Below are 288,358 nucleotides of genomic sequence, written 5' to 3' on the forward strand. Positions count from 1 at the left end.
TATGCGTTGAGTGCATACAGCCGAGAGCAATACGCAAACAACGGTATTGAATTCGTTCCAACTTTATCAGGTGGCAGTTTGCTGCTGAGTGGAAGCAGAAAGAGCCATACTCAATAACAGAGAGAATAGTCGTTTTGTAAAGTTTTATAAGGTCTTCCGGGTGAGCACCCCACCATGTTCCGGTAATTGTGCGTAGAAAATTGATCCTTTGTTGACATTTTTGCACCAAATACTTAATTTGGGTACCCCAAGTGCATTTTGAATCAAACCAGACCCCAAGGTATTTCGAAGTCAAAGACTGGTCGATTTCTATTCCCAAAAGATTGAGTTTCAGTTGGGCTGGGTTCCGCTTTCTAGAAAACACAACCAATTGAGTTTTTTGCGGAGCAAACTCGATCCCTAAATCTCTTGCCCAGATTGACAGATTATTTAGAGAATTTTGCAATGGTCTTTGCAACATTTCTGCATGTGGGCCTTTTAGAGAAACCACAGCATCATCTGCAAGTTGTCTTAGCGTGCATTGTCCTTCCAAGCAACTATCAATGCCTTTCACGTAAAAATTATAAAGCAAGGGACTTAAACATGAGCCTTGGGGTAGACCCATGTAGCTAATTCTGGAAGTTGTCAGTTGTCCGAGATTGAAGCACATATGTTTTTCTGACAACAAATTATACAAGAAATTATTTAAAATTCCTGGAAGTCCACTATTGTGCAGTTTTTCTGACAATATGCCTATGGAAACTGAATCAAAGGCGCCCTTAATATCCAAGAAGACTGAAGCCAGTTGCTCCTTTTCCGCAAAGGCCAGTTGAATATCTGTTGAAAGCAACGCTAGACAATCTTTTGTTCCTTTGCCCTTGCGAAACCCGAACTGTGTATTTGAAAGCAAGCTATTCGATTCAACCCAATGGTCGAGTCGCGATAGGATCATTTTTTCCAACAATTTTCTTAAACATGATAACATAGCAATTGGGCGGTATGAGCTGGTTTACCAGGCTTTTGAATAGCTATTACTTTGACCTGTCTCCATTCTGGCGGAACAATGTTGTTCTCCATGAATGAGTTGAACAGATCCAGTAGTCGTCTTTTTGCGATATCTGGGAGATTCTTTAGAAGATTGAACTTGATCATATCGCGTCCCGGAGCGGAAATGTTTGATGAAAGAAGAGCCATAGAAAGTTCCAGCATAGTGAAGGGTCTGTCCAGAGAACCGTCTCTTGGGGATGTTTCCCAAGAATCGGTTGTGCTGGGACTGAGTCTGGGCAGACCTTTTTCGCGAAGCTGAATATCCAACGGTTGGAGTATTCGTCACTCTCATTAGAAGAAGAGCGGTTTCGCATGTTGCGAGCCACTCTCCAAAGCGTTGTCATTGAAGTTTCTCTTGAGAGACCCTCAATGAAGTGTCGCCAATAACTACGCTTCTTCGCTTTCAGCAGGTTTCTCAGCTGTCTTTCGAGCTTTGCGTACTCTTGATAGAGATCTGAGGTACCGTGCCTACGAAAAGTTTTGAAAGCATCAGATTTTTTAAGATACACCTGGGTGCAATCATCATCCCAGCCTAGTGTGGCTGGTCTTCTTTTGAAGGTTGCACTTGGAACACGTCGTTTTTGTGATTCTAATGCACTTTTATATATCAGTTCAGACAGGAATCGATACTCATCCAAAGGTGGGAGGGGATTGAATGATTCGATGCCAAAAGATACCGCTTCTGCATACTTTTGCCAATCGATATTCCTTGTGAGGTCAAAAGGAACCTGAATTGGATGGTCTGACCTTTCACTATTATGTTTGACGGTGGTTATAATGGGCAAGTGATCACTACCATGAGGATCCTCGATTACCTTCCACAAGCAATCGAATGATAGTGAACTTGACCCCAGTGATAGGTCGAGACGACTTTCTTTGCCGTCAGATGCAATACGTGTCACTTCACCTGTATTTAAAATGTTCAAATTGTAATCGTCGCACAAATCATAGAAAATGGCCGCTCTATTATCGTCATATGGTTCGCCCCACCCTGTACCATGTGCGTTCATATCACCCAGAATTAAAACTGGATGTGATAGTGCAGAAACCGCATTCCAAAGATGACGGCGATTAATTGAAATTCTTGGTGGAATGTAAACGGAAGCTACGCAAAGTTCTTTACCATTTACGTTTATTTGGCAAGCGACGATTTCTACGCCAGGATGAGTCGCGACTGGAATTCTATAAAATGAGTAAGTCTTTTTGATCCCCAAACGAACTCCCCCATAATGGTCATCTCTATCCTGGCGTATAATGTTAAAATCGTGGAAGTTGAGTTCATCTTCAGAAGAAAGCCATGTTTCACAAAGGGCAAATATATCACAATCAGAGTTGTGAATCAAAAACTTAAACAGGTCTAATTTAGGTTTTAGACTATGACAGTTCCTTGGCTGAAGTTGAACGGTTTTGTTTTTCTTTCCTGTCAATTTTTCTCCAGTTATTTTATTAAAAACGAAAATATCGTCGAAATTATCCTCGGACCTTGGACAACCAACTGCGGTTTGGCAAAGGGCACGGACGACGGGCCGCATGAAGATGCCACGGACGGTTGCACGGCACGGACTACTGTGCAATATTTACACCACGGAAGGGCATCGGATGTTGTAAGACTTCTGCCAGAATTGGAGCTTCCCCTCGACCGATGAGCTGAATCAAACGGTGACCCGCCATGGACAAAGGGTTCAATAAGCATCTCAAAGACGGTGGCACGGCACGGATGGAGATTTCTGAGCAGAATACCGCAGGCGGACGTCGGATGATGTGCGATTTGTCCTGGAACCGGTTATTGACTTTATTGAGAAGGCAGTATCTGGCTTCGGCTAGACACATACCAGCCCGTTACCTGACACAGCTGGTGTTTCTGCTCTTATTGACTGAACCAGAAAGCAGACGTTTTGTTTTGTCCAACTTTGCCAAGAAAAGTCTTCCAGTGGTTCAAGAATTGGAAAATCGGAGTACATCGAGCATTATATTCTAGGAGAATTATAGTCGACAACAGCGGTGCCCCACCTGAAGCTAATGGCGCCTGAAGAATCGTCGTGTAACTCTTCGTCTCAACCCAGGTTCAAAAGGTTTATTGGAAGTACTCAGGCGAAATACCCGGTGAGTTTGCTCCATGATAGTTCCAGTACTTCCTACGTTTTACTGCATACTATGTACAGTACATGTCGTAAAGAGGTGTATAATTTGTAATAATCTAATCCCATATTTTAATCATACTGAAATCCAGACCATTACCTATTATAAAACAATTGGTATAAAACAACTATTTTTGGGAGTGGAGGGAAATAAGAGCTGTCAGTCGAAACATAATGGTTGGGAAGAGTGGAGATGCCAACTTCTTATTATAACTTTTATGTGGAGAATGGCAGATTCTTCTTTTTCACATTCATTGGGGCATCCTCCAATGCGATGGCTTGCACTATATAATTGTATGATCTTGGTTGTATAATTATAATGTTTTGCTTGATCAAATCACATTGGATGGACAGCCCATTGCTATCGGGCTTAGTACCGTGCTACAATGAATGGAAACCATCATCATCATCATCATCATCATGACAGTTCCACTGTAGCACAGTGATCATATCTTGTACCTCACTTGATGAATTATCCATCGAAAGATATGATCGCAGCAAGGAGGGGCCATGATTGTGTTAGATTCCGAAGTTATTCTTCTACTGTAGGTATAAACATTAGTATGGGACAAACATCAAATTCTCGCTCCAGTTGACTTTTTGGATTCCATTTAGGTCCCATATGAACTGTGCAAAATTTCAGCGCAATCGGTGAAACTATAATTTAGCGCAAGCGGTTCAAAGTTTGCATAGGATTTACTATGGGAAAAGTTACACTTTCAGATAAAAATCCCAGAGGTCACCCCTTGTCTCCTTAATTCGAATCGATTAAGGTTCGTTGTAGAAAAATCATTTATGAAACTTTCATTCGAAGACCGCAAAACGATTGGATGCTTGTGGAAAAAGTTATTGATTTATCACCGATTAGTGATCCAACGAACAGCTTTTTGTTTTGTTTTATTAGCAGCACTGTAGCTGCTGCCCTGGCTGCTGCTGTTTCTGGGGGTGGTGATGCCTCCCACCACCCCATGCAACAACGGCAGCAGCAGTGCTGCTGATAAAACAAAACAAAAAGCCGTGCGTTGGATCACTAATCGATAATAAATCAATAACTTTTTCCACAAGCATCCAATCGTTTTGCGGTCTTCGAAGGAAAGTTTCATAAATGATTTTCCTACAAGAAACGTTGATCGATTTGAATTAAGGAGACAAAAGGCGACCTCTGTGATTTTTTGATTGAAAGTGTAACTTTTCCCATAGTAAATCCTATGCAAACTTTGAACCGCTTGCGCTAAATTATAGTTTCACCGATTGCGCTGAAATTTTGCACAGTTCACATGGGACCTAAATGGAATCCAAAAAGTCAACTGGAGCGAGGATTTATTTTTTCCATACAAGCGTGTCCCATACTAATAAACATATCAATAATGCCTCTAAATGTTTCTGCAAGGCTGAGGGCATCATATAAGCGATCCACGAGAACCCTAAAAGTAAACAGTCCTCGCTTGGGTCTAGGAGGCTTGCTTGAGCTGCGAGGAACTTTGGTAGCTTTTTTCTTGCTACCTTGTCGATTATTTCTCTTTGAAGTGTATTTAACAGGCGGAGACGGGGGTGACAGGTTCTTGCTACAACATGGATCTGAAGCTAGAGGAACCTGATTCTTCGGAGTTTTTAAGTTTACCCCGTCTCCTTTGACATTAGGCAAACTTTTGAGGGAAGACTTCAAAAAGACCTTTCGGCGCAATCCCGGGGAAGATGATGACTTCCTTTTTCCAGGTGCGTGTACCTCCGAAAGAGATCCACCCTCATCAGTTTCGCCATCGTCCTGATCATCGGAAGACAACTCCTGATAGGGATTTTCAACTGGGACAGCTGATTCAGACACGGACTCTGGTGTTTTAAAAGATTTCACCATCTCCGCATAGGTCTGCTTGGAGTGCCTTACAATAGAGCGACTCTCATTTCGAATGCGTCTTTTGTAAGCCGGGCAAACTTGCAAGTCGTGTAGATCTCCGCCACAGTAGCTACATTTTTCCGCTTCCTGTGTGCAAGAGTCCTCCAAATGAGCTTGGTTGCATTTGCCACAACGGGGCTTGTTGTCGCAAAAGCTATCACTGTGACCAAACTGTTTGCATTTGGTACAATTAAAAACCTTCGACCTAAAAAGATGCACTGGGTAAAAACCACCATCGATTACAACAAATTCCGGGAGGACGGAACCTGGAAAAGTCACTCGAAAAAACGCTGAAGGCGAGTACACCTTTTTATTTCCTTCCATGGAAGCCTTAGATAAGCGTTTACAGTCTAGGATAGCCACATCAGGAATTGACCTATTTTTGAATCGACCAAAGCCGGTCTTGATGTCCTCACATGTCAGCATTTCGTCGAGGATCTTCCCCTCCACCTCCACTTCTCGTGCTGGCACATAGACCGCGTATTCAACAGTAAACGCTTCGTGTTGAGCAATTTCATTTGCTGCTTTGTAGCTAGGTGCGGTAACACGCAGCTTGGATGCTTTCACTTGGTGAACAACGGTCCCAGGATACTTACGCGTCAGCTCTCGAGAAATCGTAAGCATATTCAATGGTTTGCATTTGCGCCGGAAATAGACAACTCAAGGTCCAGGCGAAGATGGCTGATAAAACCGCGTACGAGCAATGATATCATTGGGAGGCGTTTCGCCTCCAATCGAATCGTCCATGTGGAAACAAATTTATGGAAAATCACTCAAAAGTGCAAAAGAGGAAGAGAAAAACCTTAAAGTATTTACAGTGCACTTTCTTCCTTAGGACGACAACTGTTTGGTTTGTAAACCAAACAATGTTGATTATGTATAGAAAAAAATAAAGCAAAAAAAAAACTTGTACTAATAATATACGAATTCAATTCTTATGTTTATTTTAGCGCACCCTGTAGGATGCAAAAATAATGGTATTGAGAAAAAAAGGAAAAAAAACTAATAAAAAAACAAAAAAAAAATTCTGTTATTTACAGTTTGTACACCCTTACCCGTATACAGTAGTTTGGGAACCACTGTTATGGATGTCAAAAAAACACGTGGTCGAATGTGGACTGGGGATACAATAGACAAAAGCGATCAAAACAAATTGGGCGGACAAAAGAGTGTATCGAAAGAGTGATACTAGTCCTGTTCAACGACGTAGGTTGAACTTGCTCGAAGTTGCTGCATCTTGCTCTTACCCATTTGTCATCAAACGGGTAAGAGCGAAATGCAGCAACTTCGAGCAAGTTCAACCTACGTCGTTGAACAGGACTACTTATCTGACCGGAGCAGGTAGATATTTATCACAGGCAGGCAGATGGTAAAGCTGTCCGTCGCGTCTGCCTTCGCACCCGTCGCCGCCGTCCTCTTTGTTGACGGAGGGGCTGATGATGGCGATAATGATGACTTTTGGATGCGATTATTCCTTGACCTTGATGTACGATGATGCAAGCACCTCGCTTCCGCGTTGTGCTGGATACCACCTTGCGACACTACACTTCGCACAAGCAGAAGAACGCGCGATATAAAAAACCTTCCGCAATTGCGGGGGAAAAAATTCTACTTCTACGAGGTCTATCGCGTGGTGAGATACGGAGCACACGTCCGACTCGTCCAAATGCACAACAGGGAATGATATGAAATTCTTCGCTGTATGGGAAAAACTCCAACTCTCACATCCGCCATGATGTTTTTTATGCTGGTGGAAAAAAAACTAATTTCATTTTAGTAACAATGTTTTTGTATCATGCAGAATATCAACCCAATAATCAAAAACTTACTTGCTATTATTCTCTTTTTGGTTTAATTTCCTAAGCTTCCTGATCTTCCGAGCGTCTTAATAGGCTCCTAAAGGCCTATCTCAATTTCTGTATAATTCGATCAAGCATTGATAAAAACGACATGTTTACTCATTTTTTATGTATTCCTATTAGGTAAAGCCCATAAAATATATTTTCAAAAATTTTAATAATTTTTGCAACACTCCTTGTTTAGCACTCAATTTTGGGTAAATTTTGTTTACCGTGTATGTCAAACAGGAACATTTGTTGTCAAAAGTGAGCCAATGTGGTGTCTTTTGCAACCCGCCGTTTCACTTTCGTTACGTCAAGGTTGACCTCGAATGTCAAACAAGACCTGCTTATCATTATTTTATTTTCGAGTTTATTAACTATTCTGCTATTGTTTAAGTTCGGAAAAATTACCATTGAGATCAGAAAACCATGCTCTTTCGTGTTATGCACCAAAAGCGGGAAAATATTTTTCATTTTAGGACCCTATTCACCTTTCAAGTTTGCTCACACGCACAAATGTCTGATGAAGTTCACCAATCAGTTTTTCTTCAGATGACTGACAAAGGCAGTTCTCAGTACGAGCGGTGTCGGCGTTACAACTTTTAACCCTCCTTAGTCCCTAAAAAAAAAGTTACAAATAAGAACCTGGGGTCATTTTTGACCCCAAACTTTGGACAGCTCCCAAAAATCAGTGGCTTGTCCGATTTTGGATCTCTTTGGCTCAAATGGAAGGGGCACAAGTCTAGTTTTCAAAACCACCGGGGAAATCCGGATTTGGTCACTGTGGCCACCGGGAACCTGCTTCAACTGAAAAAATGCCGATTTTGAGACCCTAACTTTGGCAAGCTATAACTTTGCAACCAAACAAGTAATCAGGACCGTCCAAGAATCGTTGGAAAGGTATTCACGTGGACTTTGATAATGGACATTAATATTGACTAATTATTGAGAACCGGTTCCGGAAATCCGGAACATTCGAAATATTAGTTTTCATCATTGCTATGTGCTTGAAAATCCACAAATGTATTCCTTTTATGCATTTTATAGCATAACTTTTTTGCATACTTCACTGAATGAGAAACATATTGTTTAGAACCATTTTTAAAGGGTTCTGGGCTGGTCTGTTCAATGCGGAACGGGTTACATGGATTCCGGAAGGTGGTCAATTGGGTAACGACAATGAACTTCGTATAGTTTTCGCTCCAAAACCCGGCGCCACATGACTCAACCATTGTGGATTTTCATGTCTGTTGTTCTTGTGATACACAAAGAGATTGATAGTCTTCTTCTTCTTCTTCTTCTTCTTCTTCTTCTTCTTCTTCTTCTTCTTCTTCTTCTTCCTCTTCTTCTTCTTCTTCTTCTTCTTCTTCTTCTTCTTCTTGGCGAAAAAAAAGCCTGCTTCTCAGCTTAGTGTTTTATGAGCACTTCTACTGGTATTTACTGAGAACTTTGTCTGCCAATCAGTATTTTACATATGTATATCGTGTGGCAGGCACGAAGATACTCTATGCCCTAGGGAGTAAGGGTAATTTCCTTTACGAAAAGTTCATAGGCTGACCGTAAATCGAACCCGTCACCCTCAGCATGGTCATGCTGAATGCCTTTACAGCTATGGTTATAGGGCCCCCAAATGAATAGTCATATTGGTTCCACGCGGTCACCGGAGTGGCCACCGGAGAAATCCATGTTGTATTGCTCTCAGATTTTTACAACAAATGTAGGCTTCGACAGCTAAATTTTAATCATTCACATTTATAATTTGTAATGTTCTGGTATAAAAACGAACAAATGATAATCTCAATCTTGTCTTGCGATTTTCGACTGTGAAGATTACAAATTGGGTTCCAAGAAAATAAATTAGTAGGCCAATTTATTATGCAAGCCAGACCAAAGTTCGTTCAAAGATCAAAGATGATCTCGATCTTTCCAGGCCATGGTCACCAGAGAATCTGTTTTACAGCAAAAGTAGACATTTACCAACTGACCTCATATTGTGTATCACACTTGAGGTGCAAAGTATGAGAAACCAATCTGTCATTTGGTTTTTTGTGATCAAAGAATTGATTATAAAATGATTCCGTACTTTAGAAAATGAAGTTTTCTGTGCTTTGGAAATGGAAGTTATACTGAGAATTACTCCAAAAGCTTCACCAGGGATTTCTCCAGAAGATGCACCGATAATTGTTGTAGGAGTCAAACCTGGTATCTCTCCTTGAGGGATTCACCGATAAATCATCTAAAATTTCCGCGGATAATTTATCTAAGAGTTTCCCGGAGAATCTATTGAAGGAATTGTCGGGTCGATCTCCTTCGGAACTCATGGAAAATTTATGGCAAAAATTCCGAAGGAACTCTTGAAGGAATTTTCGGACGACCACCCGAAGAAATATCCTGAGAGACTACCGAACGAAATTCTGAAGATCTACTGAAGAACTTTCTGCTAGAAAGATTCTTAGTAGAAACTAAGGATATGCGGTGTACCGAATGATTTCGCCAAATACACCTCGAAACGAAATTCCGCGGAATTCCACGGAATTCACCAAGGCGAAATTTATGATTTTGAATTTCGTATCGTTTCGCCAAATTCTAAAACTTTCGAGAACAAATATATAGTGTAAATGCCCACATCATCTATCGGAGATCTTGCTAATCTCAAGTTATTGAAAATTGTTTGAAAAACATCTCGAATAGCGAGAGACAAACAACTCCCAGGTTCTATAATGAAGACAGTAAAAATGAAGAAAATTTTGGACCTACCATCAAGATTGATCTTACTGAATAGGTATGCTTTCAATATTTACGGTATGCGGGACCATACATAAAATATTTTGGTTAAATTTTCTGATTGAACCAAGTGCAAAAATAAAACGAGTTTAGTTCCTGTCTTTAGTTAAATTCCCAACAGGAATTTCCAGCAGAGTAATGGAGAATATTAAGATTGGATGATATAGGGCTTGGGACTGTGGGATACACTAGCAAAAGTTCTAAAAAAAATAGAAACTCTCTCAAAATATGTCTTTGAAAAAAAAAAATGAAAATCTCAGGAGAAATCGATTAAGACAAATTCGGTAGAAGGTTTGGTACATGGAAAAGTTTCTGGAGAAAACCTTTTCCAGGAAATTTCCAGTCCACTTGAAAAAGTTTTATCATTAAATCTGTATGACGGAGCGTTATACACGGTTAAACTCTTATTTCTTTTACTGATAAGAAATGCCGTAAATTTTCATGTTCGTCCTTTTGGTTTTCATTGAACTCTACTTAAATGAGAAAGTTTGCAGACACTGAAAAGAGTACTTTGGCGATATTTGGATGAATTTAAGGAAATACAGTAAAAGAATATTAGGGGAATCCTAAATCATGTTTTTTTTTATTTGTTAAATTTCTAAAATATGTTCAGGTGAAGACATCGACGTAGGAATTTGTAGCGGAATTCTTAAAGTATTTCATGGAAAGTATGTGATCGTAGGGATTCATACCGATATTTTTGACAAATTTCTTCAAATACCTTCTGGAGTGAATTGAAAATGTCAAAAAATTAATAAGCACAACAAACTCTAACATCGCTGTGTGCTCAGCCATCTTTTATACTGAATTTCGGGAAAATAAAAGACGTTTGTTAGCTGAATTTCATCAGATTATTCGGCATCAAACTATAGGCTGGTGATATTAGGCGAGACATTTTGTTTTCAAATACATAAGTTCTAAAAAATCTTTTTTTCTTCAACTGTTGTAACAATATGTTAAGCCCTAGGCTAGTGTATTTCGGGGCCCACAGTCTCGAATCGAAAGATCAAGTCTTTTGGCAGTGAAATGTGATCCCAGGTCCTCGACGAAAAGGGCATGCACTTTAACTATCACTCCAGGTCCGCTGGATTCCAGATCTATCTGGTAGAATTTTTTACCAAATACCTAGAGATGATTCCCAAGCAACACACATGTTATATATTAGTCACGGCAGCGCAACTTTTGGTTATATAGAAGTTTATTTGACGTTATTCACAATGTTAGAATTACGTAAAATGAACTTCTATACACTAAGGTCTTTTTTTACACGGGGGATACGTCCCGTGTAAAAAAAAACCGTGTAAAAAACAACCGTGTTAATTCGCGAAACCGTGTAAAAAAAAACCGTGTTAATTCACGAAACCGTGTAAAAAAAACTTAGGGAACGTCTGAAAAAAAAGAAAATGCACTCACTTTCAGGTATCCGTTGATTGTTTTAGAGAGTTTATGCGGTGTAGCAACGGTGAGTTCAAGGGGTTAATGGATGGTTGTAGGGTTTAGGGAGTGAAGTGCATACATGTTTCAGAGGATTTTAGAGGTATTAAAGACGGTTTATACGGATGACGTGAAAGATCAAGAAACTATCATGAAGTGTTTGAGAGATTGAGGCTTCGTTTGGGAATGGCATAAGGCTCAGGGGAGTTCCAAAAAAGTATCAGTAGACCTAACGTTATCAATGGGGTTTGTTATCCTTCTGCTGATACGCAACATACTACACGTCTATGGAAAATGGTGCAGTGTCCAAAAATGTTGGAAGTCGTTTATAAACATTCACGAAATAGGCCTCAAGATCTTCAAGCATAATTGAAAGGTTGCTATTCCATAAACGATACAGTGCAAAATCCTGCAAGTCCATGAAGCATAGTTCTTAAGAGAACTAATTTTCAAATATGGTCTAGGTTCTCTAAGAACTTATAGAGTGTCCCAGAAAGTATGGGCACAACTTTGTATAGCAAAAACACAATCATTTTCTTAACAAACGACAATTTTTATATTTTTGCATTTTTATTCAAAGTATTTTCATTGATACTTGTAAAGAGTTTATACATTAAAAAGGGTTTTTGTACGCTGAAATGAAAAAACAACTTCTGCACAAACTACTTTTTCACGGTTTTGCCAAAGACCCAAATTCGAAATAATTTTTTCGAACTTTTTTCGCATGATATATTCGAAAACATGTTTCCTCAGATGGTTGATTTGATTTTTTTTTATAAAAATGTGTTTTGCCTGTACGTACGGGTATTTTGGAATTTTGAGAAAACTGAAAAATTCGCCTTTTCTATTTTTGGATAAGACATGCCCACAGACATTCGAGCTTTAAAACATGTTTTAACAGGAATTAAAATAATTTAATCTACATTTTATAGAGCTAAAGCATTTATTTTACTTAGGCTGATACAAATTTTATTTTCACTTTTTGTCTCCCCCCCCCCCCCCCCCCTTCAAAAACTTTTGGCTGGATTTTGCATTTTGAGGGGGCAGATAAAAAAATATTTATCAAAATATCGAGGCAAAAATTCTTTAACAAATCCGAGGAGTTTTTAATATTTTTCAAATTAAATACTTTATTATTTTTATCCCCCCTCGACCATCCAAAGAGTGGTAGGGCAAAAAGTGAAATAAATATTTGTAACGGCCTTATGGTAAAATTAAATTCTAATTCTCTGCATGCTGTGATACATATTCAGAAGCTTGTTTTCAACTATTAGAAAAACGGGTTTTCATAAATATCTATTTTTGTGTTTGAATTCATTTTTGAAATTTTTATCGATCTTAAATTTATGCGTAGAAAACAATTTGTTAAGCGATGTTATTGAAAAATAAAGCAATTTGTGAAAAAGCTTTAGGTGCTTTAGGGAATGCTCCACCGCATACAAACGAAGTATAAAATGTAAATTTTAATAATTGGCATTCGATGTTAATATATTAAGGCAGGATATGTGTGAAAATATTTTTTTTTATGCATCCATTCCTAAATGGCAGAGCTGCAAAGTTGTGCCCATACTTTCTGGGACACCCTATATGACCTATGTATATGCTTTAGCAATAGGTTGTTGCTACATTATTGGCGCGGTGCAACATCCGACTAGTCCGTGGGACATACAAGAACTTCCGCGAGTAAGGACCTTGAGATCTACAAGCGTAATCGACGAATTGTTGTCATACAGCTCCATGGAGCATGTTTTGTAACGAACTTGTTTCCAAAAACGTTCTAGTTCCCCCAAGAACTTCCATAAAAAAGGCCTCAAGATCTCCAAGCGTAGTCAAGGGATTGTTGTAATATTACTGGTACGTTGCAGCATCCTATAGGTCTACGGAGCATTGTGCTGAAGAGAACTTATTCACAAAGATGATCTAGGTTATCCAAGAGCTTCCGTAAGTAAAGGCCTGAAGAACAACAAGCGTAATCGATGAACTATCGCTAGATTACCTATACGGTGCAACATTCGACATGTGCATTGAGCATTGTTCTATTAAGAAATAATTTTCAAAGATGTTCTTAATCCTTCTAGAATTTCAGCGAGTGAATACTTAAAAATCTACAAGCGAAATCGATGAATTGTTGTTACATAACTGATACGGTGCAACGTCCTACAGGTCCATGGAGCACCGTTCTGTAACGAATAATTCTTAAAGTGTTCTAGGTCCCCCAAGAACTTCCGTAAAAGGACCTTAAGATCTACAAGCGTAATCATTGGGTTTTTGTTACACTACTGATGCAGTGCAACATTGAACAGGTCCATGGATAATTGTTGTGAAGAGAACTAATTCTTAAAGATGTTCTAGGTCCTACAAAAACTTCCGCGATTAAAAGCCTTACGATCTACAAGCGTTATTAATGAACTGTTGTTACATTACTGATGCGGTGCAACATCTTTCAGGTCCATGGAGCATTGTTCTGCAAAGCGCTAATTTACTAAAAAAATCTTGGTCTTCCACGAACTTTCGCGAGTGAATATCGTATGATCTACAAGGGCAACAAATGGCTTTTTCTTATTTTGCTGATTCGAAAAACCCTTTAGATGTTAATCCCTACAATTCTAAGGATTTAAAGAGTGGACGTAGTAATTTAGAATTGCAAGGAAATTCATCAGGTTTATTCGGATAGGTGTAAACTTGGCCAAGCGTTGTACACAAATTCGTCTTATTTATTAAATGTGTTGACAAAAAATCAAAATAAACAAAAAAGGCATACATTTCATCCTGTAATTAAAAAAATCCATCCAACTATGTAGCCAACACTTGTTTCATTTCTACTCACTGTCGCTATATATTACACGGCAGCGACGCTTTTTCTTAGAGCAGGCTTCATCATCATCTGAATCTTCAGATTGCACTGGGTCCGCTTGAACAGCAGGCTGTGAATTTCTCAACACTTTCAACTCCTCCTGGTATCTTGCGATGCAGTATTCAATATCGTTCTTGAACGATATCGCCCGCGCGGCGTTTGGATCGATCCTGATAAAATGATCCACCGCTGCTTCACACATGGCGATGCCCTTCTCCAGCTGCTCCTGATCCAGCTCACCAGTTTCGTTGTCTGTAACTCCGTCGTTTTCCAAGCATTCGCGAAGATCATTGTCGGTCATGATGGAGTCCTCGAGCAACTCATTGACGTCTTCCGATGAAAAATCGTCGAAGCCTTTGCCACCTACAGCGTGGGCCAGAAGTATCAACTCCCGATCGTCGAAATCCTTCGGAGTTTTGCCTCGGACGCACTCTGGCCACAGTGGTTTCCAGCATGCATTCAGTGTAGATGGTTTCATTAAGTTCAAAGCAGTCCCGATAAACCGCACACATTCACGCATGGTGAAGTTCTTCCACGCCGTTGTCACGGTCATGGAATCATCCTTCTCCGTTTCATCTAGTATATGTTTAAATGTCTGCTTGATATACAGCTTTTTAAAATTGGAAATGATTCCCTGGTCCTGCGGCTGTATGAGCGATGTCGTATTAGGCGGAAGGAACTCCACGCGAACGTTTGGGTGATCAAGTTTAAGATGGCCAGGAGCGTTATCCAGAAGCAAAAGTACTTTAAACTCGAGTCCTTTCTCCTCCAGATATTTTTTAACGTCCGGGATGAAATGCATTTCAAACCAATCTTTGAATATCTGCTGAGTAACCCATGCTTTTGGGTTATTCATCCAATATACTGGCAGTTTGTCAAAATCTTCTTTTTGCATTGACCGCGGCCGTTTTGCCCGGTGCAGGAGCAGAGGTTTCAACATGAGCTCGCCGGATGCGTTGGAACAAAACAACAAAGTAATACGGTCTTTGGCCGCCTTGAAACCCGACGCGGTTCGTTCGGCTGCAGCAAGATATGTACGAGATGGCATTTTTTTCCAATACAACCCAGTTTCGTCGGCATTAAAAACTTGATCAGCGTGGTAGGCACCCTCATCGATGAGCTCTCGCAATTTGGTGTCCATTTTGGCCATTTTGGATTTTTGTTAATAAAATACACGTGATTGGCCAAAATAGACATCAAAGTTGAGAACATGGCTTAAACTGACGCAGTGTTTCTATTTTAACCAGTGTCTCTTTAAATGCAAACACATTTACTAATGGACTGCAGATCAAAGCAAAACACTATCTTAATCTTTATCTTAATGTCAGATTTTTTAACTTCCTTGCCCAATGCAAACCTTTCCAAAAATAATATTGTCCGCTTGGTTGAAAATCGGAAAATATGACACGCGGCTTTCGATTTTTCTCTTAACACATGTGTCGGGTGTATGTCGGACAAACTTCGCTTGGTAGTGCCGCTGATCCGTTATCTAGCACACTATGTCCAGCGTTTCATCAGTCAGTCGGAAATGGATCGACAGGTGTCATTTTTTCCAGCTTTTAATCGCAACCGCGATAGCTATTCACTCCGGCCGACTGCGGACTCACTATGTCATATTTGAATGATCCCTACCGCAAAAATTCTTAGATGACCTAGAACCGCATCAGTAATGTAACAATAATCCATTGATTTTGCTTATGAATTTCAAGACATTTCCTCGCGGAAGTTCTTGGATGCACTAGATCATCTTTGAACATAATTTCTCTGCAGAACTATCTATGATCAACTATGCTATGCTATCAACTATGCAGAACTATCTATGATCAATTGATTTGTAGAATATTGCATATAACAATATAACAATATAACACACATATAACAATATATAACAATATAACACATCAGTAATGTAACAATAATTCTTTAATTATACTTGTCGATCTTAAAGACATTATTCGCGGAAGTTCTTGAATTACCTAGAAGTGTGCTCCATGGACCTATAGAATGTTACACTCCATCAGCATTGTAGCAATAACCCATTGATATGGCTTAAAGATCTTAAGACCTTTACTCGCGGATGTTCAGTTATCCAAGTGAACATCTTTAAATTAGGAAGTTCTTGTATGACCAAGAATATCTTTGGACAGTAGTTTACTACAGAACCGTACTCCATGGATCTGTAGGATGGTCCACCGCATCAGCAATGTAGCAACAATTAATTGATTACGCTCGTAGATTTTCAGGCCTTTACTCGCAGAAGTTCTTAGGGGTCCTAGAATATCTTTGAAAACTACGTCTCTACAGATCTATGCTCCCTGGACCTGTAAGACGTTACACTGCATCAGTAATGTGACAACAAGGCATTGATAACGTTTGTAGATATTCAGGTCTTTACTTGTGAAAGTTCTTGGAGGACCTAGAACGTCTTTGGAGGAATTAGTTCCTTACAGAAACATGGTTCATGGATCTGTAGGATGTTACAACGAATCAGTAATGTAACAACAATCAATTGATTACGCTTGTACAACTTGAGGCCTTTACTCGTGGGAGTTATTGGAGGACCTAGAACATCTTTGGAAAATAGTTCTCTACAGAACCATGCTTCATGGTCCTATAGAATTTTGCACCGAATTGGTCATGTAAGAACAATACATTGATTACGATTGTGGATCTTAAGGCCTTAACTCGCGGAAGTTCTTGGATGCCCTTGAACATCCTTGAAAATAACTTCTCTTCAAAACTATGCTTTATGGGCCTGTAGGATGTTACACCGCATCAGCTATGTAGCATCAATTAATTGATAACGCTCGTAGATTTACAGGCCTTTACTCGCGGGAGTTCTTGGAGGTCTTAAAATATCCTTGAAAACTACGTCTCAACAGACCTATGCTCCCTGGACCTGTAGGACGCTACACTGCTACTGCCTATATTCGCATAGGTGACGTAAACGCCACATAGGTCAAAATCCACTTTTTTAGCTTAACATATCCTACACCACGTATAGCATATGCTCCAATTATTAAAAAAATGTGTTTGTTCTAAAATATGAGAGTATATTGAAAAGAACGTTTTGACGTAACCACCATGTGGTCGCAATACTGACGTCTGTGTACAAGAAAACTAAAATCTACCCATAAAACGTGATTGAACATAATTTATTGAGATAATTTATTGACATAAACATAATTTATATTTGAGATATCTAATTATTTGATTTCAGATGCCTGAAAATCATTTTCAATATCAACTACTTTCATAGTGAATATTATCAATTATGTTTAATACTTATTATGGCTGCAATGTAGATACTGAAACATTTATGATGCTTTGACAACAACATGCGAATAATTTAACAAAATGATACTTGATAGCCTACATTTCGTAATGGTGAGTCTACGCCGATTGAAGTAATCGTTTCCACTGGTCTTAGTCCTGGATCAATCGCATCCAGTCGCCCTGAGATTTTGGAGCCCCCTAGGGGCGAAAAATGCAGTTGAGGAAGACGTAAAAGGCCAATGTGCGCGCCCTACCACGAAGCCAACGGCTCCTTCCTGGTTCTCTGCTAATATGGTATAAGTTTGTCATTTCTCTGGCATACGAGCTACGTACCCAGCCCACCGCAGCCTGCCGCACGGTGTGTTGAAACACGATTATTATCGCACTTTCATGAACCTAAAATATGTTTTCGTTATAAGTTAGCCTTAGATGTATATATTAAGATTCTGGAGGTTAAAAAATCTTTCATCGGGGAAAATTAAAATAAATTCGATTTTAGTAGATTATCACTTTTCTCATATAATATGGTATTACGCAAATCTGATGAACCTAAACTCCGCTAGAAAAAGTCCCCTTTCTAATAATAAATTTGAATCCATTTAGACAGAAACGAATGCAAAAGTCTTAACAACGAGTTTAAATTTGTTTGGCGTTCGTTTCGTGTGTCCAGCCCATTACAGTCTGCCAAAAGTCATAAATCATTAAAGTCTACATTCCTTCCATATGTCTGGCACATAGATATTTGTAATGGAAGAAATCAAAAACTTCCGATTAGTGCGACTCGTACAATTGATTCGTACCATTTGCAGCACATACTCTTCATGTGCTAATTTGCCTGAAAAGGTTGGTATTACACAGCAAATAATTTTGTAATATCCAGGCGCGTAACTTGTGGCGATGCAACCGATTTCGAACGTAATTTAATTCGGATGCATCGTTTTCCAACAAATATCACAGTCACCATGTACACCTTGGTTGGCACCGGAAAGTACACAGCAAATAATTTTGTAATTTCCATGCGCGTAATTTCTGGCGATGTATCCATTTTTGAATGTAATTTCACCCGATTACATCGTTTTCCAACAATTATCACACTTAACATGTAAACCCTGGTTGGCAACGGAAAGCGTCGACAAACCCGGTTCAGCAGATACCTAGAAGCAGAATCATATTTTATCATACACTTCCTAACTCGGTGAAATGGCCGAGAGGTAAGGGATATGCCTCCCAATCAATGGATCAGTGTACGAACCCATGCCAATATTTTTACCTATAAATGAGTCATCTATCGAATCGGCTCTATAGCGATTGCTAGACCCACTGTCAAGCTGCGGCGGCTAATTTGCTGCGTGGAAAGAATGTAATCTCTATATCACTTTTACGACGCGACTGATGTGCAGCGAAAAAGATGTGATAACACAAGAATTTTTTGCTGTGTATATTGTGCTTTGATTGATTGAGCCTTGCAACTTGTTTTACTAACAAGTGAAAATTTATCCCATAAATACTTTTGTTCGCATGTTCGTTACGAATCTGTCAAAGAATGCAAAATCGTAGTGCAATTACAAGAAACAAACCTTAACTCTATTTTCTTCGTACTTAGTTTTGGATATGTTTATGTTGAATATGTTCATTGTTGTTTATGCTGAGAACAAATTTAACTAAATTTACAGATAAAATGAAAATTGAAAATGTAGAACAAGATTAAGAAGACATCAATGTTCTGGAAATGTCATAAAATAATAAAAAAACAACAAACAGTGATGTGCAAAGTGAGGCAAGATTGACGTAATTTGAGGTTTCAATACAACTTTTAAAGAACTTTTATTAGTTATTTTATGCTTCATTTCAGAATCATTGGATAGATTTTGATTGCACATAGAAGATGGTTGGAAGGTATCGAGTGTACGGGTGACTTTTTAATTCAATTCTAATGGATAGTTCAAACTTTGTAAGTACAGTGCAGTGTTTTTTTTTCAGTTTTATGACTAGTCGTTTTAATCACTATTCCTTTTTATTTCGTTTTTATCACGCTCTGCAAGGACAAGTGATATTTCTCCCCATACTAAATCTGTTGTCAAACTCACTTGGCAAAAAAGAAGGAATTTTACTTGGGAAGAAACTTTATTTTATGCAGTCATAACATTGATACCACATTGAAAATGCATGAAATTTTTATCAAGACTAAAATGTCTTATAAAATGAAACTACAGATAACCCAGACGAACATAGAAAAAAAAATCACTGCACGATACTACTATTATTGAAATTCATCGTATTACTTGCAAATTGATATGTTTCCAATATATTTTAGTCTTATACTATAAGATGTTATTCACATTGACATATATTAAGCATGTGTTTCATTCGGTAAGGTAAATTCTCAATAGAAACTTGTGATATTTTGAAAAAGATTTCAATACCATTTGTATAATTATCCTTGACTAAATGATTGTTTGATTAAAAAAAATGTTATGACTTTCAAATTGCTTATCATGACTAGATAATATTACGTTAACTCGCTGTTTCATCTGACTCCACCCGTTTCAACTTGCTCCGGTGTACCTTATTTTAAACCAAACGTTGAATAATCATTTTTGAATGCTTTAACATAATATGACAACGCAAATCTTATGTATTTTGTGTCCACTTTTTGTTATTTGAGACTCAACAGCCCACTTATCCCTAAAGGTACCATTTTATAAGTAACAAGGAAATAAGTCTTCGAAAATTTTAAGATTTTGTGTGGACGAAAGTCATCAACAGATCAGAGACAGAAATTTTACAAATAAGTCACGCACACTCAGTATAGTCGACTCATCCAAATATCCATGAGGATGTGGTTTGACATGCAAAGTATGTGCAACTAGTATGTACTTGCCATTTCAAGCAAATTAGCACACGAAGGGTATGTGCTGCAAATGGTATGAGTCACAGGTGTATGGTGCTTCCTCAAATGTATAAGTTGCGCTAATGGGAAGTATTTGTTTACCTCTATTACAAATATCTATGTGCCAGACAAATGGAAGGAATATAGACTTTAATGATTTATGACTTTCGGCAGACTGTAGTGGGCTGGACACAAGAAACGAACGCCAAACAAATTTAAACTCATTGTAAAGACTTTTTCATTCGTTTCTGTCTAAATGGATTCAAATTTAGGATCCATCCAGTCAGGGGATTAATGTTAATTCTGGTATTTTGCACACATTAAACGAAATAAGAAAACTGGTCGGCGTAAAGTCAAATTGGACTAGGCGATTTTTTGGACAGGTAAAGATAAGCCAAGGAATCATAGTAGGGTATCGCGCCACTTGGGCGGTGGCTTCTATATTCGTCTGTTTTCCACTATAACTCAGTCAATTTTGAACCAATTGACTTGAAATGTTGTACACGGGTAGATACTCTACCTATTTCACCACATTCCAAAAGTTGTGTCAATTGGTTCAAATTTGACTGAGTTATAGTGGAAAACAGACGAATATAAAAGCCACCGCCCAAGTAGCGCGATTCCCTATTTCAAGAAATAATGCACATGCTTTGATATCCCAATTTCTTGCAGGACATTTTCCCATAATCATTGAAAAACAGTTGGTCCGGTCTGATTTAAAGCCGACCAACTGTGAATCTTACTACGATGCCCACGCTTTATGGTACGCTCGACCGCACTATCAGATAGTTCACATTTTCAGACGTGTTAGCTTTTTTTTGAAACCACGGTTAGTACATCTTCTTTCGAGTCGGGACTGCTGCTTATCAACGTAGAATGTATTTAACGCACGAATACGGACATTCAGCCGGAGACCCGGGTTCGATTCCCGTTCCGGTCGGGAAATTTTTTTCGACTCCCTGGGCTTGGTGTATCATTGCACTTGCCTCACAATAACAGCATGCAATGTCAGGCAAAGGAAGCCCTTCAATTAATAACTGTGGAAGTTCTCAAAGAACACTAAGTTGAAGCGAGGCAGGCCAAGTCTCAGTGGGGACGTAATGCCATATAGAAGAAGAAAATAACGGACATTCCGGAAAAAAATCTAACACGTGTTCAGAAAACGGGTACCGTAATAGCTACCATAACACGGTCATAGCAATCTGGTTGTTACGTCAACTTATCCGTGTAATCATTCATCAAAACGACTGAATGGTCGCATAAACTGACGTACACGTTTTAAATATGGAAAAATTACATGAAACATCTTAAAATCATTGCGGCTCACTTTCTGTAGCTGTAATCCACGAAACTGACAGATTATTTCATTCAAATAATCAGTGCATATGTAAATCCGAAAAAAATCTATAAAATCGTGTTTTCCCATCAGAGCAGACGTTGGTGGTTACATCGACTATGCGAATATGGGCAGTCATCAGTAATGTGACAACATACCATTGATAACGCTTGTAGATATTCAGGTCTTTAATCGTGGTAGGTCTTGGAGGACCCAGAATGTCTTTGGAAATTAATTCCTTACAGAAACATGGTTCATGGACCTGTAGGATGTTACAACTAATCAGTAATTTAACAACAATCCATTGATTACGCTTGTAGAAGTTAAGGCCTTCACTCGTGAGAGTTATTGGAGAACCTAGAACATCTTTAGAAAGTAGTCCTTTACAGAACCATGCTCCATGGACCTATAGAATGTTGCACTGTTTTGGTCATGTAAAAACAATACATTGATTACGCTTGTAGATCTTAAGGTCTGAACTTGCGGAAGTTCTTGGAGGACCTAGAACATCTTTGGAAATTATTTCTCTATGGAACTATGCTTCCTGGACCTGTAGGACATTACAATGCATCAGTAATGTGACAACAAAGCATTGATAACACTTGTAGATCTTCAGATATTACTCATGGAATATTCAGATATTACTCATGGAAGTTCTTGGAGGACCAAGAACATCTTTGGATGTTAGTTTCTTACAGAATAATGGTTCATGGACCTATAGGATGTTGTACCGTATCAGTGATGTAACAAATATCCATCGTTTACGCTTGTAGATCTTAAGGCGCTTACTCACGGAAGTCCTTGGATAACCTTAGTTCTTGGATAACCTAGAACATCTTTAAATTAGTTCTTTACAGAACCATATTTCAGCAACCACCTTGAGGAAATCCCCCATTTAACCCCTCCTAGCTCCCCCATGTATTAAAGCCCCCCCCCCCCCCCCCCTCCTTCACCCACTACACAACCCTTTTGAACCCCACAGACCTCTTACATCATCATCCGCCCCCACCTCCAACCACTCTTCAATCACTGCAACCGTTCCCCATAAATCCCCTTTCAACCTTTTTGGTTAGAGTTTCCTTCTGGACACTTAGCGCGATAAAGTTAAAAAACCCGTGTTAATTCGCGAATCCGTGTAAAAAAAACCGTGTTAATTCGCGAATCCGTGTAAAAAAAAAACCGTGTTAATTCGCGAAACCGTGTAAAAAAAGCCGTGTAAAAAAAACCGTGTAAAAAAAACCGTGTAAAAAAAGACCTTAGTGTACAACCAAAAATTGCGCTGTCGTTACTCCTATATAACATGTGTGTTGCTTGGGTTATCTTATATATTTCAAATTTCAATGTATTGCTTTAGGTCTTATTAGGTTATTAATGTAATTATTCAAATTTTCAATGTAGGTTGCCAACATTAAAAAAAAAACAAATGGCACTGTAGCAAAAGCAGCTAGGGGATAGGAGTCTTTATAGAAATGTGGTTCACGCCACCGCAAACGCGCAGTTTATCAATTCGCACAAAAGTGATGTAACTGTAAAATTCCGCGGAACTTTTTCGAAAATTTCGTTTCGTTTCGAAAAATACCGAGTAAATTCGAATTTCGTATCGATCTCACGAAACATTTTTTTAATTTCGTTTCGTTTCGTTTCGCCTTGAAAAAATCCCATACCGCATACCCTTAGTATGAAACCCTAGAAGAATTAGGGGTGGAACTCTTAGGACAATTCCTGTGGAAGTCCTCAAGGAATTCCCAACTAACATTTTTGCTGTATAAGAGCTTAAAGAGCATTAAATGAATATCCGGTGTAACTATTGTAAATTCAAAAGGAATTTCAGAAGGAGCTAGAGGAATTCACGAAGCATCTGTGTTGCAAAGCTCCTTCAGTTATTCACAGCAAAACTCTTGGAAGCTGATGGATCTCTCAGAAAAATTTCCGGTTAAATTTCTTAACAAATGTACGGTGAAAATCTGAGAAAAATGAGAGTGGAACTCTAGATTTTCACACAAGAAAATGCGTCACGGATTGGTGAGAAGGGTACGAAAATTAAGATTTAAGTATTACGTAATAAATTGATGCTGCCTAGATGAATTTCCAAAGGAACTCCTAGAAGACTTTCCGCTGAATTTTCAGCCGGAATTTAAAAGCACTATATAGTGAAACTTGCAGAGGAATTCTCGATGGAATTCCTGCAGGAATGTACGGTGGAACTTCTAAAGTAATTACTTAGAGAAATTCTTAGTGGAGTTCGTAGAGGATTTTCCAAAGGTATTTTGAAAAGAAATTTCCACAAGTATTCTCGGCGGTACTCCTGTTAGGAAAGTATCTCCTGTGAATTAAACTTTCAAAGGAATTCCTGACAGAATTTCTCTAGGGATTAAAAGTTTTTCTCCTAGTGGAAATTTGCGGCGGAACACATAGAGAAGTATTTTGAGGAATTCTTGGGGAAATTCTCTTTGGATCTTTTAGAACGATTTCTGAAGAGATTTTCGGTGGAACTTGCCAGACTTTCCGATGGAACTTCGAGAAATAATCGATGCAACTCCTAGAGAAATTCTCTTTGGAACTCCTTGACGAATCCCTAGTGGATTCTTGCTGTAATTCCTATAAGAATTTCTGATCGAAGTCTTTTAGAGGAGTTCCAGTGAATGTACTGAAGGAATTCACGGTGTATTTGCTGGACGGATTCAAGGTGGATCAACTACTACTAATTCTGGATATTAGCGGAGGGGGTCCCACAAGTATTCACAGAGGATCTTCGAGTGAAACTTCCTCTGTAACTGGAAGTACTTCCGTTGAAACTTTGAGCAGAATTGTCAGTGAAACTCTGACAGGAACTCCTAGAGGAATTCCCAGTACACTGGCGTAGCCACGGGGGGGGGTTTCAGGGTTAAAACCCCCCCCAGAGCCAAAATTTGTGGAACAAATTTTAAGTATAAAACGCTTTGCGACGAAAAAAATTTTCGGCTGCGCCGCTATTTTTAAACTTCGAATACGATTGCTCGTTACTGTTTACAAAATGTAAGTGTCAAATCAAAAAAGGTATCATTGACCGTTGAAAACCCCTCCCAGAGACAATTTCTGGCTACGCCACTGTCCCAGTAGATCTACCAAAGAAATAATTGGTGGAAGTAGAAAAAAAACATTTAGTGGAACTCCTAGAGAAAGTCTATTTGGAACTCCTAAGAGAATTCGTAACGGAACTCCTAGAGGATTTTCCTGAGAAACTGCTAGAGGCATTTCCGTTGTAACTTCGGAAACAGTTCTTAGTTCAAAAAATTACTACTGGCGAGAGAATTTCCGGGGCAACCTCTAGACGTTATGGAGAAAATCCTTAGTTATATTTTCATTCTTTCGAGATATCCTCGATTGAGTAAAAAAAACAGCACTCATATTTGCCAAAGTTCGTCAAATTACGAAAAATTACAAAACTAAGTTTAGTAACCTTGTACTACAAAATAACTTCGATACTAAGCTTCAGTTTGAATATAAATTTGCTTGTTATTGAAATGGTTTTCGATAAGTACTAAGCAATTTTGTTGATGAAATGCGTAAAGTGCTGAGCACCACTGATCTAGAGGAATCCCTGCAGGAGCTCCTGCGAGCACTTCTAGACGAATAATAGGTGGAGCTTCGTGAGAGTTTCTTGTTTGAACTCCTTGAGGGAAATTCTGCCGGAATGCCAAGTGAAACTCCTATAGCAATAATCGTGGGAGCTCTCGAAGGATTTTTTTTATTTTCACCGGAGATGAAAACGGCCGCTGGAATAGAGCAATTTTCAACAATCCTTCCTCCAGGTATGAAACCTCCTCATTTCTTCATCTTTATGTTTTGCCTTTCTCGTGCACCAAGGTGAACCGAAAGGCTATACACCAAAACCTCCATTTAGGTAATGGGTCGAGACTGCCTAAATAGAATTTTTACCTAAATGGATTCATTACCTAAATGGATTCAGTTCATTACCTAAATGAAATACAAGGTTGCAAAGAAGTTTAACTAGGGAGAGTAACTCGAATAGGAGATTTAAAGATGGTCATGCGGAGTTTCAGAGAACTTTCAAGGGAGTTTCTGTAGGGGAGGGGCTTCAGGGGCGTTTTGAAGGGTCTCAGGTGAGAATTGTCATGCAAATGACTAGCTGGGCGCGGAACACAAAAAACCCTGAAAAATTCCGCCAGACTGAAAAATTGTTGAATGTCGGGTCAATGTCGGGTAAATTTTTATCGTATGTTGGGCCACTGTTGGACCAACATCGAACAACTGTTGGGTCTATGTTGGGTTTGGAGGCCAAAATAAAAACAGGTGAATGATAGGTTAATGTCGGGTATGACGTCATCAATCATAAATACTCCAACTGTTCTGAACACAACCAAATTCTATTTAGGTACCGTTACCTAAATGGAGGGACCTAAATAGATTTTACCTAAATGGATCCTACCTAAATGGAGGTTTGAGTGTATGTTCACTCCAAAAACGAAAATTTGATAGAGCCTCCGGAGGGGTCAAGTCTTATATACCAATCGACTCAGCTCGACGAATTGAGGTGATGTCTGTGTGTGTATGTATGTGTGTGTGTGTAAGTGTGTGTGTGTGTGTGTGTATGTGTGTATGTGTACAAAAAAACTCACATCACTTTTTGGTAGTAAACCTCAACCGATTTTAATGACCGACGGTTCATTTGACGTGGAATCTGGTCCCATTGTTTCCTATTGAAAATGGTTCAGATCGGTCCAGCCGTTCCGGAGTTATGGCCATTTAGGTGTTCCGGACCGGTACCCCAGGAAGGGGCCAGATATGAAAACGCTACAAACCCATCCATGCGGCACATCAAACTACGGCATTTTCGATAACTTGATGAATGGTAAGCAGAAAAATAGTCTCAGACCATATTTTAACCGTAAGTGTCCCGGAACCGGTTCCAGGTGTCCTGCCGGAAGTGGCAAAACATAAAAGTGAACTAAACCCATGCATGCGACATATCAAACCGCGGCTTTTTCGATAACGCGATGAACAGTAAGCAGGAAAACTTTCTCAGACCATATCGGAACCGGTAGTGTTCCGGAACCGGTTCCAAATGTCCCGCCGAAGGTGGCCAAGTATTAAAGTTGACCAAACCCATGCATGCGACATATCAAATAGTGGCTTTTTGGATATCCTGATGTACAGTAGCAGGATAATATTCGCGGACCATATCTGAACCGGTTGTGTTCCGGAACAGGTTCCGGGTGTCACGTTGGAAGTCTCCAATATAAAATTGAACTAATACCATGCATGCGACATATCAAACCGCAGCTTTTTCGGTAACCTGATGAACAGTAAGCAGGAAAGCATTCTCAGACCATATCGGAACCGGTTCCATATGTCCCGCTGGAGGTGGCCAAGTATGAAAGGTAACCAAGCCCATCCATGGGACATATCAAATAGTGGCTTTTTTGTTATACTGATGAACAGTGAGCAGGGAAATATTTTCAGAACATATCTGAATCGGTAGTGATCCGGAACCGGCTCCGGGTGTCCCGCCGGAAATGGCCAAATATAAAAGTGAACGAAACCCATGCAAGCGACACATCAAATCGCGGATTTTTAGGTATTTTGATTTGGCAAAAAACAGTTTCCGGCAATATTGGGGACAACCGGTAGTGTTCCGCAACCGATTACGGTTACCCATCGGAAGTGGTCAAATGTAAAGGAGAACCAAACCCATAAATTCGACACATTAAATGACTTTTTAGGGAACCTGATTAACGGTTAACAAGAAAAAAAATTCATAGACCATACTTTGGAAAACCAATAGTGTGTTGAAACCGGTTCCAGGTGCCCCCGACGGAAGTGGTCAAATGTAGAACGGAACCAAACGCATACACGCAGCACATTAAATAACGGCTTCTTCGATAACGCAAAGAACGGTCAGCAAGAGAATAATCACAGGCCACATTTACCGATAGTGTTACGGAACCAGTTTCAAGTGCCTCGCCGGAACTGGCGAAATGCACAAATGAACCAAATCCATGCATGATTTACATCAATTTGCGACTTTTTAGGAAAATAGATTATTAATTTGCATGAAACTAGTCTAAGGCCACATCAGGGCCAATCGGTAAATGGTAAAATGTGAACCGAAAGTTGTAAAATGTGAAATTGAACCAAACCCATGCGTGTGGTACCATAAAACCACGCTAATTCGACAATGATTGCTGTCAAATTACCTGGGTAAACTTTTAATTCGATGAACTAACCCAGCCAGCAATTTGGTAGCTATATCGAAATTGCAACTGAAATAGTCACACATATATAGCACCAAAGAAATCGTATTCAATGCACGAAACAGGCATATAGATACTAAAGTGGAGGCCATATCGAAACATATATACGATTACTGCGATTCCATCCAACATAATTTACGATTTCTCGAAAAATTTCTACGATTTCACCGATTTTATCCGTCTAAATATACGATTATGCATGATCTTATTACGATTGAGAGTACCAATATACGACTCAAGATTTTCAAATAAAAAAAAACCAAATGGTATTCAGTGGGAATCGAACGTAGGTCCTTTGATTGAAAACTGCGCGTTATCTCTATTGGCTATATTGACAAGTTGAAAATAGAGAGTTCAAAGTGAATGGCATGAAACGAATAAAAATTAGCATGATACGGTGCGACACTTGTGGTGGGAGCGTTGTTGTTGTGCATTGAGTGGCACCAGAAGTAGTACCGTGCAAGAGGCCCGGAATTCACATCGTTGTTGGAATCTATATATCACTTATTGTAAGTCATCTGCTAGTATGAAAACCTATATATTTGGTTGAAATTCTTGCTACCATGGTTGGAATGTGTCAACAATAACAAAAATACAAATTTGTGATAAATACCATTTTTTCTTTTTCTCCGTTATACAAATATGTAAACAAAACTATTTAAGATTTCCGAGATTAAGATTCGAATATTAAATGTGCAGTAACAATCATATGCGACTGTAAAAATGAATATACGATTTCTTCGATTTCATTCATATCGTATACGACGCAAGTATGACGCAAACGATCAATATACAACTTTGTTATATGTAGTTGTATACGATTTCACCGATTTTCATCATACCTTTAGGTAGCAAGCTCGATTTAGCAGATTCATGTACGATGTGAAGCGATGATTTTCACGATCCAAAGAAATCATATATACGATGCTAGCGAAGTTGCAGCTTCACACTAAGAATGTATGTTTTTTTCACGATTCTATCCGATTCTGTGCGATCCTATAGGATCGATACCGATAGTATCTCGCACCTTTTATGATCGGAGACGACTATATGAAACAAAATCGCTATTAAAATTTGATTTGGCATGAAATGCGATTTTACGCAATTATTGTCAACAAATATACATATTATTATACAATTCTGATTCAATATATCAAAATATACGATTTTTTCCCACACAATGATTTACGATATGTGGTTGGCTGGGAACTCTATTTTAGTTTTGTTTCCTACAATCCTACAATCTGGATTTGGTTTTGAACACAAATCTTACACACTAAGAATAAATCGCAGAATTTGGTGAAATTTCACCGAAATCTCAACAGCAGAACTTTCGGTAAACCGTTCGGTGATTTTCTGATTCACTGAACAATCCGTGAAAATTGAAAATGCTTATCTGTCAAGTTCACTGAAGGTTTCGGTGATTTGTTTTACAGATTTTCTGTGAAATTATTATTTATTTTTGTAGATTTCACAAAACTTTCGGTGATTTTTCAGTTGAATAATTTGCAGATCATCGAATTTTTCAGAATATTTTTTCAGTTTTCTTGAATCAAAATCAAAACTTAATTTTATTTCCTTCGAATATATTTGAAATTTGAATAGTTATTGTTATATTGATCGGTAAATAAATCGGGGTCATGACACACGTATAACGGGAAGAAAGGGATCGTTCATGTGGCGATGTAACGTGGCGATGGCACTTCAACGAGGCAGAAGCAATGACTACAAATAAATACATATTATTAATGTGCAATTACAACTTTCTGAAAATACTAACCTGCCTGTCGTCCTGCTGATACGAATGATCTAAAATTTCTTATATTTTTCTACCTTTTTGACTTCAGTTTATCGATTTTGAAGGAGGCAAACTGACTAACAATTCAATAGAAAAAAACAATCATTTCTGTTTTGATAATGCGTTTTGAGATGGCCAGGGCTGAAAATCGTCGCCGTACGACCAATAAAGTCGACGACGAGAACGAAAACTAGATCGTCATCGTTGCTCGTTCCACATCGCATGACTCATTCAAGCCAGCGAATCGTCGTGAAGGGCTTACGTCATGACGAAAACAAAATCTTCATTCGTTTTGTTTCGCTCTTCGTCCAAGTGCGTCTAGCCGACGGAGTCAATGTTGCCACCAGCAACACACACAAAAAAAAAAGATTTTAATAACAAAAATAATTGAACCGGGAATCAAACAACGAACCTCTAGATTGCCAATCCAGCACTCTTACCAACTGAGCTAGTTAGGTTTCACACCACCGTAAGTGCCGAAACGCCAATAAAAGCTATTCCGTTGGCGTTCGCTTGGCCCGTCGTCGCTCGTTTCCAGGGAGCAAAGAGGACGACGAAAAAGTTGGTGGGTGACTATTTATGATTGAGCTTCGTCGCTAAGCCCGCAGTCGGCGACGAAAAGGCTAATCGTCACCGTTGTTCTTTCGGACGAAGATTGTTTCATTGTTATCTTCACGCAGTGGTGACGAGAAGGACGATTGTCAACCCTGGAGATGGCCAACTACTACTTTCACAGAAATTCGGATGTTCACCGAACCGTAATGTAAAAATTTCACAGAATTCGGTAATTTATTTGCTCTCACCGAATTTTCAGTGAAATTTTGACAGCTAGATAGGAAAACATTGTATTTTACAGAAATATCTGTGTATGAAGAATTAGCACACAAACACAAAGAAAAAAAAAAGAAATATCTGTAAAAGCATGTTTCGCAGTTGAAATTCGGTGAAATTTTTCACAGAATTCTGCGATCTATTCTTAGTGTGTACAGATATTGTGGTGATACGAATTTAAAGCTTGTTCATTTAAAGATTGTTGGCTTCCGAGGTTCTCTGCGGTTGATCACCAAAAGGATAAGGTGTCAGAAAACACCAAATTTGAACTTCCGGAAGTATCAGCTGCACGAGGAGCCGCTGCGGGTGTGAGTAACATCACAATATCGGATCATTCGTATTTACAGTGTATTACACTGTGACATTTGATCATTTTTTAATTCGACAAATGTCGAATGATCGGGGTACGAATTAAAAAGTGTCGTATTAAAGAGTGATGAATACGCGGGGTTTGATAGTACATCAAATAGCAGCTTTTGTGATAATTTCTTCTTCTTTATGGCTTGACGTTCGCATTGGAACTTGGCCTGCCTCTCTTCAACTTAGTGTTCTTTGAGCACTTCCACAGTTATTAATTGAAGGGCTTTCTTTGCCTGCCATTGCATGAATTTGTATATTGTGAAGCAAGTACAATGATACACTATGCCCAGGAAGTCCAGAAAATTTTCCCGACCGGAACGGGAATCGAACCCGCCGTTTCCGGATTGGCGATCCATAGCCCTAACCACTAGGCCAAGTGGAGCCCTTTTTTGATAACACGATGATCGATTCGTAAGAACATAGCTTCAGACCATATTTTAGATAACCGGTGGTGTCCCGAAACCAGTTCTGGGTGTCCCACTGGAAGTGGTCAAATGTAAAAGTGATCTGTACCCATGCATAAGATAAATCAAATCGTGTTTTTTAGGTAACCTTATGAACGCTAGCAATGAAATAGTCTCGGACTATATTTGGCAGACCCGGTGGTGTTCCGGAACCTGTTCCAGTACCGCATCGAAAGTAATTAAATGTACCATGCGACACAACACATCATGGCTTTTTTAATAACCTGAGGAACGGTTAACTAGAAAACAGGCTCATACCACATCTAGTGTGACTACCGGTAGGGTTGCACAACCAGTGTTTGGTGCTTCGCCGGAACTACGAAAATAGATAAAAACAAAGCAAGCGATAAATATGTGTTAGAGAACAAAATCTTGACAAATTAAACCCACATACAAACAGGCGTCTCACTATACTCACTACGTTCTTGTTTTCAACGGTCAACCAAATATAACCTAGAATGCGCAGAAAAAACTATATCGAGAACCGCAAAGTGATCTGTGATTGTGTAAAAAGTTATATCTTAGCTTGTTTGTATCATGTTGATATTGATCAGCCCCCAGTGTTAGTGAAGGTGCTCAAGCAGTCAACTGAGAAATCTGATATTATTCAGCTCTGCTTATACGTTGAACATAACGTCGGACTAAGGAGTGTATCGGAAAGTAGTTGAAAATGTTCAGGATGCTCTATCTCGAAGCTGGGTTGGTCTTTTCATTTCGGTTCTTCTATGAAATCTTCATAATATAGTTAAGTTTAGAACAGCTTGGAAAAATTTGGAAAATGTTTAGTATTATTGAAAAAAATGGTTAAATAAATACACCTCACAAAATAAAAATCTGCACAAAATGCAATTTTCTCAAGATTTTTCAACATTTCAAAAATCTGTAGCGAATAAAACTTGTATAATAAAAAATCTGGAAAATATTGATGCTTGTTAACAGTTATGTACACATAACATATCATTCAACACCAACTTTCAAAATTCATATTTTCGATAGAAAAATCTCCTTTATCTACAAAATGGTCCACTCCAGAAAACGTCTATTTTTTGGTCAAACTTTGAAGTTCTGCTTTTAATATCTTAAAGGTTATAAAATTCTATTTTTTGCTCTAACTTACTCGTACATAAATTAAAAAACATACCTTATTTAAAAAAATGCGAATTTTTCATTTTATGTATTTTTATTGGGGTAAACATGATTTGGAGGAGCACAGAAAAAAGGGGTTCCTTAAAAATGGTCTTTTTATTTTTGAGAATTGCGCTTAAATACAGTGGAGATTTTTCTTGAAAAAAATAATTTGCCTATATCATGAGGATTCTGGAACTTATTATATTTGCACAAAAAAGTTAACAATTTTCGAACATTATCGAACTTTTTTCGCAATTTCATTTTTTTAGAAGGTGTGCAAAAATTTAAAAACATGCGTTCATTAATCTAGGTTAAAAAGCTAGTTAAAAGAACATTTTTAGAAAATGTTAATAGTCATTTCTTTTTTCAAGGATTTATACAGTATCTCCAAAAATAAAATTACTTAAAAGTTGTATTAAACTATTTTTGAGGCTATTGTAAACATTTTAACTACTTTACGATACACTCCTTATGTGCCATCAATAGGTTTTAAGTCATTTCAATGATGGCTTTGATAAAATGCTTACTTTTCTTAAAAAATATCAGGATTCAGGAACACTTTGACTTACGTCGACGGGAAGGTCGTGAGAACATATACGACGAGAAAGGCACTATCACCACTAGGTGGATTAATTTGGGTTTATAATTTGCAATAACAATTTTTGAGTTAATTTCCAATGAGAGTGCACTCATTGATAGTTCGATTGCTGCATCTACAATAATTGTTGTTGTGAGAATACTAACAAAAATTTACAGATCTATACATTTATTGGTAAAGAAACGTGATCATATTTGCAACACCAAAAGTAATTCCTAGTGGAAGTCCTGGTAAAATTCTAGGTGGAACTGCCTCATGAATTTCCGGTATTTTTATTTTGGAATCTCCAGTTTTTTGGAATCTCTCGAATACTATAATACACCCGGAACTGATAATGTTATGCTATTTTGTAGTTATTCTGCAGAATGACGTAAGTGACTATGACAATTTTGGCTCCTTTTTAGTTATTCATCTAACAATCTATCAGTCATTATTTTACTTTTCTTTCGTAGATGCAACCGAATGCGTGATAATGTTTGCACCATCGTACAAATGAGGTTCCCGTATCCCTTATCACACACAATGTCTTGGTTTTCTTTGCATGCACGTAAGCTCTAACTCACATCAAAGTCAGTGCTGAGATATCATTTCGACATATCTAAATTCAACCACCTACAGCACATTTTAGAAGATGATCCCGAGAATATCGTATATTCTAACATGTGCGGCTAGACCAGTCCAGTGTATTTGCAGGTGATACGGGAACCCTATTTGTACGATGGTGCAAACATTATCACGCATCGGTAGATAATGACAAAATCTTGCATCATAATCTGGCAGAAATATTATGGTTTTATTAATTTACGAGACATATACAAGAAAGTCAAAATTTTGAATAGCGCTCACGACAGTATGGTGAGATTCCGAATGCTTATTTTTGTTGCAGAAAATTTAAGTAACACAATTGGGGTTACTCCGGTGGTCACTCTAGTGGCCTAAAAAGATCGAGATCATCATTTGTTCATTTCTATACCAGAATATTAAAGTTACGATAAATAATTAAAATTGAGCCGTCAAAAGCCTTCATTTATTGTAAAAATCTGAGAGTAATACAATATGGATTGCTCCGGTGGCCACTCCGGTGACCACGTGGAACCAATATGACTATTCATTTGGGGCCCCTATAACCATAGCTGGCCCCAAAAGCATTTAGCATGACTATGCTGAGGGTGACGGGCTCGATTTACGGTTGGCCTAGGAACTTTTCGTAAGGGAAATTACTCTTACTCCCATGCGCATATAGTATCTTCGTGCCTGCCACATGATATACATATGTAAACTAATGATTGACAGAGAAAACTTTCAGTATATACTAGTAGAAGTGCACATAAAACACATGCTGAGAAGCAGGATTTTTTTCCAGTAGGGATGTTACGCCAAGACGAAGAAGAAGATGACTATGAATCTCTTTATGTATCACAAGAACAACAGATATGAAAATCCACGAAGGTTGCACCATGTGGCGCCGGGTTTTGGAGCGAAAACTATACGAAGTTCATTGTTGTTACCCAATTGACCACCTTCCGGAGTCCCTGTAATCCGTTCTGCATTGACCATACCTGTTCAGAATCCTTCAAAAAAAAAGTCTTAAACAATATGAGTCTCATTTCAGTGAACCATGCAGAGAAGTGGTTCCGGGTCATTTGGCCAAACGCCATTTGGCCGAATGCCGTTTGGCCGAACGCCATTTGGCCGAAAAGGTCGTTTGGCCGAATGCCATTTGGCCGAATGCCGTTTGGCCGAAGAATGAATAATGAACTTAATTGACCATGTCACTCTTCCCCGCCTCAGTATGACTCGAAAGAACAGCCAATGATTCAAAGAAGGAAAAATCTTTGATAAAATAATGACAGTTTCAACGCCAACTAATCCCTGAATATCAAAACTAGAAAGAATAGCCTATGATTAAAAGAAGGAAATATTTCTGACGATCATATTGACAGTTAGAATGTCAAAAGCTTCCTCTGAATTGTATTGATCATGATTCGGCCTAACGGCATTCGGTCAAACGACCCATTCGGCCAAATGGCGTTCGGCCAAATGGCGTTCGGCCAAATGGCCGGACACCCAGACAAGTAATGCAATAAAATGCATAAAGGTAATACATTTGTGGATTTTCAAGCACATAGCAATGATGAAAACTAATATTTCGGATGTTCCGGATTTCCGGAACCGGTTCTCAATAATTAGTCAATATTAATGTATATAATCAAAGTCCACGCGAATACCTTTCCAACGACCCTTGGACGATCCTGATTACTTGTTTGGTTGCAAAGTTATAGCTTGCCAAAGTTAGGGTCTCAAAAGCGGCATTTTTTTCAGTTGAAGCCGGATTTCTCCGGTGGTTTTGAAAACTAGACTTGTGCCCCTTTCATTTGAGCCAAAGAGATCCAAAATCGGTCAAGCCACTGATTTTCCAAAGTTAGGGGTCAAAAATGACCCCAGGGTCTTATTTGTAACTTTTTTTTTATGGGAGCGCGCCTAGGGGTCATTCAATGCTTTTGATTTTTGGGAAAGGTTTATTTCCGCGAAAAAATAATTGTCAGAAAATTTCAGATTGCTAGAATTCGTTAAACAAAAGCTACAGGGAATTGAAATTTGAAAAAGGTAAAAAAAGACCCAAGACCTTACTAAAGTTAATTTAGTTCAAAGAAATTCCTCTCACTCCGTATCGTTCTAGATTTCCGAGCAAAATATCATGGTTTAACGTATCAAAAGCCTTTTTTAAGTCAATGAACAGGGCACCTACCGTTTTTTTTGGCATCGATTTCAGTAATTAGAAAAACAGGAAGTTCTGTGATAGCAGTGTTAGTAACACAACACTGTCTAAAACCGTATTGTTAATTGTAGATAATATTATGCCTAGTAAAGAAGGATTTTAAGCGATATACTAATAATTTTTCAAAACTTCATGTAGAATAGCCCGATCTTTCCCAAATTAAAACCATTGATACACAACTAGTTGATCAACGACCAACTGCGCCGATGACGCAAGGTAGGGTACACTGATATATGTTGCCCTTTACTGGCATTTTTTTTTTTTTTTATTCTTAATCACTTAACCTAATTACAGCTCTATTGTCCACTAGGGCACTACGTGAGCGATTTCAATTGACAGCTGCACTTACAGTTTTTGGACAGCGCCTAGATGTATATTTTATTCTACTATATCGAACTGGTTGCCTTTCTCTGCTGCTTTCACTTTTCTACTCTATACATGGTAGAAGGATGAGCACAAGGGTGATGGATGGCCGTTGTTCCTTTCCAGTCCGATTGGGGGTCCATTATGAGTAGCGGTTCGCCGATGTCCAGGTATCCGGGTCCGTTTGAGCCACGGGGCTCAGAAGAGGGTCAGTGTCAGCCGCTCTCAGGGGAAGAGCAACTGACGAAAAATTGCAAGTGCCGGGGCTGGGAATCAAACCCATGACCATCCGCATATGAAGCGAACGTGTGACCAACTACGCCACGGGCCCCGGCTTTACTGGCATTTACCAGATTAGCTGGTATGTCATAAACATACAGAAAAACTTGCAGTTAGAAGACACAGAATGTTGCTAATTGACAAATTGAGGGATGAATTTTTGAAAAAAAATCGCGTTCTGCTGTGTTGTGGATTGACATCTAAGCCGAAAGAGAGATGGTTCTTGAAAAAGTGAATGTTCATGGTGAGGGCTCGGGTTCAGTTTGGCTTTCTATTCCGCAGAATTTTCACCTGTTCTGTGGCTTAGTTGGTTAAAGCACCGGTCTAGCGAATACGGGGTCGTGGGTTCGAATCCCACCAGAACGCGATTTTTTTCAAAAATTCATCCCTCAATTTGTCATGAAATCTGCAAGCTGTGGGGTGTGAACATAGTTTACTGTTATTCCCCTTTCGTGTCCGTCCCCTAGCAAGCATCAGTGACAGCCAGCACCATGACGACGGTGTCAGTGTAAAGCTGCAGCGCCTCACTGCCTCATTGAGGAGAAAAGTTTTGGCGGAGCAAGTCGCCTTCATCGTGTGGTTCTGGATTATGCCAAGTGATTCTACTGTAGTTTGCTAATATGGTTCATCCGTACGTGAGTTATATTGCTTCAAAGGAAATTCACTCTTTATTAACGGTTCTCCAGATACACCGCAACTGCGTTTTCCGAGTTTAATTTCAACAGCTAAAGCACTGTCCAATTTAAATCCTTGTAGGTATAACTATTTAATCCCCCAAGTCCTGCAGTCCCTATACACGCTTCTGTCTGTCAGCTCACAGCATCTGTGAATTGGGTCTCCTCGAGTTTTCCCATCTCGATGAGGAATCTCTGCTTCCTCGTGGTATTCTCTCTCTCTCTCCCTGTGTGTACCTATACGTTCTGGTATTCTCCCAGCCGTGGGATCCCAATGTTTTCCTTCCGATGCGATGGGTACTGGATGCTGTGTGCGGGCAGACCCCAGCCTATAAAAGCTTTTCCGCCCTACTGCTCGGATTCAGTACTACGCGTACGACCGCCGGTTCGTTACCATTAAATTGTGAGGAACATCCTCGCTCATCCCGGTTAGAGAGGGTTTTTAGTTTCACTATGCTACTGGAAGCTCGAAGGGCAATCGCGCGCTGTTCTAGTGTATTGGCTTTGTGAATCTGTGAGACATGGTGAGATATGTAAATGGGAATTCTTTCGTTGGTGGATTATTCGCCTCAGGAATTCAGCGTGGCGCCCGCCCGCTGGCGTAAACTTGACAGTGACATTCACAGATCTGGCGTAGACTAAGGTGGTAGTCGACGAATATCGGGACAGGTGGACTCTTGGAAACCGCAACGGTCAGCGCTCGTTCCGGAAGCACTGCTGGAAGGGTCATAAAATTCCGGAACCTAATCTGCAATTATGATTATTTACGATTATTCGGTGGAAAACTTCCAAAAGAGAATCGCGCTACTGGTAGATGATGGTGGATGCGATGTGGTTGGTGTTTGTTGCTGGGTCGGTCGGTTGACAATGTTGTTGATGTTTGCAATCGGGGTCAAGGATCTGATCTGTTGTTCAAAAACCGATCAACGAGTTACAGTGAGAGACACGTATAATTAAACTATCATTAGCAGGAATTGTGTAGTGGATGGAGTTTCATTCAAATGTTCACAGTACGGCTTATGGTAGGGTATTTCGAAAATTTAGATTGTCTTATATTGCTTAGGGCCCGTCAATAAACTACGTAGACACTAAGGAGAGGGATGGATCCATACAAATTTTCCAAATTGTATGTGGACGAAAGTCTACAAAGGGTAGGGGTTGGGTTCTGAGGTGAGCAAAAATAAGTCCACATGGTTCATAGGCAGCGCCTTACTCGTTTATTCATTGTGTTATATACAAATTGTATCCGTATTGTTCGATTCGATGGAAGATGTGAAGAGGGAAAATCACACCAACGACAGAGTCAACACTGGGCGCTGACATATTGAGTTCGTATTGAGATGGATAAGCTATTGTGATTAAATAATGATCATTGGATTCTAACCGAACGATGTTTGTTGAGGGTTTACGTTGTAGGGAAATTGGAATGTTCGTGGGTTGAATTCCACGGATGAAAACTAAATCTGAAAGTAAGAATAATGTCTAAATCCTTAATGTGCTTAAAATATGTTTAGTTTTGAGTGTTCCGGTAAACCAGTGATTCCCAAAGTGGACGAAATCGTCCCCTGGCACAGTGGGACGAATAAAAAAAACCCAGATTAATCCACCTAGTGGTGATAGTGCCTTTCTCGTCGAATATGTACTCATAACTTTTCTTCGACGTTAGCCAAAATGTTCCTGAATCCTGAAAACACTTTACACTAGCAACAATTTTAACAAAGCCATCATCGATTTTCGAAACTTATTGATGATACATATTCCGATGTTATGTTCAACAACAAAACAGCAGAAAAAGATCAGACCTCTCAGTTGACTGCTTGAGCACCTAACCCTAGTCGTGTATTGGGGTCATTGTGACCCCATTCCATCCACTACGGCAGCGAGGTGAGTGTCAGCTAATGCTTGAAGAAGGTTAACTTTATTCACAATCACACTTTGTGATCTTCGCCAATGTTTATTTCAGCACACTTTAGGCTATATTTTATTATCATTGGTAACACGATTCATGTAAAATTTGACCTTCCTACGAGGAAAATGCAGAAAATGTAGATTTTCCATTCAAATTTCAAACGCAATGAGAAGAGTGAGGGCTCAACCAGCCGCACCCAAATTGTGAGCAGTAATTTTAGAAGCATAAGGAGATTGGAGATTGAAAAACTGTATAAGGTTGATGCGATTAAATTATCTATCTATATATATAAAAATGAATGTGAAGTTCCTTTGAGGCAACAAAACTAAAGAACGGGTGAACCGATCAGCATGACTCTTGCACGGGTTGGTCCGTATTCATGGTGGCTGTGTTTATATGTACAAAAAGTTACGAAAAATCAACTAGAAAAGTAGGAAAATTGTTAAAGTACTGCTTTTTCAAGAGCTGGGAAGGAAATCAGCACGATCGAATTGAAACCAATCTAGAGTGCGGTGCTATTTTGAGCTCAACAGTTGTCAAACCACCACAAGATGGCAAGACAAAGTTTGCCGGGTCAGCTAGAATTTTTATATAAAACGTTGATCCATCCTACTATACATTTACACCGCAGGAATCTGAAATGGTGTAATTTGAAGAGATCGCTTTGGTCACGATTTCGTTCTCTCGCATAAGGTACCCCGGGGCAAGTGAGAATTCGGGGCAAGTGAGACCTACAGCTATAATTTTTTTTATTTTTTAGTTTTAAGGCAAACATTCTTCATAGAAAACATAGGTATCATACCAACGGATACTTTGAATTCAAAAATTGCTATTGTTCTCACCATAAAGATACCATATATGTTATTGTTGATCATTTGTAATTTTCAATTCACTAAGTGAGAATCACGTACTCTACTACATTCGTCGTTTAAAAATCAAATAACAAATAAAGTAAAACTTTTTCGGTTTTAAGATAATCTTTGGAGTGCTTGAAAATTATTTTGAGCGAAAAAGCTGTAATTTATTTTCATTCATTACCTTTAGTTAACTGCTCTCACTTGCCCCAGTGCATTTCAGCATCTGGGGCAAGTGAGACCTATGAGAGTAAACAAACACAACTTCATAGTTTGATCTCGATTTCTTCAGCCTAAGTCGAAATTTACACAAAAGTGAAGTAAAAATCAGCGTCTTAAGTAAACAATCGATGAATTACACTTAATTACTTCTATTCTGATGATGAAGCTATTGTTTAGAATGGTAAAGTCTTGGGTAGAACCGAAATCATCTATTTTTCATATTTTTTTAAATTCTATTATTTTTTTCGTTTTTCGCTGCATAATGAGTTTTTCGGAATGTTAAGGAACCTGCCATAAAGTATGAAAAAAAGTGGAAAACGACTTATTCAAAGTTCACGATTTAAAAATCTTTATTTAATGATCGTAAAATTATGTAAGGGAAAACATAACATATGGAAATCTTCAAAGAAATTTTGGCAAGATTCATCAACTACGTAATATGAAAAGCAAGTTTGGAAATCTTTCGGCTTTAACCTTAGGGCACTATCTGTATAAATAAAATCAATTTTTTTTTGCACGAGCTGTTAGAGTTTAATCATTTTTTTTTCTCAGTGATTCGTTATTATATGTGTTACGTAATTTATGCACGATACCACAAAACTTTTCCAACATAAATCGCTAAACATAGTTATTCGCATAATATATCTATAATCTATGCTACATTACATATATGCAGAAACTTTGTTAAGCCATTTGTACAAAAATTCCGAATAGGTCCCACTTGCCCCGTGATACGGTATAAATTAAAATCTGCTCCACTTTTCATCATATGCATAATATACAGAATTTAAAATTTTTGAAACAGTTTCAATGTCAGTTAATAAGAAGAAATATACCAACAATGTCTTTTAGAATCATTAGAATTATAAAATTATTTATGTTTAGAATTTTTTGGCTTGACAAAACCAAACTAGCATTTTTTTAGGTCCCACTTGCCCCGGGGTACCTTATATGAAGACTTTGATCATTTCTTCATTTATAATCTGACCCAACGTTTACATGCTATCAAAAAGCTACAATTTGATTTATCGCTTTGGCATTTATTTTGTTAACCTTTATAATTCCGCTATTTGATGTGCAGCTTGCATGGGTTTGGTTAAATTTTACGTTTGACTACTTCCGGCGGGACACCTGGAACTGATTCCGGTTGTCTCAAATATGGTCTTAGACTATATTTTTGTCAACTGTTCATCACGTGACCTGAAAAACCGGAAAATGATGTGATTTGAGGCTATTTTCTTGCTAACCGTTCGGCAAATTTTTGAAAATGCCGCGATTTTATGTATCGCATGCATGGTTTTGGTTCACTTCTATCAAATCACACCCGCAACCGATTCCGAATTACTGTGGCCTGAGACTATTTTCTTGTTGACCGTTCATCAGATTATAAAAAACGCCGCTATGGTTTAGTTCCTTTCTATATTTTACCACTTCCGACGCGTTACTCGTCTTGTCACCAGTTCTGGAACACTCCCAAATATGGTCTGAGATTATTTGTTGGTTAACCGTTTATCTTGTTACTGAATAAGTCATCGATATGTCACATGTATTGGTTCTCTTTTACATTTGATCATTTCTGGCGGGACACCCGTAATCAGTTCCGTAACACACTGATAGGGCTTGCGTCTATTTTCTTGCAACTGTTCATCATGTTACCGAAAGAGCCGTGATTTGAGGTATCGCATGCATGGGTTTGGTGTCACTTCCGGCCCGGAACCGGTTGCGAAACACTACCGATAGTCTCTTAAATAGTCTGAGCCAATTTGCTTGCTAAAGTTTATTAGGTTATCAAAAAAGCCATTGGTTTGGTTCAATTTTATATTTAGCCGCTTTCGGAGGGAACTAGTTTCGGCACTACTGACAGTCCATAATGTGGTCTTAGCCTACTTCCTCAATAACCGGTCATCAAGTTGTCGAAAAAGCCGTGATTTGATTTGCCGCATGCAAGTGTTTCGTCAACTTTTATATACGGCCACTTCCGGCGGAACACCCGGAACCGGTTCTGAAACACTACCGGTTCATATAAGTTCTGAGACTGTATTATTGCTAACTGCTCATCAGGTTATCGAAAATGCCGTAGTTTGATGTGCCGCATGCATGGGATTGGATCACTTTTATATATGACCACTTCCAGCGGGACATCCGGAACCGGTTCCGATACACTGCCAGTTCAGATATGGTCTGAGTCTTTTTTTATGCCAACCTTTCATTGAGTTATCAAAAAAGTCGCGCTTTGATATATCGCATGCATGGATTTGGTTCACTTTTATATTTGGCCACTTCCTGCGGGACTCCCGGAACCGGTACCGGAACACTACCGGTTCATATATGGTCTGAGACTGTTTTCTTGCCGACTATTCATCAGGTTATCCAAAATGCCGCAATTTGATGTGTCGCATGCATGGATTTGGTTCACTTTTATATTTCGGCACCAACATTTCAAAAGGGCGTAACTGCATTTACAATCAATGCTTTCTCACAAAGCTGTGGAGCGTATCCCATCCCTCTCGAGTAATCCACTAGCACGAATAGAAAGATAAAATCCTCCTCTTTCGATTAATGGATGTGAATTGCGTGAGATGAATGAAATACGACCCACAGCTCTGTGAAAAGGCATTGGTTGCAAAAGCAGTTACGCCCTTTTGAAATGTTGGTGTCGATTTGGCCACTTCCGGTGGGACTCCCGGAACCGGTTCCGGAACACTACCGGTTCAGATATGGTCTGTGACTGTTTTCTTGCTGACTGTTCACCAGGTTATCCAAAATGCCGCAATTTGATGTATCGCATGCATGGATTTGGTCCACTATTATATTTGGCCACTTCCGGCGGGACTTCCGGAACCGGTTCCGGAGCACTACCGGTTCAGATATGGTCTGAGACTATTTTCTTGCTGATTGTTCATCAGGTTATCCAAAATGCCGCAATTTGATGTGTCGCATGCATGGATTTGGTTCACTTTTATATTTGGCCACTTCCAGTGGGACTCCCGGAACCGGTTCCGGAACACTACCGGTTCAGATATGGTCTGAGACTATTTTCTTGCTGATTGTTCATCAGGTTATCCAAAATGCCACAATTTGATGTGTCGCATGCATGGATTTGGTTCACTTTTATATTTATGTTGTAGACGAAAACTACATCAAAGAAGGCGAAAATTTTGAAACTCCAAATTAGGGGGCGGAGACTTTCTTTTAGGGTGACTGAGTCAGATAGGTCTCGCTATCTGTTAATTATCGAGACGTAACAATTAACACTTCCGCGACGCGACGGTTACACGGTGTCGATTAACTTGAGCAGTTGGCGGTGTTCTTCCGTCGCTGGGACTTGGAATCGCCTTGCCTCTAGGGCTTCTTCAGTGTGCGGTGATCTACCGGCCAGATGTCGGTGATTCGCATTGAAAAGCTAGAGTCGATTGTCGTCAAAAGACTGCACTGTATTTCAGGTTCTTGGGTTTTTATAGGTTTAATTACATCGATTTAAGGTTGGCTATTTCCTATAGTCTAATGAGTTAAAGCGAGAACGAAAGAGGCGCCTGGGACGGAGTGTTGACAAATATCAATATTTGAGGTTTTTGCCATCTCGTATCCATCGACTGCAATGTTATGATTATTCAGTTTTGCTTGTGCACCGCGGTGCGGTCCACCGCGGTAGCGAACTCAAGTCAACCAATAATGTGTAAATTGCATCGTTGGATATGCGTTTGGACTATATGGATTTTAATGTTGAGTAATTATGTTGATGTGAAAGTAGGCCTAGTACACCTACCCCCTTTTTTTTAATAACGTAATGAAATTTTGATGAAATGAAGTTATTCATTATTGTTTTCAATCTGTCCCAAATGCCTTGTTTTTATAATTTTCTTAATTTTGTTTGCAATAAATGTTTAAAACTGTTTTTTTTTTAAATATGTTCTTAACCTTAAGTGTATGTTTATATTTAAATAAACCGAATTTCAAACGCTTCCTGAATGAGTTTGTAGTAAAATTGATTAGAGAACTTACATATTAATTACCTGATTTTTATGTACAGATGTTATCTTTCTTGAGTCCAAATCTTCCAATATACAATTTTGTTCTTGTACATCCATTACTTTAAAAGGTCCTAGTGGGGATCTAATTTTTTCCTGTTTTCGTTTGTAATATATACCAAGACTCCCTTCGATAACTTGATCGTGTTTGTATATTTAAAGTTTATATTTCAGTTCATTACAATATTGCTCTATGTTGTCTACCGGATCAATTTTATTTTTGAATATATCTCGTGGTAAACTAGCTTTTCTTCCGAATACAAGTTCAAATGGTGTATACTTAGTATCGGTGTGTGAGGTGGTGTTATAGACGAATGAGTAAAATGTTATCCAATCATCCCAATCATCGTGGTTTTCGTTTGAAAAAGATCGAAGATACTCGTTAAGGCATCTATGATTTCGTTCTAACGCACCTATGGTTTGGGGATGATATGCTGTGGCAAAGTTCTGTTTAAATTTCAGTGTTTCTCCAATTTGGGTTAATTTTCATTCTTATATTCTGTTCCTTGGTCCGATCTGAGTTCAAGAAAGTTTCCATAAATAAGTATGAAGTTTTCAACTAAAGCTCTTGCTATAGTTGAAGCTTCTTTGTTTGATACAGGTATTATGATGACATATTTCGTCAGATCACACTGTATCGTAATACAATAGCAATTATTTAGGTAGTTTTAGGTAGTTTTTTATCAATAACTCAGAAACGAAAAAAGATATCGCAATTCAGAGCACATTTTTGGACCTTTAGGGTACTAAAATCACCGATTCTAGTAGAATAGGATATTTTTTTCGTCGAAAAAAATTCATGATTTTTTTGACCCCATACAATTTTTGAGAACTTTAGGCCCCGTGGGGGACCACTTAGCCTTGAGATACGGAATTTAAATTTTGGCATGAAGGTTTTTTAGCTAAAACGATCGTTTTGCAATATTGAACTTCTAACATTTCCAACTTTTGCAAAAATAGGGACGGCCTACTACCCCCCTTCTTTAATGTCCACGTGGACTTCTGAAAAAAAAAATATATCGATTTTTTTTCTGTTTAAAAAACTACGATTTAGAATGATACCATAGACTAATTTCATGACCTCGATGCACCAAAGAGATTCATTAAATTTTGTGTGTCCAGTCTGGTATCCAATAATATTCATTATCGTGTATTTTTTTCCGTGTAAATTGCCTTTTGTGTACATTATATATAGCGTGTAACATCGATCTGACAGTGAGGGCCTAAACATAAATTACGCAATTGGGCACCGAGGATTGTTCACAATCTGCGAACTTGACTGCGGAAAAAATGCGACGCTGATGATACCCTAATTTGAATGTAACTCCTAATTTTATATGTTATAGGTGTTCTAACTTTCGTGTTACAAATTATCAACAAAGGTTTCCATTTCTCCATGGTTGTCTCATATTTGAGATGATTTCAATGGTGTGATATCTTGAAAACTTTCAAAGATTCGATTTTATAGATCAATTGTCGATCCTTGTCGAAAAACAAGAATTACAGCAACATTTCGAAATTGCATAGCATCATTTCAAAACTCACTCATTGTGATATGATTTTGACTTTAATGGCCTATAAAATACCATATCTTTAGGAAGGAACTACAAACAGTGGGGGGGCGACACAAGTTTTCCCAAGCTGAAATGTCCCAAAAAAGCTGAAAAAAGACGAAAAAAATGGAAAAATCCGCAAAACTTTGCGGGTTTTAGCGGCTGCTTTCGTCTTATTTCGACTTTATTGTGGATATTTCGGCATGACAAAACTATCATCACTCCTCTGTCAAAACAAAATGTTGAGGTACCCCTGCAAAGTTTCTTGACTTGACTTGAAATGTTCTACAGATATTTTAAAACTTTGAAGAATTGCGGATTTTTAGAAAAAAAATCCACTCTGCGGTAGCCACCGAGTTCTACCGCAGCTGTCAAAGTCTTACCGCAACCATGAAAATCATCCAATCGTTGAAACAGAAGGCCCAATCAAAGTATGCTTGCAAATTGATTTGCTTTGAAAAGTAACAACAATCAATGATCATTGGCGTCGTATCCAAGGCATCCTTGAAGCGATTGATGATACTCCGATGAAAATCAGTAGTCTGACAGCTGCGGTAGCTTTTTTATCTACCGTATAATGGAAAGTTTTCTCTAAATTAGCAATGAATGATATGAAAATTCGAGAATTCCATTCAAAATTTCAACGAAAGTTTAAAAATTTCAAAATTTTGATTAGTATTTTTTCCTAGGTAAAATTCTGATATTTTGTCAAGAAATATTGCCGCTGCAATTTCTAAATGGGTATGTAAACATTATTTTCGCCAACAAAAAACAAGTGATTGCTACCTATTAAATTATAATTACATCAACAATACGGCATGATTTTCTTTCAGTTTTGATTTTTGCCTTTCTTGTACACTAAGTGTACCGGAAAGACTATATGTTCACTCCAAAAATTACTTTTTAATAGAAGGCCCGGAGAGTCGAGTCACATATACCAATCATCTCAGCTCGTCCAGTTGAGGTGATGTCTGTGTGTGTGTGTATGTGTGTGTATGTGTGTGTATGTATGTATGTGTACAAACAAACTCACGTCACTTTTTGGCAGTAAATCTCAACCGATTTTAATGACCGATGGTTTATTCGGCGCCGCACATAGTCCCATTGTTTCCTATTGAAAATGGTTCGGATCGATCCAGCCATTCCGGAGTTATGGCCATTTAGGTGTTCCGGACAGGTACCCCAGGAAGGGGTCAGATATAAAAATGCAACAAACCCATGCATACGACACACCAAACCAGGACATTTTCGATAGCCTGCTGAACAGTAAGCAGAAAAATATTCGCAGACCTTATCTAAACCGGTAATATTCCGGAATAGGTTTTGGGTGTCCCGCCGGAAGTGGCCAAATATAATAGTGAACCACATCCACGTATGCGACACATCAAATCACGGCTTTTCCGATAACATGATGAACGGTAAGCAGGAAAACAGTCTCAGACCATATTTTCATCGGCAGTGTTCCGGAACCGGTTTCGGGTGTTCCGCCGGAAGTGGTCAAATGTAAAAATGAACCAAACCGATGCATGCGACACATCAAATAGCAGCTTTTTGGAAAAGCTATTAATCGGTTAGTAAGCAAATAGTCTCAGGCCCCATTTTGATCAACTGGTAGTGTTTGGGAACCAGCTCCGGGTGTCCCACCGGAATTGGCCAATTGTAAAAATTTAAAACAACCGGCAGTGTACCAGAATTGGTTTCGGGTGTCCTGCAGAAAGTGGCCAAATTGAAAAATAGACCAAACCCGTGCATGCGGCATATGAAATAGCTGCTTTTTCGATAGCAAAACGAAAAGAAAATAGTCTCAGACCGTATTTGAGACAACCGGCAGTGTTTCGGATCCAGTTCCGGGTGTTCCACCGGAAGTGACCAAATGTAAAAGTAAACCAAACCCATGCGACACATCAAACCAAGGCTTTTTTTGATAACCTGATGAACGGTTTGCAAGAAAATAGGCTCAGACCACCATAGGGACTACCGCTAGTGTTGTAGGACCAGCGTTGGGTGGTTCGCCGGATATACGAAAGTGAATAAAACCGGTGCAATATAAGAGAACAAAATCTTGACAAAACTAATCATCAAATTACACTTTTTCAGATTTCTGAGGTTAAACTGTACAGTAGGATAGTTCAACGAATGAAAATTGAATCGCAACAGCTCCAAACAAAGTTTTTTCAATCCTCTTTTGCGTCTAAAATCACTGCGTAAAACTTTGATGCGATACAGTCGCAGTAGTTGAAATTTGAATGATATCGAATATGGGGAATTTCACTCGTTGTGCATAAAAAACTTTGTCCAAGACCGCAAAGTGATCTGCCTCCAGTGATAGTGGAAGTGGTCATGCAGTCAACTAAGAGGTCTGATATTTTTCAGCTCTGCCTATGCGTTGAACTCGGAATTTGTCAAGAATATGTGCCTTCAATAATTTTACCAAATCGATGATGGTTTTGAGAAAACAAATCTTGCTTTCAGGAACATTTTGACTTCAGTCGATGAAAAGATTATGAGTACATATTCGATGAGAAAGGCACTACAACCACTAGGTGGATTAATCTGGGTATTTTCTTAAATCAATGCTGTCCACGTGGACATTTGACAGACTCCCACCCCCCTCTAAGTTGTGCACGTGGTATACGGCCGGCCCCTTCGTATATTATGTTTTATAAATTCAAGATTCTAGATACTTTAATGCACGTTTGATACTAATCATAGTATTCCAGAATATGTATGACGTTTTTGTTACTATTTGAAGACCATTCAATATATATCAATGAAATTTTCACACAATCGATTAGGTATGTACTTCGAAACGTCTAAAAATGTTGAGGTTCTAACTTCAAAGACAACAAAGTTGTGGATATTTGTAGGAGTTGCGATAATTCACAACATTCGCTTTTAACAGGTTTTGCATTAAAAAACTGAAAAAAATTCTAGACCAAAAGGATGTTTTCCATCATCACTCCAAATTGACGGAAATGGTCCAAAGTATCATGGACCCCATGACATGGGGCGGGCATCATTTTAGACTTACTTATTTTTTGATATTGTTCACTTCCTTGGGCATAGAGTATCATCGTGTTTGCCACACGACATACGCATTCGAAATGGTCATTGGCAGGGAAAGCTCTCAGTGAAAGTGCTCATAGATCACTTAACTGAGAAGCAGGCTTTGTCCCACTTGGGACGTTATGCTAAGGAGCATAATTGTATTGCCTAACAGCACGCTTGTGCTAGTTCGTTGTAAACAATAGAAAATTAACTTCCGGTAGCTTTCCTGTATAAGATTGAAGGTTTCGAGCAGAACTTTCTCTTTTGTCTTCTCTACCGTTGGCGAAAAAGCAAGTAAAGGGAAGCCCGTGCGATCCAGTAACTATTGAAGATTCGACCATGAAATGTAGGGCAAAGAGGGATATAACGCTCCATCTAGGTATATGTGTTCAGAGGCATCAAATGAAGCTGATTTTGAGATGATTTTTCGCAGTGAAGGGGAGTTTATCATTGTGTCTAAAAACACCAAATATATCACCGAGTCAAATCAAAATTTGCCAATAAAGATTAAGGAATTCAAAAAAGGTAGGTATGACCAATTTGGAACTGGAAAATTGTAGAAGGCAAAAAGTCTTTTAGGGTGAGGTAAAACGCCCGCTGGAATTTTCCGTTTTAGGGCATGGAATGCCTGGGGGCTCCATCGAACCCTTGCCTTTCCTAGCAGTAATGAAAGGCAAAGGAGGCGCTTGGTAGTTAATGGGCTGATGTTGTCAGGGAAGGAAAATGTCCTGACATATTTTTTTTTTTCATGATATTCCGTGACATTTTCCATCCACGGATGCCTGTACCAGTGTCGCCTAAATCGCGAGAGCTTCAAACTAGACAATCATTCAAAATGTGGAGAATGTTTTTTGAGATTTTTTATTGTCAACTATAACAGTCGTATTTGCACTTAAAATGCTGAATTTAAGATTTGGTTTTCTTACATCTGGAAACACATACTAAATGTTAATAAAAAAAAACTGAAAGCGTTTCACCCCCAATTCTCCTGTATGCGGGATACTAAGCAAGTATCAAGTATCATGACATGCAAGACATGAAAATGGTTCTTTTTATTACTTCATTCATAGAAATCTAAACTACGAAACCATCCCTATACCAAATGGGATGGGTATGTAACAAATAGAAGAAAAAAAAACAACAAAAGAAGAGTAGCTAATTATAATTTTTGAAGGATTATGTAAAAAAAACTGCTGGTCATTTCTACTTCATTAGCTTTTGTGCCGTACATAACAGAGTATCTTGCAGCCCCAGCGATGAATTGACATCGTGGCGGACCGCTCACTGAACAAACAACATGTTACGCAGTTGTGGTAGGACTGATAATAATTGCCCATCGACCGCACACCCTGGGGCAGCACTACTGCACGGGTATCATGGTACTTCTCATGCTTTTTCTCGACAACATCGATATCAGTTTACTAAACATGGCTAATTACATCCTTTGTCCAGTGATAGGGTGGTTCAAAACCTAGGACTCTTGCCATTCATCTATAGCAGAGGTTTCCCGACTTTCTGACTCGCGGTGCGCTTTTTGAAAATAAATTGCCTCGCGGTGCACAAGTTTATTATTGTTAGAAAAAAAAAGTTTAAAATTTGTCTGTCATACACACTCATCGTTAACAAATTTTCCCACACATATTATGACACTGTCTTGCAGTTATTCGACTTGGAATATTACTTGCTGAGAATATTTCTGGAAATTTTCAGACAGGATCTTTACGATTGCTGAGTGAAATCCTGAGCAGATTCATTGTGATGACCGTCGTCAACAAACAAAAAATATAGGTAATAGAGAAAAAATAGATGCTTTTTAAAGCCTAAATTTTTTGAAGCGCAACTCATATGGAAAAACGCTTTAACCGTCCTTTTATGTCATATTTGTATGACTTTCAATGTACTGCAAAAATTCAATTTTTGTTGTACCTAATCAGAAAAAATAGAAACCGTAAAGCGAAACACCCGATGTGCGACAGTTTATTCTATTCCTCTCATAATGGTGTTGTTGGGGATGTTGTCAACAGGAATCCCCTGATAAAAAATATCATAAAAATACGATAAATTTTATTGTTACAACACCATTTTTTCGAAAAATATTCACCATTAAACGTATTGTAATTTACACGGCACACTCACCATCACCCCTATTGTTCTATACCATTCGGCGAATGGTAAATGGCACTTTTACAATAAAAAATGGTGGTCGTTATGTATCTTAACCATAAAATTTTGAGAAAATTTTCATACACTTTTTCGCGAAAAACAATAGAATGTATTGTGTTTTTATGAGACATTTTTAGGACAATTTTTGAAAGAAAACAATATATTTTAATGTTTTTTCATTGTTTATACAATACAAATACAATTAATTGAATGGAGTCAAATGAATCGTTGTTACAATAAAAATACAATAATATTTGTTGTTATTTGTAAGCAGTTTTCGCTTTTGAAAATCCATAGAATTTATATTTCCCGCTAACATTTATATCCAGCATTTACGAGCACTAACGGCCGCCAGAATGATATGCACATTTTATGATAAGAGTCAAACACTCTGATGTCTTTCTGGTATGTGTTGCTTGGCAGCTGTTGATAAGATCTATCATCAATCTTTTCAAATAACTGCCAAATATCACAAGTCAGACCTCAGGTCGTATGATCCATACCATAAATCGTTTACAATTCATGTGGCCATTAGTATCTGAAAATGCTGAAGAAAAATGTTACCGAGAAATATGAATTCTTTGGTTTTTCAAAGACGAAATCTGTTTACATAACAACAAATATTATTGCATGTTTATTTTAACATCGGTTCAATTGACCCCATTAAACAAATTGTATTTGTATTGTTATCAATGGTAGTTTACTATTTACTAGATTCCTTTAATTTATTGGAAAACATTAGAAAAACCATTGTTCATCTTTTTCTTGTCGTAACGTCCTCACTTGGCTAAAACCTGCTTTTCAGCTAGTTTTCTATAAGTACTTCCTCAGTTATTCATTGAGAGCTTCCTCTGCCAACACGGCTTGACGTCTGTCAGTCGTTAGTTTTAGCGAATAACATTCGATAACCGAAACATCTACTGTACTCAAATTTAAAACGAAAACTATAAAAAAAATATGTCAAGTGATTTTGTATTTGATTATTCAAACATGATCCAAGCAACAATAATATTTATTGTTATTTATTGCGATTTTTTTTTCGACTTAGACTTTGATGCGATAAATTTCGTCGTACTCATATTTCGCTTTCGATTTCGCTGTCAATCTCAGTCGCAGGGTTTTTGCAACTCGCCCGATAATGTGACAGTTTTCACCGGCCGTCTCAATGTTTACCATTAAGGTCTTTTGTTCTCGATCCACCAGCTGGTCATGTTTACTCAACAAAACCAGCTGGTTCACCGATGTTTACGTTCATCCTTATTGTTCTCGGCTACCAGCTGTTTATGTTTTCATAACAAAATCAGCTGGTTTCGCCTGAATCGGGGAAAGAAGGCGAAAATGTGTCATAAATGTAAGGTTAGTACCATATTAGGGCGATTTCAATTTCGTCGCCAAAGTCTGATTATTCGTAAAAAATACAATATTTGTTAAGAATTGTTTTTAAGTGTAATTGAGAAATAAAATCTTTTTTAATAAAAAGTCCATGAGAACTTTGCAGGCACTTTTGCAGCTATATAAAAACAACTTAAATTAATTTTTACTGATAGTAACTTTAAATTAATATAGAACTATTGAAAAACAATCGAATCAATTAGTCACTAATAAAGCTAATGTTCACTTATTGTACGAACTATATGGGCTTGATTTGTATTGTAAAAAGTAACAATATATCTACTATGTGTTTTATTGTGAACAATAAAACCAGTCATATGTTAATAATATTTACCATGTAATGAATGGTAATTTTTTATCCGGGTCGAGTGATGTGAGACGAACTTCTCACTAGAGTCAGTCTAGTTAGAGTCTGGCGGACTGTCATTTTCGATCGGAGCCAATCGAGCATGACGTCACGAAGTAGCATTTATCGGTGACGACACTATGACGTCATGCTCGATTGGCTCCGGTCGAAAGTGACAGTCCGCCAGACTCTAATTATAGGGACTCTACTTCTCACCGGTTCGTGCAGGCCCCTGGCATCAATGAAATTTATCGTAGCCAACATCTAACTGCCTTATACTTATATTCGTGCAAATTGAAACGAGCGTGTAATCAACAAACGCAGCTTTTGTTTGATGTTGTGAGCCACACACGAAATCACATTCACAATGCGTGTTTGTTGGGTTGCTTTATTCAACTAATCGCATGCTCCTCTTAGCTTACATTAATATTAAAGCGAGTTTAAAGTGTTTTGTGATCATAAGCGGTGGAAAAAATGATTCCAAAAACTGATCAACAAACCAAAATAAACGTTAAACAAAAAATTGTTTATGTTTTCGCATTTGACAGTGGGCGCTATTTATTAGCGCCCAGGACATCCTGTCTACCATGATTCCAATGCATTGATATAGGCCGTGTCAGGGGCCTGGGTTCGTGCGCTACTGTTTCCGTAGAGGTCCAGGTACTAGCTGACAATTTTAACACTAGGAGCCCAATAGAAATACACTAGAACTCCAATGGCGCTGTAATCACTTTTCCAATTTAATTATTTTAATTGCTTTAATTTTAATAATTGATTATTCTTAAGTGTCCATCTTGTAGAGGATGTTTTGTTTTGGTAAACAAAATTTATTTGACCGTTCTAGTACAGCTACTGACGCTGTAAGGGCGTGGCAAACTAGATGTTAGTCACACGAACAGTAACGACATTGGACTTCTGTGGCTAGTTATTCTAATAGGAGCCCCGAGATCAAAAAAGTTACGCGGAGCCCCGTGATCGAAAATTAGTTGTAACTAAATTTTCAAATGACTATATCTCAGCGATGGCTCAACCTATTTTCATTTTTTTATCAATCTCTTGTCCGAATCCCAAAGTTTCAGATTGTGGTAATGATATTTGTATTAAATTTTGTCAATTTGTATGCTTCGCGACTCCGAATCACAGAAACGACTGGTACGACGGCGAATGTGAACAGTTGAAAAACGAGAAGAATGCAGCATGGGCGAGAATACGAGAGCGAATGAGGCACGTTACAAACAGGCGCGGAACAGGCAGAACTCAGTCTTCCGGATGAAGAAGCGCCAGCACGAGATCGCGAAGCGATGGAAGAGCTGTACCGCGCTAAGGACACACGAAAGTTCTACGAGAAGCTGATCCGACCGCGCAGAGGCTTCGTGCCACAAGCCGACATGTGTCGAGATAATTACGGGAATATTCTCACGAGCGAGCATGAGGTGGTCGACAGGTGGCGACAGCATTACGATGAGCACCTCAATGGCGACGTTGCAAGTACCGAAGGTGGCGTGGTAACAGATCTAGGAGTATTTTCACAGGACGAAAGACTTCCAGCCCCTGACTTCCAAGAGATTGAGGGGGAGGTTGGCCGGTTGAAAAACAACAAAGCCGCTGGGGCAGATCAACTACCAAACGAGCTTCTAAAATACGGTGGAGAAGCACTGGTGAGAGCACTACACTGCACAGTGGGAAAATTCGACCCAAAAAAAACGGATCTTTTAACGCCGCTGGTTTCGGTACGTGAAGTTGACCATTTCTGACGTAAAAAAGTACGAGAAATCGATTGGTGCTGATTTCATTCACCGCACGGCCCGGGAAGTGGTCCATTTTGCCCCATTTTGCCCTTTTTTTTATACAAAAAGAGAATCAAAATGTACTTTCAAACAACTAACACGACTGTAGATCATTGAAAATAGCTGCAGGTGTAATTGGAAGTTAAAAGGAATCAAAAGAATTCATGAACATACTTCTAAAATGCTTATTTTGCCCCATATGCCCCAACAACTGTCGGATATTCACAATTTTTCCTAATTATGAATGGATTTTTAATGTTACTGTCTTGAAGTTGATTTTTTTGGCATAAACAAAAAGCGCTAGATCTTTTATCACCAGAATCATCTTCGGAAGTTGGCCAATTTGCTCCATTTTGACCTATTTTTATAAAAATATGAGATTTAAAATGTATTTATGATAAACAAATACTGCTATGGAACATTAAAATAAGTTTTAGGTGCAATTGGAACAGATATCATGCGCATATATGAAAGATATTTTCCCTATTTTACCCTACATGCCCCTAAAACTGCTGGATAATAACATATTTTGTATGGTTTTGTAATGTCGCTGGATACAAAACATGAAGCCCTGGATCATTTTTGATATATACAAATGCGGTTTATCGATCATTCTCGGAATGGCATAAATAGCTGTCCATTTCACCCCAATTTGCCCTGATTTTTGTCATGTAATGAATAAATTAATTTGCCCTGATTTTTTGTCAAGTAATGAATAAATTAAATTTCCTTATTAGCATTGGTACTGAAACCAATGTTATCAAAAAGACATATATAAGACTTTTTTCTATAATTTCAGCTTTTTATGGGGAATTAAGGGCACAATAAGCATTTTATAAAATATATCAAATATGCGCTAAGCTGATTAAATAGGGCGTCTCAGAGCACCAAATCATAAATATTTCAGATGCCTCATTTAATCAGTTGTGTGGAAGGCTGTTCGGGCTCGAAAGAAGTTGATCATCAATATCAATTTCTATTCCCGATCAGCCTAGATAGCCGTGTAGTGGCGGTAGCAGTTCCTTCAACTGGCTAAGAATATCACTACGGATTGTCTGATCCGGTGGTAAGAGTCCACCAAACAGGCGATCCCTAATTCATGGTGTCATGCGGCTTAATGCGTACCGTGCCTAAGAATGGATGGTTAGACCAAGCCCACTCGTGGGCTTAACACTACACACGCAACAGCACGTCGTTAACGATTTTTAATTTCGTTATCCACCCATTTTCGCACCGGTCGTTCGTTTCCATGTGAGTAAAGTAATGATCGGTCGCCTTTCCGCACCGGTGGTCTCTATTCTATCCGTACCATCGGTTTTTTGCACTTCCGTAAATCATCGCAATATTTTGTTTATTTCTATGGTGTTATTGCAAATCTTATTCAGTATTATCATGTGTGCTCATATTATGAAAGATGGGGTTTTGGATAAGACTGAAAACTGTTAGTAAAAATTGAATTCAAATAAATAATTCCCTTGGAGATTTGTACCAGTTTTGGTGCATTTTCTCAATAATTTATGATTGTATTCAATCCCGGAATTCAAGCAATCTTTTCTTAAATTATATGTTTGTTGCTTACTGTATGACTTGTAGGTTGAATTTTTATCTAAAATAATATCCATATCTTCAATATTCATGCTGCCTTTCTCGCAAGAAATTTATCTGAATTTGAGATTATCAGCATCTTTTTTAATAATTAGGTTTATTGAATAATTACATCCCTTGCATTTCCAACACATTTATAACGTAGTTGTCTCCTTTATAACTTCGCGTAGGTCAAGATTCTTGAATCCTGGTCATAGTAGAAGCTGTCTTCTAACAGTCTGCGATAAGTTTGCGCAACCTTTTTTCATTACGTGTATTTTAACATCAGCTAATTCTATACTCAGTCACAACCTTTTAGTTACAAAGCATCACTCTCAAATCTTAATATATATTGCGATCTTTTGGATGCTGGTATATGAATATTTTGTTGGAAGCAGATTCTATGCGCTTGAAGTAGACTTCATACAACAATTATTGTATTTTAACATCCAACGCCTTGCTTTTTCTATAACGAGGAACCTACAATATGGCAGTCCTGCACACCGCCTATTTTAATTGGTGAAACTTGGCAGCTCGACTACATTTTTTAAGATTTTTATCGGTATGATTTAGTTTTTACAAAAAGAAATAACTGTAGTGTTTCTATGATATCTGAGTTGAGTTAGGTACAGTCAATGCATCTTTGAAAAATTGTAACTACTCTTATCTAATCTCATACATACGCGGAATCACCCTGGAAAGCGATCGTGTTACTTTTCTTGTCAATACTGATGCTTGCAGCATATCAGAGATGTGACACATGCATCAAAGCGGCCTGGTCTACTGCGTTGTATTTACGCGCAAAGATGATTCTTCGAAGTACTTGGAGTACAGAAAATTTTATTTCGGCAAGGTACTTCTCGAATTTACAGGGAAGGAAGGATGCGTGGACGGTGAAGTTACCCATTTCGCACACCTTCTTCCTAATGTCTCTAATTTATATGTTTATTTAATTTATATGTTTAAATTTATATTTAATAAACCACCCACTGACGACCATTTTCAAAAACAGCAATCAAACCAAAACTCTTTTGCCTTTTTGAAATGTACACGATAAAACGAAACGCGAGGCACAGCTCTTTCAAAGCGGAGGATCTCAGCCCGGAAAGTGAAGAAAGAAAACCTTGTGGTCACTTATTACCGTCAAATAGTTTCTTTTCGGGTTAGAAAATACGCACATCTTCTCACCGGAATCTGCGTCGGATGACGATAATTTTGAAACTTGTCGGAACGGACTTCACGAGTTATTTATTTGGACATTTTTCTAAATGTGCGAAACTAAGCTTTACTTGCTGCGTAGAAAACCCGGCTCAAACATGTACGTGTTAAAACAGCAAAACTCACTGAATCACTATATATTTCTTCAAATAGGGGTAGGCGGGGCAATATGGACACCCTAAGGTTTTTGCCAACTTTACCTGGCAAGATGTCAAAAAAGTTTAGTTTTTGTATACATGTATCCTTTTAAAGTCTATTTAGCATCTATTGCATAAGAATGCTCACGAAGAAAAATGATTTATCCACTTCAAAAAATGTTATGAAAAATGTTAGTTTTTCATGACCGTCTTCAAGCATACGGGTCAGAATGGACAACCCCATGGGGCAATATGGACACCATGAGACTTTTACGAATTTCGTACATTATTTACACCTATAAAGTCATTTCATTACAAAACAACTATTTTGGATGAATAATACGCTGAAGTAGATCATTTTTGTTCAGTTAATTTAAATTCAGGCTGTTTTGGATAAAGCTTCGTTTTTGTCGGCATGTACAGCTGTGCCTAGAACAACTATTTTCCACTGCTGTCGTTTTTTGACCAATTTGTTTCACCCTATGTCTACTATTGTGAACATTTTACCGAAAATATACTGAAATCGAAGAATTTGGTTGGTTTGTGATTTAGGTTATATTTTTCCCTTGCCGCTTCTTTCAAAAAGGTGAGTGTCCATTTTGCCCCGGCAGCAGAAGATATTTTATGCAATTCAGTATCATAACTTCAATTTTATATAACTCATTTTGGTATCATAATGTTCAACTTTTCCGCACTGATTCATTATGCAACTGAAATGAGTTGCATAATGAACAATAGTTGCATAATGTTCATAATGCAACTCATTTGAGTTGCATTATGGATATTATGAAACCCAAATGGGTTGTATAATGAAAAAATCATTGCATAAAATTTTGTATGCTTGCATGTGTTCTAGAAATATCAGGTTTTAATCGACCTGCAATAAATTAATCACTAAATCTTATTTAAGATGGTGTGAAAATTATAATTTCCATGCACAAAAAACGGAGGACGCAACTTTTTCGTGTAAAATCAAGTATGATTTTAATTTCGAATGTTTCTTTCCTGAAACTACGTTTTAGACAAATAGACTATATTCTCCATTCATTAAAAGTTCAAAAAAGTTCGCATATTTCAAAATATTGAGGGTGTCCATTCTGCCCCGGGTGTCCATATTGCCCCGCCTACCCCTATTAGTTTCGAAACGATCGGCCGAATCAAAAACTAAAGGTGCGATTATGAGCAATCGTAACTATTTTTATAAGAAAATCAATACATTTTCGATATGCATGATCCTAAAATTGGCGAAGAAGCGAAAACTTTATTCATAACATACTTAAGCAAAGCTTGTAAATTTAAACCTATTATTTTTCTGCGTTTGTATTGTCACTCTATCACAATTCTATGTCAGACAATTTGTTGTGTTATTCGTGTAACGATCTATGATATTGATTGGTTGAAAATTTCAAATATTTGATGCAAACTAAAATAAATTCCTACCTATACAAAACAAGAAAATCATTCTCTAGAAACTATATACCTGGCAACAAATCCATACTCATGTTCTTTCGTCTCCTCTTTACGCTACCCAGAGAGCTAAACGCGAGAGAGCGCACGAGCCTACGGATAGAGACCGTACTTTGTGTGTCTCTATATTCTAAGCCCTGCTACGAACCGTACGTAAACTTTTCTCTATCGAGCCCTACTTAGCAGCGACCGGTGCGGTTCGCTTCTTTGTTCGTGGCTCTACTTAACGTTAAAACGCTTGATTGAGCCCATGAGTGGGCTTGGTCTTAGGGGGGTCTAATAAAAACCTAACCGCTAACGGTGCCTGTGGAGTACCAGGGCACCCTCCACAGTATTTTGCCCTTACTGTGTTAAACGGAGCAATGACGCAGTGGACCTTATTTTTCTCCTGTAAATAGTAAAAAAAATGAGTACCTTGAAAATTATCCAAAAAAAACTTCACAACGCGAAGGGTGCTTCAGCTGTGCTCAGCAGAAGATTTATTAGAGAACAGTTAGACGTGGGCTTAATTCAAGAGCCCTGGGTAAATAATGGAAGGGTAATGGGTTGCTCTTCGCAGAATTGTAGGATTTTGTACGACGAAAGTCAGTCTAATCCAAGAACAGCCATTTTAGTAAGTAGGAGAACAAAATTTGTCCCAATTACTGAGTTTATTACTAGAGACATTGTTGCGATTAAAATGGAGGTCCCAACAATCCAGGGAAAAACTGAGGTATGCATTGCTTCTGCATATTTTCTTGTTTTTTTGTTAATGCTATTCGACAGGAAGTTTTAGATCTTACGCTTTGTAGCTATCTGCTATCAGATAAGATCGCGAACTGGCATGTTTCTGATGAGGAATCATTGTCAGATCACAAACATATCAGGTTCGATTATAAAGCCGGATCAAATTTAATTGAAAGCTATAGAAACCCAAAGAAAACTAATTGGGACCTCTACAGCTTTTATTTAATGAATGGAAATTCATATAAGAGTGAGCAGATCTTGTGAAATTCATATAAGAGTGAGCAGATCTTTGTTCAATAGAGCAAAAGTTACATCTGATTGGGTTCAGTATAAACAAGCCCTTACAGAATACAACAGAGAATTGAGACTAGCCAAACGCAAGGACTGGAGACGGGTATGTGAAGACATCAATAACGCTCCTACGGCTGCAAGGCTTCATAAAGTCCTTTCGAAAGACTATTCAAATGGTCTTGGAAGTCTTAAAAAGGAAGATGGCAGTTTTACTGTTGATTCTTCTGAAACATTGGAAGTAATGATGAGAACTCACTTCCCAGGATCGATTCCTTATTCGGATGAAGAACAGGACTCGGATAAGGCAAGACATGCGTGGTCGACCAATGCCTATCAAAAAGCTTGTGAAATCTTCACACCGTCGAGGGTCGAATGGGCATTGAGTTCTTTTCAACCTTTCAAATCTGCCGGGAAAGATGGAATTTTCCCAGATTTACTTCAACATGGAAAAGAGGCGATTTGTCCGCTCTTAACCGAAATATTCAGAGCCAGTATTACTTTAGCTTACATACCTAAGGCATGACGGAAGGTTCGTGTTGTTTTTATCCCAAAAGCTGGCAAGCGGGACAAAACAACTCCAAAAGCCTTCAGACCCATAAGCCTTTCTTGTGTTCTGTTAAAGACCATGGAGAAAATAGTGGATGACTTTGTCAAGTCTACCAGCTTAGTAGAAATGCCTCTAAGCAAGTTTCAATTTGCTTATCAAACAGGCAAATCTACTATAACAGCGCTACAGTCGCTAGTCGGCAAAATTGAGAAATCGTTTCAAGCCAAGGAAATAGCCGTGGTTGCTTTTCTCGACATTGAAGGAGCATTCGATAACGCATCCTACAGCTCAATGCGTTCTGCAATGGAAGCAAGGGGCTTGGATAAATGCATTATTGAATGGATAATATCGATGCTTAGAGATCGAGAGATCTCTTCCGTTCTTGGAGGTGCGCAACTATCAGTAAGATCTGTGAAGGGCTGTCCTCAAGGAGGAGTACTATCGCCCTTATTGTGGTCTTTGGTAGTGGACGAACTCCTTAAAAAACTCATCAATCAAGGCTTTGAGGTTATTGGATACGCAGATGATGTAGCTATTCTGATACGTGGAAAATATGACGACACAATATCTAGCCGGCTACAATCTGCATTGAATGTTACCATCAAATGGTGCCGAGAGGAGGGATTAAACGTAAACCCTTCAAAAACTGTAATTGTACCTTTTACTAGAAGGTTAAAAATAAATCTTTCTGAACCTTCTTTAGATGGAGTTCAAATTCAGTTCTCAGAAGAAGTTAAACATCTTGGGGTAACTTTGGACAAAAGACTGAATTGGAATTCTCATTTAAACAATGTTTTAACCAAGGGTACCAATGCCCTTTGGGTCTGCAGCAAAGCCTTAGGAAAAACCTGGGGTCTTAGACCTAACATGATTCACTGGATCTATGCTGCAATAGTCCGGCCTAAGATTACTTATGCTTCACTTGTTTGGTGGCCCAAAACAAATGAGGTAACCTGTCAAAAGAAGCTAAGTAAGTTACAAAGACTTGCATGTATATCTATGACAGGAGCAATGAAAAGCACTCCATCAGTTGCTTTGGATGCACTTCTTAATTTACTGCCATTGCATCAATTTGTTAAACTACAAGCGGCAAAAAGTGCCCTGCAGTTTATACGTTACAATAAAGTCCTAGACGGGGATCTTGCTGGACATTTGAGGATCATCAAAGACTTCAAATTAAACATGGACATAAAAACAGTAGAAGATTGGATGATAACAAAGACCAACTATGATGTTCCCTTCAAAGTGGTGAAACCATGTCGCTATGTTTGGGATGCTGGTGGGCCAAGTTTACGTCCAGGTTCTATTGTATTTTATACTGATGGGTCCAAGATGGGAGAAAATACTGGAGCTGGTGTTTTTGGCCCCGGTATCAGTAAGGCTATACCAATGGGATGCAGTCCCACTGTATTTCAAGCGGAAGTTCAAGCCATTCTAGAGTGTGCCAACATTTGTCTGAAAAGAAATTATAGGTTTGCCAAGATCTGTATTTTTTCGGACAGTCAGGCGGCTCTAAATGCGCTAAAAGCTTTCACGTGTCAATCAAAGCTAGTGTGGGAATGCATTATTTCTCTGAAGCAATTGGCCAGTAGGAACGAGGTAACTTTATACTGGGTGCCCGGTCATTGTGGAATTCTGGGAAATGAAAACGCCGACAATTTAGCTAGACAGGGTGCGGCATCAAGCTTTGTAGGCCCTGAACCTTTCTGTGGAGTTCCTGAGTGTGCTCTTCGGATGAAACTAAAAACTTGGGAAATGTCCACGGTAGAATCTAATTGGAATGCCACGGATACATCCAAGCAAGCAAAAAGGTTCATAAAACCCAGTGCAGAAAAAGCCAGGTCCATACTGAATCTAAACAAAAGAGATCTCAGGGTAATTACTGGTCTGATGACTGGCCACTGCCCGAGTAAATATCATCTAAGTAAGATTGGAAAAATCCAATCCTCCGAGTGTCGTTTCTGTCAAACGGAAAACGAAACTGCCGAGCATTTACTCTGCAACTGCGGAGTGCTGTACCATCACAGATTGGCGATATTTGGTAAAGGGTTTCTAGAGCCCTTGGAAATTTGGAGAAGTAATCCCAACAGGGTAATAAACTTTATAAAACGAGTTGTGCCTAGTTGGGATCAGGTGTTACATCAACCATTGTCCATCACAGCTCAATTGTGACAGGATACTTGACTAGCACCAAATAAAATATGGGTCATACCACAATATTCCTAAATAATGGACGCAGTGGTTAAAAGGCTCTACAGATGAGGGAAAAAAATCAGTTGTGTGCATGTTTGCCACAAATTAAGATTAGGGTTAATGCTTATTATACCCTGTATTCCCCACCAAAGTTATATGTTTCAACTGTCCTTTCGATTACATTGGTTCCAGTAGCAAAAGTCCATCAATTCGGACATAAGCAAATGGGGGAAATCAATTAATTCATGAGGCGACAACCAATCAGGGCAAATTGGGGTAAAATGAACCGTATTTGTATGTATAAAAAATGATCTAGGACTTCATGTATTGCAACCAGTGACATTACAAAACAATAGAAAAAAAAATTATCATCCAGCAGTTTTAGGGGCAAGTAGGGTAAAATAGGGAAAATATCTTTCATTTATGCGCATGATAGCTGTTAGCTTCCAATTGCAACTAAAACTAATTTCAACGTTCCATTACAGTATCTGTTTTTTATAAATACATTTCAAATCTCATTTCAAATCTATTTATCGGGCAAAATGGGGCAAATTGGACAACTGCTGAAGATGATTCTGGTGATAACAGATATAGCGCTTTTTGTTTATGCAAAAAAAAAAAACAAGAAATTCAAATCAGTAACATTAAAAATCCATTCATAATCATGTAAAATTCACAATTTCCAGCAGTTGTTGGGACCTATGGGGCAATATAAGCATTTAAACGATCTTTTATGTATTTTATATGATTTCTATTAACCTCTAATTACATTTCTATCAACCTCTAATTACAATGATCTACAGTCGTGTTAGTTGTTTGAAAGTACATTTTGATTCTCTTTTTGTATGAAAAAATTGCAAATTGGGGCAAAATGGACCACTTCCCGTGCCGTGCGGTGAATGAATTTAGCACCAATCGATTTCTCGTACTTTTTTACGCCAGAAATAGTCAACTTCACGTACCGAAACCAGCGGCGTTAAAAGATCCGTTTTTTGGGTCGATTTTTCCCACTGTGCACTGGGTCATTACCAAGATTTGGGAGGAGGAAGTATTACCGGAGGAATGGATGGAAGGTATCGTGTGTCCCATCTACATAAAGGGCGACAAGTTGGATTGCGAGAACTATCGCGCGATCACACTTCTGAGCGCTGCCTACAAGGTACTCTCCCAAATTTTATGCCGCCGTCTATCACCGATTGCAAGAGAGTTCGTGGGGCAATATCAGGCTGGATTCATGGGTGAACGCGCTACAACGGATCAGATGTTCGCCATCCACCAGGTGTTGCAGAAATGCCGCGAATACAACGTGCCCACACATCACTTGTTCATCGATTTCAAATCGGCGTATGATACAATGGATCGATTCCCGGATAAACTGATAAGATTGATCAAGGCGACGATGGATCGAGTGATGTGCGTAGTTCGAGTATCAGGAACACTCTCGAGCCCCTTCGAATCTCGCAGAGGGTTACGGCAAGGTGATGGTCTTTCGTGCTTGCTGTTCAACATTGATTTAGAGGGTGTAATAAGGAGAGCGGGGATTAACACGAGTGGTACGATTTTCACGAAGTCCGTTCAGCTGCTTGGTTTCGCTGATGATATTGATATTATTGCTCGTAAATTTGAGACAATGGCGGAAAAGAACATCCGACTAAAGAGTGAAGCCAGGCGAATCGGATTAGTCATTAATGTGTCGAAGACAAAGTACATGATGGCAAAGGGCTCCAGGGAGGCATCACCGCGCCCTCCACCCCGAATTTATATCGACGGTGATGAAATCGAGGCGGTTGAAGAATTCGTGTACTTGGGCTCACTGGTAACCACCGACAACGACACCAGCAGAGAAATTCAGAGGCGCATTGTGGCAGGAAATCGTGCTAACTTTGGACTCCGCAAAACTCTAAGATCGAATAAAGTTCGCCGTAACACGAAGTTAACTATCTACAAAACGCTGGTTAGACCGGTTGTCCTCTATGGGCACGAAACATGGACCCTACGTGCAGAGGACCAACGCGCCCTTGGAGTTTTCGAACGGAAGGTGTTGCATACCATCTACGGCGGAGTGCAGATGGAAGACGGGACTTGGAGAAGGCAAATGAACCACGAGCTGCATCAGCTGCTAAGAGAACCAACCATCGTCCATACCGCGAACATCGGGAGGCTACGGTGGGTGGGTCACGTCATCAGGATGTCGGATAGCAAACCGACTAAAATGGTTCTCGAGAGTTATCCGACCGGTACAAGACGACGTGGAGCGCAGCGAGCTAGGTGGGTCGACCAAGTGGAGGACGATCTCCGGACCCTACGCAGAGTGCGGAACTGGAGACAAACTGCCATGGACCGAGTGGAATGGAGACGGCTACTATGTACAGCAGAGGCCACCCCGGCCTTAGCCTGATTGGTAAGGTAAGTATGTCTATTGTCGGTGACGCATTGGTTGTCTATTTGTGTATGGAAATGTCATATTGATGATGCTCATAATAAACAATAATAGTAAAATGTATAGAATGTGTTACATTATTTTGGTTATTGTTGAAATACCACACAGATAATTGAACATAAATCATTCTAGGAATGTTCAAACATCCTATAGAAAAGTACAACGAATACAATTTTTTCCGACGTACTCATTTGGTTGTAAACGTTCAAAATATTTCAAACATCATAAATCTTAGTGATTCAAATGAATATAGTATAACATAACTGATTACACTTCGTAAGTCCAAAAAAAAAATGAACATCCCTAGTGCTCCCGGCACAATGAATAGTTGCAATTAAATTTTCAGATGGCTCAACCTATTTTCAAAATTCTTTTGTCAGTATCTTGTCCGAATCTTCAAATATCCAACAATGGACTAAAACTCATTGTAGGGATGTTCAAATTTCCTTCAGAACAGTGCATTTGACATTAGTTTTTTCGACATGTTTACCTAATTGTTAACGTTCTAAACGTTTCCATGTGAACGGGAAGCAAATTATGTGAATTGAATTATGTGGTTCAAATGAGAATAGTATTAGATAAAATGTTTTGAACATCCCTAGCGCTCCCGGTACGGTCATCTAAAGCTAGTTGAAACTATAGTTTTAATCAGCTGTATCTCTGCGGTTACTTTACCGATTTTTACAATTTGATTACCGATTTTTACAATTTGATTACCTATATGTTGTCCAATTATTCAAGTTTCAGACAATTGAACAAAAAATATTTAGGAGGTGTTCAAATTTCCTCAATTGAACAAAAAACATTTAGGAGTTGTTCAAATTTCCTCCATACCAATGCAACAGATACTTTTTAACCATTTTTTTTCTCCACTGTGAACGTTCCAAATATTTCGTAAAAATCAAAAATCTACGAGATTAAAATGAAAATAGTATTGGATTCATACTGCTTTTACCAATCTCTTACCATAATCTTCAAGGTTTAAACAATTGAACAAAGCTTATTCTTAGTGTGTGTGTAGTTTTTGCCTTTCTCGTACACTAAGTGAACTGGAAAGGCTATATGTTCATTCCAAAAATGACTTTTTGATAGAAGGCTCGGAGGGTCGAGTCACATATACCAATCAACTCAGCTCGAAGAATTGAAGTGATGTCTGTGTGTGTGTGTGTATGTGTGTATGTATGTGTGTGTACAAATAAACTCACATCACTTTTTGGCAGTAAACCTCAACCGATTTTAATGGCCAACGGTTCATTCGACGCGGAATCTGGTCCCATTGTTTCCTATTGAAAATGGCTCGGATCGTTCCAGCCATTCCGGCGTTTTGGCCATTTGGGTATTCCAGACCGGTACCCCAGGCAGGGGCCAGATAAGAAAACGCTACAAACCCATCCATGCGACACATCAAACTACGGCATTTTTGATAACTTGATGAATGGTAACCATGAAAATGGTCTCAGACCATATCTGAACCGGTAGTGTCCCGGAACTGGCCAAGTATGAAAGTTAACCAAACCCATGCATGCGACATATCAAATGGTGGCTTTTTCGATATCCTGATGAACAGTTAGCAGGAAAATATTCTCAGAACATTTCTGAACCGGTAGTGATCCGGAACCGGTTCCGGGTGTCCCGCCGGAAATGGCCAAATATGAAAGTGAACCAAACCCGTGCATGCGACACATTAAATGACTTTTTAGGTAACCTGATGAACGGTTAACATGAAAATAGGATCAGACAACATCAAGTCATTAATAGTTTTCACTATAATTTTGAAATCCCACGAATTTAAACTCTTGCAATCAATAATTTTCTCCAACCAGAGAAAGGTAATCAAGTGTTGGCAATTTGTCGTAGTTTGTGTTTGCAACAAATCTCCCAACGACGAGACGCGTCATTTCCTTTTCATCAACAGACGGCGGCAAGCAGTTCAAATGTTGTATAGCTGCTTTTGTCACCTTTCAAGACGAGGATTGCGCTCGGCTCACTATTTATCTCCATCAGGGAGATTATTTTTTGGTCGCCTGATGCGGACCGATCTGGCCAAGCCCGTCCGTAGGACAAACACTGACCCCTGCCAACAGGACAACGAATGGACATTCGTGCCTGCACAGTGCGTATCCAAGAGTAGTATACGACCATAATCTTCCATGCAGGACGATATCTCGCAACTAACTATTTCCTGTTTTGGGGAACGAGGATGCTGGGTGGCTCTCCCCGAGTGCAAATATTACTCCACGGGGAATCATTCAGTCTGGATATCAGCTATTTGCTCATTCATAATCGGTCTACCGACTCTGGCGCATTTGTAGGTTGGGGGTATTGACATCGCTCCAACAGTCCGTGCTGGAAATATATTGACAGGCTTAGTTTCGTTTCGGCTGAGTGAAACTGATGGGAGCCGAATGGCACCACAAGTGGATTGGTCCCTTTTATATATATATATTTTTTTGGTCGGAGAGCACATGGCTCGTTGTTATTTGCTTTGCTACTTTCCGGTCATGGTGTTTCTGGTAAATCTGTTACTTTCCGAGTGAGGCCAATATAGTCGAGTGGGTATGCAGCAAATAATGTTCACCTAGGAATGATGTTTTTATGTGTTTTTTCATGGTGGAGAGAATCTCGATTTCCCAGAAAAGGGCCGCATGAATAATATTAATGAGTTCATATGGTGATGATTAATTCTGAATCAATTGATTCGTAACAATGTCACTCATGCGTAGAAGTACCAAGAACTTCCCTCTTCATCCTTCTGGCCACTCACGTCCCAACTGGTATATAGCGTGCTTTTCAGCTAGGTTGGAAGCTTTGCAGGGAACAATAATGGTCCGAATTTGTCAACCTCTGATAGTATTTTGTTTTTAACTTAATAAAAATGGCTCTAAGTTCGTCAAACAAAATAGCAGTTAGTAAGGAGTGGTGGAGAGAGATAAGGAGTGATTTATGTGCAAAATTAGAGTAGGTGTTGAGGCCCAAGAAAATATTTTGATTTTCAAGTTAAAAGTCCTTTTGAATAAGAAGTGTCAGTCTCTTATCAAACCTATTTACTTTCAGTCCTGAACACCAATGGTGGTGCAGAGGGCCGAATTGAAAGATCCTGGGCGATTGCTCGCCATCGCCTTTATTTCTTTGTGGAGGCTGCGCCGCCATTAGCCTCTGGGTCTAGATTTTCGAGGAGGAATTCCATGAGGAATCCTTGCAGAAATTCCTGGAGGAATTCTTGTTGAAATTCCTGGAGGCACTTCAGAAGGAATTTCTGAAGGAAATTTTGGAGGAATTACAGGAGAAAATTCCGAATGAGTTCTTTAAGGTATTTTTGGAGAAACATTTTAGGCTTCCTGGAGAAATTACTAGAGTAATTCTTGGAGAAAGTCCTGTAGGATTTTCTTTAGAAATACCTGAAGAATCCCTTTGAAAATCCCTGGAAAATGCTTGAGGAATTCCTGTTTGCATTCCGGGAGGTATTTCTAGAGAAATCCCTGAAGATATTTTTGGAGGATTTCATGGAGGAATTCATTGGTGAATCCTTGGAGGAATAACTAGAGGAATTCTTTAAGGAATTTCTGGACAAATATTTAAGGCTTTCGGGAGGCATTTCTGGCAGAAATTCCTAGAGAATTTTCTGGAGGAATTCCTGCAGTAATCCCTGGAGGAGTTCCTGGGGGAATTTCTGGAGGTATTTCTGGAGGCTTCCATGGAGGTATTCCTGGAGGAATTCGTAGAAGAGTTCCGTGAGAAGTTGATTGAGGATTATGTGGAGTATTCAGAGGAGAAGTTCCTTGAGAAATTCCTGGTGGAATTTCTGAAGGAATTCCAGAAAAAATCCAGGATAAATTCCTGTGGGAATCCATGGAGGTATCCCTGGAAGAATTCTTTTCCAGAGGATTTTCTGGAGGAATCTCTGGAGGAATTACTGGAGGAATTCCTGAAGGATTTTGTGGAGGAATTTTTGAGGAATTTCTGAAGAAATTCATGGATGAATCCCTGAAAGAATGCCTGAAGAAAATCATTGAGAATTTCCTGGAGAAATCCATGGAGGAGTCCCTGGAGGAACTTCTCGAGGAATTCCAGATGAAATTCCTGGAAGAGTTCCGAGAGAATTCCTTTAGAATTTTCAGGAGGAATCCGTGAAGCATTTCCTGGAGGAATCCCATAAGAAAATATTGGAGAAAATCGGGCAGACATTCCTAGAGGATTTTTACTGGAAGAAATTTCAGGAGGAATCTCTGGAGGAATTCCTGGTGGTAATTCTCGAGAAACTACTGGAGGAATTCCTGTAGAAATTATTTGTGGAATTTCTGGAGAAATATATGAAGCTTCCAGGGGATATTTCTGGAGGAATATCTGAAGGAACTCCTCGAGGATTTCTGGAGGAATTTTTAAAGAAATTTCTGAAGAAATTCATTAATGAATATCTGGAGGAATTCCTCGTACAGTTCCTGGAGGAATTCTTCGAAGAGTTCAGGAAGACATTCCTTTAGGATTCCCTGGAATAATTCTGGCAGAAATTTGTAGAGGTTTTTCTGGAGGAATTCCTGAAGGAATTCCTGGAGGATTTTCAGATGCTCTTCCTATAAATTTCTGCAGGAATATCTGGACTTATTTTTGAGGAATTTCAGAAGAAATTCATAGATGAATCCTTGAAGGAATTCCTGGAGAAATTCCTTGAGCATTTACTGGAGGAATCCATGGAGGAATTCTTGGAGGAATTTCTCGAGCAATTCTGGAAGAGCATTTACTGGAGCAATTCTTGGAGGAATTATTTGAGGAATTTCTGAAGAAATATATGAGACTTCAAGGAGACTTCAGGGCTCGATACACAGATCCACAGGTCACACAAATTTTGCAAACGTTCAAACAGTCGGGTTGTATGGGGTCACGCCGTCGGTACACTTTTGGGTCATTCGTTCCGGTTTGGTTTGGGGATTCCGTAGCTGGTGTACGGATATTACCTGCTATCAGCCGGTCCCTGGAGGAATTCCTGAAGAAATTTCTGGAGAAAAAACCTGGTGAAATTCTTGGAGGATTACGTGTAGGATTCCCTGTAGGAATTTCTCGAGCAATTCCTGGAAGAGTTCCGGGAGAAATTCCTTTAAGATTTTCTGGAGGAATCCGTGGAGGAACTCCTGAAGGCATCTTGGAGAAATTTCTGGAGAAATATCTGTAGGAACTCATCGACGAATTTCTGAATGTATATCGTAAGGAATTTTTTGAGGAATTTCGAAGGAAATTCATTAATGAATCCCTGGAGAATTCTCTGGAGAAATTTCTGGAAAAATTCATGAAGAAATTCCTTAGGGATTCCGTGGAGGATTCCCTGGACAAATAATTCACGGAAATTCTCGAGGAATTCTTGGAAGAGTTTCGAAACACATTCCCGGGGAATTCTGGCAGAAATTCTGGAGGATTTTCTGGAAGAATCCCCGAAAGAACTCCTGGAGGAATTTCTGGAGGAATTTCTGAAGCTCTTCCTCGAGAAATTTCGGAAAGAATTCCTAGTGGTATTTCTGGAAGAATTTTTGAGGAATTTCAGGAAATTCATGGATGAATTCCTGAAAGAATTGCTGAAGTAATTCCTTAAGAATTTTCGGGAGTAATCCTTGGAAGAATTTCTCGAGGAAATTTTGAAAGAATTCCATGAGAAATTCCTTTAGGATTTTTTGGAGGAATCCGGCAGACATTCTTAAAAGATTTTTCCCACAAGAAAATTCAGGAGGAATCTCTGGAGGAATTCTTGGAGGTATTATTTGAGAATTTTCTGGGCTTCCTGGAGAAACTTCTGGAGGAATGTCTGAAGAAACTCCTCGAGGAATTTCCGAAGCAATTCCTAGCGGAATTTCTGGAGGATTATTTGAGAAATTTTCGAAGAAATTCATTAATGAATCCTTGGAGGAATTCCTGGAAAAAATCCTGGAAAAACTCCTGGACGAATCCATGGAGAATACCCTGGAAAAATACCTCGCGGAATTCCTCGAGGAAATTTTGGAAGAGTTCCGGGAGACATTTCCGGGGAATTCTGGCAGAAATTCTAAAAGATTCTTTCTAGAAGCAATTTCAGGAGGAATCTCTGGAGAAAATTTTGGAGTATCCACTCGAGAATTCCTGGAGGAATTATTTGAGGAATTTCTGAAGGAACTTCTAGATGAATTTCTAAAGGAATTTCTGGAGGATTTTTTTGAAGAATTTCTGGAAAAAATATTATTGAATCCCTGGAGGAATTCCTGAAGAAATTTCTGGAGAAAAAACCTGGGAAAATTCCTGGAGGATTACGTGTACTGTTCCCAGGAGAAATTTCTCGAGGAACTTCTGGAAGAGTTCCGGGAGAAATTCCTTTAGTGTTTTCGGGAGGAATTTCTGGAGGCATCTTGGAGGAATTTCTAGAGGAATGTCTGTAGGAACTCCTCGAGGAATTTCCAAAAGAATACCGAGAGGAATTTATTGAGTAATTTCTGAGGAAATTCATTAAATAATCCCTCGAGGATCCTCTGGAGAAATTTCTGGAAAAAATCCTGGTTAAATTCCTTAAGGAATCCGTAGAGAATTCCCTGGACAAATTATTCACGGAATTTATCAAATACAATGTAAAAAAACAACAAAGAAGAAAGAAAGAATTTTAATCTTGGACAATTAGTGCTTCTAGAATTGTAGAAGACTTCATAGAATTCTAGATAGAAAATTTCGATCGAAATCCTTGTTGCATCGAAATCTCTGTAGATATTCGTGCATGAATTACTCCAGGAATTGCCCCAAAAGCTCTTCCAGGAGTTTCTCCTGAAATTCCGCTAGGAGTCTGCCAGAATTCCTCGGGAATGTCTTTCAGAACTCTTCCAAGAATTTCTCGAGAAATCGGTGGAGGAGTTCTTGAGGAATTCCTGGAAGAGTTCCGTGCGAAATTCCTTTAGGATTTTCTGGTGGAATCCGTGGAGCAATTGCTAGAGGTATCCCTAGAAGAACTATTGGAGGATTTCTGGCAGACAAAAGATTTTTTTGAAGATTTTTCCCACAAGAAAATTCAGGAGGAAACTCTGGAGGAATTCTTGGAGGTATTATTTGAAAAATTTCTGGAGTAATATATGACGCTTCCTGGAGTAATTTCTGGGGGAATGTCTGAAAAAATCCTCGAGGAATTTCTGAAGCAATTCCTAGCGGAATTTTTTCTACAGGATTTTTTGAGAAATTTCTGAAGAAATTCATTACTGAATTCTTGGAAGAATTCCTGAAGAAACTTCTGGAAAAATTCTGGAGAAACTCCTGGGCGAATCCGTGGAGAATTCCCTGGATAAATTTCTCGCAGAATTCCTTGAGGAATTTTTGGAAGAGTTCCGGGAGACATTCCCGGGGAACTCTGACAGAAATTCTAAAATATTTTTTCAAGAAGAAATTTCAGGAGGAATCCCTGGAGGAATTTTTGGAGTATTCACTCGTGAAATTCCTGGAGGAATCATTTAAGGAATTTCTGGAAAAATATATGAGGCTTCCTGTAGAAATCACTGGACGAGTGTCTGAAGGAACTCCTAGAGGAATTTCTGAAGGAATTCCTGGAGGAATTTCTGGAGGCATTTTTTGAAGAGTTTCTGAAGAAATTACTGGAGAAATTCCTAGAGGAATGCCAGGAAGAGTTCTGGGAGAAGTTACTTTATGGATTTCTAGAGGAATCCGTGGAAGAATTGCTGTTAGAAATTCCTGGAGGCATCTTGGAGGAATTTCTGGAGGAATGTCAGAAAAAACTCCTCGAGGAATATCTGAAGGAATAACTGGAGGATGTTTTTGAGGAATTTCTGAAGAAATTCATTAATGAATACGTGGAGGAATTCCTGAAGAAACTCCTGGAGGAATGTGTTGAGGAATCCCTGGAGGAATTTTTCGAGGAATTCCTGGAAGAGGATTGGGATTTTCTGGAGGAATCCGTGGAGAATTTCTAGAGGATTACCTGGAGGAAATATTAAAGGAATACTGGCAGACATTCCTAAAAGGTTTTTTCTAGAAGAAATTTAAGGAGGAATCTATGGAAGAATTCTTGGAGTATTCACTGGAGGAATTCCTGGAGGAATTATTTGAGGAATATCTGAAGAAATATATGAGACTTCCTGAAGAAATTACTGGTGGAATGTCTGAAGGAACTCCTAGAAGAATTCCAGAAAGAATTCCTGGAGGGATTTCTGGAGGAATTTCTGAAGAAATTCATTAATGAGTCCCTGGAGGAATTCCTGAAAAAAAAACCTGGAAAATTTCCTGGGTAAATTCCTGAAGGAATCCGTGGAGGATTCCCTGGAGGAATTTCTGGCGGAAATCTTCGAGGAATTCCTGCAAGAATTCCAGGAGACATTAGTGGAATTTCTCGAGGAATTTCTTGAAGATTTCCGTGAGAAATTTCTTTAAGATTTTCTGGAGGAATCCGTGAAGCAATCCCTAGAGGAATGCCTGGAAGAAATGTTGGAGGAGTTCTGCATACATTCCTAAATAAAAATCCTGGAATAAATTTCAGGAGGTATCTCAGGAGGAATTCTTGGAGTGTTTACTGGAGAAATTCCTGGAGGAATTATTTGAGGATTTTCTGGAGAAATATATGAGGCATCCTGGAGAAATTACTGGAGGAACTTCTGAAGAAATTCCTGAAAAAAATCCTGGAGAAACTCTTGGAGGAATCCGTGGAGGATACCCCGGAAGAATTCCAGGAATAGTTTCGGGAAAATTCCTTTAGGATTTGCTGGAGGAATTCCTGAAAGAAATCCCTGAAGGCATCTTGGAGGAATTTCTGGAGGAACTCCTGGAAGAACTTTTGGGGCAATTCCTGGAAAAAATCATGCACGAATTCTTAGAGGAATCTCTGTAGATTGCAACAAGGATTCCGATCGAAATTTTCTATCTAGAATTCTATGGAGTCTTCTCCAATTCTAGTAGCACTAATTGTCCAAGATTGAAATTCTTTCTTTCTTCTTTCTTGATCTTTTCCATTGTATTTGATTCGTTTATAAAATTTTATAAGAGTCGAGATAATGACTTCATATTCAAGTTTCGCATCGCCTTAAAATCATCATCATTCGAAGCTTTCTTCAGAATCCCAATTTGGTTCTTGGCGATGTTAGCACCACAGCATGTTGTAACCCCTTCTTGGGAATTCATATTGCGTGTAACACCATGATTCTATTTTGCACCATGATCATATATTGCACCATCATTGTAGTGCCCCCCCTAAGGAAGAACCCTGCGCACGCTAGTGCCTGCAGCCGTTGAGTGTTCTCCACTGATACACACCAGGTTTCAATGGCGTACAACAGCACAGATTTCTAGTTTGAGTTGAATATTGGGATTTTGGTGCCTTCCCGACTAGAATATTCTAACTAAAATATAACATAAGTATAACTAATAATGATATTTATAACTCATTGTGATATAATCCTGTTTAACATCTTTGGTATTTAAAAATATTGTAACTAAATTATATCACATTATGTTATAAATAATGTTCAAAAACTCATTGTGAAACAATTTAGTTTTCCTTCTTTGATATTCAGAAAATAATTTTACACAATTGTATCAAAATATGACTACTAGTTTTCTTTAAGCTGAAATTTATATCATATTGTGTTATAATTTTGATCTTATTATAACAAAATAGGTTATTATTGTGATCAGATCGGAGTACTTTTTGTTACAATTTTAGTTATTTTAACATCATCCTACATCTAGTTTATAACATAATAAGTTATAGAAAAGTTTTATAACATCATAACACATTGTGTTATAAACTTGATATGTTTTTCTAGTCGGGTTGACTAATCTGACTGTTTTCCATACATTTCTTAAGCTCGCGCCTTCTTGATCCGTGCACCTATGTCGATCTTGGTGCCATGGGCACATCTAGCTGAGACATCGATTTTTGTGAATCGATTTGAATCGGATCAGCAGAATCGATTCACCGATTTAATCGAATCCTTTGAATCGATGTTTTCACATCGATTCGGTATTATAAAATATTACATATCTTTAAAATGATTCGTTTGCCGCATGTAGTTTAAGTTCATGGTATGTTTTATTTGTCTAAGTACATTCAATATCAAAATTTGGGATTGCACATCGAACATTTCGCGACGCTGATTTTAAAATGGATATAACGTTGAGACAGTGCATTCTGAAAAAAAAAAGAAATTTATATTTTTGAATGGAAAAAAAAATCTCGAGATCCTGAGGTTCCCCAGAACTCTGAGAAGTATTCCCATACAGTTCTATCGCAGACTGCTGAGAGAAATTTCCCCAAATTCTTTAAAGGGACTCCTCCAGAATTCTGAAAGGAGTTCCTCTAGAATTATGAGCGAGATTTCTTCAGAATGCTGAAAATGATTATGCCAGAATCCTGAGTGACATTATCCAGAAAAGAAAGTAAGAATCTTCCGGTATCTTGGTAGGAATTCTCTCTGAATCCTATTAAGGACAGACTTGTTAGAATCCCAAAATGGCTGCCACAATGGTCGACTTTGGCACCTACTCACGATTTTGAAAGCACAAATCTCTTCGTAAACAAAACCAGCGCACCTCAGCTTTTCATTGTAAGCTTATTACAAGTGAGCAAGAACCGAATAATAAAATGCACTGTTGTTTAAAGCCTGCTTCTTGAGATTTGTGCGTCTGAAGTTCAGATGCACTGGTGAAGCGGGATTTCAAGACGCTTGTCCTTAAGGATTTTCCTAGAATCCTGAGAGAAATTACTCCATATCTTTGAGACGAATTGTCTCAGAGTCCCGAGAGGAATACTCAAGTAACAATCGCCAGCCGCAAACAAGCATGCATGCTGAATAGTTGCTTTATAATAGTGTTTATAGCTGAACTAAAATTATGCTGCACACATTACTATTAAAATGCTATTTCAATTGAAAAAGAAGCCAATGTTCAACTTTTCGTATTGATATTAACAATGATAATTTAAATCACTTTTCAAGCGTTTAATAAGATTTTTATTCGACTCGCAGTAATTCCTTTACAACATAGTCTAACAAGACTTTTTTCTGCTTCTTGTTAAGTTCATGTAAAAATTAGGACATGTATCTGTATAATGTGTTTTTCACAAGTCAAATTAGCGTTTCATCATACTTCGACTCAGAGTACATGATGAAAAACACGTGTTTTTACTGAACAACAGCTGAATTAATCTGTTGTTCAGTCGTTATCCATAATGTTGTGCTAATTCACCAAGTGCTGCTGAATAGGAGTCGAAGTCTGATCATTATTAAACCACGGGAAGTTTATGTTTTGATTTGAGCGCTGCAATTCATCATCTCTAGGATGGCGCAGATAGGAAGGCATGCGGTTTGCAGTCGACGGGTCTCGAGTTTGAATCTGGATTTAGGTAAATTTATGTGTAGTTATTATTTCACAATTTTTGTTCACAGCATTAAGTTCCAATCATAAACTCTCGTGGAAATTGAAATTTTTTGCATTTTTTTTATTTGTAATCATTTTTGCTAAAGCTGAATAACAGCTTTACTATATAGTTGTAAAACGATTTACCAACAAACATTTCAGTTGGTACACAACACTATGCTTTATACTTTCTCCAAATTTGTGTGAACAAAACCCGAACAAAGGTTGTGCCTGAAAATTATCCAAATGTTATTCAGCATCATGCTGAATCAATTCGTCGTAAGGGTGCTTGTAAAATGAGTGATTGTTAGTTGGGTAGTCCCAGAATCCCAGAATGATAGATTGTCTCAGAATCCTAAGAGAAGCTTTCCCTTGGGATTCTCCCAAAATGTTCCAGAATCCTAAGATGAATTCTTCCAGAATCCTGAGAGAAATTCCAAGTGCGGTTCTTCCACATTCTTGAGATAAATTAGATTCCTACAAAAAATAAAAGATTTTTGGAATTCTAAGATGAACTCCCCAAGAAATTTAAAAGAAATGACCCAGAATCCTTAAAAGGGTAGCTTAGAACCCTAAAAAGGATTACTCCAGAATCCGGAGAAAGGTTCCCTCAAAATACTGGGAAGATTGCCAAAGGAACCTGAGACAAGGGCGTAGCCAGAGGGGGACAGAGGGGGGCCCTGCCCCCCCCCCCTGGCCGATAGATTTTTTTTTAATTCATGCCGATTCAAAGATTGTCAATAATTCAAGTGTTCCAGAAAAAATATTTAAAAAAAAAACTATTCTCCAGACTATTCTTATAATTGAGGTTTTTATCCACAATTATTCAACCTTTTTTTTCTTGAGAATCACAGGAAATTTCGCCAAGTATTTCTCCAAGAGATCTACTTCAATCTTATCATAGAATTTAACCAAATAACAAGCTTGGATGAATGGTTAAATTTTGTGATGTTTATTCATGGAACACAAAAACAGCATGGCAAGTTTCCGGTAGGGAAAAACAAGGACTTTGTAGAGTTATATGCTGCTATAGAGTGCAGTTATATGCTATTGCTACACGAATTTTCACTTGTATTCAATTCAAACAAACGTCATGCTAAGATAATAATACCTGGGATTCCTTTACAAATTCTTTCAGGAATTTCTCCAAGGGTTCTTTCAGAAATTCCTCAAGGAACATATCCAGGAGGTTCTCTTTCGTGAATTCTTCCATGGACATCTTGCAGGGTTCAGATAGTTTTTAAGGGTTTGTTCCAAGAAATGCTTTAAGAATTCCCTCCACGATTCCTTCAGTTTTTTTACTAATACTTCTGCATACATCGATGAATTCCTTCAGGAATTTTCCATAGCTTCCTTCAGTGATTCTAGCATGGATTGCTCCAGAGAGTTTTCCAAGAATTCCTGTATGGGTTTCACCAGGCATTCCTCCGGGAATTTCTCCTGGGATATCTTTAGAAGTTCCTTCAGTGATTGTTCCAGTGCTTTTTTCGGTAATTCCTCCAGAAATTTCCAGGAGTTCCTTAAATCATTGTACAAAACATTCTCCTTCCAAAAATTCCAACAATAATCCGTCCAAAAAATATTGCAGACATGGATGCCTTCATTTCCTACAGAAATTCTTCCAGGAATTTGTTAAGAAAGCTTTCCTGGGATTTCCTAAGGGATTCATCATGGGATTGCTTCCGGGATTCCTCCAGATTTTCCTTCAAGCATTCCTCCAAGGATTCGACCGGGAATATCTTCTGTGTTTATTTCAGAAACAACTCCAGGAATTATCTAAAAAAAATCCTCCAAGGATTCCCCCAGGAACACTTTTTAGAATTCCTTCAGAAGTTCTCCAAAAAATAATCCAATACTTCCTCCAGGAACTATTTAGGAATTCCCCAGGATTTCTCCTGGGGTTTCTTCAGGAACTGCTACAGGGATTCCCCAAGGCGTTCTTCGACGAACTCTTATTAGTATTCCTTCAGGCTTTCTCCAAAGATTCCATCTGCAATTCCTTCAGAAATTTTTACTGGGAATTCTCCATGAATTTCTTCAGAGATTCCTCTAAGAATTATTCCAGGGATCCTCTGGGAATTGAAATGCGTATAGACATTTCTCCAGAAATTCCTCCAGCAATTCTTATAGAGATTCCTCCAGGAGTATTTCAAGAGATTCCTTCGTTAATCTCTACGGGTATTCCTCTAGGATATCCCCCAGGGATTCCTCCAAGAATTTCTGCAGGGCTTAACTCGGGACTTCCTTCTGTGATTCTTTCTGAAACAACTTATTTTAAACATCCTTCAAAGATTCTCCCACGAACTCTTTTAAGGGTTCCTCCAGCAATTCCTCATTGTATTTTTTAAGGAACTTTTCTAGGAATTGATTCAGTACTTCCTCCAGGAACTGCTTAGGGATTCCCTTAGTAATTCCTCTTGAAATTACTTCCGGGTTTACTTCTGGAGTTTCTTCAGAAACTCTTCTAAGGATTCCTCCCGAGTTTGTTCAAGAACTTTATCTGCGATTTCTTGAGGAATTATTTCTAGTATTCCTATACGAATTCCCCAAGAGATTCATCCTTGAATTTCTTCAGAAATTCCTCTAGGAATTACTCCAGGAAATCCTTCAGGGATTCCTTCAGAAATTCTTCCAGGATTTTTTCTAGGAATACCTTCTGGATTTTTTCCAGAAATTCCGCCAAGAAATCTTCCAGTATTCCCTCCAGGAATTGCTACAGGCATTCTTCCAGGATTTGCACTAAAATCTCCTCCAGGGAACTTTTCTAGTGATTTTTCCAGGGATTTCTTCAGAAATTCCTCCGGGAATTTCTCAGGCGATTTTTTCAGAAATTTTTCCCAGAGCTCCTCTAGAGATTTCCCCAGAAATTCATCCACAAATTGTTGAAGGAATTACTACAGAGATTCCTCCTAGAATTCCTTCAAGGATTCCGCCAGCAATTCCCAAAGGAGAACCTCCAGCAATTCCTCCAGGATTTTATTTAGGAATTTCTCCAAGAACTATTCCAGGAAATTTTCCAGGAATTACCCCAAGAATTTCTTCAGGAATACCTCCAGTAATTTCTCTAGGAATTGATCCAGGAATTGCTCCTGGACATCCTTCAGAAGTTATGTCAACAATTTCTCCAGGATTTTTTCCAGAAATTCTTCTGGAAATTATTTCAGACATTCTTCCAGTAAATTCTCCAGGAATACCCTCAGGAATTTTTCAAGGATTTCTCCAGGAAATCCTCCGAAGATTCCTCCAGGAAATCCCCCAGAAGTTCCTCTGAAGATTATTTTTGGAAATCCTCTAGGGATTGCTTCATAAATTCTTCCAGGAAATTCATGGAGGAATACCATCAGCATTTTTTTTTCAGGGATTCCCCCAGGAACTTCTTTACAAACTACTTCTAGGATTCCTCCAAAGATTTCTTCAGGAATTCCTTCGAGGATTTATCCAAGAATTCCTCCAGAAATTCCACTAGAAATTCCTCCGGGGATTTCTCAAGGGATTTTTTCAGATATAGAAAAATAATAGAATAAGAATAGAAATTTCCCAGAATTCCTCTAGAAATTCATCCAGTAATTCTTCCAAAAAATCTTCTAGATATTCCTCTAGAAATTCCCAAAGGAATACCTCTAGGAATTTCTCCAGGATTTTATCCAGGAATTTCTCCAGGAACTCATCTAGGAATTACCCCAGGAATTTCTACATGAATTCCCCCAGGAATTTCTCCAGAAATTTCTCTAGGAATTGCTCCTGGACATCTTGCAGAAATTATGTCAACAATTCTTCTAGGTATTTCTCCGGGAATTTCTCATGAGATTCTCCAGAGATTTCTCCATGGAATCTCTTCAGGATATTCTTTGAAGATTCCTCCAGGAAATCCTGTAGAAGTTTCTCCAAGGATTCTTCCAGGAAATCCCCTAGGGATTTCTTCAGAAATTCTTCAAGAATATTCTCCAGGAATACCTTCAAGAATTTTTCAGGGATTCCTCCAGGAATTACACCAGGAATTAATCAAGGAACACCATCATAAATTAGGTATTGCTGCAGAAATTCTTCCAGGGTTTTTTCTAGGAATACCTTCTGGAATTTTTCCAGAAATTCCACCAAGAAATCTTCCAGTTTTCCCTCCAGGAATCGCTACAGATATTTCTCTAGGAATTCCGCTAAAACTCGTCCAGGAACTTTTTCAGGGATTTTTCCAGAGATTTCTCCAGGAATCCCTCCAGAGATTTCTTGAAATTCCTCCGTGAATTTCTCAGGGGATTTTTTTCAGAAATTCTTCCAGGAATAATTTCTTCAAAAATATCTCCAGATTTTCCTTCAGAGTTTTTATTTATAATTTTCTACATTGATTTTAATAAACTTCCACAGATTTTTCGAAAATTATTTCATAGACCCTGGTTGAAATCCATCCTAGGACTCGTTTAAAAAATCTTTCACGAGTTCCTGAAAAAATCTTTGGAAACTGCTCATAGATGATTTACTTAAAAAATTCATCCAGGAAATTCGAAAGAAATTCAGTCAGAATTTTTTCACAAAATCTTCTAGGGATTCCTCTAGACTTTAGAATGTCATATAGAAACTTCTCTAAGAACTCCTTAAGAAAGTCTTACACATATGGCTTCCATAAATGTTGCATGGGTTCGAAAAATCTTGCATAGATTGTTCTAGAAATTCATCTACGAATTTCTTTGAAAGAGATTCCTTCAGATTTTTTTCGAAGCATTCATCTAGAAAACCTTCCATGAAGTTTCTCAAAAGTATTCCATGAACTTTTTTTTAAAATATGGTTCAAATTTTGAAGAAGTTTTGAGTTTCTGTTTCTCAATGTATCAGAATCAGAAAATCAAAACTTCTTTAAAATTATCTCAGAAGTTTTCAAAAAAAACTGTGTCCAATGATTGCTTTTGAAATTCTATAAGATATTATAAAGGAAAATCCCAAAATTTATTCACATGCCTTTAGATATTGCTTCAAGATATTTTTCTTACAGAAATTGCTCCAAGGATTTCTTAAGTTAGAAAGTCTTAGGAAATCCTCCAAGGATTACTTCAGAACTTTTTCTACAGATTTTGCCGACTGCTATAGAGGATTGCTATGGAAAGGATGGAAGACATTTATACAGAGATTCCTGCAGGAATTGACACAGAGATTTCCTCAGAAATTCCGCCGGTTATTCCTCTATATATTTTATTAGAAATATCTCCAGGATTTCCTCCAAGCGCACCTCTAAGAATTTCTCTATGAGTTTCTCAAAGACTTCATTGAAACTTTGTTTAAAATTTTTTTTGGGGGTTTCTCCAAGTTTTTTTTTAAAATAACTCGAGAGGTTTTGTTAGTTATTCTAGCAGTAGTTTCCAGGTATTCCTTCCGGAACTTCTTCAGAAAATCCATCTATGAATTTTAAAAATAATCCTTTTTTCAGAAATGCTTTAAGGAATTTATTTAGAATTTTCTTCAGATTTTTTAAAATTATTTTTGAAATTTCTTCAGTGATACTTTCGGAGATATCTTTAGATACTTTTTCAATATTACTACTTCAGAAATTTCTGCAGGGATTTCTTCAAAAGTTGTTCCATGTATTCTTTAGGGCCTGTCCATAAACTACGTAGACTCGGAAGGGGGAGGGGGGATCTGGCCAAAGTCTACGCTCCATACAAATTTCAAAAATTTTGTATGAACGAAAGTCTACGGAGGGGGAGGGGGGTCTGAGATTGCCAAAATTGAGTCTACGTAGTTTATGGACAGCGCCTTAAGAAGTTGTTCCAGCAGCTCACGAATTGCTCAAGCGGTTCCTTCAAAGATTCCTCCAGGAATTCATCCTTGGGAATGTGCACGTGAAGGGACGCTGAAATCGGGAAACCTTGACTAACTAGATCTGAGTACTAGAAATAATTTATCACAAATCTTGTCAGTAATCATCCGAAGCATTACAATGACTTTTTTAGGGAATTTGCTATAAATTTTGGAATTCAATCAGCAAATCTACCAAAAATATCAGGTATTTAATACAATTCTCGGTGAGGAAGTCATGAGAATCGTTGAAAAAAGTTTGTTGGAAAGATCTGGCGAATCAGTTTGCATGCATCCGTCAAAAATGTTGTTATTGCTAAGGGATCTATAAAAAAAATATTACCAGAAAATCACTCCATATACTCCACTCATCGCCATCATCGACAAAGTCAGGGATATTTATAAAAAAATGAAGTCAGAAAGGGAAGTATGAGATTACTGTAAATATATAGAACTAAGTACATATGTCATGAGGTATGCATTGGCGCTAATATGGGTACTCTACAAAACAATTTATTGATATGAAGCGCTTCGCGTGTTAAAGGCTGAAAACCCCTGGTTTATAAGTCATCATGTAATAAATTGCAAGTTTTAAACTGATTGAATAGTTAAAAAAAATACCATTTAAAAAATGTACATAAAATCGAGGTAATATGTACATAAAATCGAAGTACATAAAATCGAGGGTCTATATAATCGAGGGTCCACTAAATCGAGGTATACCTGTAATTGGAAATTCCACCACTAGGCGGCGCTAGTGAGCAAATAAACTTTATATTCTATGTATCTCGGGATCCTGATTACTTAGAAATATGGTGTCTTCGACAAAGTTGTTTGGTAGGTCAAGGACTTACGGATGATTCGCAGTTTAATTTGAAATTTCACCACTAGGCGGCGCTAGTGAGCAATTTCATGTTATATCTTATAGCTCGGGATCCTGATGTCTTAGAAAGATGGTGTCTTCGGCAAAGTTGTTTGGTAGGTAAACGGCTTACAGATTATTGGCCGTTTAATTGGAAATTCCACCACTAGGCGGCGCAAGTAATCAAATAAACTTTATATCCTATGTATCTCGGGAACCTGATAACTTAGAAAGATGGTGTCTTCGACAAAGTTGTTTGGTAGGTCAAGTACTTACGGATGATTCGCAGTTTAATTTGAAATTTCATCACTTGGCAGCGCTAGTGAGCACGTTAATATTATATATTATGTATCTCTGGACCCTTATTACTTAGAAAGATAGTGTCTTCGGCAAAGATGTTTGGTATATCAAGGGCTTATAGATGAGTGACAGTTGCGCTAGTGAGCATGTAAGTTTTTAATCTCATGTAGCTCAGGATCCCGAATAAAAAGGCACGGGATACCGTCTTCAGCCAGAGGCTGTACCGACTGAACAGAACTTAACACTAGACCATGGACACGACATACATTACATGCACCAGTGGATAGCATGGTGCGGTTACACGCTTGGTAACGCTAACCGGACGGCCACGAAGCTCCACTTTACTCAGAAAGATGGTGTCTTCGGCAAAGTTGTTTGGTAGATCAAAGACCAAATGGAGGAAAAGTTACCTCTCGTGCCGACCTTCTAAAAGATCGAAAACTTACAGATAGTTGTCCGTTTAAATCGTAATTTCACCACTAGGTGACGCTAGTGAACATAAAAAATGTATATGCAATAGTTCTCAGGATCCTGGTTACTAGAAGAGAGATGGTGGTTTCGGCAAAGTTGTCAAAAGGGTTAAGTGCATTTGGATAATGGGTCGTTGAAATCAATATTTCACCAGTAAGTGGTGCTAATGAGTATGCAAATTTTATATCTTATATATCTCCGAGTCTGATTACCTGGGAAGTTGATATCTTTGGCAAGGTTGGTTGGTAGATCAAGGGCTTTCAGTTGATTGACCATTTGATTCGTGCTTCTGCCACCAGAAAACGCTAGTTGTAAATTTGCAAAAGCATGAACGTGTTATTATTCATCTAAAAAAAATCAACGAGCTGTAAATTTTTATACTTCCGAAAGTTTTCAAAATTTGAAAATTACACAATTAGTTGATTATAGTTTGTTTAAATTTGCACTTGATTGATTAATTTTACATGAAGTTAAAGCGCTTTTTAAAATATTCAATATCTGACCGTCGTATTTCAATATACTCTATCTTAAGGTTATCAATGTCACGGGATAAGTACATCCATCCTTTATCCAGTAAACAACAATGCCGAAGACATCATCTTTCTAAGTAATCAGGATCTTGAGATATATAAGGTATAAAATGGGAATGCTTACTAGTGCCACCTGGATGTGAAATTGCACGTCATATTTGTCTTCATCAGTTAGTGTTTTCTACTAAACAACTTTTCAAAAGACACCATCTTTCTAAGTAATCAGGGTCCTGAGACACATGAGTTATAAAATTTGAATACCCACTAGCGCCACCTAGATGTGGAGTTTCAAATCATACGGCTCTCCATCAGTTAGTGTTCGATCTACTAAACAACTTTGCTGAAGACATCATCCGTCTAAGTAATCAGGATCTCGAGATATTTGAGTACTCACTTGCGCCACCTGGATGTGGAATTCCACATCATACTTGTCTTCATCAGATAGTGTTTGATCTACTAAACAACTTTGCAGAAGACACCATCCCAAGCAACACACATGTTATATAAGAGTTACGACAGCGCAAGTTTTGGTTGTATAGAAGTTAATTCGACGTTATTTCAACATTGTGTTGGAATTACGTAAAATAAACTTCTATACAACCAAAACTTGCGCTGCCGTAACTGTTATATAACATGTGTGTTACTTGGGATCTTTCTAAGTAATCACTGTTCTGAGATGTATGAGTTATAAAATTACAATGCCCACTAGCGCCACCTAGATGTGGAGTTTCAAATCAAACGGCTCTCCATCAGTTAGTGTTTAACCAACCAAACAACTTTGCCGAAGACACCGTCTTTCTAAGTACTCTGGATCCTGAGTTATATGGGATATAAAAATTACATGCTCACTAGCGCCGCCTATCGGTTGAAATCTGAATTTCTCAGATCACCTCGCGAAGGCCCTTGATATCCCAAGTAACTTTGCCGAAGACACCATATTTCTAGATCATTTAGATTTTGAAATACACTAATTCACATTCAACTGTCTATCTTATCTTAATTATAGTACGTTCTTCATATTGCGATTTTCAATTTTCCGCATTATAAAGAGTTATACTGTTTTCAAAAAAGGTCTTATAATATTCCAAATAAGATTCCTGTAGAATACATTTGGGGTTGACATCGATAGAAAAGATGGTTTCAAAGTAATAGTCGATAATTCTCATGTGTTGTACAAAGTACAACAGCGCGATTAACGGAAGGTTAAGGATCACTCTGCAGAGGACTTTGTGAACGATAGACAGTAACATGATGTCCCGCCAATTATCGCATACTGTCAGGTCACCCTGTTTGGGCATCTTTACTAAGACGCCTTGCATCCAGTCGGCCGGAAATGTCGCGATTTCCTATATATTGCAGAATAATTTATGCAGTAGTTGTGCAGATACTATGGCGTCAGCATTGAGCATCTCAGCTGATATGCGAACGACCCCTGGGGCCCTGTTCGATTTCATGCTACGGTTGGCTGCTTCTATCTCCTGCACTGATGGAGCTTCGGTATTGACACGGCTAATGCGTCGAACCCTTGGCGGATCATGCTGAGGTGTTGATGGCGTGACCGATACTTGAAAAAGGTTTCCAAAGTGCTCGAACCAGCGTTTCAACTGTTTAGCCGGGTCGGTCTTTCACGGGCATCGTAGTATTCATCGTAGTACCACTAAGGCGACGTGAAACACGCGCTTTTGTCCCGTTTACATGAGCATTTCACTTCTTTCTCGAGAGCCGAATAGCGCTGACCGGCTACGGCTTTGGCTCCTCGTGTTTTCACTCGCTCTATCGCGGCTTTGGCGTTCCTTCGCTCCTCTATCTTCCTCCAGGTATCATCTGTGATCCACTGCTTTCTCCGGGTGCGTAGCTCACCCAAATTATTCTCGCCGGTGGCGATGAAGGTGTTCTTGATTACGCTCCGTAGATCTTCTACGATTCGGTTCTCTAGCTCCTCGACGAAGGACCTTTTCACCGCAGCGTCTTCCAGTCGGCGTGTGTTGAACCGGCGCCAGATTTTCTCCTCCTGTCGATGGATCCTCGCAATGCGCAGCCGAATTTCGCCGATTAGGAGATGATGTTCGAACGCAATGTTAGTGCTACGTTTTAGGCGTACATCAAGAAGGCTCCGTCTGCATTTTCGGCTGATGCAGATGTGGTCGTTTTGACATTCCGTGACGCCATCACGGAAAACCCATGTCACTTTGTGCACTTTGCGATGGGTAAAAAGCGATCCCCCAATCACCAATGTCATTGTTGCCACAAAACTCTGAAAAAAAAACAGCTCACCGTTCTTGCTCTTTTCTCCGAGACCATGGCGTCCCATGTGATCTCCAAAGTTCGGTCAACGGACTTCGCTCAGTCCTTGGATCTCAAGCTCCATACGGCATACCTCATTGGCTAGTTGTGCCAGTTTACCCTGCTGGACTAGGGTTAATACATTCCATGTTCCAATTCTTGTCCGTTGTTTCGCGCTAAAAGTCGGTGCTGTTGCATCAGTTCATAATCTTGCATTTTCGGTTTCTGTAACGGTTTTTGGGTTTCGGGAATAGTAGGTTGTTGACCTAAGGTTCCAAATCCACCGTGGTGGGGCTGCCACCTTAGGAATTGCTTCCAGTGGAGGAACATTTCATATTCCGCCGCTGGATACCAGAACTGACACTGTTTGAGCCACACCTCCTTGGTGGGTGAACAGACGCTCGGTACGTCCTCCTCAATCTAGCTGAAGTCACAAGGACAACAGTGCTCAGGCTGCACTACCAGCTAAGCACACAACTATTTGCTGGCGGTCTTTGACTGGAGATTGACCCGTGGAAGCATGAGGTAGGAACGCTCCTTGTCGTCTCACCATTTTGCAGCCCTGACTAAAATAGTAAAACAGTAAAAATAAATCTAGGATACCATTTTGCAAGGTCATATACTTCTTTTTCTTTCGGTACTTACGAGAGTTCGACTGATATGTGTGATCTAGCTACTTTATCGGCGCTGCTGTCTTGGGGAATCAAAACGATTGTTTTAGATTTTTCCCGAAGTTTCGACTCTGTTTCGAGTCTTCTTCAAAGGGAAACTAGGGTAGTGGAGGTATTTTGGCCCACCAAGGAAGTTTTATGATATTTATCATATAATCTCTACTAAATCTTGGTAAATTTTTATTGGAACACGAAAAGTAATCAATTTATGTGATGACCTTCATTTTGGATGACAGTTAAATATGCTGTTCAGAATCAAAAATAGAGAAAATGTTTTCACTCCCAATAAAATGCACGGAAAAACACCAAAAGCAAAGAAGGTGACAAATTTGTAGTCAGCTTCGAAGAGGTATTAAATTTTACAAATACATATTTATTTCATGAGAATGTAGTTAGGGCCTTGTAATAACTCAAAATAAACTGTTCTTAAGCTCGGTGGAGCGATAATATTTACTAAAATGGTGGTTTGAGGTATGGCCAAAATATGTTCATCATAATCAGATGTGGACATATTTTGGCCCACCTGCCAGATTCATCTCTCCAGTTCCTTCTAATGGGAGAAAACATTCATGCCAACGTAATGTACTGTGGAAACAGATAAATAGAATAAGTTGGGACCTCCCGTGATCTGGGTTGTAATACGTTTATTTTATAATGAGATTGTTATGGGTTCGATTTGTTGTAACAACTTTTCGCCAAGTTGAAAATTTCAGGTTTTCAGTCATCCAGTTTAGAACAGTTACCCTTCTCGACAATTAGTTGGTGACTGAGACAATGTGTTATCCTAATGCATGTTTGGCAAATTACGTACCATTGAAATTACTTTATTTTTGATGGCCTTCCCACTCATTACAATATGTGTGGAATTCCCTTATATTTAACAAAATCACTGGAATTTCACACTTCCCTTTAAGCGTTACGTAATTTATGCATGGTGACTGACGTCATGCAATAGATAATGAATTGACGTTTTGCATAACATTTTTTTTATGAATCATCATACTACAATGTGTAAAAACCAGCGATTGCAACAACATTTATTCATTATTTAACGTTACGTAATTTTTAAGCATTCCCTGCCTCAATAAGTGAATAAAAAGTTGTAATACTCACGTAGTTTTAACTATGTGTAATATTTTGCTGAGGTGCCTTCATTTCATCATGCAATTAAAATTAAATGAGGTGGACCAAAATATGTTCACTTGGTGGTCCAAAATAGAAGCTCGAGATCCTTCAGAAGTTTTGATATTTCTTGTATTTATTACAAAAATTTTGGGTTATGGTTGCCCTTTTTCGACAGATCACATGTTGTTTTAAGTAATGCCTACTAAAATTATCCATGTTTTATAGTGAAAACCTTATTTTTTCGCTGAATTGTTCATCCACCTCCTAAAAGGGTCCAAAATACCTCCCTTACCCTAGTCAGAATTTGTGTATTTTTTTCTTTAGAAGAACTTCAAATATCTGAAAGATCTTCGAAGATATGATTTCAATCCAACAAACCGTTTTCGAGTTATATTTTTGAAGAAGAATATATGATTTTATTCATACGCCAAAGATAGGTGACGAAAAATCGGTATTTGAGATGCAAAAGTTAATGATACACAAAACTCAGCACATGCACACAATCTCATTTGAATTGAACAATATCGACTCGAAAATGGCATTTTTTTCGTGTTTTGTGCTGTAAATGCTCCATAGCAGTTGCATTGTTAAATATGATTTGAATTTGTTTCACAAACCTTTGTCTCATCCTAATCAAGTCGAACTACCTACAGGAAAAGCGGTCAAACAACAAGATACAGAGTTCGATGTTTAAAGGTTGGTTCAGAGAACACTTTCTTTCGCAACAAAAGCGAAGGGTCAAGTTTGTGTTTATTTTTTCACTTTTTAGGGAAACATGTTTCAAAGTTTATTGAAGCGCAGTTGATGAAATTTCTTCTGCTCACTCACAGCAGTATTTGGATGGATGTTCAATAAAAAAAAATCGGTAAAAATCATTGGCGTAGCTAGGATTTTTTTCTGGAGGGGGCCCAGGGGGGGGGGGCTGGCTTGTAATGACTTTTAAGCGGGATGGGCGCCCGATATGTGAATATGCAAATCGGCATTGCAGTTTTGAGGAATCAAAATGATTGTTTTAGATTTGTTCCTAGTTTCCTAAACTATATGAGTATATAAACTATTACTCCAGGGTTTTTCCCCATAGCTTGTGCATCATAGATTCCTCAAGAGATTCCTTCAAGAATTCACCCAGAAATATCTTCGAGGATTTGTCCTGGGTATCTTTAGTGATTCTTCTTCTTTGAGGTTTCCTTCAGAAATTTCTCCAGAGATCCTTCAAGGTATTTCTGCAGGTATTCAGAGATATCTACAGGGATTTCTTCATATATTCCTTCCAGAATTCCGCTAGAGATTGCTCCAATGATTCCATCTGGAATGATTATACTTCAAATCATTTGCAGCAATTTATTGAAAAAAAAAAATCATTCAGAAAATTATACTAGCGATTATTTAACCCTTCCGGACGCGCGCTGTTGTAAAAAGTACATCATTACCAGAAAAACCTCGCTCGTCGCGAGCGCGGTGCAGTTTCGGTTGCTCGATGGCGCGCGTCCTGAAAGGTTAAAAATAATCCAGGAATTGCTTAAAACATTTGTACAAAAAATCCTTTAGGGGTCCATACTAGTATTCCTTCAATAAATCGTCCAAAAATTACTACATACACGGATTTCTTCAAATTTTTTTTCCAGGGATTCATACAAAAATGCTTTCAGGAATCCGCTAAGAAAGCTTTCCTGAGATTCCCTATGGAATTCCTCATGGGGTTTCTTCAGAAATTTCTCCAAGTATTCCTGCAGGGAATCAACCGCGAATTCCTTCTTTAATTCTTTCAGGAAAAACTTCCGGGATTATTTCAAAAATGCCTGCAAGAACTCTTTTTGGGATTCCTTCAGAAACTCCTCCAGAAATTAAATTAAGAATAGAATAACGCACATGCAGCATGGATTCTATAAAGGGCGCTCAACCGCTACAAATTTATTGGAATTCATTAACTTTTCATTGACTGCAATGGATAATGGCAATCACGTAGAAGCTCTTTACACTGACTTTAGCAAGGCATTCGACCGCATTGATAGTCTACGTTATTTGACGAAACTGAATAAATAAAATTAATACAGGATTTTAGGATTCCTCAGGGATTTCAGCAATTTCTTCAGTACTGAGATTTCCTCAGAAACTCCACCTGGAATTCCCTCTGAAATTAAACTTTGTTTTTCATCTGCAATTCTTCCTGGGATTCCTCCGGGAATTCCTCAAGGGACTCCTCCGGGAATTGCTCAAGGAATTCTTCCAGGATTCTTCTGAGAATTCCTGCATGGATTCCTCTAAAAATGTCTACAGGGATTCGTCCAGGAAATCCTCTTGGAATTCCACTAGGGATTCCTCCTGCAAATGTTCCAGTGATTCTTTAAGGAAATTCTCCAGGAACTCCTCCAGGAATTGCTCATGGCATTTATGCAAGTCCTCCAGGAACCCCTCTAGAAATTTCTCAAGGAATTTCTTTAGAGATTCCTCCAGATATTCCTACAGGCATGTCTCCAGACATTGTCCCAGGAGTTCCTCCAGAAATAGCTATCGCAGTTCCTCCAGGAATTTCTCCGGGAAATCTCCCAGGGATTCCTTGAGAAACTCTCTCAGGAATTCCTCACAGAGTTAGTCCAGAAATTATTCAAAGAATTCTTCCAGGGATTCCTGCATGAACTCCTCCTAAAATTCCTCTAGAAATTTCTTCAGGGATTTCTTCAGGAATCCTCCAGGGATTCCTTCCAAAATTTCCCCAGAAATTCCTCCGGGAATTTATCCTGGAATTATTCCTGGTGTTCCTCCAGGAATTTCTTTAGGATTTCATCCAAGCATTTCTCCGTGAACTCCTCCAGGAATTCCACCAAGAACTCCTCCAGAAATTAGCCCAGGTAAATTCAGGAAATTCTTCAGGAATTTTACCAGGAATTTCTGCTCCTGAGATTCCTCTGAGGATTCTTCCAAGGATTCCTCCGATGATTCCTCTAGTATTTCCTCCAGAAATTCCTCCAAGAATTCCTCCTGGAATTCCTCCAAAAATTGCTCAAGCAATTCCTCCAGATATTCATCTGGGAATTTCTCTAGTAATTTCTTCAAAAATTTCTCCAGGGATTCCTTCTAAAATTGCTTGTAGAGATTCCTCCAGGAATCAATTCAAGGATTCCTCCAGGAAGTCTCCCAGGGATAGTTTCACGGTATTGCCCCAAGAATTCATCTAGGGATTTTTCCAGGAATCCCTTCTAAGATTCCGCCAGGATTTTGTTCAGAAGTTCCTCCAGGAATTCTTCCTGGGTTTCCAACAGAAATCTGTCCAGATGTTGCTCCAGGCATTCCTGCTGTGGTTTCTTCAAAAATTGCCTTAGAGATTCCTCCAGGGTTTTTTTTTCCAAGAATTCCCCCAGGGATTCTTCAAGAATTTCTCTAGAAATTTCTATGAATATTCTTCCAGGAATCCATCAGGAGGTTTCTTCAGAATTACCCCAGCAATTCCATCAGAAATTCTTCCAGACATTGATTTCCTTCAGAAATTTTCCCAGAAATTTTCCCAGAAATTCTCCCTGATTCCAGGAATTACTCCAAGAATTCCTCCAGGGATTCCTCCATGAACTCCTCCTGAGATTCCTCTAGGAATTCCTTCAGAAATAACCCCAGAAATTTCTCCCGGAATTTATCGTGGAATTATTTCATTTATTCCTCCAGGCATTTCTCGAGTGACTTTTACAGGAAGTCCACCAAGAATTCCTTCAGGGAATTCCATTGGTATTTCATCAGGATTTCATCCAGGAATTTCTTCAGAAATTGGTCCAGGAATTCCTTTGCGATTTTTTTTTCAGAAAATGCTACAGCAATTCATCCAGGAGCTTCTGTAGGACATTTTCCAAGAAATGCCTCCAGGAATTTCTTCAGGAATTGATTCAGGAACTTCTTCAGAAATTCCTACAGCAATTCCTCCAGGAAATTCCCCAAGAATTCCTCTAGGGATTAATCCAGGAATTTTTCTGGGTTTCCGACGGGAGTTTGTCCAGAAGTTCCGTCAGGCATTTCATCTGAGTTTCCTCCAAAAAATTTCTTCTGGGATTTTTCCAAGAATTCCCGAAGGGATTCTTCCAAGAATTTCTGTAGAAATATCTCTAAGGATTCCTTCTGGAACTCCCTAAAAAGTTTCTTCTGAAATTTCTCCAGAGAGTCCTCCTACAATTTCTCTAGGGAATCCTCCAGGAATTCATCCAGGGATTCCTTCAGGATATCTTCCAGGGTTTGCTCCAGGAATTCATACAGGAATTTCTCTTCTCCAAGGAGTCCCCAAGGAATTTCTCTTGGAATTCTTCCAGGGATTCCTCCAGATATTCCTCCATGGATTTATCCAGGAATTCTTCCAGGGATTGCTATAGGATTTCATATATATATATATATATATATATAGAAATTCTCCCTGATTCCAGGAATTACTCCAAGAATTCCTCCAGGGATTCCTGCATGAACTCCTCCTGAGATTCCTCTAGGAATTCCTTCAAGGATTTCTTTAGGAATCCTCCAGGGATTCCTTCAGAAATAACCCCAGAAATTTCTCCCGGAATTTATCGTGGAATTATTTCATTTATTCCTCCAGGCATTTCTCGAGTGACTTTTCCAGGAAGTCCACCAAGAATTCCTTCAGGGAATTCCATTGGTATTTCATCAGGATTTCATCCAGGAATTTCTTCAGAAATTGGTCCAGGAATTCCTTTGCGATTTTTTTTTCAGAAAATGCTACAGCAATTCATCCAGGAACTTCTGTAGGACATTTTCCAAGAAATGCCTCCAGGAATTTCTTCAGGAATTGATTCAGGAACTTCTTCAGAAATTCCTACAGCAATTCCTCCAGGAAATTCCCCAAGAATTCCTCTAGGGATTAATCCAGGAATTTTTCTGGGTTTCCGACGGGAGTTTGTCCAGAAGTTCCGTCAAGCATTTCATCTGAGTTTCCTCCAAAAAATTTCTTCTGGGATTTTTCCAAGAATTCCCGAAGGGATTCTTCCAAGAATTTCTGTAGAAATATCTCTAAGGATTCCTTCTGGAACTCCCTAAAAAGTTTTTTCTGAAATTTCTCCAGAGAGTCCTCCTACAATTTCTCTAGGGAATCCTCCAGGAATTCATCCAGGGATTCCTTCAGGATATCTTCCAGGGTTTGCTCCAGGAATTCATACAGGAATTTCTCCAAGGAGTCCCCAAGGAATTTCTCTTGGAATTCTTCCAGGGATTCCTCCAGATATTCCTCCATGGATTTATCCAGGAATTCTTCCAGGGATTGCTATAGGAACTCATCTAGGGATTGCTCCGGGAATTTTTCTAGAGGTCCCTCCAAGAAATCCTTCAATTATTTCTTCAGAAATTCCTCCAGGAATTTCTCCAGGGGTTCCGCCAGGGATTTGTATAGAAGATTCTCCAGGATTTCCTCCTGAGATTCATCTAGGAATTACTTTAGGGATTTTTCCAGGAATTCCATCTGTGTTTTCTCAAAGAATTTCTCTAGGGATTTCTCCAGGAATTCATCCAGAAATTCCTCAAAGGATCTATCCAGAAATTTTTCCAGAAATTCTTACAGGGATTCCTGATGCGGTTTCTTCAGAATTTTTCCAGAGATTCCTCCCATAATTGCTCTTAGGATTCCTCCAGGAGTTCATCCAGGGATTCCTCGAGGCATACTTTCAGAAAATCCTCCAGGGATTCCTACAGTATTTACTCCAGGGATACCTGCAGGAATTCCTCTAGGGATTTTTCCAAGAGTTCCTTCAGGGATTACTCCGATAATTCGTGTAGTGATTCCTTCAGAAATTCCTCTCGGGATCTTTTCAAAAAAATATTCAGGGGCTCGTTCAAAAATTTCAGGAACCCGTCAATCAGCTTTTCCAGGGAATCACCCAAGATTTTTTTTCCAGGATTACCTGAAGATTTTTTGAATTACTTGAAGGATTTCTAGAGGAATTGCTTCAGCGATTTGTATTGGAATTCTTTAATATAATTTTTAAGCGATACAGTAGAAAGGAAATTCTCCAAGAAGTCATCCAGGTATTCTTTCAAAATTATCTCCGAGAAATCTTAAAGGATGATACTTCCTGTAGTTCCTGCAAAGTAGTTTCTTCATTAAGTTGTCCTGCGATTCTTTCTAAAATATATCCTGTGATTTTAACACAGTCACTGTTACTTACTTTAAACATGTAAGTACTTACTTCTTTCGGAGTTGTCCAGGAATTCCTCCAGGGGAATTCCAGGATTTTTCTCCGGAAATACTTCCAAGAAATTCCTCAAGAATTTCTCCATGGATTTCCTGCAGAGATTCTTACTAGGACACCTCAAGCTTATATGGGAAAAACACATCTCAAAAAAGTTCGATGGGCACCCTTTTCAGTTCTTTCTGATTTTCAGCTCAAATCATTAAAAATTGAGCGGTGCTAATAAACTCGTCTGAGGTTTGTATGGAAGTTCATCTGGAAAATTCAGAAATCGGTCACCGCTAATAGCACCACACTGATTTGTATAGAATAGGTGAGGTTTGTTTAATGTAATGTACAAAATACAACAGCGTGAATGCTGAAGAGTGCAGTAATGCTTTTCAAGAATATAATGTTATTATTTTCAATTTGATCGTGTTACGTTTAGTAATAAAAAGTAGTTGGTATCAATTTGCTGAGGCTGCTCAAACCATCCCCTCCCCTAACCAAATAGCTGTCTACCTCTTCTTTTTAGCGTTACGTCTAAACTAGGATAACGCCTGAATCGCTTAGAGAATGAGAATGAGAATGAGACCGTTGAAAAATATTATAGCTTCCTCAATGAACATTTGAATTTGTGCATTGTTTGATAGACGCGCAAATACTCCATGCTCTAGAAAGCCAATGAAATTTACAGTTACCGACTATAAATCACCTTCAACATCGTTTTATTGAATACACTCGCGTTTACGCTTCAGCTATATGGGCCCTTTATAATGTGACATAGATTTTCTCTAGGGCTCCAAAAACTTCTGCTGTAATCAATTTCAAATCCTAACAGATTTTTTTTCCACATAATACTTGACTTCCACAAGGAATTATTTAACAATATTTTTCTGTAATGCTGCAAGAAATTTCAAAAACTCTTTGGAACACCCAAAAAAGAATTTTTTTTTGAAAGCATTATTTCATTTTTCGACGATTTAAAAAAAAAGAAGTTGTACAAAGCATTGCTATTGATATATGTAATTCTAATTCATATTTCTGGTATCATATTTCCAAACAAAACTAGAAGAGTCTACCACATAGTCCATTTTCCAATTTAAACGCAGCTTATGCCAAATCAATGTCTATTATAGATCTATGTTTTTCATTAAGACAGTGGCTCTCAGATTTTTTTTTTCTAATTTTCATATATAAAATCATGAAAAACTTCTGGGGGGGGGACCTCGCGGATTCTGGGGGGTCTGGCCTCCCAGCCCCCCCCCCCCCCCCTCTAGCTACGCCAATGGTAGAAACTGTTTTTGATGCCACTCAATATTGAACAGATTTTTTCTGCTGTTTCTTCTATGCATCACAGCGGTAACATGCTGCTGTTCTCCAACGAACGCCTACATAATGCTTCTTTTAATTACTTTTATAGCCATCTCGAAGCTTTTTTTATGATGTTGACTTTGCACGCCCGCAAAACCAAAATTGGATACACAGCATCCCAACTTCGTGCTGTTGTAGCACTGCGGCCTCTCACAAACAAAAGCCGCTTGTTCGTAGACAGACGGCCGTCAGAAGATTATTTCACATTAATTCGATAATTTCCTCTTCATTTTGATGCTACGTTCTAACCTGGTTTTTCACTGTTAAGTGTCAACATCCGCAATATCAATATGCATTCTCAGGAACGGTTGATGAGGAAAATGGAGAAAGTGGATTAGAAGGATAACCCATTGGTCAATTTATGAGTGTCTTTGAGTACCGTCGTTGGGGGTAACAATGGACCAGAGGGGTTGCCAGCAGATCCTGCAAAAAAAACGGTATTCCTGATGGGTAGTGTCTCGCAAGACCATGGAATACAGGATCCGCTTCGAAGAATCATATGTTTGGAGCTCCGCGGTGCCTCAAACGGGAGATTCTTTCCGCAGAAAGAAAACACTCGGGAGTTCTTTTCACAATCACTTTATGACTTTCACTTCACATTGTCGAAGCCACGCGAACGTTTACACACTTCACTATATCACTATTTACATTACACTTTTGAGCTTTTGCCAGCTCTTGTTTTTTTTTCAATTCACACTTGGGGTGGTGGGGGGTTGGTGGGGTTGGGGTATCTAGCGTAGTGGTTAGGCTTCTGACTGTCAATCAGAAGGTCAGGGGTTCAATTCCCACCCCCTCCAGGAGTGAGTGGGTAACAGTCAACGGACTATAAAAGAGTAAGACAGTCTTCGAACATTTAAAAATGAAATTGTAAAAGTCTGCGGACTCACACCAACACACAGCTGTTACGTTAGGGACCGTGCACAAATTACGTCACGCTTTTAGAGGGGAGGGGGGTTTTGCAGAACGTGCCGGCCCATACAAAAAATATTGAGTTCCCATACAAAAAGTGTGACATGGGGGAAAGGAGGTGGGGGGTTGAAAAGGGTCGATTTTTGCGTGACATAATTTGTGTATCACCCCTTAACCTTTCAGGACGCGTGCCATCAAGCAACCGAAACTGCACCGCGCTCGCACTGCATACGACGAGCGAGTTTTTCTGGTAGTGTTGTACTTTTTACAACAGCGCGCGCGCTGAAGGGTTAAATACAGTCGATAAAGAAGAACATTGTAAACTCCACGGAGTATAAATATATATAGGTTGGACATATGGCCTGCGATGCCGGTCCATTAGGAAGGTGAGTGCGCAAAAGAATTCCCTAGTATTTAGGAAAATTATATTTTTTGTTGTGAAAAATATTTCGCTTTTTTCAACAGTGGTCCTGAAAATATTGCTTGTTTACAAACTTTGAGCTGTCAATGGGGTTCAGCATACAATGGGGGTCAGAGATGTTCACACTTAGAAAAATTTTAAAATTTTACCGTAATCTCAACAGCTGAACGTACGGTAAAAAGTTCGGTGATTTTTCAAACCACCGAACGTACTGCGAATCTCAGGAAAATGCATCTGTCAAAATTACCGGAGCGTTCGGTACTTTTTACAAATTTACCGTAAAAATCGCAGAACGTTCGGTATGTTTGTTTACAAATGAATTCTCAATATCACTGAACGTACGGTAAATTTAACAAATTTACGGCGATTTTACGCGAGCACAAAAAAAACAATATTTTCATAAAAAACGTCGATGATGGGATTGAATACATGACCTTCTGATCAGGAACCACACTTGCTGCCACTGTACAAGAGAGTCTTGCTTGGAGATGATGCGCAAATTCTAATAGAACTGATGCTCGAAGCTTCCGGCGTGGCTGTCAAACGTATTTCACAGTAGTACGGTAAAATAGTCCCATCACCGATCTGTTCGGTAAAATATTCACAGGTCTCCTGTAAATTTGTCTGATTTCACCGGTTCTTCGGTGATTTCTTAGATTTCACCGATTTTCTCCTGCAATTTCATCGATTTCGCCGTAATACTGTAGTTTGCTTGGTTAACAGAACAGTTTCGGTGATTTTTTTCACCGAATACTGTAATTTATTCTAAATGTGTTGGCTCGCTTTTTTTTCCTGTGGGGTAGTATTCAGATGACATCCGCTTGAACTGCACTGCACTGAAAGACGGCTTGCGGAATGATCAGCATAAAATGTTGTTAAATTTACCATGGCAAAACGTGAACATCGACCAACAAACGCTTCTTGTGTGCGTTTTGTTTCCTCCCATATCAACCGGTACGATAGCATAGTGGTAGCGTGCGAGCCTGGCGATCTCAAGGTTCTTGGTTTGAATCCGGTTGCCAATAGAAACTTTTTTTTAATTGTTAATCGGGTCCATGGTAAAATTGAAAACATTAATCTGTTGAAATGAAACGAAACTCAGTCTGCACAAATTTAGTGGCGTTGTGTATTTAAATTAACCCTCAGAATAGTAATTTCAACCGCAAGCCGTCTTTCAGTGTGCCTGAACGAAGTCACTCACGGGTCACTCACATCGCGGCATGCTACACTGAACCAAAACATCCTACTTTGTCTGAAAAGTGATACGGACATGGAGGGAGACCTGATGACGAGAAAGAAGCGTTCTACGCGCAGTTAGAGCAAACATACGATGGTTGCTCGCCGCGTGACGCGAAAATGGCGACATGAACGCCCAGGTAGGAAGGGAGGAAATGTACCGTGATCTTTGCAGCCTCCCGTGGTATGGTAGTCCGAAGCACCTTCTTCCCCCGCAAAGATATCCACAAAGCCACCTGGAGATCACCCGACCATCAAACAGAAAACCAAATCGACCACGTTCTAATCGACGGTAAATTCTTCTCGGATATAACCAATGTCCGCACAAACCGCAGTGCGAATATAGATTCAGATCACTACTTAGTCGCTGTATGCATGCGTTCAAAACTTTCGACGGTTATTACCAAGTAAGGAAAATACATTTGGTTACTCAAACTGATGAGCCCCCCGTTAGTTAGAGCCACAACCATTTTTGCAGACACGTCGATTTTGGTCAAATGGTGGATCATTTAAACCGTCATAACTCGAAAGTTTCTACAAAAAACACCTCAAAACGAATTGTTGTTGAAAAGAGGAACTTTTGAAAGAAGAAAAACACATTTCCAATTTTTTGATATGTTATGTATAAATGTCTCACTTTTCAATTGATGTAAAAATTTTGAAAATCGGAGGTTGCCATCATGGTGAAAAAAATGTTTTGGTATAAAAATCCAAGATGGCGGCAAAATCAATATGGCCGACCCAACTTTTTATAATTGTGAATAGTAGCTCTATCTTTCCTCTTTTCAACAACAATTCGTTTTGAGATGATTTTTGGAAAAACTTTCAAGTTATAACGGTTTAAATGATCCACCATTTGACCAAAATCGAGGGGTCTGCAAAAAATGATGTGGCTCTCACTGGGGGGGGGGTGGTCCATCAAATTGAGTAACCGAATGTGTTTTCCTACTTCTTTAGCGAGGACTTTCAGAAAATCGGCATCTTAAACATTTTTGAAGACAAGCTGTAAATAGTGGGCCGGTCTCAGCGAGAATTGCCCCAATACATTCTATTCTTTTTGGCCAACAAATGTATGAAAATATTCTCAAATTTTAATGAATAAGATACATAACGACCACCATTTTTTATTGTAAAAGTGCCATTTACCATTCACCGAATGGTATTAAACAATAGTGGTGATGGTCAGTGTGCTGTGCAAATTGCAATACGTTTAATGGTGAATAATTTTCGAAAAAAAGGTGATGCAACATTAAAATTTATCGTATTTTTTATGATATTTTTTATCAGGGAAGGCTTGCAGTTTTGTAGGATTCGGGCGAAAAAAATTACTGAATATACGATAGAGATGGTCAGGTTTCGGGTTTCGGGACCCAAATCCGACGGGTACGGGTCGGGTTCGGACTTGAAAATTTCTGAAAATTCGGGTTAAGGTCGGGTTCGGGTTTAAACAACGTCGGGTTTGGTGTCAGTGTAGATAAATGATTATTTAATAAAATGCTTCATTTGTCATATAAGATACATTTGACAACTTAAGATTGAGTTTAAATAAGGGTGATAGTAACATGATCGATTTCTCTCGAACAATTTTCAATTTTAAAACCCGGACCCGATCCGATCCTGATTTTTTTTATTTGTCAAACCCAGACCCGACCAGAACCCGAACAAATTTCGTTGATCAAACCCTAACCCGAAAAAAATAAACCCGATCAATCCCCGAGTCCAAAAATAGTTCTAGGTTGAGTTTAAATAAGGGCGATAGTAACATGATCGATTTCTCTTCATCGATTCTCTCTTCTGCAAATTAAAGTGACAATATACAAGTTAAATCGAACATTTTTACACTTCGCAACCTAGCGATTTTTGACCAAAAAGTGTAACCGTTGGTCCCAATTCGTGGCTTGTTGGCTCCACCACAAGTTCCCTGTTTCCTAAATCCATGACCTGCCAGTAAGCACCTACAACCAAATCCTTACCTTAAAACTATTCGGACAGCCTTACTGGTGGCCGTATACCTAGCTGTTCGAGAGATAAGCTTGACCGAACTGTACATTTAAATAGCAGTCGAAACATTCGCTCACTCCGACACATTATTTTCGTGTTTGAGCCAGGACAACAACCCCGTTACAAACGGTGTTGACCTAATCGGTGGACCCCCCAGGGTGGAAGGGCTGCCAACTGCTCCGAACCAAGTTGTCAAACTTCGGGTTTTTGCCGAAGGTTGAAAAAAAAAGAGAAAATTTCTAAAATTGCAATGATTTGGTCATTTCGCATTCCACACTCGACTACCCAAGTGCTTAGTAGTGCGCGCCGTTAGAGTAATTAAAAGTAAATATACCTTTATATTATTTTTTTTTGTGATGTATATAATTTGTAAAGTTCTTTCCGTTCAATTAGACTAGAGCAGTGGCAAAAAGGGTTCTTTGTTGAGAACAATAACCCATTGTTAGTCAACGTAAGAAAAGGTAATTGTACTTGTCAACTAAAGAGAGAGACAAAGGGTATTAATGGTGGGATACAGGTCCGTAATACCGGGCCTTTTCTTTTCCTGTCGCGGCTTCCGGCGATTCCCGGAGGACACCTTTTTCCTTCCCAGGACGAATCGAACGCCAATTATCAAGGACGTCATAGAAGGCCGGACGTGAGACCATCGTCGATTGGCAAGTAAGCCACCATTTTGCGAACTGGGTCAACCGATCACATGCCACGTGGGTGTTTCAACCGAGTGGAAGTCGGAGATTCGTCTCGATCCCGCCCCGCTGGTAGGCCGTAGCCTTTCCGGTGATTCAACAGTACCCGCTTCTATCCCACCCCGCTGGTAGGCCCTAGCCTCTCCGGTGGTCCAGCAACAGCCGTCTTGATCCCACCCCGCTGGTAGGCCCTAGCCTCTCCGGTGGTCCAGCAACAGCCGTCTCGATCCCACCCCGCTGGTAGGCCCTAGCCTCTCCGGTGGTCCAGCAACCGCAGTACCCGTTTTCATCACGCCGCTGGTAGGCCGTAGCCTTTCCGGTGAGCCCGCAGTACCCGCTTTCATCACGTCGCTGGTAGGCCCTAGCCTTTCCGGTGAGCCCGCGGTACCCGCTTCTATCCCGCCCCGCTGGTAGGCCCTAGCCTTTCCGGTGGCTCAGCGATACGTACCTGCTCCGATCACAGCCAAACTGGTGGGCCCTAGCCTTTCCGGTTGTGCGACGCAGCCCTGGGGTTCAGCGAAACTCCGCCCTATCTCGCCTGCGCTGGTGGGCCATAGCCTTACCGGTAGTGTAACACGACAACTACCCCGCCTGTGCCTGCCCACTGGTGGACCGTGGACCCTGGTTATTGTTCCGGAGGATGCTACCGCCATTAGCCATCAACGTTGATCGCCGCCGCATGCCTGCTCAGCGCCGCCAAACGTCTGTGTAATCCGCAAGTATACCACTTTCGTCTCTCTCTCAATCCAAAATGCCCAATGGGCGAATAAAAGCATAATGTTAAGTTAACTACCAGTAGTTACGTCATTTAACGGACGCACTCCCTCAGGTTATATACATCTCTTCTACTTTTGGATCGATTCCGTACCTGAAAGGGGTATCCAAGCCTCGGCTTTGGGTAGTCTTCCTTGGAATTCGACCTTATTATTGTTTTGTCCACCTTGGTTATTTGGAACCGGTTGGCTTCTCTTTCCGCTCACTGAAACAAACTGATACTCATTCCAGGTAAGTGATCGGTTTTGCAGTGTTTGAATCGTTGCTATTTATAATTTACGACCCAGTGCTCAGCGACCTTCCTGTCATAATTCCGTCGGAGCAGCTGATAGGCTACAAAAGTGCAACCATACTTGTATCTTGTCACTTCAATTTGCAGAAGAGAGAGTCGATAAAGAGAAATCGATCATGTTACTTTCGCCCTTATTTAAACTCAACCTAGAACTATTTTTGGACTCGGGGTTTGATCGGGTTTATTGAGAAATATTTTTTTCGGGTTAGGGTTTGATCAACGAAATTTGTTCGGGTTCGGTTCGGGTCTGGGTTTGACAAATAAAAAAAATCGGGTTCGGGTTGGGTCCGGGTTTTAAAATTGAAAATTGTTCGGGTTCGGGTCTGTAAAATTTGAAACCCGATCATCTCTAGTATACGGCACTTCCTTTATCAGTTGTGACTGTGTATATCTGAGTGACGCCAACATTGAATTTCTTGAGTAGGGTGCCTATACCAGTTATCGCACTATCTAAGGAAAACCATTTCTACAAAAATAAGAAGACCGACGAATGTCGTCAATATGTCAAATGATTGATTGTTTTCTATACTTTACAGGAAAAATATAGAAACGGAGCCAAAACTACTTTTAGTATTTATTTCGGCGTGTGCCAATGATAAGAACCCTGTACCAGTTATGGACACATTTTTTTTTAATTTCGATTCCACTTCGCACTATTTGCATGCATTCCTTGTGGGATTAGCCATAACAGGTACACTATGGGGAAATAGGGTCCAAGGAAGGAAGGATGCAACAATTTTTAGGAAAATGATCTCTATCTATTATAATTTGAGCAAAGTTTGAAGTATAAATGAGTGTAATAATTAATTGTGATCGTGGTCGTTTGTTCACAAAAATTTTCTTGTTGATTTGCATCGTTAAACGTTGAAAATCAACTATGGCGATTTTGAGGTACTATAGCCATAACTGGTACTTTCGGCAGTGTTTCGCTTGAATCTTTCAATCATACCAAGCGTAAACACGGCAATCTTGCCGTTATCGATTATTTGGACGTTTATTCCGAGAACAGATATTCCTTTTCGGGAGGCAAGGTCCATCTTGAGGCTGAGCATATTCCCGCGAAGTTTATCCGTAATACGTTGTACAATTTTTCACGTCCTGCGAGCAAGGGCGTAGCCAGCTTTTCGGTCAGGGGGGGCAAATTTGTACCTACTAGCTTTTATAACTATACGCAATACGATGATATTGAATAACATTATAATCGAAAAGCATTAATTAACCAACCCTACAGCAGTCACGCTGTTGTACTTTGGACAATATGTTAAAAAAGCTCACCTGATCTACATAAATCAACGTGGTGCTGGTAGCAAGTTCTCCAGAAATTCGTGAAATAATTAAAAAAAAAAATAGGTTTTCCTAGAGAAGTTCTTGGGTACATCCCTGAAAAGATGATTGAAAGATTTCTGAAATTTCCGAAGAATCTCCTGAATGAATTTTTGAACAGAACCTGAGAGGAGCTTCTGAAGAAATCATTTGAGGAATTCCTGGAGCAATCCCTGGAAGACTTCCTGGATAAATCCCTGAAGAAACACCTGGATGAATCCCTGGAGTAATTCCTGGGATAAAAAAAAACCTTGAGAAATTCCAGGAGAAATGCCTGGAGAAACCCCTGGAGCAATTCCTGGACGAATTTCTGGAGGAATGTCTGAAGGAATCTCTGAAAAATTCCTGAAAGTATTCCTGGAGAATTTTCTGGAAGGCTCTCTGCAGAAATCCCAGAGGATTTCCTGAAGAAATTCCTGGAGAAATTGCTGACGTAATTTCTGAGAGATGTCCTGGAGCAATTCCTGGAGAAATTCCTTGGGTAAATCCATTGAGAAATTCCTGGAGGAATTTCTTGCGGAATTTCTGGAGGAATTCCTTGAGAAATCCTCGAGGGAATTCCTGATGAAAACCCCGGGGGAAACCCTGAAGAAATTTGTGGAGAAATCCTTGGAGGAATTCCTGGAGGGAATCCCTGAAAAATTACTGAAGGTATTCCTGGAGAACTTCCTGGAAGAATTTCTTAAGAAATCCCTAGAGGATTTGCTGGAAGTATCCTTGGTGAAACTTCTGAAGGATTTCCTGGAGGAAACTTCGAAGGATTTCCTGGAGGAAACTTCGAAGGATTTCCTGGAGGAATTCATGGGAAAATCCCTGGAGAAATTCATGGAGAAAGACCTGGAGGACTCCCTAGAGGAATTGTTAATAATTTCTGAAGGATGTCCAGGATCAATTCCAGAAGCAGTTCCTGGAGGAATTCCTGGATAAAATCCTGGAGGAATGCCTGGAGGAATTCCTGGATAGATTACTGTGGGATTATTGGAGGAATCAAATGAAATTCCTGAAGAAATCTCTAATCGAATTTATGAAAGAATTACTGGATAAGTTTCTAGAGGAATCTCCAGAGAAATTTCTATTATTTTTCTATTTCTGAAAAAATCTTTTTATAAAATCCTGTAGGAATTTCTGGAAGCATTCCTGGAGAAATCCTCGAAATTCCTGAAAGAAATTTGTGAAGAAATCCCTGGAGGAATCTCTAAAGGAATTCTCGGAGGAATCCCTGAAAATTCCTTAAGGTAACGTTTGCATTAAAAAAATGGACTTTTTTCAAAGTGTACTAGAAAAATGTATAAGCAAAATATAAACAAGTTGTTATTTTTGTTTACAAACAGCATATATTGGTAATGCTAGAAAAATTTGTACATGCAGTTTAAGCCAGTTTTATTGTAGTTAGTGAGGATGTTCGTTACAGTAGTTGAAGACAACCGTGCGGGCATATTTTTAGATATTTTTTATCGTTTTGAGCAATTTTTCTATGAAAACTATTACATATTTAGCTGCGTATAATCCTCACTTCACGTCTCCATATTAATTATCCCTTCGAAATCATTGAGAAACTTGTGAGAAATAAAGATTCCATGTTACCCAAATCGTAAAAAAAACAGCAAATTTCGACTTATAATTATGTCATACTAATCGTCGTTGTAGATTCATGTCAAAACAGAATTTTGGATTTGCTGGAAGAATTATAAGACGAACTTCTGGAGGATTTCCTAGAGGAATCTTCGAATAATCTCCTGGAGGAATCCCTGGGAAAATCCGTGGGGAAATTCGTTGAGATTTTCCGGAAATAATTTCTGAAAAAAATCCTCATAAGATTTTCTGAAAAATAAATCTGGTGAAATTGCTGACATAATTTCTGAAGGATTTCCAGGAGCGATCTGGAGAAATTCCTGGAGAAATTCTTGGGGTATTTCCTGGAGAGTTCCTGGAATTACTGGATAAAATCCTGGAGGAATGCCTGGCAGAATTCTTGGAGGTTTTCTTTGGGAATTGCTGTAGGAATCTTTGAAATTCTTGCAACAATTGTTGGATGAATTTTTGGGGAAATCTCTAGAGGAACTTTGGGCGAAATTTCTGAAAAAATCTCTTGAGAAATTCCTGGTGGAATTTGTATAAAAAAAAATCTGGAGAAATTCCTGGAGAAATCCTCGAAGGAATTTCTGAAGGAATCCCTGGGGAAATTCTTGGAGAAATTCGTGGAGAAATCCCAGGAAAAATCCCTGAAGAAGTTCCTACAGAAATTTTGTGCGGAATTCCTGGAGGAAAACCTTGAAGGATTATTGGAGGAATTCCTGAAAAAAAATCTGGAAGGAATTCCTAGAAAAATTACTGGATGATTTGCTGACATAATTTATGATGGAATTCCTTGATTTATTCCTGGTGAAATTTCTGGAGGATTCCCTGAAGAAATTCCTGGAGTAATTCCTCGAAGAGACCCTGGATAATTTCCTGGATGAAATCCTGGAGGAATGCCTGCATGGATTTCTGAAAAAACCCCAGGAGAAACTCCTGTAAGAACTCCTGGGGAATTCCTGGAGGAATTTTTTTAGGGGTCCCTGAAGCTATTCTCGGAGTAATATCTGGTGGAATTCCCGGAAAATCGCTGAAAAAAATCCTGGAGAAATCTCTGCAAGAATCCAAGGAGGAATCTCTGAAAGAATGCCTGAATAAATCCTAGAAGAATGCCTAGGAGAATTCCAGGTAGTATTCTTGGAGGATTCCCTGACGTAATTCGTGACGAAATCTCTGGATGAATTTCTGTAGGAGTCTCCGGAAAAAATCTTTAGAGATTGAAGCCCTTGCATTGCCCTTGCCTTCTTCTTCTTTTATGGCTCTACGCCCACACTGGGACTTGGCCTGCCTCGCTTCAACTTAGTGTTCTTGTAGCACTTCCACGGTTATTAATTGAAGGGCTTCCTTTGCCTGCCATTGCATGAATTTGTTTATTGTGAGGCAAGTACACTATATGCCCAGGGAGTCGAGAAAATTTTCCCGACCGGAACGGGAATCGATCCCGCCGTCTCCGGATTGGTGATCCATAGCCTTAACCACTAGGCTAACTGGAGACCCTCCTTGCATTGCCCTTGCCCTAGCCTTTGAAGATTTCCTGGATAAATTTCTGTAGAACTTCCTGATGGAATTCTTGGAAGAATCCCAGAAGCAATTACAGGAGGAATCTCTGCAGGAAGCCCTGAAGGAATGCATTGAGGAAACTGGAGGGTTTCTAGAAGGAATCTCTGAAAAAAAAATCTTGTTTGAAGTCTTGTAGGGATCCCTGGAGGATATCCTAGAGGAATGCCTGTAGGAATTCCTGTAGGAATCTATGGTAGAACTCATGGAGATATCTCTAGAGGAATATCAGGCGAAATTTCTGGAGGAATCTCTAGATGAATTCCTGGAGGAATTTTTAGAGAAATTCCTGCAGGAACTCCCAGAGGAATCTCAGGAGAAATTTCTAGAGAAATTCCTGAAGAAATTGAATCTCTTAAGGAATTCGAAGAGGAATACCAGGAATAATTCCTGAAGAAATCGCAGATGGAATTCCTAGAGCAATTCTGAAGGAAGTCTTAGAAGAGTTCCTGAAGAAATTCCAGAAGGAATCCCGGAAGCCATTTCAAGAGGAATTCCTAAAGGAATCCCTAAATAGTTCCTGCAGGAAGTACTGAATTAATTCCTGGGGGGGTTCCATTACGAATACAAGGATGAATTTTTGAAGGAATCCTAAGAAAAGTTCCTGGAAGAATCTTTGGAGGAATATTCAAAATAAGCTGTTGCAGTAAGAATCACATAAGGAATTTCCGAGTTAAGCCCTACAGAAACTCTTGGAGGAATCCATGTAGGCATCCCTGGAGGACATCCTACAGGAATGCTTGTAGATTAGAATTAACGGAGAATCTCTAAAAATACTCCTGAAGGAATCTCGAGAATAATTTATGGAGGAATCGCTGAGGAAATTCGTGGAGAAATCCCTTGACAAATTCCTGGAGGAATCCCAGGAAGAATTCCCGAAGAAACTGCAGATGGAATCCTTGGAGAAATCCTGAAGGAATTCTAAGAAAAGTTCGTGGAGGAACTCCTTGGGGAATCCCTGTAGCAGTTTCTGAAGGAATCCCTGCAGGAGTTCCTGAAGAAACTCCAGGAGGAATCCCGGAAGCAATTCCTAAGGGAATCCCTAAGGGAATCCTAAGGGAGGAAGTACTGGATTAATTCCTGGAGGAGTTCCTGAAAAAATTCCAAGAGGAACTCCTTTAAAAAGTGTTCCTGGGGGAATCCTTGGAGGAATTTATAAAATAATCCCTGGAGTTGATCCTGAAAGCAACGCAGAAGAAATTCCCGGGTGAATCCTTGGAGGAATTCTTGATGGAAAACCTGGAGGAGTTCCTGAAGAAATCCCATGAGGAATTCCTTAGGGAATCCCATGAGGAATTCCTTAGGAAATCCCAAGAAAGGTTTCTTAACAAATTCCCGGAAAAAATTCTGTAGAAAAAAAGTACGAAAGAATCCATGTCTGCAATAATTTTTGGACGAATTGTTGTTGGAAACTTTGGATGGACTCCCAAAAGAATGTTTTGTATAATGTTTTAAGGAACTCCTGGATGAATTTTAAGCTAATGTCTGGTAAAATTTCCTGTACGGGTTTCTGGAAGATATTCCTGCTGAAATACTTCGAATTATTTCAGTTTGAATTATTGGAGCAATCTCTAGTGAAATTCTTGAAGGAATACATGGAGAAATACCTAGAAAAATTTCTGTTGACATTCCTTTGGTAATCCCTGGAGAAATTCTTGGAGGAATCCTCGAAAAAAGCACTGGAACATTCACTGGAGGAACCTCTATAGATATCCCACGATAAATTCCCGGAGGAATGTCTGGTGAAACCCATTGAGGAATTCTTGAAAAAATCTCTGGAGCAATCCATGATGGAATCACTGAAGGAAGCTATGGAAAAAATCCCGGAGGAATTCGTCGATGCTTGCTTGCAGAAGCATCCGTAAAAATTTTCTGGAGGAACTGTGGAAAGAATTCTTGATGCATTTTTTAGAACAAATCCTGAAACAATCTACCGCTACCGGTTCCAGCATATCTGGAAAAGTTGGCATGGTGTTTTTGTTTCCATGATTAAACATCACAAAATTTAGCAATTCAACCAAGCGAAAGTGAAGTGGTTCTCTTGGAGGAATATTTAGTGAAATTTTTTGTGGTTCTCGAGTAAACAAGGTTTGATAATTGTAAATAAAAAAACCTTAACCCTCTACAGGAAACCTTAAATGATGGTCCATTTCGGAAACCTGGGGTCCATTTGGACCCCAAATTCGTTCTTCTGTATCGCATGATCCTGATTCATTAGAATATCGATGTCTTCAGTAAAGTTTTTGGGTTGGTCAAGGACTTACAAATGCTGGACCGTTTAATTCGGAATTTCATATATAGGTGGCGCTAGTGAGCATGTAAGTATACAGTATTTGAGCACATATATACCAAGATCCTGATCACATAGAATTTTGTTGCCTTCAGCAAAGTTGTTTATTAGGTAAAGTGTTTACTCATGATTGACCGTTTGTTTGAATATTTCACACATAGATGGCGCTACTGAGCGTGCAATTTTTATATTATTATATCTCAGGATCCTGATCACCTAGAATGATGGTATCTTCGGCAAAGTTGTTGAGTTACTCAAGGACTGACAGATGCTGGTTCGTTTGATTCTGAACTTCACACATAGGTGGCGCTAGTGGGCATGGAAGTATTAAGTGTATGATCACATTTATATCATGATCCTGACCACATAGAAATTTGGTGTCTTTGGCAAATTAGTTTATAGGGTCAAGTGATTAGTAATGATGAACCATTTGATTGAAAATTTTACACAAAGATGGCGAAACTAATCGTGCACATTTTATATTTCATATATCAGGATCTTGAGCACCTAGAAAGATGATATCTTCGGCATAGTTGTTGGGTACGTCAAGGACTTACAGGTGATGTAGGGATTCTGATCACTTAGAAAGATGGAATCTTCGGAAAAGTTGTTGCGTAGGCCAAGTACTTACTGCCCATGGACGTTAAATTTGGAAATTCGCCATACGTAGATGGCATTGGTCAGCATGCAAATTGTATATGTCATATATTTCAGGATTCTGAGCTCAAAGAAACATGGAGTCTTCGGCAAAGTTGATGGGTAGAACAACGACTTATAGTTAATCGACCGTATAATTCGGAACTCCACAAGTCCCAAGCACCATTCATTGGATCTCTGTGCAACTTCGATTGTTCTGGTCAATCACGGAGTAGCAACTACGATATGTACGGTTATCTTTGCATTGCTTTGCTTTGCGTATAATTCGGAACTCCACATGTAGGTGGCGGTACCGAGCATACAAATTAAATATCTCATTATTCTCCGCAAGAGAGAGAGAGCAGCACTGGAGACGTAGTGGATTGGAAATTCTAGAGTTAGTTAGAGTTATAGTTTTATAGTTATAGTTATATTTTAAATTTTACAAATCTCAGGAGCCTGATTATTTAAAAAGCTGTTAAGAAGATCAAGGTGAATTATTATTTGGTTCGAAAATCTGCCGTTAGGCGATGCTAGCAGCAAATTTACAAACACATAGAAATTTTAATTATAAGCCAGAAAATTTTAAGCAAGCCATAACTTCTTACTAAGTGCACCAAATTTTGACTGCAAGATCCCCAACTAGTTTAGTTATAATTGGTACAAATTTGGGCTGGACTGGTTAACTCTACGTGAAGTTGAAGTGTTTCTAGGAAAATTCTTCTAATTTCACTGCAGTCCAAAAAATTAATATATCTTAGGGTTAAGTTAACCAAATTTAATGAAGTTTTGAAAATTTATGCCAAATACATTGGTCTTTGTTTACCATTTGACTTGGCTCAAATTTGTCAAGTTACAGCTTGTTGAATACATTTTTAGAAGTTATAATCATTTTGCAACCAGAAATTTGTAACTAAATTTGAAACTAGCACCGCCTAGAGATGAAATTTCGCATCATCAAACTGTAAGCTCTTAACTTACCAAACAGTTTTGCCGTGGAAACCATCTTTCTAAGTAACCAGCGTCCTGAGATTTAAAAAAAATATAGGCTCTTTAGCGCCACCTATTACTGAAATTTCGAATCAAACAGCCCATCAACTGTTAGTCGTCGACCAGCTTAACAGTATTGTCGAGCACACCAACACTCCAAGTAATAAAAACCCTGAGATATATGGGTGAGAAATTGTGTTATTGTTGTGTCTGTTTGTCTCTGTTATCACAAGATGTGATGTCTCTTAGCGTTTTTTGGGATCCACTGGTATGCGTTTGGTTCATCAAAATAATTGAACAGCCCCCTGTGAACACTCTGCGTATGATTGGTACTGACTGGTTTTTTTCTCTGAACGCGCGCAGAAATTGTGCACTAGGATTATGACTTGCAGGCTCTTGTGCTATATGACATATACAAATTGCATGCCCACTGACGCCACCTATGAGCAAAATTCAGAGTAAAACGACTCATCCTTTAATTATTGCTACTTATTTGCAGAATCTTAAATTTTACTAAATTATCTGAATCCTGATGTAAACATGAATCAAAATGTGTACGCTCACTAGTGTCATCTAATGACAGAGGTTCGAATCAAACGGTCCATTATCTGTAAATTCTTGACTTACCAAACATCTTTGCTGCATACACTGTGGCGCCACCTATGTGTGGATTTTCGAATCAAATTATGCATCATCTGTAAGTACTTGACCTATGAAACAACTTTGCCGAACTCACCATCTTTCTATGTGATCAGGATCTTGAGATATATGAGATGTAAAATTCGCATGCTCACTAACGCCACCTATGGGTGGAGTTTCAAATCAAACGGCTCATCATCTGAAAGTAATTGACAAACACAACAGCTTTCTCGAATCTAAGTGTAAGGATCATTAGAATAACTAGCCACAGAAGTCCAATGTCGCGACTGTTCGTGTGACTAACATCTAGTTTACCTCGCCCTTACAGCGTCAGTAGCGGTACTAGAAGTGTCAAATTCATTTTGTTTACCAAAACAAAAAAACCTTTATCAGATGGACACTTCTAAATAAGCAATTATCACAATTAAAGTTATTAAAATAATTAAACAAGAAAAGTGACTACAGCGCCATTGGAGTTCTAGTGTATTTCTATTTAAGGATCCAATGATATATGAGATACAAAATTTACATACTCACTAGCACCACCTAGTGGTGGAATTTCGAATCAACCGGTCCATTATCTGTAAGCGCTCGACTTACTGAGCAACTTTCCCGAAGACGTGACGCTTCTACAAGCTCTAGATCTTCCGATAAATCCGTTTGAAGACATTATATTACTAAATTGTTTATGGCAAATAGCGCCATCTAGTGAGGAAATTTTGTATTAAACAAATTTGAAATTTGCTGAGTACATGAATGTTCTAAAACACCAGAATCAAAAGATATAGAGAATTCAATTTGGGGTCCAAATGGACCCCAGGTATACAAAATCGCCCGGTTCAAATTTGACATGGAATAAAAATCAAAGTATGCCATGAAATCAACTTTATTTTTGCTTGAATAATAGAACTAGGTCTAGTTTGAAGGTATTGAAAAAATAAAGTCAATATGTTATACTCAACTTGTTTGCCATTACTCCAAAGTTGCATGGGGTCCAAATGGACCCCAGGTATCCATTAGAGGGTTAATTATAAGTATATTTGATTTTTTGAGATATTTTTTATTTCTGGAACTCTGAATTTTTGATAATCTTTGAATTGGCTCGATTTTTAAAAAAATTATCTGGTGGCCAGGGGGGGCACGGTCCCCCCCCCCTGCCCCCCTCTGGCTACGCCCATGCCTGCGAGGTCAACGGTTCACAAAATTCTACCTTATTGCTTGAAGTTTGGAAGCTCAATTGATGAAGTGACCGAGAGTGAAGTAAATAACACTTTCCCTGGAAACGATCAGAGTGCATTAGATATACAGTGATAGACATTCGTTTAGCCGAGGCCAAAAAATTTTCAAAAAAGTGTCAGGAAACTCATAGAAAAGATTTTGTGATAAAACTTTTTTATGTCAGAGATAGTATATCTAGTACTGTTTTATAAAAATGTGATACATCACACTTACATATACACTGAAACAAAAACGAGGGTAAAAACCCTTCAAATGTCATTTTTTGCCTAGACATTCGTTTAGCCGAGGTAAATGAAAAATTTGTTTTCAATAGATTTTTTGCAATTTCATGAGTATATTTCGAGGATATACGCGGCATTTAGTTTATGACGTGTTAGCAAGATAATTGACCTTAAAAGTTTATTTATTTGTGAAATTCAGAGAAATTTTATAAAAAAATGTCTCAATAAGGAGAAGTGATGATAAACAAATTTATTTATGAAAAATGATTTCTGTAAACACCCTAACGTAAGCTGCAATAGCAGTTTTGGAAATATGGCACAGAATTATTGTTAGAAATGTTCAAATTATTACGTAAAATGTCATGAAAAAATAAGTATATTGGTTTTTGGTTGGTTAAACCTTAAAATGGGATTGGTAGAAGCTAAAATAAATAGTTCTGCGTTGAAATAAAGTCGTTCCCTAATGCCTGTGGAGTATTCCTGTTTTATACTAGCATCACCAAATGAGTTAGAAGACTGCTAAGTGAAAGAACTGCAAGAAGTGTCAGAATTTTTGTACCCTGTTTATTTAAAAGCAGATGCTCATACAAAAATGCAAGATATGGTCAAATAGTTGGCTTATTTCATTCAATCCGAAGAAATATATTATAAATGAGTCTTAGTTTTGAACCACATTTATTTTTAACATGATATATTTGAAAAGAGCGTCTAAATTATGAAACAAGTAGTTCATGCTAGAAATTTGAATACTTTCGGTGCCATTTCTCAAATTGTGAGCCATCCAATGTATGTTATTTCAGCCACAATACAGTCTAGAAGATGTTGGGAGCTATGAGAAGACGTAATAGTAGTAAAAGCTGTGATTTTGCAAGTGAAACCATCATATTTCATCAAAACAATACTTAAATACGTGATTTTTTGATGGTTTCCGTTATTTTTTTCTGTTAAAAACATTGTTTTTCGTAAATTTTCAACCTGCACTCGTCATGAAACATTCATTAGATTCTCCTGAAACACTTCCGGTTAAAATAAATACATCAAATCTCAATTTGGAAACATTTTCAATATTATGACATACAGTCCCGATTCATTCGTTGGCGGCTCGATAGATAGGCTGCCTCGATGGTTGAATGTTCGCTGGTTGGGGCAAACCCCAACTAAAAAGCACTGTCAATGTCAAAATCGATGTCAAAACGAGTTTGACGTCTGACCGCCGTCGCATCGCAGCTCCTATATACAGAACGTTTGTGCAAGTATGTGAGTGTTTCGTGACGTATTTCTCGTCACTTGCGTGTGTCTAGAGCATTTTGGACAGTTGTCAGTTGCCCCAATGAACGAACACGATTCGCTAATCGGGGCGCAGTCGTGACCCAACGAGCGAATCTTCACTGTATTTATATGAGATACATGTAAAATTAATATGGCAACACTTCCGAAAACAATCGAATTCATGATTTACAAGCCGATCTATAATGCAGGTCGCCATACAAAACGATTTTGTTGGATATTTTTAGAAGTTTGTTAGTTTTTTTTTATGGAATTCCAAAAATTGTACAATTCGGCTAAACGAATGTCTAGGCAAAAAATTACATTTGAAGGGTTTCTACCCTCGTTTTTGTTTCAGTGTATATGTAAGTGTGATGTATCACATTTTTTTTAAACAGTACTAGATATACTATTACTGACATAAAAAAGTTTCATCATAAAATCTTTTGTATGAGTTTCCTGCATTGGCGTAACTAGAGGGGGGGCCTGGGAGCCAGGCCCCCCCCAGAAATTTTTCATGACTTTATATATTGGAAATTAGAAAAAAATCTGAAATCCACTGTCGTGGTGACAAACATAGATCTATAATAGACATTTATATGGCATAATATGTGTTCAAATTGACAGTTATTGGAGACTATTCTCAACTTGTCACTCTTTACAAGATCATTGTTCAAAATGGTCTATGTAATTAGTAAGTTTTGATTTCCAAACATTATATAACCAGAATTATATAAATAGCAATGCTTTGTTAGTCTTCTTTTTTGAATCGCTGAGAAATTAAATCTAAATGATAATTTCCAGGAATTCTTTGATGAGTATCTTTAAGAATCTTTGAATTTTCTAGCAGCATTACTGCAAAATATGGTTAAGTGCTTCTTTGTCGAACTCAATTATCTTGTGGGAAAAAATCTGGTTGAATTTGCAATGGAATTCCAGCAAAAGTTTTTGAATTCCTAGTGAGAATAGATGCTACATAATAAGAAATGATCCATGTAGCTCACGCGTAAACGCGAGTGTATTCTTTAAAACCATGCTGGAGGTGATTTCTAGTCGGTCACTAATATCTTTTATTTCGGGTATTTGTGCGTCTATCAAACAATGCACACATTCAAAAGGCCATTGATGGAATTTTAATATATTTAAAAGCTTTTGCTGCAAGGGTATTCATTATTGGATTCCTTAAAGATTTCTCGGAGATAATTGTGAAAGAATTCCTGGATGACTACTTGGAGAATTTCTTGGTTCCCTTGTCCCTCTAAAATTATCTAAAAGAATTCCAATACAAATCGCTGGAGGAATTCCTCTAGAAATCCTTCAAATTATTCAAAAAATCTACAAGTAATTCTAAAAAAAAACCCTAGAGTGAATCCGTGATAAAGATTATGGACGGACTGCTGAAATTTTTGAACATATCGCTGAATAAATTTTTGTAAAAATCCAGAGAGAAATTTCGGAAGAAATCAGCACAGGAATTCTCGGAGCAAAACCTGCAGGAATCCCTGGAGAAATTTCTGAAAGTATACCTGGAGGAATTCCTGGATGAATTCCTGGAGGAATCCAAAGAGCAATTATGTGAGAATTTCAGGAAAAAAAATCTGAAGAATCCGCATCAGCAATCCCTGTAGAAATTACTAGAAAAAATTTAGATGAATCCTTGGAGAAATTTCTGGACGCATTCCTGGAGGAATTCTTCGAGAAATCACAGGAGCAATTCCTAGATGTATTTCTGGAGGAAATCCTGGACAACCTTCTGGACAAATTCCATGCGGAATCCCTGAAGAAGTTCCTGGACTAATGCCTGGAGCATTAGGGGATTTTTTTATTATCGTACCAATTGGTACGAAATCCTGGAGAATTTTCTGGACAAATTCCTGGTGGAATCCCTGGAGAAGTTAATGGGGAAATTTCTGGAGGAGGCATCCCTGGAGAAGTTCCTGGAGTAATGCCTGGAGCATTAGAGAAATTTCTGATGAAATTCCAAGATAAATTTCTAAAAGAATTCCCAGAGGAATTTCTGGAGGAATTCCATGAGGAATTCTTGGAGGAATTTCTGGAACAATTATTGGAGGAATTTCACGGAAGAATCCTTAGAGGAATCCCTGAAGGAATTTCTGATATATTCCTGGAGTAATTCCTGGTGGAATTTCTGGAGGAATCCGTGAAATAACTCCTGGACGGATTTCTAGAGGAATCTCTCTCTCTTCTTGGCGTAACGTCCTCATTGGGACAAAGCCTGCATCTCAGCTTAGTGTTCTATGAGCACTTCCACAGTTATTAGCTGAGAGCTTCCTCTGCCAATGACCAACTGCATGCGTATATCGTGTGACAGGTACGAAGATACTTTATGCCCAAGGAAGTAAAGGAAATTTCCTTCACGAAAAGATCCTGGACCGACCGGGAATCGAACCCGTCACCCTCAGCATGGTCTTGCTGAATACCCGTGCGTTTACCGCCTCGGCTATATGGGCCTTTTCTAGAGGAATCTCTGGAGTTGAAATTCATGGATTAATTCTTGGAGGAAACCTGCAAGAATTTCCGGAGGAATCCCTTGGAAAAATTCCCATAAAATTTCCTAAAGAATATCTGAAGTAATCTCTGAAGTATTTCCTGCAGAAATTCTTGAAGGAATGCTGAAGGAATTTCCGAAGAAATTCCTGAAGGGATTCCTGGATCAATTTCTGAAGAAATTCCTGTAGGAATTTCTGAAGAAATATCTGGGGTAGATCTTCATGGAATTCCTGGAGGAGTCCCTGGAGAAATGCCTGGGTGAAATCCTGGAGGAATACCTAGAATAATTCCTGGATAAATTCACAGAGAAATTTCTGGGGGAATTTCTGAAGGAATCATTGGAGGATTTCCTAGAGAATTCCCGATGAAATCCTTGAAAGAATTCCTAGAGGAATTTCAGGAGGAATTCATACAGGAACCCCTAAAGGAATTCTTGGAATAATTAATGGAAAAACACCGGGAGGAGTTTCTTTAGGATGACTTTCTGAAGGAATTCTTTGGGCATTTCTGAAGAAACCTCTTAAGCAATTCCTGGAAAAATTCTTAGAGAAATTTCTACAGAAATTCTTGGAAGAATCTCTAGGGGAACTCTTGGAAAGGACCCTGAAGGAATCCCTGAAACAAATTTCTGGAGGAATCTCAGAGGGCATTCCTGGAGGAACTTCCGGACAACTTCCATGCGGAATCCCAGGAGGAATTCCTGGAGAAATCTTTATACTATAAAGAAGTTTATAGGAAATCTTGGGGAAATTCCATGAAACTATTCATGGAAGAATTCCAGGAGGAATCCCTAAATCAATTCTTTGAAAAATCATTCAATGAATTCCTGGAAGAATCTGTAGAGGAATTCTGGAAGGAATCCATGGAGAAATTTCTGAAGAAATTCCTAGAGGAATTCTGAGAGGAATTTCTGGTGGAGTTCCAGGAGAAATTTGAAAAGGCATTTCTGGAGGAATTCCAGGAGCAATTTCAGAAGGAATTTCTGTAAGAATTACTGGAGGAAGTATCGGTGGAATTTCTGGAGGAATCCATTAAATAATTCCTGGAGGAATGTGTAGAGGAAACCGAGGAGAAGAAATTCCTGGATTATTTCTTGGAGGAAACCCTGGAAGGATTTCTGGAGGAATTCCTGGAAGAATTCCTGAAGCAATTGCTGTACGAATTCCTGGATCCATTTTTGAATAAATTCCCGGAGGTATTCCTGAAGAAATACCTGGGGTAATTCCGGTGAAATTCATGGTGGAAATGCCTGGATGAATTCCTGGAAGAATGCCAGGGCAATACCTGGAATAATTCTTAAATGAATCCCGGAAAGAATTTTTGGGGAAATTTTTAAAAGAATCCCTTGAGGATTTCCTGGAGGATTCCTGAAAAAATATTTGAAAGAATTCCTAGAGAAATCTCAGGAGGAATTCATGCAGGAATCCCAGGAGAAATTATTGGAATAATTCTTGGATAAACTCTGGGAGGAATTCTTGAGGAAATTTCTTTACGAATCCCTGGAGGATTTTATAGATAAATTCTTGGAGAAATTGCGGTAGTAATTTCTGAAGGAATCTTGGAATGCCTGGAGGAATCCCTATAAAAATCTCTGGAGGAACTTCTGAAGGAATGCCTGGAGGAACCCCTGGATAAATTTCTGGAGACATTCCTGTATCAATTGCTGGAGGAGTATCTCGAGAAATTCATTAAAAAACCCTTTGAGGAAACCCTGGGGAATTTCCTTCAAGAATCCCTGAAGAAATTCCTGGACCAATGCCTGGAGCAATCTCTGAATAAATTCCTAGATGAATTCATGGTGGAGTTTTTAGAAGAATTCTGGGAGGGACCTCTAGAAGAACTCCCGGAGCAATCTCTAGAATAATTCCTAGAGAAATCCTGGGATGAGTCCATGGAGAAACTCCCAGGTGAAATTTCTAAAGAAACCTCCTAATCCTTAGAGATATTTCTAGAGAAATTCTTGGAAGATTCCTGGGAAAATTCTTGGAAAAATCCCTGGAGGAATCCCTGAAGCAATTTCTGGAGGAACCTCAAGAGGAATGCCTGGAAAGTTCTGGACAAAATCCTTGCGGAATCCCAGGACGAATTCCTGGATAAATTTGTAAAGGAATTTTCGGGGAAATTCCGTGGAACTATTCCTGCAATGAATTCCTGGAAGAAACTCGAGAGAAATTCTGGAAGCAATTACTGGAGGAATTTCAGAAGAAATTCCAAGATAAATTTCTAAAGAAATTCCAAGAGAAATTACTGAATAAATTCCAATAGAAATTTGTAGAGTAATTCCCAGAGCGATTTTGGATGAATTCCAGGAGGAATTCCTGGAGGAATTGCGGTGGTAATTTATGGATGGATTCCTATGGGAGTTCCTTAATCAATTCCTGGTGGACTTTCTGAAGAGATTCTTGGGGTAATTCTTAAGAAACCTCTTGAGGAATTCCTGGAGGCATCCTTAAAGGGGAAATTCCGTAGAACTATTAATGGAAGAACTCCAGTCGGAATCCCTAAACGAATACCTTGAGGAATCCCTAAATGAATTCCTTGAAGAATCTCTAGAGGAATTCTGGTAGAAATCCATGGAGAAATTTCTGAAGGAATTCCTGGAGAAATTTTTAGAGGAATTCTGAAAGGAATTTCTGGTGGAGTGCCAGGAGGAATTTCCAGAGGAATTCCAGGAGGAATTTCAGAAGGATTTTCTGGAGGAATTACTGCAGGAATCATCGGTGGAATTTCTGGAGGGATCCATGAAATAATTCCTGGAGGAATGTGTAGAAGAAACCCTAGAGATCAAATTCCTGGATTAATTCTTGGAGGAAACCCTGCAAGAATTCCTGGATCCATTCTAGAATAAATTCCCGGAGGAATTCCTGAGGAAATACCTGGGGTAATTCCCGTAGAAATTCTTGGTAGAACTCTTGCAGAAGACACTTATAACACGCGACGCGAGACAGACACAACACTTATTATTCTTACAAAACGTTAAAAAGGAGATATAATTACCTTTTTGTGTCGTCCGGTTTCGGGCTCGTAGTTGTCCATCGACAGGACGATGTCCGACCGATGGGCAACAGTCCGACTCTTGCAGAAGTCCCTGGAGAAATGCCTGAATTAAATCCTAGAGGATTGGCAGGAGGAATACCTGGAATAGTTCTTGAAAAAAATCCGGGAGGAATTTCCGAAGGAATCCCTTGAGGAGTTTCTGGAGGAATCTCAAGATTTATGATGAAATACAAAGTTCGATTTCTGAGAGAATTCCAGGAGGAGTTTCTGATGAATTCTTAGAGGAAATACTGAAGAAACCGCTAAAATTCTTGAGGAAATCCTGAAATCCTGTATTAATTCCTTGGGGGAGTTTCTGAAGGAATCCCAACAAGAGTTCTTGCAGGCATTTTTGAAATAATCCCGGAATTCGTTTTTGAAAGAATAACAGAAGAAATTTCCGGTGAATCCCTGGAGGAACTCGAAGTAATTTCTGAAGAAACCCGATGAGCAATCTCGGAAGCAATTCCACGAGGAACTCTATGGAATCTCAGGAGAGCTTTCTTAGCGAATACCTGGAAGAATTTTAGTAGGAATATTCCTGGATAAAAAAATTGAAGAAATCAATGTCTGCAGCAATTGTTGAAGGAATACTAGGATCCCTAAAGGTTTTTTTGTACAATTTTTTCAAACAATTCTTGGAGTATTTTTTAATAATCTCTAAGTAAAATTTTCTAAAAGATTATCTGGAATACATTCCTGCAGAAATACTTCGAATCATTCCAGATGTAATTATTGGAGCAATCTCTAGTGGAATTCTGGAAGCATATATGGAGAAATCCCTGTAGAAATCTCTGAATACCTGCAGAAATACCTTAAAGGATCTCTGGAGAAATTCCTAAAGGAAACCTCGAAAAAAGCACTGGAGTAATTGCTGGAGGAACCTCTAAAGATGTCCCAGGACAAATCCCCGAAAAAATGTCTAGTGGAATCCCTAGATGAATTATTGATTGATTTCTGGAAGAAGCCATGATGGAATCACTGAAGCAAGCTATGGAAAAAAATCTTGGAGGAATTGTTCGTACTCATATAGTTTACGAAACTATGAACAAATCTAAAACAGTCATTTTGATTACTCAAAACTACAATACCAATTTGCATATTCACATATCAGGCGCCCATCCCGCTTAAAATTCATCTCAAGTCAGGCCCCCCCTGGGCCCCCTCCAGGAAAAAATCCTAGTTACGCCAATGGTTTCCTGACACTTTTTTGAAAATTTTTTGGCCTCGGCTAAACGAATGTCTATCACTGTATGTTACATGGGAGAATTTCACTGCCCATGATCGCATAGTTGACGTAACCACCATTGACAATGTCAGCATTCACAAGCTAATATCTAACGCATGTGAATTATTGTGACCAGCTAGATGTCAACGTGAGAAAAAGTCTTAAACTTTTCATTATTCATTGTAAAAATTTCAAAAGTGTGTTGAAGACAACAGTGGCGCTTACGTCAACTATGCGATTATGGGCAGTTCAGTGCGGTGCAGAGGTCTCCTTGACACTAAGGAGAATCAAAGCACACTTCTCTTTTGTGCACTAGAAATAGCTCTTTTTAAGCTTGAGTGCGAGAAATGACCAACTCTGGTTCTATTGAGGCACTCCGGTCGATTAAACATGTTAAACATCCATCTTACTTTCTTCCAAAAATAAGGGAGCAGATGGTCGAAAGATCAAACAAGATTACCATTGTATGGGTCCCCTCACATTGCTCAATTTATGGCATTCCTTGCCACGATTGCAATGCGAGCTATGTCGGGTTAACAACAACCTTCACTGAAGCAGAGACTCAGCAGCAGGGTACAAAATGTTCATAGTCATTGACTGAAAACAGCACGAATTTGAATGATTCTGCACTGAATATTCAAAACAAACAAATTCATTTTCGCTCTCCCTCTTCACACAGTCAGTCAATTCGTAGTCATTGAATATGAAGCCGATCGAGAAACATCTTCATAATTACCTGCATTTATTACTACGATTCCTTCCAAAAACACTCAAAAACAATGAAATGGGAAAAGATCTGTGTAAAGCACCGTTAAATGTAATCGAAACGTTAATATTTTATCAGCAATTTAACACTTTGTAATATGTTTACAAATATTCATTGACTTTCATTCAGTTGACAAACGAGTATCGAGCAGCTGAATATGAATATGCAGGCAAGTGAATGAAAATTGCCGCACGGCGAACTTAAACTCGTCTGCTCGAAAATTTTGCGCCCTGCGTCAGCAGCAACCGTACAACGCTAGAGACATTTCTCATGAAATTCCTCCAGGAGCTAATATTGGCCTTTCTCCGGGAATTGTGACTAGGATTCCTCAAGCAACTCCTGCTGCGACTCTTGCAGCAATTTCTCATTGAACTCCTCCAAAAAGTCTCACTATGGTACCTTCAGGTATTCTACTAGGGAAGTTCCAGAAATTCTTCCGGAAAATCTCCCTGGATTTTTTTCTAAAAATCCTTTTGGTAAATTCTTCCAGAAATTTCTTCAAGGATTTATTCAGGACTTCCTCCAGAGTTTCTTCCAGAAATTCCACAGAAGATTTCTTCAAGAACTTCTATTGACCTTTCTCCATTAGGACTCTTTCAGAAATACTTCTAGGGAATTCTCCTGGCATACTAACTTGCTGCAATACTTTCGGGAAATCCTCCTGAGATTCCTCCTGCGATTCCATCAGGAATTCCTTCAGTATACTTCTACTGATTCTTTCAAGGAGAACTGTGGGCATTCCTCCATTTTTTAGAGGAATTACTTTTTGGACACCCCAGCATACCTGATTTTAGGATTTCTCTAGAAATTTCTTCTATGATACCTCCCGGAATTCTAAGACTACTAGATGTAGGATTCGGAACACAATTTGGAAGGAAATCAATTGAAAACAATCACTTTTTTCAAAACCATTCATTTTTTTATTTTCATCCGTTTTTCCTTTTCTTTTCCACTTCAATCTTTCTTACTCCAACTACACGTCCCACTAATCGATCTTTCCTTCTCAAAATCCATTTCATAACTGCCCTCCAACACTACAGCGCTCATTCACCTGGCACATCGAGCATTTTCCTCTCTCGCTCTCTATCCACGTTTCTGTCAAAGTTTCTCCGCCTCCCTCGAGTCGAGCGCCTGCTTGCAGAATCCATCATCCCTCATTCAAGTTTATTCCTATCCATACACTGAAGCAAGTCTGCTGCTGTATGTTTAAATAAAACAAATTTATTTATACTTCTATATTCTACACTAGATAACTGTGAAACTTTTGAAATTATGCTATGGATTCTTCTAGAGCTTTCTCCTAGCTTTTTGGCTGGGATCTTTCCATGCAAACTTCCTGAAATTCTTGCAGAAATTTCTTCGATTGTTCTAAGGACTGTATCGTTAATTATGAGTACACCTTTGAGGCTCTGTATTAAAAAGACTATGCCTTATTTTGTTAACTGCTTTATGTCTATGTGTTGCTAACGTTGTAAACAAACGATAACCTTCATTAAAAATTAAAGTTTTTCCTCAAGTGGAACAATGCGAGGGTTTACGGAGGATACGCGAAAATCGATTGTGACCAGGCACTGCAAGGAAAAATGATCATCGCTAAGAAAATTAGCAAAAATTGAATGTGTTAGGGTTTTTGTTGTCCAAAATGCTATCAAACGATTCGGTATGCATAACACACTGAAAGACTTACCCGGACGCGGCAAAAAACAGGTGCGTCCAAGTCAAATTTGAACAGCAAAACTTGCAAAATCGTTGAAGGAAAATAGGAGGTATCCATTAGAGATTACGCAAAAAAGTGTGAAACGACTGTTGGTATGGTTCAACGCGCCAAGGAGCGTAATTCCCCGAAGACCTACCCAAAACAGAAATGTCCAAAACGCAGTCAAATTCTGGCGGATTATGTGAAAACTCAGGCTTGGAAGCTGTACGACGATGTTTTGAGCAAAAATTGCATGTGCATATTCATGGATGATTTTTTGCGAAAAAAAATGGGAAAATGTGTTGGTTAGGCAAGCAATTTGTCAATGTGGTATGAAATCGTCACCTTTCTTCACCGTCCCAGGTATGAACGTCGAAATATACCGGAAGGAATGTCTCCAGAAACATATTCTGCCACTCACAGCGGGGCAGCGCGGACGTCAACCACGAATAGATGTGCCGTAGTCCACATGAATTTGACATGTTTGGGAAATTGACACTTTTGGGCACTCTGACAGATGTGGGATGTGTACGACTTTTGCGAATTAGTCATTACCATAAGTTATTACTTAAGTAAAACGTGTAAAACTAGCAAAAGGTTACCAAAATTTTGGCGTGCAATCGTTCGAAATTACACGACAACGCGAAGATAGCAAATAAATCAGTAAGAAATTGTGTAATGCATCAATTTTCAGCACAAACAATTTTGAACGTGTTTTTGTTGTGAGCTACGGTGATTTTGCCTTTTGCTGCCCCCCTGGCCACTCATCTGAAAGCACAAAGGTCCTACATTACTTTGGCCGGATTTGGCATCCTGCCACTATGCGCGTGACACCTTTGACAGGTATGAAGTAAACAATGTTCAATTTGTGGAAAAGGCAATGAATCCTCTAAATTGCCCGTAAATAAGGCCCATTGAGAAATAGTTAACTTTGATGAAAGGGAAACTACGGAAAAAGGATAGAGGAGCAGAGGACGTCACAAAATTCAAGAAAAACTGGGTCAACGTATGCAAAACCATCGTCGGAACGGTTGTCCAAAACCTTATGAAGCACGCCAAGAAGAAAGTGCGAGAGGTGGCAAGATCCACGAAAAATTAAATATACAATCATGTCATGGGCTTTTCTGATGGTCAATGAACAATGTAATTGAATTTAATTTATAAAATAAATAAAACATTTTGAAATACAGAAATTTCAAGGTGTACTCATAATTAACGATACGGTCCTTACCACGGATTTCTCCAAGAACTCATCCAGGAATTCCTTCAGAGATTTTATCCAAAGATTCCTCCAGAAATTCCTGCAGAAACTCCTTTTGGCCTTCCTCCAAGGATACCTCAAACAACTTTTTCTGCGGTTCTTCCGGCAATTCCTCCAGGAATGCTTACTAGAATACGTCCAGAAATTCTTCTTGTGATTCCTATACGAATTTATCCTAGCATTTTGGCTGGAATTCCTCCGGGAAATCTTCCTGAGATTTCTTCGGAAATTCCTCCTGCGATTCATTCAGGGCCTTCGTTATAAATTCTTCCTAAATACCTTTACCGGTTCTTGCAGGGACTTCTCTAGGTATTCCAAGGATTTTTTCTTTGGATTCTCCCGGGTATTTCCTGTATAGTTTGTTCCAGCAATTCCTCCTAGTATTTATGCAGAGATTTCTACAATGATACATTACAGAATCCTTCTAATAATACCTTCTGAGATTTTTCCTGTGATTTCTTCAGAATTTTTATCCAAGATATTTTATCCAAGGATTCTATCATAAGCTTCTTATGCTCTTCCTCTAGGAATTTCAACCGGATTTCTCAAGCTATTCTTGCTGTGGTTCTTTCAGCAATTCCTACTAGGATTCCTCCAGAAATTCTTACTAAAATACCTCCCGGAATTCTTCTAAAGATTCTTCTAAGAATTTCTCCAGGGATTCCTCTAAATACTTGCTGGGACTATTCAAGGCAATCTTCATAGGAGCCTTGCCTTCAGTGTTTCTTCCTGGAAATCCTTAAGGATTTGTTTTCTAGGATTTCTCCAAATATTCATCATTCGATTCCTCCAGGAACCCCTCTTGACTTTCATCCAGGAATCTCCTCCAGAAATTCTTATTGTGATACCTGCAGGAATCCCTCTAGGGATTTCTTCTGGCATTCTTGCTGGGATTCTTCTAGGCAATTTTTCTTGGATACTTTCAGAAATGCCTTTGATTCTTCCAGGGATTTTTCGTAAGGAGATCCTCTAGAGTGCTTATTCATGGATTACTCTCGAAATTAATCATGATGTTACTCCTGCAACTCCTCTTGGCCTTCTTCTAGGAATTTCAGATTTATTAATATAAATCTCTAGAAGATTCCCTAAACGAATTTCAGGAAAAGTTGGAATTTCCAGAGAAATCATAAGAGGTATTACTAGAAAAATCTCTAGTGAAATCCTATAGGGATGTGCGGGAAAACCTTGTAATTAATTAGAAGGCACATAATATTGCTAATTGTCTAATTGAGAGATGGGTGGGATTCGAACCCACGACTCTGTGTTCGCTGGACCGCAGTATGACCATTTCTTTGCGAGTATCTTCAGCATGTTTATTTCTGCGGTAGTTTCATTGGAATTTAATTTATTTAATTTCTTTGGATTTTTTTTATAATTCCAATGGCTTTTCTTTTGAAATTATTTTAGAATTTTTTTTAGAACGTTAAAGGAAAACACTTCTCGCTGCTCCGCTCACGACGACGGTTTATTAATGACTGACGACGAAAATGACAATGACATACAATATATATGGGATTTTACTTCAGAGGAATTCCACGGAGTCATGTTAGTCGATCCTGAGCGACCATTTAAAAAATATCTGAAACATTGCACAGTTTTTCAATATTATCTAAATCGTAATTTTTCGATATCAAATCTTCATATTCAGTCACGGCTAACTTTTCAAAAGGGTGTATGCGAAAATGGTTCAAAAATAGTCTAAAAGCTGTACATTAAAAACGGATTGTTCGATTGTTATGAATTTTTCAGCAAAGTTAGATAACTAAATGGTGGTTCCCAAGAAAATATACACTGTAAAAAAATCTTTTTTTACATTAAAAAAATATGATTTTTGTCACAAAAACTCAAATATCTCAAAACCCTACCTTTTTACCAACGTAATTTTTCTAGGGGAAACGGTCCATTATATTAGCTATCTACCATAAAAATTTGGTGATGGTAAACTAATAAACAAAAAAGTTATGACATTTCAAACATTTAACAAATTTTTACATTTAGTAACATATAGAATTATTTTCTGTGTAAATTATTTCGTGAATTATAGTTTGATGCTGATTTTATTGTAAAGGCTACCACCTGAATACACATGTTGTTTTCATGATATTTTTATTTGATTATTCATATTTACTATAGTATCTGTGGTAACGACCCTAAAGGGTAAAGTGCAATAACACGCGCGCTGCGAAGCGGAGTGAACTGTACGATCGTATGGCAGGAGATGGACTGATCGCATGCGCCACGAAGCACGCCGACCAACATCTATTGGGCGCGCACGAGGCACACGAAGGGAAACGAATATTAATTGATACTCTACCACATCCCCTTTTTCCTATAAAGAAGGATGTTTTCTTTCATTTAATTTTTACTTCAAAGAATTTACTGATGATGAAATTAAAACTCATGTTATTGTTTTGCTTGGAAATCAGCCAAAATAAAACATTTAATACATACTCATCTGAACTATTTTGAACTCTCAACTATTTACAGAATATGTATGACCTGTTAACGTTATAAGCCTACGTTATGATGTTTAAGCTTGGTGACTACGCCTGCTGTTGACTATTCATATACCGATTGCATCAACATAATATTTATTTCATTGAGGAACATAAACACACATCTATATCCCTTCTTTTTTATATTTATTTTATTAGAAATGAAGTTAACAGAATCTAAATATTATTGTTTTGCTCAACTATGTTGATTTATATGACATAAACTCTTATCCAAAGTTACACAGTTTTCGATCTTTTCATAAATCTATTCATATAGTACTGATGAAACAATGATAACCGAGGGTTTGGATGTATTTATGGTTATGGCATGAATCGCATACTTAAATGACACCTGAAGGAAATACTTGTCATTTGAAATGTTGGAAATATATCTCCAGCTAGACAAATACTGTAATTCTTCCAATGACACATCGCTTTGGGTTATGTTTAGTTTATTTTCCATCTTTTGTTACTCAATAGTTGATCCTCTGTTTAAATCACGGATTATTATATTCACAACACTTAATTCTAAATAAAATATATTACGTGTGGTGCGAGTCATTATCTAGCAAATAAAGTATCGGTTCCTGATCTTTATGGTTTTATTTCAAAAAAGTTTCCGTATCTAACAGACAGTATAATACCACAGCTAACGTTTAGATATTACAAAACTAACTTGAATAATTCTACGTTTTCTCTTTTAAATTTCGTATTAACGGGTGTTACAACAAAGCGTTTAAATGTCGATTGTTTTGAACATACATATTTTGTACTTAATGTAACATACCGTGCAAACATCATGTTACTACGAAATTTAGTCTCGTAAAATGTTATCTACAACAAAGACTAGAGGTTTACTATGCTTGATGAGAGGTTCAATACTGATATTTGGCATCATTAATTATTTGTACGACCTTCATCGGTTAGGTAATACTTTGAAATTGTTTACGCACATCATCCACTCTTCATTAGATTTTTATCCATTTTTCGGAGCCTATTTCACGATTAATTCTAGAATATTTACAGTGAAGACTGCGTCTTTATATAATTTCTTTTTTTATTTGTTTGACAAACCACAATTGCAATCGCACTAACGTAACACCCCTTTGTGATGATGGATTTTTGTTTTGTTTTCATAATTTCAAATTGTATGCACTATTCATTCAAATTTTGAACATTTATTTTTTATTTTTTTTTTATTCCGTGTCGGGTATTTCCATCACTGCGACCAGTTTTTTTTTGATCTTTCGTGAAACTTGACAATTTTGAACATACTTCCTCAATACTGGTCGACGCCATTGAAGTTGCATCATGATGACAAACATGAAGCTCATATTCAAGAGTGACAGCTTTATACTAAAATCATGTCATAACGAGAAAGAATAGACGGTAGTAACTGCAGTTTGTTGTGCTATTTTTTTTCCAGCTTTACATTTCTTGATGAAATGTTTGCCAGCGTCAATGATTAACATATTTAGCATCTTACTTGAATAAGGCCTTCTGATTCACGAACTGGACTATCACAGCTGTTCTGTATTACTTGACATCATGCCGCTAGATTTTTTTTAGTACTATCGAGGATACGCTCATTCTTGATATTCAACTCAGTATTGCGCTGCTACATACTAAAGATCAGTCCTGCATACTAAACATACTGCACGGAAATGCTTTTCTCCTATTTTTTTTATTCCGAAGGGGACACGTTATTCAGCTAATAGAACAGGAGTGTGATGCATGCATTCTTAACGAGAAAGCCTGCTAAAATAGTCGTATCTCAATGGATGAAAAATCACATCTTTTACTAATATGAATTTTCGTTTATCAATTCCACTTCCGGATACAATTGTGTTTTGATTAATTTTCCACGCTATTAACTATCTCCTTCTCTATTTGAACTATTTACTCAGACAAAACTTCATAGTGGGGAGTGTACAAGAATGATACGTTGACAATGCTGTATTCCTATTAACCTTCTTCTGCATTAGACTGGCGCTCACCACCCGGACATAGTGCACGCTCATCGTGTCTGTCTTGGTCATAATGACGACTAGAGTTAAGCAAGCTTGTTCTACAGCCAAAACTGTCTTCTAAGTTCCCTTCATGAATGCTCGGTAACTATAGCAGGACATTACAAACGACCTCATTAGCATAACCTCGTTAGGTAAACAGTAAGGTACCCCGGGGCAAGTGGGACCTAAAAAAATGCTAGTTTGGTTTTGTCAAGCCAAACAATTCTAAACATAAATAATTTTATAGTTCCAATGATTCTAAAAGACATTCTTGGTATATTTCTTCTTATTACCGGGCATTAAAACTGTTTCAAAATTTTTAAATTCTGTATATTATGCATATAGTCAATAGTGGAGCAGATTTTCATTTACAGGGTATCATGGGGCAAGTGGGACCTAGCCGGATTTTTTGTACAAAGGGCTAATATAGTTGCTGCAAATATGTAAGGTAGCTTAAATTATAAATATCTTATGCGAATAACTATGTTTAGCGATTTATGTTGGAAAAGTTTTGTGGTATCATGCATAAATTACGTAACACAAATAACGAATCACTGAGAAAACAAATTGATTCGACTCTAGCAGCTCGTGCAAAACAAATTGATTTTATTCATACAAAAATCGCCCCAAGGTTAAATGCCGAAAGATTTCCAAGCTTACTTTTCATATTACGTAGTTGATGATTCTCGCCCAAAGATTATTCAAGATTTACAGATGTTATGTTTTCCCTTACATACTTTTACAATCATTAAATAAAGATTTTTAAATCGTGAGCTTCGAATAAGTCGTTTTCCATTTTTTTCATACTTGGTTGGTTCCTTAACATTCAGAAAAACTCATTATGCAGCGAAAAACAAAAAAAAATAATAGAATTTGCTTGAACGAAAATATGAAAAATAGATGAATTCGAAAAAAATGTTCTACCAAAACCTTTACCATTTTAAATAATGCTTCATAATCAGAATAGAAGTAATTAAGTATAATTCACCGATTGATTACTTAGTGCGCCGATTTTTATTTCACTTTTGTGTAAATTTCGACTTAGGCTGCAGAAAGTTAGATCATACTATGAAATTGTGTTTGTTTACTCTCATAGGTCTCACTTGCCCCAGATGCTGAAATGCACTGGGGTAAGTGAGAGCAGTTAACAAAAGGCAATAAATGGAAATAATTAACAGCTTTTTCGCTTAAAATAATTTGCAAGTACTCTAAATATTATCCTGAAACCGAAAAAGTTTTACTTTATTTGTTATTTTATTTTTAAACGACGAATGTAGTAGAGTACGTTAATCTTACTTAGTGAATTGAAAATTACATATGAACAACAATAACATATATGGTCTGTTTATGGTGAGAACAATAACAATTTTTGAATGCAAAGTATCCGTTGGTGTGATACCTATGTTTTCTATGAAGAATGTTTGCCTTAAAACTAACAAATAAAAAAATTATAGCTGTAGGTCTCACTTGCCCCGGATTCTCACTTGCCCCGGGGTACCTTATACCTTTTGGCAAAGCAACCACATCTTAATCATGAGTGATAACGCAGTGATTTATCTTAGAAAATCATTCTAATGGTCAAAGATATATTTTATCCATGTTTTTTTTTCTTTTTTCTTGTGTTTCAAAATCTATGAATAAAGGTGTTTTGTTTAACCCCTTGAAGTCGGAGTTTTACACCACTACTGTCGGAGTTTTTCACCACTACTGCCGCAACCCCACTGTTACCGAACAAGTTTTTTTTTTGCTCGGTTTCATCGCTGGGGTCATGTATGACCCCTTCGGCCTCACAGGGTAAATAAATAAAGTAAAGCAGTGTTGTAAAAAGCAGTAACAAACAGCATTCATTATTCAACGAAGGTCACATTATTCCTACCACATGCTCCATCTGTTACGTGTTAACCATATATATAGTTCCTACTTCTATGTGAGCTATCAATCAAATATTTTACTTCGCTGGATTATCGTGCCGAAATGCGTAGTTTCTCGTCGTCCATTTTTGACAACAAAGCTTATCTAATACTATAACACAAACATAAACTTTTCTAATATTCCATAATTCAAGGTAATTCGTTTAGGAATTATTCACCGTTTTTAAAAAAGTAAATCATGCTCCAACCGCCATAATCGGCCATTTATCAAATATATCATTTTTTTTGCATCATTTAGAAACATCTCAAGACAAACATATCTCAAGAACGACATTTCAAGAGAACACATTCTCGCATCATTTAAGAGCAAATATTGTTGTGTCATTCAAGAGCATTCATCAATGGAATTTATTAGTGAGTTACATTCTCGCAGGATTTAGGAGCGATAACTCATGAGACCACCTTCTTCCAGCATTTTAGAGCGAACGGCCTCGCGTCATGCAAGAGCTACAGTTGTTGGGTTATATTCTCGCAACATTTAAGAGTGATAATTCACGAGACTACATTTTCGCATCATCCAAGAGCGACAATTCATGAGTTACATTTTTGCAGCATTTAAGAGCGATAACTCATGAGACCACCTTCTCGCATCATTTAAGAGCGAACGTCTTCGCATCATCCAAGAGCTACAATTGTTGAGTTACATTCTCGCAACATTTAAGAGCGATAATTCATGAGACTACATTCTCGCATCATCCAAGAGCGACTATTCATGAGTAATATTCTCGCAACATTCAAGAGCGATTACACATGAGATTAGTTTCTCGCATCATTTAAGAGCGAACATCCTCGCATCATCCAAGAGCGAGCATTCATAAGATACCTGCTCGTAACATTTAAGAGCGACAGTTCATGAGGTATATTCTCACAACATTTAGTATTCTAGTATACTAGTGCTTGTACAACCAGTGCGATGCTTTTCAAATCATGGAAATATAAGATTTTCTTCTGGTATTTTCTTGTCAATATTAATATTTGCAGCATATCAGCTTTGATGTGATACAAATATTATATATTCTTCACAACATTTAAAAATTCTTGATTCTACATTTTCGCATCATGCAAAAGTGGAAACTTGTTAGACATATTATCATTAGATTCAAATCGATTGCCTGTTAGACTACTTTCTCGCAACATTTCACAATGACCTTTTTTCTATTCACAGTTTCGTATCGTTTTATCGATAACTCGTACGGTTTTATTTAAAAAGACACGGACACGTTCAATACTGTAAGTGAACTTTTTCGCGCTTTGAAGAAAGTACAACACTAGACAACAAACTACAATGCAAAGTCGTGTGTATTTATTAAGAAAATAAAAAAAAATCTGACAGCTGCGGTGAGAATCGCGCTCCTCCGCACGATGCGACTAGCAGCTTAGTGCCACTATTTGCACGACCACGGTGCCGCACGCAATCTTCGATGGACGGAATCTGCATTTTGAAAAGTTCTCTTTGATATACACCTATGCCTCATTGAAAGTGCGGTTCAATTTATGTTAATTCCATACCACGGCAACATTCACACTTTATGTTTGTTAGAATCATATCATATCATATCATCATCATATCATCATATCATTATAGAATTTCAGCCTTCACTATTTATCTACAAAAGACAAATTTGTTTCATGATGACATATATGATAGCCGATATATTGTGATAGTCGTAAATTAATTTACAAGTCTATGAAACACGTGACAGTTGCTTTGGCTTGAAAACAATGCTTTCAGAAAGTCTTACCTTATTTTACAGCATACGATACCTTGGCGATTTACTGGAATGCTCAAATCACATAAGCATTATTGATGACACATTGCTCTGTATTGAAAGTGAAAGCGATCTAATTTCATTCGCTATAACAGTAATCACCTGCACTGAACTACAAATCAACCCAAATTTAAGTTGTTTTGACGCAATCCCGGTCTTCCGTGGAATAACTCAAATTTGCGTCAAACAGCGAAAGTGGTGAGTGAGTAGTTCTCGTTTGAGAGCGGCAAAAAAAATTAACCCAGTGGTAAGTTATTTTCACCCAACGGAGGCCTCAAATGACGCAAATTTGGGTTAATTCAAGAAAACCCAAATTTGGCTTCTTCCACGGAAGAGCAGCGGATGCGTCGGTGCTTCTCTCTTTGTTTTCGACAACATTGCGGTGGGGCGAGGGAGAAAACAACCCAACTTTGAGTTAAAACTTTAAGCAGTTTAGCCAAATTTGAGTTTTTAAAACTTATTCTTTGGGTTATAATATTTTTCCGTGTGCAGAAGTAGCAGCAAGTGATCGAAGTTAACACGCTTGCGCATATCATTCACGCACCTACCTCTTTTTTTTTCAAATGAACTTTGATTGTTGAAAAAAAGTTCACACTCCCTCAAGGCCACAACAATAAAATCGAACGACACAATTTCCCCGCCTATTCACAAGCGTGACCTTGGATGGCGCTTTCACTTCCAGCAGCAACAGAAACAATGACAAGCGGAGGAAAAAACTATTGCGCCGCGAAACTCTTTCCTTTCACATTAATGGGGCACTGATTTGCATCGGCTGTTGGCCGAATTCCATCTCTTCGACAACACATTTTTTTTACTTCTTCTTTCAAATAATAATTTTATCAATTAATCACTTCAACGCATCACATCGATCACTTTTCCGCCTTTCCCCCACGCTCAGCATAGCTTCACATTCACACATTTTTTTCTCGTGTTGATTTTTTTCTAATGACACTTATTATTTTTTTTCTTTCGAATTAATAATCTATCACACTATACATAAAGAAATATTATCACAGGATTCTACATCCTCGTCGCCATCTTGTGGTAACGACCCTAAAGGGTAAAGTGCAATAACACGCGCGCTGCGAAGCGGAGTGAACTGTACGATCGTATGGCAGGAGATGGACTGATCGCATGCGCCACGAAGCACGCCGACCAACATCTATTGGGCGCGCACGAGGCACACGAAGGGAAACGAATATTAATTGATACTCTACCACAGTATCTATTAGAAACTTAGACGCGATCCTGTGTTGTGATAAAAAATATTGATAGTGTCATACTTTTTATTGTACGTGGCTGGTGAAAAAATCTCTTAATAGTGTTGAAAACCTGTTGGTAATAAGAATCATGAAAGAAACCTTATTTTTAAGACAAAAGCTGTAAAATAAAAGTTTTAAACGCGCGTATACGTCTAGTTTATCTGCAAAAAAATACCCATTATAGAACAGACTTTATGATCGGAAGAAAGCGGGTAACTACAACAACAACAAATGCATGAGAGGTACATACCACAGATAAACAGATGAAACACCTAGAACAATCTTCGTGAAAATCCATCGTCCAGTTTACACTACCACCACCTGGTGGAAATGTTTCACGAAACACTGCGTTGTGCAATATCATCAACAGAAGGTGCTAGTGTGAAACGTCAAACGCAAAGAAAAACGATGTGCACGCTTCTGGTTATGAAAGCCACAACCAATATTTAAAATGATCGTTAAAGTCATGGTCAATGAAAATTTCGCCAGTGTTACGTTTGTTTGTCTGTGTACATACCATGACAATGCTCACGAAAAAGCAAAAAAAAATACTACCGCATGGATATTAAAGATTTTATAGTATAATTTTTCTTCAGCCACGCAAACGATACCAAACTAGTCAGTTGAAACTTATAAGTGATATTTTATTGTTTATTATAATCTAACGAACAACATGAGTAGTCGCTTTCTCAACGGCCTAAAACTCAACGCTCTTGTAGGCCGTTTGATGAAAAAAAAATGTTCAAAAGAGTTACGAAATCTCACCGAAAGCACCATAGATAAACTGCAAGAGACTGGTTATGCCCAAATGTCCACAAATACAAATTTCATGTGTTATACGCAATCAAGATATCAAGTTTCCAAACCTCATATCAGTACAACGGTTTGGATTTTCCAAAAATGAAAAGCTGTTCCTTAAAATATAGCGCGTTTAAATTTCCGTTCTATTTTTTTCCGCGACGCAGTCTATCATTATACTAAGAAATTGAGGGTGGATCGGTATTTTCCTGACACTGGCACCCCCTAGGCACCCCCTAGGAAAAAATCCTAGATACGCCAATGGCTAGAGAGACTGCGAAACAACGGCAACAACGATGCGACGACGGAGTACGAGCTGGAACGGTTGAAGGAAAAGACAGCTTAACTTGAACACAGCATAGAAGCGTGATTGCACCCGAAAAGCTAGTTTTTAAGCCACATTTGGCTTTCATGAATTTTAGTAATTTTTGCTCAACTTCTACAGCATTAGTGTCAAAGAAGCAAATAACCAAAAAACATTGGAGAATATGATGCCGTTTTGAAAAATCCAACTTATTACGTATATTAGGGTGTTCCAGAACGAAATCTATCAAAAAATCAACTTTTTAAGGTTTTTCTGATTACAAATGTGATAATTACACATGTTTCCTTCAATTTTATAGGCACACGTTGTTTGGAGAAGTTGTAGCAAACAAGTATAGCTTTCAATTTCTTTAAAAAGAATTAAGTTTGACATGTTTTAGTGTAGTTATGATTTTTTGAAGTTCAAAAATAATCGAAAAACACAAAATTGATTTGATGCACCTCTTAATTTCAAAGGATTTGGCTGAAATTTTGACCAGTTACTTCTTTCAGGATGCCAATCAAAATATGAGGGTGCACTTGAGAATCAGAGAACATTTTTGAAAAGCTGGACAGGCCTAATAAACACTCCCCATACAGTAAACAAGAGATGTGACATTGACAGCTTAAGTTCAATGTATGTAGGAATCTTACACACACTCAAAAACCAACAGATCAACTCAAGAAACACCACCACACACCAAACACACGAATAGCTAAATGAATAGATCCACATCAGTTACCCCCACTCATTTCCCACAATTGGATCAAACAATATCCACCATGGACAAAATGACCGTTGGATGGACAGTGAAGGTGTTTCCGAATTCAGATATTTTTAAAACGTTTTTTTGTTGTCCGGAGAGTATGTTAAATGGTAAAAAATGTGTGAAAATGTGTAGAAGTAATTTTATAGTTTTTGTAGGATTTTCGCCAACACTTTTTTGGAAAGTTTAGACGGATCATGCTAAAACCGAGCCCACAGAACGAGAACGATTGCGAGTTCTGTGAGGTCTAATGTTATTTAGCTTATTATAATTGGCTTATGATGTCTCGTTTTAATTGTAGAATTCCCTGAAGAAGGTGTAATAAACACCGAAACGTCGAATGAAGAACGATATTTAGTCGTTTGATTGCGTTTGATGATTGCGAAGCCGAAAAACTTCCCCGGTTATGAGTAGATTCCTTCATATTCAATGTCTGCTGTAATGTACGCTCGCCCCCCTCTGTTCGGAAAATTGACAACGCTCTTGACGCCTCACAACGAATTTCGGTTCTGAAGGCGTGGAAAGTCAACATCATAAAATAAAGCTTCGATACGGCTGCAAATGTAGTTAAAAGAGGCATCTGGTGGTTGGTCGTTAGGGAACAGTATATGTCATCGCTGTAATACTAAAAGACTGTAAAGACAGAAAAATCTCTTCAACATTGAGTGACATATACAAACGATTTCAATCGATTTTATTTCTCGTGAGTACATTAAACAACGTACAAGAGTACGAAGAATTTCATTAATTTCGCTTCAATAAACTTCGAACCATTTTCCCTGAAAAATGGAAAAAAAACACTAATTTTACCCTTCGCTTCTGTTGCGAACGAATGTGTTCGACTCGTTTGTTTTTCCCACGTGCCATCCTCCGCATAACCCATTTCAACCGGAAGCATTCCGAAGTACCATTCATTCCGGAGAAATTGAAATTTGATACGATGCGGAAACCACTTTGCAGATCCGCTCACACACGCAGCTGGGATTCCACATTCCGGGAGATATGCAACTTTCCTATGGTTGGCGGCCTCGCAGTAGGATAAAAATATTTTCACATCGATGCATCGCAATGTATTGCATGGTAACATCGGAATCGGAAACGCACAGAAAAATCGCCACTGCAATCTTCTGAGCTTGGTCCGAAAAAGATTTCGGTAGATAACTTCTTCGATGGTTATTTTTGTAAAATTGTTCAAAGACTTCAACAGTAGGTATTAGACTTACCTAAGCATTGCCGACCTATGCTGCCAAACCACTTGAGAAAAAACAAATTAATCGCTCAGCTCAAGCACACCAATGTGCCGAGGACCGTTACGTCAATTTGTCTGTGGGCTGATTCAACAATACTTGAAAACAAATCCTAAGTGCCACTTCTCGTTACCTGGAACCAATTAAATCGCCCAATTATGAATACGTACAATCACGTTCGATTTCTGACAGTGCAGCAGCAGCAGCAACACTCCCGATCAAAAGTTTGGGGTCACCCCCTCAAAAACATGTCATGGGCCTAAGCCCATATCTTCGCCAATTTGCGTCTGATTTCAAAACTCTATAGGTCTCATTCAAAAGATAATAAGTCAAAGTAACTTTGAACATGATTTAAATGAATCTTTTCCAAAAATGTTTGTATGTGAACTTAGCCCAAAGTTGCCAAATTTTTTGAAAAATGAATATAAACTTACAGCAGTGTCGCTGCAAATTGGGTCGACCAAATTTTAAGATGAGATCGGTAATATAACCTATTTTCTATCAGCTTTCTACTGCTTTTTGCCGAATTTGGCTAAAAAATCTAGGAAAAAAAGTTATAAAGTAAATTAACTCTTGATGTCATCGACCAAAAGTTTGGGGTCACTTTCGTAAAACATGCGAAAGTAATTTGGTTATATCTCGTCATCTATAGTTCAATTTTAGTTTTTTATGGCTCATTTCAAAGATAATAAACTAAATTTACGTTTAATGTCATTATATTTCAAATAACTCAAGAAGAATTAAAGTTGAACAAAAGATGACAAAGATATCAACAAATCACTTTTCCATGTTTTACGATAGTGACCCCAAACTTGGCCGCTACATCATTTTGAAGGGTGACCCCAAACTTTTGGTCGATGACATTAAGAGTTAATTTGCCCAATAACTTTTTTTCTAGAGTTTTTATTATATATTACCGCTCTCATCTTAAAATTTGGTCGATCCAATTTCCAGCGACACTGCTGTAAGTTTATATTCAATTTTTAGAAAATTTGGCAACTTTGGCTTAAGTTAATATACAAACATTTATAGAAAAGTTTCATTTAATTCATGTTCAAAGTTACTTTGGCTAATTATCCTTTGAATGAGATCTAGGGATTTGAAAGCGGACGCAAATTGGCGGAGATATGGGCCTAAAAAAATGACATGTTTTTGAGGGGGTGACCCCAAACTTTTGATCGGGAGTGTATGTACCTGAATAACTGGTAATCGTTTCCGAAAACTTGGATTAACTTGTGCAGCTTAGAAGCTTCTCACAGAGCTCCAACGACGATAACCGCCGAAAAATACGAAAGGATATGCAGCCGGGGAAACTTTTTCACAGGAACAACGAGGAGTGGGAAAAAATCAGCTACAGTTGCGTGCGAGAGAAAAACAACAAAAGTAATTTAAGGTGTCTTACTGCATCACTAAGTTTTCAAACGAATCATTGACTTTTTGCTTTTCAATGATTGTTTGCCTCGCATTTTTGAAGTGATAAAAAACTGTCAATTCTGCAGCAACGCAGCAGAAAAAGTATCATCGCAATCACTGCGAGTGAGCATATAGGATGATACTTTTTCATACGAATATTCGCTTTGGTGGCAGAGAATTATCACTTTGAAATTTTGAGGCTCACATCCAACATACCTGCCGATGCTGATGATGCCGCAAAAAGCTTTAATCAAATTGGCTTGTTATTTGGCGTTGAGCCTCGAGCTTTCCTGGCGGAAACGAGGAAACAAATTGACAGAACGGTGTGATTGTTAATTCTGAACAAACAATTCCGGATAATATGGTCGATTTGTCGTTTAATTACTTCCAGAAGGATGTCAACAAAATGTTGGAAGTTTTTATTTGAATGCGATCATGCTAAGTTTTCCAGAGGAACATCGAAAAGGTTTGTATGCTTCACAAAACATGATCGGCGTTATGTCAGTGGGGACCAATAGTACCGTCGTGCGGGGCTTCTTTATACAGATTTCATGGTTTTTCAAATCTATGACATTATAACTCCCAGAGTAGCAAAATGGATTTACACAATTTTTACGCATAATAATCGTGAGTATGTATGTAGGATGTATGCAAAATTTGAACTAAATTTATTAACAAACAAAAAAGTTGTTCATACACCAATCAGACACATCTCATGTAGAACCGGATGGGGGCTTCTTTGGACATTTTTAACTATAACAAAACTGCATTTAAAATTCCAGAGTTTTTTAGAAAACAACTTCGAACCGTTACTGTAGTATACTATATCATACATGATTTCAATAAATATATGCGTTTTTAGATGGTTCTGTGCTACCTTCGGTATTATGAGCAGCGTGATATTATAATTTAGACAGCCTTAAAAACAGACCATTATCCGAGCAGAAGGGAATAACAACAGCATAAGAAGCTGTGATATTTGGGTAAAATAACTGAATAATAGAATCAATTATTTTTATGTTATTAGCGTAACACATTATGTTATAAACTTGTCTGTCATAAGCGGCAAAATAACAAATATCATAACAAAAAAACCCAGATTAATCCACCTAGTGGTGGTAGCGCCTTTCTCGTCGAATATGTACTCATGATCTTTCCGTCGACGATTGCCGATCCTGAGAATACTTATACGCTTAATACGATTCATGTAAAATTTGACCATATGAAAAAAATATGCAGAAAAGGGAAATTTTCCATTCAATATTAAATCGCAATGAGAAGAGCGAGGGCTCAACCAGCCGCACCCAAATTGTGCACAGTAATTTTGGACGCAAAAGGAGATCGGAAAAACTTTATTCAGTGTTGATGCGACAAATTATATTTTCCCATAATAAGTTGATCTATCCTACTTTATATTAACACCGCACAGAGGTCCAGTTTTGGGAAAAGGTGACAGAAACTCAATATTTGAAAATGTATCTAATGGGTTACAGTATATCGAGCACTCATCTCTAATGTCATGATCATTGAATAGCTTTTTTGCAATTTGGCACTATAATACTGCATTTTATACTTGTCGTTTTAGTGTCACTACGGCCTATTTTTCCTCACTATAAATAGCAGTTGCATTATGATTCATAATGCAACTTATTTGGGTTGCATTATGAATCATAATGTAATTGTTTGGGCCGCAATCTGTGTTTTCAAGTCAAGAGCTTGAAAAACTGTGACGGTTATAGCACGGCTTGTTTGATTTAAGTTTTGCGCCTAGCTTGATGGAACACGTGGGTGATTCCATTCAACCACCAGGAAGCATGATGAAACTGATGTAAATGATCTTGTTACAATTATTTATTATTTTTTTCTCATTGCAAAAAATGTTGTATGCATCTCGTTGCAAAACTCGATTTTTACAGCACTCGTCATATTTATCCAACTCGGCAAGCCTCGTTGGATAAATGTACGACTCGTGCTGTAAAAATCATCATTTTGCAACTCGTTGCATAAATAACTATTAAAGAATTTGAAAATATTGATTTTGTATCTTGTTACGATACTGAGTAGCTGCTGATGGAAAAATATTGCATTTTTGATAATGAACATAAACGAGTACGAAGAGCTGCCAAAACATTAGCACCATGGTGATTTGTATATAGTCAAATTGTATGAAAAACAGTTATTTTGTTCGGACTTCGTTCGAAGAAATCGAAAAACAATGAAAGTCTCGGTGTGTGGTCACTGTAATATTTCCTTATCGTCTACCTAGAAACGATTTTGTACAGTACGCTTAACCGTGATATTTACATCTCATTCTCTTAATGGAAAATCAACGAAATATGACTTTTTCTACAGCGGATGGTCAACGCAAGTTAAATTTACCAAATACTATCCACTTTTTGATAATCACTTTAATAAATGTTAGTATTTTGAGCCAATGTCACCCCGACTGGCGGTACCCAACATTTACCAGGTTATCGAAAAAGCCACGATTTGATTTATCGCTCACATTAGTTTTGTTCACTTTCATAATTCCACTATTTGATGAGCCGCATGGGTTTGGTTCAATTTTACGTTTGACCTTTTCCGGTGGACACCTGGAACCGATTCCATGACACTACTGGTTGTCTCAGATATTGTCTATTACTATTTTCTTGTCAACTGTTCCTCAGGCTGCCTAAATAGCCACGAATTGATGTGTTGCATGGGGAGTATTGGAATTTTGGACCCCTTCGTACGTGTTTTTCCTATACTTAAAAACCCCCTCCCCCAACCCCCTAGGATTTTGACGTACTTAATGGATGGCCCCATGCATGATTTTGGTTCACTTCTATATTTTACTTTTTCCGGCGGGGCACTTGTTACCTGTTCTTCAACACTACCGGTTCTCCCAAATATGCGTCTGATACTTTTTGCTGACAAACTGTTAATTAGGTTATTGAAAAAACCGCGAGTTGGTGTGTCGCATGCATAGGTGCGTAGGTTCAGGTCACTTTTATATTTGACCATTAAAGACGAGACACCCAAAATCGGTTCCCGGGCAGGACCAGTTGTCCCAAATTTGGTCTGAGACAATGTTCTTGCTAACCGTTCATCAGGTTACCGAAAATGATGCCGTTTGATGTGTCGCATGCATGAGTTTGATTCACTCCTATACTTGGCCACTTCCGGTGGGACATCCGGAATCGGTTCCGGAACATTACCGGTTCAGCTGTGGTCAAATACTAGTTTCTTGCTAACCTTTCATTATGTTATCAAAAAAGCCGCACTCTGATGTTTTGTATGCATGGGTTTGGCTCACTTTTATATTTGGCCACTTCCGTCAGGACATCCGGAAACAGTTCCGGAACACTACCGGTTTAGATATGGTCTAAAACTGTTTTCCTGCTAACCGTTCATCAGGTTAACGAAAATGCCGCTGTTTGATATGTCGCATGTATGAGTTTGATTCACCGTAATATTTGGCCACTTCCGGCAGGACATCCGGAACCGGTTCCGGAACACTACCGGTTCTGATACTATTTTCCTGCTTGTTTGATACTATTTTTCTGCCAATCGTTCATCAGGTTACCGAAAATGCCGCTGTTTGATTTGTCGCATGAATGGGTTGTGTTCACTTTTATATTTAGCCACTTCCGGTGGGACTTCCGGAACCGGTTCCGGAACACTACTGGTTCAGATATGGTTTTAGACTATTTTTCTGCTTACCGTTTATCAGATAATCGAAAATGCCGTGGTTTGATGGGTCGCATGCATGGGTTTGTTGCATTTTCGTGTCTGGCCCCTTCCAGGGGTACCGGTCCGGAACACCTAAAGGGCCATAACTCTGGAACGACTGGACCGATCCGAACCATTTTCAATAGGAAACAATAGGACCAGATTACGCGTCGAATGAACCGTCGGTCATTAAAATCGGTTGAGGTTTACTGCCAAAAAGTGATGTGAGTTTTTTTGTCCACACACATACACACATACACACACACACACACACACACATACACACATACATACACACAGACATCACCTCAATTCGTCGAGCTGAGTCGATTGGTATATATAACTCGACCCCCCGGGCCTTCTATCAAAAAGTCATTTTTGGAGTGAACATATAGCCTTTCCAGTACACTTAGTGTACGAGAAAGGCAAAAATCAAATATTATTTCAGTAAAGTTGCTACCATCGATTAACAAAAAAAAAATACATATTCAAATTGTGCCCAAATACTTTCTTCGAAAGCAATCATTTTAAAATTTTCCGTATCGAAGTGTTACAGCTATAGCCTACAACTTTTATGCCGATGATGATCTTTAGCAGATTACTTCAACCCCGTCGACTCATTTTAAAGGGATTAAACTATTATATATTTTGAGGGCGTTTTCTGCGATTTAATATTCAACAATACTCGTAAGAACTGCCTATGAATCAAAGAAGGGATAATCTCAGATGAGCGTGTTCTGAGTTGAAAGCCCTATAATTTTCTATCACAACAAATGAAAAGAACGACCTTTGTTTAGAAGAAGAGCAAACGTCATTCAAATATCATAATTACAATTATGTCTTCAAAAATAACTCATGGGAAAATCCAGAGTGGTCATAATACCAGTAAGGTGTGTAATTTTTGTCAGATGCGTCTCATACAAGCATATAAGTGTTCCATGCACTTGATATCTCCATCAATTCGTCAATTGTGTCAAAGCAAGAATAGAAACTCCAAAGTGGTCATAAGTCATTGAACAGCCCTTCTAAAGCCTGCACATTGGCCTAGTCTACCTTTTCGTTCTACTGGCTGATTCGGCCAGATGGACGTTTATTGAATATTTCAGGGAAACGGTCTTTTCAGGGAAACGGTTCATTCGAAGAATCGTTTTTCGGGGAAAAAACTTTCGGGGAAACTTCATCCGGGGAATTGGTTTTCGGGAAAATGTCGTACAATCGCTTCAGTTTGATGGATTACTTAGGTAGTACAGTTCATGGATAACTTAACATAGATTTGCATCTAACCCAACTCTCATGAGCAGAATTTGTCATGTATTGACTGATTGGCATGTGCCAGATGAGGAGTCTCCATTTGACCTTCTTTGCACTTTTGGGTGTCCCTTCGCAAAATTGGCGTATTCAGGCGTTCCTGCTCACCAAACTAGGCAACCTGTAGGTTACTGATTGGTTGCGACCACATTTTATTCCACATTGCTATTCCAAGAGAGTTTCATTGTGGTTTTGTATTTACACACTAAAAAAATCTCAATTTTAATAGTGACACAATTAATCGAACTGCCTGAAAAAGCTTTGACATAAACATAAATGTGCCACATTTTTACACTTTTTGTGACGTACGTATTAAGTTTATATTGTTTGAGTTCTTCCAGTCATAATTTTAAATCACAGAACTGATAATTTAGTTCTCTGTGCTGTAAATTTACGCGATATGTTACAGAAACATAATGATTACTGATGTTGAACTGTCAAACAGCACCTTACAAAATCAGATGAAGACTGCAGACTGCATTGGAAATTTGTTTATTACGAAGGTGAAACAGCATGAAAACCGCTCATAAATTTAACACCGAGTTGAGCCACAAACTTGGAAATGACAATCCGTTGCCATCAGCCGATGCAGTGGTAAACGAAAACAGCCACTCTCAGTCAATCAGAAGGCGGCTTTGTCTGCTTGGCTACAATGACGGCTGTCTCAGTACACGCCAGCAGTGACGACAGCCGAACTGGCAAGTTCGTTTATGGTAGAAGTTGTTCATCTTCGACTGCCACCTCTTCAACGTGGTGAGTCAGCCGAGAGAGCAAGATCGAAGCTTGACACTCTGAGGATCGAAGTTCGATTCCCAAATGGAACTTTTTGTATTTTTTTTGTTTCAATCATGTATACAAGCAGCCGACGCGCTGAGCTGTTGCGGTAAAATTACATGAGTCAAACATTTTCCGTTTCCTGTAAAAATAAGATCGCACACAATTTTGCGTCAAATGTGTTGCTTTTATATGTCGCACTTATATGACACAAAATTACAAGATTTTTTCGAAGTGTGTAGCTATATAATCGATTTAGTGGGCCCTAAAAAGCTCTGCTTACTTTAAATCACCAGGAGCAAATGGGGGTTTGTCCTATTTTTCTCAAGAGGGATGTGAGTATTTCAAACATGTTTTGAACTCTTGTGGATTTCTATTGAGTATTTTCATGGCGTGAAATTACTTCATAGTAATATCCCGAAAGGGTGCGTGCGTTGTATGAAGAAGGAATGATTTCCAAATTTATCTTGTTACCTCGTTCTTTCTGAAATGCTTGAAATGCATTGTCGATTATCACATCTGTGTGCGTTCATTCCCTCTTCTAGGGCACCCCTTCCTATTTCATCACCTTTTCTTATCCTAATTCCCATCCCTTGTCCCATTCTCCCTCAGGTAAATGGTTAAATAGGCTTATATGTATGGCGATGGCACAAGTGTCCCAAATGGACGATAACGTGCCTCTGGAGCTGGCCTTCTGATACCTGATACCTGATACTATGACCAAATAGGGATCCACTATGGCGATAACTGGTACACTTAGCCTATATAGAAGGTCAAAATCTGGCATTTCTGCTAATGACGATGGTCACTAGGGTATGCTTAAAGACTTTGTCGAAGACTGCTAAGTGATCCAACGCTTGTGCAACCAAATAGTCACCATCTTGAATTATGAGGTACTATTTTTAATTTAGTCCACCATTTTGAACTGTGGTCTGCCATCCAGAATATTCTGGCTCTAATATTAGGATTTTCAACATCTTTCTTATAAAGGTATGTTCTATTGATGGTCTGCGATTTTCAAATGCCGAAAACAGAACAGTAACAAAAATACTATAATTTATTTAATGTATATTGCAAATAATGTAGTTCAATATACATTGTAATTGTTCTTTGACGTCTTTTAGCATAACTTGGTTGCTCAATTTACATGTTTCAATATTTAATCTGACGCGTACAATAGGTAGCAAACACCCGGTTCACAAGTTTTCCATTCCTCTTACGAAAGTAAGGTTCTTGTACCAAGGCCACTTGAGCTGTACCATTTTGCATAAGTCTGCAAAGATTGATCGTTGCTGTTCTTTTATGCTGAAGATTGATCTGAGCTATCCTAACCGTAGCCACTACCCAAACTAGGTAAGATTAAACTCTTCGTAATAACAGCACAACAAAGAACAACAGCAATAAAACCAGATCGGTATCGATTGGAAAACGCCAAGGGCGAGGATACACAGTATCCCTGTGTAAATCGCATAATGCGAAACCATATGCTCCGGTTAGCGCAGTAAGGGCAACATACTGTGGAGAGCGCCCTGGTACTCCACAGGCTCCGTTTACGGTTAGGTTTTCATAAGACCCCCCTAGCCATTCATTCCTAGGCACGGTAAGCGTAAAGCCGCATCGCACCATGAATTAGGGGTCACCTGTTGGTGAATTGTTACCACCGGAACAGGTGGTCCGTAGTGTTATTCTTAGCCAATTGAGACAATCGCTACCGACACTACACAGCTATCTAGGCTGATCGAGAAAAGAAGTTAATATTAATGATCAACTTCATACGGGCTCGAACAGCCGTTAAACGAAATAAATAATTTCAGTGGAAAGCTACATAATCTAAGCGTGCGTGTTTTCCTATCAACATTTTAAAAAATTTGCTTTCACAGTACCTCTAACATAATGGCTCAAGATATATCGAATTAAATATTTTACACGTATTATTATAAAAAAATATAAATATTTTGTTGGACTTAGTATTTTAGACTGCGCTTGATATTTTTTGCTATTATTTAAAAACCATTCAACATATTTCAATGAAATTTTCACACAGTCAACTATATATACCTACTACTTCGAAACATCTGAAAATTTTGAGGATCAAACTTCAAAGACAAAAAAGCTGTGCCTATTTGTAGGAGATGCAGTAATTTACAACTCGCACTTTCAACAGTTTTTGCATGAAAAATCATCAAAAAAAATTGTTCTAGTTAGACTCCCGATGGATGTTTTCTGCCAACCCACCAAATTGAAGGGGACTTACTTATTGTTTTATTATAAAGTTGTTCTACACAACACACCGTGGCTCCACCTGGTCCGCCTATCGTGCTCTCTGTGCTCCACACCTTCTTGTACCAACCGGATCATTAGTAAACTCCAACTTTGCAGGGATGCTGTCTGGCGTTCTTGCAACATGTCCTGCCCACCGTATCCTTCCAGTTTTGGCCACTTCAGAATGCTGGGTTCACCGTAGGGTGCAGCGAGCTCATGGTTCACCCTTCGCCGCCACACGCCATTCTCTTGCGTGCCGCTCCACCAAAGATCGTCCTTAGTACGCGTCGCTTGAAATCTCTGAATGCTTGCAGATCCTCCTCGAGCATCGTACATGTCTTGTTTCCATAGAGGATCACCGGTCTTTTTAGCGTCTTGTAAATGGTAAATTAGGCATAGGACAGCGTAAAAAGCTAGATAGAAGATCATGAAGATTGAGATCTTCTATCTAGCTTTTTACGCTAATGCGAGGGGTGATTCAAACATGACGTTTCTTGCCGAAAACCGAATTTCAGTTCAATGCTATCCTAGTAGACTGTTTGAGATTTTGTTGTTGGTAACGGAAGTGTCAACATTTTTCACTTGAACTGTTTTGTACCAACAGCGATCCTCAGCGTATTTTGTTATGGTGTCATACATACATTTATTGGTTCTGCTGGAGAAATTATTCTAGTTTTTAATTCTTTTTAGATCAACTGCAAAAAAATGACGCACATTGATTATAAATATACCATGTATGTGAAAATATGACAATATACCCTGACGCTCTGACAAATCAAACGAGCTTAGAATTTGCATTTGTACAAAAAGATGTACTTTATTTCCCTTTCCCCCCATGGTACTGTCATCAAATTGATAACTGCTACATCACTTCCTATCTTCACTTATATTGTCCATTGTTCTTATAAAACGAAAACACAACTAAAACTTTACACTTGAGCACAGCTCTCACTTTCACTCTCTAGACTTCCCCATCTAGACTTCCCTATAGACTTTCATCTATAAACTAACTCCTATCAACTGACTTCTGTAAACTCAACTATTAACTGACTACATATTGACTCTCTCCCCTCTGAACACAGTAGTGTATTTTTATAAGTTGGCTTTCAAGTAATATTTATGACTGTACACGTCTGTTTTGGCTACCTAGTTCACACCTTTGGGTGTTAACGGACATTCGTTGAACCCCACGTGACTCGCTATTTACTATTTACGTTAACGGTGGTTCGTAGATTCCAACGTGCTCGCTCGGAGCGTTCTGACCTCTAGCAGTCTTTGTTTATCTTAACGGTGAACCGTTGATTCACATGTGCGTGCTCGGGCGACACACTATGAGCCTCTGCACGAATTTGCTCTGTCCTGCTCACTCCCACAGAACATTTGAAAACAGCGCGCACAGTAAAAGTCAAATTTGACTTTTACTGTGCGCGCTGTTTTCAAGTATTCCGTGGGAGTGAGCAGTAGGCGAGATTCTTGCAAAGGCTCATATTTACTGTTTTAACACTTAAACGCAAACTTTATCGCTACTAGGGTAAAAGTGCCAATGTTCCACATAAGTGACAATTATATTATACTAGCTGTCCCGGCAAACGTTGTCTTGCCAAGCTGTGGTGGTTTGACAACTGTTGAGCTCATAAAGTCACCGCACTCTAGATTGGTATCATTTCGATCGTGTTGATTTCCTTCCCAGCTCATGAACAATCAGTACTTGATCAATTTCCTTACTTTTTTAGTTTATATTCGTAACTTTTTCTACATATAAACACAGCCACCATGAATACGAATCGAACCGTGCAAGAGTCTTTCTGATCGGTTCATCCGTTTCTGAGTTTTGTTGCCTCAAAGCGAATTCAAACTCATTTTTATATACAGGGTGTTAGGTTTCTGAGTGCAAACTTTTTAAAGGGTGATAGAGGACCATAAATGGTGAAAAAAATTGTTCTACGCATATGGTCAAATCTCAACCGTTACGTAGTTATTGAACTTCCCATGTTTTTGACTCTTATTGCCTTAACTGGCTATAACTTGAAAATGGTCAAACTTATCGAAGTTTTTTGACCCTTATTCGAAAGATTATTGAATTTTCTATCAAATGACATCTTTGAATCGATTGGTTGAGTTAAATAACTAAGTTTTCTAGAGCAAAAAGGCTAAAAATAGTGTATTTTTATTGGTTTTTGTCAATTATCTTTGAAACATGCGTAATAAATTAAAAATCTTTCTTGGGCAAAGTTGTGGCCCCTATTCAACTCTACAATTCGTTCTTTGACATCAAACTTCTATCTCTTATCGTTTTGTTGCAATTTCGATTTTAACATCGCATTTCAGATCATAAATTTGCAACTGTCAAGGAAAGCACTTTTTTGCGCATTGTGCCGCACATTTAAATCAAAATTGCAAGAAAATAATAAGAGTTAGAAGTTTGGTGTCAAAGAACGAATTGTAGAGTGGAACAGGGGCCACAACTTTGCCCACGAAAGATTTTTAATTTATTACGCATGTTTCAAAGATAATTGAAAAAAACCAATAAAAATACACTATTTTTAGCCTTTTTGCTCTAGAAAACTTAGTTATTTAACTCAACCAATCGATTCAAAGATGTCATTTGATAGAAAATTCAATAATCTTTCGAATAAGGGTCAAAAAACTTCGATAAGTTTGACCATTTTCAAGTTATAGCCAGTTAAGGCAATAAGAGTCAAAAACATGGGAAGTTCAATAACTACGTAACGGTTGAGATTTGACCATATGCGTAGAACAATTTTTTTCACCATTTATGGTCCTCTATCACCCTTTAAAAAGTTTGCACTCAGGAACCTAACACCCTGTATATAGATTTACTGAGGAATCCTAATTAATATGGAATAGTAAGGGTGATAACGACTTAGGGTCGTTACACATTTTCCGATTGACGTTGTGTAGTGTATAAGAGCCCAAAACTAATATTTTTCCTTCAAAGAGCTCAAAAAGAGCAGAATGTTTGCGAAATAGCGTTAAAGCTGAAAAATCAAAAACGCAAATGACGAGCCATAAACCAACGTCCAAAGTGCGTGAAGATTTACAAAACTTTCGTGGTTAAATTCTTCTGATTTCAGCCCTCAGATTTCCTTCCAGAATTAGTGTTGGAGACTAAGGGTGCCGTTATAGTCACGCGTGAGAGTGAGAGTGCGCGTGTGCGAAGCCGCAAAAAAGAATATCAACAACAGCAAATCCACGAAAATCCTTTGGACGCACACTCCCACTCTCACTTTGAAGCGGCACTATGTCGGCGCCGTAACATAGTAGCCAACCATCGATCAGTTGTTGTCCAAGCAATCATCGCTCATACCTTGGCAACCGTAGCAACCACCAATCAACCTAACAACTTGACACTATAGTCGGGGCCCGTGGCGTAGTGGTCCACACGTTCGCTTCATAAGCGGATGGTCATGGGTTCGATCCCAGCCCCGGCACTTGTAATTTTTCGTCAGTTGCTCTTCCCCCCGAGAGCAGCTGACACCTAACCCTCTTCGGAGCATATGCTCCAACGGACTCGGAAACTTGGATATCGGCGAACCGCAACTCATAATGGACGACCCCCAATTGGACTGGAAAAGGAACTACAGCCGCACATCAGCATCATCGTGCTCATCATTCTACTGTGGACAGGGTAGAAAAAGTGAAAGCAGCACAAGGCACCAGTTCGATACAGTTGAATTAGAATAGTATACATTTAGGCTTTGTACAATGTGTAAGTGCAGCGTCCAATTGGAATCGCTCACGTAGTGCCCTAGTGGACAAAGGAGCTGTAAATTAGGTTAAGTGATTAAGAATAAAAAAACAACTTGACACTATATAAGTACCGATACCTGTGGACACTATTCATTCTGTACCTACCACTCGAACAATAAAGATTAGTAGTAAAGTACAACAGTTGGCGACGAGGTAATCAAGAATTCAACGCTCAAGAGGAAGAACCATGGCACCACCTGGCGGAAACAGCGAAACTCTGATGCAGCAAATTGTCCGGCAGAACCAGCAGATGGCAGAGCAAAACGCGCGGTTGATGGTCTTGCTAGAGCGATTCGGCATTCAAGAAGACTCCGGATCCGGCCGATCTTCAAGCAACCCGGAATTCATCATTGAATCTCTGGCATCGAACATCCACGAGTTCTCCTACGACCCAGACAATGGCCAAGTTTTCGACCGGTGGTATCGCAAGTACGAGGATCTCTTCCTGAAGGACAGTGCGAAATTGGACGATGCAGCGAAGGTACGTTTGCTCCTGAGAAGCCTCAGTGTCAACGTTTTCGAACGTTACGTCAATTTCGTGCTTCCGAAACATCCCCGTGAGTTCACCTTAGAGGAAACTGTCAAGAAACTCAAGGAATTGTTCAGCATCCGGATTTCGCTCTTCAGCAAACGGTACCAATGCTTCCAGCTGACGAAGAACGATGCGGACGATTATGTGACTTACGCGGGAAAAGTTAACAAGGCCTGTGAAGATTTTGAACTGAACAAGCTAACTCCAGCCCAGTTCAAGAGCTTGGTTTTCATTTGCGGACTTCGCTCAACGAAGGACGCGGACATCCGGACGCGGCTACTCTCGAAGCTTGAAACGAACGCCGACGAAGATTGCAACCTCGAATCGCTCATCACGGAATGTCAACGTCTTCAAAATCTCAAGCATGATACCGCTATGGTGGAACAGAAGCATACTTCGATTAGCTCCGTCTGCGCAGTCAAACAGAAGAAGCCTCAATCGAACCCATCTGGACCGAACACCAAACCTAGTGGCAAATCAAGCACCCCGAAGACACCCTGTTGGCAGTGCGGCGGCATGCACTTCGTTCGTGATTGTTCGTTCTCCAACCACGTTTGTAAGGACTGCAAGCAAACCGGACATAAAGAGGGCTACTGCGGCTGTTACTCAGCGAAGACATCTACCAAGAAGAAGAAGTCGAAGGTCAACGGTGTTTTTGCGATCAACCGGGTTAGTAGTGAGTCCCGGCGGAAGTTCCTGACCGTGAATATCGATGGATCTGAAGTGACGCTGCAGTTTGACACGGCTTCGGACATCACCATCATCTCTCGGAAAATCTGGAACAAATGTCTTGGATTCCCTCAACTACTTCACACAACAAGAGCAGCAACAACAGCGTCTGGCAAGCCTCCTCAGCTTCTTGGTGAACTTCAAAGCGCAATCACACCTGGAGGTGTCACTAAACCAGGAAAACTTTACGTGGCCAGCAACAATCTCAACCTGTTTGGCCTGGAATGGATCGACTTGTTTGGACTATGGGACAAGCCATTGTCGGCGATCTGCAATCAAGTTCACGCCGATCAACCCAACGTAATCCAGCACTACAAGGCAAGATTTCCAGACGTTTTCCGGCAAGGTTTAGGACACTGCACAAAAACCAAGGTACGCCTGTTCCTGAAACCCGGAGCTATGCTAGTCTACAAACCGAAACGGCCTGTACCATTCACATCCGTGAAGAAAGTCGATGCAGAACTGGACCGTCTTCAACAACTGGGTATCATCACCCCGGTTGACTTTTCCCAGTGGGCTGCACCAATCGTAGTGGTCAAGAAACCAGGAGGAAAGATTCGGATCTGTGCCGATTATTCAACCGGTCTGAACGCCGCCCTGGAGTCGAACAACTACCCGCTGCCAGTTCCCGACGACATCTTCAGTAAGCTCAACGGATGCAAGTATTTCAGCATAATCGACCTTAGTGATGCCTATCTGCAAGTAGAAGTGAATGACGACTCGAAAAACTTGCTGACCATCAACACACACCGTGGACTATTTCGTTTCAACCGGCTAGCACCTGGGGTGAAGTCGGCTCCAGGAGCATTCCAGCAGCTGATGAACACGATGATCGCAGATCTCCAAGGTGTCGAATCGTTGCCGGATGACCTGATGGTATTCAGCAAAACCGAGAAGGAGCATCGTGAAATCCTCACCGCTCTTTTTCAACGACTGCAAGAGTATGGCTTCATCCTCCGTGAAGAAAAGTGCAACCTGCTACAGTTTAAATTAAAGTATCTTGCACACATCGTTGACGAATCTGGACTACGACCGGATCCTGCCAAAATCGAAGCCATTGTCAAGATGCCTGCTCCCAGCGACATTTCCAGTCTACGATCGTTCCTCGGTGCGGTGAATTTCTATGGCAAGTTCGTATCAGAAATGCACCAGCTACGAAGACCACTCGACGCGCTTCTCAAGAAGGATGCCAAGTTCGTTTGGAACAACGACTGCCAGAAGCAGGCTTGTAAACATTCGACACTTTTCACTACCTTCGTTTCGTTGCCGCGGTCGGGTGTCAGCTTGCTTTGTTTCATTCGAGCGCGACCGTTACCTCTTACACACAATACGAGCGGCAGAACGAAGATCAATAAACAAAAAAGTGGATCAAATCATCGTCATCTGACACGGTGACATTTGTCTAACTTCAGCTTTTCGCAAGATTTCAGCCAATTTTGATTAAGATTGGTATAATATTAGTTTATTCGTGTGTGATAAATCGATTACGACACATACATTTATACAAAACAGCTCTCTTTATGGGAAAGACAGGAATAACAAAAACCGAACCATCTCCCGAAGGCGCAATCGTGGTCAAGCGCATTCATTCGACATTTTTGTTCCGGACAGTAGTTTGATCGCTTGTGTTGCGAATGTTGGAGACAAAGGCAGCCGAATATCGACAAAAAGGTGTCAAAGAGTGTGATCGCTAACAAGACTGGCCAGAAGTCTTTCCAGAAGTTCAAAGAAGTGCTCCAGTCAGATCTTCTCCTAACGCATTACGACCCGACTCTGGACATCATCGTAGCAGCGGACCAGTGGTGGAAATTGATCGCGAACGTGTGCTTACGCGCTACAAAAAAATGCCATCGCATCGCAAACCTTTGCTGTGCGATGGCGTTCGTAGGTCTGCGGCTCACGATCGTACGACACGAACGCTAACGAGTGCATCGCATCTTTTGCAAGCGCGATGCTTTTTTATTTTAGAGGTTCGCGGCCGATATTTCTGTAATGAAATCAAAATGTTGGAAAATTTTTCGTCGATATCATTTATTGGAATAGTACCTAACCAGTATAATCAAAAAACACCCAACTAATTACCTTTAAGTGTACAAAAAATGGCAACAAACCAAGTGTTCTACATTGTGATCCTTCTGGCGAACCAACTGCGATTCTGCTCGTTCGACATTTGTTTTGTGTTGGTTCGTCGATCCGGGAAATCGTGAACCGTTCTCTCTTTTTGGGTTCGTGAGCGCGTGAGCAAAGATTGTGTTTGATGCGAACCAAAAAACACGTCAAGCGCATGATGCTTTCCACCACTGCAGCGGACGCATCCCAATCAGGAATTGGAGCCTGCATCATGCACAAGTGTCCCAACGGCGCTCTCAAAGCGGTGGCACATGCATCCCGTTCCCTCACCGATGCCGAAAAAACGTTACGGACAGGTGGAGAAGGAAGGTCTAGCCCTGGTATTCGCTGTAACGAAGTTCCACCGGATGCTACTTGGACGCAAGTTTACGCTACAAACGGATCATCAGCCGCTCTTGAGGATATTTGGATCGAAAAAGGGAATTCCAATCCACACCGCTAATCGCTTACAACGCTGGGCACTGACGCTTCTGTGTTACGATTTCGACATTATGTATCCACCACCCAGTTCGGAAATGCCGATGTTCTTTCCCGTCTCATCAGCGGCCATTCAAGACCGGAGGAAGATTTCATCATCGCTTCAATCCAACTGGAAGATGAAATTGAAGTACCTCTTCAAGAAGCAGTCGGATTACTTCCTGTGACGTTTGACATGGTACGTAGCACCGTTCTCCAGCAAGTTGTCAAGCACATCGAAAATTGATGGCCTACTCACATCAAGGACATTACAAACCCCGATGTTCGACTCCGTTCCACACCCATCAGGACGCCCTGGAATTGGTAAAGGGATGTGTTTGCTTGGAAAGGGAAGATTCAAAAATTACGTACATCGTTTTTCGGGATTTATAGACCCCCCCTCCCCCCTCTGTCACGCAATTTCCCTATACCCAATACACGTACTGTCACACTTTTCTAGACCCCCCCCCCCCCCTCCCCCAAATGTTGGACGTAATTTTTGAACGTTCCCAAACCGATTGGTGATTCCTGAAACATTGCGAAAACGGATTCTGAAGCAGCTCCATAGAGGACATCCAGGGATGGAAAGGATGAAAGCTCTCGCTAGAAGTCACGTCAGAGATGGAAACACTCTCATCGTGAATCAACTCGCGAGTGTAAAACAACCCCATGAAACGGCTGTCATCCACATAGGGTATTGGTTCCCTTATTAAGCATGTGGCTCCCATTTTCATCCTACGAAAAACATAGGATTGAAGCGCTGTTTGTTTTGTTTCTTATTTTTGTATTTTTTGTTAGAAGTGAGCACCCATGAAAACAAAAAGAACGGAATCAATCGGTGCCGTAATCGCTTGTTTTCGAATAGGATGAATATGGGAGCGTGAGATTAATGATGGAACACGTACCCTACAACTGGATTGAAGCCAAAAATATGGTGCTGGACGTGGTGCTGATTTGAATCGGCGGTTGCATAAGGCTGAAAACACAGTGAAGTGTTCTGTTGGAGCAGGTGTAACATTCAAATTTAATTGACTTTAGTGTTGTTTTAAATGGGTTAAATGTATTTTCATACTTGTGCGTCTTGTAAATTTAACAAAGAACACTAAAATCATTGAACAATATGTGGAAATGATCGTTTTTCGTTCACGAATTTATCATCGCACGACAAAGTTCGCTTCCGCACGTAGCAGATTGGCCAGCAGACTGAAATTTCGTAAACAAACCTGTGGCGCCCCACCCAAGGCGGCGGCTTCAAGAACTAACGCTTTCTTCAGGGGGTTGGTGTAAAAGCAACAAACGGTTTACTCACGGTGCCGAGAGTAAGCCGTGTGTGAGTTTATTCGCACCCGCTTGCTTCACGAGTATGAAGCAAAACAAAAACAAAAACACTCATGAATTTTTATTCGCGAAGAACAAGTGGAGATGCGGGAATTGCATTTTAGTGCGATTTTAATAGCAAAACAAGTAATTATCCATCAGATAGTAGTGTTTTGTGCTTTATTGTTCCTGAAAAGTTAATCTGTCGGCCGAGTAAATTCGTTTTTTCACAAAATTGAAAAATGTTCAGAGCTACTTCGCGAATCAGTCACGAGTGCGACCAGCTTCGTTAGCTCGCGAGTGAAGGAAGTGCGAATATATTCTGGCTTCTGATGTTCACGAGTAGGATAGCTTTGCGTTTGTGTCTACTCAGCTGCATTCCGCACTGTTTTCCATCACTGAGTCACGTCTACTGACCCAAGATCGACGACAGCATTTCTGATTACGTCAAGCAGTGCGACAAATGCGCTACTCATTCGAAGACACTTCCGAAAGTTCCTCTACAATCATGGCCGCTCGCACAATCTCCTTGGGAACGCATCCACATAGATTTTGCTGGTCCAGTCAACGGCCTGCATTTTCTAGTGGTAATCGACGCCTTTTCCAAGTGGCCGGAAATCAGCATTGTACGCTCACCGACCACAGCAGCAGTCATCAATTTCCTGGACGAAGTGTTTGCTCGCTTTGGAGTTCCAATCACCATCGTATCCGACAACGGCACACAATTTTCATCGGCGCAGTTCTCGGTATTCTGCAAGAAGAACGGAATCCAACATTTGAGAATCTCTCCGTATCATCCGCAGTCAAACGGCCAGGCGGAACGCTTTGTAGAAACCTTGAAGACAGCTTTGCTCAAGATTAACGAGGGGGAAAAGATCTCCGAATCACTGCAAATCTTCCTTCAAGTCTACAGAACAACCCCAAGTCGTATCCTGAATGGAAAAACTCCGTCTCAGCTGATGATCGGAAGGAACATGCGGACAGTCCTGAGTCTACTCCAACCACGACAGCTGATGCCCCCAATCATCAATCAACGACAAAATGACCAGTTGAAACGACATCGTTTCAATAATAATTACACAACGTTCGATTCAAGCGAAAACGATAAGTTTCGCCTGAATTTAGGTTAAAGTGCTCGAATCAATAGTGCATGATTAGTTAAGTGAGGAAATTCGTTCTGGGGGTAATTAAAAAGGTCCAAGAAGCCAGCTAAGAAAATTATAAAAAGAAATCAATAGAATACGGAATGCGGAAATGGATAAAATCTAGTACTGCATACTAGGTTTCATGGTGAAATACAGAACTATGATCGGTCTTTCCCTGTTAGACCGCCGAGAAGAAAACAGCTAATGAAGATTAGAGTGCAAAGAGAAAATTATTCAAAGTTCTTTAAGGTGAAACGGGACGCCGTGTTATTTTTCCTATCTTGCCTCTCTTTCTAACAATTTGCCTCGCGATTTTGAAGATGGTAATCTCGAGTTCTATCGCACTGAAGATGCTGAAAAACAATCAGCATATGCACTGCAAGTGAGCATACACAGTGATAGTTTTTTGTTGCAAAATATGAAGTAGAATCTGAGATTACCATCTTAGTAGCAACAGAGCAATGGCGGATATTTCCCCGACCGTCCCGTCCGCCCTTAAAGTAATAGTGAAATTAAAAGCAGTTTAACCGTGAAATTAATTTAATTAACTTGTTTTTCAGAGTTGTTATTCCATAGATGATCAACTGAGTAGAATATATGAAAAAAAAAAACGTGAGTCGTGTGAGAAATTACTACTGATCATCGTAAGTCTCCGAGTGAGAGGAAATTAGAAGCAAGTTATAAATTACAAATTTTTTCTAATAGGTACAAATAGTAGAAAGTGAGAAACACAAAAATTAATCGTTAAGATCACTGAAAAAACGAGCAAGGTAAATATGGTGTACTTTGGTAGAAGAAAATGTGTCCTAATGTGTCAATTTTTGTTCAGCCAGCACGTGGCGTTATCCCGTTTGGGAACAAGAACGGTGGTGTCGGCCCCTCGCCGGAAAACTAATTGGGTGTGAGGACAGGGCAGAAGGAAGCTGGGACGATTCGCCTAGGTGCGCCTATCGCCTCGTGGCTGCGGGCCACTATAGGCCATCTGGAGTGCGTAGGCCGTCGTGAAGGATTCTCGGCCTCGCCGTCCACCAACGTCACCAAGGTGGTTAACAACACTGCGAGAGATCTAGCAGGGGAAAGGTTGCCACGCCAGCGACATCGTTCCTTGACTCACGTGAAACTTCGCTTCGCACGGTGAGCTGTGGTCCGTCAATCAAGACCACTCTCCGAAGCATTCCCGAAGTTGGTCCACAGTCGACCTAACCTCACCACCCACTGCCCGAGAAGAGCCGAAGGAACTCCCACATAGTGAGACGGTTTCGTAACCGCTGCCGACTGCATGCTCAAGCCTCACAGGTCGTGATACTCTCCCTCTCGACCTCTCACGAACAGCGGCGTCGTTATCATCCGATCGCTCCATGCGCTAGATCGGCCCCGACCTTGAGGAGGTTTCAACCCAATACCCGTCGGTCGCCGGCTCCACGAATCCCCCGTAGTGTACCACTACCATCTCACACTGCGACCGCCAACCATCGTGGTGGTCAGGCGGTTCCACGACCTTTCAAGCCATCCGAGGCACGGCTGGCGTTGCGGAGTAAGTCGGCATACATCCGTAAGTACCTATGGACACATACAGTGACATCTTCAGGTAGGGAATAGACAATCATAATCGCAAAAACCCATTGTAGAAAGTGAGCATGTGTAAACCGTAAGAAAAATTAGAGAAGAGACGATGAACACGATTTGATAGCCTAGTAGATGAGAGAACCGTGACGTCACCGGTAATGAATTTTTCGAACGATCGTTCTCGGAGAAACGACTCCGACGAAACACAGAATGTAGGTCAGTAGGTCAGGGAATAAATGTGATCAACAGCTTTGGAAAATTTTACAAATTTTGTTTTGATTCTCCGCGTGCTGATGCACGGTATAGTTTTGAATAGTTTCCACTTTGAATAAATCTTCAGAATGACTTTTAAACTTACCTTTAGTACGATTTATTAAATTTGGAATCGTGAAATCAAGGACATTGGAATTTGGGATTTCATTGGGTTCAGACTTTGGGTTCACATGCCAACCAAATCAAGCATCGCTTTGACGACCAACAACCAACTAAGGAACCAACGGAGAAATCTTCCCTCAACATATTCGTGGACGAGTTTGGACTGCAGAATAGTTTCCAACAAAATGAAGTCACTACCGTTGCTCCTCCAGAACCAGCACCAGACCAAGAAGTTTCCATTGATGCCACTGATGATGACGAAGCACTACCAGAAATGGAAGTAAGCCTGCCGGAATCAATTCAGCATCCACAACCTGATGAGGAAGCCTCTACGGGTCGGCCCAGGCGAATGATCCAGATGCCATCTAGACTGGAACCTTTCCTAGTATTCTGGAAATAAGAAGGGAGGAATGTTGGAGACTAACATAGTAGCCAACCATCGATCAGTTGTTGTCCAAGCAATCATCGCTCATACCTTGGCAACCGTAGCAATCACCAATCAACCTAACAACTTGACACTATATAAGCACCGACGAACCGACGTGACAGTGGCGATTCAAAAGTGTGTCCCCCAAATTTAACGGTCGACCACCGAAGCGAGCGATCGCTTCTGTCAAATCAGCGCAGACGCGAACCGTTTCCTATATGAACACACGGGGGTTCGGTGTCGAGCTATCAAATCATCGCGAGCCGTTATAGAGGTGGCGATAGTGTTCGGCTATTTTTCATCATGGCGTCGCGGACAACAAATTTGAATTTATTTGTTCTAGCTGTCATGTCGGTTCGTCGGTGATATAAGTACCGATACCTGTGGACACTATTCATTCTGTACCTACCACTCGAACAATAAAGATTAGTAGTAAAGTACAACAATTTGTAATTAACCTGGTGGAATTCAACCTAAGAAACAAAAACTAGATTAAATGCTTCAGCAGAATAAATATAGAACACCATTTCAAATTGCCACAAAAGTTCAGCCTATTGAACGCAGTGGCTTAAGTTCCCCAACAGGGGAGGAAAAATTTGTTTTTTTTTTTAAATTACGCTTGGGATCGATGTCGGTGCGAAACCCGACCATCTCTAGCTTCCACCTGCTTCTGAAGCATGTTAGCCAATGAAGGCATATAGCTACCGCTCTGGATTGAAAAGCGCTTGTCAAAGAGGAGCAAATTTTGCTTCGTTTAAGAAAAAACGCTTCATTTTTCAACCACTGCTGATGTCAGCTACTGTTTCGCTGAGAAACTGCTAACAAACATCATGTTTACTGAAATATCAGTTTGTGAGTTCGTTGAGCAATCATCTGTGAGAGAAAAGCCAAGCCCGCAAATATGTTTTTTTTATTGTACCACGGACAAACAGATTTTTCGTGAAATTTCATCGTCCAGTTCAAACTACCATCACCTGGAGGACATGTTTCACGACACACTGCATCGTGCAACAACATCAACAGAAGGCGCTAGTGTGAAACGTCAAATGCATAGAAAAACGATGCGCGCGCCTCTGGTTGTGGAAGCCCTCAACTATGAATATTTAAAATGATCGTTAAAAGCGTGGTTGATGGAAGTGTTGCCATTGTTAGGTCTTTTTGTCTGTGGTTTTTCCATGGTAAATTATTGTGCATATGAGATAAAAGTCATTCAAAATTTGCGCTCCTCCAGCAAGTAGTAATTTGGTTTAAATTAAAATTGCCTAGACCTACTCTGTTACTTGCTCCATTACAATGTTAGGTAAAAGACCCAGTCAGACATTAAATTGAAATGGCAGTCAATCGCTAGTGTGATTATAGTTTCTGAAACAGTATACACTTAAGCTCATTTTGTGACAGTGAGCGCTGGCCTTGTGATAGCTGATGCCTGATCACCTATATAACACCCTACGCCACATCAAAAATAAATCTGCGACCCAACAACTGGAATGTTTTTGAATATGTTATAAATAATGTTTTTTCTCATCCCTAAACCATGTCTAGACAACTGTCGGAACCTTGAACCAGCATTGCTTCAACCGAACATAAAACCTATAATCAACCACCACCGGTAGTGACCATGGCCATCAAACGACATCCGTGGAAAATCGAAAGAACATATGTACGAACAAGCGCAGCCCATACCGTATGATATCAAAAAGTGCTTCCGAGTGTGACCGAGTTCGTAAATAAATCCCGTTTTCATCCTTGTTGTTCGCCCGGCTTAACAGATCGATAAGGATTTTAATTTAAAATTAGCACCCCTTGATCTGCGGGACACGTTTGTTGGTACGCTGCCAGCCAGCTCGACGTCGAATTGATTGGCCGGTTGCATAGGCATCCAGTTGTGCAAGCTGGACAAACATCGAAATCAGGCGATTCCACCACGACCACCGTCCTACGTGCGAAAATGAAAGTGTTCGATATAATGGGCGGGAAAACGACGTCACTGGGCGGTGGTGCTTCGCATCCGTTGGACTTCAACTGGTCCTCCGATGTGGTCAACGTCCAGGTCGAAGGTGAACCCATACAGGAGCTGGTATCGTCGAAGAAGTTGGCCACGACCACGCGGCTGATGGGGAAGGAAATCATCTCGAGACGTTCGTCGCCCTCGATTGCCAACTCATACTCGCGGCCGTCGAACAATTCGGATATACTGGCCCCGGAGCGGAACCAGCGGGTGACCATGTACGGGTGCGTCATGTTCAATCCGAACTCAAGGTAAGTGTGAAGTCAAGTTATGTTCGGCAAAGGGTGTACACGATAAAATATTATCACATTCAACACGAAGAATAAATCTTGTCAAACATTCCATTAGGTCCTATTAGACGAACTTGGCAGTCTAGTGACTTCCGTGCCTGATTCGTATTCAGAAGGTCCTAGGTTCAATGTCTGGTCCGCCCCTTTCCTGCTACTTTGTTTCTTTCTATGTACTTTATTTCTCTTCTCTTCTATACATGTACTACACTGGAACCTCTTTTTTTTTTTTTTTATTCCTGGTGCGTTACGGGTATCTTGGCTTCCTGTACAAAGCAGTAGTACCCGGATGACGATTCAGTGTTAGCATGGTGAGATTAATCCGATTTATCTTTTCTATGGGTGGACTTTTTAAAGATGTCTTTTCTGTATTGTTATAACTGGGCATACGCTATAACGCATGTGGATCGCTTCACATAATAGATGAATTACAACGTGAGATCTGCGATTCATCTTTCATGCATTCCTGTGTAAAGTAATAATGTTTGACGCCTGTGTAAACATTACCTTTATTTTTTCTTCCAATGATAGCAACTTTATCTCAAACTAGTACTCAAGTTTATTCTAAAATATACAGGGTGTTAGGTTCCTGAGTGCAAACTTTTTAAAGGGTGATAGAGGACCATAAATGGAGAAAAAAATTGTTCTACGCATATGGTCAAATCTCAACCGTTACGTGGTTATTGAACTTCCCATGTTTATGACTCTTATTGCCTTAACTGGGAATAACTTGAAAATGGTCAAACTTATCGAAGTTTTTTTACCCTTATTCGAAAGATTATTGAATTTTCTAACAAATGACATCTTTGAATCGATTGGTTTAGTTAAATAACTAAGTTTTCTAGAGAAAAATAGCTAAAAATAGTGTATTTTCATTGGTTTTTGTCAATTATCTTTGAAACATGTGTAATAAATTAAAATTCTTTCTTTGGCAAAGTTGTGGCCCCTGTTACACTCTACAATTCGTTCTTTGACACCAAACTTCTAGCTCTTATCGTTTTCTTGCAATTTCGATTTAAATGTGCGGCACATTGCGCAAAAGAGTACTTTCCATGACAGTTGCAAATTTATGATCTGAAATGCGATGTTAAAATCGAAATAGCAACAAAACTATCAGAGATAGAAGTTTGGTGTCAAAGAACGAATTGTAGAGTGTAACAGGGGCCACAACTTTGCCAAAGAAAGAATTTTAATTTATCACACATGTTTCAAAGATAATTGACAAAAACCAATGAAAATACACTATTTTTAGCTATTTTTCTCTAGAAAACTTAGTTATTTAACTAAACCAATCGATTCAAAGATGCCATTTGTTAGAAAATTCAATAATCTTTCGAATAAGGGTAAAAAAACTTCGATAAGTTTGACCATTTTCAAGTTATTGCCAGTTAAGGCAATAAGAGTCATAAACATGGGAAGTTCAATAACTACGTAACGGTTGAGATTTGACCATATGCGCAGAACAATTTTTTTCTCCATTTATGGTCCTCTATCACCCTCTAAAAAGTTTGCACTCAGGAACCTAACACCCTGTATAGAGCTACTTCGGCACTGCAGTCTTGGGGAATTAAAACGATAGTTTTAGATTTTTCCCAACGTTTCGACTCGTATTAGAGTCCTCTTCAGGGGATACTGTAATTATGGGAATCATTATTGTGTGGGTTACATGTTTCGATAGTTCACTTACATTCTGATTAATCGTTTTTCGTTTGGGTTGACATAGAACTGTCGGTGTCTAAACTATTGAACATTGGATGTGGGATATTAAGTGAAACGTAGCGAGTTTTGTTAATTTCACTTAATGAAGCAACTAAATTCTTCGCACTACACATCTGGTGGAGGTAACGGTTGGTTTGAAGATGGTGGATCATTAGTTGTTTGATGGGTTTGAAATGTTTCGCAAAAGGTTTGTAAGATGGCTGCGTATGTGGAGCTTAACCCACTAACGTCTGTGCGATGATTTACTGTGTGTGGTGTGTTAGTGATATGGCACATTTCTAGAAATGCGAGTGTGTTCGTGTGATTGCTTCTGTCTAACACTGTGACCTGGCCTAGATTGAACATGTGGTCGTGATCGATGCAATGTTCGATTAACGCTGTTCGCTCTCTCAATGTTATCATATCTGTATCGGTTTTACTATACCCTAATTCTTTTAGCCTGTTTAGTTTGTAAATATGTGTTTTGTGTCCGTATAATCTTGTTTGTAATCTGTTGTTGGTCATACCAATGTAGCATTGTTTACAATTGCTGCATGGTATTTTGTATACTACTCTACTCCTATCTAGCATACTAATCGGGTCTTTTACGGGTGTATGGAAACGTTGGATGGTTTTGGTTTGTCTGCATGCGATGGTGATGTTGTTGTAGTCTCTGTTGAGGATGCGGATGATGCATTCGGATAGTCCTGCGACGTATGGGATGGATCGGTAGATCAGATGTTCTCCGTGGTTTGTTGTTGTTGGCTCGATATTATATGCATTTGGAGGTCGTTGAATTATTGAGGCAATTTCACGTTGAGTGTCCATTCCAGGTGCCGAAGGATCTGTGCTGGTTATTATGAGCGGTCGTGTCGATGAGATGGCATTGGAGCATGTTGATGACTGTAGCTGTGACTGATTTGTCGGACGATCGATCGATGGGTTGGATGGCTGGATTGTTGGTTGGGACGATGATTGGTGTTGGATGGTTGGCGGCATAGCTGTTCGGGCTGGTATTTCTGTGATAGAAGCTGTTTGTTCCTGTCTACCGTGACGATTGTTTTGATTGATGTACAGATGGAAGATTCTGTTTATCAATGTTTTCGGATACCCGTTCATGATGAGCTGATTCTGGATGATTTTCTTCTTCGCAGCTGTGTTTAAGTTGGTGGATAGTGTACAGACCCTGTGTATAAAGTTTCTTGCGACGTTTACTTTATATTTGGGTAGGTGGAAGGAGTGCCAGTTCAGCATCCTTCCGGAAGCTATTGATTTCATGAGCCATTCGGTATGCAGAGTTTGGTCCTCGTTTCTGATCACCGTCATATCTAGGTATGGCAACTTTCCATTAATTTCGGTTTCTAGCGTAAACTGTAGCCTCACTTCGTGTCGGTTGAACGCGTCGAGTACTAGTTCCTTGGCATCGGCCGGAATGGCCATGAAGATATCATCCACATACTTTTTGAGTATTGGAATCGGGAAGGGAAGTGAGGACATAGCTTTATCGATTACTGTGTCCAGAGCGATGTCGGCTAGGATTGGTGACAGAGGACTGCCCATTGCTGTACCGAAAACTTGTCGATAGTGTTGTCCTTCGAACCTAAAAAAGCTGGCATCCATACACAAATCGACGATTTCGATGAACAGGTCCAAGTTGATCTCCGTGATGATTTCTGACCACCTATCGATGATACTCTTTCTTACCAGTTCCCGGGGAACGTTTGTAAAGAGCGATACGACATCTAACGATATGATGATGTATCCTTCAGGTAGCTTGGTGTTCTGAATGTCCTGGCAAAAGGCGAAAGAACTGATGGTGTAGTATTTGCTCACCAACGATTCTTGCAGGACTTGGGCTACGAACTTCGACAACATGTATGTGGGAGCAGTCATATTGGGGATGACTGGTCTGAGAGGCAGACCGGGCTTGTGGGCCTTTGGTTGACCATAGATTCTTGGACAAACCGAATCATGTCTGGTTAGTTGACGTGCGGTGTATTCATTTATGAGCTTTAGGTCTTTAAGCCTTCTTACTATGTTGTTGTTCTTTGACTGGAAACTTGAAGTTGGGTCCCTGTTTACTGTCGTGTAGGTTTCATCGTCTTCTATCAAGGTCCGCATTTTTTGGTTGTAGTCCTCTTTGTACATTATTACTGTCCTATTGCCCTTATCTGCAGATAGGATGCATATTTCTGTGTGGCTTTTCAGAAACCGGGTTGTGGTTCTCGTAGCTGATGCACAGAATCGCACGACCGGGTCATACGACTTCACGGAACTGCTGAAGCTATGTATGAAGTTGGTCATTGCGTTGACGACTCTGCATCTGTTTTGATCCTGCACTTGTTTTCGTTGATCCGTCCTGAGGATGTTTTCTACGTCTGCCATGACGTGATACAGTGGAACTTGCTGTATATCGGTATGAGGAAGAGCAAATTTCGGTCCTAGGCTTAGGAGATGCATCGTTTCGTTGGTTTTCGGTTCGGAGAACATCTGATCTACCGATCCATCCCATACGTCGCAGGACTATCCGAATGCATCATCCGCATCTTCAACAGAGACTACAACAACATCACCATCGCATGCAGACAAACCAAAACCATCCAACGTTTCCATACACCCGTAAAAGACCCGATTAGTATGCTAGATAGGAGTAGAGTAGTATACAAAATACCATGCAGCAATTGTAAACAATGCTACATTGGTATGACTAACAACAGATTACAAACAAGATTATACGGACACAAAACACATATTGAGCGATTCCAAGCAACAGCATCAAAATTAAGGAAAATTTTTAATTCATGATTTTCTATTGAACTGAAACTTTGCACAGTTTTTCAGTTCCATCTAAATCGCCATTTTTCGATATCAAATTTTTATTTAGAGCCACGACTAACTTTTCAAAAGGGTGTATGTGAAAATGGTTCAAAAATATTCAAAAATATGCACAGCAAAAACGGATTGTTCGATTGTTATGAATTTTTCAGCAAAGTTAGATAGCTAAATGGTGATTTCTAAGAAAATATACACTGTGAAAAAAAATCTATTTTATCATTGAAAAACATAATTTTTGTCACAAAAACTCAAATATCTCAAAACCCTATCTTTTTACCAACTTGAATTTTTTAGGGAAAACGGTCCATTGTATTAGCAATCTACCATAAAAATTTGGTGATGGTAAACTAATAAACAAAAAAGTTATAACATTTCAAAAATTTCACAATTTTTACATTTAGTAAAAAAAATTTTTCTGTGTAAATTATTTCGGCCGGGAATCGCGATTTGATGCTGATTTTATTGTTCAGCAAAGTTAGATAACTAAATGGCGATTCCTAAGAAAATATACACTGTGAAAAAAATCTTTTTTAACATTAAAAAATATCATTTTTGTCACAAAAACTCAAATATCTCAAAACCCTATCTTTTTACCAACGTAATTTTTTAGAGAAAACGGTCCATTGTATTAGCAATCTACCATGAAAATAAACAAAAAAATTATGACAATTCAAACATTTCACAATTTTCACATTTAGTAATAATTTTTTTTAGTGTAAATTATTTCGGCCGGAAATTGAAGTTTGATGCTGATTTTATTGTTAATGGCCTTGCGTGAGTAAAACAAGTTGTTTTTATTATATATTATATATACATATAATATACTATGTACCGTAATGTTCCGATTTTATCACGCCCTCCGCGCATTAGTCGTTTATTCATTAATTTGCTGTTACATTTGAGGACAAGTGTTTTCCCTCTTCTTCAAGATGAATGTTGAAAGCGTGTTTTGCAACGTTAAAAATATTGAAATGGGTATAGATGTTGAAGAATATTACAGGGCATTTTTGAAAAGGGGCGTAATTAAATTGTTTAAACAGATGTCGCTGATGGCAATTTCTCAGTTGTTGTCGTTTTCGAACTTCCTGCGCCCTGCTTTACCGATGATATACAGATGGCTCGTTTGTCAAATTCTAGACGGCAGGACGTGCAAATGCGTAATTTTGTACACAATGTGGACATTTGGGCATAACCAGTCTCTTTCAGTTTATCTATGGTGCTTTCGGTGAGATTTCGTAACTCTTTTGAACATTTTTTTTCATCAAACGGTCTACAAGAGAGCGTTGAGTTGAAGACCTTTGAGAAAGCGACTGTTCATCTTGTTCGTTAGATTATAATAAACAAAATCACTTATTAATTTTAACTTACTTGGTGGCTGAAGAAAAAAAAAATACTATACAATTTTTAATATTCATAGCGGTAGTATTTTTTTGTTTTTTTCGTGAGCATTGTCAGGTATGTATACAGACAAACAAACGTAACACTGGCGAAATTTTCATTGACCACGCCTTCAACGATCATTTTGAATCTTGGTTGTGGCTTTCATAACAAGAAGAGCGCCCATCGTTTTTCTTTGCGTTTGACGTTTCACACTAGCGCCTTCTGATGACGATATTGCACAACGCAGTGTTTCGTGAAACATTTCCACCAGGTGGTGATAGTGTGAACTGGGCGATGAATTTTCACTAAAATTGTTCTAGGCGTTTCGTCTGTTTGTCTGTGGTATGTACCTCTTATGCATTTGTTGTTGTTGAAGTTACTCGCATTCTTCCGATCATAAAGTCTGTTCTCTACACACTTAATTTTGATTACCGAGTTCGGTAATTTTTTGACGAGATTAAAACTGCTGAGCACCGAACTCGTTCAGCAAAAATGCATTGTTTACCTTTTCCATACGATTTTGACAGTTGTTTTACTGAGCCTCAGTAAAATCGATTACCGAAACTACCGAGATCGTACTGCTGTTATAATCTCGTCAAAAAAGTACCGAACAGGCAATTCAGAAATAAGTGTGTAAGAGGGATTTTTTTTGCGGATAAACTAGACGTATACGCGTATAAAAAACTTTTATTATACAGCTTTTGTCTTAAAAATAAATTCAATTCCATTTTTCTTATAATCAACAGCTTTTCAACACTATCAAGGGATTTTTTCACCAGTCACGTACAATAAAAAGTATGACAATCTCAATATTTTTGATCACAACACTGGATCGCGTCTAAGTTTCAAATAGATACTATAGTAATTACGAATAATCAAACTAAAGTATCATGAAAACAACTTGTTTAATTAAGGCGGTAGCCTTTACAATAAAATCAGCATCAAAATATAATTCTCGAAATAATTTACACAGAAAAAAAATTTTTTTTGTTACTAAATGTAAAAATTGTGAAATGTTTGAAATGTCATAACTTTTTTGTTTATCAGTTTACCATCACCAAAATTTTATGGTAGATAGCTGATATAATGGGCCATTTCCCCTAAAAAATTGAAGTTGGTAAAAAGATAGGGTTTTGAGATATTTGAGTTTTTGTGACAAATATCATATTTTTTCAAAGTAGAAAAAGAAATTTTTTACAGTGTATATTTTCTAAGGAATCATCATTTAGTTATCTAACTTTGCTGAAAAATTTATAACAATCGAACAATCCGTTTTTGCTGTATAGCTTTTAGAATATTTTAGAACTATTTTCGCATACACCCTTTTGAAAAGTTAGTCGTGAGTGAATATGAAGGTTTAATATCAAAAAATGGCGATTTATATGAAATTGAAGAACTGTGCAAAGTTTCAGATATTTTTGAAATGGTCGCTCAGGATCGACTGACATGACTCCGTGGAATTCCTCTATTTACAAACTAAACAGGCTAAAAGAATTAGGGTATAGTAAAACCGATACAGATATGATAACATTGAGAGAGCGAACAGCGTTAATCGAACATTGCATCGATCACGACCACGTGTTCAATCTAGGCCAGGTCACAGTGTTAGACAGAAGCAATCACACGAACACACTCGCATTTCTAGAAATGTGCCATATCACTAACACACCACACACAGTAAATCATCGCACAGACGTTAGTGGGTTAAACTCCACATACGCAGCCATCTTACAAACCTTTTGCGAAACATTTCAAACCCATCAAACAACTAATGATCCACCATCTTCAAACCAACCGTTACCTCCACCAGATGTGTAGTGCGAAGAATTTAGTTGCTTCATTAAGTGAAATTAACAAAACTCGCTACGTTTCACTTAATATCCCACATCCAATGTTCAATAGTTTAGACACCGACAGTTCTATGTCAACCCAAACGAAAAACGATTAATCAGAATGTAAGTGAACTATCGAAACATGTAACCCACACAATAATGATTCCCATAATTACAGTATCCCCTGAAGAAGACTCTAATACGAGTCGAAACGTTGGGAAAAATCTAAAACTATCGTTTTAATTCCCCAAGACTGCAGTGCCGAAGTAGCTCTATAGATCGTAACAGTCGAACTCTCCTTATCCGTATTCTAAAATATAATCATCGTTTAACAACCTCCACATATGTTTCTAATTTTTACTCTTTCAGCGGTAATAAGGTAAATAATAATACATAATTAAATATTGCTTTATAACATCTTTTCATACGCTTTTTCGCCACGGAAAGCATCCTATAAAACCCCATCCAACTTCCAACTCCAGATATCTATGAAGTGGGCCAAGTTCTTGGACATATTCTGAGTAGATATCTAATCAACATTTCCTCCCCATCCTCGCTGATCGTAAGGACCTGGTCAGGTGTCTAGAGTTCGTTCAATGAAAAGTCTGTCAAGCCCCAGGCAGCTTTTCTGGCGCATTAAACGTGTCTATCGACAGCCACCCCAGGATGTGTACGGTCGGCTATGCTATGCTATGCTATGCTATGCTATGCTACACTGGAACCTCTTTTTATGCTATTTGGCTGGGATTGCATAAATTAGAAAGGGCATAAAAAGAGGAAATTTTGTGTATAAAATAGGTCAGGGCTTTAATACGGGAATCTAATTCGCTAGTATGGGGCCAAGGGTGTTTTCAGGAGAGGTTCCAAGGAGCTTCAAGGGCGCGTCAGAGAGTTGTTTCAGGGGTTTCCAGGACCCTTTGAAGGGCGTTCCGTCAAGCTTCTTTGGTGTTTTTAGGGGGTATGGGGATTTAACGGGCGTTTGAATAGTATTAAGGGGGTTTCAGGGACGTTCCATGGGGCTTTAAGGGCGATTCAGAGGGGGTCTCAAGATCCTCTAAAGGCGTTACAAGGAGATTCAGGGGTATTTCAAGACATTTCAGAGAATTCCAGGGGGTTTCAGGAACGTTTTAAGGGCGTTCTGAGAGGTTTTATGAGCGTTCCAGAGTATTTCAGAGGCCTTTCAAGAGGTTTTAAGGTGTGTTTCAGGAGGTTTCTGAAGCCTTTTAAATGCGATCCAAGGCTTTGCAGGGGCGTTTCAAGGGGGTTCACGGGTTTTTGTGAAGAGTTCTCAGAAGTTGAACAGCGTTTAGGGGTATTTCAAAGGGATTACAGGGAATTCAGGGCGTAGCAATAGTATGAAGTGCCCCGGAAACCCTCTCTAGACCCCCCAAAACCCCATGAGTCCCCCTGAAAAATCTTGAGACCGCCCGAAACGCCCCTGAGATGTCCAGGTACCCCCTGGGATCCCCTGGAGGTCCCCTGAAACCAGTGATCCAAAATGTTCTGTCAAAAACTGTAGTTTGCTTGACAATTATAGGTGTATGACAGTGTTAGGAAGCCGAAGTGATAAATAAAACACTCATCAGTTTTTCTTCCCTTCTGTTGGTTTTGTTTCATTTAACAGGAGCGTCTTTGTTCTCCCGTCGAGTTGCATGCACTCAGCGAAAAAAAAAAACTAACGAAATTCATCGAAATACCTTATGAATTTTTGCTATAAGTAAAAATTATGGATGCTATAAGAATACCTTATGAAAATTGAACATGCTTGTTATGACAAATTCCATAAGATAGACTTATGAAAATAACAAAAAAAATCTTAAAATGATGCAGACTGGATTCGATCCATCAACGTCGGGATCACTGAGCTGACGATTCTGCGTCATAGAGCCATCTTATAAAATTCATTCGAATCATTATTAACTGATTAAAGGCCGTGCCATAAGTTGGGCCTTATAGAAATCTTAAGTTTATTTGGCTGAGTGTGGTTCACGAAGGAATACAAAAAAAATACTCCGATACACAAAAGCTGCGGCGAGAAGCGGGCATCACTAAGTGTAACACTTTCTGATGCTCTCTCATCGTTGTCTTGGAACAACTATGAATATATATTATTTTTTATTTATTTATTTATTTATTATCTTCTTCTTCTTTATGGCTCGACGTCCCCACTGGGACTTAGTGTTCTTTGAGCACTTCCACAGTTATTTATTGAAGGGCTTTCTTTGCCTGCCATTGCATGAATTTGTATATTGTGAGGCAAGTACAATGATACACTATGCCCAGGGAGTCGAGAAGATTTTCCCGACCGGAACGGGAATCGAACCCGCCGTCTCCGGATTGGCGATCCATAGCCTTAACCACTAGGCTAACTGGAGACCCATGGACGGCCCCATAGTAGATGATTCTTTTACGCTACAGTTCAAAGTTCTGTGATGATAATTATGAAATGGCAGCCTATTTATTGCACCCATAAACAAATAGAAACGCTCCATAGAAAATCAAAAAGCGCCCCATAAAGAATGAACATATGTTCCATGAAAATGTGCAATGTTACCCATAAATAATTGAAAACGTTCCATACTTTATGAAAAATGTACCGGTAAAACATAAAATTTTCTCATTAAAAGTGAAATTTTGCACCAATAATTAATACTGAAATGCTCCATAATAAAAAAACAAATGCTCCATAGACAAATGCAAACGCTCCATAAAAATTAAAATTATATCCATAGAAAATTGAATATTGCTCCATAGAAAAATCAAATTGCACCATAAAAAATTGAAATTGCACCATAGAAAATAGACAAATGCTCCATAAGTATTATCAAACTGCACCATAGAAAATATGAATTGCTCCATGAAAAATTGAAAACCGTCCATAGATAGAATATTCTCATAATTTAATTTGACAGGGCTGAATTGCTTTACATTGCACTGCTTTGGTGGTGCAAATATTTTAAGTTATGGAGAATTTTCAATTTTTTATGGAGCAAATTGTATTTTATGTGGTGCAGTTTGATAACACTTATGGAGCATTTGTCTATTTTCTATGGTGCAATTTCAATTTTTTATGGTGCAATTTGATTTTTCTATGGAGCAATATTCAATTTTCTATGGGTATAATTTTAATTTTTATGGAGCGTTTGCATTTTTCTATGGAGCATTTGTATTTTATTATGGAGCATTTCAGTATTATTTATTGGTGCAAAGTTTCACTTTTAATGAGAAAATTTTATGTTTTACCGGTACATTTTTCATAAAGTATGGAACGTTTTCAATTATTTATGGATAACATTGCAAATTTTCATGGAACATATGTTCATTCTTTATGGAGCGCTTTTTGATTTTCTATGGAGCATTTGCAATTTGTTATGGTTGCAATAACCTTTTGCCATTATGAAATTTCGTCAGCAGTTATGATACTCATAGAGACACTTTCTTGCAAAATTTCATCAACTTTTATCAATTGGTTTGAAAGCTACTGCTGTTGGTGGGGGTGAGTGTTAGTGAAATTTTATCGTGTTTTTCATGTGCGATGTTTGCCTATTCATAACTTTTGATTTTCTCTGCCAATTTTCATGAAATTTTCACAGAAGGTAGTTGATTATGTTTTTATTATGTCCGCAAAATTTGATGATTATTGGTACTGTACTTTCATTAGTACAATCGAAACAATAAAGGGTGCTGACTTATTGCTGTCTGAGATGCTAAAATCACGTTCCGTTCCAATACATGTTTCGACTATAAAATTGTTGATAGAATAACGATTTTTTTGAAATTAAATGTAGATTGAGAGGTTTGTGTTCAAAATTTCAGCCATTTCCTTCGCCAAATTCAAAAGTTACAGCGCTGACCAGCAAAGCTAGGGGCTGTACAAAATTCAATGGCGCGCATGCTACTCTTTCATTGCTACAACAAAAAGTAATGCACCAATTCACATGAAATTTTGTAGGTGAAATGAACACATCTTAAGATGTTATTAGGTCAAATTTGAGCAATTTGAATGTATCTATTACAGAATTACAGCTGTATTTATGTGTCCCGATTATTGCGGATACAGGCTTTATACCAAGATCCCGAACAGTTCCAACTCTCTGCAGCGGTTCATCGTTGGTCAGATAATCAAACACAATTGGCTTTAGCTTGCGATGAGAACTACTTACTTACCTTACCGATCAGACTAAGGCCGGGGTGGCCTCTGCTGCACATAGTAGCCGTCTCCATTCCACTCGGTCCATGGCTGTTTGCCTCCAGTTCCGCACTCTGCGTAGGGTCCGCAGATCGTCCTCCACTTGGTCGACCCACCTAGCTCGCTGCGCTCCACGTCTTCTTGTACCGGTCGGATGACTCTCGAGAACCATTTTAGTCGGGTTGCTATCCGACATCCTGATGACGTGGCCCGCCCACCGTAGCCTCCCGATGTTCGCGGTATGGACGACGGTTAGTTCTCTCAGCAGCTGATGCAGCTCGTGGTTCATTCGCCTTCTCCAAGTCCCGTCTTCCACTTGCACTCCGCCGTAGATGGTACGCAACACCTTCCGTTCGAAAACTCCAAGGGCGCGTTGGTCCTCTGCACGTAGGGTCCATGTTTCGTGCCCATAGAGGACGACCGGTCTAATCAGCGTTTTGTAGATAGTTAACTTCGTGTTGCGGCGAGCTTTATTTTTTTTTTTTTGATTTTTATTACGGTTTTATTACAGACAGATCCAAAACTAATAATGTTATGACTACTTTTAAAATAAAAGGTTTTATAGTATTTTTTAAGTTATACATCAACCCATAATTCAAGAGCAAACAAAAGTCTTCAATATTTATTTATTTATTTAAGTATAACAACACAAATAATCACCTAATGATTTTCAAAGCATGTGTTACTATTAAATACTAATGCCAAAGAATATTTCATGAATTAAAGAAACTATAAACACTATTCCTAAGTGAAATGTATGTCAGTTCATTCCTGCAAGATCTAGGTAAATCATTCCAAATTTTAATCGCACGATGGCGGAAAGATTCCTTTAAGTTATTTGAGAGACATCTAGGAACAACAAGTAAGGATGCACGAGTAGACCGAGCGTAATTAAAAAAGTTCAGAAGATATGGTGGAGGGTTATTTATTATTTTATAGGTTTGAATACTCAATCGCAGTTTCAGATGATTCGTTAGATTACGCCCCAGCAAAGCACTTCTGTAATTTGATATGTGATCATATTTCTTAAGGTTGTATGCATATCTAGTGACAGCATTGAAAACAAGGTTAAGTTTCTTCAAGTTCTTTTTGGAGACTAGGCCAAATAGAATATCACCGTAATCAAACAGGGGTACTAGGAGTGATCTTGCTAATTGAACCCGAATATGCTGAGGGGTACAATGTCTCAGTATAACAAGAGAATGTAGGGCACCGTTAACTTTAGTGCAGACTGCGTTGACTTGAGCAGACCAATTTAAGTGTGAGTCCATTAGTAGACCCAGGTTTTTGACAACACCCTTGAACTCAATTTGATCATTTCCTACTCTTATCAATGGAACTTCTGAGAGAATTGTACGTTTGGCCCGAAAGATGATACCTAGCTTGTGTTTTTTTAGCATATTCGATCGTAGAGTTTTGCGGAGTCCAAAGTAAGCACGATTTCCTGCCACAATGCGCCTCTGAATTTCTCTGCTGGTGTCGTTGTCGGCGGTCACCAGTGAGCCCAGGTACACGAATTATCCAACTGCCTCGATTTCATCACCGTCGATATAAATTCGGGATGGCGGGCGCGGTGATTCCTCCCTGGAGCCCTTTGTCATCATGTACTTTGTTTTCGACACATTAATGACTAATCCGATTCGCTTGGCTTCATTCTTTAGTCGGATGTCCGTTTCCGCCATCGTCTCAAATTTACGAGCAATAATATCAATATCATCAGCGAAACCAAGCAGCTGAACGGACTTCGTGAAAATCGTTCAATTCGTGTTTATCCCCGCTCTCCTAATTACACCCTCTAAGGCAATGTTGAACAGCAAGCACGAAAGACCATCACCTTGCCGTAACCCTCTGCGAGATTCGAAGGGACTCGAGAGTGTCCCTGATACTCGAACTACGCATATCACTCGATCCATCGTCGCCTTGATCAATCGTATCAGTTTATCCGAGAATCCGTATTTGTGCATAATCTGCCATAGCTATTCTCGATCGATTGTATCATACGCCGATTTGAAATCGATGAACTAGTGATGTGTGGGCACGTTGTATTCGCGACATTTCTGCAACACCTGGCGGATGGCGAACATCTGGTCCGTTGTAGGGCGCTCACCCATAAATCCAGCCTGATATTGCCCCACGAACTCTCTTGCAATCGGTGATAGACGGTGGCATAAAATTTGAGAGAGTATCTTGTAGGCAGCGCCCAGTAGTGTGATCGCGCGGTAGTTCCCGCAATCCAACTTGTCGCCCTTTTTGTAGATGGGACACACGATACCTTCCATCCATTCCTCCGGTAATACTTCCTCCTCCCAAATCTTGGTAATGACCTAGTGTAGTGCTCTCACCAGTGCTTCTCCACCGTATTTTAGAAGCTCGTTTGGTGTTGATCTGCTCCAGCGGCTTTGTTGTTTTTCAACTGGCCAACCTCCTCCTCAATCTCTTGGAGGTCAGGGGCCGAAAGTCTTTCGTCCTGTGCACATACTCCTAGATCTGTTACCATGCTACCTTCGGTACTTGCAACGTCGCCATTGAGGTGCTCATCGTAATGCTGCCGCCACCTCTCGACCACCTCACGCTCGCTCGTGAGAATATTCCCGTGATTATCTCGGCAATTGTCGGCTTGTGGCACAAAGCCTCTGCGCGAGCGATTCAACTTCTCGTAGAACTTTCGTGTGTCCTTAGCGCGGTACAGCTCTTCCATCGCTTCGCGATCTCGTTCTTCCTGCTGGCGCTTCTTCATCCGGAAGACTGAGCTCTGCCTATTTCGCGCATGTCTGTAACGTGCCTCATTCGCTCTCGTACGGTGTTGCGGCATTCTCGCCCATGCTGCATTCTTCTCGTTTTTCAACTGTTCACATTCGCCATCGTACCAGTCGTTTCTGTGATTCGGAGTCGCGAAGCCTAGTGCTGTAGCCGAGGTACTACCTATGGCGGATCGGATGTCCCTCCAGCCATCTTCAAGCGTAGCTGCGCCAAGCTGCTCTTCCGTTGGTAGGGCCACTGCTAACTGCTGCGCGTAGTCTTGAGCCACTTCTACGTTACGCAGCAGCTCGATGTTGAGCCGCGGCGTTCGACTTCGACGCGTGGTGATAACTGTCGAAAGTTTTGAGCGTATGCATACAGCGACTAAGTAGTGATTCGAATCTATATTCGCACTGCGGTATGTGCAGACATTGGTTATATCCGAGAAGAATTTGCCGTCGATTAGAACGTGGTCGATTTGGTTTTCTGTTTGATGGTCGGGTGATCTCCAGGTGGCTTTGTGGATATCTTTGCGGGGGAAGAAGGTGCTTCGGACTACCATACTACGGGAGGCTACAAAGTTTACGCATCACTGGCCGTTATCATTCGATACGGCGTGCAGGCTGTTTCGCCCGATTACAGGTCTGTACATTTCCTCCCTTTCTACCTGCGCGTTCATGTCGCCGACAACGATTTTCACGTCACGCGGCGAGCAAGCATCGTATGTATGCTCTAACTGCGCGTAGAACGCTTCTTTCTCGTCTCAGGTCAGTGGACGTTGATGATGCCGTAGGTACGTGAAGAAACGGCCCTTAACTCTTAACATGCACAATAATCATACATCACACATTGTGTTATGATTAAATGCTTCTAAAGTATGTACGTATGTATGTAACGCCCAAGCCCGTGCACAAGGAGGGAGGGAGGGGTTTGGGGGTTAAACCCCCACTTATCGGACCTGGTTCAGAGAGTTGAGGTAGTAATCCGATATCCTACGCCAAACTGAATCAAAGATGGCAACCTCCGGTTTGTGAAAGTTATTGATAACCTTTGGATTATAGGGGTTTCCAGAATGGGGACGTTACAGAGGAGCTACTGGAGGTTTCAGAGAGTAACGCATCTGAGACCTTCCGGAACCCGTGAAACCGCCCCTGAAGCCCTTTGTAACGCTTCTGAAAATCCTCTGAAACTTTCTGAAATGCCTCCGAAATCCCCCTAAAATCCCTCGGACTCCATGTAACGCACCTGAGACCCTCAGAAACACCCGAAAACGCCTGCGTAACGCATCTGAAACCTACCTAAAATCTCCTGAGAATTCCTGAAATGCCTCCGAAGTCCCCCTAAAACACCCTCGGACCCCATGTAACGCATCTGAGACCCATCGAAACTCCAGAAAATGCTCCTGTAACGCCTCCAGGAACCCCCTGAAAATCATCTGAAACTCCCTGAAATGTCTCTGAAAGCCCCCTGAATCCCCGTCGGACCCTATGGAACGCGCATGGTACCCTCCGAAAAAGGTCCTTTAACGCCTGCAAACCCCATTGGAACTTCTCTGAAACTGAAATGCGTCGTGTTCGTGTTCAGTGAAAAAGATTAGAGATTTCTCCCATCATCTTGATTTGTGCTATGTTCAAAGCGAACAACATTCACGCATCGAATGTAGCATGAATGTAGTGTGTGACGGTAATATGCAACATTCATTCATTTATTTAGTACTAGCTGTCCCCGGCAAACTTTGTCTTGCCTACTGCGTTTTTTGACGTTTGAAGTCCCTAGCCGAACGCCCAAGTTCCCGTTCAAAATGTATGAAAACCCGATTTTCAAAAACTCTCAATTTTCCCATGTTTTTGGCCTCATAAACCTTCCTTGGGTGAAAACTAACAGAACAAAACTTTAACGACCCAAATCGGACCATCCGTTCGCAAGTTATGTGCGGTCCCACGTATGCCACTGCATTTTTATATGTATAGATTACATCAAATTCAAGATAAAACTGAATCAACAATATTTCTCCATAATACACGGTTCACGGTCGCGTCCGATGCTCGCCAAGTCACGCTCCACCTGGTCCGCCCATCGTGCTCTCTGCGCTCCACGCCTTCTTGTGCCAACCGGATCAGTTGCAAACACCAGCTTTGCAGGGTTGTTGTCCGACATTCTTGCAACATGCCCTGCCCACCGTATCCTTCCGGCTTTGGCCACCTTCTGGATGCTGGGTTCGCCGTAAAGTGCAGCGAGCTCGTGGTTCATTCTTCTCCGCCACACACCGTTCTCCTACACACCGCCGAAGATCGTCCTTAGCACGCGTCACTCGAAAACTCCGAGTGCTTGCAGGTCCTCCTCGAGCATGGTCCATGTCTCGTGCCCGTAGAGGATTACCGGTCTTATTAGCGTTTTGTACATGGTGCATTTGGTGTGTGGGTGAATCTTTTTCGACCGCAGTTTCTTCTGGAGCCCGTAGTAGGCCCGACTTCCGCTGATGATGCGCCTCCGAATTTCACGGCTCACGATGTAGTCAGCCGTCAGCAAGGATCCGAGGTAGACGAATTCCTCCACCACCTCGAAAGTATCCCCGTCTATCGTAACATTACTACCCAGACGGATCCGGTCGTTTTCGGTTCCGCCTACCAGCATGTACTTTGTTTTTGAGGCATTCACCACCAGTCCGACCTTTGCTGCTTCGCGTTTCAGGCGGGTGTACAGCTCTGCCATTGTTCCAAATGTTCTGGCAATAATGTCCATGTCGTCCGCAAAGCACACAAATTGTCCGGATTTTGTGAAAATCGTTCCCCGGCTGTTGAGCCCGGCTCGTCGCATCACACCTTCCAAAGCGATGTTGAAGAGTAGACATGAGAGTCCATCACCTTGTCGCAGTCCCCGGCGAGATTCGAATGAACTAGATAGTTCACCCGAAACCCTTACGCAGTTTTGCACACCGTCCATCGTTGCTTTAATCAGTCTAGTCAGCTTCCCAGGAAAGCCGTTTTCGTCCATGATTCTCCATAGCTCTGCGCGGTCGATACTGTCGTATGGTCCACTGCACGAATTTATTCTGGCCTGCTTACTCTCACGCGAAATTTGATGTTTGAGCGGTGTCGGCACCGCTCAAACGTCAAATTTCGCGTGAGGGTAAGCAGGCCAGCATAAATTCGTGCATTGGACCATGCCGCTTTGAAGTCGATGAACAGGGGATGCGTTGGGACCTGGTATTCACGGTATTTCTGGAGGATTTGCCGTACGGTAAAGATCTGGTCCGTTGTCGACCGGCCGTCGATGAAGCCAGCTTGATAACTTCCCACGAACTCATTTGTTTTAGGTGACAGACGACGGAAGATGATCTGGGATAGCACTTTGTAGGCAGCATTCAAAATAGTGATCGCCCTGAAGTTCTCACATTTCAAATGGTCGCCTTTCTTGTGAATGGGGCAGATTACCCCTTCCTTCCACTCCTCTGGTAGCTGTTCGGTTTCCCAGATCCTGACTATCAGCCGATGCAGACAGGTGGCCAACTTTTCTGGGCCCATCTTGATGAGTTCAGCTGCGATATCATCCTTACCAGCTGCTTTGTTGGTTTTGAGCTGGTGAATGGCATCCTTAACTTCCCTCAGCCTGGGAGTTGGTTCATTCCCGTCCTACGCTGCACTGGCGTCGTCGTTTCCTCCGTTGCCGTGGGCTCCCGTGCCTACGTTCTCCACGCCGTTCAGGTGCTGATCGAAGTGCTGCTTCCACCTTTCGATCACCTCACGTCCGTCCGTCAAAAGGCCTCCGTCTTTATCCCTGCATATTTCGGCTCGCGGCACGAAGCCGTTGCGGGATGCGTTGAGCTTCTGATAGAACTTCCGTGTTTCTTGGGAACGGCATAGCAGTTCCATTTCTTCACACCCCGCTTCTTCCAGGCGGCGCTTTTTCTCCCGAAAGAGGTGGGTCTGCTGTTTCCGCTTCTGTTTATAACGTTCCACGTTCTGTCGAGTCCCTTGCTGCAGCATTACCGCCCTCGCTGCATTCTTCTCCTCCAAAACCGTTCTGCACTCTTCGTCGAACCATTCGTTCCGTCGATTCCGTTCCACGTACCCCATGGTGCACTCGGCTGCGTCGTTGATGGCTGCTTTCACTGTACTCCAGCAGTCCTCTAGAGGGGCCTTGCAACATTAGCCATGACGGTAAAAGCATTACGATGATAGTGAAAAAACAGAACTGAGAGGACCCTGAGACCCCTTAAACGCCCAGATTACTCCTGGTATCCCCTGAAACCCCTTGGGAGGGACCCCCTGAAACACCCTCCAATCTCCTTTTGCTCTCCCTTATAAACGCTCCTTGGACGTCGTTGCCATAGTTACCGTCATTATTACATTTTCTTCTGCACAATGTTGGTTCTGAATAGCTCTCCCTCTCTTTTTGCAGGGCATAAAAAGTGCATAGATTAAAAATGCATAGTAAGAGGTTTTAGTATACGTATGTATTTTCCTATGCTCATAACCATCGCTAGAACCAGAAACGGGTTGAAAATCCGTTTCCTTTCCTTTTAACTTCACAGCACAGTGTCATTCTATTATATCACGCTTACAAGTTATGCAACCACCGAACTATGTTGCATCATCTTCCGAGTAATCAACTAATCTAATCCAGCACCTCGTGCCTGGCATCTATGCACCAACATGAACCCTCTGCCAAACATTTATTATTTTTTTTCACAAAAAAACACTCCGATATCCTAGCGTGAGCTTGCGTAGACGCAGTGGTATATAATTTTTGATGTAGGATACATCGCTCTTTTCTATACCGGGTGTCATTCCAAACTTCCAAAAATCTGCCGCGTTACGTTTGAAGTGGAGATTTTGAGCGTTAATAACTCAGTCATTTCTTGATGGATTTTTGAAATTTTTGCATCAATCGATATGAAATCTTTACACCACTTGTGTCAAATAACGACATTGACTGATTTTCAATAACAAACTATTGAAGAATTTGGAAAAGTGAACTCGTGTTTTTTAGCCAATAACGATCGAGCACATTTTGGGGTTCCCGTCGAGTATAAAAGCTAATATCTTCTTCATATGCACATCTTTCCTAGAAGGGAACGCATCAGAGGGAGAGCTACCCCCTTTCTTCGTTTGCTTACTGGTTATTTGGGTCAATTGCAATCGAAATTGCACAAGAAACCATCCAACAGAGCTTGGGAGAAGCTTACCGTTCGAAAAATAATGTATATATTCATATAAAAATGTTGTTAAATTTCATAAATCATAGTATTAATTATTTTGATAGCATGGAACGAGCTCACCGATAAATATCCATTCAAGTGTTCAGTGGTCATATGCTCCGACTACACGTGTGGAACGATGATGCACACAGTCGAAACCTGTAATCACGATTCACGAATTCAACCTAAAATCTTTCTTTTAGAGATGTTTAGATCAATCGGAAAGCCCTACAAGAATAGCAACAGTGCTATTTTCAAGATTGTCTAAAATTCTATAAGTGAATCAGGCAGGAATAATTTCCTGATTTGCAGTGAAATTTGCCACAAAACAATGATACATTACAGCAGAAATTCCATCAAGATGCCTGTCAGATATCCGTCAAGATCAACAAAAATTGTTCTCGTAATTTATACACAAATATTTCCGGATATTTCAAAAAAAAAATGTTTTTGTCAGAACTTTTTTGAATGAGCCAGAAAATGATCTTGTTAGTAAATACAATGAACAAAATGAAAAGCGTAACTACTTCCGGTAAACTATGCCTCAAATTTACTTCCACACTAGGGTATCCCAAAATTGCGCAAAGTCAGCTTCTGGGCTCACCCTGCAAATGGTAGCTAAGGGTGTTAGAAACATGCTTTTGTATGACGGTAACTTACAGAAATTACCTTTTGAGGTCGCCCCGGAGAGTTTTTTTTTTTTTTTTTGAAAAATTGCCATTTTTTGTGGTAAAATCAAACAAATATTTTCTACCGTACCAAAATTGGAAAATCCCAACCTTTTATATTGTTTAATTAAAGCTTGATATATATCCAAACTGCTTGGGGGAAAATATGTAACGACATGTTTTGCGGGTAACTTTTTGATACCAAATTTTTGAATTAGCTTGAATTTGAGTCGAGTCAAGTACGAGACACTGAAGACGACCTTACAGTTTGAAGTCGTTTAATACGTATCTGTTAAAGGATGCAAATTCATAGTGGAATTAAAAGGAACAGTACCTAACCCGATTTCCTCTTTACTTTTAATTTATCGTTTTTCGATATACCATGGCGTTTACCTTAATGATGGGTATCATACGTGATTTTTCACTTAGTCTGTGTTTTTGGACAGTCCTTATGTGATTTTTAAAGAAAAATACTTTAAAAAATCATATTTCTCCCAACAGTAAATCGCGAATTACTCTAAAACGAATAGAAAATACGCCATGATGTCTTCGGCAAAGTTTTTCCTCACAAAATTTACAATCTTTATATGATGGGTAAGTGCCATATACCAAAAAAGGAATGAATTACAGTAAATTAAAGAATTTGGTACCGTAAAATGGGGTGTTAAGGGACGGAAAACATTTTCATCCCCATTAATTCATGGGTTCTACTTTTTAAAACTTTCAGGAAAAGTAGTCCGATCATTGTCTTGCTGCCTGCTATGCACATAGATTATAAAATTTGACGATTTTTTGGAGAAATTGAAGATATTTAACAAAATGAGCGAATTTTTAGAAAATACGAAAATGGGGTGTTATGAAACTTAAGGGAATTAATGTTAAAGTTCTTATATTTCAAAGCAAGATAGAAATTGATTAATTGTAAACAGTGACTGTAATATATCTTGAACATCACCGAAAAAGATTATCATATTCCTGAAGGTGCAGAAACAGTTTCACTGTCATGAACCTTTGCATATGAGTTTTTTTTTTGTTAAAGCCTCGAAATCTGAATTGTACCTGAGTGGCTTCAATTAATAACAAACACATTATTCACCGTTACTATTAAATTGAACAGTTCAGACTGACCAACAGGTTGTAAACTAAGGATGTGTATTGACAGTTTTTTTGTTTACTTAACCTTCCGTAACTCGCGTGGTTGACTACCTGCGTCAGCACCACCAATGCTGAGTACAAAAAGCGAGATTTTTTTCAACGTGTTGTACAAAATACAACAGCGCGATCGCTCGAAGGTTAAAAACTCTTTTATATTGAAACTAGCTGTACCCGGAAAACTTTGCCTTGCCTACTGCGTTTTTCGACGTTTTAAGTTTCTATCCAAGACAAGTCCGCGGTCACAAAATGTATGGAAGATCGATTTTCAAATACTCTCAATTTTTCCATGCTTTTTTGCCGCATAAACCTTCCTTGGGTGAAAACTAACAGAACAAAACTAAGACGACCTAAATCGGACCTACCGTTCGCAAGTTATGCGCGGTCCCACGTATGCCACTGCATTTTTATATATACATAGTAGGCCTGTCCAGCTTTTCAAAAATGTTCTCTGATTCTCAAGTCCACCCCCATATTTTGATTGGCATCCTAAAAGAAGTAACTGGTCAAAATTTCAGCCAAATCCATTGAAATTAAGAGGTGCATCAAATCAATTTTATGTTTTTCGACTATTTTTGAACTTCAAAAAATCATAACTACACTAAAACTTGTCAAAACTTAATTCTTTCGGCAGAAATTGAAAGCTATACTTGTTTGCTACAACTTCTCCGAACAACATGTGCCAATAAACTTGAAGAAAACATGTGTAATTATCACATTTGTAATCAGAAAAACCTTAAAAAGTTGATTTTTTGATAGATTTTGTTCTGGAACACCCTTATATACGTAATAAGTTAGATTTTTCAAAACGGCATCATATTCTCCAATGTTTGTTGGTTATTTGCTTCTTTGACACCAATACTGTAGGAGTTGAGCAAAAATTACTAAAATTCGTGAAAGCCAAATGTGGCCTAAAAACTAGCTTTTCGGGTGCAATCACGCTTTGGCGCGCAAAATGTGGCATCGCGTCAGCACTGATATGATAGCCAACACCTGTCATCACGCTTATTTGTTATCACCCGTGGTAGGGGGTAGCCAAGGCAAACTGCTAGGAAACAAAGCTACTACGTTCAGTACAATTTCGCGCCACAGCGTGATTGCCCCCAAAAAGCTAGTTTTTAGGCCACATTTGGCTTTCCCGAATATTAATATTTTTTGTTCAACTCCTACAGCATTGGTGTCAAAGAAGCAAATAACCAAAAAACATGAGAGAATATGATGCCGTTTTAAAATATCAAACTTATTACGTATATTAGGGTGTTCCAGAACGAAATCTATCAAAAAATCAACTTTTTAAGGTTTTTCTAATCACAAATGTGATAATTACACATGTTTCCTTCAATTTTATTGGCACACGTTGTTCGGAGAAGTTGTAGCAAACAAGTATAGCTTTTAATTTCTGCCGGAAGAATTAAGTTTTGACATGTTTTAGTGTAGTAATGATTTTTTGAAGTTCAAAAATAGTCGAAAAACACAAAATTGATTTGATGCACCTCTTAATTTCAATGGATTTGGCTGAAATTTTGACCAGTTACTTCTTTTAGGATGCCAATCAAAATATGGGGGTGGACTTGAGAATCAGAGAACATTTTTGAAAAGCTGGACAGGCCTAATACATAGATATTTTATATGCAAGCATCATTAGATGGCCCAGTGTGTAAACTATGCATTCAATGCTTATATTTCTGCTCTGGAGCATCGCTGATAGGTCATATTTCAGATGTTGACATATTTTAGCAGCCATGCGTCATCTTCATAAATACTTGCTTTTGCAAGAGTTAGTGACAGGCTGGTTTACACAATATATGGAACAAATGAGCATATTCCACATTTTCAAAAAGCTGTCACGTTTTAACGTTAATAATTGATAATATTTAAATAAGAAAACAGATGGAAAATCTATTTTAAAGAATACGTTTCCGTTAAAACAGAACATAGCACTAAAAGAACACAAACTTCTGTAAAGAGGGGACTACTGCGGCATTGAGTATAATCATTTAATCAATGTTCTAGATGTATGTACTTGTTTTTAAAGATCTATATCGGTTAAGTTGAATTTATCATCCATGGCAACTGTTGGAATGCTTATGACCCAAAATAAAATCCGTAATACGTCATTCAGAAAAATTACTGTTCATTCATTTCATTCATTTATTTAGTTAACATCAAATGCATGATAATACTGAATCAACAATTTGCCGCCATAATACTCGATTTGCAGCTGCAGCTCTCCAACGTCGGTCACGCCCAACACTCGCCAGATCACGCTCCACCTGGTCCGCCCATCGTGCTCTCTGCGCTCCACGCCTTCTTGTACCAACCGGATGGTTACCAAACACCAGCTTTGCAGGGTTGTTGTCCGGCAAAAGTTACTGTTATACAATGAATCAATTGCCTCAAAATTTCGTGATACAAATAAAAAAGTGATATGAGTAATTTCATCCCTTAACACCCCACCAGTTTATAAAACTAGACTTTTTTCTCAAAAATTGTCGGTGTTCGAAAACCACCTTAGTATCATCAAATATTTACCCAAGTTTCGTTTGAAATGAGTTGTAGAACACCTTACGATTACTCACGCATTTTTCCTAATACTATTTCTGACCTTACAAATGAATGTTTCAATGGTAGCAAAATTTAGAAAAAGCAATGCCGTTCTATTTTTTATGTCTAGTGTCCAGTTAAAACCGTATTTTCATGAGTAGTAATCCTTATAGTATGCCTTTATTTCCAACACACATTTGAAGCGAATTTGGAATTAGTAAATCAATTTTTATACAGTCTGGCGAATTTTCAAAGTAGTATGTGAAGTTGAATCCCTTAACACCCCATGAGCTCTTAACACCCCATTTTACGGTAGTCAAAATTTACCTGCAAAATATGTCATTACTTATGTTTTTCAAAGTAGTAAGGATCTAAAGAAATCTGTAAAAAATATGAAAAGGGTGGGTTGTGTCAATTTTGGTATGGTAAAACTATTTATTTAATATTTACAGCGAACAATAGCTATTTATTTTTTAAATCTCACCGGGGCGATCTCTAATCGTCATTTCTGAAATTTTGTTGCTAACATCCTTAGCAATCATTTTCAGGGTGAGCCTCCAAGCTTTCTGGCTATGTGCAATTTTGCGACTCTCTATTCCACACTTGCGCTGATTCGGCGTGGATTTTTTTACACTTCTCGTAACGAAGCTGTAGGTATAGCGAAAGCGAGCATGCCTTCCCTACTGCCTAACTGATGCCGAGGAGAAACTCTACCATCCAGCGTCATATTCATTCAAGCAAAATTATATGCTGATACAATGCGTTGTTTCTGGGTGTTTCTACTGTGTCCGTTTACCTGATAGATGGTACACAAATATGTACCCGGCACCTTCATTTGAATTTTCCGCAAATTGCGTTTGCTACGTACACAGGTAGGTTCCTAGTCAACGCCAGACGATGCTCAGGTTCAGGTGGTTTACTTTTGTTGTAACAATTCCATCTCTCTCTTCAGTAAACCTTTTCTTAGAATGATTGCTGCTTAATTTAGGAAAAAAGATTGAAGAAAAGAATTGAAGTACAAATTTAAATGATTGTTCTCTACGGTATGCCTCCGATGATGGTTGCTGAATTTTTCTTTCTGCTATTCCATAGGATGATAGGTACCCTTTCAGATTACATATTATTAAAATCGTTAATTATCAATTAAAAGACGGCAATTACCTGTCTGCGCTGCTTTATACACGCTTTCAGCTTACATTGCAAAAGAGAGTTCTTAATTTTACTCGGATCGTTTGAGTCTATCCATGCGAGGAAGAAAAAAAAAGGCTTTAGTTCAGGAGCTAGTTTCTTGTTACGTTAGTCAATGTGCTGTGCTGAAATTAAATGTCATTCCGAATGAGCAGTGCCGGATTAAGGGGGATGTGGTTAGGAGGTTTCATGACTCCGGGCCTCCACAAAATCTCACTTCACGAAAAGAAATGGGAAACACGAAAAAATTAATAGTACAAGAACTAGAAATGCTTTATTTTTATTATAAGAATTTTATACTAATGTCTACTGGAAGGATGTTTGTGCTTGGTTGTGGTTCTAATAGATCGACATTCCAAACTATAAATATAACAGATGGCACTTTTTTGTGTGGTAGTAAAATCGAATTTTCTAAGAAGAAGTGCAAATGTTTTTCGGATTGATCATCTCAAGGATCAGTACCCCTAATATACCCGGGCAGAAAAGAATTACAAAATTATTGCAAGTTTTACCATTCAAAAAGAATTACTAAATGGTAAAATTTGTCATTGGTTTGTTTGAAATAAGTGACAAAAGGGCAAAAATAATAACTGACATTGTACTATGAAATAACTAAAGAATGTCAAATTTTGACATTACAATGGCAAACCAAGAACAAAAAAAAATAAGGTTGAGAATTGCAAAATATACCATTATTGAGTTATTGAAAACAGAACAATATCAAAATTAGTTATTCGCTTGTCAACCAAAAAAAAATATCAAAAGTTTTCATTAGAATTACCAAAATTCAAAATTTGTCATTATGTTGTTCTTAATAAGTGCTAAAACTTCATTGGTTCATCTAATTCGAAGAGGTCAACAATATCTCACCAATTGCAAAATTTGTTATGATAGCAAAAAAGACATTCAGTAGTTATTCTTCCAAATTTGATAAATGACAAGCGAATGGCATATTTTGATATGATGTCATATTATGCTATTGACATGTTGTTTTGAGCTCTTCATGAAGAACTCATGAATGACAAAATAAGTTATGACAATAAAATTTGTTATTCTTCTGTTTTTGGTTTGCCATTCACCTCTACCCGGGTAGATATGATGTAAAATCAGTCGTATCCAATCTTTGATCACGGGCCACGTGAATATCTTAAGAAGTGTGACAACTAAATGAAAATGTTTTTCGGATTCTACGCCTTTGGATCAACTTACTTGAATGTAGCCCAATGGTTCCAAATGTGGCGTCACGGGCCACGGGAATTTCTGAAGCATCGGAAGTGCTAGAAAGATGTGCAATTTCTTTTTCGGATTGTTCATCTCTAGGAGCAGTATCTTTAATACAGTTGCATTTCAAAGATCAATGGTTTCCATTTCATGGTCACGGGCCACGCGAAATTCTAAAAAAAAACTATAAATTAAGGATGTTGTTTTTTCGACTTATGCCTCACAGAGCAACGATCACAATATAGTTGTGTTGCAAAACTCAGTGGTTTCCAATCTGGGTTTACGGGCCACAAGAATTTCGCAAGAACCAAAAGTGCTAGGTAGAAGTGAACATGTTTTTCGGAATATTCATCTCAAGAGGGAGTATCTTCAACAAAGATGTGTTGCATAATCAGTGGATTTCAATTTATGGTCACGGGCCACGCGAATTTCTCAAGAACAGAAAGTGTGAGAACGAAATGAAATTATTTTTAGAGACTTTCAGGAGGTCTCCGGTGGTTGCAGGGGCTCTCAGGGGGTCCCATGTGGCCTCAGCGGCATTTCAGGGGGTCTCAGGGGATTCCATGCGAAGTTCCAGGGGTCTTTGGAGTGTTTCAGGGGGTCTCGGCTAGTTCCAGGGGGCCGCAGGGGCGTTCCAGCCGGTCCAAGGGGCGTTTCAGGGGTTTGAGAGGCAGAATATCAAAAACATTCACACCATCTCTCGGACTTTCGAGTCTTGCGTAATCAGAATGACCCGTGACCCCAGCTTGAGAACCACTGAGTTTTACAACGCCTCTTTATTGTGGTAATTGCTTCTTGAGACGCAGAATCTGAATACCATTTTCATTTTCTCTTCGCACTTCAGATTCTTGAGAAATAAGCATGGCCCGTGACCCCAGATTGGAAACCTCTGAGCTTCATAACACCACTTATTTACAATTAGTGCTCCTTGAGATATAGTTTCCAAAAAGCATTCAAACCTTCTCCTCGGATTTTCTGCTCTTGTGAAATCAGCATGGCCCGTGGCCTCTGCTTGGGAACCACTGACCTGTGCAACACCACTTTATTGTAATACATGTAATGCACATGCTCCTTGAAATGCTGAATCCGTGAAAATTCTCACCCTCTCCTAGAACTTTCCGATCTTGAGAAGTTTGCGTGGCCCGTCACGCGTAAATAGGGGGGGGGGGCGTAAATTGGCGCAAATAAAAATGGGCGTAAATTGGGGGATTAGTGTACGGTCCTAGACCTGGTGTACAGTGATTCAGGGGTTGCCTCCTTCTTACTGAACCAAAGCACAAAGGTTTGGGACTAATCTCTGACTATTGACGCAATCCTCCAACGGTCGAGAACTATCCTGCCCACGTCCTGGCGGCTGCATATTTTTTGGTATTTTTGATTAATTTGGTATTTATTTTTTCAGCAATCCAGAACGCAATTGCTTTGGGAATTCTTTCGGCAATGCCTTTGGTTAATCATTTGCCAAATACTCTGAGGATTTCCTCGCAAATTTCTTTGGAAATGTCTTCGATAATTCCTTCTGCATTTTTTTCGGGATTTTCTTCGGTGAATCTTCTGAGTTTTTCTTTATCTTTCCGGTAGGGATTTCTTCGACAATTTCTTTCTTCCGGCAATTTCATTGAAAGCTCTTTCGGCAATTATTTTGTAAATTCCTACTGTTATTCGTATGAGATTTTTTTTGACAATTTTTTTGAGATCTCTTCAATAATGATTCTCGGAATTCTTGCAGCAGTTTTTATTCTGAATGCCTTCGACAATTCCGATGTTACATGCTTCATGATTTTTTTTTGGGAATTTCATCAGCAATTCCTTTGAAAATTTCTCAGGAATATGATATGGAGACTTCTTCGCGTTTCCTTTTGTGGATTTTTCAATGGTTTATCAAAAAATTTCTGGACAATTTGGAGAAAGTACATTCTCGCAATATTTCTTTAAATGATTTCAGCAAGAGTTCATCTAAAGATTCATCTTAGTATCCATGCAGAATGCAACGCGGTTCATAGATTTCTCAGAAAATTTCTCCAGGGATTCCTCCAGAGATTCTTTCATGAATTCCCTCAGGAGTTTTTCCAGGGATTTCTTAGGGAGTTCCTCAAGGAATTTTTCAAAAGATTCATCTTGAAACTGGTCTTCGAGGTTTCTCAGAAATTCCTTCTTCCAGAATTCCCCCTGCAATTCCTTGATTATTTTTTCAAGGATTGCCAAATCGGTTCATGCTTGTATTTATTCCTGTATGAATTCAATTCAAACATTTCTGTTCTAATTGCTTCGGAAATATTGTCAACAATTTTTCCAGGAGTTCTTCTTTGGGATTTGTTTGAAAATTCTTTGAGGAATTTCTCTATGAATTTCTACAGGAGTTCCTCCTGTTTTTTGAACTCCTAATTCAGATTTCTTTCCAGAAACTTCGCATATGGCCTCCACTTTAGCATCTTCCCGGGTAGAGGAAAAGAGCTCATTAATAGCATATTCTGATATTGAGATCAAAATGTGATATTGGTTTGATTGATATAAGAGATAAAAGATCTGAAAATAATATCTAAAATTTACTCCTGGCACAACATCATCAGATCATAACTAGATCTTGTAAGATCTAACCAATAGCAGCAAGCTATTCGCTTGATCTTGAAATATCAAATTTTGATATTGTTCAGATGTTCCAGGAACATTTTTCAGATATTATTTTCAGATCTTTTATCTCTTATATCAATCAAACCAATATCATGTTTTGATCGTCAGTATTTCACCTCTACCCGGGTTATGCAACATCTTATACGATTAGTGGTTGTCTGGGAAGAATAAAATCTAGGGGGTCCCAAATTTTACCAGGAAAAATCATAGAGTTCTTAGTAGAATTTCAGAAACTTCTATCGGAAGTTCAGAAGAATTGTAGGAATTCTAGGGTTTGATTTAACGTAACATACATACGACCTTTTCTAATCGAATCTCAGATGTGTTGAAATATTTTCGAAAAACTCTAGCAAGAACTTTGGGCGTATTATTTGAAGCGTTTAGGTTTGATTTTTGCCTTTCTCGTACACCAAGTGTACTGGAAAGGCTATATGTTCACTCCAAAAATGACTTTTTGGTAGGAGGCCCGGAGGGTCGAGTCACATATACCAATCAACTCATGCATATGTATGTGTGTGTGTGTATGTGTGTGTGTACAAAAAAACTAACATTACTTTTTGGCAGTAAATTTCAACCGATTTTAATGACCGACGGTTCATTCGACGCGGAATCTGGTCCCATTGATTCCTATTGAAAATGGTTCGGATCGGTCCAGCCGTTCCGGAGTTATGGCCATTTAGATGTTCTGGACCGTTACCCCAGGAAGGGGCCAGATATGAAAACGCTACAAACCCATCCATGCGACACATCAAACTACGGCATTTTCGATAACTTAATGAATGGTAAGCAAAAAAATTGTCTCAGACCATATCTGAACCGGTAGTGTCCCGAAACCGGTTCCGGGTGTCCCGCCGGAAGTGGCTAAACATAAAAGTGAACTAAACCCATGCATGTGACATATCAAACCGCGGCTTTTTCGATAACCTGATGAACAGTAAGAAGGCAAACATTCTCAGACCATATCGGAACCGGTAGTATTCCGGAACCGGTTCCAGACGTTCCGCTGGAGGTGGCCAAGTATAAAAGTTAACCAAACCCATGCACGCGACAGATCAACTAGTGGATTTTTTGACATCCTGATGAACGGTAAGCAGGAAAATATTCTCAGACCATATTTGAACCAGTAGTGTTCTGGAACCGGTTCCGGGTGTCCCGCCGGAAGTGGCCAAATATAAAATTGAACGAAAACCATGCATGCGACATATCATACCGCGGCTTTTTCGATAACCTGATGAAAAGTAAGCAGAAAAGTATTCTCAGATCGTAGCGGAACCAGTAGTGATTCGGAACCGATTCCAGATGTCCCGCCGGAGGTGGCCAAGTATAAAAGTTAACCAAACCCATGCATGCGACACATGAAATCGCGGATTTTTTGATTATCATTATTTGGCAAACAATAGTTTCCGGCCATATTTGGGACAACCGGTAGTGTTCTACAACCAATTACGGGTGCCCCATCGGAAGTGGTCAAATGTAAAGGAGAACCAAACCCATAAATACGACACATTAAATGACTTTTGAGGTAACCTGATGAACGGTTAACAAGAAAAACAATCAACCACACTTTGGAAAACCAATAGTGTGACGAAACTGCTTCCAGGTGCCCCGCCAGAAGTGGGCAAATGTAGAACGGAACCAAACGCATGCACGCAGCACAGTTTATAACGGCTTCTTCGATAACGCGAAGAACGGTCAGCAAGAAAATAGTCTCAGGCCACATTTTACTACTGGTAGTGTTCCGGAACCAGTTTCGAGTGTCTTGCCGGAACTGGCAAAATGCACAAATGAACCACACCCATGTATGCGGTACATCAATTCGCGACTTTCTAGGAAAACTGATTAACAATTTGCATGAAACTAGTCTAAGACCACATCAGGGACAATCGGTGAGTGGTAAAATGTGATCCGAAAGCGAGTTGGAAAGTAGTAAAATGTGAAATTGAACCAAACCCATGCGTGTGGTACCATAAAACCACGCTAATTCGACATTGATTGCAGTCAAATTACCTGGGTAAACTTTTAATTCGATAAACTAACTCTATTTTAGTTTTTGTTTCGATTGTACGATTTGTTTTCTGATATTGTTCAGCCCTACTTATACGTTGAACATAACGTCGGACTATGTGCCATTAATAAGTTTTAAGTCATTTCAAAGATGGCTTTGATAAAATGCTTGCTTTACTTTAAAAATATCCGGATTGAGGAACACTTTGACTTACGTCGACGGGAAGATTGTGAGAACATATTCGACAAGAAAGGCACTATCGCCACAACACGCAGAAAAATAAAATGTAAACACAATTAAATTCTAGTTCAAATCAATTGATTTTTCAGTTTACTATAGCGACAAACTGATTTCTAGTTTAAACTGAACTGTTCTATTGTTTGATAATACAAATATTTTCATTTGTCGAAATTTTTGACAGTTTGTTAAAACAAACAGAGATATGGTATTTTCAACATGAAATAATGGATTGATTCAAACGACTGCACTTTTGCCACTAACAAACCCGGAATATGATTGTTTTGGTGACGGCAGCAACTGCGGCAGCTCGGAAATCTATTTTTAGACCGTCGGTAAGCGGGAGGAGAACGACTAAAAAAAGACAAAAAAGGCGAAACCGATCAACTTTTTGTGGATGCTGTCGTGAGTACCTGCGCGTTATCCATCACGGCCAAAGCTGCACTTGGAAGTTGGCGTGATGGATTTGCTACACCTTCTTCGTTGTGGCGATGTTGGGGTAAGCATTTTATAGATGTGTGAGTGCTTTCGGACCATGTTTATGGTTTTTATTTTGTAGAAAGAAATGAAATTTTTGACATTATATGAAATGATGGTAATCGGTTGTTTTTATCGATAAACTCTAAATGAAAACAATTAAATATAACTTTGGAATAAGTAAATTCTCAGTTTGAAAATCAACCATGCGTTTTATTGTTTTAAACAAGCACCATTTTTCTGCGTGTAGGTGGATCAATTTGTTTAAGTATGGTTGAGTTCTGGGAAAAACTTTACAACTAGAACGCACAGAATGCCATCTAATCAGGCAAATTGGGAGAGGAAATTATAAAAAAAAATCGCGTTCTGATGGGACTCGAACCCACGACTCTGTATTCGCTAGACCGGCACTTTAACCAACTAAGCCACAGAAATAGGTAACGACTCTGCGGAATAGAAAACCAAACTGATTCCGCGCTCACACCACTCCTACAAATCTATGAAATCTTATACCAGGCGTCCACTCACGAAAATCGTTTTTAACTTTATATCATTTCTTTCGTGATCGTTTCCACAAAACAATTTCAAATCGGGTTCTCTGTTATGAACGAATTATAATGGGTACTAGTTCTTTTCTAGGTAGGTACTCTATCTTGGATTATTTTTTTTCCACAACGACAATAATGTTTTTTGTCTTTCTCGTACACCAAAGTGTACTGAAAGGCTATATATTCACTCAAAAAACGAATTTTCGATAGAAGGCTCGGAGGGTCAAGTCACATATACCAATCAACTCAGTTCGACGAATTGAGGTGATGTCCGTATGTGTGTATGTATGTGTGTGTATGTGTGTGTGTGTATGTATGTGTGTGTATGTATGTCTGTGTACAAAAAGGTCACTCACTTTTAAGGCACTTCCCATTGGCCGATTATAGCTCGAATCGAACCGGAATTTTACCGCATTGTTTGCTATTAAAAATGGTCCGGATCGGTCAAGGCGTTACGGAGTTATGGGAATTTGAGTGATTCGGACCAGCACCGGTAGAACTGGCCACATATAAAACTTACCCAAGCTCCATCATGCGACACATCAAACTGCGGCGATTATTGTAACTTTCAGCATGGTTGACAAATTTTGTGCGGATATCAACACAGGAGACCGAAAATTCTACGATGTTGGTCCAAAATTCAAGATGGCGGTCTAAAATCCAAGATGGCACCTCCAACTTCAATATGGCGGCTGTTTAATGGAGTTTTAGGCACTAAAACCATGTAATATGGGTATTTTTTGTATGGGGAAGATGTTCGGAGTCCATAAATGGCGATCTGAATATCCAAGATGGTGGTATAAATTCAAGATGGCAGCTCCAAATTCAAGATGGCGGCTGTTTAATGGAGTTTTAGGCACTAAAACCATGTAATATGGGTATTTTTTGTATGGGGAAGATGTCCGGAGTCCAAAAATGGCGGTCTAAAATCCAAGATAGCAGTTCCAAATTCAAAATGGCGGCAGTATATCGGAGTTTTAGACCCTAAAACCATGCAATAAGGGTACATTTTGTATATGGAAGATGTCTGGAGTCCGAAATTGGCAACCAGAATTTCCAAGATGGCGGTCTAAAATCCAAGATGGCAGCTCCAAATTCAAGATGGAGGCTGTATAGTGGAGTTTGGCAACCTGAATATCCAAGATCGCGGTCTAAAATCCAAAATGGCGACTCCAAATTTAATATGGCGGCTGTATAACTGAGTTTTAGGCCCTAAAACCATGCAATAAGGGTATATTTTGTATGGGCAAGATGTCCGGAGTCCAAAAATGGTGACCTGAATATCCAAGATCGCGGTCTAAAATCCAAAATGGCGACTCCAAATTTAATATGGCGGCTGTATAACTGAGTTTTAGGCCCTAAAACCATGCAATAACGGCATATTTTGTATGGAGAAAATGCCTGGAGTCCAAAAATGGCGACCTGAATATCCAATATGGCGGTCTAAAATTCAAGATGGCGGCTTCAAATCCAAGATGAAGGCTGTTTAGTGGAGTTTTAGGCTCAAAAACTATGAAAAATGGGTATATTCGATATAAGGAAGATATCCGGAGTCCAAAAATGGCAACCAAAATTTCCAAGAGGGTGATCTAAAATCCAAAATGGCGGCTCCAAATTCAAGACGGTGGCTGTTTGAAGCAGTTTAAGACCCTAAATGCATGTAATATAGGTATATTTAGTATATGGAAGATGTCTGGAGTCCAAAAATGGCGACCGCAATATGCAAAATGGTGGCCCAAACACCAAGGTGGCGGTTCCAAATTCAAGATGGTGGCTGTTTATTGGCGTTTTCAACTCTAAATCCATGTCATATGGGTTTATTTGATATAGGGACGAATTCTGGACTTCAAAAAATGGTGATTAAAAATCCAAGATGGCGCACCAAATTCAAGATGGTGGCTGTTCAATGGAGTTCTGGGCTCTAAAACCATGCAATATGGATACATCTGGTATGGGGAAGAAGTGTGGAGTCCAAAAATAAAGACCAGAATATTTAAGATGGCGGACTTAAATCCAAAATTGCGGCTCGAAATTCATGATAGTGGCTTTTTCTTAAGAGTTTGAGGCTCAAACATCAATGCTACATAAACGATTTCTGGTGCCATGTAATAGATTTTTGTTTAACGTATGAAAGTGCGATATTCATCAACATGTCACTTGAGTTTTGTTGAAATGTGTTTTCGAAGGCACGAGAAAGGCGTCATCACCACTAGGTGTATTAATTAGGGTTTTTGTATGAATTATTACAAAATATTTCTTTCTTTAAATTCTGTATGAGCAGAAATACATCCTCCGGAAAGAGGCCCCCACAAAACTGTGGCCCCGGACCCCCACATTCGTAAATCCGGCCCTGTGAATGAGCCTCTCTGTGCAGAAATGCCGCAAGGAATCCGTGCAAGAAAGAAAATAACGTGATTCATGCTACTCAAGGAAATTGTTGCAGAGAAGGATGAATCAAACTTCTTTTGTAGGTTGATGTACACATCAGGACAACGAGTTATTTCTTTTTGTCACAATACGTTCTTTTGTTGTTCTCTCGTTTCATATTGTATAACTGTTTTGGCCGTTAATCTAAAAATACGAAACCAAGTTCAAGTTCATCCTTTGAATACGCACTACAGCAAAACAGCATGCTTCTATGCTCTGACCGTTTCCGGATTCTCCACAGTAGTGGTAGTGCGAAAGTGAGAAGCGAGCTTCAGTTTAAATTGTTTTCCCTGTAGGTTATCGGGGACAGACAACCGCTGCGCTGCCCTTCTAAGCATATCTGTACCATGTTGTTTTTCTACGAACTTCTCCCATTCGCTCTAACTAAATTTAGATTTTAAAATCAATGTCAGAAGGATGTTTAACGTTATCGTTGAATTTTGGTTTGTGAAACATGATGGAAAAACAAAAATCAAAATAACTTCAAATGGCTCAGTGACTGAGAAAAACACGGCTTACATTGAAAGGGACATGGGACAGATGAGCTTAAATAGAACGGCAGTGCAGGAAGTGATTTTCAAAGTATACCGTTGAAGATGTTGCGCTATTTTTAATTCCAATATCGGTTTTCTTTTATCGCTTGTGAATCGGTTTTCATGGAAATACTGAATCTCATTGATGGGAAGTATATTTATTTCTGCAATCTTTCATTTTTATGCGGAGTTAGTCTATTTTTAAAGCATCAATATTGTGGTAAGGATTATCGCTTGTCCATAGTTTTCAACAACATCAGCATCAGTCATATGCAAAGTACATGTTTCAAAGCTAATCAGTAGCATCTGATTCATCTCAAACAAAAACGAATGTGGGCTCAGTTGGAATGATGCCTAACGTATTTTCCCTCGCATGCCAATTTTGTTCTTCATCTTCCGAAAGCGTTTCGTTTTTGAATAGGGATTAAATATGACGTTGAACCTATATCCAAAGTTGCTCACCTGCGGCACTCCTGTTCTCTGAACCCGTTATTGAAATTTAATGTGGTTGTTTTTTCTTCGTCTCATTACTTGTTGTCAGAGTTGAGGTGGAACATTATGAAATCCAATTTCAATTATTCATACAAACCATAGAGGTCCAAATCTGACAGATGAAGTTTATTCTTATTCTGCTCACTTGTAAAAGGAGAATCCTCGGAGGACTTTATGAGGGAGTTCCTTGAGGAATGTCCAAAGGAATCCATTGGGCAATTTTGGAAGGAAAACATGGATGGCTTCCTGAATGAATCCTCGAAGAAATTTGTGGAGAAATTTCTAGCGGAATTTCTGAAGCAATCTATACAAGATTTTCCAAAAGAAATTTTTAAATTTCCTGAGGCATCCCTAGTGGAATTTATGAAGTAATTCCTAAAGAAAGCTTTTGCAAGAGTCCTTGAGAAAATTCAAGAAGGAGTACCTGGAGAAATTTTTCAAGGAATCCCTTGAGTATTTTCTGAATCAGTTTTTGGAGGATTTTCTGAAAAACCCCTAGAAGAAATTCAGTAGAAGTATCTGAAGAATTTTCTAAAGGAATCCCTGGAAAAAATTCTGAATAAAATCAAAGAGGAACTTCTGAAGCAATACATACCAGATTTTTTAAATTAATGCTTTTGATAAATTTCTTTATAATGTCTAAAGAAATTTACAAAGATTCTCATGAAGATTTTCTGAAGATTCCAAATAAACCCTTACTGATTTTTGAAAGAATAAGTGAAGCAAATTTTGTGGGAATTTCTGGAGGAATTCTTTGAAATTTCCATATGCATTCCCGGAAGAGTTTCTGAAAAAAAAAATTGGAAGATTTTATGACAAACCCCCGGAAGAAGTTTGGAAGAAATCTCTGAAAGATTTTCTAAAGCAATCCCTGGAGAAATTTCTGAATGAAAATCTAGAGGCATCTAGAGGAATCCCTGGATGAAATTCTGTATAAATGACAAGGAAAGGAGGCAGATAATTAAAAACAGGCGCATTTGTTTGAACTTCATTTAGGTCTTGTACATTCGTTTCAAGTCAGAGATGACACATATGAACCCAAAAGAAAAATGACTGTGCGCTAAATGTTTTGCCATTTTATCACCAATTATCTGAACATATGCGCCAGCAGGCGCCAGCCATTTTTTCTTAGTTCTTCGTTGAAAAATTCTTCTCAACCGCCCGGTCGCACCACGGTTTCATCCCGGGCACTGCCCGGTTGCCGTAGTGTGAACGCTTCCACTATAGGGTAACGGTCGAATTTTGGACCCCTAGAGGACATTAGTTTGAATTTAAGTCAAAAACATCACGCAGACAAATTTTGCTTAGTAGAAATAAAAAATCTAATGGTTAGAATCAAACAAGTTTGTGTATATTGAATCAATCCACCTATTTTTTCACTTCAATGCAACATATTTTTTAAAACAACAAATTTTTGAATTGAATGAAACATAACTTCTCGAGTTTTATTTCAATTGAAAATTATTGTTGTTTATACAATTAGATTTTGTAGAATCAACAATAATGTTTGGTCCAATGATGATTACCTTCATGATTTTTTCACAAGGCAAACAGAGAAGAGCCATAGTGAAATCACGGAGAAAAGTTAGCTTGATTATAAATCTACTGTGATTTTTTGCTTCATTGACCTAATCTGACAGGGTTTGTTGCGAGTATTATCAATACTTTGTTAGGTAAGTCTATCAAGTTTGTATTATTTGTCGATTTGTATTCATATTTAATCATATTTCAGCTCACCAGAATGCATGAAGAGTTCATTTCAGGCGGAACGAATCTGCGAATAATCGATTCAGAATTGATTATTACTGACGGTAATTTTCTAACAAATGCTAAACATGCGAAATGATCTTGGAAATGATTAATGTTTTTCTTCCTTATAGTACGTTACTGTAATCAGAAACTCAGCAATAAGGACGAGCAAGTTAGAAAGAATTGCATCTGCTTGTAATTCAATTTCCGGCAGCGTTTCCAAAAATGTGTTTCCTTGATGTGTGCTGCATTAGAATTTATGAAGTTGCAAATTTAAACAATAAATAAAATATCATGAATGAAAACTATTGTATTTATATTTTTGTTTTCTTTTTTTAATAACAAAAAATTCAATAATAATGCATTTTAGTTTCAATGCGATTGCTACAGTTACATCAATACATTGCGTTTGTTGATTCAACAAATTTGTTTTTTTGTTTCAACAAAATTTATCATTTGTTGTTGACAGTTGTCAATTTACAAGCGATTTTAGAAACAACAATTCTATTTTTTGAAGTAAATAAGCGAAATCATTGATTCAAAAAAATTTGCCGGTAAGCCCTGAGTCAACAATAAAATTTGTTGAATCTATTCAGAATACTTTTGCCTTAACAATATATTTTTCTGCGTGATACATATTCAGAGGGTGTTACACATTATGATGATGTTCGTATGATCGTTAAAGCCTCCACTATCCGTTAAAAATACCCACAAGGTCATTTCTGGCTGAAAATTTGATGAAAATAACTTATTTTTGAAGCACTAGTTTTCACTGTTTTGGACACCCCAATATATTTTGGACCCTCTTAAGTATGTATTTTGGACACCCGGTGTTTAAAATCGTTTATAACTATTTTCTGCCAATCTGCCACTTGAATATGCTGGATCACATCCTAATTACTTGATTGACAAAGGCTGATTAGACGAACTTTGCGAATTTAATGCACTAGAATGATAAACGTTTTTGTTTACATCTGCAAGTTTCCTCAGCACCGCAATCTCAGTTTGTAAACATGGTACGACACAGACACGGATGACGAGATTGACAAAAATGAATTTCAAGGCAAAATGCTATTTCCAGTGCGGAAATGATTGCTGCCCGTGCAGAGCAATCTAATTTAGCGAATGATTCTAAAAATGTTTGCCATCTCTTCATTAAATCTGTGAAATTAAATTTTTAAACAAATTTTGTGATAATACGACTCAGGGGGTCCAAAATATATGGGGGTCCAAATTATATTGGTTACCCTATATGAAAGAAACGGTCCCGACCAGTTGGTGTGTGTTATATGCGGATAAGACAACTGACAACACGGGAGGGATGTCAGTTAAAACAATACAAAAGTAAATAAACGATCGAACGAATTCCTAACGTAGGGTATGAGTGCCATCAGTAATCTCACGCTCCCATATTCATCCTATTCGAAAACAAGCGATTACGGCACCGATTGATTCCGTTCTTTTTGTTTTCATGCGTGCTCACTTCTAACAAAAAATACAAAAATAAGAAACAAAACAAACAACGCTTCATTCCTTTGTTTTCAGTAGGATGAAAATGGGAGCCACATGCTTAATAAGGGAACCAATACCCTAGTTAGTTTCGGTAGTTTATTTATTTAACGAATATCACGTTTATTTAACGAATATCACGGTAACAGTGTGAATAGCCCTCAAACCGACGACGACAGCACGAAGAGCGGCATTTTTCCTCAGAATGTCATCGCCACCTCAAACACGTGATTAATCTTTCTCCGTGATTGAATAGAATTTCGATGCTTGCGCCATTTTTTTCCTTAGCACTCTTTAAGAGTCCATAGTTGTTTTTACCAACGTTGATGTGTGTTGATGTTTTGCAAACTTTTTTTTTTTTGGAAGTTGTGATAAACTTGTTTGTTTCGACGGTTCCGACAAAGTTTACATGGCTGTGCCATTTTCGTGTACGTGATTTTGCTCTGAACGTTGCTGGCTGCTCCCAGAAGGGATCAACTATTGAGTCAAGTTTGTAATTCAATTTACTCGTTAAGTGGAAGCAAACACATCCATGCCAAATTTTAACAAAGAGTGATTGCACTCGCCAGTACAATTACTGTAATTGCATCATACTGGTACCTACACTGACCCTGAATCGCTGAATCTGTGTCTCAAGTTGAATTGCGTTTCCACATTGAAAAATATATTATACACGTTTTCACAATCAATATGTTTCATAAACCTATATACAATCAGAATCAATTGAAGGAAAGCATAAGTTTCGATTAATATATCATGGTGGGAAAAGAAGCACAGAAAACTCCGGAACAGACTTTTGCCATCCGCAAAATGCAAGAGGCTAATCCAATTTTGATGGACTTTTACGATCCATTGCTTCGGCAAAATAAATTACCCCTAATTGACCAATTACTTCCTGGTGAGATTAACGGAACCAACACGGATGGATTCCTCTGCAGCGTGAATCGATTAGAATTGGACGCTCGTTTCGTACATGCCGATCCCAGAGAGAACGGACATCCAAATCCAATTTCCAAACTGTGTAAAGAATTTAACGATCATTTGAAATGCCATCACATGTAGCAACATCGTCGAGGAGGCTCCCGCGCTGTTGTCAGTGATCAACATATTTAATATGTAATATAAAGCTTATCATGATATGTATACTTCTGACTGATTGACTCAGCAAGCAGTGTGGCGACACCAGTGTTGCCAACGCTAAAACAATTTGACTTCTCACACAGCTTTCGAGAGAAAAAAAAACTTGTCCTACCTTGGATGTCTGTTCTCTGTGTTTGTTCCCATATAAGATAACATTGTGGCGTTTCTTGAAGCGCGACTGTTCCTTTCCAGAAGTACTGGTCACGTAGAATTTCGTGAAAATGCGTGTTTGGAAACAGTACAGCGGTGAATCACTCCACTCGATACACATATTTTGTTACGAAATTTGATTACGATTGGATATCCGTTATCTGTGATAAGATAGCCTATTCGGGAACTAATCTAGATGAGTTTTGTGTCCATTAAAGATTGCTATAAAAGTTGCGTGTAATGGAATGATATTCGATTATCCAATGGTTTAAAACTGTTAATGTTGTACCCTTGCGTAATTACCTCCCAGAAAACTCCGGTTGCCATGTCACACATTAAAGCAAGCACCCTTCGGCTTTGAGTATGGCTAACACAATCAACACTACCAGAGCCAGCTGATATCAAAGATTTGTATCACACAGAGAAGCTCTAATTGTCCCCGTAAGCATAGAGGCGATGCGGAAGTTGCCATATCAAATTCAAACCGTACGGCGAGTGGTGAAACTCTGAAACATGACTCTAGACTAGAGTGTAGAGGTGTGTGCCGGTTTGATATTAGTCGGCGGCGGAATTGCCACTTTTTAGCCGGCTACGACATGAAATGGCGTAACCATAAATTGCGTTTTTCTTAGAGTAACCCAATGGTATCTAAATTTTCTCAAAACGCTAGCAGTACGGCTTCAAGTATCCGTGCTGCCCGTCTACAAACACATATGAAGCTGGTCGAGAAAGAGCAAGTCGACACTGATTTTTCATTTGGGCCTAACTGACATTTTCGAGTTTTCTTCATCGATCCTCTCTTTGTGTTATCACAGAATGTGTATTGAGTTTTCCAAAGATTTTTTGGTTGAAATGTTAAGAAGACGACTACATGTTGCTATAGAAACAAAAAGAATAATGATTTTGTTTGTTTTTATCAAGTTATTAGCGAAAGAGAGAGTCGACGAAGAGAAATCGATCAAGTCAGTTAGGCCCTTATGAAAAATCATTGTCGAAGTATTGTGCGTTTAGCACTAAATTGATTTCCGAAAAAACTTCGTTGACTTCCGCTGCCTTTCCTATGCGTTAAACGTAACGTCGGAAGTAGTGCGCTGTACAGTAAATCTGGTTTTCTATACAGCGCACTACTTCCGACGTAATGTTTAACGCATAGGAAAGGCAGCGGCAGTCAATGAAGTTTTTTCGGAAACCAATTTAGTGCTAACGCCACAATACTGAAGGAGCAGGAACTGTATGCCGAGGAAATGATGAGAAAGAACTGGAGGAAGAAGATCGCCAACTTGAGGAAAGAAAGGCGATTTTGGAGGCAGAAGAAAATCTGCGACATCAAAAACTTCGCGAGAAAAAAAAAAACGAAGGCAATCGCACCAAAGCAACAGCCAGCCGAACTGATCTTCATTACCGTTCAATTTTCACTCCGACAGATTTACTTATTGGACTGACCGTCAATTTACACCCCACAGAAGCTCTGTGGCATTTCAAAGTTTAATTTTGATGGCGCAGGTGGACAAATTCAGGAAAAAATGACCACGTGGTTTATGGACAGCCCCTAAACAGACTCGCTGTCGGTTTCGGCGACGTCGGCTGGATGGGTTCTGCAGTCGGGTGGAGATGAATTCTCTATACGTAGCGCACCGAGGGGCGCGCTGATGTGGAGCAGTGTAACAGTGCACTCTCAATACTCCTCTTCAATGTAGAAATGCTTCACTGGGGGGTTTCCCAATCGCAGCAGCTCACAACACCTTCTATGCTTCAGTGGACCCAGCGGCTTAGTAAACACGTCCGCCAGCATCTCTTCAGTCGGGCAGTACTGTAGTACTATCTCCTTCGCAACACACAGCTCGTACACGAACCGCTGCTTCGTGTCAATATGCTTTGACCGACGGCTCTGCCTCTCGCTTTCCACGAAGGTTAGACAGGACTGGTTGTCTTCCATAATCGTTGTAGGCTTCACCTGTCCCTCGCCGAACTCACGAAGCAGCTGCCTCAGCCAGATGGCTTCTTGGCAGGCCTCGCTGAGCACTGTCGGATCTCGGAAGGAAAAGAGCACTAGATTAAACAAGAATTCCGCACTCGATTTCAAAGATATTTATTGCCACGTTAATTCGTACAACCTCGGTGTCCGGCGATCAACACTCTTCTGTCTCGCTAAACGGAAACCCATCAACTCGTCGTCTCGTATATAAGGGTAGCCAACTGTGCCACTTCTACAATTCCTTTTATACAGGGTCGGAGTTAGGCTCGACCCGACAAGCACCACGTACTCGGCCTCCATGGTCGATAGGGTGACGCTGGATTGCCTTCTGCTCGCCCAAGAAATGGTTCCGCCGGCGAACAGCAACACGAACCCCGAAGTCGATCTTCCAGTTCCAGTATCTCCTGCCCATTCGGAATCGGAGTAACCGATCAGGTTCTCCTTCGAATCTCCTCCTAACTGTATGCTGTAGTCTCGAGTCCCCTGCAGGTAACGCAACAATCGCTTTGCTGCGCTCCAGTCTTTCTCAGTGGGCGAACAGAACTTCCGCCCCAGAATCGCCGTACTCGCCACGATATCAGGTCTAGCCACAACACCAAGGGGAATGACATATCCTTTTCTAACCGGAATATCCGCATTTATCCGTTTCTAACCGTCGCTAACCGTTGCTAAGCGAGCTGCTAAGTGAGCAGCAGTTAGACGCGGTTCACGACGGTTAGAAACGGATAAATCCGGATATTCCGGTTAGAAAAAGATATGTCATTCCCCTTGCACAACACCTAAGTAGAGAAGTGCTCCTACTACACAGATAAAAATAATGAGATTTACACGTCATGTAAACTTCATTTTACTCATGTAAACTTAATGTTATGATGGTTTACATGATATATCATGTAATTTTGTGTTATATGTCATGTAAACTCTCAGAGTCATGCTGTATTACATGACATATAATGGAAGTTTACATGATATTTCATGAACTTTACATGACATGTCATGTAAACTTCTATGATTCCCACGCTCCAATTATGTGCATCATATGTCACAGAATTTTACACTCTTTTTTCGATCTGTGTAGACTTCGGTATCTTGTTACGTCCTCCAAAGGCTGGCTCATATCCTCGGCCTTCAGGTAGCCGATGTCCATCGGGGATCTCGCTATCTTCGCATCTGCCATGCCGTGCTTCTGAATCAGGTTGTCGAAATTGGTTCCGAGACGTATCGTGTACCGATCACCGACGTGCTCTACTTCCAGGCCAAGGAAATGGCGCACTTGACCCAGGCGAGTCAACTCCTGCTGCAGACTCTGGAACAGCTTCGCAATCTCTGCCTCTTCCGATGATGCGATGAGCAGGTCATCAACGTAGACCAACAGGAAGATCGTAGCCGATGTTGTTTGCTTGATATAGAGGCACGGGTCCGATTCTGCTGGCTTGAATCCGTACTTCGTCAGGGCTTCCTTCAACTTACGGTGCCAGCATCTTGCCGACTGTCGCAGGCCGTATATGCTGCACCTGAGCCGGCACACTAGCTCCTCTTTTCCCTTTGCTTCGTATCTGACAGGCTGGCGCATGTATACTTCCTCTTCAAGCGATCCGTAGAGATAAGCGGTTTTAACGTCTAAGTGCTGGACGATCAACCCTCTCTTGGCCGCTACAGTCAGGAACGTACGCAGGGTAGCATGGCACGTAATCGGAGCAAACGTCTGCTCAAAGTCAACGCCAGGACGTTGGGAGAATCCCTGGGCGACTATTCGTGCCTTATGTTTCACCATTTCTCCATGCTCGTTCCGCTTCAGACGATAAACCCACTTCGAACCTACCGCCTTTCTACCAGGTGGCAACGGGACGAGCTCCCAGGTTCCGCACTGCTCATGGGATTCCATTTCGTCGTTCATTGCTCGCCGTCATTGCGGGCTCTGCACAGCTTCACGGAATGTCGCCGGCTCTTCCATGGCACAAGCAGCGATTCCAGCGTCGTAATCCAGCACATAATCATCAAAGCACCGCGGAGCCTTACCGCGCGTTTCCCGACGGGATCGTCGGACGACCTCCACAGCTTTGTAATTCGCCGATTCGAAAGAGTCGTTGGCCTCCGAGTTGTCACTGGCTGGATGCTCCTTCACTTCCTCCTTGAAGGGTATAGCTTGATCTCGCTGTCTGCCGCCGGTCGCTTGCCAGGATCCGACAGAACTATCGGTATCTCGACGGAAGACGTACCATTCCCGAGTTCCAAGAGCTTTGCGTCTCGGCTAATGGTGATGAGGTCCGTTTCCGGGTCTAAAAAACGGTAACCCTTGTGCTCGACCGAATAACCGACGAACACCAGCTTCGTTGCTTTTCCGTCCATTTTTCTGCGCTTGACATCCGGAACATGCACGTAGGTGTGGGAACCGAACACCCGAAGATGACTAAAATTCGGCTTGCGGCCCCACCAAAGCTCGTGCGACGACCTGAAGGGCAAACGGTTCTGGAGATAGGTCGCTGTCAACACCGCCTCGCCCCAATACCTCCTTGTAGAATCTACGAAGTTCTCCGTTGTCAAATTCGCCGCCACCGTCCGAACGGATGACCTTCGGTTTGCGGTTAAAAATGTTGTCGGTCCAGCGAACATAGTCCTTCAGGTTCTGCGCAGCATCGCTCTTGTTTCGTAGCAGATACGTCACGGTGAATCTGCTGTAGTCGTCCACAATGTGCATCACGTACCGATTGCCGCTCGGCGTCGTGTGCTTCATTGGGCCGCACAAGTCTGTGTGCACGACATCCAGGACTGCTGAAGACTTCCGTTCAGTTACCGGAGGAAAGGGATTTCGGGCAGACTTGCCCTCCAAGCAGTACTCACATACTAGATTGAGATTACAGTCACCACGCTTGCTAGTTGCTCTTTGTTGAGTCGCTCGATGGCCGCCCAGTCGCGGTGGCCCAGCCGGCGATGCCACTGATGTTGGCAGCTCACCAGATGACCCTCACTCACCTTCAACGAAGACTCACCGCATCGTAGGTAGTACAGACTGCCACACCGACCGCCCATGGCAACAACATCGCCGGTAGCATCAACCACCCGGCAACTCGTTTCGTCGAAACATACCGTCAGCTGCTTCTGCGCCAGCTTGCCGACGGATATCAGGCTGGTGGACAGCCCTGGCACGTACTTGACGTCCCCCATAGTGATCCGCATTGTCTTATTGTCGGCATCGACGCCCATCAGCACTCCGCTTCCTTCACCTTGTATTTGTACCTTCTTGCCGTCCGCTACTGTAATCCAGCCGCCGGGAAATTCCCGCAGCTCCTCGAAAAACGACTTATCGCCAATCATGTGGGCACTCACCTCCCACCTTGAAGGCAAACAGCTTCCGACAGTTCCGGCGGAGATGGCCGGGCTTCTTTCAGTGGTGGCATACACGCGTCTCCTTACCACTGTTTGGCTTGGTTTCCGTTGACCGCATCGCTTTCTCCGGCTTGGCCTTCACATCCCCTCGCTCGAGCCGACGATGGTATTCATCCATCAGCTTCGCCTTCACAACGTCCAGGGAGATGTCGTCGTCCGATCGGGAATCGAGCGCTGAAACAATGCTGTCGAACGACGGGGGCAAACTGCGGAGCAGCATGCAAATTTGCGTGTCCTTGTCCAGGTCCGTTTCTGCAGCGGTGAGACGATCGAGGGTTTCGTCAATCGTTATCAAATGCTGCTCGAGATCACCATTCTCCGGGAGATTGGTCGAGCAAAGCTTCTTCAGCAAACTCACATGGACCGAGCGGGAAGTTTTCTGGTGAAAATTCCGAAGCGCCTCGTATACACCCCTGGCGGTTGACTTGCTTTTCACCAGCGCTAGCTGGCTGTCCTCCAGCAGGAACACCAGCGTGGCCCGCGCCTTCCGATCGGCGGCCTTCCACTCGGCGGATTCGTCATCATCCACTTCGTCGGCGTCCGGGGCGTCGTCCTCGATGACACGCCATAGGTCCTCACGGCAGAGGAGCATTTCCACCCGAACACACCACGTTTGCCAATTCGTCCCATTTAATTTTGGGATCTGGAACTTGGCATCACTAATTGTTTATTTCTGTTTTTATCGTCCACTTTTCGAAACACTTTTCTGCTTCGCTCTTTCGCGGTCTTCGCCCCAATCACAAAAAGTTCACCGGGAGCGGATAATCACTGGTTTACGCTCTTCGGCTCTCTTGGCCGGAACACTTTTCGCACTTTCTATTCCGTTCCACAGCCGGGACCATAACCTGATGGCGCAGGTAGACAAACGGCAGCAGAGAACAGCGTGCGGGAATCGGGATAGGAAGCGCGAAATGAAAAAAACACCCGCGAGAATACTTTCGATAGAAACTTTATTTAGCGATAGAAATACACGTTTATGGCTAGTTTCCACCTGGTAAGTACTGTGTAAAAAGATAGGACAAGTAATGGTCACGTAAAACTTTTGCAATCAAAATTACTTAAGCGTTCGCAGTTGATAAGTAATTTGCAGCCAGAAAGATTTGCCAACAGATGGCACTGTCATGCGATGCTGTCAGTCATGTTGTTAATTTTCCGTACGGAATAATATGTCGATGTATTATTCCGTGAGTTAAAGTGGCATTTCTCTTTCGTTTTTGTTTCTTCTTTCGCACCAAAGACATCAGGGTGCGTTAAGCTGTTAGTACACAGGGGCCTTAGGCATGTAGTACACAACGTCAAATATTTTATTTATTAGGGGGATTCACTTAACAGCGTAAACTGATTAAACTGATTAAACGTTGCGATCACCAAGGCAATCTTTTATTTTTTCATTCGAAAAATCATGAAACATTTCAAATAAGCAGAAAATCATGGCTTACGCAGCAATTCAATCTGTTTAGTGAGTACCCCTATTTATTTAATTGACGTCAAATAAATAAAAAAATGGCAAGAAACAACATCAGTTTGAAGCGGAAAACGTAATATGGGTTCGGCAACGGAATGCAAAAGCACTGCGGTACGTACTAAAAATAAGATGAATTCAGTAATAAATTTTGAAAACGACGTATAATCAATGCTACACCATTGATTATACGTCGTTTTCAAAATTTGTTACTGAATTGCATCGATATTTTCCGCATTCGATTGGTTTTGAAAGGCCTTGCCCCCCAACTACGTCACAAGTTTGCGCGTATGCGCTACGGCAAAACACAATGAGCGCAGATATCCTGCGGTTAATTTCAGAACAACTCCAGCTCGGTGAATATGTTTGTTTCCTTGAAGAAAGGAATTATGTGAGAATCTGCAGCATTGCTCTTGCTCTGTTTTGCTCTATCAAAAGAAATCTGAGGTTTTCTAGGTTCTCGAAAATTCCTAAAAGAGTTCTCTCAGGAGTTTCCCGATATTTCCTCTAGAATGTCCCCCAGGATTTCACGGAAATTCATCCAGAGGCTCTCCTCCAGTTCTTCCTCCAGGAGATTATCAGGAATTCTTCCGGATTTTCCTGGATATTTCCGTGGGTGTTCCCCGGAAATTCCTCCAGGAGGTCCCCGGGAATTCCTCAAGGAGTGTTCCGGAAATTCCTCCAGGGATCCCCCCGGGAAATCATCCACAAATTATCAGGTTCTTCTTCCAGGAAAACCCTAGTAAAACTTCCGGTAGTTCCCCGGGAATGTCTCCAGAAGTTCCCCGTTAATTCCTTCAGGTGTTGGCCGGGAATGTATCCAGGAGTTCCCCGTGAATTCTTGTAGGAGTTCCCCGGGATATCCTGCAGAAATTCCCTTGGAATTCACCAATGACTTTCCAAGAAATTCCTCCAGGAGATTCCCATGAACTCATCTAAAATTACCTCGGGAATTCCACCAGAAGTTCACCAATAATTCCACAAGGAATTTTCCGGGAGTTCCTCTGAAATTCCCGTGCAATTCTTCCAGAATTCCTGCAGGACTTTCCTGGAGGGATTCCTGGATGAATTGCCCGGAGGAATCCCCGAAGGAATTTATGGAGAAATCATCAGAGCATCTTCTGGAGCAAATCTCCAATAATTCCTCCGGAGATTCCTCCAAAAAATCCTCCGGAGATTCCTTCGGGAATTCTTTTGGAGATTCCTCCGGAAGTTCTTCCAGACATTTCTCCGGGAATACCTCTGGAGATTCCTTCGGGAATTCTTTCGGAGATTGCTCCAGAAATTCCTCCGAAGATACCTCCAGGAATGCCTCCAGAGATTCTTACAGGAATTCCTTATCAAGGAATACCTCCGGGGATTCTCTTCCTGGAATTTCTCCGGAGTTTCCTCCAGAAATTTCTCCAGAGGTTCCTCCAGGAATTACTTCGGAGATTCCTTCAGGAATTCCTCCGGAGATTCCTCCCAGAATTCCTCCAATTTCTGCAGTAATTTCTTTGGAGATTCCTCCAGGAATTTCTTCGTAGATTCCTTCAGGAATCCTCCCAGAGATTCTTCCGAGAATTCATCGGAGGAATTCCTGGAGGAATCCTCGGAGGAATTATTGGAAGAATCCTCGGAGGAATTCCTGGACCTCCGGAGGAATTCCGGAAGAATCTCCGGAGGAATTTTTGGAGCAATTTCCGGAGGAATCCCTGAATGGATACCTGGAGGAATTATTGGAGGAATTATTGGAGAAATCTCACTGATGCCACTTCTGGTGTAATCTTAAAAGAAAATTCTGGAGTAATACCATAAGAAACTATAGGAGGAACCCAAAAATTTACTCCTAGAGGAGATCTAGAAGGAGGTTCTGGAGGAATCCCGGAAGAAGTTGCTGGAGGAAGGATTTTCTCTGCGAAATCCCAGAGAAAACCCTTCGTACGGAATGCCAGAAGATTCATCACAAAGAATCCTTCGTGAATCTTCATAAAATATCCCGTGAAGCTTTGTCCCAGTATTTCTTCAACAACTCCATAAAGTAGCCGCCAGAGTCCCAGCAGAATTCCTTCCATCGTAGTTCGAACGCCTAAATTGCAGAATTTTTAATTAGTATCTAACCTTAGTTCTCTCTGTAATACCATTAAAAGATCCCCCAGAACTCCAGCGCAATGTCTCTAATCAGTATTTTCCTTGGAAAGCTTGACAACTCCGTTGGAATCTCACTATCTGGATTTTCCCCAGAAGCCAACCCAAAAGTTTTAAATTGAATCATTTTCCCTACACGCGCGCGAAAAAGTACATTTAAATTTCAATAACATTTCCTGAGGAAACGAACGAAATTTCTCTAAGTCCAAATCGTAAACAACCTGGTGCCCTTTTCGTCACATCCTTCTTACAGCATCGTTCCGTTAAAATGCTGTCAGTTAAACAAATGTCAAAATTACTTACGGAAAAAGGTGAAATTTTACTTGAGCGCTCTACTTGGCAACAGGAAACTTAGCTTTAGACGCGACGATGTCGTACTTGGATATGCAGTGAAAAATAACGGTAAACAGACTCGCTGTCGGTGTCGGCGACGTCGGCTGGATGGGTTCTGCAGTCGGGTGGAGATGAATTCTCTATACGTAGCGCACCTGCGCACCGAGGGGCGCGCTGATGTGGAGCAGTGTAACACTGCACTCTCAAATTTCACTGCTGCAGAATGCCGTAGAAGCTGTCCAATTATAAGGCAATCGATCAGCTGATTTTCTTTGTTTACCATGTATTTTTGACATTCGTCGATCGGGGTGACAGTTGAACACAAAGGAATTTGTTAAGCACCGAGAACACTCGACGAAAATTTGTTAAGCTATACATACACTGTGTTTACAATTTCAGCTGTCACCTCCATCGCGATATGTCGTCACAGTTTATTGAAATAAACTGTTTTTTTTTTCGTCGGTAAATTGTAAACAAACAAGGTGTGTTCGTCCTTGGGAAGATGCAGGCAAATGTGTGCGTGGATTTTCGCTGTGATGGCGTTTTATGCTCTGGTGGGCAAACATATAATCCGAAATACTTTGGTCGCTATTCTAAAGCAATATCTATTCTGGGTTTCTCATTAGTCTTTCGACGTCTGATAAATTAAAAGTCCACTGAATTATCGTATTCCAGCTACATTTCACACTAATCAAACTTATTCCGTGTAGTAACTGGCGTGCAGCAGACGAACCTGTCATGAACCCAAGCAAGGATGTGCGTTAAATATAGCTGCTGCGAAGTCGCGCACGAATTTTAACTGTGATAATAATGAATTTTGGCCATGTCCAAATGGGTGCACATGTCGCAATACATATTTCATTTTAAAAGCTTTCTGCTCAATACTATACTTTGAACACATGATTTGATTTGGATTTTTTTACCATCCTTTGTACCATAGTGTCACGTAGAAGGTGTGACGGGAATTAAATTCATGTTGTGTCCGAAATAGACGTGGACTAGATGGAAATAGAATTCAAGGAGCTGTTACTCAATCTTATTATTTTAAGGAAATGGTAGTTGTTTTGCGATATGTTTTTGCATGATATGAACGATAATTTATGAATTAGTCATTGAATCCAAACAGGCCATGAGGCATTGGGCGAGGTGCAAGAACAAACTCGATCATTATTGGTCGGTGCCTAGTATGACGGGAATTAGATAAAAATCGTACTAGTTGTCCATGCAGCGCATAATGTGGTAGTTTTTCAGGAAATTCAATGCAATGGAATTCGAAATTTTCATTTTGAATATCATTTGGGAAATCATTGAAAAACGAGAGGGAAGATATCAATAATGACACGGCATCTCGAATCCCCTGGAAGGCTGGAAGCCTTTGCTATTGCAGGGCTGGTAGCGAAAACTGATGGCTCAAGTAGTTAGTATGGGAACCAAGTTTTTAAAAATAGTCCTGCGAATTTTATACACCAAAAAGACTGACATGAAAAATTTAAGTTCGATGTGCCGAAAACAAATTGGTGGCGATGGCGGCGGCGCACACCTCTACTCTAGAGGTTATAATATCGGATGTTTGCTATCTGCTTCCCGTCTGCCTGTAACTGCGGGGATTCCATATCAGAACTTAATGCATGAGAAAATCTTTTTTTTTTCGAATAGTGATTAACAGTCACATCAGAAGGCCCATACAGCCGATGCGATAAGCGCACCGGTATTTAGCATGACCATGCTGAGGGTGACAGGTTGGATTCCCGGTTCGATTCCAGAAGTTTTTCGTAAAGAAAATTTCCTTGACTTCCTTGGGCATAGAGTATCTTCATGCCTGCCATACGATACACACATGCAAAATGGGCATTGGCAGAGGAAGGTCTCACCCGCATAGAGATTTACAGTTAAACTTAATCTCCAAACAGTAAATCTCTTCTATCTGTTTCTGTTAATGTATAGCAAACAGTTGCTTTTATGTCGAAGAATATAAGGTTCAACGCATTCAACTATATACCACGGCCTATGCAACCCATACCAATTGGTGACATTATATTAAATTGTGCAGATATTGTTGAATGAAATAAAGATAAAACTCGCTATTTACGGTGGCATTATTAATTTATTGAGCTTTGCAAGGATTTCGCGACGATCGTGCAAATGTTCAATCTTTGACAGCACAATGTTCACACATCCAACAACAAAGGAAACAGTGCATAAACAAACCGATTAGTCGAAACACCACCCCAAAATAACGCTCCGTTACTGGAAAACTGTAGCGGCGACATCAACCAATGTATGCTGAAACCGGTGTGCATATTTTGTGTTGGGACAATTTTGTTTGCATGTGCGTCGTATTTGGCGCAAGATCGTCAATACCTTATGTCAAACTGTTTGTGCACAGTTCTATGCTACACACCTACATGCAAGCGTTTGACTATAGAGGTAATCACGTTCAAATGTATGCGTGCCTTTTTTGTAGATGTAGTTGTGAAACTGCGAGGAAAATATTTGCACTCTTGCCCCGGACGTTAGTTTTTATCATTATTTACCCGTTTTACCCAATTCGATTGGGTAATATTTGCATATGCAATCTGAATAGCCTTTCAATCGGCGTGCACTTTTGTGTGAGGAAAAATTTGCGCTAGTGTTCGTGTGTTGAAATGTCACTTATCTCTATACGCCACTGATGTTGAACAATATGATAAACAGTTGTACGCATCTGTATTTGTGAATCGATGAAAATCGGCTGACAACATTCAAAACAAAGAAAAAAAAACTGGAAGCAGTGAACCAAAATGGAAATTGTGTCGCAGAACACAGATTTAGAAAAGTATCTGCCATGTAGTAAATCGATAATTGTACTCTCGATTGTCCTAGAAGTAGCAGCTAACGTTCTGTAGCGGTAAGTACTATATATGACAGAAAAAAACCACCCAACTCACAGTAAATCTTTTCCCGTAGTCGGAAACTGTTTCTACCCGGAGGCGCTAAGCGGCAGCATAGCTACCGGAGACCAACGTCGCCTTCATTTGCGCAACATCCGGACACTCCAGCTACTAGGCATTAGTTTACCCTTGGTGAGTAATCTCTACCAGAAGCAGGATGCTAGTGTTCCAAGACGATGAGCTGATTTTCAGAATCCTGCTGACACCGGTATGCAAGCTTTAGCGGAAAACAAACGACGAAGGAGTTGATGAAGCAGCACATTCAATTTAGGCGTAAGAGTTTATGGAGTTTATTATTATCCATTACGGTGTGATTAACAAAATCAATTGTTTCATTGATTCTCATTAAATTTGTTCCTCATTTCTCTTTTTCTCTTAAACAAAAGAACAGTACAATATAATTGTATAGCTGTATGAATACAATACGGTTTACAGCTGTTCTACTATGAAGAACAATAAATCACCAGTTATACATACATTAATCATTTTTCTTCCAAATTTATGGTTAAACTGTTCTCCAACCATTTGCTATGCAGTGAATTATCCGAAAAACTGGATAGTATGTTGACCATATTCTTCACTGTATTGCGAAATATTTGTTCGGGAAAACGAGCGATTTTTTATGGTAACCTATCTTAACCGCCTATTCCACATACTGTAAATTGACGGATTACCATTTGTCAAACTGGCAAATATGTACATGGAATGGTAAGCTTACTGTTAGCTCCGATAGTCTGAGAAATGGTTAAATGACAATTGCTAATGGTTATCTACAGTATGAGAAACATTATATTTACAGTTTGTGATTATGCGGGCAGTTAATAACTGTGGAAGTGCTCATAGAACATTAGGATGAGTAGCAGGCTTTGCCCCAGTTGAGACGTTACGCCAAGAAGCAGAAACAAGAAGTCACATCAAAGCTCAGACCCAGATACATGTGCTTCAATTTGCACCCCTAGAAGGCTGGGATGCGGAAGTTTTCCTATGTATAGTATTGCAAGCAAAAGTAGAAAACGCGATGCAAAGATAGTAGATGGATATGTTGGCTTCCGTGTGATATAATAGTCCCTTGTGGACAGTACACATCGGAAGCTCAAAACTATAGTGGAAATTTTACGTCTACCCGATCAGAAATTCAAATCAAATGAAATCAATAATTGTCAACAGGTGTCCTGACACAATATGTTTGCGTTGATTATGACAAATGGTGTTCATTGATAGCATTGATTATTCGCAAACATGCTTGCTGCTAATTCTGTCTCGAGTTCCCGCCAAACAATCATCTCTCCGCTTTCAAAGCTAGCAGGAGCGAGAGATAAACAGACACTAATTGTACCTCCGTTATAACCCCCTCTTACTTCCGGTTATTCTACTTCCACAGGAAAGGCCGTCGGTTGTTTATGTGCCATATGCTGGTGGTGCTGCTGGTCCCGATCCTGGCCGTGGTCCTGCAAAACAGTGTCAACCTCCAACAGCAAGTGACGAAATACGAGACGACGAAACGTGTCGAGGAAGAGGTCGGTACAGCTGCATAGTGAGCGTATAAATTAGAACCCAATCCTTTTATTTATCCCATTGCTATGCTCCGTGTAGATCCGAATGACCATCAACATGACCGAACTGGTGCGGGTCGTGCAGAATGAGCGTAAACTGTTGAGCTACTTTGTGCTGACCCGGAAAAACCGGGCCGCCGTGGAGCAGGCCTTCGTTGAGACGGATCGAGTGCTGAGTGGGCTGATTGCGCTGAACCAGCAGTGGGATATCGAGTTCAACGGGAGCTCCAACCAGACCATCGAAGGGGATTTAAGGTAAGAAAAGGAGGGATGGGGCGATTTATTGGGGTTCTCGGATGGAGACGGTCACTGATATCTGTAAAAATCTTTTGAATTTCAAGCGAAACCAGGAATTTATTATTAAGGTGATTATTTGTGCTAGACAGTAGACCAGTGGTTTTCAACTAGGGTTTTTTTTTATTTTAAGAGATTTTACTGCTCTGCGGCATGGGTTTCTGTGGCTTTATCTTTAATAAAAATAGTTCTTAAATCTTATCACACCCAGCCTTAATCTCCATTTAGGTAATGAGTCGGGACTGCTCAAACAGATTTTCACCAAAATGGATCCATTACCTAAGTGGATTAAGTTTACACTAAGGTCTTTTTTTTACACGGTTAGTTTTTCTGCTTTAGCTCGGTCAATTTTGGGCCAATTCACATGAAAATTTGTACACAGGTAGACACGGTTAGTACTACCTGTGTACGGAAAATCAGATAGGTAGGTTCAAAATTGACCGAGTTAAAGCAGAAAAACTACCCGTGTAAAAAAAGACCTTAGTGTATTACCTAAATGGATTTCAAGGTTGCAAAGAAGTTCAAGAAGGGCGAGTGGTTAGGAGACTTAAGATTGAAGGATTCGTCATTAACATTGTTACATCTAGGACCTCGGCATTTGGAAACGAATTCAATCAAAACGCACGCGTCTACATTACTTGACTGTTTATATATTTCTGTTTTCTTTTCCCGTCCCTTGTGTTATGTATGATATCCTTAATATTCATGTAGCTCTTTTATATCAGTGTACTACTGATCTAGATGAAACATCTAAATAAGATAAGTTCAGTTTTTATCCGCCATGTTTGGAAAACATTGTAACTTTTTTATCTCGCAATTGTTTTAATCGTTAATAAATGTAATCGCGATCGAAAGTAAATTCGCGACGTTTTATTTCTACCGGAAAACTCCCACATACACGACAAATTTGGTGTCAGAAGTGGGATCGTCGAGTTTTCGCCGCGGTTCGAAATCGAAAGTACGGACAAAACGCATTCTTCCCCACGAGATGCAAAATGGCGCACGAGAACGCCGAACTGCTAGGCCAGCTCTCAGCGATGATTGCCGATGCACTCAGGGCCTCGATCGGAAGCGTCATTCAACAAGTGAACAATGGAGCCCAAAACGCAACGAATAGCACTGCCGCTCCCATTCCGAAAATCCCTGCTTTTTCGATGTCCGAGTACCGTCCTTCAGATGAATCATCCGTAGCCGATTATTTTAGTCGATTTAAGTGGGCATTGGAGCTAAGCCAGATACCCCAGGCTCAGTATGCCAACTACGCCCGAGTTCATATGGGAGCGGAGCTGAACAGTGCTTTGAAGTTCTTGGTGAGCCCGGAAGATCCAGCGGACATCGAATTCGACGAGCTGCAGACGACGTTGATCAACCACTTCGATCGGAAGAAGAACAAATACGTCGAAAGCATCAAATTTAGGCAGATAATTCAGCAAAAGGGCGAATCGGTGGCACAGTTTGTCCTGCGATTGAGGCAAGGTGCTGCGGACTGCGAATACGGAGATTTTCTGGACCGTATGTTGACTGAGCAACTCCTGCACGGTCTGGAAGCTCGTGAGATGTGCGACGAAATTATAGCGAAGGAGCCAGCTACATTCAAAGAAGCCTACGAGATTGCCTACACCCTCGAAGCGACCCGCAATACGGCGCGGGAAGTGAATACCGGTGCAACATCCGCAGTGCCGGAAGGAGCTAATAAATTGGGATGCGAAAGCTTGAGGACAAGAAAGAAGTCGACGTTCAACCAACCGAAGAATTCCCGTAGTGATCAACGAACGAGCAATCAGTTCACCAACGAAGCAGGACCTTGTAAAGGATGCGGAGGACAGCACCTTCGCAGTCAGTGTCGCTTTCGCGATGTTAGATGCCACAACTGCAACATCAAGGGACACATTGCCAAAGTGTGTCGGTCGAGATCAGCTTATCAGGAGGCATCAACTGATCAGGTGGAATCACAGGAGCTACCCCCAACGGAAATCGACATCGTGCAGTCGCTGAGCCAAGTCCACGACATAGCATCCACGGGAAAGAAGATGGTCGACGTTCAAATCGACGGCCGTGCCTTACGCATGGAACTGGACACTGGAGCGCCCTGCGGAATAATCGCCGAATCCAAACTACGACACATCAAGCCGAATTACTCGTTATCGAAAACGGACAGACAGTTTTCGAGCTACACCGGGCATCCTATCAATTGCCTAGGACGTATTCCGGTGAATGTAACTGTTGGAACTACAAACCGCCGGTTGAATCTATATGTCGTAGCCGGGGAGTCTGACTCACTCTTCGGTCGTGAGTGGATTTCTCAATTCGTTGATCAGATCAACTTGAATCGGCTGTTTTCTGAACCGGTCAACTCGATCAGCAACTCTGGCCTGACAGCGGACCAAACTACTCGTCTCACGGCTCTGCTAGATAGCTTCGAAGATGTGTTTAGCGATGTTCCAGGGAAATTGGTTGGCCCCCCAGCCAAGGTTCATCTGAAACCTAATGTATCTCCTGTTTTTGTGAAGGCCCGAGATGTGCCTCATGCGCTGCGTGAACGATACGCAGCTGAAATCGACAAAAAACTGGCGTCAGGATTCTTCAAGCGAGTGGAATACTCCGAGTGGTCATCCCCAACCCACATCGTCGTTAAGAAAAATGGAGATTTGCGGATCACCGGAAACTACAAACCGACCATCAACCCAAGAATGGTAGTAGACGAACATCCCATACCGAAAATAGAAACGATTTTCAATAAAATGAACGGTGCTACAATGTTTTGTCATCTGGACGTGACCGACGCCTATACTCACCTGCCAATCGACGAGGAGTTCAGTCACACACTGACTCTGAACACAGCGACACACGGGCTCATCAGGCCCATCCGAGCCGTATACGGAGCGGCAAACATCCCTGCAATTTGGCAACGCCGCATGGAGTCAGTCCTCCAAGGGTTGGACGATGTCGTCGTCAGCTTCTATGATGATATCATCGTGTTCGCAAAAGATTTTGAAAGTTTGCTTCAAGCGCTGAGGGTCACACTGGACAGGTTGAGACGTAGTGGATTGCACCTGAACCGAGCGAAATGCGTTTTCGCTACATCATCCCTTGATTGTTTGGGTCACAAGATAGATCGTCATGGATTGCACAAATCGGACAAGCACGTTGAAGCCATTCGTGATGCACCTCGCCCGGCGACACCGGAGGAACTGCAGCTTTTCCTAGGTAAGGCCACCTATTACAATGCTTTTATACCTAACCTCTCCGAAAGAGCAAGAATTCTACGCGATATGCTCCTAGCTGATTCATTCGATTGGTCACCCGAGGCCGATCAGGCCTATTTGGACCTGAAGGAAGTGTTGACATCGCCCCAGGTTCTAATGCAGTACGATCCTACACTACCGCTGGTTCTGGCTACGGATGCTAGCAAAACCGGTCTTGGGGCCGTGTTATCACACCGCTTGAACGACGGATTGGAACGACCGATTGCTTATGCTAGCACAACCATGTCGGCTACAGAACAACGATACCCCCAAATAGACAAGGAGGCACTCGCTATAGTGTGGGCGGTGAAGAAATTCTTCCACTATTTGTACGCCAGAAAGTTCACTCTAATCACGGATCACAAGCCGCTGTCACAGATCCTGCACCCTGAAAAATCACTTCCTTCGTTGTGTATCAGTCGGATGGCGAATTACGCAGATTATCTGGCACATTTTGACTTCGACATAGTGTACAAGCCGACAAAGCAGCATACGAACGCCGATTATTGCTCCCGCATACCCAGCAAGCCGATGCCATCCGAAATCAACAGCCTTAACTTGCAGGAAGGAGGAAGTATGGTGGACGAATTCGACGGTTTTGCCCTACATCAAATTCAGCAGCTACCTGTTCGAGCGGAACATATTGCCCGGGAAACGCGTAGAGATAAGCATCTTGGGGAAATCGTTCAAGCACTGGAAATGGGACGCAACCTCTCGAAATGTGGATACAAGTCCCCCGAAGATAAGTACACTCTAGCAGCGAATTGCCTACACTTCGAACACCGAGTAGTCATCCCACCGTCCCTCAGACAGCCGATTTTGAACGACCTACATACTGCTCACCTGGGTGTCGTTAAAATGAAGAGTCTGGCACGGTCTTTCGTCTACTGGCCAGGTATCGACTCGGACATAGAGAAAACCGTCCGATCCTGCTGTGACTGTGCCCGAGAAGCACCGGCACCTCCAAAATTCAACCGACATCACTGGGAGTATCCGAAGGGCCCGTGGGAGCGTGTTCATATTGATTACGCGGGTCCGGTGGCAGATATGATGCTTCTCATAATCGTCGATGCCTACAGCAAGTGGGTTGAAGTTAAGGTTACTCCTACATCAACAACAACTGCAACGATCGGTATTCTCGATGAACTTTTTTCGGCCTACGGAGCACCGACAACGCTGGTTTCGGACAACGGCCCGCAGTTTACCGCTGCGGAATTCAAGCACTTTCTTCAGGTGAGTGGAGTTAAATATCACAAGCTGTCTGCACCCTATCATCCGGCCACCAATGGCCAAGCAGAGCGATACGTCCAAACTGTGAAGCAGGCTCTCAAGTCCATGGGCACCACTCGGAACACATTGAAGAGAGACATCAACGAGTTTCTTCGACAATATCGGAAGGCGGCTCACTCCGAAACTGCTGAGTCACCCGCCAAGCTGTTCCTGGGACGCAATATACGGACGCGACTGGATTTGGTGAGACCACTGGATATCAGCTCAAGAATCACGGAAAAGCAACAGGCGAATTTCGACCCGTTGTTTCGATCTTTCACTCCCGGGCAGAAGATCTATTTTCTCTCCGGAAATTCGCGGATGGATAAATGGATTTCTGGAACTATTTCCGAATGTTTGGGAGATTTGCACTATAAGATCGACTATCGCGGAAAACAAATCAAGCGACACGTTGATCAAATCCGACCAGTGACAATGATCAAAACAACGGACCACCACCCACTCCACCCACTGCAAAACCAAAGTCATTGCGAGAGGAAGGTCAGCCGCTGCCACGGGTGCGTTATCATGGAAATACGATGACGTCACAGAACCAGTCATCCGATTCGGTGGTCAGCGACTCGCGAGGCGGCTTGGTCAGCGATGAATCTTCGATGGTACATGATTCTTCAGGTGGCACTTTTTCAACACCGTGTGCTTCTCCAGACATACAGTCGAGACAATCAGATCCCCTTGCCCTGCGCCGTTCGGAGAGGCTTCGCCGGCCTCCGTTGAGGTTCTCCCCGTAGAGGGGAAGAAATGTTATGTATGATATCCTTAATATTCATGTAGCTCTTTTATATCAGTGTACTACTGATCTAGATGAAACATCTAAATAAGATAAGTTCAGTTATTATCCGCCATGTTTGGAAAGCATTGTAACTTTTTTATCTCGCAATTGTTTTAATCGTTAATAAAGTAATCGCGATCGAAAGTAAATTCGCGACGTTTTATTTCTACCGGAAAACTCCCACATACACGACACCTTGCATCCAGTGTACCCAGTTCAGTTTATTTTCCCCAATGTAACAATCTCTGCTTTCTGTGATTTAATCGCATTGCATGTTACTATTTCAAAACGTTTTAAGGTTGACGAAGTCGTCATTGATATAATCATTATTGAACATTGGAAAGCAGTTTTCTCGTTCTAAACTTAAAATTTTGCAGTGAAAATGTATTCACTGTATTGCGGAAGGAGAATGCAGTACAATGAATACATTTTCAATGTATTCACTTCAGAGAAAACTGCTTTCGAGTTTTCAATAATGACGGTTATACCAATGACGACTTCTTCAACCTTAACCATTCAAGTCGTAGTCCTCAAACCGCAGAGGGCGTTTTGTCTCCCTTTTCGGCCTTCCTCCTTCGCGCTAATATTCGGACACGGTTGAACAGGAGTACTCGTCCCGACTTCTTCGGGTGTTGCCCAACTCGAGCATTGGGGACTACGAAGGTGATGATTTTGTTTGCGGTTTTCTGTGGGAAAGTGAAGGAGGGAAGATTTTTTGCTTTTTTTTCACTCATACTCCCATAAGAAACCCCGTAGGAAGAAAGAGTGTTTCCCGGCTCATCAACCTTCGTAGTCCCCAATTGGGATTCGTTCGTCTTCGCTCTCCTGGGTCGCTTGCCCTTGATCTTCAGTCTCTGAAAGCCGCATCAGATGTGCAGAATTTCGCTGGTATCTTCTGCCGCATGATGTTTGTTAGATATTACTATTGTTGGGCCACCCTATTGTGGCCACCCTGGCTTTATCCTGGGCCTCAGGGTCGTAACAATGGCTCCGAGGGGGAATCGGGGTGAGTGGAACGACTTCCCAATAAAAACTTGTCCAAGGTAGATTAATGCCACAAATTAAAGATAGAGGAGTATCAAGGCTTTGCTAGAGTAAATATTCAAACATATTCTAGTTTTCTTAATTTACATGTTCATTATTTAATTTTCGTGCATGATGATTTTACAAAGAAATTTTGTTTGGTAGGAAAAATAGGAAAATTGGGTTTACATTACCAGATGATCAGGGCTTTTACTCGCTGGTATTGAAGACGCGCCTAGGTTAAGCGCCAGGATCTGCCTTCCTTCCAGACGGGGTGACATGGCGGCCATACACGCCGACTGTGCCGCTGCTTTATCCAAAGCGGCCGCGGAAACTGGCCTCAACTTGTATGTCGCCGAACACACCTTCCTGTCGGGCCAAAACGACGCCCAGATTGGCGCACCGGGGCTTCTTCTTCCTTCGTCCTCGTCCTGTAGGTCGCCGAACACACCTTCCTACCGGGCCAAAACGATACACTTTTCTTCCTGTCGGGCCAAAACGACGCCCAGATTGGCACACCGGCACTTCTTCTTCTTCTGTACTCAACTTGTAGGTCGTCAAACGCCCAGATTGGCACACCGGGGCTTCTTCCGTCGAAATCACTTTTCTTCTTGTCGGGCCAAAACGATGCCCAGATTGGCGCACCGGCACTCCTTGATCTTCCGTCTTCAACTTGCAGGTCGCCGAACACACCGGGCCAAAACGACGCCCAAATTGGCACACTGGGGCTTCTTCTTTCGTCGAAATCCCTCTCCTTCCTGTCAGGCCGAAACGACGCCCAGATTGGCACCACGGCGTTTCTTCCTTCGAAATCACTTTTCTTCCTGCCGGGCCGAAACGACGCCCAGATTGGCACACCGGGGCTTATTCTTCCGTCAAAATCACTCGAATTCCGGGCCTGGTTGGAACACGTGGCGCACTATCCACGACCGGGTAAAGATGGAGAATTCGTTCACTGTTTTAATGAGAACAGAAAAAAAAACGAGTGAATACGCGGAACACTACTTTTCGGTGTCAAATTCGTTCACCTATTAGAGACTGCTCTCATGGTGACAAGCAGTTTTATCTCCTCGTCCAAGCTCTCATGGACATCGAGCTCTTACCACTACCACAAAGGGCATGGCGAAATGTCACCGGTTATGACAACCAGTCGGTAACGGGTGGTGACAAGGTGGTGATCAAAGGGTGGGAGTTAAGGAAATAATGGGGATGTCCAAGGAGAACAAATTTCGATGCATTTATTTTTGTTTAAGTTTTTGAGTTCTATTCAATTCTGATAGTTCGATTAATTTGGTTTATTATTTTCAAAATTTGAAGCAAAGCACAATATAATAAAAATTTACTTGTATTGCATCTTGCTTTGCTCTTTAGATAACCGTGCAAATGTTCAAACGTTTGAAATATTTGTTCACACGTCAAACACCAAAGGAAGTAGCAAGTAAACAAACCGATTATTCCATGCACCACCCAAAAAGTGTAACCGTGGCTGAAAAATTCTAGCAGCGAAACGAACCAATGTATGCTAAAACTGGTGGGAACATATTGTGGTGGGACAAAAAATTTTTGCAGGGGGTCGAATACGGTGCAAAAGATGCAATAATAAGAACAATAAAAAAAAAACTAAAAATGGGAGAAAATATGTACAAAAATGTTATTTACATAAATGTGACCTTTTTGGAAGGTAACATGTTTTGACCAGCACACTGTTCCGATTTTTCTCGAGTGTACTCAACCGTCACCTACCCGGCCTACCCGGCCTACCATGGATGAACCATTACCTAATCGAGGAAAACATATAACTGTCAAACGAAACAATGAATAAAATTACTTTGTATAACGTGCTTCTAGCGGCGTCGGTGGTGTAGTGGTAAGCGTGGTTGCCTCTCACCCCAGTCGGTCTAGGTTCAATCCTAGTCGACGCCGTCGGTATTTCTGAGACAAAAATATCTGATCACGCCTTCCCTCGGATAGGAAGTAAAGCCGTAGGTCCCGGCCCATGTGTTGATGGGTTCGATATGTAGGGTGTCAGGTGTGTGTGGATGTCTCCCTGACCGTCCGTGTTTAGGCTTAGTACCAGAAATAGGCGGACGTTAAACTAGAGCTGATGCCGAACGGTGTCGGCTCGCCAGAAATAAGAAGAAGAAGAAGAAGAAGAACGTGCTTCTTGAATAACGACGTGTTTTTATATTTCGTCCGGAACTTTCGCGGTAGTCTTTTGTTCGTTTTTCCGCTTGTTCTGTAGGTTATTGACCCGGAGATGGAGGAAAATTAAGAATCGTCGCGTTCGTTGGCACCGGTTTCCATAATTGGAAATTCCGAGTGGAGTGCATACTCGATACATTCGACCTTTTGTATTGCCTCCAGCGGGAGGTGGAACAGATCGAGGAGTTGCACGAGTTGCAGGACGACACCGCGGTTGTGCGTGCGGAGAAAAAGAAGAAAGTGCAGGAAAGAAGAGTGTACAAAAAGTGCAAATCGCTGATAGTGCAAGCGATCGCGGACAATCAGCTCGAGCTGATTAAAGACCGTGCGACGCCGAAGGCGATTTGGACGACGCTGAAGATTGTGTTCGAGCGTCGTGGAGTAGCGGGACAGCTGATAATTCGGAAGCAACTTTTGACGCTGAAGTATTCCGACAAAGTTAGTGCTTCGCTGCCGGAACATCTTCTACGCTTCGACAGGCTCATCCGGGAGCCGAAAAAGAGTGGCGCGAATGTGGAGGAGTCGGATGCAGTGTGTCACCTACTGCTGACGCTGCCGACGTCTTTCGATTCCGTCGTCACCGCCATAGAAACGCTCCCGGAGGGCGTTACCATGGAGTTTGTTAAGAAGCGGCTGCTGGACGTCGATATGAAGAGACGGAATTCGGAAGTGGCTGGACTGGAAAGCGGAAGCGAAGGGGTAGCGATGTCGAGCAAGCACAACCGAAGCAGGATGAAGTGCGCGGGAAAATCGGCCACAAGAAGGCCGGTTATTGAGTGAAAGTGGACTCCGACGAGAAAAGCCTGAACAAGGCGAAGAAGAGAGTGAAGTGCATCGTAATGCGCAAAATGCGAACCTGGGTGCTGAAGACAAACCGGAAGTGGCATTAGTGTCGTCGGACGCTGAAGATGTAGTGAGGATTGGTTGGTACCTTGATTCCGGTGCCACCGATCATATGTTGAACGATTCTCGTTATTTCGTGTCGATGAAGCAACTATCGCCTCCCGTCGAGATTGTCGTTGCTAACGGCCAGAAGCTAGAGGCGAAGTATTGCAGAGTCGTGGTGATGTATGTACGTGACTATCGACGGCAGAACAAGGAAGTGCGATGCGAAGGACGTCTTGTATTTGCCCGGGTTAAGCTGCAACCTGTTCTCCGTCAAGCGAGCTACCAGATCCAGATTCCAGGTATGTTTCTCGGAAGATCGAGCCCTGCTCACCAAGGACGGAAGAGTTCAAGCGGTCGGCTGGCTCAAGGGTAGCTATACGAACTAGATGTCTATTGTAAGAAGAGCGAAATGGGATCCGCCATGATAACTGGCAAAGTGTCACGGAACGCGGTTCTGTAGCATCAGCGGTACGGGAACGTAGGGTGCGACAGCCTTCGGCAACTGGTGCGGCACGGTATGGTTGACGGTTTGATGCTGACGGAGTTCAACAGTGCCACCATTGTTTGTCAACCGTGCCTTTCCGGGAAAATTGCGAAGCAACCATTCACTGACCTGTTGGAAGATTTATGAAGTAAGTTTCGTGGAAATTCTGGTTTGAATTTCCGGATAATTTATGTAGTTGAATTTGAGTTGAATTAAAAATGAATCATTGAGAAATTCCCTGGGAAATCCTGGAGTGATTCTATCACAATTACTGCAGGAATTCTTCTTTTGCTTCTAAAGGAATTCCCGTGGTATTTGTGGGAAATCCTCGGGGGAATCCATGAAAGGATTTCCGGGAAATCCCTGGACAAATTCCATGACATTCCTAAAGGAATTTCCTGGGAGCTCCAAAATACATTCTCGGGAACTGTAGAAATTGCTTGGACACTCCTGCAGAAATTTCTAAGGAATTGGGTTCTTTAGGGGTATCTAGGTTAATGCTCAGATTCTCCGCCCAAAAATTAGTCGAAATCCGAAATTTCATAATTTTTGAAGTCCGGGAACTATTTTTAAAATGCATTTAAAGTTTGTATGGGGAAAGTTTCTTGTTCGGGTCGAACTGTCATTTTATCGATTGAACTGTCATTCAATCCACAAAAATTAAAATGGTTTTGTTAATTTAACCATCAAAACAAAGGTATTGAAATCCAATAAAATCACGTTATACTCAGAAAAATGAGCTCTTTTGATTAGGCTATAGACAATAGTAATATTTTATTCACTAAACAACCCAATTAATGAAGCAATTCCCGAGGATCTCCTGTAGAAATACCCTAGGATCTCTCGGAGAAATTCCCAAGGATCGCCTGGAAGAATTCTCGAGGAACTCCAGGAGGAATTCCCAAGGATCTCCTGGAAGAAATACCGAAGAATTCATGGAGAAATATCCGAGGAGCTCCTGGACGAATTTCCTAGGAAGTCCTGCAGGAATTCCCAAAGAACTGTTAGAAGAATTCCCGTGGATTTCCTGTAGGTATTCCCGAGAATCTGTAGGAGGAATTCCCTTCAGAATTCCCAAGGATCTCCTGGAGGAATTCCCGAGATACACCTGGAGGAGTTCCTGTAAAACTCTTGGAAGAATTCCCGAGGATGTCCCGAAATACTTCGGGACGAATTCCCGATGAACTCTTGGAGGAATGTCTAAGGAACTCCAGGATGAATTCTCGAAGATCTTCTGAAGGAATTCCCGGATTTTTCTGTGGAACTCTTGGAAATAAATCCGACGAACTTCTTGAGGAATTAAAAAAAGGTAAATATTCAAGAGAAACCCTGAGAGAACCGTGCATTATTGCTGGAGGACTTTTTGGGGAACTCTTGAAGAAAATTTCATGGAAGTTCTGGAGGGAATTTTCGGAAAGCTTATGTTAATATTTATTTTCAGTCAAATCATGGAGAAATTCCCTGGGCAATCTTGGAGAAATTATACCACAAATGCTGCAGGAATTCTTCGGGAGCTTGTTTAAGGAATTTCATGGTATTCGTGAGGAAGCCATGGAGGGATTCCCGGAAAACTCCTGGATAAATTCTTGAAAACTTCTGAATAAATTTACCTGGAAACCTCGGAAGCAATTCCCGAGGTACTCCTGGAGAAATGTCTGAAGAGCACTTAGACTAATTCTTATGGGAAACTTCAGGAAGACTTCCCAGTGAACTGAGTAAATTCTTGGGAAGCTCCATGAGGAATCACAAAAAACTGGAGGAATCCTAGAAGTGTGAACGCCTTTCTTGAATATAGGATGTCATCACCCAGCTCATCGCTATTTTACTTGGTATAGAGCGGAGTGAGATTATCTTGATTTTTAACAATAATTTCCCGCATAACAAAATACTGTTTGTGTTAATCTCCACACAGTATGTCTCCTTTGCCACATACTGTTACTGTACCACGAACAGGTGTTTCTCTGTTGAAAATATGAAACTCAAAGCATCTGACCATAAAGAACGGTCTATGAAGACCATAGCAAGTTGTGACAATTTGTCATATTGTGCAGAAATTATCGAACAATATAGTACCGAAAACTCAAGAGGCATGGTGGCAATGCAGTGTAACCTTTTCTCAAACGGTTTGCGATTTCATTTGCGTAACACACTTACACATGCGCATTTCACTGTGTGCCACTTGAATTCAACAGTTTGTCAAATAGTAGCTTTTATTAGTATCTGTACCGATCGAACTTTGCAGTTTGCATTTAGAAAAAAAAAAAACAAAATTTTTCGCCCGCGAGTTGAGTGAACAACAAACTAAAAACTTGCCTCGGAAATGGTTTGAAGCACTTGGAGCGGTCTGGATGGAACAAAGGTAAGTTTTGCACGACTTATAAATTTAGTTTTTGTGCTATATCTCATCGGATACTAATTGATTTGCAGGATGCCGAAACTTCAATTCAATTCCAGGAACCTGATCCGGCCTGACTGTGCGAGGAGTCCCGCAAAAGAGAGCAGCGAAAGATTCGCCCTGCTGGGGGCGGAAATTTAATGCTCCTTGCAATTAAAAATGCATTCTCACCACAGTAGTCTCCAGTTGTTCGATTAATGGTCGTAGGTAATAACGAGCCCAGCATAAGGGCGTTGGATTTGTTTAATAAAGAAAATATCCAATGAACGCACAAAAGCTTTTATTTTTTAACAGTTTAAATGTAGCCGAACCATATATTATAAGCTTGAAATACAATGGAAGACCATAAATCAATAGTAACCCATACAGTATTCGTTTTTCTTCTAGATTTATTGTTAAACTGTTCTATAACCATTTGTTATGCAGTGAATTGTCTGAAAATCTGGATAATATATTGACCATATCCTTTACTGTATTACGAAAAATTTGTTCGAGAAAACGAGCGATTTTTTATGGTAACCTATCTTAACCGCTGTTCTTTCGATCAGCGGAGAAGAAAAACTAACTGATTTTTGATAGCACTTTAATCCAGCGATGCTTCAAAACTAGAATAAGATTAGAATAGTTAAATAAGTATAATATAGGTTAGGTCAGTTCTCTTACTTTTCAGTGTTTTCTATAATTTTTAGTTTTAATAGCTGACCAAAGAACTCTGTTTTTTACAACTGTATGGCACTGAAAGTGAAATATATATTTAGCAACATAATAGAGAAAAGATACTCAAACTCACTATAATTTAGGCAATAATTCAAAGAGAAAATATAGTTGTATCGGCGAATTCAATGTTTCTTGTAGCGTGGCACATTATCTAATAGGAAAGGTTTTGACATTTTGATTTGTCATTCAACTATATGCTTATATCTAGACCTGTCAGATTGACAAGTGCTGAAGTTATGCGACCAGGGTGGCCATCTCGACGGATTTGTTGTCCACATCCTCCCCCGAGTGCATCTGGACATCCTCCGAGACTGCACTTCCGTTGATTACATCCAAAACGGCGAGTTTCGATACTGGCCTACGTAGGATTCCGCTCGAAGTCTTCACCGTCGCTTGGCGTATTCGTCCATCGATGCCCTCCGTAACCTCTTGGACCATTCCTCGTATCCAGCCATTTCTTGATCCTTCGTCGGCGATAAGTACTAGATCACCCTTCCGTACAGGCTTGGTTTCCAAAAACCACTTTGGTTGCCTTCTGATCACCGGCAGACTTGGGGCAAGACACTGTGCTGGAGAGTACATTTTCCTTCACAGAGTTGCTCAGAATTTCTCAGGATTGCTCCCGTTTTTGCTTGGGTGTTACCTGATTTATCGCAAAATCAAAACAACATTGCCCGATATCTCGCTTTTCTTGCAGTTTTAGGGGTGTTTTTCGACAAATTTCGTCGATCATTGGTAAAAAGAGTTACTCAGAATTTCTCTGAGTAACTCTCGTTCGCACAGTGTCTTGCCCCTAGCCGGCAGATACTCTTTCACCCAGCGCACCCAAAAATGGTTCAATTGGCGCTGAATCATATCGTAGGAACCCCGCACTTGTAGCGCAGTTGGTATTTCCACCGAAGGTACCTTAGTCCCCATGGAACTGCCCAACAAAAAATGATTAGGAGTGAGGGCTTCCGATTCTGCTGATTCGAGCGGTAGATAAGTCAACGGTCTTCCGTTGACAATGCTTTCGATCTCAAGGATCAGAGTCTGGAGCCCTTCGTCGTCTAGTTTGCCCTCCGAGTAAGCGCCTTCCATTCCCGATTTCACTGAGCGTACCAGCCTTTCCCAGGCGCCGCCCATGTGGGGCGCCCCTGGTGGATTGAAGCTCCATTTGGTACATGAATTAGTGAAGGTAGCCGTTAGTCCACTATTGATCTGATTACGCAATATTCGGTCCGCACCGCGAAAATTCGTGCCGTTATCGGAAATGAACTCGATCGGCGAACCTCTACGGCACACAAAGCGTCGGACACACGAGATGCAGGAGTCCGTCGATAAGTTGAAAGCTACTTCAAGGTGGATTGCTCTCACGGTTAAGCATGTGAATAAAGCAATCCATCTTTTGGCATTTGACCTCCCAAGCTTTACAAGCAGAGGGCCAAAATAGTCTACGCCCACATAACTAAAGGGGCGTACGAAAGCAGCTAGTCTCGCTGGTGGCAAAGGAGCCATAGGAGGGACGGCGGGGCGAGATTTTTTCAGCTGACAGATTAGGCACGCCCGTGACACGAGACGCACTAAGGATCGTAACTTGGGTATAGCGTAGGTTTGGCGGAGTTCGTTTACCACTGTCTCGGCAAAGGCATGCCTGAAGCGGCGGTGGTGATGTTCAACTATCAGTTTGGTGACGAGGTGTTGTTTCGGCAAGATCATAGGAAAGCGAAGTCCGAAGGCGGCTTGTTCAGCGGCGGCTATTCTGCTGTTTTGCCGAAGGATGCCACATTCGTCCATAAAGGGCACTAACTTATGTATCGAGCTGGATTTGTGTAAATGCTGTTGCTTTTCCCTTGGCAGCGAACTATTTTTCCCTATTATAGCCACCTCATCGGGATAGGCTTCAAGCTGTACCATCCTTATAATCGCTTCTTCAGCGGTTTTCAACTCCTGCTGCGATGGTGATCCGACCGTCCTCAAGCGCCGCTTGTCGATGTTATTCCTGAATCGTAGAACGTAGACCATTGTATTTCGGAGCCTTTCCCATTTAGAAAATCGTTCGTACTCTATGATGTGATGAACCTCGACATGGTGCAGTACACAAGGACGAATTTCATCCTCAATGTCGACGTGGGGCACCGCAGGGTCTGGCCATTGTTCTTCAGGCTGGTACATTATCCGGGAACTGCTGAACCACTGACTGTCCGCGTTGATGTAGGGACAGCTTCCCCATTTCGTGGCTTCGTCGGCCGGATTATCTTCTGATGGAAGCCATCGCCATTCGTTACTTTGCGTCGTTTCCAAAATTTCACCTACTCGATGAGCAACGAAAGGACGATAATTACGGGGGTCTGCTCTAATCCAAGAATACGCCGTTCGAGAATCAGTCCACAAAAATCTTTTAGCGACAACGATTGGATGATTTGTTTCGACGAACTTTATTAGACGAGCAGCAAGAACGCACGCTTGGAGCTCCAGTCTCGGAACGGAAAGTGGCTTTAACGGTGCCACCTTCGCTTTTGCGGCTACCAACGTGCATTGTACAATACCATCTTGCCCGACAATTCTCAAATATACGGCGCACGAGTAAGCGGACGGGCTCGCATCTGCGAACGCGTGCAACTGTGCATTGCAATAGGTGCACTCGGTTGCGAGGGCGAAGTAACAGCGTGGAATTCGTATAGTTGCCACCCATTCCATCGCATCGATCCACTTACGCCAACGCACAAACGCTCCATCTCCTACCGGCTCATCCCATTCTAACCCGGCTCTCCACAGGTCTTGTACGAGGACCTTTCCATGTATTACGAATGGAGAAAGCAGGCCGAGAGGGTCGAAAAGTGACATTACGCATCGCAAAATTTGTCGCTTTGTCGGCCTAGCACCTTCGTTGATCAAGCTCGTCGTTTCGTCGTTCATACGTGTGCAGAAAAACAGTTGGTCCTTCGACGGGTCCCATAACATCCCCAGCACCCGTTCAGTTTCCAGACTGGCATTCGGTCGTCGATCTTCAGACAGACATATTTTCTGTTCATGGGTTACTTCGGTTTCCCCCATGTGCTCCATGACAGCTCTACTATTGGATCTCCAGTTGCGCAAATCAAAACCTCCGTGTTCGTTGACCATCCGTACTTCCGTGGCGATCCGTTTCGCTTCTTCAACGCTCCCAAAGCTGTCCAAGTAGTCGTCGACGTACGTACTTTTGAGAATCCCTTGAGCAGCTCTTGGGAATCTATCAGCGTGTTCTATGGCGTTCGTGTTCTTGGCATACTGGGCCAATGCTGGTGAGCAGGCGGCCCCGAATATAGCCACGTCCATTACATACGTTTCCGGTTCGTCGTTAGGCGCAACTCGCCATAGAAAGCATTGTGCATATTTGTCCTCCTGGCGTATTCGCAGCTGGTGGAACATTTCCCGAATATCTGCTGTAACCGCTACAGCAAAGAGACGGAAATTGAAGAAAACAGCAAGAAGTGAAACTAACTGATCAGGACCCTTTAGAAGAAAGCTGTTGAGCGACATGCCCTTCACTTTAGCCGCGGCATCCAGAACGATTCGGACCTTGTCCGGTTTTTTGGGGTTGATTACGGCGCCGATAGGAAGAAACCATATCTTCTTTGCATCCACTTTGCTGAGTTCTCCTGGCGTGACCTTGTGAGCATATGCCTTCTCCTGATATTCAGCGATCTGTCGATGTAGGTTCTCCTTTAATTTGGGATTTCGCTCCATCCGTCGCTCTAGACATTGAAGTCTTCTAACTGCCATTCCGTAGCTCTGTGGGAACTCGATGTCATCCTTAATCCAAAGAAGGCCCGTCTCGTAGCGGTTTCCAACGCGCTTGGTAATGGTTTTCATTAAATCCCAAGCGCGACGATCGTCGTTCGACATTATCGTTTCTGGAGGTTTCACGCCAACCTCCTCTATGGCGTAAAATTCTTTGAGCGAATCCTGTAATTTATCATCACACGAACATTCGCATATGTGTAGACTATACTCGCTCCTGGTCTTCCCTTGTTGACGACCATACACACACCACCCTAGACGCGTTTTGGTTGCGATGAGGTCGGAGCCAGGTCCCTCCTTAATCCTCAATGGCACGGCAAGGCGCAGGTTGTCAACGCCTATCAAAATCTTCGGCTTCGCGTTATGGTAGCTTTGTATCGGGAGCCCTTTAAGATGCCCGAATTGTCTCAACGCCTCATCAAACAGAAAACTTTGTGTTGGGAGATTGAGGGACTCCACCGTTTGTGCGTCCCGCAGTGTATAGCGTTGTTTCATGCTACTTCCGGATATGACGGCGGTCACTGCTTGGGATTTATGTTCGACTCTAGATGTATTGCCAGTCCAACGAAGACACAATGACCGCGAATGTCCATGTACGCCGAGTTGGTTTGCCAGTTCACTTTCAATCAAAGTGAGGGACGATCCTTCATCCAAAAAGGCAAATGTGTCTATTGCTCCAGCCGGACCGTGCAAAGTCACCGGAATAATCCGGAAAAGCACCTTCGAACCCATCAGCTGGTGGGTATGGTTTTCAACGACTTGGGTCGGGCGCTGCGCCGAATGTAGCAAAGAGTGGTGACGTAACTGGCATCCATCGACATTACACCGGCTTGCAATTCGGCAAGAGCGCCTTCCGTGCCCGAACAAGCAATTCTGGCACAATCCTAAGGCTCGAACCTTGCGCCATCGTTCATCGACAGTATACGCTTTGAAGATACCACATTCCTTCACATAATGACCCGATTTGCTGCAAACCATACATTCTCTTTGTTTAGCGACCTTGGGTCCTGAAGCTTCCTCAGGGACGTCAGCATTGTGTGAATTTATGAAGCCCTTCGACGTGACCTTCTTAGCTGGTTTCCGAACTTCTGGCTCGAACGAAATCACGCTGGATGCATCTTCAACCACCTCCATCATGTAGTCGCTGAATGTCTTCAAGTTCACTATCGGAACACCACGTTTGTATCCAGCCCACATCAGTTTTTGATCGGCAGGCAGTTTCGACACTAGCTCCTGCACGAGCGACGGGTTCGACAAGTGGTCGTGTTCGTTGGCAGCCTCTATATGGTCACACAATGATTGTACCGCTACGCCGAACTCGATGAGTCCGTCCAGTCTATCCGACCTCGGCGCCGGGATTGATCGAACCTTTTCGAGTAGAGCGTTAATCAAAAGTTCTGGTCGCCCATAACGCATCCTGAGCGTTTCGATGACTTGAGGAGTTGCTGCTGGCAATATCAACCGACTTCGGACGCTCTCTAACGCGGCGCCTTTGAGACACCTTTGCAACCGAAGCATATTCTCCCCATCGGTGAATCCGCAAGCGGCAGTGGTGTAATTGTAGTTCGATACAAATATCGGCCAGTCAGCGGGGTTTCCTGAAAACACCGGAAGGTCGCGCCCGAGCGATTGACGAGCCGCGAGTTGCTGCTGAGTTGGGCCTACATTTGGTGGTACGTAGTTCCCGAGCCTACGATACTGTGGGTTTCCAACGGAATAGTTGGAACCTTCTATGCCGCTTGAATTGACTGGATGCGCTACCGGAGGGCGCCGCGGTTCGGCGAAAGCAGGCGGCACCGAGCTGTCTAGCGCTACTGGTTCGGGCCTACTTACCGCTTGTCGGGGAATATGCTTGGGAACAGCTCCTTGCGAAAATAACCGTGGCAGCTGTAACGGCCGTTCAGAATTAAACGGAACACATGGGTCGTTGAACGGTGGCGTAGATGTAGCATTCGGCCTTCCTGCAACTGGGCGCGAATCGGGAATGTTGAGTTTTTCTAGCTGTGCCCTACAGAGTTCTAGCTGACGATTTAACTCGCTTAGTTGGTTTTGAGGCGGTGGTGGCATCACAGACGCGCGCTGATAGTAGGCGAGCTGCGCCTGCAAATCCTTGATCACCTGCACTGCATCTGGTTCTTTGGGAATCCCTGGTGGCTGAATTTGAGAGGCTGCTGGCGGGTTTGCTGTACCTCCTACCGCGCCTTCTTCTCCTTCATGACCGTTTAACCAGTCGTTTAACACCCTAGAACCTGTACTTCCGACATCTTCTGCCGCCGATATGTCCAATAAGCGCTGTTGTTCGTCGAGGAACTTCCGTTGCAACTCTAGCTCCATCCTTTTCTTCTCGTGCTCGTGCCGTTCTCTGAGCAGGGTTAGGTTTCGAGCTAAAACACTTGCAGAGCCTTCACCACCCGGAGAGATAATTGATGTTGTGGTGCACTTCGAGCATGACCAAGCTCTGTCCGCGATGGATCCGGTGACACCGGCGCAAGTAAAGTGCCACCACGAACCACATTTATCGCACTGAACGAATTCTCCTGCTTTGTCCGGGTGCTCGCATGCTGCGTAGTTACAGGCTGGTTCGACCTCAACCTCCGGTGTATGTGGTTCCGACATTGAAAATTTTGAAGTTTGTTCTTTCGATCAGCGGAGAAGAAAAACTAACTGATTTTTGATAGCACTTTAATCCAGCGATGCTTCAAAACTAGAATAAGATTAGAATAGTTAAATAAGTATAATATAGGTTAGGTCAGTTCTCTTACTTTTCAGTGTTTTCTATAATTTTTAGTTTTAATAGCTGACCAAAGAACTCTGTTTTTTACAACTGTATGGCACTGAAAGTGAAATATATATTTAGCAACATAATAGAGAAAAGATACTCAAACTCACTATAATTTAGGCAATAATTCAAAGAGAAAATATAGTTGTATCGGCGAATTCAATGTTTCTTGTAGCGTGGCACATTATCTAATAGGAAAGGTTTTGACATTTTGATTTGTCATTCAACTATATGCTTATATCTAGACCTGTCAGATTGACAAGTGCTGAAGTTATGCGACCAGGGTGGCCATCTCGACGGATTTGTTGTCCACAACCGCCTATTCCATATACTGTTGTTTAACGGATTACCGTTTGTCAAACAGGCAAATCTGTACATGGAATGGTTAGCTTACTGTTATCTCCGATAGTCTGAGAAATGGTTAAATGACAATTGCTAATGGTCATACAGTATGAGAAACGTTGCATTTACAGTTTGTGATTATGCGGGTTTATACCAAAGTCACAATATGGAGTGTGAAGACATGTGAAGACATTTTAACGTGCATTGCGAAGACATTTGAAAATTTCACCTGGCATCCCAATAGAGTTAAGAAACTATAGAGGACGAACGTCGCTGCTGTTCCCTTTGTTCTCGTTCGGAAACATGTCGGGTATCTATCTGTCAAACTGCATACTTTTTTGCTTTGACACTTATAGCCCGGCCTATCTCCACCAGCAAGAGATGTTTCGGCAGCGACGCCAGCGACATTCGTCCTCTATAGTTTATTAACTCTATTGGCATCCCTGACCAGCATAGTAATGCATTAAGCTGACCTAGCAAGTTAGATACATTGGTGTAGGATTGACAGCAGGGAGGGTGAGGAAAAAGGAACGCGAATGGGAAGTTCACCTAATATTAATCAAACATAATGATTAGAAAAACGTTGAAAACCACTGTCATAGAAAAAACAACTGCTCAACTGTAAGGTTCGGTGTTATGATACTTATTCAGTGTTAATCTTTCCGAATTTCCTCTTTCATCGAACAGAACGGACTCCCCAGCGGAGGATACCAACGCTTCGATAGCGACGTACTTCGAGCCCTACAACGAGCTGAACCGGCACATGATCGACCAGATCAGCCAGAGCGTTGGATTTTCGCTGAGTGGACATATCTGGCGGTAACTTCGTAAGAGTGTAAGGTCCCGTGAACCGATTGTTTATGATGATTTCCCTTTTATTCTTTTTATCTGGACGCCTGGCTGTAGACAGCTCGTTGTGTACAAGAACATAATCGAAGCCATAGAGAACATCAACATAGCGGCCATCTTGGTGCTGCAGTTCATCAAACGAAGTCGACTGGGGTTGGACGACTTTGCGCAGTTCGTTCGCAGGGATGCGGCAGCCATGGATCACCTAAGGTCTGCGGAAAACTTTATGGCTAATTTAGAACTCACGAAGACTAAGGAGTACGCCATCTTGAGCAAGTGGCGCCATCAGGTTCTGACGAACACGTCTTCCGCTGGGCGTGAAGAAGGCCTTGCCGAATACTACCAATCGGTTAACAAGTTCATCCAGGATATGATCGTGCATCAGAATTATCTGCAGATAAAGATTTTCGAAACGGTTGATCAGGAGATGCGAGACGCCAGGCTGTACCAGACGATCTCGATCGTTCTCGTATTGTTGATCATCGTCATCAGCCCGATTCTGGTAATTCTGGTTCGAAACGCTACGGATACAATTCAGGTAACCTTCTGAGATAATTTCCCACTTGATATCTAAGAACCATGTATTTCTACAGGACTTTTCCAAGGAGCTAGTCACCCGAACCCTGGAACTTCGCTGCGAAAAGAGCAAATCCGATCGGCTACTCTATCAGATGCTTCCGCCGGCGGTCGTCCGTCAGTTGAAGCAGCAGCGTCAGGTCCCGGCGGAAACCTTCGAATCCGTAACGATCTTTTTCAGCGACATCGTCGGCTTCACGTACATTTCGGCCGTCAGCTCCGCCATGGAGGTGGTCACCATGCTGAACACCCTGTACCGACTGTTCGACACCATCATTTTGAAGTATGACGTCTACAAAGTGGAAACGATCGGCGACGCGTACATGGTCGTGTCGGGACTGCCTCAACGTAATGGAGACAAGCACGCAGGGGAGATCGCCATGATGTCGTTGGATTTGCTGTGCGGAATCTCCGGATTCATCATACCGCACATGAAGAACCGGACCCTGGAGATCCGGGTGGGCGTCAATACGGGACCTTGCGTGGCCGGAGTGGTCGGCACGACCATGCCCCGGTACTGCCTGTTTGGGGACACGATCAACACCGCGTCCAGGATGGAGTCCACGGGGGAACGTAAGTTCTTATGAGGGTTTACGGACAGTTAAAGGTGTTCAGCAAATTACGACCTACCTACAGAAACTTTTTCAGCTTGCTAAAGATGCTCATTTATTTTTTTTCTGATTTTTTTTTCAGCCATGAAAATTCACCTCTCGCAGAATACCAAAGAGATCCTGGACAGGCTCGGTGGGTTCAAGATCAAACGCCGGGGGACCATCGAAGTCAAGGGCAAGGGAACGATGGAAACCTTTTGGTTGGTGGGTCATACCATCTATGAACACCTTTCGCCGGATACGGTCATTCCGATCTACAAACCGGATGTGGTAACGGAGCCAGACTTTTTGCAGATCATCTACTGATTAACCGCCGCCGGCGATGACCCAGTTTTGTGAGGTCATGGGCTGAATCATCCTTCACGATCAGGATCGTGCAAAAATCTATCTATTTTGAGTGAATAAGTGGATGGAAAGAAATTTATTGTCAATCTGATGGATGTTTATCGATGTGTGAGTGTGAGTGTGCTGTTTCCCTAACGATGATTCTATAGAAAACGTTATATGTAATGAATAGAAAGCACAGATTTTGACAGTGGGTCCAAAACTATCTGCTTGAGCTTGAGGTTAATCTTGATTGATCGCCCGTAGTAGCTTCTCCAGTGTCGCCAGATCAGTTACACTTACACAAAGAACCAATCCGATTACTGCTTCGGACTAACAAGCATCTTTAGTGTGTAAGTGTTAGTGATCTTCTGTTTCCAGGCGAGTGTTTGGGGCATGGCTGTTTGGCAGTGGTTCACTTTGGTGCGTGGAACTGCCGTTTGGAAGGCATTGTATGTTGAGATTACTGTGAAGATAATGCGGCTGAGTTCGCGGGTTACCGATTTGCAAGCGTAAGGTTCATATAGATTGATTATATTGTGATGTGAAGTTGGAAGAAAGGGAAACGGCTTCAACCCGTTTCTGGTTCAAGCTATGGCTATGAACATATGAATCTACTCTACATAAGCTGTACATGTAGAGAAAAGGGAGAAAGTAGATAGGAAGTAGCAAAGTAGGATGAAATGGATTGAATCCCGGACTTTCTGCATACAAATCAGAAGCAGTAGCCATAATTGATGGTCGATTTCTTATTAGAGGGTCCAAAACTACCTATTTGAAGAAGCCGTATTTTATGTAGTTCCTTGAATGGCTGTAGTAGTATTAAATACATATGTCATGCTATGTTGTTATGAAAAAGCGACTTAGATCGATTGTTATCCGAAAATTTCCTTGAAGTATTGAGTTGTCAAAACAAAGTCTCACGAAACCTACTGCAAGCCTATCCATATACGTGAGTGTAGTAACTGTTGGCAGAAACAGGAAACACAGCGGACGGGGAATGCACCGGGGATTCGGGAGAAGCCAGCGGAATAATCAGAAAACACGCGGAATAACTTTAACGATTGTTTTATTGAACGCAAGTTACAGAGTTTGTGTGTACGCGACGAGCGATAGAATTGAACTGAAAAATAACGGGTTTCTCTCCTCGAGCACGAAAGGGTGCATGGTTGCCAGATAGCGGGAACATATCGACACTGATTTTTCATTTGGGCCTAACTGACATTTTCGAGTTCTCTTCATCGATCCTCTCTTTGTGTTATCACAGAATATGTATTGAGTTTTCCAAATATTTTTTGGTTGAAATACGAAGAAGACGACTACACGTTGCTATAGAAACAAAAAGAATAATGATTTTGTTTGTTTTGATCAAGTTATTAGCGAAAGAGAGAGTCGATGAAGAGAAATCGATCAAGTCAGTTAGGCCCTTATGAAAAATCATTGTCGATATATTCGTGCAGTTGTGAAGGGGTACGCCGATGCACTCTCCACACTCCTCCTCAGCGGCTACCTTCTTCATCGCGGATCTTCTAGTCCAAGTTTCACGACGAACTCTTCATGTTTCTGTGGTCCCAAAGGCTTCGTCATTACATCCGCTAACATGATCTCCGTGGGACAGTATTCGAGCACAACTTCCTTCTTCTCGCACAGTTCTTGAACAAATCTTTCTCTGGTATTGATATGCTTGGATCGTTTGCTCGACCTTTCCGTGTTGACGAAGGCGATACACCCCTGGTTATCCTCTTTCATCTTGGTTGGTTGTATCTGAGGTTCACCAAAGTCTTGCAGAAGCTGCCTCAACCAGATGGTCTCTTGGCAAGCTTCGGATAGCGAGACATACTCTGCTTCCATAGAAGAGAGCGTTACGCATGTTTGGCGGCGGCTTGCCCACGAAACGGCGCCACCAGCGAACAAAAATACAAATCCCGATATTGATCGCCGACTGACGGGGTCTCCTGCCCAGTCGGCATCGCAGTAGCCAATTAGCGGATCTTCTGTAGCACCACCCAAACGGAGATAATAGTTACTGGTCGCCTTCAGGTAGCGTAGTAAACGTTTTGCTGCGGTCCAGTCGGCTTGAGTAGGCTCCGAAAACTTTCTTCCCAATATCGCTGTACTGGCTGCAATGTCTGGCCTTGCAACAACCGACAAGTACAGCATACCCCCGACCAAGCTACGGTACTGGGTCACGTCCTCAAACGGTTCGCTGTTCACCTTATCCTTCAGAAATCCGATGTCCATAGGCGATCTCGTGGTTTTCGCGTTCTCCATTCCGTTCTTGACAATCAACTTATCGATGAACTGTTTCAATCTGATCTTGAAGGTGTTGTCCTCGCGCAGAACCTCCACACCCAGGAAATGTCGAATCTCGCCCAGACACGTTAGTTCGAATTCCCGGCTCAGGTTCTCGAATTCCTTCTTCACGTTTGCTTCATCTGCTGACGCCAGTAGAATGTCATCTACGTGGACTATCAACAAATCTCGTCCTGCTGTTCCATCCTTCGTATACAGACACTGGTCTGCTGCAGAGGGCTTGAATCCGTGTTTGGTGAGCACTTCGTTCAGTTTCTTATGCCAGCAACGTGCTGACTGACGGAGCCCGTAAATGCTCCTCCTGAGGCGGCAGACATACTCCTCCTTGCCGACGACTACGAAACCGGGAGGCTGCCGCATATATACCTCCTCCTCGAGCACACCGTTGAGGTATGCGGTCCTAATATCCAGGTGTTGAACGATGAGATTCTGCTTGGCGGCGACGGTCAGAAACAGACGAAGTGTGGCTTGACGGGTAACTGGTGCAAAAACTTGGTCGAAGTCTATGCCACTTTTCTGGCTGTAGCCCTGCGCTACAACTCTCGCCTTCAGTTTCACCACTTGATCTTCCTGGTTACGCTTGACCTTAAAAACCCATTTGGATCCAACGGGTTTCCACCCCGGCGGTAGGGGTACTAGCTCCCAAGTACCGTTCCGCTGATGCGAATCCATCTCGTCCTTCATCGCTGCACGCCAATCCGAACTTTCGAGAGCTTCCACATGATCGTCCGGTTCTTCAACGGCACATGCCGCAATCCCAACAGCGTACTCCAACAGATAGTCTTCAAGATGCTTCGGTATAGCTCGGTTCTGCCGTGCCGATCTACGCACGGGACCCGAGGTGCCAGCTGGTTCAGCGCGTGGGGTGCTGAACTGTTCCTCCGCTTCCTCTTCTTCGCCAAAATCCTCGGAATCAGTCTCCTCCTTGAACGCTGCCGGATTCATCTCTTCCTTCGCTTGCTCTTTGGTAGGCGCCGTCTCTGAAGCTGGAAACTCAACGGACGACGTTCCGTTCTCGATTTCTATGAAGCGGGCGTCCCTGCTGATAGTGATGCAGTCGGTCTCCGGGTCCACAAATCTATAGCCCTTGTGCTCCATTGAGTATCCCAGGAAAGTTAGACGCTTCGCTTTCGGTTCCATCTTACTGCGTTTCACGTCGGGGACATGGACGTATGCTTGACTGCCAAAGACCCGCATGTGGGCAAGGTCCGGCTTCCGCCCCCACCACATCTCAAATGGAGTCTTGGGAACTGATCTAGACGGGATACGGTTCTGAATGTAGGTAGCGGTCAAAACGGCTTCGCCCCAGAAGCGCTTATCAAGCCCGGAGTCCAGAAGCATACAGGCCGCCATTTCAGTTATGGACCTGTTCTTCCGCTCCGCTACACCGTTAGATTGGGGAGTATAGGGAGTCGTAAACTGTGGCTTAATCCCGTTGGCCCAATAAAAGTCTCGCAAGGTCTTGTTATCAAACTCCCCCCCACCGTCTGATCGAATAACAGAGGGCTTCCTACCAAAAAGATTCTCGGTCCAATTCACGAAGTCGATAATATTTTGGGCCGCCTCAGACTTATGTTTCAGCAGATACGTGACTGTGAAACGGCTATAGTCGTCAATTAGGTGCATGACGTATCTATTCCCACTCGGCGTGGCGGTTTTCATGGGCCCGCAAAGATCAGTATGGACGATATCGAGAATCCTGGACGACTTCCTTTCGGCAACGCACGGGAATGGTGCTCTTGCCGCTTTGCCTTCAAGGCAGCACTCACAAACAAGTCTAAGACCGCAATCACTCACCTTCATTCCCGTTGCAAGCTCCTCTTTGTTGATGCGTTCCGCCGCCGCCCAATCGCGGTGGCCGAGGCGACGGTGCCACAAGTGCTGGCAGTTTTCCTTGTGCTGCCCACCTGTAGCTTGTAGCGAAGACTCCGCCTGACGCAGGTGATATAGGCCGCCGCAGCGAGCACCTGTCGCTACAACGCTCCCCTCCGAATCGATGATACGGCAACCATCACGATCAAAACACACATCAAGCTTCTTCTGAGCTAGTTTCTCAACGGAAATTAGGTTCGTAGACAGTCCGGGGACGTATTTCACACCACTTATGTCGATCCGGATCACTTTATCGTCACCGTCTATGCCGTGAAGCACTCCGGCGCCCTCACCAAGAATCTGCGTTTTCTTACCGTCAGCGAGAGTAATGTACCCTCCGCAAGATTCCTCAAACGTGGTAAAAAACGATTTATCGCACGTCATGTGCGCACTGGCACCGCTGTCAATAATCCAGGATCGACAGTTTTCACCGTTCACTACGAAAGCGATTCCCCTCGAGTCACTGTGTACAGCTTTCGCTTTCACACTATCACTTTTCTTCGGCTTCGTGCCACTCGATGAGCTGCTGCTGTTTTCTTCTTTCTTCGCTTCCAGAAGCTTCCGGCAGTTCCGTTGCAGGTGGCCGGGCTTCTTGCAATAGAAGCACACACGCGTCTCACTCGTCTTCATCACGGCGGATTTCATCGCTTTTTCTTTCTTCACCGGATTACCGTCCCGTTCCAGCCGGCGCTGGAATTCGTCCATCAATTTGGACTTCACTACCTGGAGCGTAATGCCATCTTGTGACCGCGAATCGAGAGCCGTAACAAGGCCATCGAAAGAGGGTGGAAGACTCCTCAACAACAAACAAATCTTCGTGTCGGCGTCGAGCGTCGTGCCCGCGGCGTCGAGACGATCAAATAAATCGTCTACTTCGAACAGATGTTGTTCCAAATCGCCGCGCTCCGAAAGATTGATCGCACATAACTTTTTGAGTAACGACACACGAACCGAACGGGTACTCTTCTCATGGTACGCCTTCAACGCGCCGAACACATCATGAGCGAACGCACACTTTTTCACTATGGCGAGCTGGCTGTCTTCCAACAGCAACACCAGCGTCGCCTTCGCCTTGCGATTCGCGATTTCCCAGTCATCGTCACGATCAAACTCGTCGGGAACGTCTTCGACCACAACATTCCACAAATCGTCCCGGGCTAATAAATTTTCCACCCGGAGCTTCCAGGTCGCCCAATTCGTCCCGTTTAGTTTCGGGATTGAGAATTTCGCATCGGCCATCTTTTCACTCGCGCACTTTTTCACTCGGCCGGGCCGACTCACTAACACACCCAAACGATGGGGCCTTCGCGGTGTTTCTTTTCCACTTCTCGCATTCAATGCGGAACACTAGCAATGGCGGCTCTGCTCGGCCGACCAAAACTTTTCACTTTCACCGATCAGAATAATCAGAAAACACCGAGGGGGTCGACAGTAATCAATTGGCTTCAGTTACCGTGCGGTAAGCCGTAATTTTGTTTGATTTTCTGAATTATTCATAACTGTTTTCATTATACTGAACACCGGTTCGATTTTATCGGATTTTTCTCATTTTCTGCCATTTTCCAAGATAAAATCGATTTTATGCTATTTATTTTCAGCAAAATGGTAAAAATTAACGAGTCTGGATAGAACAAAGAGGAGAAACGTCAAAATTGGAACAGTCGATCTAGTGTCATCCCCATAGTTCCAATCGAGCAGGAGACCTGTCAAAACGACAAGGATTCTCCACTTTGGTATACTCGAGACACTTTAGTAAAAATGGAACATATCTGAAAAATCGAATAAAATGAAAAAAATCGTTTGAAAATCGTCGAAAATCGGCGCTGAAAACGGCTAACATCTCTTAAAATGTTACGACGTCGCGACGCCACGTCGAAAATTTTGACAACCCTTCCCGGTAAACAATCAGCAGCGTCGACCGAGGCGTCGGCCATCAGCTGGTCGCTCAGCAGTTGGAATTGCTGCCCGGATAAAAACTAACCATAGGGTGTATGGTGAAAACCATTCCTGCACCATACAGTGTACCAGCTACAATAAAGTGTATTGTAATGAAATGGTTCGCTATATTATACATTTACATTGGATTTTTATGTAACAATATATTATACTGTTTTTCTTACGTTTGAACCATTCACTTTTCCGAAACATTATTTTTCCGTGAATTTTTAATTATTTCTGGTGTTCGATTTGAATAGGTCGTATGTTTGCTGTGATTCCTATGCAGATTCGACCTATTCAAATCGAACACCAGATTTATTCAGTTTAAGATTTTTTCCGTGCTTTGTTTTGTTGATGTTTGTGACTTTTTTGATGCAAAGGAAAGGAAAGAGAAAAAAGTGAATAAGTTGAAACATCAATTTAACCTTTTGGAATCGATTTTTTTCGCCGCTGTCGACGCAACTTAGCTGGTATCGAACACGTTTGCTATGCTCGGTTTCATCGCCGGGGTCATATATGACCCCTCCGGCTCCAAAGGGTTAATGCCAATAACATGTTTAAATCAGTGGTAAACCAGATGTCCTAAGAATTGCAGGTCCAAGCAGGGGTCCAAGAGATATGGCGGGCTCGAGGGCGGGCTAGGTGTGTAGAGTGCGATGAGAGAAATACGAATGCAATGTAGGCCAACCCGGAAAGATGCAGGTCAGATTACCGTAAATAAGTACCGTAAACCGGGGTCAAATTGATCTTCGGGTCGAAATTGATCAGACGTTTTTCGGTTAGATATAGCATACTTTAAATAGTTTCCCTGCAAATATCGTTTTGTACTCGATTCCTACAGCACGATTCATTTGAAGAAACTATGAAAAGTATGCCCAATCTTACTGAAAATCGTCTGATCAATTTCGGCCCGGAGATCAATTTGACCCCGGTTTACGGTAGATGAGTTCAACACAGCCTACTGTCACCGCAATACTGCCCCACAGGAAAATAACGAGCCAACATCTCTGGTTCCCACTTCCAGCCGCCTCGTTGAACACACTAGCGGCGGCTCGGCGGCTTGGTTCCCCATGATAGCGCAACAACATAATTCCAGGAGCAAAAATCAAAAGCGGCGAAACTTTTTTTCACAACCAATTTTTTTTACCTTTTAAAATCGTTAGTTTCGCTTAAACATGATTTTTAATTTCGCAATTATTTATTTAAAAATGAAGTCGTAATAGTATCAGCTCGTCTTCGTCACGGGAATAAAGTTTCCATAAAATTTAGAATTGTTATTGACATGATGCAGCCACAGTCAATAACCGATCCTGGATTTTGATGCTGACCTCAAAAACATGGCCGCGTGACAGGAGGCTGGTTCAACACTATTCTTTCTGTATTTGTATTTAGTAGTTTTCTCCTCTTCTCTCATGTGAACTTGCCTTCGACCACAATCGAATCAAATGCGGTTGACAAACTTTATCTTTGACGTAGAGCCATCTTTAACATATGGACTGGACTGAACACTGAAATGACTTTTAATATAGGTTCGTCTGCGGGTTCGCTTTTTAACCTAACTTATATTTGAATCGAACTTGACAGTTATCTCATGAGTTGTAATGTATTTCAAACTTTAGTCAAACTGGTGCCTCAATATTGCAATAACGGTTAAGCACGCTGTAATGATACTTATGACGAGGTACACCCACTTTATGCAACTACATTAGTGGTCTAATAACACTTAGCGCGCTCGGCATAGTTCCATCATGCCGCTCAAAGTGTTGCCACAAATAATGCTAAGTTTGCAAATCCCGGTTATCTGGCTGGTGGGGCATGGGAGCCTAAGCTTCAACTGTTAATGCAATCAGAGACTACTCAGACTTAGACGTGGGCGATCCTATATATGAAGGGTTATCCAAAACGCTCTGGAGAATTCCCAAAGCGCATTCTAATAAATCTAATAAGCCTAAGATGCCATTAACAGGAGGAAAATGGCAAGATAATATAACAATATATGGTTTATGTAATGTAAAACAATTCAACATAACAAAAGAGAACCATTCCAAAACCATTTGATCAAATGTATAACCAGTAGTGAAATTACAATTAAAAACAATTTATTTACAGTACATTTTATTGTTTGAAACCATTCATGTACCATACAATGTACGGTATATTTAAACCCACGTATCAGTATTTTGTACAATTCATTAACAATAAAATGTATGGTTTTGCAAAAAAATATATATGGAGAAAAATATTTTTTCATATTGTTACGATACTTAACAACCTGTATAATATATTGTAAAAATCTTATTTACAATTCACGGTATGGTGTCCTACATTACATCTTATTGTTTTTGTATTTTTATTTTTACAGTGGTGTATATTGTAAAAATATGGTTCTAAATAGTACTGTTACAATATAACGTTCGGTTTTTCTACTGTATTTTTTATTCGGGTGGAATTAGCGAATGGTACAACGAATAACCTCAGAAATATGGGAAATGCATGCTATTGAGAAGATATATTTGCTACATAATGGCATACTGAGGATTAAAACAATGCGTAGACTATGTAAACAACAGCCACATCCGTGATCAGCTGTTGTTTATAAACAAGTTCCATCCGGAAGAACAGAGCGAACAAAACAAAAACGAGAAAATTTGACATTTTTGTTCAGGGATGTGCATCGATTTTGTTCGATTTTATGTGGATGAGCCAACATTATAATCGATTTTATCGGATATTTCGGATATGGTTGATTTTGATCGATTTTCTGTTAATTTCTTCAGTTTTGTTGAAATTATGAAAAAAATATGTGATTCCTTGTAGGTATTGGCCAAAAATCTAGGATATCGGGAAGAGTCGTTCCCCTGGGGTCGACAGTAATCAATTGGCTTCAGTTACCGTGCGGTAAGCCGTAATTTTGTTTGATTTTCTGAATTATTCATAACCGTTTTCATTATACTGAACACCGGTTCGATTTTATCGGATTTTTCTCATTTTCTGCCATTTTCCAAGATAAAATCGATTTTATACTATTTATTTTCAGCAAAATGGTAAAAATGGAACATATCTGAAAAATCGAATAAAATGAAAAAAATCGTTTGAAAATCGTCGAAAATCGGCGCTGAAAACGGCTAACATCTCTTAAAATGTTACGACGTCGCGACGCCACGTCGAAAATTTTGACAACCCTTCCCGGTAAACAATCAGCAGCGTCGACCGAGGCGTCGGCCACTTGGGGCAAGACACTGTGCTGGAGAGTACATTTTCCTTCACAGAGTTGCTCAGAATTTCTCAGGATTGCTCCCGTTTTTGCTTGGGTGTTACCTGATTTATCGCAAAATCAAAACAACATTGCCCGATATCTCGCTTTTCTTGCAGTTTTAGGGGTGTTTTTCGACAAATTTCGTCGATCATTGGTAAAAAGAGTTACTCAGAATTTCTCTGAGTAACTCTCGTTCGCACAGTGTCTTGCCCCTAGGTCGGCCATCAGCTGGTCGCTCAGCAGTTGGAATTGCTGGAATTGGGTTGTTTAGTGAATAAAATATTGCTATTTTCTATAGCCTAATCGAAAGAGCTCATTTTTCTGAGCACACCGTGATTTTACTGGATTTCAATACCTTTGTTTTGATGGTTAAATTAACAAAACAATTTTAATTTTCGTGGATAGAATGACAGTTCAATCGATAAAATGACAGTTCGACCCGAACAAAAAAATTTCCCCATACAAACTTTAAATTAATTTTAAAAATAGTTCCCGGACTCCAAAAAATATGAAATTTTGGATTTCGACTAATATTTGGATGGAGAATCTGATTATGAAATAATCTGGATACCCCTAAAGAACCCTATTAGCGAATGGTACAACGAATAACCTCAGAAATATGGGAAATGCATGCTATTGAGAAGATATATTTGCTACATAATGGCATACTGAGGATTAAAACAATGCGTAGACTATGTAAACAACAGCCACATCCGTGATCAGCTGTTGTTTATAAACAAGTTCCATCCGGAAGAACAGAGCGAACAAAACAAAAACGAGAAAATTTGACATTTTTGTTCAGGGATGTGCATCGATTTTGTTCGATTTTATGTGGATGAGCCAACATTATAATCGATTTTATCGGATATTTCGGATATGGTTGATTTCTAGGGGCAAGACACTGTGCGAACGAGAGTTACTCAGAGAAATTCTGAGTAACTCTTTTTACCAATGATCGACGAAATTTGTCGAAAAACACCCCTAAAACTGCAAGAAAAGCGAGATATCGGGCAATGTTGTTTTGATTTTGCGATAAATCAGGTAACACCCAAGCAAAAACGGGAGCAATCCTGAGAAATTCTGAGCAACTCTGTGAAGGAAAATGTACTCTCCAGCACAGTGTCTTGCCCCAATTTTCTTCAGTTTTGTTGAAATTATGAAAAAAATATGTGATTCCTTGTAGGTTTTGGCCAAAAATCTAGGATATCGGGAAGAGTCGTCCCCCTCGGCTGAATAGAATGCTATTCCTAGGGGCAAGACACTGTGCGAACGAGAGTTACTCAGAGAAATTCTGAGTAACTCTTTTTACCAATGATCGACGAAATTTGTCGAAAAACACCCCTAAAACTGCAAGAAAAGCGAGATATCGGGCAATGTTGTTTTGATTTTGCGATAAATCAGGTAACACCCAAGCAAAAACGGGAGCAATCCTGAGAAATTCTCCAGCACAGTGTCTTGCCCCAAGTGCTATTCATCTTCCTTCGAATTGCTGATTAAGCCCAAACATGCTATTTTATCCGAACTTTTGGTTGCTTGGGTCGACAGCTTCGGGAGTGGGAACCGCTGCTGATCCGCCATCTTCTTCCACTCTCGGAACTCGTGCTCGCTGCGATGGAAACTTTTCTGACACTTTTTCGAAGGAAACTTTAATCGATTCGCGCTTTTTCCGCCGGGTCCGTAACCTGTTGGGTGACAGCCGGGCGGACATACCGAGACAAATCAACCGGAAGCGTGATATTAAACGCGAAATAAACGAAAATGTAACTGCGGACTGAATCAACAACGAGTTCTGTTTATTATCATTTTACGAATACAACAATCAAGTGTGAAAAAGGCAGGGTCGAACTAAGGTTCATTTTATGCTGTAATCTACATTCGTTCGAGGCGTATTCACGGTATCGGTGGCACACACCAACACTAAAAAGGGTCTTTTCCTATACACTAGATCAGCTCGGTATTTTCCCCATCTTTTTACTGAGTTCTCAACAGCAGATTTAACTCGGTACGCTCAGTTGTTTATTTTACGGATATTCTGTAAATGAGTTACCGAGCTCAGATAATAAACTGTCAAAAGTTACTGATGCACGGTAAAAATCGTTACTGGTGAACGGTAAATACGATTACCGAGTGTACCGAGCAGATTTATCTGTTGAAAACTCAGTAAAAAGATGGAAAAAAAATACTGAACTCAATGAAAAAATTACTGAGCTGGACTCGGAGCTGGAACATCTGAATCTTAGTGTGTAGGGAAATGTCTCCAATCCACTTATCCCCGAGCGGTAGTGGCGGCGGCGGGCACAATTAACCGATTCGAATTTTGACGTTTCTTGGGGATCGCAATCGGTTGGCGCCACCAAACGGTGGGTGAAGGGGTGAGGAGTAGAATTAAACTGTTTTGACTTTCCCCCATGAAACGTCAAAATCCGAACCAGTTGGATTTGCCCGCGCCGCCATTACCGCTCGCGGATAAGTGGATAGTGGTTTCGCAAGCGCGGCGTCACGAACACTTATGCAAATCTCCTGGTTGAAAATAAGCCCATTTGATTTTGCCGGGAACAACTGATTTTTGTTTACAATTTTCAACCAGTAACTCAGGTAGTGTTCCGAGGGGGACGACTCTTCCCGATATCCTAGATTTTTGGCCAAAACCTACAAGGAATCACATATTTTTTTCATAATTTCAACAAAACTGAAGAAATTAACAGAAAATCGATCAAAATCAACCATATCCGAAATATCCGATAAAATCGATTATAATGTTGGCTCATCCACATAAAATCGAACAAAATCGATGCACATCCCTGAACAAAAATGTCAAATTTTCTCGTTTTTGTTTTGTTCGCTCTGTTCTTCCGGATGGAACTTGTTTATAAACAACAGCTGATCACGGATGTGGCTGTTGTTTACATAGTCTACGCATTGTTTTAATCCTCAGTATGCCATTATGTAGCAAATATATCTTCTCAATAGCATGCATTTCCCATATTTCTGAGGTTATTCGTTGTACCATTCGCTAATTCCAGCAATTCCAACTGCTGAGCGACCAGCTGATGGCCGACGCCTCGGTCGACGCTGCTGATTGTTAACCGCACGCTAACCTGAAACTACCCATCGCCTGGGTCGATTCTACCCTGATTTTCATGTTATTAGCCGTTGTCAAAATCCGGGTAACCCGAAAACCCAGATTGGTTGGATCTGGGTAAAGATCTGGGTAATCGTCACTTTGTCATTTTCCGGCTTGAGAATGGCAGTGGTCAGGCGAACGCTGGCAATTATGGATGTTTCCACGAAAAATAGGGTCTGGGACCATTTGGGCAGGAGCACCTATTTTGGGCACTTGCTGCTATAACTCAGTCAATTTCAAACCGATTGACTTGAATTTCTGAACATAGCTAGATACTGCGCCTTCCTGATCGTGTTTCAAAAATTAGGTCAATCGGTTAAAAAATGACTGAGTTATAGCAGCAAGTGCCCAAAATAGGTGCTCCTGCCCAAATGGTCCCAGACCCTATGAGGATAAATGACGGGAAAACAGTGAGATTCTTCCAGGGAACTGTTTTCCTGCATCAGGTAAGTGAAAAGCACATAGGACTTGGGAGCTTTCTATTAAAAATCTAAATTGGAAATAAATTTACAAAATCAAGGTCCCGGAGGAGCTGGGTACCGGTTACCCAGATTTTGCCACCAACAACGGTAACCCAGATTTGAGTAAAGGTGCCTTTACCCAGATTAGAGTAACTGCAGTTTTGCTCAATCTGGGTCGCTTTGACATCAATCTGGGTAGCTGAGGGTTAGCGTGCGGGAAGGGTTGTCAAAATTTTCGACGTGGCGTCGCGACGTCGTAACATTTTAAGAGATGTTAGCCGTTTTCAGCGCCGATTTTCGACGATTTTCAAACGATTTTTTTCATTTTATTCGATTTTTCAGATATGTTCCATTTTTACCATTTTGCTGAAAATAAATAGCATAAAATCGATTTTATCTTGGAAAATGGCAGAAAATGAGAAAAATCCGATAAAATCGAACCGGTGTTCAGTATAATGAAAACAGTTATGAATAATTCAGAAAATCAAACAAAATTACGGCTTACCGCACGGTAACTGAAGCCAATTGATTACTGTCGACCCCCTCGTATCTGCATCATATACCAACAAGAAGCTAACATGTAAAGTAAAATACATATCAAAAATAAAATAAACAATAAATTTAGATTTTTTTGCTTTTTTCCCTTTTCTGATGCAGAAAATAAATAAATATATCATTCTAACGAAAAAACTACAATTTGATTCAATGCGAAATGCATTATTGCATCAGCAAATGAACTTTATAGTTTCAAAGCATTATTTTTGTTGTTCCAAAAGATATATTTTTTGAAACAACAAAAATACTAGTTTACCTGCTATTTACCGTAGCTGTCAAATTCAACAATATTTTTTGTTGAATCAAATTCACGATGCAAATAGAATCAATAAAAGCATATTATAGGCCGGCAAATAATGCAGCATTTTTATTGAAGCAATACAGAAAATATTTATGATTAAAATTCTTTTTTCTGCGTGTATGGGAGAAACAATTGAAAAACAACAGATTCTTATGTTAACATTGCTTTCTATTGTGAATGTATTATACAGTATTTTTAAAATTTAATTCTTTATAGTGATTACAATAGGTTTACATTAGATTCCATGGTTACATAGCCAAATAATACACGGTTAGATTAAAAAATGCTAAAATGCATAAAAGCTATACTAAAACCATATTCGATCTGCCCACCCTTTGGAATGCATATTTTGAGGTATATTCCTCCAATGCATAAAACGCATTTATTTCTCAGAATGCATATATTGACAATATTCATTGGAATGCTTATGCTGATATTATTTGTAATTGAATGCATAAAATTGATTTTGGTTATTTTATTTATTATTCAAACAAAAAAAAAGATCAAGTTTGGACGAAGCAAAAACCAATCAGAAACACTTTATTGCCTTTTCACTTATAAAAAAAACTCACTAATTACATGGTCAATTATTATTATTCACATTTAATGTTGTTTGTAGATTTTCAGCACCGCCACACTCCTCGTCGAACAAAGTTGTAGAAACTGGAACATTTATCTGGAAATTAAAACATTTTGAAGGTTTACGTCTTTGAAAAAATATTAGATGTACTTACCGGAATAGAATGAACAATCTGAAATTAATAAACTCAGTGGAAAACATGCTTTTTATGAGCTTTATAGGGAAACCGCGGACGAACACAACTAATTTTTAACAACGCGATGGCGGCGGCTGTCGATTGGCCAACTAAAAATTTTCAAAGTCCAATGTGTAAAATTAATGACTTGATATTCACCGAGATATTCACTAAAGCTTGAATAAATGCCAGAAATGCCAAGGAATGCATATATTTTTATGCATTGTAAAGGTTAAAACGAGAAAATGAGAAATAATTATTTTAAAATAAGCTAAAATGCATAGTTCGTTTTCTCCGTGTAGATTAACATTTGAACTAGGGGCACAGAGAACAGACATCCAAGTCCAGTTCCGAAACTGTGTAAGGAATTTAACGGTCATTTTAAATCGGCAACACAAGTGGCAATAGCGTGGCGCTGCAATTGGTTAATTTCCCATACTAATTTAATTCACCACTTGAAATGTTTCAATTCTGGAGCTCGATTTGAATAGGTCGTATGTGCATTTGTCGATTAAAAATTCGATCAGTTGGATTCGCTTATTATAGCGAAAACCGTTGAAATTGAGCAAAGTTTATACATACAGCAGAATCCTCACAAAACAGGCTTTCTGTTCCATCATTAAAAGTTTGCAAAATATCTGCCATATTGCTACAACTAGGGGCAAGACACTGTGCGAACGAGAGTTACTCAGAGAAATTCTGAGTAACTCTTTTTACCAATGATCGACGAAATTTGTCGAAAAACACCCCTAAAACTGCAAGATAAGCGAGATATCGGGCAATGTTGTTTTGATTTTGCGATAAATCAGGTAACACCCAAGCAAAAACGGGAGCAATCCTGAGAAATTCTGAGCAACTCTGTGAAGGAAAATGTACTCTCCAGCACAGTGTCTTGCCCCAAGTGCTACAATGACTAAAATAAACTGATCGAATTTTATATCGACAAAAGCACATACGACCTATTCAAATCGAGCTCCAGAATTCACCACTGACTGTGGCAATATGGTGTTTGGTGGCGTTAGTGTTGTCATCGTGTATTGGTTTGGAACTTTACTCAAGTAAAGATTCAAATCCTTACACAACTTTCCGAATGAAATTTGTTCTAGCCTGGATGTCTGTTCTCTGTGCTAGGGGCAAGACACTGTGCGAACGAGAGTTACTCAGAGAAATTCTGAGTAACTCTTTTTACCAATGATCGACGAAATTTGTCGAAAAACACCCCTAAAACTGCAAGAAAAGCGAGATATCGGGCAATGTTGTTTTGATTTTGCGATAAATCAGGTAACACCCAAGCAAAAAAAAACTAGGGGTGGGTAATGTCTGAGACATAACCGCATTGTTGACGTAGGACAAAGGCTAGAATGAGGTTCCGACTTCTATATATTGAAATGGGCCCTTTAATTTGAAGTCTTAAATCAGCTGATTTTTCGTGTCATTGTTGTCCGACCTTCGTAAATAAATGCATAACGAATTTATCACATAACGTCGGTTTCCTGCAATAGGGGCACAACTCAAAATATGTCATTTTTGAGATTTTGATGGCAAATGATGAAAAACTATGTAAAATTTCATCTCACAAAGACCCGTTCCAAAATTCGATGAGAAACTCGAGATTTGGGCATTTTCACCAATTTTCCGCAGTAAGGGCACAACTCAAAATCAGTCAATTTTTTCAATAGTCGTTGAAAAATAGTTGTCAAAAATTCATGAAACAGATAGTCCTTCAGCCCCTTTCAATGATACAACAATCAAAATTTGTTTACTTTTGTCAAATGATGAGAGAAATAAGTGAATTTGCAGGAGGTGCTTCATGATTGCCAAATTTCAAACGCATATTCTGAAAATTCACATTTTTTGAGTTGTGCCCTTATTGCAGGAAACCGACGATAAAAGGCCTACACAATGTATGCTGGCAAAATTCAAATCGGCGGAGTGATGTGTTGATTAAAGTTGTTACCTATGTGATCCATTTCACTGAACGCATTCATGAGATGTTAATTAGTTAAACCTTCCGTAACTCGCGCGGTTGGCCATCAGGCAGCGTCCATTTATTACGTAACGCTAAAATCGACAATTTTCGACCCCCCCCCCTCCCCCCTCCATAACGCTGTTTTGTATGAAAACCCGGAAATTTTTGTATGGGCCGTAACGCTCGACCATCCTCCCCCCCTCCCCCTAGAGCGTTACGTAATTTGTGGACGGCGCCTCACTTGAGGGTTGAGTATTATTTTATTTTGAAGATAAATGTTCAACCGTTGTTTGAAAGAATTTTCGTCGAAAGGAAAGAATGATTATAATATTGAAAGCCGTTAAGCCATAGCTTCCCAAACATCATATTGCGATCGCAACAATCATTAAAATAACTAAAATTGCCGCTATGAAATTAACAGATGGAGCCACCGTAGCCATGTGTATTTGACACAACTCAATTGCTAGATTCAACAATACGTTGTATAGTTACGCGAACAACAATTAGAGGCCGGCTATACTGTTGCTAAGTTTTCAGTCTGTCGCTTTTAATTATCCGATTCATAACTCTGGAGGAATAATTTTCACTGGTCCTGAAAAGAACCTTTTAAATAACAGGAGATTTCGGCAAGACAATTGAAAATTATCCGCACTGAATGCTGGAAGCCATCGAAAACTGCCATCGCTTACTGCCGTGGATGAGATTCCTGGTTCTTCTTCTTCTTCTTCTTGGCGTAACGTCCTCACTGGGACAAAGCCTGCTTCTCAGCTTAGTGTTCTATGAGCACTTCCAAAGTAATTAACTGAGAGCTTCCTCTGCCAATGACCATTTTGCATGTGCATATCGTGTGGCAGGCACGAAGATACTCTATGCCCAAGGAAGTCAAGGAAATTTCCTTTACGAAAAGATCCTGGACCGACCGGGAATCGAACCCGTTACCCTCAGCATGGTCATGCTGAATACCCGTGCGTTTACCGCCTCGGCTATATGGGCCCTGTTCCATATAGCCTGAGATTCCTGGTTCCAGATTCTAGAGATTCCTGGTTCTATCAGCTAAATAGCCGAGAGTCATCGCAGGATTGGTGCGCAGCTGCGGAGGTGACATCCATTCCCTTTGACTGATTCAACGAAAATGACGGATGAAAACAGAGGTCACTGCTTTTATTCCCCTTGATTAGTAGATTAGGCTCCTCCCATTTGGCTGGCTTTCCAGTTTATTTCGTTTGCATGACCCGCCCCGAATGCTCCAGACGCATCAAGCAACTAACCAGCCGAGAAATGAGCAAACCACCAGCGGGTAACCAAACGATCAACTTTTAAGCGCAAACCGACATTCGGTTCTTCAGATTTGTGCTCTAGAAAATTCTAGGTGTGGCTTCGTCATATATTCACCTTCGAACATTTTCGAAAAATGTTTTAACTTAATTTTAATTAAACAATGTTTCACGCAAAATAGTTCGGATAGAATAATGCGTTGTTAAATTCCGGGTGGAACCATTAGGCCATAAGTGACCGGCTTCATCATTATTGCTGGGCCACCAAGTATTCAATCTTTCACTTCTCAATTGTACCACACTTTTCTCGTTCGATGGAATGAAATTAGCTGATTCACAAACTCTTAAGGAATAATTAACGGTGGTCCTGAACAAGACCGTTTGATTAATTGACGATTTTAGGAACGAAATGGCATGAATTCACCATGTCACGCAATGCGTGTTGGTTTTCTACGTGCTGAATGATAAACGCCACCGAAAACTGGACCGCCGTGGATTAGAATAATGACCAGTTTCACTATTGCTGGCAACGATGCTCTGTCTTGTGCTTTTTGGTTGCACTACATCTCGATCGATGTTGGAAATTATCCAATTAACTCTTGAGGAATCATTTTCGATGGTCCTGAAAAGGACCGGTTTGAATAATGGACGATTTTGATGCATTCACCATGCCATGCAATGCGTGTTGGTTTTCGCTGCGGAGTGCGGAGAATGCTGGACGCCGTCGAAAATTGGCCCACTGCTGCTGCCATGGATGCGATTCCAAGTGCTATCATCAGCACGATAGCCGAGAGTAGTCGCTGGGTTGTTGTGCTGCTGCCTTGCTGGAGGTGACATCCACCTCCAACCTCCTTGACTGATCCAACGAAAATGACGAAAGAAAATAGAGAACAATGCTTTTATACCCCTAGATTAGCAGATGAAGCTCCTCCCATTTGGCTGGCTTTGCAGTTTATTCCGTTTGCATGTTCCGCCCCTTATGCTCCAGACACTTCAAACGATTAATCAACCAAGAAATGAGAAAATTTTCATTGAACGGCTGAAGTAACCAAAATATTGGATGGTTGCACCACACTTTTCTCGTTCGATGGAATGAAATTATCTGATTCACAACTCTTGAGGAATTATTTTTGGTGTTTCTGTAAAGGACCGTTTGATTAATTGACGCAAGGCGTGTTGGTTTTCTCAGTGCTGAATGATGGACGCCACCTTAAACTGCCCCGCCGCTTGCTGCCGTGGATAAGATTAATGACCGGCTTCACTCTTGCTGGCAACGAAGTACACCTTTCTCGATCGAGGGTGGAAATTTCTTCAATTAACTCTTGAGGAATCACTTTCGATGGTCCTGAAAAAGACCGTTTGAATTTGATGAATTCATCATGCCACGCAATGCGTGTTGGGTTTCTCCGCGCTCAATCCACTTATCCGCGAGCGGTAATGGTGGCGGCGGGCATAACTAACCGATTCGAATTTTGACGTTTAGTGGGGATCGCAATCGGTTGGCGCCACCGATCGGAGAGTGAAGGGGTGAGGAGGAGAATGAAACTGTTTTGACTTTCCCCCAAGAAACATCAAAATCCGAACCGGTTGGTTATGCCCGCCGCCGCCGTTACCGCTCGCGGATAAGTGGATACTAGGCGCTGCCGAAAACTGGCCCGCCGCTTGCTGCCGTGGATGAGATTCCTGGTGCTATCAGCCGAGAGTCATCGCAGTCGATATGTGGCTGCTTGGGGGCCGTCCATTAATTACGTAAGGGTTTATGGAGGGAGGGGGGGTACGATCCATACAAAAATATTTGAGCTTCCATACAAAAAATTTTACAAGGGGGGGTGGGGGTATCGGAAAATGGCAAAAAATGCCGTACGTAATAAATGGACAGCCCCTTGCTGGAGATGACATCCTACCTCCTTGGCCGATCCAACGAAAATGAAAACAGAAAACAGAGGGCACCGCTTTTATACCCCTAGATTAGCATATGAAGCTCCTCCCATTCGGCTGGCTTTTCAGTTAATTCCGTTTGCATGACCCGCCCCTTATGCTCCAGACGCATCAAACGATTAATCAACCGAGAAATGAGAAAATTTCCATTGAATGGATAATGTAACCAAAATATTAGATGATTTAAAATGAAAATGTTGGAAAATGTTAGAATTGAAACATTTTTCACGCAAAATGGTCCGGATATGATAATGCGTTGCCAAAGTCCGGGTGGAACAATTAGGCGTCATAATTGTTGCTGGTTGAGTCACCAAGCATTCAATCATTCACTTTTCGGTTGTACTACACTTTTCCCGTTCGTTGGAATGAAATTATCCGATTCACAGCTTTTGAAAAATCATTTTCGATGGTCCTTAAAAGGGCCGTTTGGGTAATGAATAATTTTAGGAAGAAAATTAATGAATTCACTATGCCACTATGCGTGTTTGTTTTCTCCGCACTTAATGCTGAACGCCGCCGAAAACTGGCCCGCCGCTTGCTGCCGTGGATGCGATTAATGACCGGCTTTGCTTTTGCTGAGAAACGGCGCTCTGTCCTTGATTGCACTACACCTTTCTCGATCGAGGGTGGAAATTTAACCAATTAACTCTTGTGAAATCATTTTCGATGGTCCTGAAAAGAACCGTTTGAATAATGGACGATTTTGATGAATTTACAATGCCACGCAATTCGTGTTGGTTTTCTCCGCGCTCAACGCTAGACGCAATCGAAAACTGGCCCGCCGTTTGCTGCCGTGAATGAGATTCCTGGTGCTATCAGTACGATAGCCGAGTGTCGTCGCTGAGTCGATGTGCCGCTGCCCAGCTCGAGGTGTCACCTCGACGGTGGTCGAAATGGAACTGACGATCAGCTCTCGCATGATCGCATTCCTTCCTGCATCGTAGTTGCCCCCACGATGCGCACCAATCAGAGAGCGTTGGTATACTGAACGAGAAAATTTGTCCGCTACCCATATTTATAGATTTCAGTGATTTCAATGTCTAACTTTAAAACAACTTTTTAACTATTTATCAATGATTTTTAGGTTCACCGAATATTACAAATTGAACGCGGGAGTTTCATCTCTCAAATAACGGGATTTGTTTATCATTTCGTTCAGTGGGAAAGGTACTGTGAGCGTTTAAAATCTTTCACTCAAACGTAACGCTCTTGGTTTCATAAATTTTGAAATGACACCGGGTATAGAAAACAGAGACGTAGTCCTACGTCAAAACGGGAGCAATCCTGAGAAATTCTGAGCAACTCTGTGAAGGAAAATGTACTCTCCAGCACAGTGTCTTGCCCCAAGCATTTGAATTAATTGTTATTTTTGGATTCAGCGTTCAAACCATTAGTTTACAATAGAATGTATCAGTAACATTGAAATGTACCGTTTTTCAATGGTCTGGACGTTTGAAAAAAAAAAAACAGCTTTTGAGTAATTCCGAAACAGTGTGTATCGATGATAACCAAGTCTGGAGCTCGATTTGAAAAGGTCGTATGTGCTTTTGTCGATTCAAAATTCGATCAGTTGGATTCGCTTATTATAGCAAAAACCGTTGAAATTGAACAAAGTTGATACATACAGCAGAATCATCACAAAACAGGTTTTCCGTTCCATCATTAAAAGTCTCCAAAATATCTTCCCTATTGCTACAATAACTAAAATAAACTGATCGAATTTTATATCGACAAATGTACATACGACCTATTCAAATCGAGCTCCAGAAGTTGCGTTGCGTTGCGTTGCGTGGTAACGGAGTAATTCGTAGATTGCATACTGAAAGTTGTCATGTTAAAACTTTAATACTCCTATTCTAATTGCTTATGGAATGCTATTTGGGAAAGAATAGCTATCCAATCAGAGGTTGAAGTAAAAAAGACATGAGAACTTCCATTGCCGGCCACGCCCATCTTCTCCGTTACGAGGATAGGAAAGGATGTGATGATATGACACCTACTTTACAAGAGGTCAGCGACTCACCGACACCCCCATAAGTGTCAAGGAGTTGGATATATGGAATGGGTTGATTGGGGATTCACTATAAGCGAGTGATGCGGCAAGGTTCAGATTGTGTAATTGTATTTGAGTAGATCATGTATATGTGTTGGTGTGAGTGTTTTAGTGTATTTAATCACCATCGTTGGGAGTGACATAGCTAAGAAATTTTGTCACTCCGTGGGCCTTTTTGCTTCAGGGATGGGGCACAGGCATTTGGACCATGTGTCCTGGCTAACAAGCCTAGGCTTAAGCGCCATTGCTCGCTCTCTGAAACGAAAAGAAACACAATTTGGCCTACCTCAACTAACCTACATATAGCGTTATATAATGTATATGCTTCGTTATGAGAATGGGAAGGGATAGTAGGGAATGGATGATATCTATTTATCGAGGGGCCAGCGACTCACCGACGCCATCGTAAATAGAAAGCATTGGGATTTTGGTTTGGGAATGGTCTGGGATTTAGTATAATTGCGTATTTTGTCTGGATTATCATGGTTATAGCAGGTTTTGTTAAGACAGATAATTTTCCTTCCTTAAATGTATGAAATTGTTAATTAAGAAAGATCTCACCAAGTATATGTCTTGCTCCGGCTGATCCATTATTCCCAACAGGAGCCATGAATAGATGTAAATTTCCCGCTGCCCCGCGGTTGCAGCGGCTAGCAAAACGATCGATGACCAGTCTGTGTTACGAACAATCACGAACGCTGCCTATGGCCTGGCTGCACACACGTAATTGTTTTCCGAATTCTCTTCAATAAATCCGAGGGTGTCGTCCGGCCGCAGGAACAGGAGCCACTCACATACAATTTTCAGTCTTCATTCTATTATATCTTTTTGGAGACAGCAATCACGAACCAGAACTTTCACCAACATCACTAGGAGTCATCGGATGTCGTCATTTTACACATTTTGCGACAATCTACACCGTCCTTCCCCGTGCCATTCCCCCATCCTCACACGTCAAAACACAAAATTGACGATAACTTTCGACACTCCTGTTTGTGGAACTGCTAGCAGCATCATCAAAACACACACGACACGACGACCCAAAAAGCTCGCCGGATGGCGTAGCACTAGCACTACCAGCCGTTTTACGCGGAGCCGAGAAAACCACGACAGACGATTTGAAATTTCAACCGGTCGAGCGCGCGGTTTGCTGCGATCTCCCTATTCAAATCGAGCTCCAGAAGTTTCGTTGAAATCAGCTCGGTCGTCGGCGGTAAGAAATTTCGAAGAGTAGTTTCGTGTGCGGAAAAATGTGGAAAATTCACGCTCAACTGCGTAAATTTTCCGCACGGTAGTAAATATAGTGTGGTGCAGTGCTAAATCCTTGGCTACATCATTCAACAGTAGCGGCATTTCAACAGGTTTGTATGTGTTTTGTTTGCACTTTTGCGGAAAGTTGAGTTGGCAGGGCAGGGTTGGTAGCGACCTTTTTTATTTTATAATAAAATCATCTAAACTAGTAGTTTTTTACCTATTTTTAAGATTTTTTAACAATTAAACTAACATTTGAAAAGGGCTTATTTTATTGTTCCAATATTTTAAAAAATATTAAAAGAAAATATTGAATAAAAATGGAAATATAGCAAGAAAAAGTTGCAAGCTTTTGCTTGGATGCTACGAATGGTTTGCTTATTTTAAGACCTCCCCAGAAAGTATGAACGCATAGAGAAAATACTGGCATTCAAAAATTATTTATTGATTATTGACTTTACATACTTGCACAAACGTTCTGTATACAGGACCTGCGATGCGACAGCGCCTTCAATTTTGACATCGACAGTACTTTTTAGTTGGGTTTTGCCCCAGCCAGCGAACATCTAACCATCCAGGCAGCCCATCTCATGAGCCCCAACGAACACCGACTGTACATAAAATTCTAAGGTATATTTGAACCCACGTATCGTTATTAATCACCCCTTCTCATTCCTCAACAGTCACAAGGACGTCAAGCCGGTGCATAAGCAATCAACCCAGAGCATGTTCCGATGAATGCGCACGATCTGGATTGGTTCCTGCGGAGAGAAGAGGGCGAGGGCAAGGTGCACTGCGAAGAGTACGGCCGGATGCTGAATGCCGATCTAAGCAAGATCTGCATGAGGGACAAACAGTATAATGGACTTATTGTAAAAACTCTGATTTTTTCTATTCCTTTAATTTGACTGCAATAGTTTTATCATCAAACTCTTTTGGTGAAATCAAATGTGAAACTGAGTAGAACCGTAGAGCCATTTGGTAGCTTTGTAAGGTCTTTTAATATAGGTTCGCTCTTTAAACCTGGAATACATGCATGCGTTTGAATCAAATTCTACATTGTATGTTGTATTCCACAAGCTGTAGTTCATCAAATGTCAAAGTGCTGCAATAATGGTTAAACACGCTGTAATGTTACATTTGTACCTCATCACCCACTAAATGCAGCTACATTAGTGGACTAATAACACTTAGCGCGCTTCGGCACGGTTCCATCATGCCGCTTATAGTGTTGCCACATATAATGCTTAGTCTGCTAAACCCAGTTATCTGGCTGGTGGGGCATGGGAGCCTAAGTTTCGACCATCAATGCAATCAGACGTTATTTGAACTACAAAATGAGCGATCCAAATATTTGAAGAACTTTTAAAACTATATAGAAGCTTGTGTATAGTCAACATTTAACGAACCTAATCTATGCAATATTTTGCATTTTAACCAGGGTATGAAAAACATATCACGCCGAAAAACAAACGCTTTGTCCTAAGCGGTGTATGTCGGTAACAAAGACGCTCCGCAACAAACGCATGTCAAGCGATGAGAGCAATAAAACAAATATCGCTTGCCGTGCGTGTGCTGATATTTCGGCTTTTCTGCTGAAATTTTCGACCCACATCATCGAATTCATGAGCATTTGGACGAATTAAAACTCTTGCCATCGTCAGAGTCGAGTTTCAGTTGTAAAACAATGCAAAAATCACGATGTGAATAGAACGAGACAAATATTCCTACCGTTTTTGTTGTGAACAAACTCGGGAGCGATTTTGTCATTATCTGCTAACGAATAAACAAAGCGTTGTTGCCGTGCCTTCTTTGTTGCCTATTTTTCGCTTGCGGTGCCACATTCTGCGTACACTGATTTTAACACTTCGAACGATCTTCAAGTATAGGTTCAAGTTGTAATATATCGAGTATTTTTAAGTGCTACAATGAAGGTTAAGCACGCTGTAATGTTACTTTTGTACCTCATCACCCACTAAATGCAACTACATTAGTGGTCTAATAACACTTAGTGCGCTTCGGCACGGTTCCATCATGCCGCTTATAGTGTTGCCACATATAATGCTTAGTCTGCTAAACCCAGTTATCTGGCTGTGGGGCATGGGAGCCAACGCTTCAACCATCAATGCAATTAAACATTACTCGATTTACTACATGAGTGATCCAAATATTTGATAATTGTTCGATCTGTTTTTGAAATGTAGCTTAAAATATTAAAGCTTCTAGTCCAAATGCATAATAATAGTTCAATTCCGCTTCATTCAGGATTTGCTCAAGCAGTTTATATTTTTTGTTAAGTTAAACTTAGAGGCTTCCTTAGAGGTTGAAGTTAGAATTTTCTGTTTCACAATAGAAAACAATTTCCTTGACAATTTCCAAACCATTCGATTTAATGTAAAAATAGTGCGAAACAGTTTGTTCTGTATCACAATAGACAACAATTTCAAAACAATTGAATCTAACGTGGAGCCAGTAATAAAGTCACTGCTCAAAGCAACACGTTTACCGTACATTTCACTGTTTAGAACAATTTAAAAACATAAGAATCTTCTGTATTACGATAGAAAACAATTCCCACACCATTGAATCAATTGTGGAACCAGGAGTGAAATCACTACTCAGAACAATACGTTTACCGTTCGATTCACTGTTTGAAACAATTCGAAAACATAAGAATCTTCTGTATCATAATAGAAAACAATACCCAAACAATTGAATTCAATGTACAAACAGTACAAACAGTATGTTCGGCTTCACAATAGAAAACAATTTCAATACAATTGAATCAAATGTGGAACCAGAAATAAAATTACTACCCAAAACAATACGTTTACTGAGCATTTCATTGTTTGAAACAATTCGAAAACATAAGAATCTTCTGTATCACATTAGAAAACCATGCCCAAACCATTGAATCTAATGTAAAATCAAAGTTTAAAACAGTATGTTTTCGGCTTAACTGTTCAAAACAATACAAATACATAAAAATCTTCTGTATATTTGATACCACGTATCGGTATTACTAACATTTTATTTACATTAGAATCTTATGTTTTGCGAAAAAATATGTATGGAAAAAAGTCCTTTTTTGTATTGTTACGATACTTAACAACCTATACAATTCAATGTGAAATCCTCATTCACATTTGATTCTATTGTTAGAAACATTTGATTCTATTGTTTTTCTATTGTTATTTTAACATTGAATTCTATTGTGAGAGCATGGTTTTCAATGGTACTGTCACATTAGAATCCTATGTTTTTCTATTGTATTTTTTATCCGGGAACTCACTTTTGGGTACTTTCATTTTTCCGTGTAGAGCTTGCTGACGTTTATTCACCTCTCTCTTTCAAGCTTGCAGGCGGGATAGAATTTGTTTTCATCGGAAAACCTTTCCTGATGACAACAAATCCTATTCCGTCTGCATGTTTGAAAGAGAAAGGTGAATAAACGTCAGCAAGCTCTATTGCTCGACAGCATCATCGTCATGACGCGACAATCATCATCAATAGCAACAATCATCAGATTTCGTGTCTTTAGCATACAGTGTCTTTAGTATTTCCGATAGAAATCTTTTGAGCGTGTTTGCAGACAGTACTAGAAGGGCATTGATGATTATGATGATTGTGTCCAGTTGTATGCGTGCGCTTACTTTGCTATTGATGACCACGCGATTTATGCCGAGCAGATGAATGAAAGGAAAGGAAACAGTTGAGGAGAAAGAGGAAAAGTGACAGCTTGAATGTTGGGTCGTGCAAGCTGAATGATGGAGAAAAGTGTGTGTGTGTGTATATATAGAGATAAGTGACATTTCAACACACGAACACTAGCTTGAATTTTTCCATACACAAAAATGCACGCCAGTTCAAAGGCTATTCAGATTGCATATGAAAATATTACCCAATTGATTTGGGTAAAACGGCTAAATAATGATAAAACTAACAATCGGGGTAAGAGTGCATATATTTTCCCCCAAGTTTCACAACTACATCTACAAAAGAGACACGCATACATTTGAACGTGATTACCACTATTGAACGGAGAGAAAGAGGGTGATATGTTGTAGAGGTGTCGGTTAGCATGAGGACAGTGTGTATGAGCAAAACAGCGATAGATTTTGGATTGCTTTTGGAAGATACGCGTATGATTCTTCCCTCATTCTGTTGGCGATGTTTCTGACGGACGGACGCGCGTTGCTAAGTAAATTTTCGATTTCGTAAAATGGACGCGTGTTTAGAATTTGAAAAAAATGAAGTATACTACAGTCGGCAAAACCATAAGTAGGAAAACCGCTATTATTGAGTTGCCTCAATAGCGTATCTGCTACGAGATTCCACAAAAGTGGTGATAAGACTCCCCCTTGGGGGCATCCACAAACACTCAATTTCCTAATCGCCGCTTGACGCAATGTCGAGAAGAGATGTCGGTTTTTGAGCATTTGGTGAATCCAATTGGAAATCATTAGAGATATACCATGACCCCGTGCGGCTTCCAATATGGCATCGAAAGGCACGCTGTCGAAGGCACCCTCGATATCTAAGAAAACACCCAAGCAGGATTACTTTTCAGCGAATGTCTTCTCGATGTCGTAAACAACTTTGTGAGTCACAGTGGACTTTCCAGATTGGTAAACATGTTGGTTCACATGAAGAGGCACATTGGGCAGATGAACATCACGGATGTGATGATCGACAATGCGGTCTAAGCATTTCAGAAGAAAAGAGGTAAAACTGATAGGTCTGAAGCTCTTTGCTTCTTCATACGACGCACGACCCACTTTCGGAATAAACTTTACAGTAATATCCCGCCAGAATTTGGGAATATACCCTGTAGCAAAACTGCAGACAAGTAGTTGTTTCAAAACATGTTTGAAATGATCAAATCCCTTCTGAAGCAAAAAAGGATAAATCCCATCTGTCCCAGGAGATTTGAAAAGAGCAAAGCTATTAAGTGCCCATTAAATCGATTTGAAAGTTATGATACTCCGAGCTGAAGCTAAAGAATCATAACTGCAGGAAAAGACATCAGGTTCATCCGAAGATGTAATATCCACACATCCGGGGAAGTGTGTACTGAATAAACATTCCAAAATTTCCTCATCAGAGGAAGTGAAATCACCATTTGGCAAACGAAGTTAGATTTTGCAAGGATTTTGTTCAACCGACTGGCCTCACTCAGACTGGAAACATTTGTACAAAGGTTTTTCCAGCCGTATCGTTCCGCAGACCGAAGAGCTTTCTGGTAGGCCTTGCGAGCCGATCTGAAAGCCTCCGATCCTGTAGAACGTCGTCTGTTCCTACTTTTTCTACATTGTTGCTGAGTTTCGCCAGATCAGAGTTCCACCAAGGGGTTCTTCTTCATTGGCGTAGCTAGGGGGGGTTCCAGGGGTGCCTGGCACCCCCTAGAACAAATTTGGCACCCCCTAGAATTTTTCCTTGATAGTCACCTAAAATTTAAGACTTACACAATAATTCTAATATTTTTCTAATGAAATGTGTCATGTCAAAAAAACTTAAGCACACCCGGAATTACTTATATGCCTGTTGTACGTTTTGGATATTGGTGAGAACAATCAACAGACTTCTCCATGGATTCCTCCAGAAATATCTCTATCTATTCATACACTGAAAAAAAGGACATAGTAATTCTGACTGTATCGAGGGTGAAATTAAAACATCTTTACTACTTGATTTTTGTAGACCATATTTTTTTCTTGAATCTACCATGTGCAGGGTTCAATTTACTATGTCGATTTTTGTTTACATTTCATAGTATTCTTGAACCGCATTTCAAAGTTGATTTTACTATGGGCATGATAAACAGCATGGTTCGTTTAACCATGGCCATATGTTTCTAATTACAATGTGTATGGTATTAGCGGCAGTATCTTTCTTGCTTTATTTACATTCCGAAAATCGCTGAAAAATAAATTTAACTATAGTTTTATTGCTTTTCGATTATGATTACAAAATAAACATAAGGCTTATTTAATTTTAAGAATAGTATCCCAACAGCGGCTGAAACGGAGTGATTTGCCGACTTTAATGTTGTTTCTGCAGGATGTCCAGTTGGAATTTCATGACGTTGTCCGGAAGCTAGAGCGAAATTGCTTTTGCATGGACAAATGTTGGCCTGGCAGGGGATTCTTTCCGGGTACCGTGAGCGGGTCCAGGATGTTCCTAGCATTCAATGGATATTCCTGAAATTGCTGGAGCTGGCGAGAGCATTGTTTGTGGGTCAGCAATGTGCACTTCGATTAGATCGACTTCCAGAATGGCAGAGAGAGAATCGTTTGAGCTGGCGTGTAAGGGTATACTGTCCATGCCGGAGTTATCTATCATGGAAGCTGTTTACTACTGTAGAAGAAACCTTGTTTGTTGCATCACAAGTGCTGTTCACGATCAAAAGGAACCGCTGCAGCCGCAAATGTGGTTTTTTGGTTGAGTATGTTTCGTTGAGGTTCCCGATAAGACATTCCGAAGGGATTCCATAAATCTCGACGCTCCTCGTCGATGCAAATATCCTTCCATGTTCCTCCAGTTTCAAGAGTGGCTGCCGAGTCCACAGTTCCCGCACGTAGATGTTTTTGTGGAGGAAGGTCAGTCAGTGGCCTGTTATTTAAAATAGAACAAATTCTTGCTGTAACAAAACATTATCGATATTCTTCGTTGTTTTGCCAATTAGAAAAGGGCTTTTCTAAGCATTTACATTTTTACTCCTACTGACCAAGGCTCCAATTGGGTTTTTAAATTTTGGAAAATGTTTTGATTTTTTGATTTTATACGAAAGAGCACCTTTTTCTGAGCCACTATGATTTTTTTCAGATTTTTTAAACTTTATTTTGGTACCTAAAATCAATTTCAAAGAAATTTTTGAAAATCACCTTTTGACAGCTGAGCAACTGCTTGACAGCTCCGCCCAGTACAAAATGCGACGAGGGGTTATTCGACAAATCGCTCCCATACAAACTTCGAACTGATTTTTAAATAGGTTCCCGGGCACCAAAATTCATGAAAATTTGGATTTCGGCTCAGTTTGGCATGCAGATTCAGAATATGGAATTATCTCAACACCGCTAAAGAAGCCAATTGTCTTCCTCACCTGTCTTCTATGCGGAAGCCACTGTCACAAGGAATCCACTGCCAGATGCTCTTCCGGTTTTACCCATCAGCAACTTATGCAATGTACTATTATGTACTAGAAATTTTTAGATTGTACCGGCGTTTGAGCAATAAACGGATCGTGATCGATTGTGATGAATAGACGCCCCTAATATTTATCTGCGCACAATTTACGTGAACACTGATTTGGTGCTCCTGAAGTAATAAATGTTTAAGACCAAATATTATTAATTAATATTTTTCTGCACATTAGGTTATTTTGAAGCCTACTACAAAACAGTTTGGGAGAACTATGAGTATAGTCAAATGAAATGACAAGAAATTATTTAATCTGACTATGCTAAGTTGTGATGATTACTATTCTGGAAAATCATAGTAATCTCTACTATAATTTGACATATTTGAAGATAGTTTTTACTATTTTGGACATGGTAGTAATAAACATGAGTGCATTGTTGCGTGTACCATACATTCGTTTTCAGTACATGGTAAAATTGATTGAAACATGGTTACGGTAACTCAAATCGTGTTTATGTCAACTGAATTTCGGCATAGTAAAAATAAACACATCCTAATGGTTCAAATTACTATAATATTTTTTTCAGTGTACAGTGATTTCTCTAAACTTCCTGTATCGCAGTGCTGGGAAATGTCACGAAGCTCATACTGCGGAGTACAAACTATGCAAATCACAGCTACCCATGGTGATAACTGCAAAACTATTCGCTACTGTAGTGTAGTTTGTTGAAATTCATTGGTAACCATTTGTTGCTACGGTAGCTCGCTACTGTAGGTCACAACGGTGGTTAGTTATTCTTTTACAACACAAGAGCAAAGTACTTCAGTTCTCTTCAATTTTTTGAGTGGCAAGGAAGACAGTGCATACTCCGGATCTAATGGAAGATATTGAAGATTCCCCAACTTGTAGTATGAAGATACAAGCTACGAAAAGAAAGGGACCATCTTTTGTATCGATGGTGAAAAACTTCATATTGGAAGCAGACGGAAAATTCAAATGCAAAATTGAAGAATTTGGAAGATGTGCGTATTCCCAGGAGAACTACGATGCTGGAAATTTCGTTCGGCATTTTCGGAACATGCACCACGACGTCGCTCAAAGATTGGGATTTTCCGGAGGAACTCCAGCCAAGAAAAAAAGATCGTCTGAGAAGCTAACCATTTTCTTCGATCGGCAAAAATTTTACGAAGCGTGCGTGAAGCTCGTTACAAAACACAATTTGCCTTTATGTTGTTTTGATTGGGAAGCTCTCCGACTTATTCTGGATCCACTGGCTGAAGCTCTTAATACAACGATAAATCGAAAGAATATGAAAAATCATCTCCAACGGATTTCTGGCTCAATTATTGAAGGTATCAAGCAAGAAATATCCGAAAGACTGATATCGATCAAGATCGACTCGGCTTCAAGATTTGGAAGACATATCCTGTGCATCAATGCCCAATATGAACTCAATCACGAAGTGATGACGCGCACACTATGTAAGATGTTACATTCCAATTCTTTAACATTTTTATACCAAACTGAATTTATAATTTGAAATGATTTTAGGTATGATTGAAGTAAAAGAAAGTCAGACAGCTAAGTTCTTGAAAATCCAAATTCTGGAAGTTCTGAAGCGATTCAACATATCGCTTGATCAGATATTCTCGATCACTTCGGATAACGGGGCCAATATGATAGCAGCAGCAAAGAAGTTGCAGGAACAATTTTCAACCGCAGTTGCTTCGGACGACTGGGCAAATGAAGAAGACGTGATTGATAACACGGAAGAAATAATGGACGCTTTGAGTGTGGAGTTAAGTGATCATTTCAACATTGTTCGTTGTGCATCTCACACTCTTCAGCTTGCACTGAATGACGTTGTGTCAAATTCAGATGCAAATATCAAAATTGTGACGGAGTTCTCAAAAAGCAACCCGGGAGCTACTTGACAGCTGCCGAACAACGTCAGCGTACCTAAAAATTTTGGTCCGGGTGGTACTGTCAGATTCAAAGCGGCAAGCGCTACTTTTGAAAAGGACGAAAACCGACAATAACAAACCGCACAAAAAATATTAAAACATTAAATTGAAACCTTAATTTGTTATTTCCGATTTTTTTGTGGTAGATAAATGCAAATTAAGTGCGGCATGATGAATTTGTTTACTAGAAGCGAACATTATATCTATAGAACGGGTAAAGGCAAAATAGTCGACTTTCATAAAATTAATAAGAAACTCATGTTTTCTTCTAGTGCGGTTATTAAGCACCAGCAAGTAATAAATTAGGTTACTTATGCTAACATTTAACAGTTAAATATCTGGCGGCAAAGCCAAAATGGAAATTAAAAATAATCTTTTGCAGATGTTTTTTTTCGAGTTTGATCCTCGGTTTGGTCTAGTATGCTCTCTCTCTTCTTGGCGTAACGTCCTCATTGGGACAAAGCCTGCTTCTCAGCCTAGTGTTCTAAGAGCACTTCCACAGTTATTAACTGAGAGCTTCCTCTGCCAATGACCATTTTGCATGCGTATATCGTGTGGCAGGCACGAAGATACTCTATGCCCAAGGAAGTCAAGGAAATTTCCTTTACGAAAAGATCCTGGACCGACTGGGAATCGAACCCGTCACCCTCAGCATGGTCATGCTGAATACCCGTGCGTTTACCGCCTCGGCTATATGGGCCCTCGGCCCTCTGGTCTACAGGGTGCGGCAGGAAAAAATGCGAAAAGTTCAAGGCACTATTACACGCTAAATATGGGATATACATGACTATTTTTTCATGACAGTGTATCAGTCAATGTCTATATTCTAGCACTGAAAAATAAAAATGAACATATTTGATGTTTAACATGTGATAATGTAGGGCTAATAAGCGGATATCAATAAACTGCGCGCCCAATGGTCATTAAACAAAATGACTATAACAGTAACAAAATTAGCTCAAATTCGATGAAAAACCAGACCACACTGATCTAGAGCCATGTAGTTTCACATACCAGATGAAATAAGTACATATATTTGATGATATTGTAGAGAAAATCAAAAATTTTGTTTTATAAGATGCGAAATTTAGCGACCTGTGCGATTTTCTGCGGTTTGAAAATTCTGGTTGTCTTCATCTTCAGGCGCCGCCCTGTAAAGGTTAGTGACCAAAATGGGAAATTTTTTAATTAACTTTTCAGAAAATTAGCCTATTATAGATCATGGAACGTTGAAACATAGATTGGTTAATGTCAAATGGACGAAAATGAGGTTTGAAGTTGAAAAACACTTTCGCATTTTTTCCTGCCGCATACTGTAGTATGCGCAGTCACCAATTAATATGCAAGACCGTTTAAACATGTGCTTTTATTACATTTCTTAGAACAACAAAAAGAAAAATCAAAATAATTTCAATTTAATGAACATTAGTTTTTGCGCTTCTGTTGAATACGTCCTTTTGATACGAAACGCTAGCCTCTTGTTGGCTTCCACTCACCACGAAACAAAAAGATGTTTTCGCATGGACAAAAATTGTTGCGTCAGTGAAGGAAGGCCCCGTTGTTTACGAACAGTAGCGACATCTGCGATTTGCAAGTAGGTACGCGAAACTGAGCTCATCTGTCAAGTTACGGAGGGGTTGTCAAAAAGCGTCAAAAAGATCAAATTCAAGGCGTTTTTTGAATACCACAAGCTCTCGTACCCACCCTAGGGGCAAGACACTGTGCGAACGAGAGTTACTCAGAGAAATTCTGAGTAACTCTTTTTACCAATGATCGACGAAATTTGTCGAAAAACACCCCTAAAACTGCAAGAAAAGCGAGATATCGGGCAATGTTGTTTTGATTTTGCGATAAATCAGGTAACACCCAAGCAAAAACGGGAGCAATCCTGAGAAATTCTGAGCAACTCTGTGAAGGAAAATGTACTCTCCAGCACAGTGTCTTGCCCCAAGTACCCACCTCTGTGGGCGCCTACAAGATAGTGCGGAAAATACAAGATCATTCGATCTATCATAAATCAAGAATCGTTATTCACCATGCTTGGAGAACAGTATCCGGAGATAGGTATGTTAATTTTTATTGTAAAGATTGTATTATTACTAATTTAACCTTATAAAATCTAGAACTCGATGAAGAAACTTGGCAGTTTATGAAAGAATATGAAGAAGCGTTCCGTCCAATGTATATCACGACGAAACTACTACAAGCTGCCCGGATAAAAACTAACCATAGGGTGTATGGTGAAAACCATTCCTGCACCATACAGTGTACCAGCTACAATAAAGTGTATTGTAATGAAATGGTTCGCTATATTATACATTTACATTGGATTTTTATGTAACAATATATTATACTGTTTTTCTTACGTTTGAACCATTCACTTTTCCGAAACATTATTTTTCCGTGAATTTTTAATTATTTCTGGTGTTCGATTTGAATAGGTCGTATGTTTGCTGTGATTCCTATGCAGATTCGACCTATTCAAATCGAACACCAGATTTATTCAGTTTAAGATTTTTTCCGTGCTTTGTTTTGTTGATGTTTGTGACTTTTTTGATGCAAAGGAAAGGAAAGAGAAAAAAGTGAATAAGTTGAAACATCAATTTAACCTTTTGGAATCGATTTTTTTCGCCGCTGTCGACGCAACTTAGCTGGTATCGAACACGTTTGCTATGCTCGGTTTCATCGCCGGGGTCATATATGACCCCTCCGGCTCCAAAGGGTTAATGCCAATAACATGTTTAAATCAGTGGTAAACCAGATGTCCTAAGAATTGCAGGTCCAAGCAGGGGTCCAAGAGATATGGCGGGCTCGAGGGCGGGCTAGGTGTGTAGAGTGCGATGAGAGAAATACGAATGCAATGTAGGCCAACCCGGAAAGATGCAGGTCAGATTACCGTAAATAAGTACCGTAAACCGGGGTCAAATTGATCTTCGGGTCGAAATTGATCAGACGTTTTTCGGTTAGATATAGCATACTTTAAATAGTTTCCCTGCAAATATCGTTTTGTACTCGATTCCTACAGCACGATTCATTTGAAGAAACTATGAAAAGTATGCCCAATCTTACTGAAAATCGTCTGATCAATTTCGGCCCGGAGATCAATTTGACCCCGGTTTACGGTAGATGAGTTCAACACAGCCTACTGTCACCGCAATACTGCCCCACAGGAAAATAACGAGCCAACATCTCTGGTTCCCACTTCCAGCCGCCTCGTTGAACACACTAGCGGCGGCTCGGCGGCTTGGTTCCCCATGATAGCGCAACAACATAATTCCAGGAGCAAAAATCAAAAGCGGCGAAACTTTTTTTCACAACCAATTTTTTTTACCTTTTAAAATCGTTAGTTTCGCTTAAACATGATTTTTAATTTCGCAATTATTTATTTAAAAATGAAGTCGTAATAGTATCAGCTCGTCTTCGTCACGGGAATAAAGTTTCCATAAAATTTAGAATTGTTATTGACATGATGCAGCCACAGTCAATAACCGATCCTGGATTTTGATGCTGACCTAGGGGCAAGACACTGTGCGAACGAGAGTTACTCAGAGAAATTCTGAGTAACTCTTTTTACCAATGATCGACGAAATTTGTCGAAAAACACCCCTAAAACTGCAAGATAAGCGAGATATCGGGCAATGTTGTTTTGATTTTGCGATAAATCAGGTAACACCCAAGCAAAAACGGGAGCAATCCTGAGAAATTCTGAGCAACTCTGTGAAGGAAAATGTACTCTCCAGCACAGTGTCTTGCCCCAAGATGCTGACCTCAAAAACATGGCCGCGTGACAGGAGGCTGGTTCAACACTATTCTTTCTGTATTTGTATTTAGTAGTTTTCTCCTCTTCTCTCATGTGAACTTGCCTTCGACCACAATCGAATCAAATGCGGTTGACAAACTTTATCTTTGACGTAGAGCCATCTTTAACATATGGACTGGACTGAACACTGAAATGACTTTTAATATAGGTTCGTCTGCGGGTTCGCTTTTTAACCTAACTTATATTTGAATCGAACTTGACAGTTATCTCATGAGTTGTAATGTATTTCAAACTTTAGTCAAACTGGTGCCTCAATATTGCAATAACGGTTAAGCACGCTGTAATGATACTTATGACGAGGTACACCCACTTTATGCAACTACATTAGTGGTCTAATAACACTTAGCGCGCTCGGCATAGTTCCATCATGCCGCTCAAAGTGTTGCCACAAATAATGCTAAGTTTGCAAATCCCGGTTATCTGGCTGGTGGGGCATGGGAGCCTAAGCTTCAACTGTTAATGCAATCAGAGACTACTCAGACTTAGACGTGGGCGATCCTATATATGAAGGGTTATCCAAAACGCTCTGGAGAATTCCCAAAGCGCATTCTAATAAATCTAATAAGCCTAAGATGCCATTAACAGGAGGAAAATGGCAAGATAATATAACAATATATGGTTTATGTAATGTAAAACAATTCAACATAACAAAAGAGAACCATTCCAAAACCATTTGATCAAATGTATAACCAGTAGTGAAATTACAATTAAAAACAATTTATTTACAGTACATTTTATTGTTTGAAACCATTCATGTACCATACAATGTACGGTATATTTAAACCCACGTATCAGTATTTTGTACAATTCATTAACAATAAAATGTATGGTTTTGCAAAAAAATATATATGGAGAAAAATATTTTTTCATATTGTTACGATACTTAACAACCTGTATAATATATTGTAAAAATCTTATTTACAATTCACGGTATGGTGTCCTACATTACATCTTATTGTTTTTGTATTTTTATTTTTACAGTGGTGTATATTGTAAAAATATGGTTCTAAATAGTACTGTTACAATATAACGTTCGGTTTTTCTACTGTATTTTTTATTCGGGTGAACATCAAGCTTTTTCGGATGTCTATATGAATTGGATTTTGGCGATTAGAAATCTGCAAAGTTTGAAAAACAACCGATTTGCTGCCCCGCTGATTCAATCCCTCAGAAATCGGTTGAAAATGCTCACGCAGAACATGGCTTTCAAAGCAGCTCTGTTTTTAGATCCCCGCTTCAATTATTTGAACTCTACGGTGTTATCCCCAGCCGAAAAGGAAGAAGTTCAGGTTTGTCTTGGTTTATTTTTGATTTTCGTTTATTACTATAATAATTATATTATTTCAATTGGATTTTAGAAATATCTCATCAAAACCTGGAGAAGGATTCAACAGACAAAACGTGTAAATCCTATGCCTAACGGTGCTGGTGAATCAATTTCAACCAACAATGAGGAGAGCTTGGGAGATGAAATTGCAGACTTCCTTACTGAAATGTTCGGTGGCACCTTGGGGCAAGACACTGTGCTGGAGAGTACATTTTCCTTCACAGAGTTGCTCAGAATTTCTCAGGATTGCTCCCGTTTTTGCTTGGGTGTTACCTGATTTATCGCAAAATCAAAACAACATTGCCCGATATCTCGCTTTTCTTGCAGTTTTAGGGGTGTTTTTCGACAAATTTCGTCGATCATTGGTAAAAAGAGTTACTCAGAATTTCTCTGAGTAACTCTCGTTCGCACAGTGTCTTGCCCCTAGGGTGGCACCTTACAAACGCAAGGCGCAACGGCTGATCCTGAAACGCAATTGACCGAACAACTCAAACTACTTGAAATTGGAGAACGGATGCCACATGACCATAATATTTGGGATCACTGGATTGCGCGCAAAGCAACACATCCACAATTATCTGCGGTTGCATTGGTTGTTTTGGCTACTGCATCATCTCAAGTGTCCGTCGAAAGAGCGTTCAGTGGATTGGCTTTAATTTTGTCAGACCTGAGGACTGGTTTGTCGGAGGATACGCTGGAACACATTTTGCTGATTAAATTGAACGAAAGCTTGCTCGACAGGATCCTTCCGTCACTTACGCAGCATGAACTACAGCCAAACACCTGATGATCGCTATCTGGTGTAATTTAATGATTTTATTACTTTTATTCGTTTGTCATTTGTTAATGTTTTTCTTTACTTATATAAATATAAAAATGTATGGATATACCTAAAACAAAACATTTTTTTCTAATAACGAAAATTACCCAAAAAGAAATAGAAATTGAAAGAAAACAGAATTGAAGTCCTAATGCTAATGAAGTACGCGGGGCCGGATCACAACGTCCGAGGCCATACAGTCCCGGACATTAAGTCGCGTTTTTTTGCGAAATAGCGTCCAAAAGTTTGGATGCGTCATAATATCCTATGTGCCTTCTTTCCTTGGACTTCGTGGCGTATCTGCAAGTTCGGACGTTATGCCCCGAAAAAATGCGCCATAAAGTCCTGGGACTTTATGGCCTCGGACGTTATGATACTGCGCCAAGTACGCTAGTATGACAAACGAATTTCAATGAAATTCATTTGGGACTCCCGCGGTGTAGCTGCTACTGTAGTTATTTTTTCGATCGCCTACTATATTGATTCAAACACATTTCTGCCGGATATGCATAGACACCGACAGGCATTGGACTTGTGAGCGAGCTCAACGAGCATGAGCCTAACATGATCGCAGTGTCCCGGTGCTGTGAGCGAACTGGTATGCTCAACTCCTTCATAATCAGCGATCGTGATGGCTCACTTCTGCAATAAACAATGAGCTCGAGTTTGCTTGATGACGCCTTACTACTTGGTCCTCTATGTAGGTACCAGTCGAAAATCATAGCAAACCATCATTTTTTTTTTCTTGCACAGGACAGTCACTTCTGTCATAACCGGCATTTGTATGAGTTGAGGCCTAGGTTGAGGCTAACTGAGGCTTAGGTACAAATTTCTCAACAGGCCCAGCAGATGAGCCACAACTCCCGGATATCTAGCTCAGCAGCATGGGCCCATGGGACCCTTGACATAGACAGTCGCAGGGCTGGCATGCAACTGGACAATTTGAAGGGGCTGGGCGGGAAAGCGGGTGCGAAAATAGTGAAATTTTTATTGTCTTCGTGAATATAATTGGTCCTTGCAAACCTCAATGGCGGCGTTGAACCGCCGTGCCGCTCGATTGGGAAATGGTTTATTGGTACGAAAGACGCAATCGACGGGTACGGGCGAAAAGGGTTCTTCTAGAAGATAAGGATCCGAGGAATTATTATGTCGAGCAGTCCTACGAATCGACTACATACATATAATGATAAATATATAATGGTCAAAATAGCTCAGCTCACTTTCTATATTCAGTTTTCTAAAACTCAAGCTGGATGAGTTTTGTCTTAAGATTCTGCTGTGTACCTTCAGCCCTTTGATACGGTTCTGACGGCGAAAGATTATCTCAGTAAAAGAGAAATATCAAAATATATCAGCTGTGTCGACGGTTGTGCATAAAAAAAAATGCGAAAATAGTCCGGGCTCAGTCAGTTCTGGTGCAGTGAGCTGCACTGCTCGAAGCTCACTTAGCTGATGAGCGTCCAAGTTCAATGAGCCTGAACGATCATAGGCTACCTTTCTGTTGAGCATCAAGTTAGCATACAATTGGCTGAGTTTAGCTCATGAGCCGAGCTTTTTCAATGCCTGGACACCGATTCAATCACCAAATTCAAGCAAACTACTGTTACCATTCCCAGCACTGAGCCTGTATGTATTTCTCCCGATATTTCTTCAATACACTTCCCTTAGGATTCTCTAGGCAGGCAAGATGGGGTTGTACATACTGAAATTTTCTGCAAAGATTGGTCCTAGGATTTCTTTGGAAATTCTTACTTTGATACTTCGGATTCCTTTAGGAATTCCTGGTGGTATTATTTAAGGCAATCTTCCTGGGATCCTTTCAGAAGTTCCTCCGGTGATTCTTCCAGGAATTCCTCCAGAGATTTGATTCAGAGATTATTCCAGAAATTTTTCAAGGAATTCTTCCAGGAGCTTATATTGGCCTTCCTTCGAGAATTGTGGCCAGAATTCCTCAAGAAACTCCTGTGACGATTCTTCCAGCAATTTCTTTTAGAACTCCTCCAAAAATTCTCACTGTGTCTTTAGGTATCCTACTAGGGAAGTTCTTCCGGAAAATCTCCCTGGAATTTTTCTAAAAATCCCATCGGTGATTTTTCCAGAGATTTCTTCAAGGATTTATCTAGGACTTCCTCTAGAGGTTCTTCCAGAAACTCCACAGGGGATTTCTCCAAAAACTTCTGTTGACCTTCCTCCAAGAATTCCAGCTGAAATTCTTTAAGTAATTCACATTAGGGCTTCTTCGGAAATACTTCTAGGGATTTCTCCTGGCATACTTACTTGCTGCAATAATTTCGAGAAACCTTCCTGAGATTTCTCCAGAAATCCCTCCTGCAATTCCATTAGGGATTCCTCCAGTATACTTCTACTGATTCTTTCAGGGACAACTGCAGGTATTTCTCTAGGAATTTGTTAGAGGAACTTCTCTTAGGATACTCGCGGCATTCCTTATTATAAGATTTCTCTAGAAATTACTTCTATGATACCTCTGAGATTCCTTCAGAAATTCCTCCTGCGATTTCTTCATGGCCTTCGCTATAGATTCTTCCAGAATACCTCTACCGGTTCTTGCAGGAACTTCTCTAGGTATTCCAAGGATTTATTTTCTTTGGATTCCCCCAGACATTCCAATGATACCTTCTGATATGTTTCCTGTGATTACTTCAAAAGCTATCCGGTGATTTTCCAGGAATTTTTATTCATAGATATTTTATCCAAGGATTCTTTCATAAATTTCTAATGGGATTCCTCCATGAACTCCTCTTGGCCTTTCTCCAGGAATTTCAGCAGGATTTCTCAAGCTATTCCTGCTGTGGTTATTCCAGCAATTCTTCGTAGGACTCCTGCATAAATTCTTACTGTAATACCTTCCGAAATTCTTCTATGGATTCTTTTAATAATTTCTCCAGGGATTGCTTAAAAAACTTGCTGGGATTATTCAAGACAATCTTCCTAGGAACAAAAAAAACTATTATACCTGCAGGAATACCTCTAGGGTTATTCCTGCCATTCTTGATGGGTTTCGTCTAGGCAGTTTATCTAGGATACTTCCAGAAATGCCGTTGATTCTTCCAGGGATTTTTCTAAAGACTCATTCAGGAATTCCTCAAGAGCTTTTATTCATGGATTACTCTAGAAATTAATCATGGTATTACTCCCGCAACTCCTCTTGGCCATTTTCAAAGAATTCCAGCTGAAGGAATCCCAATAGAAATCTCAAGAGGAATCCCTAAACGAGTTTCGGGAATAGTATAAATTTCCAGAGAAATGCAAGGAGGTATTACTAGGGGTCTCCAATTAGCCTAATGGTTGAGGCTATGAATCGCCAATCCGGAGACGACGGGTTTGATTCCCGTTCCAGTCGGGAAAATTTTCTCGACTCCCTGGGCAAAGAGTATGATTGTCCTTGCCTCACAATATACAAATTCCTGCAATGGCAGGCAAAGAAAGCCGTTCAATTAATAACTGTGGAAGTGCTCAAAGAACACTAAGTTGAAGTGAGGCAGGCCAAATCCCAGTGCGGACGTAGAGTCACAAAGAAGAAGAAGAAGATTACTAGAGAAATCTCTAGTGAAATCCTATAGGAATGAACGAGAAAAACCAATTGATTAGAAGGCACCGAATGTTGCTAATTGACAAATTGAGAGATGAATTTAAAAAATCGCGTTCTGGTGGGATTTGAACCCACGACTCCGTATTCTCTAGACCGCAGTATCTTGGGGCAAGACACTGTGCTGGAGAGTACATTTTCCTTCACAGAGTTGCTCAGAATTTCTCAGGATTGCTCCCGTTTTTGCTTGGGTGTTACCTGATTTATCGCAAAATCAAAACAACATTGCCCGATATCTCGCTTTTCTTGCAGTTTTAGGGGTGTTTTTCGACAAATTTCGTCGATCATTGGTAAAAAGAGTTACTCAGAATTTCTCTGAGTAACTCTCGTTCGCACAGTGTCTTGCCCCTAGCGCAGTATGGCCATTTCTTTGAGGGTTCCATCGGCATGATTGTTTTTTTTAATTTCTGCGGTACTTTAATTAGAATTTAATCAACAATTCCTTTGGATTTTATTTTCTATAATTTCAATGGCTATTCCTCTGAAATTATTTCAGCAATTTATTTCTCAGTTATTTTGCAAATTTGTCAGGCAATTTTATCATATTTATTTTTGTAATTATTTATGATTGAATTGTATTTATATTTATTGCATCCGAAAATGGCTGAATTGGAAATTCAGAAATTCTAAACTGGGCTTGTTTGAAGAAAATCCTATGAAATTCACGAAAAACTTCCTGACAAATCCCCAAAGAAATTGCCGGATAGTTTTCGGATAAATTTACTTTAGAATTCAAAGCAGTTGCCAAGAGAATTCATATAAGAATTACCAGTGAAAGTCTTGAAGATAATTATTAAGGCTTTTTAAAGAAATTGGTCAAATCTAATCTCAAAATTAATTTGCCGAAATATATTCTATGAAAATTTCCACAAACTTTCAAAAAAAAATAAAAAATAAAAGAAATTCTTAAAGAATTTCCGAAATCATCAAAGCATTTTCTGAATAAAATTCAGACAGATTTCCAATAGCAATTACCGTAGTATCACAAGGGCAGAACTTTTAAAGAACCACGAAAGATTTTTTTCAAATAAATTCTCGAAGGAATTCTTTAAGAAATTTGCCGAATCAATTTCCAAAGGAATTACCGAAGAAGTTCCCAAGGTGTTGCTGCAGGAATTCCTTACATAATTACTGGAGAAATCTAGAAGAAATTGTCTAAAGAATTTTCATTAAAATTATAGAAGCGATTTATAAAAGAATTTCCGAAGGAGTTTTCGAAGGAATTGGCGAAGGAATACCGAATAGCATTGACAATGAAAGTCCAAAAAATCGACGAAAATCCAAAAAAAAGTAGAATGATTTGCCGAAGATATTTCCAAAAAAAAATAAATTTGATGAAGTTTCCAGAGGCATTGTCGAATGAATTATCAAAGGGCTTACTAAAATAATCCCCAAAAGAATTGCCTGAAGAGTAATTGAAGAATTTATAAAAGCAAATATCAATAGAATTGCTTGCATTAACAAAACAATGCTTAAATGTTTACTAAAAAAATTGGCGAAGGAACTCCAGAGAAAACATTTCAAAGAATTGCCGAAGAAATCTTCAAAGTAACTTCTGATGGAATTTTAAAAGAATGCGTGAAAAGTGTTTAGTATCAAATTCCAAACGTATTACCAAATAAATTCTTAAATAAATAGCCGAAGGGATCCAAAGATATTACTGAATATATTTGCCAAATCCTAGGGGCAAGACACTGTGCGAACGAGAGTTACTCAGAGAAATTCTGAGTAACTCTTTTTACCAATGATCGACGAAATTTGTCGAAAAACACCCCTAAAACTGCAAGATAAGCGAGATATCGGGCAATGTTGTTTTGATTTTGCGATAAATCAGGTAACACCCAAGCAAAAACGGGAGCAATCCTGAGAAATTCTGAGCAACTCTGTGAAGGAAAATGTACTCTCCAGCACAGTGTCTTGCCCCAAGGCCAAATCCAAAGAAATTGCTGAGAGATTTGCAAAAGAACATTTAATTGAAATAAATTGCAAAACAATTTCCAAATAAATTGCCGGGAATATTCCCTGAGGTATTTCCGAAAGAATGGTTTGCCGAAAACACGAATTTCTTGTTTTATACGTACAAACCAGACTCGATTATCTGAAATGTACGATGCTGAAATTTTGACTGATTACCTTGGGGCAAGACACTGTGCTGGAGAGTACATTTTCCTTCACAGAGTTGCTCAGAATTTCTCAGGATTGCTCCCGTTTTTGCTTGGGTGTTACCTGATTTATCGCAAAATCAAAACAACATTGCCCGATATCTCGCTTATCTTGCAGTTTTAGGGGTGTTTTTCGACAAATTTCGTCGATCATTGGTAAAAAGAGTTACTCAGAATTTCTCTGAGTAACTCTCGTTCGCACAGTGTCTTGCCCCTAGCTGATTACTACAATGTTGGTTTTGCGTAAGTCAAATTTTGAGCTTTATGTATACACAATTTCTTTCAACAGATATTTTATCAATTCAGTCGAAATCGGAATTTGGTGCGAGCACCAGAATCCCGAAGAGAAAAATTGAAGTTCGCTCGCACCAAATTCCGGGTTTCAACTGAATTGTTTACGCATCAAAGTGCAGAATGAAGATTTTTACAGCAAAAGTTCTACACTTATCCAACAAGGCTTGCCTGATTATTTTCAATCCACTAAACAAAGGGGTTGTCTCAATGATTGTTAAGTTCAAACTGAAAATACAAATTCCATGTATTATACGCAATCAAGTTATCAAGTTTTAAGGTCTGAGGTCACGCTCTAGAGATTCTAGATTTTTTATGATAACTGGGAAATTCAGGTAAATATATGAGTTCACTGAGCTTGCTCGAGGATTCTTGAAGAATTTGAGAATATTCCTCGATTTTTTGTGATTATTTAGGAATTCTAATGAATATTTGAGTTTGCTGAGCTTATTCGAAGATTCTTGAAGAGTTTTAGAGTATGTATTCCTCGATTTTTTGTGATTATTTACGAATACTAATGAATATCTGAGTTTGCTGAGCTTATTCGAGGATTCTTGAAGAATGTTAGGAGTTTTCCTCGATTTTACGATAACTGGGAAATTCAGATGAATATTTGAGTTCACTGAGCTTGGTCGAGAATTCTTGAAGAATTTGAGAAAATTCCTCGATTTTTTGTGATTATTTAGGAATTCTAATGAATATTTGAGTTTACTAAGCTTGCTCGAGGATTCTTGAAAAATTTGAGAATATTCCTCGATTTTTTATGATAACTGGGAAATTCAGATGACTATATGAGTTCACTGAAATTCTTGAAGAATTTGAGAATATTCATCGATTTTTTGTGATTATTTAGGAGTTCTAATGAATATTTGAGTTCACTGAGCTTGCTCGAGGATTCTTGAAGAGTTTTATAGTATTCCTAGATGTTTTGTGATTATTTAGGAATACTAATGAATATTTGAGCCTGCTAAGCTTATTCGATGATTGTTGAAGAATGTTGGAGTTCTCTTCGATTTTAAGATAACTGAGAAATTCAGATGAATGTTTGAGTTCACTGAGCTTGTTCCAGGATTCCTGAAGAATTTGGGAATATTTCTAGATTTTTTATGATAACTGGGAAATTCAGATGAATATATGAGTTCACTGAGCTTGCTCTAGAATTCTTAAACAGATTAACAATATTCCTCGATTTTTTGTGAAGAATTTAGGAATATTTCTAGATTTTTTACGATAACTGAGAAATTCAGATGAATATTTGAGTTCACTGAGCTTATTCGAGGATTCTTGAAGAGTTGTATAATAGTCCTCGATTTTTGTGATTATTTAGGAATACTTATGAATATCTGAGTTTGCTGAGCTTATTCGAGGGTTCTTGAAGAATGTAACGAGTTTTAATCGGTTATACGATAACTGAGAAATTCAGATTAATATTTGAGTTCACTGAGCTTGCTCGAGAATTCTTGAAGAATTTGTGAGTATTCCTCGATTTTTTGTGATTATTTTGGAATTTTCATGAATATCTGAGTTTGCTGAGAATATTCGAGAATTTTTGAAGAATTTTAGAGTTCTACTCAATTTTACGATATCGGAGGATTTCAGATAACTATTTGAGTTCACTGAGCTTGTTCCAGGATTCTTGAAGAATTTGAGAACATATCTCGATTTTTTGTAATTATTTAGGATTTCTAATGAATATCTGAGTTTGCTGAGATTATTCGAGGATTCTTGAAGAATTTGAGAGTATTCTTCGATTTCTTGTGATTATTTAGGAATTTTCATGAATATATGAGCCTTCTGAGCTCGCTCAAGGATTCTTGAAGAATTTTGAGGAATTTCTAGAGTTTTTATGATTACTGAAGAATACAAATGAATATCTGAGTTCACTTAGCTTTCTCGAGGTTTCTTGAAGGATTGGAGAGTATTCCTCGATATTTTGTGATTTTTTAGGAATTTTAAGGAATATTTGAGTTCACTGTGCTTGCTCGAGGATTCTTGAAGAATTTGAGGATATTCCTCGATTTTTTGTAATTATTTAGGAATTCCAATGAATATTCGAGTTTGCTGAGCTTATTCGAGGATTCTTGAAAAATTTTAGTGTATTCCTCGATTTTACGATGACTGAGGAATTCAGATGAATATTTTTGTTCACTAAGCTTGCTCGACGATTCTTCAAGAATTTAAAAATATTTTTAGATTTTTTATGATAACTGGGAAATTCAGATGAATATAGCGCATTTAGTTCACCACTGGACCATCGCACTAGTTTTCTCGAGTGCGAAAACGCTAATAAAAGTGCGCGATTGCATCAAATCAACTCGGTGTCTTCAGAGCACTTGTTCTCCATAGATTGATGAAATAGTGCGCCGAAGACATCAACCTGATTTGATGCAATCGCGCACTTTTATTTACGTTTTCGCACTTATAATGTCGCAGTTCGCAGTCCAGTAGTGAACTAAATGCGGTATATATGAGTTCACTGAGCTTGCTCGAGAATTCTTAAAAAAAATGAGGAATGTTCCTCGATTTTTTGTGATAATTTAGGAATTTTAAGGAATATTTGAGTTCACTGAGCTTGCTCGAGGATTCTTGAAGAATTTGAGGATATTCCTCGATTTTCTGTAATTATTTAGGATTTCCAATGAATACCTGATTTTGCTGAGCTTATTCAAGGATTCTTGAAGAATTTGAGGGTATTCTACGATTTCTTGTGATTATTTAGAAATACTTATGATTATCTGTGTTCACTGAGCTTAGCTTACTGAGGATTCTTGAAGAATGTTAGAGTTTTGCTTGATTTTACGATAACTGAGGATTTCAGACAAATATTCGAGATCACTGAGCTTGCTCCAGGATTCTTGAAGAATTTGGGAATATTTCTCGATTTTTTGTGATTATTTAAGAATTCTAATGAATATTTGAGTTCAGTGAGCTTGCTCGAGAATTCTTGAAGGATTTGAGAGTAATTCTTGATTTTTTGTGATTATTTAGGAATTTTAATGATTATCTGAGTTTGCTGAGAATATTCGAGGGTTATTGACGAATTTCAGATAATTCCTCTATTTTACGATAACTGAGCTATTCAGATGAATATTTATGTTCACTGAGCTTGCTCAAGGATTTTTGAAGAATTTGAGAGTATTCTTTGATTTTTTGTGATTATTTGGGAATTCTAACGAATACTTGAGTTCACTGAGCTTAGTCGAGGATTCTTGAAAAAATTACGAATATTCCTCGATTTTTTGTAATCATTTCGGAATTCTAATGAATATCTGAGTTTGCTGAGCTTATTCGAGGGCTCTTGAAAAATTTTAGAGTATTCCTCGATTTGACGATATCTGAGGAATTCAGATGAATATCTGAGTTCACTTAGCTTGCTCGAGGATGCTTGAATAATTTGAGAGCATTCCTGCATTTTTATGATAACTTAGGAATTGTAATGAATATCTGAGTTTGCTAAGATTGAATTCAAATGTATACCGGAATTCCTAGATCATCATAAAAATCAACAAATATTCAAAAATTATTCAAGAACCCTCGAGCAAGTTCTTTGAAATCAAATATTCACCAGAATTCCCAGGTCACCATAAAAATCAACAAATATTCACCAGAATTCCCAGACAATCATAAAAATTAACAAATATTCACAAATACTTTAACAAACCCTCGAGCAAGTTCCTTGAACTCATATATTCACCAGACATCCCAGGTCATCATAAAAATTAATAAATATTCACAAATACTTCAACAAACCCTCGAGCAAGCTCATTGAACTCATATATTCACCAGAATTCGCAGGTCATCATAAAATTAACAAATATTTACAAATACTTCAACAAACTCTCGAGCAAGCTCAATGCACTCATATATTCACCAGAATTCCCAGATCATCATAAAAATAAATATTCACAAATACTTCAACAAACCCTCGAGCAAGCTCATTGAACTCACATATTCACCAGACATCCCAGGTCATCATAAAAATTAATAAATATTCACAAATACTTCAACAAACCCTCGAGCAAGCTCATTGAACTCATATATTCACCAGAATTCTCAGGTCATCATAAAAATTAATAAATATTCACAAATACTTCAACAAACCCTCGAGCAAGCTCAATGCACTCATATATTCACCAGAATTCGCAGGTCATCATTAAATTAACAAATATTTACAAATACTTCAACAAACTCTCGAGCAAGCTCAATGCACTCATATATTTACCAGAATTCCCAGATCATCATAAAAATAACAAATATTCACAAATACTTCAACAATACCTCGAGCAAGATCATTGAACTCAAATATTCACCAGAATTCCCAGATCATCATGAAAATTAATAAATATTCACAAATACCTCAACAATCCCTCGAGCAAGCTCATTGAACTCATATATTCACCAGAATTCTCAGGTCATCATAAAAATTAATAAATATTCACAAATACTTCAACAAACCCTCGAGCAAGCTCAATGCACTCATATATTCACCAGAATTCCCAGGTCATCATAAAAATTAACAAATATTCACAAATACTTCAACAAACCCTCGAGCAAGCTCATTGAACTCATATATTCACCAGAATTCGCAGGTCATCATAAAATTAACAAATATTTACAAATACCGTAAACCGGGGTCAAATTGATCAGCGGGGTGAAATTGATCACTCGGGTACTACATTGTAATTCCATACTAGGTAGTCTTAAGCGTCGTAATGATCTTAAACTTTTTACGTCATCTGATTCGTAGATGTCTAGAGATGAGTGTAGACTTTTATTTTTTTAGAAAAAAGTTAGTTTTGCCTTATTTTTTCAAGGAATTTGCAATGTATTTCTCATTTAGCTGAAATCATTGCTGCTAAACAATCTATTGGTAATAGGACTTCCCATGAATTCTCTGTTTTAACATTTTTGTGGAACCTTGGTTGGGATGTAATGCAGCTAATCAGAACATGAAATTGTTGTAAAAAGTTCATTTTATGAAGAAATAGTCATTTATTGTAATAGAAATCACTTATTTCAAATGAAATTGCCTACCTTTAGGCGTTTAAGGGGAAATTTCGAAATTTAATTTTGCATTTAAAGTATTAAACTCACTAGTTGTAAGATTCTAGACGCGTTATTCGGTTTTAGAAGAGCTAAATTAAGCGGTGAAGGAAGTTTTCCTTTCCAACCGATGCTTAATTGTATACTGATCAATTTCGCCCCAAAGTGGCATTTTCAATATTTTGATATTTGAAGTTATTTAACTTAAAGTTTAAATTCGTTGAACAAAATTCTGTCGCATGGTTCCATGGAGATCCACTGGGTACTGGTTTTACAGAAATTCCTTTGGCAATATTTGAACAGGCACTGATGTTATCTGCAAAAGTTGTTTTAAAGTGATCAATTTGACCCCGGATTACGGTACTTCAACAAACTCTCGAGCAAGCTCAATGCACTCATATATTCACCAGAATTCCCAGATCATCATAAAAATAAATATTCACAAATACTTCAACAAACCCTCGAGCAAGCTCATTGAACTCACATATTCACCAGACATCCCAGGTCATCATAAAAATTAATAAATATTCACAAATACTTCAACAAACCCTCGAGCAAGCTCATTGAACTCATATATTCACCAGAATTCTCAGGTCATCATAAAAATTAATAAATATTCACAAATACTTCAACAAACCCTCGAGCAAGCTCAATGCACTCATATATTCACCAGAATTCGCAGGTCATCATTAAATTAACAAATATTTACAAATACTTCAACAAACTCTCGAGCAAGCTCAATGCACTCATATATTTACCAGAATTCCCAGATCATCATAAAAATAACAAATATTCACAAATACTTCAACAATACCTCGAGCAAGATCATTGAACTCAAATATTCACCAGAATTCCCAGATCATCATGAAAATTAATAAATATTCACAAATACCTCAACAATCCCTCGAGCAAGCTCATTGAACTCATATATTCACCAGAATTCTCAGGTCATCATAAAAATTAATAAATATTCACAAATACTTCAACAAACCCTCGAGCAAGCTCAATGCACTCATATATTCACCAGAATTCCCAGGTCATCATAAAAATTAACAAATATTCACAAATACTTCAACAAACCCTCGAGCAAGCTCATTGAAC

At 40.0% G+C, this 288,358-nt stretch overlaps 5 protein-coding genes and 1 long non-coding RNA gene across 11 annotated transcripts; 5 read left to right on the forward strand and 1 right to left on the reverse strand.

The window, feature by feature from the left end:
• Window positions 1-13,936: 13,936 nt before the first annotated feature.
• Window positions 13,937-15,121, reverse strand: LOC134292067 (tigger transposable element-derived protein 1-like). Its single transcript, XM_062860790.1, has one exon. The coding sequence runs from the start codon at window positions 15,119-15,121 to the stop codon at window positions 13,937-13,939; it is 1,185 nt and encodes a 394-aa protein (XP_062716774.1).
• A 22,253-nt stretch (window positions 15,122-37,374) lies between these two features.
• On the forward strand, window positions 37,375-238,880 carry LOC115257278 (uncharacterized). Of its 6 annotated transcripts, XM_062847111.1 has the most exons (10): window positions 37,375-37,429; window positions 37,468-37,525; window positions 160,409-161,125; window positions 215,301-215,436; window positions 215,513-215,727; window positions 215,814-215,837; window positions 236,350-236,481; window positions 236,569-237,049; window positions 237,105-237,660; window positions 237,781-238,880. In XM_062847111.1, exons 3-10 carry the CDS (start codon window positions 160,815-160,817, stop codon window positions 238,002-238,004), a joined length of 2,079 nt encoding a protein of 692 aa, XP_062703095.1. In that variant the 5' UTR covers window positions 37,375-37,429; window positions 37,468-37,525; window positions 160,409-160,814; the 3' UTR covers window positions 238,005-238,880. The 6 variants fall into 6 exon arrangements, with proteins under 6 accessions (XP_062703095.1, XP_062703094.1, XP_062703096.1 ...); XM_062847110.1 differs by having other exon boundaries at window positions 37,379-37,525; XM_062847112.1 differs by having other exon boundaries at window positions 37,379-37,525; window positions 160,636-161,125.
• LOC134292072 (uncharacterized protein K02A2.6-like) lies at window positions 150,377-154,224 on the forward strand. Its single transcript, XM_062860797.1, has 2 exons — window positions 150,377-152,674; window positions 153,757-154,224. The coding sequence occupies exons 1-2, from the start codon at window positions 150,377-150,379 to the stop codon at window positions 154,222-154,224; spliced, it is 2,766 nt and encodes a 921-aa protein (XP_062716781.1).
• LOC134287676 (uncharacterized) lies at window positions 168,668-169,137 on the forward strand. The gene is made up of 2 exons (XR_009997443.1): window positions 168,668-169,029; window positions 169,085-169,137. It is a non-coding gene; the product is annotated as an uncharacterized LOC134287676 (long non-coding RNA).
• Window positions 216,441-221,135, forward strand: LOC115255698 (uncharacterized protein K02A2.6-like). Its single transcript, XM_062850110.1, has 2 exons — window positions 216,441-218,973; window positions 219,049-221,135. Exons 1-2 carry the CDS (start codon window positions 216,762-216,764, stop codon window positions 220,821-220,823), a joined length of 3,987 nt encoding a protein of 1,328 aa, XP_062706094.1. The 5' UTR covers window positions 216,441-216,761; the 3' UTR covers window positions 220,824-221,135.
• Window positions 238,881-268,847: 29,967 nt separating the features above from the next.
• On the forward strand, window positions 268,848-270,157 carry LOC115265845 (uncharacterized). Its single transcript, XM_062860806.1, has 2 exons — window positions 268,848-269,704; window positions 269,775-270,157. Exons 1-2 carry the CDS (start codon window positions 269,101-269,103, stop codon window positions 270,155-270,157), a joined length of 987 nt encoding a protein of 328 aa, XP_062716790.1. The 5' UTR covers window positions 268,848-269,100.
• Window positions 270,158-288,358: the final 18,201 nt, after the last annotated feature.

This window comes from Aedes albopictus, chromosome 1 (genome assembly GCF_035046485.1).
Source record: "Aedes albopictus strain Foshan chromosome 1, AalbF5, whole genome shotgun sequence".
Taxonomy (NCBI): domain Eukaryota; kingdom Metazoa; phylum Arthropoda; class Insecta; order Diptera; family Culicidae; genus Aedes; species Aedes albopictus.

Bases quoted from the DNA above. Each gene is read 5' to 3' on its own strand.
- LOC134292067 (XM_062860790.1), bottom strand. From the start codon at position 15,121: ATGGCCAAAATGGACACCAAATTGCGAGAGCTCATCGATGAGGGTGCC.
- LOC134292072 (XM_062860797.1), top strand. From the start codon at position 150,377: ATGGCACCACCTGGCGGAAACAGCGAAACTCTGATGCAGCAAATTGTC. The intron at 152,675-153,756 runs GCTTGTAAACAT...CCACCACTGCAG, and splicing joins ACAACGACTGCCAGAAGCAG to CGGACGCATCCCAATCAGGA.
- LOC115257278 (XM_062847111.1), top strand. From the start codon at position 160,815: ATGAAAGTGTTCGATATAATGGGCGGGAAAACGACGTCACTGGGCGGT. The intron at 215,437-215,512 runs GTCGGTACAGCT...TGCTCCGTGTAG, and splicing joins CGAAACGTGTCGAGGAAGAG to ATCCGAATGACCATCAACAT. The intron at 215,728-215,813 runs GTAAGAAAAGGA...TTGAATTTCAAG, and splicing joins ACCATCGAAGGGGATTTAAG to CGAAACCAGGAATTTATTAT.
- LOC115255698 (XM_062850110.1), top strand. From the start codon at position 216,762: ATGGCGCACGAGAACGCCGAACTGCTAGGCCAGCTCTCAGCGATGATT. The intron at 218,974-219,048 runs GTAAGGCCACCT...ATATGCTCCTAG, and splicing joins GGAACTGCAGCTTTTCCTAG to CTGATTCATTCGATTGGTCA.
- LOC115265845 (XM_062860806.1), top strand. From the start codon at position 269,101: ATGGAAGATATTGAAGATTCCCCAACTTGTAGTATGAAGATACAAGCT. The intron at 269,705-269,774 runs GTAAGATGTTAC...AAATGATTTTAG, and splicing joins AGTGATGACGCGCACACTAT to GTATGATTGAAGTAAAAGAA.